Below are 201,859 nucleotides of genomic sequence, written 5' to 3'. Positions count from 1 at the left end.
CTCTGTATTTGTCTTCATGTGTCTCAGAAGGTTTGGGTCTGTGTCCTTGATTACACCCAGATTTCAGGTCTGATCACTAGTTTTTAGCTATAACAACTGAAGCTGAGTGACCATAGATAATTCCTATCTGGGGCCAGATAACTTTAGTTTTGTTTTTGTTCAGCCGGAGAAACGTAAGGCACATGCACACAATGATTTGTTCTCAGCATCTGTTCAGATGGCATGGCTGGTCTTGGAATCACCTGGTGGCATTATAATGCGGAGCTGTGCTGTTACGGTAACTAAAATTAATACTTGCTTTAATCTGAGTTAGTGGAGCATATAGACATTAACTAGAAAATAGTAGGTGCCATTCCATGCTCATATCCCCAGCTGCTGCTGCTGGTCAAGTTCAGGATTCAGAAAAAAAATAATAATTTAGTCATAAAAAATAGAAATGTTGACTTCATCTTACACTGCTGACCTGGTAATGTTCCCAACAGTCTTCTGATCCTGGTGCTCTCTGACCAAGACTGAAACCACGTGTGAGGTAAAACTTCAGGTCTAAAGTTATGGAACAATCTTTATGATAGTTGACAATGTAGAGTGTTTGAAAACACACATGAAAATTTGTTCAGGCGTCTGCTTTGTTTTCTATTGTGCTAGATTAAAAGAGCTTTGAAACTTTTAAATACATCTATATTGACTTAGAGTTTATCAAGAATTTCAAGTGATAATTTACCAAAATAACATCCTGAATTGACTATTACTAAGTCTAGCGCATGCATCTTCAAGCAATGGATGCTGTGAATAAATTCTGTCATCCAAACCGCATCATACCCACATCTTCTATGTGTCTGAGTACTTTGTTCATGTCTATGTATGGATAGGATATAATATGCTGTATCGGTTTGCCTATTTCGTAAGTTTTGCCCTCTCTCGGTGAGTCATGCAGCATTTTAGATTATGAAACAGATCGAACACACAGAGCTGGAGGGAGGGGTGGGGGGTGTACTATCTATTTATAGTGAAGAGCTCATATCCAAGTTTTTAATCCAGCTCTTTATGCCCACACGGAACATCAAGGCCAGCGATTCACAGTGTGATGTAACAGGTCTGTGCAGTCGAATCGCTCTGGAGCATGTGGTTCTCCTGCTGCATGATTGCTAATCTATCAGTCTGGTATGAACATCTGATCTCTGCAGCGTTTCAGCTGAATGCTAAGCCACGTTCATTAAGATGCTCCGTGTGTTTCAGGAATTGGATCGGTCTAAGCTGTCGTGCATTTTTGTTATGCTATTAATGTTTCACATTTAGGTTGGTCCGTGAATATTAATAAAGAGGAAATAAAGGGAGACTTGTCTTTTGATTGTGTTTTACTGGTTAATTTATTTGCTTTCTTTCACAATGAAGCCCACACATTTTTCTTTATCCTGTCGCCTTCTTTGCTATAATGTCGTACAAACACACACAAAAAATGACATTTATCTTCTTCAAGATATGGTCAGTAAATAAGGCAACCTAAAAAAAAAGAAAGATTAAATAATTTAAGACCATCTCCAGTGTTTATGTAATAAGTGTTCTTTTTTAATGAATAACTCAACTATATAGCCAGCCTTCTTTTTTATCCTTCATAAAAACACATAAATGATTAAAAAGCATAATTAAATTAATAAAAAAATTCCAATTCATCTTAATGATCATGCATTAATTTCTGTATTATATAAGTTCAACGCTTTTGGAAAACTCTTTATAAAAACTAATGTATTCAATAAATATATAACAATCTTACATTAAGCACACAGTTTGCTGATTAATTTGCTGAGATCGTATTTCTTTAAAAGCGTTCACATGTATGTATAATAAAACATTTGTCCCAAGGTATCTAATTACTTAAAGATCATCCTTCATTTATTAAACAGTAGTATTGCATAAATTCTTTTTTGTTTTTTTAATTAATCCGATTTGTCTCTCGAATCTATATTTTATTATAATACTTCATATTTAGCATGGAAGGCTTCTTTAAAATAGCATCCATTCATAAAACTCTTTCCACCATGTAGTTTATGATTCCACTGGCGAGTACAATTCTGAGCCTCTCTTCTCCTTTGAGCTGACGTGACAGTCATGTGATACTGCGTGAATAAAAAAATAAAAAAAATCCTGTCAGGGAAATGCAGGGATTTGATTGGCTCAAAGCCTGTGAATGGCAAACGTTAATGATTAACATTCTTGTCACAACACTGCAGTTTCATTCAGCATCTGGTATTTCTCGCCAGTCTGCGCCACATGAGGGCGCTCACGTCTCACTGTGCAGTGCAGGTCCGGTCCCTCAGTCATTACGGGGCTTTTTAAATGATTTTATGAGGCACACAGTTAACAAAACAAATGCAGAGAAAGGTGACAGCTTTAAAAAGGGACATCTATCTAATCCAATGTAGAGAACACTTTCGAGGTTCACCTTAGAAGTCAACATATTTAGCGCTATCAGTGACAATAAACAGTTTAAAAATGGAATACATTCAGTTCAGACCAACTCATTCATCACCTGTTAGTATGATAACAAAATCCCACATCAGCAGTTACAGTACTTCATTTGTACTGTAACTGTACAAATGATTCAGTTTTACAGTTTCAGATAGCAGCAAGAAATCATATTGCCAACAAGTGATAAGATTTAAGTCTATTAAGGTAAAGAGCCATGCAGAAGCACCCATACAAGTTGAACCGTTTCATATTTTGTCACATTTCAGACGGAAACCTCAATTAATTTCATCTTGTAAACCAACACAAAGCAGTGCATAGTTGAGATATGGAAAGAGTTTTTTTTTTAAATAGCAATAAACATGTGAAAAGACACCATTTGTCCAGCCATCCTTACATTAAGTGAATATGTCTATCTGAGTTTAATTCAGCTTTAGTATAAATGTAGCTAGTCTGCGAAGGTATCAGATGTTTGTTGGAGAATATGGCGTATAAACATTATAAAACATTATCTACATAACCAAGGTGAACAATATTATAAAAAGATGTCATTTTTATATGGTTGTTCAATATTGCATTGAGGACATTGATTAATAAATATCAACTTGATTTTTTTTTCTCTCCTTATACAAGTTTCCATAGCATTTTTGTTTGAGCTTTGGCATCTTACATGCTAAACATATAAGATGTGCATCAAAGGAAGCCGGAGTACACTGAACCGGCTAACGTTAGTAGTGGCAAGCAAGGTAGTGAAAGAATCTAAAATGTGCTAGGATGGACCAGTCAAAGTCCAGACTTAAATTCAATTAAGATTCTTACAGCCAAGACTTCAAAACCAATGTTCACAGACAATGTTCATCCAATCTGAAATACTGCAAAAGACTGGGAGCTGAAATAGCAACAACAGGTTAGTCTATGAAATTTTGACTAAATACACTCCACGCTTTTTAGATGTTCCTTTCATTTTGCAAAAAAAAAAAAAAAACAACAACAACAACTCTTCCCTTCCTCTTTACATCACTGCACTGCGATTGTGTCTCTCTGACATAAAATCCCAATGAAATACCCTGAAGTTTATGGTCGCAACGTGCCAAAATGTGAAAAAAGGTTTAGGGTGTATCGATACCTCAGCAAGGCACTGGAAATAAACTCTCCTTACAAAACATAAACTAAGATGGACACTAAAAAGTACATTCAGAATGGCTGATATTTTACAACAACAAAATTAAGCTGCTGCTAGCTTTTACAAGTGGATGATAACCTACATGCATCTCCTGATCAGACAAACCTCCAGTTTTACATAAAGAAAAAAATATTTTGGGATAGAAACATCTTCTTGCTTAAGTCACTAAAGCTTCACCATAGCAAATAAAGACAGACAGAAAAAGGCAAACGTTTGTTTGTAGCTATATCTACGCACAGTGCTTTGTTGTCACCATAACCACTTTAGATACTAGAACACTAGCTTGACATTTTTTCTTGATTTGTGCCTTATGTCACTGTCTGCAAGTTTTCTTCTTAATCTCACGCCTGACTAATCTAAAAGGAAACAATTTAAATAAAATAAAAAAACACAAGTAATATCAGAAGCACAAATCTATCCGTGTATCAAGAATATAGTCAAACTAGACACAACAACTATCATGCCACGTCATTTTCGTTATGTGTTTGAATACAGCTTACACTCCCATATAATTTGATTGTCTCTAAACTAAACGTCATAGAGAGAGAGGCACCAGACCGTAATGAAGGACATTAAACTAAAGGAGTACACAAATAAAGATGTATCTCTATATATAGATATATAAATATAAACTCTAGGATATTTCAAGAACTATGGAGTTGGTCAGTGATTGATCGATGCAAGCAAATATATAAAAACAGCAGTCCTGGAACAAGGGGCTTGTTCTGGTCCAGAATCAGCTGTGTCCTCCCAGCTGGCAGGAGAAGCCAAACCTACCCTATCTTAGCCCCTAAAAGCATCCCTATCAGTCTATAAAATGCGCATAAAAGAGAGAAGGCACAGAAACACAAACCCCTCCGTGGAGCAAGGTGGACAGACAGCAGCAGCTTTTTTTTTTCTTTTTTTTTAGCAGGAGGGAATCAGAGGTGCAGACTGATTGAAGCCGCCGCTCTGCAGATGTGTTGCCTGCAACTTGCAGTTCCAGTCTGTAGAGATCTACAAATGTCGGCATCTCATTTCCAGCTAGCATTTTGGATCTTAACAAAAATTCAATTGAGTTTTCTTCTTTGTTTTTTTTATCTTTCTACTTATGGTCTCTTTGCCAGTCAGTACAGTCAGCACCACATTCAGCAGATCATAACCCAGCAAAATGGGTTCAGTAGTCCTGAATCCACACCTGTAAATGAAACAGGCTGTGTGTTTGTGATCCAGTGCGTAACTACAGCAAATCAATGCTGCTTTCCATCATTTTGTCGGAGAGATAAAAAATGATGACCACTTTATGCTACAAGTGCAAGATTATTACATTTCATATTTATTTCATCACTCCTGCCTTTTCCTGTGTAGTCTGATTTGCTGTCTTCGACAGGATGAGTCCTGTCTTTTCACCAGATGGCTTGACCAAAGTGCTATTTTTTGCCACTGCTTCTTCTAGACTTTTCACTTGTTTGGCAGGTCCTTTGTCCTTGCTGGCGCTATGTGGATGGACAGGCGTTGCTTTCACAGCACTGTGAGCTTTACCCTGGGTCAATCGGGGGTCCTCTCCAATGTTGACGGTCAGGTTGGTGTAGAGCGGCTCCAGCTCCTTGGAAAGCAGCTCATAAGTCAAAGAGTTGAGGCCGTCAGAGTGCCAGTTGAGTCTGGTCTTTTTCAGGAGGTCGAATCTAGAATGACACACAGCACCTCGGGTTTTTGCACTCTGTGGTTTCTGACTCAAGTTTTAACAACTTTTCCTGGCATTCATGTTTTCTTTAGCTAGACTTCCTCCTTCTTTTGTTGTTGTTTGCAATTTCATACTTCATACGTTTTCTGTTTTGACTGTTATAAAATGTAACCCTAACTCTGAAGTTTGTTTGTTGCTTTTAAAAATACGCATAATGATCCGTTTAGCATTTTCAGCAACCACACTGTTTCCTCTCAGCCCACAATTTGTGTTTTCTCGGTCCAGTGAATATTCCAAAATGTAACACTCACAAAAAGTCATAGTTCTGAAATGATTACTGACAAAGTTTTTTTTCTAAAAGAATGTCTTTTTAACTTGTCCTTTTCTCCAAAAAGGTCACCAAGCTTTGATGAGGATTTTTAATTGTGATTCAACTGAAATGATTGTGGCTACAACTGTCATTTCGGTCTGTGGCTCTACTGCAATGTATTTCATCAGAATTTGTTAGTATTAAAGACAGTTTATTATTTCCATTTTTATTAAATAAACAACAATTGCATTTATTATTTCTTTGAAAATAAGATCAAATGTGTATAAATTGTGTGCCAGTTTTATCTAGTACCTGCGTGGATTTTGCTCATTGCCTTTGTCTCCTTTATGCTTGATCATCTTGTAATGGCCAATGGCCACTGGAGGGCGCACAATCTTCATACCAGACAACCGCACTCTGGATTGGCAGCAAGTAACAGGAGTCAACAGCAACAACAGACTCAGTCATAAAACTGACAGAAAAAATATTACAGCATAACTAATATCTAAGAAGGAAACAGAACAAATAAATACTTATTGTAAACTCTAAACGACCCTAAGCAGATCTAGTCCATGCAAACATACCCACTGAGATCACTCCAAGTGACACAAAAAAAAGTGGCAGCAATGGAAAGACATGAGGATGAAAAATGATGTCAGTACACACAAGTAAAAGCAAAAATATGCAGCAGTGAAATAAATGGTAAAAATGAAAAAAAAATGAATGAGTAGAGCAAAGCAAAAATGAAATGCAAAACGAGGAGAGAAATGCTTATGAATTCTCTATTCTTAGCCTGAACTCACAACTCTTATGCAAACATGCTCTGTTTGCCTCTACAGTGAGCTTCACCTGGCAGCGATGTCATCATCCTCTCCCCCCCAGCCCCAGTATTGGTTTGGGAAGCCATTCATCTTCATATACTGATCTGGGGTCACTGCAGACACACCACCGAAGTACTGAGGGTACGGCAGCCTAAGAGGGTCACATACCACTGAGTCATTGCAATGCAGCAACAATGAAATTCCACAAGCTCATTTCACTGTGTTCTTCTACCTGTATCTGAACTTGTCCATGGCCACAGACAGGTGTGTGGGAAACTGCTTGTGGCAGGTGTAAGTGTTGTGGTCGTTCTCTGGCAGCAGGTCGACATCGTGAAGGAAAATGCAGCTCCAGTCTTCATCTTTGAGAGCCTCCCGCACCCCTACGTTCAGCAGCTTGGCTCGGTTAAAGGTGCCGTTCCCCCACTGAAGCCAAACACAAAATCAGAGAGAAATCTTAAAATTGAAGGAACAAATAATAATACTAATAATAATAATAAGAAGAACTTTCTTTAACTGGTTAATATTTATTTTTGTAAGATGATCAGCATGTTTAGGAACTCTTGATATGATATGCTTTGTTGTGTTACGAATATTCATGCACAGTGGCTCATTTCTCTTAACTAATCTTTATAATGGGTAAGAGACACATGTTGACTATCGTAATTCAGGAAATGGCCAGTATAAAGTCACTGATCTCAGCCACAGAAGTCATTGAAGTGTATCAAAGATGACAATGGAAGAACAAAAGGTGAAGCACTGAGGCGCATCTTGAGTCTTCATAACAACCTTCAAAGCTGCAGTAAATAACTTTTGTAAAAAAATATGTTTTTGTTTTTTTTTTTACATATTTGTTAATCCGACACTATGTACTGACAGTATGTGATGGATAATCTGAGGGAAAAAAATTGAGCTCTTCTGCCTTCCCCCTGCGGTCCTGCTGCCATCTGCAGAAGTGCACCGCTATTGGTTAGAAATAATCAATAATTAGAGCCAGAAGGAGGGTCTTAGCACTGTCAAACATGCTCATGTACACACTGCACACTCTCCTCTTTGCTACGTGGCACAGCTCCTGCAGAGCCTGCTGTGAATGTACAGGCTAGTAAGCATGGCTACCAATGATGGTGGATAAACAGTTTCCTGCAATGTTAGCTTGTTTCTCTGCCAACAGCACAGCTGCAGCAAGCACCATTTTATATTGTCATTATAGTGTAGAAATTGTTTTTTTAATTTGACATTGAAAGAGACTTCTTGTATTTGTCGTTTTTTCAAAAAAGTCAAACTTTGTTGTTGATTTGAATGATTTGCATTATGCATCTTTCATGCATGTTGGTTTTCCTCAAGGGGAGAGAAAATGTAAACGTTCCACAGCTACACACATATTACAAAAACAGATGAAAACACATCACTTGACCTGCTGTACAATGTAGATGCTGTAGTGTATCTGCTGTCTTTGCAGGAAAGGGTGCAGGTGGTACAGAAGAGAACGTAGGTGGCTTATGCGATTTCGGAACGGCACCACTATTGCTGTGTGGTGGCGCGGTTCGCAGTCCGGAGGCCGGTACCGTCCACCAGGCAACACTAAAGGGTTCCTCTGTTGGATGTCCTCCAGAGACAGAGGGGAGGAAAGATGGACAGACACTGGTCCAACTGGGGAACAGAAAAAAGAGGGAAAAATTAAGTAACATCTTTCACTATGTCACTATTTACTATGCCTACCAGATTATATTCAACACTTCTCTCTCTCACCCAACAGGGGGGAAGGAATCGGGCAGTCTTTCAGCGGTTGTCCTGAAGCAGGAAGCCCAGTGCCAGAGTTCCGAGGAGGGGGCGGTGGTACCCCAAGGTGACTGAGGTTGGTGTAAACGTCATGAGGTCGAGAATAATCAAATTCTGGTTCTGTGGTGTGCACCAGAACAGACACCAGGCCTCTAAAGCCCCCGAGGGAGAAATAGAGCACAAAGGCAAACTGAAAGCCTACCAGCAAGGCTAGTGTGCACGGTGAGTCCAGAGAGCGCCCAAAGCAAGCCATCACAAAGACGAAAACTTTGCAGAGAAGTTCCAGGTTGAGGAGGAAGATGTTATGGTGAGAGGAGAGACCGAGGGAAAGGCAAAAAGCAGCTGGATGAAGAGGGTGGAGGGGGCGGTATGAAATGGGTGAGGAGAGACAGAAGGAGAGGAAGGGATGAAGGCAGTCCAGATTTCAAATGATGTCTTTATGCAGGAAGCAGGCATCGATCAGGTGGAAGGGGTAGAAGTAGAGGTGAAGCTCTGCCAGCACTGCCATCACCTTCTGGCTACAGATAACACTGTGAGGAAATAAAACAAGACGATCAGATATTATGGATTGGTCTATTTTGTAAATCACATTTTCAAAATTCTCAATACTCTCTATATATTAAGCATATCTAGCTACATGTGGTACCAAAGGCAGAGAAGGATCAGGTGGATGTAAACATTAAGACGTCTGCGATCACTCAGTACAAGCTGTAGCCTTGCTATTTGAAGCCTATCCAAAAATGGTAGGACTTTCTGTTAATACTGTAGTGGCATCCTTGTTAGTATGGAGGTTAAAAATCCATCATCACCAGCCCTACAACAAGATATCCCTCCTTGACACTATAGAAACTGGCTGTAGGGAAATTAGACCCGGAGACTGTCAGACACTTGATGCAGTTTTATCTCCAGTGGATTGCTATATTGATGATATCAGGTATTATACTAATGAACACCTGTGGCTTACCTAACCCTTAAAAACAAACCCAGAGATCAGAGTACTGCATTTTCCCCATCCCTCTGCACTTTTATTGCTGTTGTTTTTAAGTGTACATTTGCTCAAATGTACTCCTCAAATATATTAGTCAATGTCAGCAGTTCTGTCATTTCCTGTTTTTCCCTATTGTATCTTTTGCTGTGTCATAATCACACTAGAAAATTGATGCTGGAGTTGTAAAATCTGCATGCAAAGCATCAACAAATCAGAGCGACTATATGACGTAGTGGCCTGTAGGTGGAGCCCTGAAAAGACCGAAGTATTAGTGAAAATGAGTACGGCTAAATCAACAGGCCTTGATTCAGAAAAATGATCATTTTTATTAATTCATTAGACTTTTGTTTTAACCCTGTTTTCTGTGGTATGAATGTGCCGCTGTCGAGTCCTTTTTTTAATCAGTGTAGACATCGGTGAGGGTTAGCAGCAGGTTGTCAAATTGGGCTTGGGTGAGACAAAAACAGCACTGATATGGACCCTCGTCTCTGCCCAGCTAGTTTGTGAGTTTGTGACACTCACCAAACTCACAACACTTATTAATTATCTAGTGATTTCAAACAATGCTTTCAGTTAGTAGAGCAAAGACACTCTCTCGATATTCCAACACAAGGTGTTGGACACGTTTTTGACGCGTGAAAAACGGTCGGTCTGAATGCAGCATTACATGTCAATCACATGTCAATTCAAATGCAAAGTTTACCACTTTATTTAGAGTATGTAATGGTTTTTTTTATAACTTCAACAAAAATATTTAGAAAAATTTTTTCAGGAATTGGTGTTTTTCATCTTCTTCTGCACATCCACTTCTGCTTCAGTGACTTGTGTTTTTGTAGGTGTGCTGCTGTGTCAAAAGTTTAACTAAAGTATTTGCAATTGCTCGTTAGAATTTGTCAAATTTCTGTAGCTAGTATTTCAAAACTGCTCAAAGTTCAGCGTTAGAAATATGTCAATATGGTGTCCTTCCATGTTGTAATTCAACAAATTAAAAGTGTCAAATTTATTATAAAAACACTTTCTTGGTTTTATACAGCAAACTTGTTTCCAAAGAAAAAAATCACAGCTCAAAAAGGAGCTCTTGCTAACTTTCAGGGCTTTTAGGCACCTTTAAAAATAAAAAAAAGAAGTCGAAAACAACCCGACAGGACCGTATTAACTTCAAAGGTAACTGCCAAATAATTCTACGTCAGTGCTGCTCAGTAGTCTTCACTCAGTGTTACTATGTTGGCCACACTTTACCCTATCCTGCAGAAATAGGTCCAATTTTTCCTGCAAGGTCTTTTTCTTTGTCAGGTCTGTGTGACAGATGCAAACTCTTCAGCTGGCAGCCAACGCTGTGAGCTCGTCCAACTGCAGAGTCTGGATCAACTGTCCAGAAACTGTTCCAAGTAGCTGGCTTACTTTAGAAAGACTCAAAAACCCTCTGATGCCCTCAAGATACAAACAAGACAGTGCCATAGGCCAAGAACAATTTAATGTCTGACGAAGGTTCAATAAATCAGAGAAATGTCAGAAGGATGAGTCTAAATGTGATATTTCAATAAAAGGCTTATGTTTGTGTACACTGTCAGGGAGATTAAGGCATGTTTCAACAATGACTCATAATGCACAGAGGATAAGGAAAAGTCAAGTACTTTTTCAGGACACCATCAAAATTATTGTGAGAAAGGAGTGGAAAATATTGCCCACAAACTGTGAAACCAGCAGTGCTGTCAATGAACAACAACCCAAATCATAAATATGAAGCTTGATGCCTGCTGATTCTTTATCTTCCCAGACAATCCATGTTGTCTCAGATGAGTGATTCTTTGATTGCGGGCTGTTTCAGCTAGCATCGTGTTGTTTGCATTTCCGTTTTTTTTTTTTTTTTTTTGGAAACACTTTCACTTTAGAAACCTCTTTATCATTGAGGGCTGATTATCAACCAGTTCAGACATAGATCATTAAAGGCCTAACTGTGCTTTCACCAATGGAGCCAGTATTCGCAACTAAAATGCTGCTTCCAGAAAGTGCAGAAGAAAGTGAACCTTGCCTACACCACCTCAGCTGGTTGCAGTGAAGTCTTTCTGGTTGCCCTATCTTCAGTGAAACGATAAAATACTAAAGTTTGATGTGCGTGCATGCATATGGAGATCCTTGTGACAGAGGACGTGTTGGGATTGACTTCAGTCATCAGAAAGACAGGTGACAAAAATGACTGAGAGTAACAGCTGACAGCAGCAGTGAGTTGTCTGTGCTTTTTAATCTGTAGGGTGTTCTTGTCTGTGTTAATTATGAGTGAACCTTCAAATAACATGACGGTAACAGGAAGTCCATTGTCAAAATAGGCTTTCCCTAGCTGTTCTCTAATTTTAATTTTAATTCACTGACCTTCTGCACAATGCTTCACGCAGCAATAGCATCATGGTGCATTAAGGTGTGCAGTGTACATTACTTTAGCTAAACTGAAATAAATCATCAATAATAACACATTTGAAATCATTAACCATCCCTCTTATTCAACACTTGCTACATAGCATCCTTCACCATTGTCAATATTTGTTTTAATAAACACACTGACCAAAACGTCAATCACCTCTAAACAACAAAATCAGATTATTAGAAATTTTTACCACAGTCTTGATTAACAGCTGAAGTGCAAATGTGAGAAATTGTGAGCATCTTCAATAGCAGCATATTTTAAAATAACTCTTGTAACTAATAAAATGGTCACACTGATTGTCCAGTACCATGGACAGCTTCACCCAAGAGATTAGGTTCAAATTAGACTGGAATACTGCTGATGATCACAGTGGTCAGTAAAACTTAGGCCCACATACTCTGTGAGATCATTTAAAGACATTTTGAAGTCCATTTTACAATGTAAAACAGTATATTGTGCATAACATAAGAACCAATTCAGCTCCTAACATGGAATATCCAGCCAGTCATGGATATTATTTAGGTAGCTTTGATTAAGAACAAATCTGTTTCACTACGTTGCTGTTTCAGAAGACCATCTTCAAAATGTATTTGCTCAAAGTTGACGATATCAAATTGTACAGACAGACAGACAGACAGACAGACAGACAGACAGACAGACAGACAGACAGACAGACAGACAGACAGACAGACAGACAGACAGACAGACAGACAGACAGACAGATAGATAGATAGATAGATAGATAGATAGATAGATAGATAGATAGATAGATAGATAGATAGAGTCACCTAAAGAGAGGAGGCCTTAGAGGTTTGTTAGAGAACTTCAGAGAAGACCAAGGATTAAAGCAGATTGGACAAAAGTTTTTGCTAAAGTAGGATTAGGTTATATAACAATATCCCAAGTCTTGACCATCTCACAGAGTATCATTCAAACAATCATCAAAGGCAAACGTAGCACTAATTAGAGATATTGATAAGAGACTCTGTGATTTGGTAGAAGCCACAGAAACCCTTAGTTAGTTGGAAGAATTTCTAGACAGGCTATATTAATCATGCGCTCCAGACATCGACCCTTTAAACATGACTGGCAATAAGAAAGTCTCATTCGCAGTTTGAGTTTAATCATGCAGGGTGTACAGTAAACATATAGAAGAAGATGATCTGGCCAAAGGGGACTAAAGCTAGCACAGTTTTAGTCCTTTTCTTCAGAGAAGATAAGAAAGAAAACCTGTTTAGACGGTGCAAAAGTCTATAAATAATGCTGAACATGTTGAACTTGTGGTAATTAGTAGGTATTAATACTTTTGGAGTAAGATAAAGGTAGTGCGGCAGCTCATTCCTCTGTCAGTGTGAAGTCTTCTGCGAGCTAAAATAAGCTGGCCGATGACAAGCAGCTACAAACAAATGCCGTATTTGCTTCTTTATATAGAAAGGCTTATTTTCAGCTGCAACATTTCCATGGCCTGTGTGTCCAGTTGATGGGTGCAAATTAACCCAACATGTTTTTGCTCCCTGTTAGTGCAAACAATAACATGCCATATCATAGCTTGTTAAACTGGGTTTACATTGAAATCATTTCAGGATTTTTGCAAGCAAAATGTTTATATAAGGCGTCCAGGTGATCACCCCACTTCCATCCATCACTTGGCCTTTGTGGACATTCGTATGTGCCTTACTTAAACCTGTGTAAACAAACTACGCCAGTGAGGATCATTCTCAGTCAGCAGCCCCCATATTAGGTCAACAGTAGTTCACAATGACCCTCCCTGAAATTACTAGTTACACCATTCCAGGCTTCATCCGTGTTCCGCAGCTCCAGCGGACTCACCAGTACATCTCTGCGACATGTCAAATCCAGCCCCCGGCTTCCTCCGACTATCCGCAGGCCGCCGCCATCGAGCACGCTGCCAGATGCCGATGTTATGCTCACAGGCGCTGCACCCTCGTCTTCCCCCTTGTCTCCCCACCGAGGCGAAATCTCCCCGTTTGCTGCTCAGAGGCCGCTGCTGACGCTTTCATTCGCAAGGGCATCGCCGCACATCCGTCCACTTGTCAGTGCAGGCGAGCGCCCCTCTCCTCTGCCTCAACTAAACGCGTCTGATGGAGCTCAGGCGCACCACGGTGACGCACTGAGCGCCACATTTAAATGCGAAAGGAATTTCGCTCTTACGCTTCAATTAGATAGATAGATAGATAGATAGATAGATAGATAGATAGATAGATAGATAGATAGATAGATAGATAGATAGATAGATAGATAGATAGATAGATAGATAGATAGATAGATAGATAGATAGATAGATAGATAGATAGATAGATAGATAGATAGATAGATAGATAGATAGATAGATAGATAGATAGATAGATAGATAGATAGATAGATAGATAGATAGATAGATAGATAGATAGATAGATAGATAGATAGATAGATAGATAGATAGATAGATAGATAGATAGATAGATAGATAGATAGATAGATAGATAGATAGATAGATAGATAGATAGATAGATAGATAGATAGATAGATAGATAGATAGATAGATAGATAGATAGATAGATCTAAAAAGATTAGAATTATCTTGAGCTCACTTTTTTCAATGATTTTCTGTTCCATAAAGACTGGATTAGTGAATTGATCATGTATTACTTGTCATGTTAATAAATTGTGTCTGATGTTTGGATCCCTGCAGCTCCTCCAGAGTTACCGTAGACCTCTTGGCTGATTTGAGTGTTGGTACTGTGATAATTTGTGGGTGAATGAAGGACCAAAGTGCAAGCCGGAGTCTGGGTGAGTATGATGAAAACGTTTTTCTTTAATAAAGAGTCCAAAAAATAAAACAAACTTACAAAAAAAAAACAAAAAAAAAACAGGGAGGCAGAGCAGAACGAAAATTCCTGGAACCAGGAACAAAAGTGGCCAACAGACAGAAATGGGGAAGTAACAGGACTAAATGGGAGAAACCAGCGAAAAGGAACGAGAGAGAGGTGATTAAATACTGGGAGTGTGAACACTGGAACAATGTTTCCAGGCTAACTGAGTAACAAGTTGCTTGTCTGAGGGGACACAGGAAATGGCACAGGGGGCAAGGGAGAGTACACAACGGGAATTACGAAAAAGAATCTTAGAGTATATGAGTAGACACAGGGAATAAATAAACATAATAAACTAGAATCACTAAGAACGAATTGAACTAAAGTGACATAGAAACAAGGCTGATCTACTCAAAATAAGAAATCAGAAATAAAAAAACATTATAAACAAACCCCGAAACAACTCTACAACGCAGGTCCCTGACAGATACAGCTCTGATCTGTCAGCGTAGGTTGATGTTTATGTCCTTCTTGGCTTTGTGGTTGTGCTGTAATGTTGGATTATAGACAGTGAAATAATCAAAGCTGTGGAAAATACTTCAAAATCCTGTATACTCGTGGTACTGTTCACTCATCAGTGTTCTCTCACAAGCCTCTGAGGCCTTCACATAACAGGTTCAGACTCTAATTAGGTGACTTCTGAGAACATGGTTGCATGAGATTTTATTTCAGATATTATAGTAAAGAGGGGCAATCTATAAAGTAAACCTTTTTTAAAAAATTAAATTCAGCATTTTACTCTTCTAGTTCACAATTGTGCACGGTGGTGTGGTTCAAAAAGCATTCAACCCCCTTTAAGTCAAGACTGTGTCCAATGAATATCCGGGGACCATAAAATGCATCTATAAAAAACATCAGTGTTCAACTGTGGAGCGTTTTTCTTAATATTTATTTATTAACTTTATTTAGCTTTGATTTAATTCATGTTGTATTTTCCATCTCTTTTTTTATTTTCTTCTTTATTCCAGACACACCATTCAACCCAAGGCCACCAGTTTGTTGGGGGTGTTTCTCGCTGAATGCAGCAGGCTAAAAATGTCTTTATTCACATGCAGCAGTAGGTTGTCAGATTACAGAATAGAGACAGGACATAATACTTATAGCTAAAGTAGTTGCACATAGGGGTACCATTGTAAACATGCTACCTCACCGCCCACCTCCCCCAAAAACCCTCTGCCCGCTGCCCCAACCCCCCACTCCTCCATACTGTACCCTAAAGCAAATAAAGCATATAAGGAAATCTGTGCAAAACAATGCTTTATCACTACTACTGTTTCTTGCACTTTGTGAACACACTACCTTCATTGTCTTAAAGCAAGCGGATGTATTTATTGAGTGTGGGACAGACCCTGACTATATTTAATAAAAGGCACAGAATGAATTCAGTAAGAAATCTGTATAAAATATTTCAGTAAGGTGCATTAAAAGGATTTCCCTTCTAATTATATATATATATATATATATATATATATATATATATATATATATATATATATATTTTTTTTTTTTTTTTTATATATATATCTGGTTCTTGGAGATGGAGTAAAACTACTCTGACTTTCTAACTTCATATGTCAGAATCACAGAGTTCATGACCAAAATATGTTAAATCAGTGAATTAACTAAAATGGGGACAAACTTTGCTTTTGTTGTTTGTTTTTTAACAAATCAGCACACAGAGGACATAGAGCACCTTTATATATATATATATATATATATATATATATATATATATATATATATATATATATATATATATATATATATATATATATATATATTTATACATGCTGCTGCTTATCAATGTTTTACTTATATTCCTTACCAAAGAAAATAACAATAGAGCCTCAGTCACAATAACAACTAAAGATTGATGTGCTGAAATGTTTCACAAGGTTTCAGTACTCTTCACACTGACTTAGATGGAAAATAGCCTCAAAACTGCAATCTGAAAATGCAAAGCTGGTTGCAGTTCTGCACAAATTCTGCTCTCCACCTACTTCAAGTTCTGGGATTATGTATTTCACTTTACTGTCTACTCCATACGTTTATTACCCATCTCCTCCATTACTCAATTTCACCATAAAAGTAACAATTCTAAACTCAATAATCTCAGACATAGATTCCTTTCGTGACATCTCAAGTGTTTTTTTTGTTTTTTTTTGTTTTTGTTTTTAGACATTATTTAAATTATGGTTCTTCTAGTCGTTTTTTTCCTCAACACTTCAACGTCATTCTTTGTGTTGCCGAGCATTTCCCTTGGTTTTATTTTTTGTAATTTCCGAACTGAATGGCAAACCGGTCGTTCACACAGCGGAATGTTGCCGGTTGCACCTCCCAGTAGTTCACAGGGTTTTCAAACAGGCTGATGCCGTTATAGTACGTCCTCTTCATCCCAAACCCTCGGGGGCAGAAGTCGTCCACGCCCACCTGGCTGATGTTGTTGGAGTGGAGGTACACCACCTTAAAAACAAGGCAAGACGATAAGTTAGAACTGCACAAATTTTTTTTTTAAATCTGGTATAAACAAAAAGTCATTCAGGCTAACCTGCAGGTACTTCATGTTCGGGAGGCCTTTGGGAACGCGTGTGAGCCGGTTGTTGTCCAGATGCAGCTCCCTCAGCATGGGCAAAAATGACAGGCTGCCATTCTCTATGTTGAGGATATGGTTAAAGCCAAGACCCAATCTAGAAAATGACAGAAGAGAAAAAAGTTTTAAATTCAAAAACCAGTGCCTTGCTCTTATAACAAATTCCACTCTTCACTACTTGAGTGGTCGTTAAAGCACCAAAGTGCTTCCCCTTAGTTGGGCATAGAAGTGGCCATCTATAAAACAGTAGTTCAATTCTTTTCTTCAGAAAATAAATCAAAAAAGTGCAACTGATTTGAATTTGTGCATTTCACATGGGACCTCCTGACATTTAACCGCCATTATGCACATGGGTTGATTATTAAAATAGAGACTTGACATTTTAGAGAAGCAGATCTATTATTAACATTTGTGCTTTTAAGTTTTGCAATATTTATTATATGAAAAAAGTTCCTAAAAGGTAATAACTAGGAACCTTTTTTAACATTGATTACGCAAAAAACTGCAGAGACAAACCATTTAAATTGAGACATGCAAATAAAAAAGATTAAAATGACATACCGAACAATTTTGCATTATTAGATAGTTCATTGGAACATATTAAGAAATGCCTCTACTGTGGTTGAGGACACACAATGCATTTCAAAGTCTAAAGTCTCCACTAATTCTTATAAAACAACTATTTAGTTATTCCCACGCCCTGAAATCCATCTCAACTCGGAGCTCCCAGTTGAAAAGATTACACCAACCACTAATGGCTTCCATACTGTGAGGAGAGTCACACACTGTCAGTTGTGTTGTTCGGTTTGTTTAGCTAAATGACTCCCGTCCCGTCATACTGGAAGCATTTCAGTCAAAGGGAGGAGCATCAAAGAAGCTGTAGATCATGGGTTAGATTTAATTATCATGTTGAGTTTTCCTTATCTTTATTAGTGTTCCTCTTTGAAGGTTAATGTGAGGCAATTGTGTTTGTTTTGAAGGCTTAGGATTTAATGAACACAGCCCCAGTCATGACCATAGTAATTTTTTTATGATACTTGCTGTGAACTCTCTCTACAGTGATTTGCAACGCATACTTGGGAATTGGAGGGAAAATAATCTGTGGTCTTAATTTTTTTTTTTTTTTTTTATAAAATAAAAATCTAAAAAGAGTTACATGCATTTGTTTCCAGCCCCAGAGTAATTGGTTTTGTAAGATTGTGTTTACGCATTTGTCAGACAGTCAACATACAAATGAGGATATAAAAGCGTAGTTGATATCTAAGCTGACAATAAGCTACTGCTGCTTTGCAGAACCTCCTTCTGCTGCAGTTACAACTGGAAGCCTCTGCCAGCTCTGCACATTTGGAGTCTGAAGTTTCTACCTGCTATTCTTTTCAAAACTTTTGTCATATTTGATGGAAAGGACCTGCAAAAAATACGTATTAGGTTTCGACCTTTCAAAGACATAATTATGCTTGGTTTTAAATACAATAACTGTAGCTCTGGCGGTATGTGTAGGGCGGTTTCACATCAGTCTCAAGTTTTTGCAACCTACAACTTTCCTCTCATGTATTTAGCGCCATCCATCTTTCCATGAATTATGATCAGCTTTAAACCCACCTGCAGCATCATATTACTGTAAAAATTAAAATGACAGACCTGCCCAAGAAAACCAATATGGTGTTTATGTGTACTATTTCCCCTCATTCCATCTAAGTTTGTCATAGATGACAAATTACTTTGTACAAAGAATTGTGAGTTTTTATTTTTGGAAAAGGCGCTGTTGAAAGAAGATGCTAAGTGACAAGGAAACACAATGGAAATTCCTGATCGTTCTTATAACTTCTTTTGAAAAAAATACTTCTTTGAAAATATGGACTATGGACACTGACGTTAGTGTTAGAAACATCTGTGGTAGCTGCAACATGTTCTGGTCTGAGATGGTATTTTAGACTTCTATAGTGTCTTTAATACGGTAATTCTTTTCTGTACAATTTGCACACAACAATAATCTTTTCCAGCGTCCCATTAGATTGCTTTTTAAAGCAAAAATTAACCAAATGTGTACTAAGAGAAGCGACTTTTGTTGTTCATCGCTGCTGTTTGCGGATATTGTTTGTGTGTCAAATTTATGGGCGTACTGGAAACATGTGAATGCAAAAGTTCCAACCTTAACCTTTGTTTGTAAAAAAATAAAATGAGATAAGTTGTGTTAAAATGTTTAGAGTGTTTAAAATCTGTTCAATTAATTAATCACAATTAATGCAATTTGATTAATTTCAATCAAACCATGCCCCAGTTATTTCAGTCAAGAACTCTTGCTAAGATCTGAAAAGTTAATATTGTGGTTTGTGACTGGTTTTCAGATGGAGATCAAAAACAGTCGAAACAGTTTGGTGTCTTGGTGTGAAACATACCTGTGGAGGTTTTTGTAGCGGCTCAGGTCCTCCAGTTCCACAGCCTGGATCTGGTTGTGGTCCAAATGAAGCTCATGAAGACTGTCTGGAAGATCTAAAGGCCAAACCCCAAGCATTTGAGTTACGCAATATGAAAGTCAAATAAAACTGTCTAAAATCTGAAAGGTTAATGCATGCAAAAAGATAAGTAAAATTAAACAAGGTTGAAGGTTTTTGGAGAGGTTAAAATAGCTTCAGGGAAACCCAGAGCCAATCCTTTAAGTAGTCCACAAATTTTTGTTTCTAAATTTCGTGGACTTCAATGGAAATATCTGACTTCCTACCTTTAGGCACTCCAGTTAGCTTGGCCTCTGATATACGCAGATAATTTAATTTCAGTCCTTTAAAGGCTCCAGGCTCAAAACCACTGTTCTGGATAGGGTTTGCTCCCATTTCTGCAAGATAAAGTCAATATTAAAGCCATGAAATAAACTTTTCTCCCTTTAATTTACCAACTCCGTGGTGGTGCCACACATACTGTGGCGAGTCCCACAGAGTATCGCCGGGATTGTTGAAGTCATCGGCATTTCTAACCTATGCAGTGCATGTTGCCCAGTCCTGAGAAGGATCCAGCTGCCACCTTCTTGATGCGGTTCTCATGAATCCTCAGCTCAACCAGAGAGGCAGGCAGGTTTTTGGGGATGGCAGCCAGCAGATTCTTTGAAAAGTAGAGCTTCTGCATGTGCTTCAAAGGGGCGAAAGTCTTGGGATGGACTTTGGAGATCTTGTTATTCCTCACAGAGAGTGCCTAAAAATAACAACCAACGAAAGCACAAAGTCAAAAGCTCTGCATTTCATATGGATAAGATCTTCATTAGGATTCTTTTTTTTTAAAGTGTAGAAAAACATTAAGTTGTATGCAGAGTGCACAAAAGCTCCTTTATTTAGCCTCTGCTTGTACTATAGTGATCTATGCAAGGTATAATCTGGTAAGGCTAAAGCAAATGCACAAAGATAGTGAGCATTTGCTTTACTCAGGAAGTTCATAAACTGCCAGACTTAATATTTCTTTTGGTCAGGGTTATTGAATGAGGGTCAGTCTTGAGTAAAGCCTTGGAAGTCCTCCATACTCCAAATTGGTCACATTTTAACACAGTTAAGGTTTTCTGTGAACTGAGTGAGAAACAGAGGGGAAATAGACTTCTAAATCCCAAAGAAGATGAGGATCAAGCTGAACTTCCACAGAAATAAAGCCAATAAAAGCTGCAGCTGCAAAAACTTCAAGAGGTCAGCAAGGAGCAAAGCATCATGAATAGATCCCAACTGTGTGTGTCTCTTACATATAAGTTAGTAAGGCCTTTGAAGTCATTTTCTTTTAGCTCAGTGATACGGTTGTTCTGCAAGTCCAGGAACTTGGTGTCTGGAGGAATATTCCTGGGCACCTCTGTCAAACCTAAAAACAAGACCAACAAAAATAGAGAAGAGATTCATCCTCCATTAAATGCTTCCCTAGGTGAAAGTCAACCAACACCCAAAAACCAGTTTGTTTTCAAAAGAAAACCTCAAAGGGTATTTCACACAGACACACGGTTTTAAAAAATAAATAGTTGCACACATTACAGCCCCTTATAATCTTAAATGACTACTTTCATGCTATTTTAATAAAAAGGTTGACATTGACGCATACTTGGAGGTCACACGTAGACATCTACAGTAGCAAGGGGACAGACTCGCAAACACAGTCTCACTGAAACATGAACTCCCCTAATACCAGATGGGGAAACCAGATGTTTTCCATCTGGTTTCCATTTGACATAAGTCACAAAAGATGGGACCGAAACGCCATAAACTAAGGCACACATCAAATAAAAAGTACGGGTGTAAAATGAACACATAAAAAGAAAAAAACAAGCTGCGTGTGCTAATGTGCAAGTGGTGAAGTATTGTGATGTTAAGAACAAGTGTCTTCATTTTGTCATTTTTGTCCCTGTTATAAATAAACCAAAAGCAGTTGCACTTCCTAGGGACATATTACAGTGGGAGGTTGAGCTTCTTTTTCAGAAAGCTTATAGTTAAGAGTGGCTCAGGTTATATCCTAAGCTATAGTTATATCCTAAAGCTGCTATTAGAGTTACAGACTACTTTACTTTTCTACACTTCATTTTTGCATCAGTCACAGCTATTGTTGCAATTACTTTTATATTCTGTCCCTATTTTTCTTTCTATATAAGACATACTTTGTTGATAAGTGCTTAGCAATATGCCATTGCCCGAAGATTAGGTGTTCATTATGTGAAATCTCCCTGTTTATCTTTTCCATAGAACGTAGCCCTGGCTCAGCAATTCTAACTTTTGTCTTTGTCTCTGTTTTATATATATATATATATATATATATATATATATATATATATATATATATATATATATATATATATATAGTCTACAGTCTAACACGTAGTCAGTCACGCCAGAGAGCTACAGATATTTTCAGCCTGTGATTGGAGAGTGGTTTCTCTCCACAGTTGCCACATGCCAATCAACTACTAACACATCACCAAATATAGTTTCTTATTACTTTTGCCTTGAATTGTGACTATTTAACTATCCCTAACTGAAATAAATTCATGGCGTTGTACTCCAGTAGCTCTTGTAGCATCTCCACCAATAGGCTGTCTGTTTTTCAGGTTGGAGCTTGCCATCAGATGCACCTGGGCCCTGCTCTTCATTGTGCCTCATCTGCTTATTGGGGAGGTCAAGCTAGTTGCTGCTGATGGTTGAGGTCCACAGTAAAATGTGTGGTTTCTCAGAATTCACTGACGATTGCGTGTGTTTCTGTGGTGTCTTGGCTCATGACGCTCATGTCGCTACCAGATAAGGTGGGGCTCGACTCAGCTTGGCTCTCCTTTCCACGCAGACAGAAAAGATGGTCAAACATGGCGGAAATACTCACTGAAACACAGATGTTCTCCAAAAAAAAATTTTAAAAATCCAAAGCTTAATTCAAGTTTCTGATCTAGCAGAAAAGCTTTTCTTCAATATTTGTCACTACACAATTAACTGGAGACTCAAGAATGTGAAAACGCTCTTTATTCTTCGACGTTTAAAAAAATAAAATGGAATTTGGAAAGTAATAAAGATGACATTCCAGGGTCCTACTAATGAGCTACTGCTATCTCTTCTTTTTGATGCGCCAACCATTTTCGTTTTGTGTACATTTTCCTTCCATGATTTAGTGGATGGCAAAAAAAACAAAACAGGCAAGTTGGCACACCTCTAAATGTTTAAAACTTGTGAGGTTGACTGCCCTGTGTCACTTTATGTTGATGGACTATCAGCCCGTCTAATGTGTATTTAGCCTGGTCAACAGAATGAAGCTGGAAGAGAATCCAAGTGATTAAAGCTGAGTGCTTGCTAAAATTGGGTTCATTCAAGTGCATGTTTTTGCCATTTAAAACATCTCAAACTTAAGGCTGTAGCAATTTAAGAGAATGCATTATTAATATTTTTTATAGTATCAATTTCTTTCATTTTTAACTTATTGTAATTGTTGACACCATGCTGCTCCCCTCGACCCCCACTCCCAGTGTCCTCAGTATGACTCTGAAAGCAGACCCCATTGTAACGCAAAAGTGATGAATAACTCCCACTAATATTCTGGGTTTGAACATTTTTAAATGACTATAGTTAAATCATAATGTTGTGAGTTGAACTTGATTCCACGTAGCTTCTTCAAGGTCCTCATAACTGTCATCACCCTGACTACTCGCTATTGCAGGTATGATACTGAACGCTCATAATCACATTGGGCAACCCGAATTTAAAAAAATAATAATAAATTAAAAAAAAAACTAATACACCTGCTTTATTCCTGAAAAAAAAAGACTCATTGCACAGCGTAACCAGTAATCATAGAGACGAGCCACAGAGCCACGTGGACACATGTATCAGATGTGGTCAGAGGACGTGTAAGCACATCTCAACCCTGTTGAAACCTCATCTGGACCAGACCATGATGCAACTAGACCGACTGGTGAGAGTGAGCCAGCTGTCCCGATGGGACTCAACCAGCCACCAACCACATCTGACCCACAAGACTATGCCCAAAGTTGTCCAACTACAGTTAACTTTAGATATATGGCTTAGGCTGTACTGTGCCACACCCTGAATGACACCACACAGGAACAAACCCTCAGCAGCTTCCTCTGGTAATTACCACACCCACTCAAAGCTAGGAGACCTGCTGCAGTGGCTCCTTCCAGGAAATTATTCCAGTTTATTTTTGCCACTGGTGAATCTACAAAAAAGTAATGCAGTGCAGTCGCAAAAATATTTAATATTCTTTTGAATTTTTTTTTAAATTATTATTACTATTATTTTATGTTTGATTATGGTATTAAAATGCATATTTCAGATTCATTCATGTGCTGTTTAAAATGAAGGATGATAGATTTCACTCTTGCTTATGTTAATTATTACAAAAAATAATTCAATAACCAACCTTGTTTAAGCCAACATCGACAACACACTGTAATTTAAACTTTAGAAGTAAACATTATATGAACTTTCAAAAGTCAGACTGAAGTGTCAATCAATAGTAATTTAGATAATGGTTCCACATTACCAGCAGAACTAAACCATTCATGAACAAGAATCTACCTAACCTTTCAAAATAAACAATCTTCAAAAATGTCATAGAGATTGCTCAAAAAATATGATTTTGTTGGATCTTCAAATAAAGCTCAGACTTTAAGGGTAAGATAAAAGACTTCCTATTTCATGGATTATTTTACAAATAAAGTTGGCTAATTATTCCTTTTGGTGTAAAAGACAAATGCCAGTCAATGGTTATACCCAAATTTATTCAAAGCCCTGGTAGATTTAGAGTTAGTTATTTTCATTCAAATAAGAAGTTTGTTTCCTGGGCAAAAACAGAGACATCTCTCAAAAGACCATAAAACAATGTAATGAAATATCAATTTATATTAAAAAATGTTTTCATTTCTCAACAGTCTATAAAAAAGAAAAATCTTCACTGGCATCCAAATGCTTTTTTATAAATGCTGGCAATCTTTTGCATGTTTCTACTGGATTTTACCAATTTATGTTTGGTGATGAGCTACAATTCTCTAAGTTCAACTTCCCATCCCTCCAAAATATCTATATTATTTAAAAGTCAGAAGTAATGTCAGTCAAATTAAAAGATTAAACTTAAAAGCCAAACTTTGCCAGTGGTCTGATTCATTTTGGGCTTAACTGTTAGCTCTGTTAAATGCATCAATATTTTGAAGGCAATGACTGAATCAGATGGCAGGAACCAGTAACACTTCTTTTGCAACTTTTCTTGTTTATGAATTACTGTTTTAAACCAGTGACTTCCATAATGAAGACACTGTGAACCATAAAAGAAAAGACCTGATATTTTTCTTTCGATAGCCAAGTCCAAATTTACTTCCAACTTGTTTTTGTGTTGATGGTGTGTCTACTAACTTACTTCCATCAAGGAGTAAAAAAAAATAAATAAAAAAAAATCTCGCATCTGAATAAAATGTCTTGCAACTGTCTGTTCAACATTAACATACAGCTCATTTCACTCAGCTTTCTGCACGTAACCATCCAAATTTATTTTGCATGCCCGCATCACAAAAAAAAACAACTCACCAAGACCGTAATCAAGTGAATCCTTTAAACTTCAAAACCCCACACCGCAACTCTTCACCCATATCAGCCACAAATCCCAAAGCTTAAACACAAACTGACAACCCTTTCACCCGCTAAACCCCCCAGTCCCTCACCAACACAAATCTCAACATCATGTTGAGATGCAGGCTGAGAGGAGACAGACGCCACCACCAAAATACATCTGTTCTAAATAAGCACTTGACATCTCGGAAATTATACGCTTCCACATTTACCCGCTGCAGAAAAGACTCAGGACAGTAAATATACAGAGCTTTTAAAATGATGATTCAACAAAACCATCCCATCTAAAGACGGATTTCTTATTGGAGCTTAATGGCAAGAATATCACGGAGACAAGTTTTTATTTATGGGATAGGACGGCTAGAGGACTTTAACTGCTCCCACAAAGGGAGAACTGTTTGCACTTTGAATATCCACAGGATGCTGAAATATAAACAGAATCCCAAAAAGACTGATGCGCATAATAACGCTTTTTTGATGCAATTGAGTGTAATTTATTTGCATAAAAGTAGTATATACTGAGATTTCATCTTGTTTGATCAAACAGTATTACCAGAAAGGAAATCACAACAGTATAAGATCCTTCATTTAGATCTGGGAAGCCTTCTCATGCTGAACTTTTCATCATTTTGTATCCTGCCCTTCATCTTTAAATCTGTGTTCCCTCCATCTTGGATTTAATCAAATAATTAGCATGTGGTCTGATGCACAAAACAAAACAAAAACCCTTCTCCAAAGTCAGTGAGGAAATGACTGTTTTTAGTGAAAAAATAATTCATTTTTCTCCACCACCCCTGATGTTGTTGATCCAGCCTTTTTTTTATTATTAAATTTTTTTCTCTTTACTGTCATCTCCCACTGAGCATCTACATAAAAAAAACTGGAACACATAATCCCTAAAGGAAATGTTTTTCCCAGTAAAAACATAACAGCATAACGAGGAGGGAGAAACTGCCTCTTTTTGACCCAATTTATGAGTTTGTAAAACTGGATTACTGTGTGCTCCTCAGCCATTAAAGTAGTGCCTTCATGTGTCTTTCGGGCTTCTTGTTCTGTTTGCCCACTGAGTGTCTTCACATGTACTCTCACTAACCGAGGTCCGAGCACTGGACGACCCGAAGCTGGCAGTGGCATCCGAACGGACACGTGGGAACGTCGGGAGTGAGGATCTCCTCCGTGGCTGAGCCTTCGTCCTGATCCCTCATCATCGACATCATCCCACCGTTCTCCAGACTGTCCAGGGCAAAGTCCCAAAAGCCCCTCTGTTCAAAGGGCAAAGCGGAGGAGCTAGAGAGCAGCTGGGCTGCGCACAGCAATAACAAAAGGGAGCAATGTGGCAACATCTTAGAAGAAGACACCTGGGAAAACATGGAGAAATGGGAGAGCAGTGTGAGTTTTACTGAATCTGAATGCAGCCACACGGAATGCCTTTTATTCTCACAACTTTGATTGTGTCCCATGAAGACCCATTCATTAAACTGGAATAGCACTAATTTTTAGGAATTGTATTACTAAATGAAACACATTATCCAGATGAATTACACACAGATGGATGTTTGAAAACCTTCATTTCTGCTAATTATTACGATTATTTCCCACTTACAGCTAATGAAGACATACACTTTTAATCTGACAAACTGACCTCATCTGAAGGCATATTCTAAGTCTCTTTTATATATATTTCTGTAAAACAACAAATGTTCTGTAACCTTTGCATTACTTTGCATGCAATGGAGGTATTTCATCATTAGACTTTAAAACCAGTGATGAAAAAGCTTAATCATGCTTGGAAAACCTTTGGTAAAAAAAAAAAAAAAACTGTTAAAATGGATTGAAAATGAAGCAAAGTGATGCATATTTTCTATCATGATGCATAGTTTTGGAAAAGATTAAATTAACTGCTGCGAATGATCTCAAACAACTTTTTTTTCTTGACCTCCTTCTGCAGGTGCAGAGGACTGTAAACTTATTGGAAATATACAGGTGATACATTCAATGTAACATACAGACAGTGCCTCATTTCCAACGCTGTGACCCTCCCAACTGGGAAATCCTGTCACTGACGTGGAGTCAATGAAGTGGTCAAAGCATATTATGAAATGGTCTACTTATCCTTAATTACAAGGGCCCTACTGTTTACACCACACCTCACAGGCAGACTCGGGCTGGAGGCTAAAGAGGAGAAATGCACTCATTCCCCCTGTCCCACTTGCCAGAAAATGACCCAGCGAGGGAAAATGTCTCCTACCACACCAAATTTTCACTATCCGTCTGCTGCCCTCCAATGTTCCCGGCAAAGTGAGTCGCTTGCTCACTGTCCAATCAGATAGCAAAGAATGTATTACCTAAAATGATGGAAAGGTTTATTCCTTTAAATCGGGCTTTGCAACAAAGCAGGCCATTCACTCGCGAGGAAGTGTCTGGATATTGTGAAACACAGTCTCCATGATGTCAGAGTTGTGTGCACACACATACACATGCACACACACACACTTGCTACACACTAAACAAGGTCCCCAGGACTTTTAACATGTTTGTGTCTGTTTGTTTGCTTTCTTGGCCTTTCCTGCAGCGACTTGACAAACCAATAGGTGAACTCAACCTGTAAATGCAGACAAAAAAAATATATTTCATGGATGAACCAGTATTTTTACTTGGTCAATTGATTTAGACAGCAGGAACTGTGAGCCTTGGGGCTAATCCAATTAAGTAAAACTGGCTCCCACACGAGACACATGGATGACCTGAAAGCCTGTAATCGCCAACTTGTCGTGCAGGTTCCTCCTCTGACCTTGTCTGTTGTTTCTTGTGTGTAGGCTGGAAGGTCTTGTTGTTAAAATGTAGGGCACAAACAGTACGCTTGTTGAGGAATCTTACTGTGATGTAACATGATATCTAAGTCAAGCTACAGGAGTGTAAGATGGAGGTTATCTTATTGTCAGAGTCAAAAGTCATGGATGACAACGAAGAATGATGTAGGAGGAATTTGGATCATTTACTTCCAGATGTCTAAATGTGCCTTTTTATTGTTGTAACGGTTTATTGTGTCTCATTTTACTACAAATACATCTAAATGTTTAGTATCCCATTATAAACATGCTTAAGCTCAATTCCCCCATATGTTTTATCCAAACACGTTTATCCATTTACCGTACGTCTGATTGTAGTTTAAATCCGTTCGTGCAATTCTCTCTGCGCCTGAAGGGGTTTTAACTCTATTCAAAGAAATATGCGCTACTATTTGGGAGAATTCAAGGCAATGAAACAAAGAGCCCGTGCATGATGTGAACCTGGGCTGAAAGCATGAATAAATGGCTCACTGCAGACTGGTCTTTGTAATAAAAATAGCTGCCAAATTATACCATTTTGTAGAAAAGAAAGAAAACACCACTGGCCTTGGCTTAACCAGAAGAATGCAGCCAAGAGGACAAGGGGAGAGCATATAGAGTCAACATCGCATAATCACATGCGACATACAAAGACGCACAAAAGAGCTAGGTTGTGCACCAGGCTTATTTATAGACTGACAATTTTAGCCGTTTATTCTTTGCATCGTGACTGCAACTTCGAATTGTAAATCTCGAAATGGGACACCGGCGGTCCAACTCGTGGGGCAGTTTTTGTCTCGCTTTGCGGGGCAACAGTAGCAGACAAAGAGCTGCAGAAGGTCTGGGTGTGATTGAGGGAAACAGGCAGATGTGAGCCAGTACAGTCTCTCATCAGCACTTCTGACGTATAGAGCTGCTATAAACACAACATGACGATAAGACTAAACTACATCCCACAATCAAGCTGCCCTAATAACCACTTTTATCTGGCTCTGCTGTTTGTGCACATAAATTCCTCATCTCTCCCTTCAGTTAAGCTGCAAGCTGTCAAACATCCGGCACTGATGAAAACAAACCAAAGGCAGAGATTTTAATTGTTGTTGCTTCAGCTTTCCTTCCACCCAACGGCCGCGAATGGTTTAATGGATGGATGCATGCATAGGCGGCTATTTCTGCCTTGCTATAATGTGTGGGGCTGTTAAGAGTGTGTATGTGAGTTCAGAGGGATGGGCGTAGGGTTAGACGGGAGAATGAAAAATGACACACAAAAAAAAAAATAGAGTTGGGTAACGAGAGACACAAACAGAAAGTGGGAGTTATATGTCAACAGTCTTATTGCTGCTCTACATGGCCAAAGACAAAAGTTAGCGCTGCATAATACTGTCTGTTCTTTCCTGGAAATTGAAAGTTACTTTCTGAAGCATTCAAGCACTTTCCAAGTACTTGAAGGTTACTTTCCAGAATGCACAAGGTACTATACTGGAAATTAGTGGATGGGAAGTATTTGTACTTCAGCATACATTTTAATATTGTCTCCTTCTAATAAATCTTATTTCCTTTAAGTATCCAGTATCTTCCAGGAAAAGTACCAAAAATACATAGCACTGCTGGACACCTACTGGCTAAGTAAGACCCACTTCGTAATATAGCCTAGAACCCAGGAATTTATAATGTCCAAGAAAGTAACAAGTAAGCTCCAGGAAAGTTCCAGTAAAATGACTGGTTAACTCAAGAAAGGGACCTTGAAGTTGCAAAACAGTACCTCATGAGTTTCAAAACTGTAATCATAAATTTCCATGAACACCAAAGGAGAGTACTCAGTAATTCCCTAAAGAAAACCTGGAGAGCACATAGTACGATCCAGAAATGACCTTGAACGTTTTGGAAACATGTCAGGTAAAAGTAAGCTCCTAGAAAATTCAGGAATATACTCTTTCTAAATTCTAGAACATACATGTTAGCTGTACGTACATTTGCCTGAAAAGTACATAATACACCCTGTAACATGTAAATCTATCTGGAATTACATAGGCATGCACTGAAGCTGACAAGATTCTGCTGTCTTATATTGATATGAAGCTTTCCAAATCAACAATGAATCGGATAATGGAAGGTGCATCTTTTCTCCTCCTGACTGAAACTCCTTGATGCAGACCCGGCAGCCAAGAGAAACCGGAAACTTTTGGTTTTTCTGTACACAGTAGCTAAAACATAATTCTGCAGTTAAGTCGTCTAAGTTTCTTTAGCAAGCTTACTCATTTAAACTTCAGGAAGGGTAACAACATTTAAGTAAGTTTGAGATTTTTTTAAAACCATCAATTCTATAGAAAGTGTTGTCTCCGTGGTCTGGACAGGTCCTAACTACTCATTGGCGCTGCTAGAAATCCCCAAGGGTGGACATGCCTCAATCCTCCACAATTCTGGTCAACACGTACAACACTCCTTTATTTCATCTTTCCTCACAGTAAATGCTGTTTTTACAGACAAGTTAAGGTGAGCCAGAGGGGGGCCGGGGAGACTTGCCAAGTGCCAGCTGGCACCTAATAGCTGCTGTATTGGCAGCTGCCACGTCAACACTGAGTGCTGATTAAAATCATATGGTTGCTTAAGGTGATCTTAGTGCTGACTGAGCATGAAATATTAGACACGTATTGGTACACCAATGCAAGGACTTAATCGGTGTTTTCATTTAGGGCAGTGTTGCCGTTCTGAACTTGATTCAAGCTGCAATAAACTCTGGACATATAAAACGCAAATAGCTAAATGTACACAAGCGCTTTGCATGTGGTAAACCGACGACTTTATGGAATATACATAAACACGTGTGATTCACAAATAATCTGTGGAAAACAATCTGGCTACTTGACTCGACTTCCTTCACTTCATTGTGCCAAGCGCTCCTCTGTGCAATCCCTAATTCTTGTCCTCCTCTGACATGAAGGCAGTTACTGCTAGGCGGGTCCGGTAAGCACACTCGGGTGGAGTTAACGCCACCAGCGGCTGTAATTTGGTGAGTTCTGTGCCTAAAAAAAGGAACAGCTTGGCAGCTACTCTTGTGCCGCCAAGCTTCGATGTGGTGGCAAGTTGTCCGGCATTGCAGAGATGAGGCCCAAGTAAAGCTGAGCGGAGAAAAAGAGTAACACAGATACATGAAAGGAAGGCCAAATTTCTCAGCAGCAGAGAGATTTGGTGAGACCTGAAGGTTCGCACCTGTGGGCAGATGGTTTTTGCTCTAAGAGTACAGATTTTCTGAGGTAAGAATAATAAAGCAGAGAGGCCCTCTAAAAGAATTGAAATAAAAAGCCACTGCTTGGATGCAGCGATTTTAAAATTCAGCCTTCAAAAGAACGAAGGAGAGAACATAGAGAGAATATGACACAATTAAAACAGAGACATGGACATACAGGGAGTTAGAGAGCACACAGACTGGCAGGTACACAGTGGTCAACCCACAGACTGGCTAATAGGCAGGCAGGGAGGAAGGTCAGGAAATACACACATCACACCATCAATTTCCACTGTCTGACCAATTTTCAGGAAGTCTGACGTGGTGCTGTTAGGGCCCGTACAGTCTAAGTATTTAGTTTCATGAATACAGGTTTTGTCAACAATAAAAAAAAAAAAATTAAAAAAAGACTAAGTACTTCATCTACGAGCTGTTTTTTCCAATTGGTGTTTGGTTTACTGTAACACACCACAATAAAGCAACAACTAACTATGAGTCCAGGACCGGGTTGTGAAATGAGCTGCATGTTGTACCTTCGAAATATCTTGAATTTGAGGCTTATTGAAAAGTAAAGGTGTATTGATTGAGGGATAAACGTTAGAAAGTGCAATGCAACTTAATTATCACATCCCTCGAGCTGAGTGGAGATTATTTGCGCCATCTAGTGTGCGTGTCGAGAAATGCATAACCAAACTGTAACAGGTTGAGTGGAATAGTTTTGTTTTTCTTATGCAGATATTATTTTCTATCCTCTTCTTTTCTTTTCCCTTTTGTTCTGTTTTCTTTTCTTTTATCCTATTCTCTTTTTCTCTCTTTTCTTTTCTTATCTTTTCCTTCCCAACAACAGTTCCGAGTTCACCACATGTTTACACGTATATATATATATATATATATATATATATATATATATATATATATATATATATATATATATATATTTGTTAATGCAATTGCTTCCCCTCTGTAGCATGAATAGCAACATTAAAACGCAGCCTACATTGAAAATGAATAAAAATATTAATAAAAAAAAATCTTAACGTGAAGCAATAGATATAATACCAAAACTAACTAGCCAAAAATAAAATGTCAGGTCTAAATAAAATCAAACCACTTTAGAAAGCATAAAGCAATCAAACTCCCTACCTTTTTTTTTGAAGAAATAAGATATTCACTCCGAAATAAACAGGGTTAAGGAGATTTTTTTCTCTCTCTCTCCTTCTCCCCGCGAAGACTTAAAGACGAGCTGCTATATTTTCATCACATTTAGGGATAGTCGCGGTGTCTCCCTCTCACACCCAGTCGCAGCTCCTCTCCCGCACTGCGTTCCTCTGCGAAACGTGTCAGACCACCGCGTGCGCGTCGGGGAATGACTGCGTGTCTGGGAGAGTCTAGCCCATAAACTTAACAAGCCAGCCTACTTTCTGGCTTTCGGGGTGGAGGGAAGAATGGGAAGTTGAAAGTTGAGGAAAATGATTTAGTAAAACGCATAATTAAATAAATCTTCACAATCACCCGTTAAGGTGGGCATAAATAATGTTCACAGAAAATGTGTCTTCTGCTAGTTAAGACGGCGGGGACGGGATAAAAGTTGCAACCCCCTTTACTCTGTCAACAAAAATAAAATGCAGTGATCCCAATTTCCTTCGGAGCTCAGTCATGTGTAGTTCAGTCTCGGAATAAATCCTGCTGGTTTGTGAAGACATCTAAGATTTGTTAGGCAACACAGGCTACAGAGTGGCGCAGCCTTGCAGCAACCAGGTCCTGGGTTCGAATCCCAGTATTTTGGTGTTGAGTTTGCATTTTCTTCCTGTGCATGTGTGGGTTCTTCCACAATTGGATTTATTCAATCTGTCTTGTTAATCAAGAAACACTTAGATTCTTTCTGCAGATTACCCATGTCAGAGTCCGTCAGCATTAAAGTCCTAAGCAGAATTTACATTGGGTCCCCAGTCCCGCTTTGCACAATCATTTAAAATTATAGCACCTGAAATGATAAGAGACTGTAAATTCTCCATCTTACTTATTTAGGCCCCGTTTACACGACAACGATTTCGGGGGAAAACGGAAGAGTTTTGTTGCGTTTGTAGTGTGCGTTTACACGAAACCACCGAATGTTTTCTCTAACAACGGCACAGATTGAAAACGGGTTCCAGACCAGCTCATGCATAGTATGACGCAAAACATAGCTGCTTCCTACAATCCACAGAAGAAGAAACTACTCACAATGCTGGTGTTACTGTTTCCCCATCAGATTCGGTTCCCTCAGCGCCTCTTCACCGCTCCGCACCGCCCAGGTGGCAAAATACACGGCTGCTTGTTCAGCGCTCTTATCTAGAGGACTACGGACCAGGACCAGCCCGGCTCCAGACGAGTTTAACAGGAGGGGCACCGACTTATTTTGGGGGGCAAAATGAGTCTACGTAGCTGAACATAGACAACAACACCAGCAGCCTACAGGCTACTTGTTAACAAGCTTAACATGCTGTATTGATATTAGCCAGTCATCTTTTAGCTAACATCACCTGCATCCAACAGCTTTACTCAACTCAGTCGGTTAGTTCGGGGGAAAAACTGTGCCAAGTTATTTACGTTTTGCTGGTTTGCTGCCATGATTCTAACACACACACACACACACACACACCTGCGCAGCAGCATCAGGTCTCCTTCGCTGCCTCACAGGTGTAAACCCAGCGCAAGCGTCTCAGCGTTCATGTTGCGTTTGAAGGCGGCTCGGAAAAACAGGTTACGACTTGTTAGCGACGGATAAAACTGTTTTAACTGCTGAAAAAGGTAACAGAGGACACGGATATGGGACGTGCGGGAACTCCTATTTTATCAAATTGATATAGGAATAACAGACTGTTGGCCATTCCAAGGTAAAAACAATAAACAGCTTCCAGTCCGGGCCGCTACAGACACCGTGAAAGCTCAAACAAGGTTTTTCGGCAAAGTTATCCCACTTTTTCCAACTGCATGCTCCCTAATCAGACGCACACAATGCGTGTTCTCTCACGGAAATCCACATGCCTTCAAGTACAACTTTTTTTTAAACACATGCCCACTTTCAAAGTTTCAAAGAACCTAGCACCAACTAGGCACAGCGAGAGCATTACACGTTTTCGATGTGCACCGTTACTGTGTAAACACAGATCGTAATCAGAACGTTATCGTGTAAACGATCCAACAAAAACGGAACAAAAGTGCCGTTTTTGTTGGATCGTTGTCGTGTAAACGCCCCCTAAGTCTGGCAGTTGTGTAAACAATACGGCTCTTTGTCAGTTCATTTGAATTGTAAAAAACGTTAAATTTCAAATTTTGTAAACAAATTAAGAATTTTTGCCATTCATAACTCTTTTAATCAGAGGCTTATTTTCGACAAGTGAAACCACAAATATGAAGTTTTAAGATACAAAATCTGTTTGAGACATCAAGTACTCTCCGGTGCCCCCTGCTGGCCCAGCCCCAAGCAGCAGCCCAGTTTGCTTATGAAGTTGTCTATCTCTAATTAATGAGAAAGAAGCAACCAATTTTAGTTTTTACACCTCAAGGCCACAATTTTATAAAAGTATTCTTCATAGAGGTACTTTTTCCCCATACTCTCATCATCATAGAACCCTGTTTTTTTCCCCCCCAAGAATAACGTCTGATTGTATAAAGAGGTGTTTTTACACATATTTGTAAGATGATCACTGCCGTTATAAAACTGGAGTGAAATCAATTTGACATTTATTACTATCCATGCAATTAGACATAGACACACATAGCTGCATTTTGATCTATATGTATTTTTCTTCTTTTCTGTAGAAGTATGCAGTCCAGATCAATGCCCCCCAGGAGGTTAATGGCATTAAAAGTCAGATAAACCCTTTTTGCAGATAATACTCCATCTTCCTCTCGTTCTCTCCTTTGGGAAGAGAATGTGGATGCAAGTCTTTCTCTGTGCTCGTGTGCATCCTGCTGTGGTTCACTTGATTATGGTGTTAGTCTATAGCTAGAGGGCTTGGCATTCAAATTAAACCCGTTTTGCCCTGTAACACCGAGCAGCTAACGTGTCTTTAGAGATCAGTGCAACCACTCGCTTTGTCTTGAGTCGGCGCTGCCATTTTGTGTTTTCTATTCGAGGCGAGCAGAAGGAATGATCCAGATTTTCATCTTTGATTCGTGGTGATTCGTTGAGTGCTAATGGAAGAGTGGCTGCTGTTTAGCACTTTTCAGCAAGCACTTTGCATGCGCTGCAGAAATAGACAAGTTACCCGTTTCTTCTGAATAAAATACATTTTCTCTCTTTTTCAGATATCAACAAAATGAAGGTCTTTGTCGATGAGGGCATTTGTTTCGCACCAAAACTCGTTGATATCTGGAACACAGCACACATTTCCTCCCTGAGCAGTGGAATCTTCATGCATCTGAGTAGTGGATGCAACGGTTTTCTTCAGTTCACAATTTCTAATATGTTGGCCAAATTGTTTTATGATTTTTCTTTCCCCCAGGATGTCACACCAGAAAGTGATGGGGTTGGAGTGTCGCCTTTAAATAAATCCATAAACAACTCCATTCATGAACTACTAAAACCTTGCAAATGGATGCCATAATTATCTGGGCTTTTGCAAGTGTTTCTACGATATTAACTGACCTAAACCAGGAAAAGTAATTTAATGTCAGACTCAACAACAAAACCAAACAGCTATGCCACCTATATATTACATCGATCACTATTTAGCACTTGTAACTAAATAGTTACATAGTTACAATTGCAACTAACTAAAGATTCAGCATTAGAATCTAATGCGGAATCTGTAAACTATCCTCTTTACCTTATCTCAAATTATTTGTTTATTCCTTGCAACCATCCTCATCAGAGATGGGATTCTTTTGCTGTTTGTTATCCATGTTTTCTCATACTTTTTTTTATTTTATCAGCCAGCACCCCCTCCAATCCAATAACAAACACAGGAAGCTGCTGTCTTGGAGCAGAACAGACAGTACGCTGGAGAGGAGAGGCCTGACACCGCGCTTCGGTCAACCACTTACAAATGGGATCTGGCTTTAGCCCGACATGATGCAAAACAGCTGTTGTGTGCACATAGCAGTTTGGTAATGTGCGCTACAATGGACAGCGTTCGACATGTCAAACATGTCAGAAATGAAAACTACACCCCGTGTCTGTAGCATCCATTTGTGCAGAAACACCAAAGAAAGTCTCATCTCAACAAAAAGTGTAAAGGAAATGCAGGGTAAGAGCAAATGTGCAATTTCTTAGACAGCAGTGTGCCATTTACAAAATGACTATACAATTATAGAGACTGGAGATTGCACCAAATATACAAGACTACAGCAGACCTAACATGTGATTACATGCCCAAGCACAGAAAAAGACAACCTGGCATGCGTTTGTCTGCTCATGTAAAATATTCTAAACATACATAGTGCATTGTTTACGCTGTCATCTGCCTCCATCATTGGCTTTTGTTTTGCAACTCAAACGTCTGTAAGAAACGTCCTGGTCTTCATTTAGAGCTCCAGAAACGTAGCTCTGTGATGAAACCTCCTACCTCAGTCGTCAAAGTTTATATTGTAAAAACACCATCTGTAAATCTTTACTTCACTCTCTGACTTTTTTTTTTATTTATTACTCCAAGTGGTGTACTGTGCAATGTGTGAGCAGAGATTAAACTAATGATTACCCTGGCAATGAGTTTGAATGACTCAAGCTTAAATAAGATGTCAAAAATGTTTGATTTACAGAGGTTTTTGTTGTTGTTGTTTTTTTGTTTTTTTTTTTGCTAAAGTTCTCATGATTTTATGAAACACTTATGTAAATCATCCTAACACTCATTGGATTTCTATATAGCATATTCATCCCTGCCTGGCCCCACTGCAAATATGTCTTATTTTCAAACAGACATATATACTGCATGTAGAAAGGAATAAGGAAAGTTGAAATTTAAAAAACAGAAACTAAAAAGAAAAGAAGGAAAAAACAAAGGACAATAAGATCTAGGGGGGGCAATTTAGGGGTTAATCTGGTATAAGAGCACATGTGGTTTCCATCTCTCAGTGGGAAAAGAGCTCTCAATGTGACCTAATTCCCACTCCTCCTTGCTTTACCTTCTTGTCATTTCCTGCTCATGTCCCATTGTGCTAAACGTGACGCTGTCTGTTACTCACATCTTTCCTCTCACCGGGTTTAGAGACTTTCTTAGGACAGTGGTTGATTTGTGGTTTTTAAAACACAATTCAGTCCTTGTTTAAGTTTCCACTCAACTTATTTCAGTTTGTCATTTTGGCAACCATAGCAAGAGTAAATATAGGATGCTATTTTATAAGATGATTTCATTTAGTAAGAGAAAAGCTTCCTAAACCAACCTGGCTGTACAGTGATGGGAAATAAGTGTTTGCACCTTTCCTGTTTTCCTTTTTTTTTTGCATGATTGTCACACTTAAGTGTTTCAGAACATCAAACCAGTTTAAATGTTAGTCAAAGACAATACAAATTAATACAAAAAATACAAAAACATTGTTTTAAATGGTGGTGTTCATTCTTAAGGGAGAAAAAAAATCCAAACCTTCATAACCTTGTGTGAAAAAGGGATTGCCCTCTAAACCTAATAACTGTTTGTGCCACTCTTGGCAGCAAAACCTGTTATGAAGTATTTGTTATACTTGACTTTGATCACTGTGGAAGAATTTTGGCAAACTCATTTGTTCTAATTCAGCTGCTTTGGAAAGGTTTTGAAGCATGACTGTCTTGTTTAAGCTGATGCCAGAGGATCTTCACTAGATTTCAGTCTGACATTTTGTCTCCACTTAAACATTGTTGTTGTGTTTTCTTTTTGTTGTGGTATTTTTTTGCTTGCTTTCCTGGATGCTCTGACCTCATCTGGAGATAGAAAACTGATTTGATGTTCATATTTGTCCTCTAAGTGGGGTCCTTTAAGGTCACATTGGACTTTTTTTTTGGACACCCAAGCTCAGATTGCTTCAGGCTGGTCTGCATCCACACCACACCCCTAGTTTAATTCTACTCAATTAAAGACTCTCCTTACAAGGACCTCAAAACTACTCGAGAGACATTTTAATCACTCTAAGTAGTAAAATTCCCAAAGAAGCTTGAGGCTAAAGACTTAGTTACCCTGTGATTTTGAGCAACTGTGAATTACAGTCAAATTTATTGTCCAAAAGAGTAAAAAGTCAAGTTACTGTGTGAGGTTCATATTTTCTTTATTGTGTGCTAAAATACTACAATTTACTTCTTAGAAATTGATTTACTGACTTCGCTAATTAAGTTGTGTTTTCTGATACCACGGTGACTATAAAGATGACAGAAGCTGGAGGGAACTGTATTGCTGTTTGTCGCGTTTACGCACAGCCTATGTGTCAGTTCATGTATGTTTGCCCTGCTGTGGGTACAGGACCAGTCCCTGTGTGTCCGTCACACAGGAGAAAGCTTTCGGGGGAATCGCCTCCTCCTCCAGGAGATTATATTCCAGGTGGACAGAAACCAAGGTGGAGCCCGAATTACCAGGGTGGCACAGTGCCCACTGCCTCACCTGCCTAAAACCACAGAACACAGATTTAAATTAGATCTAGGTCAAGGTTGTTCAGGGAAAACATGAAGATTTTAAACATTTCAAAAGCATCCCTACCTGATCTGATTGTTTTCCAGTCTCAGCACCTGCAGGTTCTTGAACTGCCTGACACATCTGGGGACGTCCTGCAGCCTGTTGTTGTCAAGCAGGAGCTCGCGCATGGAGCGGTAGGTTCCAACGAAGGAATGCCGCTCTACACCCTCGGTGCTCAGTTCGTTGTGGGACAGATGTAGGGACTGCAGGCCAGCACGCATGTGACGGAACGTGAAGGCAGGGATGTGACGTACGCTGTTGTGCCGCAGGATCAGTTTACGGAGGAAGCGAGGCAGATTCACAGGGATGGAGGTGAGGCGGTTGTGCGACAGGTCCAAGTCTTCCAGAGATCTGAGAAATAAACAATCAGGACAATGAAAAAAGGAATCCAAGTTGCAGTCATGTGATTCTGTTTGCTGTATCAAGAAAAACAACACTACTTTATGCTCAATTTGACACTTGTTTTTGTGTTTTTTATGATGTAAAGCACTTTGAAATGCCTTGCTGCTGAAATGTGCTATACAAATAAAATGTTATTGATTGACTGATCCAAAATGACCTTTCATAGCTATTTAATGAAAAAAAAAATTTCTCTCTCATTCATTATATTGTTGTACATTTTTAAAGTTTCACACTAAACTTATTGCACAATTTCTTGTAATAGGTTAATGTAAACAGATGATTAGAGATCTGAGGAAATAATCCTGTGTAAAAATAAACTGTAAAGATAAAGTCGATACTTGGGCCTCTTGCTTATCTGGCTTAATCTTTGGTTACAAACCTTGGGATTAGCCTTCAACTCAGGTTGTACTGTGCAAAATCCTGTCAGATCTTTGTCTCATTCCTGACTCTACCACTTGTGAAATAGCCCCATTGGCTCTTGTCCAGAAAAGGCAATATCAGTTCATGCTTTTGTCTTTCATTTTGTCTAGACTTTTGCAAAGCTTCCCTAAACCAGTTGTAGTCTGTGTAGAATGCTGCTGCTAGACTTCTTACTGGATCATCAACGTCATTGGCTCCTGGCTCATTAAGATATGTTTGACATGGCGATTGCTGCATGGAAAAAGATCAATCTACATCTCAGAGCTTTTACATGCCATTAGGGCTTTGAAGTCCTGTGATCATGCCTTGTTGACTGTTTCCCATAAAAAAATAAAAAAATAAACTAGATTTAAGCTTTTCTTCAATGGCTCTGGAACGTCCGTCCACCGACTCTCAGATGGGCAGAATCAGCGGCTTCCTTTAAAAGTCAGATGAAAACATATATGTTTAAATCTTCTTTTGCTTAAATTTGTTATTCTGTGATTTTTGTCTTGAACGTTACAATACGAACGGTGTTTTATATGACAGCAGGCAATGTTTTACAGGTCTCTGGACTGAACATTATAATGGATGCCCAACAATCCATCATTGTCCTCCTGGTTTGCATTTACTGGACTCTCATGAGCGTTGCAGGAGAGGCCGAAAGCTAAGGCTGCAGAGCAATATTGGAGAAGGCCAGGAAAGCTAATAATACACTCTGGGCATAAGTAGGAGCTGGGGAGTATGGTAGCGGATACAAAGTGATATGGTACGTTGTGCAAATATTATAATAATATAAGTTTTAGTTTGTAGAAAACAGAGTAGATGTCTGCAGGGATAGAGGGGGGGGGATTCTTGGTTCCGAGGCAAAGATGTGTAGAACTGAGAGTTCCATGTTTTTGTTGCATGATCCCACACAGCTGTTGTGAGTTTGATGCAAGAATCACAGCAGGAGACGGACCTCATTTTCTGTTCTTCCCCAACACGAATAGACAAAAGCACTTAGATAGCCAGCTAATGCCCATGTGGTCAAGTGATTTGGGTATCATTGAGAAAAGAAAAACAAATTGATGTGTCTCCGCTTTTTAGTCAGGAAGAAATGACAAAGAAGGGAGACACTCCAATTTTTAAGGCAAATTAGGAAAATGTTTATTAACTTAGCATGAGGTTTAAACAAGATTTAACAAAGCTGCAGTATGGTAAGACGCCAACACAAAACAGCCAATCAAAACAGATGAAAACCAGGACACTAACCCAGTGTTTCCCAACCCTGGTCCCCGAGACACACTGCCCTGCATGTCATAGATGTCTTCCTGTTGTTTTTTGTAAATTCTGATTCAGGTGACTGTAGTTCAGCAAGTGACTGTTAATCATTCATCAATTGAAATCAGCTGGGCAGGGCAGTGTGTCTCGAGGACCAGCGTTGGGAAACACTGCACTAACCAACACAAGACCTGACTAAATTCAGCAAAAGAACCCAATTAAATATAACCAAAACAACAAACTTAAACAAAATACCAGGACTAAATGCCAAGGGGAAAGAATGAGCAGCCCCTTGATGTGAGGAGCTGCCAGGATTAAATAGGATGAGAACATTGGCCCGGTTGCTCCCAGCCAGGGTCCAAATCCAAGCCACATCCAATTTCACCTTAGAAACAAAGATAGTTAATCATCTTTGTCATCGCAGTCTCCCATCAATCCAGGCACTCGGTAGGGTCATTAGTTTGAGGAAGTCTCTGTGTACTCTCATCCATTGAACTTGCAAAACTTGGAGGTTTCTCTGTTTATTTGGCTTCTTCCTGTGTATGACAGACCTCACAATTTCTACTGATTTATGATGACTTGCAAGATTCACACTAAAATTAAGAGGAAGAATCAGGTCCTCCTCTTGCAGGATGATTTAAAAAAAAGTGTGCTGGCTTCCTTCAGAGAAACTTATAATATGAGGAATTATCTCACACCGGCAAACAACAAAAAGGCTTTTTGTTTAACCTTTCACTCTGCTCTCTTGTCTAACTATGTTGTTTTTGCTCTTGAAATCCTACGTGTATCTGTCCCTGCACCAGTTCAGACCAGTTGTGCGCTACTGACTTGTGTTCGAAATCTTTGCCAGTAAGCACAGTGGCAGTCCGCCACTACTCAGAGCTCCACATGGGATTAATAAGCAGAGACATAGAGCTCTCTTCTCAGGAAGAACTGTAGAACCCTCCACCACCCACGCTCTCCACCCTCCCTCCACCCACAGGCATCTGCACACAAAAACACATATGCACATTCAAACAAATGACGTGAAGCAGATCGACTATCACACACAGAAATCTCATCTACGCTGTTACTTGTGCAACCACAAAAAGGTACACAGCAACAGAAGAAAACTGAATGCTTTTGTCTTTACAAGTCTGGGTGCCCATGCGTTTAGGCAAACCATGGCCAAGTACAACCTCAAAAAGAAAAAGGAAAAATTAAAAAAGCACAGTAAACATTACTTCATAATGCACACATCTCCATCTGTGTCAGCGTCACACATGGCAGTTGCAGAACACTGGCAGCCAAGCAGGGTAAAGTTAAACCAGCCAGAGTGGCTGTGCCAGGTAAGTGCGGACTTGAAAACACACTGATGGATGAAGAATGGCAGAACTCTGCTTGGGCTTTATTAAAGCAACATGTGCACGTCCGTGCAACCCGAATGTATTAACCCGAACTGATTTCTGGAAGTGTTTTGAAAATTTTGTCAAATCTCCGCAGAACATGCCGACGAATATTTGGATTTGATTATTTGGACAGCTTAAACTTAATTTGATTTGCTGTAGCTGCACTTCTTTTGCTCCGGGTATTTTGTATTTGACGACAGACGTTCAGTAAAATAAAAAATGTTTTAAAAACAGCTACAGTTCAAAATGCAGATGAAACCCTTACGTGAACTGACGCTCATTTAATTAAATCCCTCTCATTTGATGTCAGTGTGGTTTATCATAGGCGGGGTGTGCAGTGTGCAATGATGTGCGCAATTCTGCTTGTGTTCCTGCTTACATAAGCTCATTATGAAACCAATTTGTGCGGGAACAAAGACAAAAAGAGATTTTGGGACGAGCTTATCCAGGCTAAGACTCAACATGGCACCACACACACACACATGCATGCATATACGTATGCATGCGTGCGCGCGTGCACGCACACACACATACGCCCCCACACACATGCACGCACACACTTCTGGTTTGATGATCGCTAACCCAATATCGCCATGTACTCACTCTGACTGTAGTGTTTGGAAATCAACACAGCTCTCCCACAGCTGTCTGTCTGCCAACACCACTATATTAATAAAAGTCAGAAATTCAAAACAGCCACATGTTCATGCACAAAACAAAACACAACAAAGCACTGTTTTGTAAGTGGCTTATCACACACACAAAAAAACTAGGTTACAAATATTTCACTAATAAATATGTTTTATGGGGGATCATTCAAAAATGCAACCATTTGAAGCGTTTAGGAGGAGTGGGGGTTTATGTAAGAGCAATCAGCGAAAGTAGTGCGCCATTCTTTTAACATGTGAAGTGGTGAGTCAAATTTGTTGGCTGGAAGCAGCGATGCGAGCAAAGAGAAACAATGACTGACATCTTGATCAAGAACCAGGAGCAGATAAACAGGCGTTGTTGTTTTTGGGGGTTTTTTTTTTTGCTTGTTTGCTTGTTTTACAGCTGGGAGAATGAGGAGGTCGGCTTTTTGTTGTGCCGCTTCAGATTGCTACTGCAGGAGAATTAATGCTAAGCCACTGCACAACCAGTTACGTAACAAGAATACCTGATAAACACACACAAAAGAGGGCACAGAGGTTAACACGGCTGGAATGGTGTTAAGATGTCATATTTAAATAAACACACAGTATGAATGCAATAACAAATCAATTCTTTGTGAATACGGGTTTGAAATGAAACAGCTTATTGAAATGAGGATAAATGAGGGGGGGGGAGTTTCACTACAGTGTATGATAGGTTGCCAAAAACATGTTCATTCTCGTTAGCACTGTAGCTTCACTTACTAGAATACAATGAAAATATTTTCATAGTAACAAAGTATTCAAATGGAGCGTCGATACACGTTTTGCAGAAAATCATGATTGAGTCCATACAGTGAAAAACTATGAGCAAATGTTGTATTTCCATAGGAATTTAACGTAAATAGAAGTCGAGTTATGATGAGCTAATGATCTTTATCATCTGAGGTTTTATAATTTATTTGGTCTGAGAACAGTTTATTTAAAACGATAAAAAAAAAGGAAAATGGGAATAACCATCACTCCAAAAATACATGTAAAAGGTTTTAATGTGAGCAAAAAAAGGAGTCAGGGTTGAGCATACTCCTTTCCTCCACTATGCCAACAAGAAAAACACCAGCAAAGATCTTAGAGAGGTTACATTTTCTGTCTATTACTCATAGAATAGCTATAATAATTTTGTTTATTCAATGTATAATTATATTACACCATAATTATGCAGCAAGGACGATTATTCACAAGAAGAAACCCTTCAAAGCAGCTGCCAGTTTTCCTGGATTAAGAGCTTCCTGCAAGTTCAGGCCAAGGTCACATTGTGCAACGCTCAATAAGCAATTTAAATAAACCAAAAGTTACATCTTAAAATTCACTTTTAAATGTTGAAGTGATAAAAGACGGAGCGCGGTTACGGACTGTTTGGACGGATTCCATGGAAGACGCTTCATATCTCTTAACAAGCGAGCAGCACAGCATACGTTTGTGAACAGACGCAGATCCATGACTTGTGTAATGATGAACTTTAAAAGAACACAACAACGATGTAAATGATTGACCATTATGTAAAGCCCATTTTCTGAAAAGCAAGGAGGGCAGCTGGAAAACAAATGAATCAAGCCGTTGCACTAGCCTCACAAATTTCTCGAGTTCACAGAGATAGTGATGCTGTGGCAGCGACTAAAGAGAGAGGCAAAAATTAACTTCTACAAACTTCAATAACCTTCAATAATTCTTATTCTGCTATGAATAATCTAAAGCTAAAGGTTTTGAACCATGAAGTATATATATATATATAAATATATAATTGTTTTTTGTTTACAAACTCCTTGTGTAGCGTCTTATTTTCTGTTTTTTGCTGTTAATTACATTGAAAGATTTGATGTGTGGTTATTCACTTTGGGTTGTAGTGAACTGCTAAGATTCACAGATAATATCAAGCCTACCTTCATAGTTAAGAAGTGAATTGTTTTCTACTTGCCAAACTTGGACTTCTGTGTTTATATGGTGGTAAAAAAAAACAAACTTATCTTCTTCTGAATACTAAATAAATGTGTCCCCACTATGTTTATGACTTTGGGGATTTAAGTCATCTTTGCGCTGCATATTTATCCTAATATTTTCCAGCTACACAGTATTAGGGAGGCAGATAATGATGTAAGATTAAAGCAGGGCCCCCAGTCTTCCAAAGACAGATCCCAGATTTTACTTCTAGTCCCAAACTCCCTGTAACTTCCTGTACACTCTGGTTTAAACCCCAGCAGGATGTAATAAACACACCAACTGCTACACAGTGACCAGAGGCACTCCACTAACTAGAGCCAGCACATTGCATTAAAGTATTTATTTTTAATTTCTCCTATTTTTTTTCCATCTGACTGTTTTAGACAACAACAAGAAAAAGAACCCCACAAGGAATGAGCTTTCTTGCAGATTCAGCATTATTGTCTTAAAATTAACTAGATCCTGGAGAGGGTACGGTTAATTATTTCACAATCTGGTACCTATGCAAAGCTATAGTAAGTTATAGAAATCTTTTAAAACGGAGCATTTACAATTACCAATGGGACAGTTAAAACATTTATCAACAGTGAGAGCAAATGTCGGGCATTATTAAATACACTATTACCAGTATCTAAAAAAAATGTCAAATTAAGGGCATTTTATTTATATGGCCTTTGGATTTCACTGTTTTCGTTTTGATAAGAAAATCTCCAAGTCTTCGATTTCATCCCCCTCTCTACCACTTTGCTCTGTGCATAACTTGCGCAATCCCTTTTCAGCTGCCTCTCCTGCATTCCCGTCTTCGTTCTCTGTTCCTCTGCGTTACTTGAACTTGCATTGTGGTTCACAAGGATCCAAGGGAGAACAAGACAAACCCTCCGGAATTCACTATATTTAAACAAACGCACACACGCAGGCACACAGTTACCCTCGAGGTCTAAATCACACCCCTGCTCTTCTGAGTACACAAAGTCGGCTGCCATGGCTTGTAGAATATGTAAATATGACTGCATGAGAGAGAAAGTGAGGGAAAAGAAAGAAAAAAAGAACTTTGTGTGCTGAAAATAATTACTGTAATACCATTAAAAAAAGTTTGTAATTGAGAATAATAGCAGCCTGAGGTATTGATTATGACATGTTAAAAAAGAAAAAAGAAAAAAAAACAACTTTACTTCTCTTGGGTTACTTCAGACCTACTTATATTTAACTAAATCTGGTCAGAGCTTCCAAAGGGCAGTTCGCCCTCTTGTGGCAAATTAAGGAACTACACAAATGATACGTACCTAAGACGGGTCCAAGTGTTGATATTGATGCTTTGATCGTGGATATAGTTGTGACTCAGATCCAGCACTTTCAGATGAATGCAGTCCCTTAAGGCCTCAGCGGCCATCTCTTCAATCAGGTTTCCATTCATTTTCAGCACCTAGAGAGATGATGATCAACTTTGGGACATTGCTTTAGAATCTCACTCTGCTTAAAGATTATATACCTGACCTAAACAAGTGAGCTTGTTTGTAAATTATAATTGTATTTATAGTTGAGAGGTGTCAGTAGAAATTTGGCTGACTACAAATGCATGCCATACTTTTCAGATCTTTGTTTCTGGAAAACATTTCAAAACCATGGATCCTTTTCCTCCGACTTTCCAATTATGCACGACTTTGTGTTGGTTTGTGAAATCATAGCATTATACTGAGAACTTTGTGGTTGTAACTTAACAAAATGAACACTTGGCACCTCCCTTTAGGGAACATGCCCATAGGTTCCGACAAATGCATAAGAGCACACCTGAAGAGACGAAGGGAGGCCCAGAGGGAGGGACCGGAAGCGGTTGTTGTCCAGCTGCAGCTCCAGAAGCTTCTGCAGAGGTCGAAAAGCTGCAGGTGACACACTGGCTTCATAAAGGGTGTTCATCCTTAGCTCCAGCTTCAACAAGTTTTTCACACCTAAAAAGAAATTGTAAAAATGTTGTTTTTTTTTTTTTTTAAATATAGTTTTTGTCTTGTGTTTTTTTTTTCTACAACATATCCTGGTTGTACCTTGGAAGCAGTGATCCGTGAGAACAGTCAGTTTGTTCTTATTAATCTTGAGCTCCTCTAGAGATGCTGGCAGCGCTGGAATTCTGGTGATCTGGTTGTCGTCCAGATTCAGTTTCCTCAAAAGGGTCAAGTTCTGCATGAAAACCCGATTCAGAAAGAGATAAAATGGCCAGTGTGATTAAAAAAGACAAAATAGAAGCCTGCCTTAAAGTCCATAATTTTCTATTCCACTTGGAGTTTACAGAAAAGAACCAAATGAAAGAATTGCTATTCTGTGAATCTCTTCCATGTCATTTATCATGTTTTATTTTTAGTAAAAACCACTGTGGGAGGTTTCTCGGTAGAAACGGCTCCGGTGGTTTATGTGCGAGGGAAAGCAGAGGACAAGATCTTTTACAGTGTCCCTCTAGCCAGTCCATCAGCCCTCTGTCATTATGGTGAGGTGAGGAGAAAAAGGAGAGAAAAAAAAAACTCTTCCAAAAATAATTTCCTTTTGTTCCTCAACGCATTGGCTTCAGTGTATCAGTGGTGAAGAGTAATGATTGGTCAGAACACAGCGGTTGCCTCGGTGTGGTTGGGATCTGAGTATGGCATGGAATCAATCGAAGGTTTTACTTAGAAAGCATCTGTTAATGCAACTTCAATTATCCTAACTCCTAGCTGTAAAGTGACTCATGCGATCTGCTCATTAGAAAAGTGCACATGTTCTATAAAGACTTACAAACCAGAGGAAAGTCGTAGATGAAGACGTTCAAAATTTGCAATAAAGATTTTCTGTTTGGCGTAAATTTTTATTTGATTCTTTTAGTTTTTGTAGATAAACAAGGCGTTGTGGAAGAAATATTATGTCACCATGCAGGTCCATCTCAGCAAATTATAATTTCATTCAAAAGTTCATTTATTTAAATAATTCAGTTCCAAAAGCGACATCCCCCGTGTCAATATTCCTTACAGAAAGGCTGCATTGTTAATGTATTTGTTAATTCAAATGAAGATGGCTTGCAAATGATTAAAAAAAAAAAAAAACTTCAGTTTTAGAAATTAGAATAATGCATAGCACCAATAAAGATTGATTTCAATGCATTGGCAATGTTATAGCCAACACAGTCAGAGGGAAGTCAGCTACGTTGTGCAGCAGCTGTGTTTCCATTAACCGTAGAATTGTGCAAATTAAAATTACGAAAGTAAATTTCACAGCACTGAAAATTTTGGGGGGAAGAAAAAGCATGTTTTCGATGAAAGTTTTTTTGCACTAGAAGGAAGTGGTTTTCATGTTGCATATCAGTGAAAAGTTAAGCGGAAGGAAAACATGTGGCAAGAAAAGGTTCAGAAGCATCAGCGACAATGGCAGCCTTGAAAAGGTCAAGGAACAAAGCCCATTCAAGTGTTTGAGAGAGATCCAAAGGGCATGCAGATGGAGTCAAAACCATCACAAATAGATCCAAGGCATAGTCAAAACCCATTTGCATTCTTTTTCTTAAGCCTCAAGAGAAAATGTTTCATTTGGACAAGGAAGAAAAAAGATTGGGTGAGTGGTCTAAAGTTTTGTTTTGTTTTTTTCCTTTAAGTTAGAGGTCAAGGTCGCAGAGTCTTGAGGAAGAGGGAAAAGTCATATAATCCAAGTTGGAAAGTTTCTGCAGTCAGAGATGATTTGGGGGAGCCATGTCATCTGCTGGTGTTGGTCCACTCCGTTTTATCAAGTTCAAATTCAGTGCAGACGTCTAACAGGAAACTTTGGAGCCTGTTATGGTTCCCTCTGCTGACAGGCTTCATGGAGATTTAATGACAACGTTATCACAGTGATTGATATTCCTCACATTCCTCCAACAATGCAGAGTTTATTAATGCAGCCACTGAAATAACCTGGACTGCATTGACGCAATAATTTATGCAAGTGTTTTTTATTTTTAAATATTTATAATTTTCTGACTGCAGAAGGAGTTGATGGATCTTTCCCTGCCAGTTTTAAGAAAGCAGCCATACTCACGAGCAGGCAGTTCTGGCTAAACGACTCGTCGTCCAGTTGGTTCTGGCTCAGATCCAGTTCATCCAGGTTTCGCAGCCCAAACAAACTTTGCGGAGTGATGATTCTGATGTTGTTTTCTTGGAACAGAAAATAATATGTAGTGCAATTAGCATTTCAAATATTGCTTCTCATAATAAAAAAATCATATAGCAAAGAACTGGTTATTGTGACACAATAAAAAAAAATATTAATACACTTTTTTTAAGCTCTTAATGACATATTTTGGCATCTCTTCTTAATTTTTTGCCATCTACCTCTTGCATACATCATTCTATTACACCTGGTTTTACTTTGTTTCATTTTATTGCCCCACAGGGTTTTATCCACTGTGGGACAATAAAGACAGTTGTGTGTTAAACCCTGTATGTGTAGTTGTGGTCAGAAGGTTCCATACACATATCATGAACATGAATGTCATGTTTATTAGATGTGTCAATTAGGAAGGCTAAATTAATGTACAGTTTCAATGATTTTTAAAAGTAGGAAATGGGTTCAAAAGTTTAAATGTATTTCCTACTGCAATATACTTACATTCCAACTAATATTAGGTTAAAAGTCCCATAGTAAATTGTACTTCTGATCGAAGACTTTTGTGTTGCTAAGGCTTGAACATCCAAGGTTCAAGCCTTTCATAAACTGGAAACTGTTGGCACATCAGTGTCTCTGTCTGCAGTGAAGTAACTGTTACATAACCATGAACTTAAGAGGGTTTTGCAAGACTAAACATTTCTACAACAGATTTGTTTTGTTGTCCATGCGGGACAACAAAAAAAGAGGCAAGGACTGATGCCAAAAAGCATGTTTGGAGGAGTCATGAAGAAGCTCGAAGAGGCTTTCACACTTAAGAATACGGCGCCAAATAATGGTGGATTGTGCACGATTTTGATAGCAGCGTCACACTGAAGGGCTGTTTTTGCTCTGGGAGAACAACTGCTGCATCACACAAAGTGCTGCCATTAAATTTCTGCAATTTACAACCACATGGACATTTTTTGACATCTTGCCGGGAGACCACCACTCCAAATATCCAGCTCAACTATGTCAGATCCTTGAAAACTGTTAAAAAGAAACATCTCTTTTTAAGGAATGTTTATAAAGTATTAGTGAAGCTATCTATATATATTTAGGTCTTCATGTATAAATCTGAATCTATGTGGATCCACATAAATCCACAATAAATAATAAAAACTTAAATCACCGGAGTTGTATTTTTCAACATCAGATCATTCCAAAGAACGGTTATAGTCAAAGCCCTAATTTAATCTGACATTAATGTAAGTAATAAATGTATATAAACTTCAGACTGGAATTTCAAAAAAGAAAAAAAAAAACTGTATGGATAACACCAACTTTTAATCAAATAGAATGCTCTTTTTTAAGAGCATTCTATGTTATTTGTTCTGTCAGCAGTCCTGTCACACACACCTCCCAAGTCAAGCTTTGTCACTTCCATGTTCTGGAAAACTGGCAGGTGAGTCATCCTGACAGCCCTGCAGCTCATCTCTGCGTCTACAATCTGGCATTCAGTAGAGTTGTACTGTGTTTCTGTTTGATTAGTAGGAGGTTCTGTGGCCTCCTCCTCTTCCTCTTCCTCCTCTTCTACTTCCTCCTCCTCTTCTTCCTCTTCCTCCTGAAATGAAATAGAAAAGCTTCTTTACATACTGCAGACTATGAAATAATGAGTACAACAGCAGGATTTTGAATAAAATTAAACCTCTTCTTCATCGTCGTCATCATCATCGTCATCATCATCTTCCTCCTCCTCCTCATCGCTCTCCTCTTCTTCTTCCTCCTCCTCTTCCTCTTGTGTTTTTCCATTATCCATCAGTCGTTTCTTTTCTGCATGAAGTTCCTTCAGTGTCGCCATAAGGAGGCTGGTTTCCATCTCTCCCTTGGCACTCTGTCTCCAGCCTTTCAGAGGTTGCCTTAATCCGGCCTGCAGAACGCAGCAGGAAACCAGTGACATCACTAACTCAAGACGAAAGTAACAGAAATGTTGACTTCAGATGACAGAACTGGTTTAATTAGTTGGAAATGATGCAGAAGAATGTGTGAATATATTTACTATTCGATACGCAGCGGCCTCTACTGTAGCAGCGTGTCTTCTCCTGCCCCAAGCACTTCTCTTTCCTCTGACAACCTCTAGCTTTTTACGATCAGCTTTCCTCTGATCCGTCTTTCTTTCCGATTCCAGTTGGGGCTGCACTTCTGTTCCTTCAGTCAATACAATTCAATTAAACAGTCAGTGAAACGCAGGTGAAATCAAATATTTACATTCACGGTATCAAAAAGACACATAATCATTTTCCACCCTCCCTGCTTGACATTAAGTCTGACTAAATTGTTTCTGTTTTAGGTCAGTTCAGATTAACTTTTTTTCTCTTTGCTATATACTAGAATACTGAGTGAGGTTGTTTTTTTCAAATTCATATATTTGTATATATTTTGATAGCTTTAGATAGATTTGAGTTGTGTTTTTTTTAAAGACTCGAATCAAACATTTTGGACTCTCTTCCACAAGCTTGTCAGAAGAGTTTGCAGGAATTTAGGCTTCTTCCTCCTGACAGAACTGGTTTAATTAGGCAGCTTTGGCAGCCATCTTGCTTAGTTACATCTCTTGAGCTCTGTGTGCAATTTCTGATAGGCATAAAGTCAGGGCTTGGAGATAGGCAAGCCAGATAATTGTTTTTGCTGTAAGTCAAGTGGTATCCTTAGGTTTATTGTTCATTTGTTAAACTTCCCAGTTCATGTTGAAATAATGCAACTATAATCCACCAAATGTTCTTATAATCATCACTACTCTCAACAAACTCAAACTCAGTAAGTGGTTTACATTCCTGTATTCTTACATTCCTATTTGCACATCTTTTATTATATGCAAAAATGTTATATACTCTTGTAGACAGCATTTTTGTTTTTCTCTAATGCACAAATATTCAGGGGTATTGTGTACCCTTTTTTACATAAAGTAGACCATATCTCCAATATTACATAAATGTTGCCCTTTAACATCTCAGAATCTCAGAGAGCCATAATCAACTGACTTTTCCTGCATCGTTTAAAGAAACAGGACTGAATGTCTGTACGTCTGAATTTGAAGAAAATCTTTAAAAATTCTCAAAAATCCCTCTGCTATTTAATATTTGATTTCAAATGCATACAAGAACATGTATGTAGAAACAAACTAAGATATTAACTCTAGATTTGTTAGGTTATTGAACATTTAATTGTGGAAAACAGGCAGATAGAAACAGAAATGTTTTATCATCTTACCAGTGATGAGCAGATCTGAAACCCTCTCTCCTGAATCGGTCCCTGATGAACGACTGGTAGCCATTTCTCTTTCAGGTGCGTCAGACTTTATTTCCAGGATTGCATTCAGGTCATGCGACAATTCTTGGGTTTTCCCTGAATAAATTGTGCCGCTCACACAAATGATCACAATCCATATTCTCAGAACTTGCATTATTGGATTTTTGCTCATTTACTAAGTATGATGTAATTCCAAAGAAAACAAAAGTTTTTGTCGAATAGATCCTTTTCCTAAAAATCCTTTTGCTTAGTATTAGAAGTTCATTGTGTGAATGAGGAGAAAGAAAGAGGATGGAAGGAAAATCTGGGAGGTGGACAGGTTGAAAAAATAAACTCTCACTATGCTAATAAAGGTACTCCATCATTATACCAGAAAGCAGACACGCCTCGCTCCTCCTTGTCTCCTCTCTCTCAAAACTGTCTGCAGACTGAGCAAAAAGAAGCAATTCCCATGTTTACTATACAACCTAAAAAGAAAGAAATTCTAGTATAGAAAGCTTAAAAAATGAGGAAATAGTCTCATCTTAAAACTTTTAATTAACTGATTTAGAAGATTGTGAGGAACTAGTGCACGTATCTTGGACGCGATCCGGCAGGGAAACAGAGTTGATAGACGGGTCAAGTCAGAGACAACCATGTTTGGCCAGGCTCCACTAGCAGCCACATATTAAAACAAATATGAACTCCGAGGAGAGAACAATACGGGAATCTTTACATTCTCTGCTTACATACTGTTGATGAACTGTGGAGTGTGCGAGTCGTCACACTTGCCCTTTGCACCCAGCTCAAAGTGGAACCAACTCGGGATTTTCACTGCGAGGTGAAACATGCTGACGAACTCCCTTTACTGTTTGTAGAAACCACACAGATGAGTAGTAAATCTACCCAGAGGTGCTTCGACATTGCTGGTTTAGGTCAGTCTATATGACAATGAGACTCATGGATTCATTTGTGCTAACGGAGAGCATGATGATTTTCACACATTGGATGCAGCTGTTGGGACAGAGGCGATAGACACAGTCCAAATGGCACCGTGGACAACTTCACACTAAACACTGAAACACTCAGGTCCTGATGCGCTCCTCCAAGGTAAACAGTAAAGTGTCCACAGATGATTCATTTTAGCCTCGACAGGAACACACAGTAATCCACTGACCACATTCAACACCCCTCTGTAACCTCAGTCTGACAGCACAGCTAAATTACCAGCTTTTACCAGCAGGCATGGTGCTGAGTCTAGATTTTCCTTCCACATATTAAAAGGTTTAGTTTACCAATATGAATTGTTTATATAATGGAGAAAGTACAGACAGAAGACCCATAGTGGATTTATTTTTAAAAAAGACCCTCCTGGGAAACAGTGTAGTTTACAAGAACCAAAATAGCTAAAAAAAAAATTTAAAAAAATCCCAAATTTATCTTGCAAATTAAAAACACAAATCCTGTTAAAGACAATTTACAACTCCAGTTGGTACTGGTTCCACAATCTTCTCTGGTGAGAAATGTAGTGTTGATGCCAAAGTCATTTTAACATAGTAGTAGTATAAGGCTTGTAAAGATTATTTTAGAATGCCAACGGATTTGCAGTTTCAAAAACAAGATGTTGCATATAGTTATTAAAGATATACACATTTAATGCAGTAAAAAAATAAAATGCTATGCAAACATTATGTTGTAACAAAAAAAACTACCCTAGCGATGCATAGGTACTTGTTGCAATCTCATTGACAAACATTTCAGTTCTATTGTACACATTCACAGCATTATATTTGGATTCCATGTAATAGACCACTATACTTTAAAGCACAATTATATTATTTAATTATAATTAAAAAATATATATATACCAGTTTCAGATGTTAAAAAAATTATATAAAGTGGGGCATTACTTAGATACATTTTATTTGGTTGAAACCAAGGGGAAAAAAATATTTATTTAGATTAAGATTGTTGATATCCGGTTTAGAATGAGGATGTCTTAATGGATGTAAGGATTTTTTTTAACAGTATGCTGAAAGATGCTCTACCAGGGTTAGATTATGTATTTTAGAGTAGTTGAATCACGATTTTCACAAACGCACATAGAAGCGCTGGGTCCAGGTGTACAGGGCATCTACTCCACCTCCAGCACACTCAGCTCCTTCAAACTAGCAGCAGCAATTAGCAAACACCTGGTGTAGCTGCACATCTGCTGAGCTTATTATATAAATCACTTCTCAGTACAGTGCTCCCGTGAATGTAAACGCTCAGTAATGAGATGACGTGCTCAAGGCAGAATGTAAGAAAGAGGAGTTTCTTAAAGAAACAGAGGCCAATTTCAAGGCGCTAAATTTTGAAGTCAAATTTCTTTTAAGTCATGTTTGGTATATACAAACACTTTTATAACTGAAGGCGTCATAACTTTTTGATTGTGCTATATAATAAGTGGCTGGAAAACATCCTAACCCTTTAATTACAGAGTTGGCGTTTCCAGTTGCTGCTTCTTTGAGAGAAACGCAGATAAACAGATCCGAGCACTGAGCTTGAGGTACAACCACATTTATCTCAGTAGATGAAGTGGAAAAAACCCAATGAAATTAGAATTAAACAACAGACGGCAATAATGGTGTTAAACCATGAACTTTTAATTTAGCACATCACAGCTACAACAGGTGAGACTTGAGAATCTGCAAACATCAAAAGCGTCGTTACATTTTGTGGGATCAGGAATTGCTATGGAATGTCATTGTGTGACTTAATTCTGCGGTAAAGTAAACATATGAGCTCTGGGCTAAAGGTTTTCACTGCATAAGAGATATAGTGCATTGCAAAAACAGCAGTCATAGTGAAAAGCCAGAGTTGAGGAAAAAAATAAAATAAGGGGAATGATGACAAAAGTGGTGGCCTGAGTTAATTCACAATCAAAATTTGTACCATCAAATGTTACAGTAGTTTTCATCTTCAACAAGCATTTGGGAAAAGGAATGGTTGACAAAGGTGAACAAAGGTAAAGGGTTATTTGCAAAACACATTACACTCTGCTCTTAAAATGCAATACATGGTTAGTGAACTGCAGTTCTAAAGCCACAAGATGGCAGTAGAGAGGTTAGCTGGTGTGGACGCTGTGGCTGATAGATGGAAGCAGGTTGTGATGAAAGCTCAGAAGATGGAGTCTTTAGTTTGCAAAGGTCTGGCGGACAGCGGTGACGATGTGCTTGGCACTGATGCCAAATATATCCAGGAGCTCCTGGGGCTTCCCACTGCGGGGAACACCACTCACTGCCAGCCGGGTAACTACGATGCCGGGCTCCCTGCCCACTGCAGACAGCACGGCTTCGCCGAGACCACCTGGACAGAGACAATTAACAAGAAGCATGCTTGCAAGCAAAAACCAAAACTGATTTCACGGCTTAAAGGGGGAACTTTATTGAAAATCTAAGCAACGGCAGGACATGTTAAAAATTAGGAGATTTGCATAGCCCTTAAAAAGTTCATTGTTTTAAACCCAACAAGTCCAACTAGCCTTCATTTGCTAAAGATCAAATAGGTCACATTTTATTTTAATGACTTACAAGTGGCTGAAAATTTGTCCTGCAGTCGCAAGGCAAAAGTTGTAGCCTGGAAATTATGTTCTTACTACTACAACTTCATTTAATCCAACCAACTCCTCAAAAAGAAAATGCATAAAAATCTCCCCCATAAAATGTTGCTGTTCCAGAAAGCTCATTAATGCATCATCAAACTCAATTAGGACAATGGGAGCAAGGGAACAAGCCTACCCTCCTTGTAGTGGTCCTCCACTGTGATGATCTGCCCCCCTGTGGCTCTGGCACAGGACAAAATGGTGGCGGCGTCCAAGGGTTTAATGGTAAATGGGTCGATTACGCAAATGTTTTTTCCTACAAATTAAGGTTTGGGTTATTCAGGCTGCCATTTGCTTCAGAAAATTTTCATTTTGATTTTTTTTTTTTTTTTATGCGAGTTTACCTTCACTTTTAAGCGTATCATAAGCAGCCAGAGCTTCATGAAGAGTGACACCAGCTCCAATCACAGTCACCACGTCGCTGTCAGACTGGCGCACAACCTGGAGGCCATTCAGTCAACGTCAGCAAACATCAAATGAAGATCGGTTGTGGTTCTGCCCCGTTTTCAGATCACTTAATCACCAGTATCGATTACCTTGGCTACACCCACTTCAAACTTCTCATCTGGTGAGTAGATCACTGCAGTGGCTGGTCTGCTAGTACGAATGAAGCAGATTCCCTAAGAACAGAAAGCGGTATGTGACTATAGACCTTGGGAAGAATGTTTGCTGGACAATCTTAAGGCAGGCCTCTGACCTTTGTGTTGGCAGATAGTTCAACAGCCCTCTCCGTCGACACGGCATCGCTCGGATAAAACACTGTGCACGTCGGTATGGCGCGGAACATGGCCAAGTCCTCAAGAGCCATCTGAGATGGACCGTCCTCACCTGAAGGTAGAAATGACCAGTGAAGAACAGAGTTCTCCCATTTAATCATAGATAATAACCTTGAGGTTTAGCATGCAGGTGTACTGAACAAATTCTGTGTTTTAAGCCGGAACACACCCACATAATGTTTAAGTGCAGAACTTAAGAGACTAAAGAAGCCATCACTAAAGTCTGCTATTTGGGAACATTTAGGTTAACTATTTAGTGACCGTGATGGAGAAGTAAGGCAGATCATACCAAAGTTTTACAACAGCTTTTTTAAATGAATGAACAACAAGGAAATCTCCTGAACCATGAGTTCAAAATAGAGATGCGTGCAAACCAGAACTTTTGAAGGCAATCATTTACAGCCATAATCTTACCAATGGAGATACCGCAGTGAGATCCTACTAGGTTGACGTTGGACTGTGAGATCGCTCCCATACGAATCTGATCGTAGGCTCTAGAGAAGAAGGCAGCAAACGTGCTGGCAAATGCAACTGTGCGGTCACGAGTAGCACAGCCAATGGCTACCCCTACCTGTAATTATAGGCAAATACAGTTCTACAAGTCAAAATGACAACTGATGAGATAACAGAGATCCAAACATTGAAGGCTCAAAGGAAAAACCTGGCCACAAGTGACCAAAGAAGCTGGAGATAACAGGGCTAAGCATGAATAGCAACAGATTACACCATATGGAACAGCAGGGAAGAATATCAAGAAGAGAGAGTGTGTGTTTAATTTACCATGTTTTGTTCAGCGATGAAACACTCAATATAGCGATCAGGGTGGGCCTTCTTGAATAATTCTGAGAAAGTGGAGTTTTTGGTGTCTCCATCCAGGGCAACCACCCTCTTGCTTCCCTGACCCAACCTGGCCAGGGCTACACCATAGGCTTGCCTTGTTGCCATCTAAAGGGAAAAATGGGACCAGGGTAAAGTAAAGACTGATGGGTCATCAATGAAACTGGTCACACATATGACAGAAATTTAAGTCGGCCAGACTTATGGAACAAAAATATTGACGATTATTCGTTTGTCTTCATTCACAGCCAAATTACAGCATGAAGGTTTTTTTTTTTTTTTTTTTTACATAAAAATGTATTTTCATACCTTATCTCCCTTCTTATAGGCTGGGGGTGTAGGTAGGGAGATGGGGCTCAGGTCAGCTGGTGCTGCATCATCATTGGGCAGCTCTGGGCAGAGGGCCTTGTTGGGGACCTGGATCAGAGACTGCAAGTCCTTCAGAAGGCCATCTACCTTGTCCTTAGGGATTGGCTTCCCATGCCAGTTCTCTAGATCCTCAATGTCTGCAGAGCCATGGGTAAACAAGTTTCAGTAAGAACATTTAAGATTTCGTTTTTAAAGTGAGGAAACATCTTTAAATTTTGCTAATACATACTTTTGAGTCCTTTTCCTTTGAAGGTCTTCGCAACAATGCAAGTGGGTTTGTCCTTAACCTGCTTAGCCAGCCAGAAAGCTTTACACAGTTCCTCCACGTCATGCCCATCCACAACATACGTATTCCACCTACACATATTTAAACATAATAGAAATTATTACTAAAATAAATCTCATCATCAATATCAGTTAAATTTATAAAATCTTATGGGAGGCTCACAGCAAAAACATTAGAATTGGGAATAGACTAAATGGGCAAAAATCTAATTTTAACCAAAAGTTCATAATATTAAACTCACAAATTTGTCCCCATAGGTTAAAAAGTGAAAGTGTGTTAGTTTGTGTTGTTACCGACCCAAAGGCTTCACAGCGTTTGCGGTAGGTCTCCACTTCGTGTTGCAGGGGTGCAGGCTCACTCTGACCGAGACGGTTGACATCCAGGATAGCCACCAGGTTGTCCAGCTTGTAGTAGGAAGCGAAGGCCATGGCCTCCCACACGGAGCCCTCCGAACACTCACCGTCACCAAGCATGCAGTACACACGGTAGCTGCAGTGAATAGAGAAGAAAAAAAAAGGAAGCGTTTGTGGCTTCTATACAATTACAAGCTAGTAAGATCAAAAGGGTCCTGAATTATTGTTCGAGTTTAAAAAGATGCCAAAACTTTAAATCTGAGAATGTATAAAGTCACTCGCTAGTCAGGCCACCTGCCCCACCATCTAGTCTGTGCAGTATGAATAGTATGACTGAATTTTGCAGTTTGCAAACTATATGACTTTTTAAATACATTGATACTGGTAAACAGCTCATGCCTACTCTGGACACTGCTGTGCAAACTAATAGTATTTAAATTTACCTTTTAGAAAGATAAGGAGCCAACACTACACTAAAACAGCAAAAGATGCTTAGTTTTGAGACCTTTTGGTCTTTAAACATGGTGGCCCAGAGAACACTCAGGTCATTTTGCACAAACAATCTGCTTTCTTAAGCAATGCTGAGATGACACAAAGGGTGTTAATATTACAATTTAAATCTAAATGAAACAATTCTTAAACCTGAAAAAGAGATTAAGAATCCAAAATTGTTTAACTCTAACCGTTCCTCAATTCAGATCTTGAATAAAAAAATTTAAAAAAGTCTTTTGACTGACCTGGCTTTGTCAAAATGCTTGCCAGTATAGGCCATCCCACAAGCAGCTCCAAGACCTTGGCCAAGAGATCCAGTTGCCACATCAACAAATGCTAGTTTCTGTGATATAACGGGGTAAATTGAAAAAGGAAAAGTTACATTTTACATTCATTACATTTTTCCCAGTCATATTGAAAGAAAAAAAAAAATCCAGTCAATTTTATAAACTTACAGGTGTGGGGTGCCCCTCCAGGTCACAGTCGATCTTACGCAGGTTGAGCAGATCAGATTCCTTCACGAAACCTGCTTCTGCCCAGGCAGCATACAGGACAGGGGCAGCATGACCCTGATGAGAGTTACAGATGTGTGATCACCAGCCAACTGAATGAAAATGAACAACTCTCAGGTAGAAATTTGCATCAAGCACCAACCTTTGAGAGCACAAAGCGGTCATTGCACTGGTTGCGAGGATCATCTGCTTTATAGCGCATGGCGTTGAAGAAGAGCACAGACATGAGCTCCGCTGCACTGCAGCACGATGTGGGATGGCTTAGGAACCAAAATCAAAAGGAGTCAATTAGTGACAGCTGACAGCCCAGGTACAATATTAGTATACAAGACCGTCATGCCAGTGCATGCATGTTACATTCAAACTTCATGTTTAGTCTGAAAAAGTTAAATCATGTCCTGTTTAAAGCACTATGTTAATAGTGACAGAACAACTGTACGAGAATTGCTGTTCAACGAGAGAGCGTGACCACAACACACAAAATTTACACAACTGTATTGTTGACAGATAATGCTTTTGAAGGCGACCCATTGAGATCAGAAAACGTCACCATCGATCAATAACTTGTTAATTTTTAAACACAACCACCTCTGGTTACCACACAAAGGTCCTCAAGCTAAAAAAAAAAAAAAAAAACTTGCAAAAACGCCTTGTGTAACTGTTAGTTGCTTAAAACGGGGTTGGGATTATTGTAAACATTTCTAGAAACCCCGAGTTGCCCAACAGATTTCAGCTTCCCTTTGTGGTCAAGTTAAAACCGGTACCATTTTGAGCATGCTGAGAACTTGTACAAAATCCAATGCAAAATGTACATCATTCACTGTTAAATTTTATATTAAAAAGCAATATCCAGTTGTTTAATTTACCACTCTTCCACTTGTTGAGACAGACCCTGCTGAAAATAAAGCAAGGCAGATTCAGAGAAAGACAATAAGAGTGCATTGTTCTGCATTAGTCAGAACGAGGAAACAGTTGCAGTACAACTTAAGATTTGCTTTGTAACAAGTTGTGCGAGCCTCATTTCAGACAAAGATTTCCTTATTTCCTTCTCTGAAGGAAGAAGTATTAACCCAAAGAGACTCATCAACTGGCCTTTTATGTGAAGAAAGAGAATTTGCATAAGGGTTTAGTCAAGGGTGCAGCACAAGTATAATCCATGAGTGAATCACTCTTTAGTCAAGAATTTAAACTTTTTTTTTTTTTTAAAGTAGCTGCCAAGTGTTATACATGACATAAAACTGATTCATATGTCAGCATTCCCACAAAAATTCTCCTCAGTGATGACTAGGCTAAAATGAGAAAGCAAGAATCTGGTTCAAAACTCCCCCCTGCTCTCCCCTAAATAAATTAGTCAGGCGTAATAGTGCATGTGACATCCATTCTACTATATTTAACAGAGCAGGAGCAAAGGCCAGCTACACCAACTGATAAAGCTGCACCCTTTTCAAGTATTCATGCCTCGACTCGCATCAACCAATGGGGCTATTTTCTGTGTGAAAACAAAAATCTGCACCAATTCTTCAAGGAGCTGAATAGATTTTAATCACTATTCTGTTTTGGTAAAATAGTTTACCTGGTGTTCATACACAGGAGCCAAAACCACAAGGTAATTAATTTTCAATTTTTGCAGTTAAAAGGTGCATTTGTTTGAAATCTGGACAAGAACAGTTCATTCAAGTACAAGACTCCAATGGTAACACTACTAGACATATCTGGACAAGATCGTCATACAGTGAATGCAGATTCTTTTAAAAGAAAATTTAGGGAATTTGACCATTTTTAAATATAGGTTAATTAAATGAGAAGGGAGTTTCTAACTTTGCTGTATCCTGCCCTAAAGCAGATCTTGTGTATGACAAAAACAAAATAAAAAATACAAATACAAAAGTCTATAAAGTTAATATCAATTACTGCCTAATGGAGAGGCAAACACTTCAATACCTGATTAACTAAAATGAGACTAAAAATTATGTGGGGACAAAAAAAGCACCTCAACGTCATTTGGGGAAATAAGTAGAACCTATACTTATGTTTTAATATTCAACATTTTGCGTTCACAATGAGAAAAGAACTGTTAAAACTATAGAAATATTTAATTACAGGCACATTGTGTGCAAACAACTTAGATATGCATAACTAGCCAAAAGTTTATAAATCAAACCAAAACTTAATTTGCCATCTACGAAAAATTATGAGCGTTCCAAATTCTATAAACTGATATTACAATCCCCAGAAGAGAAAACGACCATGAGACCACAAAACAGGAGCATGTGATAGTGGTTCAGCATCATACTTTATCTGTGCTCATTAAAAAGTACCTTGAGGGGGGGGGGGGGGGGGGGGGACTTAAAATATAACGTTATACCGAAGAGGCTTTGAATGAACCATCTAGTGGGCTTGAATTTCCTTAGACCCTGCTGTGTTCCTGAAAGCAGACAACCCTAGCGGCATTCTCAATACGCAGTTAGCTCTGGCTAACTTGCGCCGCATGAACATAATCTACCGCACGTGCAGCCACCAGGCCCCCACAGGTAGCGCGTGCATCGTCTGCACACTACGACTATGGTAATAATCTTCCACCAGTGATTCCGTGTGATTTCCTTAACCCTTGGCGACTCAGAGTAACTTTGTGTAACTTACCCAGAGTTGGAAGCGCATGTTGCCTTGATGGAGTGGATCCTTAGCTTGTTAGCAATGTCTTTGAGTCCCTGCAGAGTCTTCTCGTCGGGTTTGTGGTAGCTAGCCATGGTCTCTAGGAGGATAACTGGAACGCTTTGTTTGCTTGGAGAATTAATTAAAGTAATTTAACACCGCACACGGCTGCTACTGGACTTGAAGGCCGCTGCTAGCTGCCGGGCGTATAGAACGACTGAAAGGAGGAGGAACGACTGTCACGGAGGGAGGTTTATGTCTACCAGGCGAGCCAGCCCCCATCCAATCAAATCATTATAGGAAGAGAAGTTGCGTATGTTAAGCAGAGCATGATGCACCTTTCGACAACTTTTCTTAGGTCGTCTTTCTTTTGTAAATCGAAAACTTGCAGGACCATATTCGGCACCATTTTACCGCAAAAGCGATTTTTAAACAAATAGAGAAGTCTGCAGGGCAACGTTAAGTATTACGTAAAAACCGTATGCGATTATGACAAAATGTGTGTTCCTGCATTTTAGAAAAATAATATAATATTCATTTGATAAGTTGACATTTTACTGCATTACAACTGTTATAGCGATGTCACTATTCAGTATATCATTATGTCTCCATTTTATTTTGTTATAAACATAAAAAATGGATAACGCCATAACATTCACACTTCCGTCGACTTGCTTTTTTACATACATCATAAATAAAGTGACATAAAACAAATATTAATTAGTAAGGATGTAATTCATCCTACCTACATTAGATCATGTTTCTAAATACGTTTTTTGCCTACGCACAGCTAATGTAACTGTTTCTTTAAATTTGGACCTGGGACGCTGGCTACAAGGAAGTGTGGGTAGCAGATTCTGCCCTATCATCCTTACTCAGGGAAAAACTGAATATACAATATTCACACACAAAATTCCTTTTTATCGCGCAGCCAAAGCACATTTTTTTATGTTAGTTACTCTGCAATTTTCCATTTATTGAAAACAACTAGATATAATGGTTACAGTTGGCTGTATTTCTATGTATGAGAAATCAAACTTAGTTAATCAGAACATTACTCATGCAAGAGACATGTTTTACAAACACATTTGTATCAGAGTTGCTGACTCATACACAAGAGGCTCCTCTTTTCAAAAAAGCACCACTTTCCCCATTCTATTAATCTTTTGGTTCAGGTGTGGCTTCCGCTTCCTTAAGGTCCTGAAACAACACACACACTTAATTAAAAGCTGAAACATTTCTGAAATAAAAAAAAAACTAAAGAGATATGAAAACAACATATTCATACCCTGATTGTCCTCCGAGCTTCTGTTCTCTCTATAAGGGAGACTGGCTCTTTGTCAATTCGCTCCAGCTGAGGCAGGAGTACTAGTACAGTGGGCCTATAGACTAATGTCTCCACTATTGGATTTTCCGTAATAACCAAAATTTTCAGGGAACCTATCAGAAAGCGGAGGCTTCGTAAGGCGTCTGCTTCAGCGATTGCATTTCCTCTATGGGAGAAAAAGATGGTAGTAAAAAAAATTTGGTTCATAGAGTTTGCTAATTCCCCAAAGGTATATTTAGGCACCAGTTTGTTGTTGTACCACAATACCTGACATTGAGGTACTGAAGACTCTTCATTTCAGAACAGAGCCCTTCCAGAGTTTCAAGCTGATTGTCTCGAAGATGTAGGGTTGACAGGCGCTCTAGCTTCTCTAGACCCTCAAGACGTTTGATAAAGTTTTGGGCCTGAGGAAAAACAAGATTTGATGCATACAGTTACTATTTTACATTCACTTCTACAAAGACTGATTATGTTGACAAAGAAATTATGACTTATTTTATCCAAATCACAATGCTTTGTATTACCAGGTATAGTTTCCGCAAGTTTGGAAGGTCAAAGCCACTTGTTGTTTCCAAGTGGTTTCCCCTCAGCTCTAGAATAACCAAATTGGCAAAATCGGCACTTTGCATACCGCTTATTTTCCGAATACTATTACCTGAAAGAAAGTTTCAAAGTGTCACATAATTCTTTTCACAAACATATGCTTTAAGATTTAATTATATGAGTTATGAACAATTGAAATGGTTTTAATTTTAACCACTAATAGAAACGCTTGGTAAACATGTTAGACTAATGATCTGGATAAATGTGAAAAGGAGAAACCTGAAAGTATGAGCGTCTCTATGGACGGTCCAACCAGGCCTTCCATGTCTACAATCTGGTTTGATGCCACACTCAACCATTGTAGGAAGGCAAACTCAGATAAAGGTTGCTCTTTAAATGATGTCATAGAGTTTCTGTCAACCTGCAAAAGAGAGATTTGCTTTCAGTATGAGTTTTATTTAATGATTCAGACATATGCAACTTTCTATATAAAGTCAAGACTTTCTTGCCTTCAGCCAAAGCAAATGAGTCATTGATGCCAAGGGAGAAAGATCAGAGATGTAGTTGTTGGATAAGTCCAGAAAACGTATGTGAATATAACTGCTGATTGCAACTATGTCAGTTAACGCTCTGAGTCAGAGACACAAGAAAACATATGAGTTTAAAATCTATCTACATGCAAAGATTTCAGTCTCTAAATATGGTGTGGATATTTGAATGTCTGAACATGACACACTTTCCGACCATTAAGGCTGGCACTCAATAACATTTTTCAGCTGCTTACCTTTCTTTAAGGTCCAGTTTGATAAAAGCATGTTCCAGTTTTTTTCCTGTCTGGCAGAGCAATGAAAGCCCCTCAATGATGATCTCTTTGTTCAATGGCAACACTTGAATCTGAGGAGTACAGAGAAGCCAGTTTTATTGTGAACGTTACTTAAACACAAACGCACAAAAACATTGGAGGTAAAGGCTCTGGCCAAAGTACCAAAGTTTGAATGTTTTAAAGTCTTTACTATTAATTGTTTGAGGGGCTGCTGTGGGAATGTAGTGTGCTCTTATAAGAGCAAACTTGTCAGTGTATAACCAATATAAGAGCCGTGCCCGCATTCTCTCCAAAACACTGTGCGTGCTTTCAGGATGGGTTGGAGTCTGCTGCAGAGCATTTCTTCCCAAGTCATGATGGCATGGAAAACGGCAAGACAGATTGCTGCTTCATCTGCAGGAAATGTAATCTCTGTTTAAGGTTGTTGTGGTCAGTCGTCACATTCAACAAATCTTTATTTAAAAAGTTCATTGATTTCAGTAACTTAATTTACTAAGTGAAACACGTTATACAGATTAATTACTCACAGACGGCTGTTTAAGCCTTTATTTATATGTGATAAGTATCCAAAAGACAAGGTTTTTCACAAGCGTTTTTTGGACTTTAAGACATTATTTAACTTGCCTAAACTTACTTTTTTTCAATGTTTTTTTTTAACCCGGTCAAGTGAATCGGGCGCCATTTTAAAACTCAAATTTCAGTGCCGCTTTGCAGTAAGCCAGGTAACAGTTGCAATGGGACTGTTCAAAACATTGAATTCCTGATTTCCAAGCAAAACTTAATCAAAAATATACTTTTCTATGCAAACACATAGGAAAGGGTCCAAGATTGAATTGTGATTCATTTAAAAGCTCGTCAGACGTTTTAAGGGTTCGGTAATGCCCATAAAGATATTTCCATTGATAATTATTTTCATCATACAATTTATCGTTTTTTCCCACAACTTATTCTCCAAGTTACATTTTGAGAAATATATTTAAAATTTGATATGAGGAACTTCCTGTTTGAAGCCATTTCAAAAATTTAACTCTGCCAGTGGTATGAATAATGTCAACAGTTTACCTGCTCGCACGTTGGCTAGTAGCGGATCCTGCAACATTTTTTTATTATAGTTTCCTATAGTAGCTATTTACAGGTGTAGAAACAGGCTAAACAAGCTTTTTTGGCAGAAGTAAAACTGAATAAACATTTGAGAACTGTAATGGAAATGTACATATGGCTTTTAAGGACTCAAAACTGAGATGAGTAGCTAAATTAAGGACTGTTTTTAAACCGTCTTTAGTCTACCGCTATAACACGAACCTTATCGGTTTCTTCCCCTTCTTCGCCTTCTCCAGCAGTCGTATCTTCCCCCAACTGTTCTTCGGGGGACAGGTACACATCATCATCGTCAGACATTGGGGCCAATATTATCTTAAAGTGGCACAACTAGCTTGCTTGAGAGCGGCGACTGAGCGGTTTTTAAAATAACCAAGTTTGACAACGTTACTATGGAAACCGCGCAGGCGCAGCACGAGCATTTAGTAAGAGGTTGCAGTTGCACGAAAACCAAAAATCAGGAACAAACCTCTGCTTTTGTAGAGCCAAAAAACAAACACAGCTATTACACCACAAAACTCATATCGGCAATTGCAATATATTCCGCTTTCTTTATGTGAACATAAACGAAAGACACAGCTGGTGAAATTTCTGGTTAAAATGTTGAAACCTGAAATACATTCCACCTCCTTTCAAATGCATTCCATCAGTGAAGATTGATTTTTTTTTAAAAATGTACATTAGCTTAATGAAACAGTCACATTAATTGACAAATACGTAGACAAAAATAATTTTCTAAAGACAATATTAGTTTCATTGTACATTAAAACAAGATAAACAGACAATTCCTATCTACACATTAATGATAGTGAGACTTTTTTTACAGTCACAATGTTCCCGCCTCAACATCTGTAGAAAAGTGCTCACTCAAAAATATACAGTTCATGCCCAGATCAGTCATTCATTGAATGACAAGGCATGCAGCATTAACTTAAAAGAAAAAAAAAATCTATGGTGCATAGACTCATTTGCTGGCATAAAGATCTGTAGGCTACAGATATTCAATTTCTGAGCAGCAAATGTTTTTCCAAACTTTTTTTTATTACAAACAAACCTCAAAGCCAGTGAAAAAGGAAAACTGCATTATTCAGGAAGCAAGCAAAAAAGGTGCAATTTGTGCAATATTCCAACATTTACTGCTACAGGATCAGTTCATGAGACTATTACCACTGTTGAGGTAATTATAATATCTACAAGTAAGAGGTTCTTATATAGATAGCAATATTATGTTCACTTTAACAAGTTCATCATTTCCTAGGAAGGGCGAAACGGAAAATGCAAGTGGTCACTCCACTTGCATGTTGCGCAACAGAAGCCCCTTCTTCACACCTCCTTGCAGCATCCTTGCACCAAGGCTAGTTCCTGTTCCGTCACTATAAAAAGGTAACACAAACAAAAAAATTGAGTACACGTTCAAACCTGCAACACATTAGAAAATAAATCTTAAAATCTTAAAGCAAAGCCTCAAAACAACAACCAGAAGTTTTTCACGTCAAAACTGCTTACATTGGACTGAACTTCCTCTTCTTAGCTTCTGGTGGTTCGCCATCATCTGCTAATCTCTGCATCAAAAATGGTGAGAACATTTATAGTGAACGAATTGAACATATGCGTTAGTGTCCATCCTTCTCTCTGAAGCTCAACTGACCTTGCCACTAGCTTCCAACTGAGCTTTTCTTTGCTCCAAGTTTTGCTGAAGACACAAAGGTGAACAGTCACAAAATGGAGGAAAATTATTCAAACACAATGACAACGTTTCGTCTTAAACATGCACAGACCATCTTACACATGCATTTTATAAATTAGTGAGCTGTTAATGATTATTAAAACTAATATTTTAAAATTACTTTATGGAGTTCAGAGAGCTGCTGGTGCCTGATGAGGGCCTCTTTGCTAGGGAACTGCCTTCTGCAGAGCAGACATGCCAGTTTCCCCCAGTCTGTCAGTCTCCCTTCTTTCTCATCTTTGTCAGCTCCTTCGTCTTCACTGTCACTTTCTGCACTGTAGGCTGGGACCAGACCAGACTGCTGAGGGGGTGAATGCTGCTGGTGTCAAGGCAGAAGATAGGAGAATGAAACGGATATTGTGCTCCATTTATACGTCTCAAATGAAGAAAAATACTATAAAAACTTGTGCATTTTTCCCCAAGCTTGCAGCCATGTTCGTACTTCTGTACTTTGTCGGATCTGGTCCAGAAAACTCGGCACCCTTTCAGACAGCGCACCCTGCAGAACAGAAAATTAAGTGGGTTTAAATAGGTGATCAAATCTAAACGCGTGCAAGTTAATCACTCTTCCTGACATTCTGATAAGGCAGATGTTTTGGCACCTTTTTCTCCAGAACAGCATAGCCCGCATCGGCACTTGCAGACTCTCTGTAGTCGTCAAAGCGACTGTGACCCGGCCCTCGAGAAGAGCCAACAGCAGGGGATGAAGAGACGGAACGCATGTTTTCTTTTTGCCTGTTGAGACTTTTAGCCCAACGCTCCATATCTTTGGCAATCTGGAAAAGCAAATAAAAAAAAATACGTTTAACATTTCACAGGGATTTAATATGTTTTTATTTCATATTAAAAAGGAATTTCAAAATTTAAACAAAACCCTGTAAACCAAAGGGGAAACAAAATTTGTCAAGATAAATAACACTACGTTTGATCAGTACTACATTTTTCTCTTTTTCATTTTCTTAAAACTGTGAAAATAGGAAATATTACAGAGAAATAGGGCTATACTAAGAAAAATAAATACATTATGAGAACAAAGTCATAATGTTACGACTTTATTCTCGTATTACTTTGTTCTCATAATTTTATGACTTCAATCTTGTAATATTTTTTTTTAATTTGGCCCTAATATTCCGTCGTACAATATACCAACATAACGTAAAATTAAAAGAAAAAATTTAGTTTATTTCAATAAATATGACAACTCTTAAATTTGTATCCAGTTAGTAGAGTACCTGTTGAGCAGTTTTACTCTTTGGCTTCTCTTTTTTCTCTTTGCTTGCTGTGCTGTCCGAAGAGGTCGCTCCATCCTTCACTGGTGCACCCTCAGCGTTTGATTGGCTGGCAGCAGGAGTGTAGGTCTGTTTCTCTCCATCCCAGTACATGTACTGCTGAGTGTTAGCGTTGTAGTAGTACTGACATGAAAAAGAACCCCAAAAGCAAAAAGAAGTCGTAAGGATGAACTCGCTTGTATACAAAATGTTTCTGTTCTGTTCTCTGCAATTTGTTCAGAGTGGACAGTTTACCTGGGAATTTGGGTCATAATAGAGTCCTGTGAATGGGTCATAATAAAAGCCTGAGCTTTCATCATACTGGTAAGTAGACACATCTGGCACCGCTGCAAAAGTATACAAGAAAAAAAAAGTTCTGAATTATATGAAATTTCACCACCTGCAGGTTTGCAAGAAGTCTAATTGTAGGAAACACTTACGATATTGTTTGAGCTCGTGTTCGGTGCCGGGGATGGCAGGCTGATTAGGAGCAGCTGGCTGTGGTTTTCCTACAATCTCAACCTGTGAAGAGGCAGAACTCTTAAAACAACAAGTTGGGAAGATACAGGAAGAGAATTGGGGGAAAAAAAAAAAAACTATGTACCTGTGTGGCTGGTGTGGAGATCGCTGGGATGAGAGACAGCTGTCCAGCTGCTGGACCAAGTTTTACTGCCTCAGATGAGATAACACCTACAGATGAGCAAGGAAACATCATGAGCAAATACTGTTCAGCAGAAATATTAAACAGCACTGTTACAGACTACTAGAATCAGTCAGACCAACCTGGGGTTCCTCCTGTATATGCTCCATTTAGTGCTGCTCCTGCACCAACCAGGGGTGCAATCCTGGAGTCCGTCTGGACCCTTAAAGCGACGCCGTCTGCCCCAGAATAGCTCTGTCCTTCTTGGCTGTACGTCACTGCTGCACCCTGCTGGTAAACTGCTGCATCCTCACTTGATCCATTCTGATTGTTCTAAAAATAAAACATAAAGCACAACAAACAGTAGACAAATTAGCATTTCGGTCAGGATGCCTTCATTTCACCATATTAGTAAGTGAAGCTAGATAAGTTACCTGTGATATAGCCCACTGTGCAGCGGCTATTGCAGTGCTGGCCACTGTAGCTGCGCTCACTCTGCTCCCCTCAGTCACAAAGACATCACTGATGTTGATAAGAGCAACAGAAAGCGTCATTATCGATTTTGTAGTGTTTTGGCTAAAGCAGTCTTTCTTAATCTCACACTCATAACTAAACTAGATACAATTATTCTTTTTTCTATGTTGTACTTTGATCCAGTTTTTTTCCCTCTTAAATTTGTAAGTATATTTAACTGCATTCTTCGTTAAAGAGTTTACCGTTTGGAACCTTTGGCAAACTCCACTACAATGGCTTTCCCATCAATAGACAGGGGGGGATGCAGAGCCTGAAGAATCTGAAGCAGCTGTGAGGCCTCCTGTTGATAAAAAAAAAATAATAATAATCTACTTATGAGCTTTAATGTTTAAGATAAGTGTAATTTTAAAAATCAGCGCAAAAAGCAAATAGCAAATTCTTGAATCCTGCTTATTTTCTTGCACACATTTAAATTCCCTAGAAGCATCATGTACTAGATGACAAGACTAAAGAACATGTGATGCATTCATGTTTTTACCGTGAAGTCAGCTCCAGTATTGCTGCTGTACTAATAAAACGAACATTGAAAAAGTATACTATGGTTTAATCTGTATGTTTGTGAGTAATCTCCTTCAATGTTTGAACTGTATGGCGAATTCACAACAGCAAACAAATCTCCACAGTTTCATTTTGCTATAAAGTCATTCCCAAATAAATCCAATAATGCCAGACAGAAGGTTCCACTGTTTGCCCTGGAACATGCGAGTCAGTAAATCAAACGTATTTTCTCTATTCTTACCACTATAGTAGAAAGCTGCAGAAAAGCAAAGCCTCTGTTTAGGTGTGTGTGCTTGTCCTTGATCAGGCGAACATTGGAAGGGGAGAGGGTGGCGAATGGAGCCAACGCCGACAAAATGGCTTCCACTGTTGTATGGGGGCCGAGGTTTCTAAGAATCAAAGCTGTGGAAATAGAGGAAAATGACTGACGTTCTCTGCTGGCTTTGCAGACCAATTGAATTGTATCAACGTGATAAACAGCAGAGATTGTCTAGGGCATTTTCAAAGCTCGTCTGGCGGCTTACTGTCATTTGCGACGTCTGCCGGCTGCGGCGCAGGCCCCGGGGGAACACTGGGACCAGCAGGGTGGTACGATACCGGCAGAGGCAGCAAGCCTTGGGCTCCCTCCTTCTGAACTCCAACAGGCATTTCCCTCAGCAGCTGTGGCAGCTTTAGCTCAGCCTCTATGGAAAGACAGCACAACACGAATGCATCAAAGAAGAAGAGAAAACGGGTTGGATATTAATAGCAACTCCTGTTAAAACGTCACCTGATTTGGGCACGCTGCATTTGAAGCACTTCTCTCTCCTTTTGAAGTTCTGGACACCACACTGTTAGAATAACGCGCAACCCATTAGAAGACCTGCTAGGTGAGCCACTGCATTACGTCTGATATGCACAGACCAGGTAATTCAAGCATGATAAACCTTGTTACAGAGCCAGTCCTCGTTGGCTCGTGGTTTGGGGTCGCTGTAGTGCATGGACACGCGCTGCTCCATAATCATCAGCGTCCCCTGGAGGAAAAAGGAAAAGAAGCAGGAGGGACAAAGAATGAGTTTCAGTGATAATGTCACACACGCAACAAAGAGGCCTCATCTCACAAGAGATGAGATTGAAAGAGAAGAAATTTAAAAAAATAAGAGAAAGTGAGAGAATCAGAACAGCTGAGGCTTAAAAAAAAGAAAGAGGAAAAAAAGGACAGCAGAGAATTGCAACCTTCAGCTTAAGAAAATTCGGACGGACTGAGATGGTGTGTCTGTAGTTTTGTGGATTCCCATTATTTAGGGACAATGTGTGATATCTTTATAAATGTGTTATCCCTCCCCCCTTAAGGGGAAACTTTCCACAGATTCCAACAAAGCCCACACAAGTCCCTTCAAACCCCAAATGACAAAGGCTTTGTCTTAAAATATGCAGTAATGGTTGAAAGAAAATAATAAATAAAAAAAAACATTATGTTGTTTCTGAATCAACATAAAATAGCAGGGATGTTCAGATCAGGGTTGTTTTTAAGCCCACCCCTCCCCTCCACCAATACCGATCCGAGTCATTTAACATTAGGCATTTTCCGATACAGAGTCCCAGTCAGAAACCTCATTTAAGTTAATAATCTCTGCCATGTATGTGCTTGAAAACTCAGCAGCTGACAAGTGGCACTTGATAACACTACATTTCACCAACACTAGGACTTACTCACCAATAAGGTTCTGGAAGGTGGATCTGCACTTATCTGTATTCCTTGACAGCTAAAGGTATTTTATTACCAGTGTTTCTGCTGAAAATCCTCCATATGCAGCTCTAACACATATTAACTTGGTGAAAAGAGCGACTATGAAGTCCCACCTAAAATAAAAAGTTGCTTTTAAACATATTTTTGACTTGCCAAAGCTAGCGAATTCAAGAATCTACGTGCAACTTCTGCAAAAAATGCAAAGTAAATTTGATTAAGTCCAAGGTTAACACCAGCATGTTTACCCTCCGTTTTGATCTGTCTCCATGAGCCTCCGTTTTCCTGCTTCATAAACGTTTCACTTGAGTTGCGACTGCAGCTTAGCGTCTTTCTATTACATCAAGCAGCGCATGGGAACATCTGAACCCAGCAGACAAAGTAAGTCACATGACACAGACAGACAGAAAACGGCAGCAGCCAACACAGTCTCTTTCACTGTGAATGTCATTAGAAAGAACGAAAAACTCTTACTAGAACAACAAAGTTATGTGCATGGGCTAAAATTCAGCTTAGTGAGCCGTGCACGCAGAAGTGTGACAGGACTGTCACAAAATAAACAAAGAAATAAAAATTCAGCCTGGGCTCACTGGTGGTGCAGCTGACAAAAAGAAAAAAAAAAAAAAAACAGTGCACCAGCAATAGTTTTCAGAAGTTACGTTTTGTCAGGGACTCCGATATCGATAATTTTAAAAAATGCCATGATGGTAACCCCGATCCAATAGCTGGGTTCGGATCGGTACATCCCTATACAAAATACCTGAGGAGAATTTCCATTTCCACTGGCGTGTACTCTCCAAAGGTGGCAGAGAAAACGTGCATAGGACTGATAGAAGATATTACAGAATCAGCCCTCTATTGGAAAAAGTTATACTGTAGAGATAATGACTGCGAGGATCTATTTTTGAAAACTAGGCAAGTGTTGAGTCTATATTCTTGGTTGTGATGTAGATGAATTTGCATCTTACTGGAATTTGTGCACATGTGGAAAGAAAACATTCTAAAAATACGAAGGCTTACCTGCCTTAGGCACAGGAAATCAATCATTTTCAAGTGTGCATTTTGCAGAAAACCATGAAAGTGCACCTGACGGCATGATGTCACTGGATATCATGTTAGCTAATGTCCCACTGACTTAATCTATATGTGTATTTGTGTATGTGTTGGAGAGAGTGACCTGGTTGGTCTCCATCCAGCGGGTGGCCTCCTGTATGAGATTAAACTCGACGAAGGCGAATCCTCGGCTCTGACCTGGACACCGCCCAGCGCCACAGCAACCGAACAACAACAACATAACAACAACGCAGTGTTTGGGTTAGTGCTTCATTTACAGAGGAGAGAAAGAGAGAGAAAAACCCTGTTTGAGACCCAACAACAAAAAAAAAAAATAAATAAAATATATATGACATGTTCTCTCCCACAAATTTTCTGCACAGGATGGGTTTCACTTGGAGTCGGGGATGAGGAGGAATCCTACCCACCCATCTGTCTGGGTCTTTGCAAAATGGAAGTCAAGATACCCAAGCGGCAACAAACACACATTTCTGATACTTTTAATTCAAACTCCAATCACAAAGACTAGAGACCTTTACTGTATAACCAGTGACTTGCACAAGTGTTCATACCCTTTAAACTTTTTCACATTTTGTCCAATTAAAACCACATCAATGTACTTTAGTGGATTTTTTTTTTTGTGACAGACCAAGACAAAGTAGCACCTAATAAATTAAAAAAAGAATGGATTTTCAAAATCTTTCCACAAAAACAAATCTGAAAAGCTGGACATACATCACTTAGTTTACACTTTGTAGAACCAACTATTTTGGGAACATCACTACCACGACCCTGAAACTACATCGACATGTAAATTTAGGTCAGGACTTTGAGTTGGCCATTGTAGAAAAGACTATGGTTTGATAGAAAACAACACTCTGCCTTTCTAGCTATATGTTTCAGTTCATTATTCTAAGTTACATTAGTTAAAAGTAATTAACTTTTTTTTGTGAGTTGATGTAAATTACATTAGTAAATGTAATTTATCACAGGGTTAACCCTGTGCTGTATTGTCAAAGTATTTGCTTGGTATGCAATATTAGAACAGAAATGAGAAATACTGTATTGGTTAAATATTACATACCAACTATCAGATTTTGCGCAACAAAAGAATACAGTGGATCCCGACTAACTGTAGTTCATTATTCATGGATTCAGCTATTCTCTGATTTTTTCCATAGAGCTTATGTAAAATATTTTTAAAAAGACCGGGCTAAAAAAAGGAATACTGTTGGCATTGATTCCAAAGCAGTGCCAAGATGATTTCCACTCTGCACATTAATGCATTCTAAGGTACATTTAGCATTTGACCTATTAAAAAAGTTTTTGAATAGCTTTTTTAGCAGGAGTCCCAAGTATTCATGGTCGGCTGTGGTTTGTAACCCCCATGAATACTGGGGGTTCACTTTTTTCAGTCTGGTCAGTGGAGTGCCATTGCAGTGGACTTAAATCCAAGAGATGGAGTCTAATACACTCAAAGGAAAAGATAAGATTGAGGAAAAATGTGGTTTCATCATAACATTCCAATAGTTCTATTAAGTATTGTCTTCTAATATTGTGCAGCCCTATATTTAGCTTCATGTGTCTTCCCTTCCACTCTGATCAGCCTCCAATGGCCGTGTTGACAATGTTTCTTAAGACAAAACAGTAAAAAGTTTACTGAGTAAAAATACTTTAGCAAGGCACTGAATTATTTTACCTGGTGCAAAATAATTAGGTTTACAACAGCAAGTATGCACAAAAAATAAAAATACAAAGGTTATTCTTCAAAATGTTAGATCACAGCGACTAATCTGAAAAGCAGATAAAGAATGATGTAGGTGTAGAAGAGACAGCAGTGTTGGGGAGGGTAAGTGTGCCAGTGTCAGTAAAGCACACCTTACAGACAACCAGGAAGTTAGCAAAGTGCGACACCAAAGACGCAATGACCTTAATTGGAAACATTAAGAAAAAATATAGATAGAAAATCAACCATGTAGCTGATCGTTGGCTGCAAGGTTTCATTCTCAGGACACACAATTTATCTATGAAAATAATTGATCTATTTGGAGTTTTAACTTTCAAAATTTGTTCAGCTCAGGCGCATTTAACTTCCAAGATGGATGGGACAGAACCACAAAACAAGTATAGACAGTATATGAAACACAGAGAACAGGAAAATCGAGTTAATGACACTTCTTGGCTGTAGGCCCGCATGTTTGCATGAGAGGCGAAATTAGTAGGACATAACTTAAATGGTGGATGGATTTTGCTCTGTGAAAAACAGCAAAGGACAGAAACCAGAAGATCAAAGTAACAAAGCAGGAGTCTGAGCCTTCTCTGTACAAACCTGAATATCTAAACATTTGCGCTGTGCTAGAGCTGTCATGTGTCATAACAAGGCTGTGAGAAAGTGAAGGCAATCAATCCTAACAGGAAAAACAACAAGAGCGGCAACAACAACAACAACAGAGCCAGGAGTGGATGAGACTGAGACAAGGAGGGGAAGGTGACCAGCAGACAAACCCTCACCTGAAGATTTGTTCCTCATAAGGCGAACTTCTCTTGGCTGGATCCCCTGTTCCTGAAGTTGTGCCCGAATCTTAAAACATCCAATAAAAAAAAAATGTAGTTTAGACTTTACAAGCATAAGCTGCACCACTGTTTGGTGCGGCTTAAGTAGATTGTATTATTGTTTTTATGTTATTTTTTGTGATGTGTGTAACAGATCTCTCTTGTGAATGAGACAATGACTCTGAAGAGATTTTTTCCTGTATAAATAAAGGATTATAGCTTGGAACAAATCACACCTCATTGGCTGTGGCACTCATTGGTAGCATGCGAAGCATGATGATGTTACTGGGCCTCTGGTTCTGGTCCAAGTCTGCACGGTAGTCCTGGTCTCTCTGGTCCAGCTCCTCTGCAGACAGGTCTTGTCCAGCGCTTTCACAGCCGCCTTCCTCCGCTGCTGCTGGAAAAGTCTTCCAGAGAAGGTCAAATTAAAATAACGAATCACTCCCACTAAAGGAAAGAAAATGTTGCAAATTATGCATTTCTCAGGATTTACCCTCGTCCTCCTTCCGCCTCCACGAGAGACTCTGTCCTCATCTCTTGGTCTGAATTCCATCTGCTCAGAATGAGCAACCCAGTTGCCGTCCCTACTTAAGCCCCTGTTTTCTGGAAAGCCTCTTCCACCTCTCTGCCTACCCCTTCCTGGCGGGCCAGTCTGTATCTGCTCAAAGTCTTGTCTGAATCCATCCTCCTCCCCTTGGTGGGCAAGATGTGCACAATCAGGGTGTGACTGAGAAAAGGGGGGCCATAAGGGAGTTTTCCCCTCCAGACCAATGTCACCTCTAGTATTGCCTCTATGGTGAAAATGTGGGGAACCTTGGAATCCTGCTGGGAAGTCATGAGCACCTAGCGCCTCATCAGGCATGTATAACCCATCATCTTCCATTCTGACTTCATGGACTCCCTCCTCATCCTCTTGCCCATAAGCACGATAGTCCATGTCCCGAAAGTTGTGATCATTGTGAGAGCTACCATAGCGACCGATGCGATCGCCTCGACCACCCCTGATGATGAAGGATAGAATGACGTTAAAGTGTCTTCAACAAAAAATATGCCAAATAATCAATATTTTTAAAAAATAAATGATTTACTCACCTCCGCTCATAGTCCATGTCGACTTCGAAATTTCCTCAAAGCGTTTGCTTCTTGACAGTTAAAGCTATTGAATGCAAGATGACAGCAGCAATAAGGAGCTAAGATGAGATACCGAATCACAGAAAAAAAAAATTCAAGTCTGGGTGCATAGTGTTGTGCAATGTAATCGTTCGGATGCATATTTTTACTGTACACACCCTACTCTCACTTTGAGTTCACCTTCTTACCTTTCTGTCCACATTATTAAACAAACTACCAAAACCTTCAACAAAACAGACATTCTTCTGTAGCTAGCAAACCACACACAAATATTAACAGGAGAATAGGAACCTAACGTGCAGCGGTCATCTCTGCTAGCAGCTAAGCTAACTAGCAACTCCAGGTTTGACACACCGAACCAAAACGGCTCCCAACTGTTACAAAACCGAGTGGAATTTTAGACAGAACGGATAAAAGACTTACCCTGGAGTTATTTCAATAACCGGCTTTTTTATGATACGTCACGTTGAAGCTAAGAGGAGTGCGACGTTTTCTTTTTGTTTTTTGTTTTTTTGGTTAGCCAAGTGTAAAATGGCCACAGGAAGACATGTCACAGGGGGCGGGACTAAAACTCCAGTTCTCAAGTGTGATTGGTGTCCGTAAACCGACTAAGGTAGAAGACGTAAAGTTGCAAGTACGATGGAGAGCTGTAATCAAATAAAAGAGTATAAGTTTAATGGTTATTTTTATGTTAAACTTAGGTTTTCCTGATAGTCTCTATTGTGTAGACTTGGAAATTAGATTTGTTGTATAGACTTTTGAATATATTTAATTAAAAGTGTATTTACAGTATTGTTTGAAAATTATGTACTAAAGACCTTTCTAATTTTAACCAAAAAACTGACATTGAGGTAAACCTTTGTTTCTGCCAACAACTATTCAGGTCATATTATTTTATATAAATAATAATTTATTTCATTTAATCACAATGCATAAGTTTTAGAGTATATTTTCTTCTAGGGTTTGCAAAAACACAGCCATCTACTATACTTCCTTGCATTCTAGGAGGTATCGAGGCCTGTTGCCTAGTGGTGGTTTTTTCTGGTTGTCATTGGGCCAGAGGTTGCAAGACTATAGTAGGACAACACTGAAACAGACCTGTACTTAAGCGTAATTCAGAGAAAACAGTTAACATAGCAGTCATATTTTTGGATTATTGGACACTACGGAGTTCTGGAGATAATCCATTCTTTTTGTATGCAGATTTGTACAGGGCTCTTTCTCTGTGGCTAAGATTACAACCCAGAACCCAGAACCTCCTTGCTGTCAAGCAACAGTGTAAGCTATTGCTTTACCGTCCTCCAAAAATGTATTTGATAATATACCCACTAAAATCTGATACCCACTCATTTTTTTAGCAAAAAAGAATTAGATCCAGACATCCAGGTCTGCCTTATTTCTTTTTCATTCACTTCACTGAAAGAAATACCTTTACAAAACATTATAGCATGCACTACTGCTTGCATTTTCCTGTAAGTACAATACATATTCGTATATTACAGTTTCTGTTGAAGCTGCTGTTCAATAAAGTATTTGAGCAACACAATATCCTTACATTAAAGAAAAAGACCGAAGTGTTCTACAAATTTTATGTAATCTCTTGACAATATGGCAAGTAAATCTGAAATTGGATGTGATCCTAGGCTATTTAGTAAAACGTTTGACCAAATATGAAAGCATGAAATAAATTTTATGAGAGGCATAAAAATAAACATCAAACTGTTACAGTAAATGATAACTGAATGCAACAAAAAGTACTCACAAAAACAAAAATACTTAAAAAAAGATACCACAACCAAAATTTGTTACTAACAAGAAACATTTCACCAGTAACAGAATATTAGTTTATGTACTATATTCAGAATCTCATGATAATTGAGTTACACAGTTAAATTAAGGCTGAAAAACCTGTCACAAAAGATCATAGGTATACAGGACAGTATTATGGAGATATGATGACTTAAAATATACAATGCCTCGTGAAGATAATACAGTATATCTTGGACTCAGAGACAAAATAGGAAGGCTAATTCAGCCATTTGTGAATTGATCCTCTGGTTAATGAATTTCACAGTGTGGTACAAAAATGTCTCGGCACTTAAAATTTTAATGTGACTGTGCCTTTGTTTATGGTGTTATGGTATTAGGAAAGGTTTATGTTACTATTAGCAATTATTATTTTTAAACCAAATTACAAATTGATTTTGTACAAGGTCATGACTCTTATAGTTTTTTCCGAAGCGCAGCTATTCCTGTCTTTGTTCTTCTTAAGGTACAGATCAGCCTTGGTTTGAAACGCCTTGGCTTTAAATTCCTCCCTCCGTTTAAGTTCTAAAGATTTGAGATCTGCCCTTCATGAATGATTCAGGATAGCGCACCATTTTTCACCAGAGTTTATAAAAGCACACAGTGATTCTTCTTCCCACGGCTGTTGTTCGTCAACGCTGCCTTAGCTGCAGTGTCAAAGACTTGCCTCACGCCGTCTTTGTTTTTAGCAGAACACTCCTGGTAGCTGTAGGCAGCGATTTGGTTAGACATGTCTTTGCCCTCTTCATATTTAATTGGCTCCTGGAAACAAGTTTCATAGATTTACACATTTTGTGATTTTTAAGTAGACAAAAATACATCGTTATTTTGACCTACACATAAGATATAAACAACTAAATCAACATGCCTCGTTCTGTTTGGTAAGCATTTTTCTGGTATTCTCATCGTTGCGAAGATCCGTTTTGTTCCCCACCACGACTATGGGGACGTGAGGACAGAAGTGTCTCACTTCAGGAGTCCACTTTTCTTTAACATTTGCTGCAAAAAGTGAAGAAAAAATGTTATCAATTAGCAACATAAATCACTTTCCTAATCTATAATATGCTAAATAAAACCTAATTACATTATTATTAGCCCCTCTTTTGAATCGCCACTTTAATGTGGTGGAGAGCTTTGCGGACCCTATAATCATGAAGGCTATGTTGTCCATTGATTAGGATTCTGGTAGGGTCTTTCAAATTGACAAATTAGCCTCAGGAGCTGGGTCAGACAAGAAGTAATTCAAGGAATCAGATTATTTGGCAGATCACAAGAAGAGATGAGGTTGCCCAGATTTTGGAGCCAATAGCACTCTCCCAAAGTCAGGCAGGAGGGGAACCAGGCAAGTGTCTTGTGATTAAACCTTGGCCTCAGGAGCTTAACCACAGGTGGGCTTTACACAACACATGAGAGATCACCACCTTCAGCTGAGCAACAGAGTCTGCTCTTCACATCTTCACATTGCAACTGTTGTCTGTGCTTATGCACTGAACAGCATTTCAGATTACCCAGCCTTATTGGAGTCTCTGGATGCTGCTATGAAAAGGGTGCCATCTGGGTATGAACTTTGTCCATAGGGTGGTTGGACTCAAACTTAGTGATAGGGTTAGGCGTAGAGGGGATGCTTCTTCACTGATATCAGCCTGCCTCCTGTGTGCCAATCTCTTCAGATTTTACATGTCCCACTGGTAGGAGACCTCATGTATGACTATACCAGCTGAGGGGATTATATGTATACCCTTCTGGCCTGGAAATGCCTTGGGATCCCCCAGAATGAGCTGGAGAGAGTGACCAGGGAGAGGATGTCTGGGTTTTCCTTCTGGACCTATTGCTCTTGTTAAGTTATAAAAAAAAAAGTAGTACATGCTCACACAAGGACCAGCTGCTGGTATTTTACCATAAATTACAGTAATTTTTTTTACAGAGTACCTCAACACATGACCCAATCTTGGATCAACAGATGGATAAACAGATATTACTTTCAACCCAGTCCACAAACAATACCTAAACTGTCCCGGCTGACCACAGAGAAGCACAGAAGGATTACATCAGTGTCTGGATAGGAAAGCGGCCTCAGTCGGTCATAGTCTTCCTGACCTGCTGTGTCCCAAAGTGCCAACTGTATCTGATAAAAGAGCAAATGTATAAGTTTAGAAACTTTCTGTAATTGTTGCAGAAAGTTAGGTCTACACAGTATTTTGATGATCATGTGTGATCAGTAGTTTGATGATGTGTGTTTTAATATTATTTTAAACAAAAGAGAAATACTTTTTTTTAACCATCTTTTTTTATAAATCATTTAACAATACTTTGTGGGGTATTTTGGGATTTTATAGCATGACAAAACTATGCTGCATGAAATAAAACTGAAAATGTAATAATATTAGATAAATGTTGATTTCCACATCATTTTATTGTGGCTTCTTTTTTCTCAAGTATATAATCTGTTTTAGAACCTTTGACTCACATAAAACGATTTGGTAATACGATATCTGTTATGTCAGCCGTCATTTTTCATTTGATAGATATGCACCTCAAAGACTAAAGGTGTAATTGCTGCAAACTGTGGTTCTACAAAACAATTGATTCAGAAGGGCTGAATACAAATGCATGTCTCACTTTTTATATTTTTATTTCTGAAGAAAATTAAAACAGCGCACCCCTTTCATTCCAGTTCTCTGTTGTGTTCTAAAGTGTATGTGGTTTCTAATTGAAACGTGAAAAGAAGACGCAGCAACTGCAGACTATGTGGTGAAGTGCATGATTTTGAAAATGAAACAAAATGAAAGTAAGATGGTAAACTTTGGATTTTATTCTCAGCAATAAGTACTGAAAAACAATAAAAAAGTGCTTTGATATATTTTTGTTGGTCTAATGGGAGAATAAAACATATTCAAATGATTTTATAGAAAATAAAATCATTAGAACACTTTATTTTCTAAAATATACAATTTTAAGACATTGCAATTTACTGATAATGGTATTCATAATTAGTAATGACGGGTATCATAATTTTAAAACTTCAAAAAGAAATTGCAAAATATTAGGGCCCACCTTCCAAGAAAGATGTGTTTTTGTCTGTTTGCTCACCAACTAAGCCATCAGCCAGACTTCCCGCCAGGTGACATCATCCCTTACCTTTGTCTGATCCACTTCAATGTCTGCCACATAGTTCTCAAATACAGTAGGCACATAGACTTCAGGGAACTGGTCTTTGGTGAAAACCGTGAGCAGACATGTCTTCCCACAAGCACCGTCCCCAACGATCACCAACTTCTTCCTGATAGAGCCCATTTCTGGGAAACACAAAAAAAAACTAAATTACAATAGAGGAAAACATAGCCCAACCACACTACAGGTATGAAAAACAAATCTTTCTTGCTATTAAAACACAGAAAACTTACACTGCTTTTGACGCTTTCAGAACAGATTGCCTTGGTTGACACTTGTCACAGCTGCTTTTTACAAGATCTCAGCCGGAATGAGCTGACTGGCTGTATTCACATGAGACAGAGGTTCCCTTGCTATGCTACCAATCCAGTTGAGTAGGGAAATGCAGACTCGTCAAACCAGTCACCTCCTTGAGGCTAGGCTACCTAAAGTCATTTAAACTCTGAAATTCAAAGTTTTACTTGACTGATTTTAACTTGCCAACCTTGTACTATCTGTAAAACTGAAGGAACACGTTTCCAAGTAAGGGTAGAAGAGCTAAGTGAGTTAATTGTCCTACCAGACAGACTGGAAATCTCAGTCCGCCGCCTTGTGTCATTTGTCAGAAGGATGCCGCACCTTACACGTAGCAAAATGTTTTGAACTTTCTGTAAACAGCAGCTGTCTCATTACCCGTCTGACAGCATTGATATCCAAAATGTTCACAGTGAAACAACCCAGTGTGTCTGAAATAGTTTTCCAATTCATTACATGATGTACAAACTACTAACGGAAAATTATTTAAGGTTTTGTTTATACTTCATTAAGAATTTAGCAATTTGCATAACAAACTATGGAAGTTAAGTGGTGTATGGAGATTGTTGCATGATTTCACCAGAATGGAATGGGTCCTGACAGGATTGAGTCTCACTTACTCAACCTTGTCACAGGTCTACTTAGTATCTATCTACAATAAATTGCTTGTTAGCAATTCATTGTTAGTCAGAGTGGGAGCGTCATGGTACATTTAGGCATTTAGATGCAATGAAAGTAAGTTTCTGTAGCTCAAGTCAAGCAATGGAATGGGAAAGAGAGGAGATGTAAGTGACGTTGGATGTGGCATGGCAAAGTTGTTGGTTGCAAACATGCTGCTCAGTGTGTCTCACACACAACTCATCTAGAGGGAGTTGTGTGTTTTCACACTCAACCATCATTTGGGCTGGAAAAAGAAAAAAAATATAGGAGAATGGGTAAACTGGTTCAAGGTAACAGAAAGGCACATCGCCCTCCATAAAACGTTCTCTCCTGCAGAGTTTATGACATTACAATAACTGATCATGCGCCTGTGGTCTTTGAATCTTCTTGCTGAAACTTTCATCATTTTGTGTGTCAAACTCACCCTTCAACGTCAAGGGGTGGAGCTAACACGGGTCTGTTGAACTTTACTAGTTTAGCCTCATTCTTTGAACGTCATGGCCACTTTCATAGACGATTTTACTTGACTTTCCTGTGAGCTTGTTGGTGAGATTTTACAGTTAGCAGACAAGGCAGAAGCAGGACGCTGTCATCCAGACCAGATGAAGTCGAAGAATTGATTGAATGCCAGTTTTGTGGAATAGGGAAGCAAAAAGCTGGTACTCAATCAATGATTTTCAAAGAATGAGGCTAAACCAGTGGAGTTCAACAGATCAGTTTCAGTCCCGCCTCTCGAAATTTGACAGAAAAATGTATTTTATGGTGACGCTTCAGGAACAGGAACCGTGAAACTATTGAAAACGCATTGAATTAATTATCTGCATCTGCTATACAAGTTTGCAATTTAATGGTTAGATTGCATGTTTAACAAATTGTCAATTAAATAAATTATTGAGACACTTAATTCAATAAGGATACGGATGATGATTTTATGATGCATTTATCTATTTAATTTTGTCTCTTTTAACTTAAGTTTATAGAATTAGTTTCCTAATTATTCAGTTTTTTTTTACTGGGTTTTCAAGATAAATTCAATCACTTATCTCTACTTGTCAATAGATTTTGACCAATTTGGAAGAAAGCTAAAAATATACATCTTTGCTCCCTCATTTTTTATTTTATTTTTTTCATCTTTAAGTCAGTAAAGATTTACATTCGGACACTTTATTTACATATTCTTGCTGACGTAAAAGCCATCTGTCCACCGCTTTACTTTTTTCCCCCTCAGAAACCATAAATCTCGAATACAATCTCTTGATAAAAAAAGAACAACAAAACGTTTTTCAGAAAGTTTTATTTTAATGTGTGATCACTTGAAGGTTTATAAGAATTTATTTACAAAAATCATCAGGATGCCATTTTATTTCTTACATACGTGTCAAAGTCATGACCTATTTCTGTTACATTTTCTTCATTTGTTTGTAAGGGCTCATATCAGTAAGCATGGTTGATGATGATGTACATGTATATAGTGCTTTCATCATACATATAATCGCAGAGTAAGAGCTGTCGATAATGAATGAGAGCATCATATTCATCACGCTCTCGCCTCCCTGAGAGTAGCCATGCAGACACTGAAATGGCTACTGAGATGCTTCTCAAGCACGACTAAATTAAAACCTGTTAACAACAAGCGTGCCTTCTCTCTCCCTGTGCTTTTAGTTCCAGAGAAGGCACACTGAGATCAAGATGTTTTGTTGTTTTGTTTTTTTTTTGCTGCTGATGTCAGGGTTAAAACTGCTGCTGCTTCTATTTGTTTCTATGGACACTGGAGGTGAGGTGACTGATTGGCCACATCTTCTAGGCTATTTCCTGGCGGCGGCTGTGCTGCTGCTGCGTTGGTAGAACAGGACGTAGGCTTGATTTGTCTGAAGCTGGTTCTCCGTGATCGAGGTCGCGCTGCACATGGAGAAAAAGGAGGGAAACTCTGAGAAGGAAGACGAGGTTTACACAGAAGACATTCTGACACAAAACTGTCTCTGATAATCTGGCGTTAGAACCTCTCAACTCTCACCTGGAGTCGTTGTAGAAGCACCATCCACTTTGATCTAGACAGCAGGCCGTGTAGTGGCCCATATTCACAGTCCCAGCGTGGTTACAGATTGCATATAAATCATATAAAACTGGGCCTGTGGAGAGAAAAACAGACATTTCTCAGAACTAAGGTTTGTCTCTGAAATATTTTTTTTTGTAAAAAAACGGCCAATTATTTCTGCATAAATTAAATGCAAAAGTATTCATATTCAAAATTTTGAAGAAAAAAAATATAAATAAATATTGCGCATTTAAATTCCTTTAGTTTGGCAAAAATGTTGTCTTATTTTCTAGAATTTGCTTGCTCTTGTCATCAACAATCAAAACCAAACAACCAGAGCTAATATCAGGCCACTTACTTAGCTATTATAAACACATAATTAAATACCTTCAAAAATCTTGGCGATCTGACTCATGTAAGGTTTGGCGTAAGCAATCTTCAGTACAGCAGAACAGAATTCAGTCAACTTTGGCTGAATCTGAGCAGATTTCAGCATAAGGATGCTTGATTCGCTTGCGCTTCATCCTCTGACCTCATGTTCCAAATTCAGTAGCTTCTGAGTTAAAAATAATCTTACTAGGAAAAAAACTTTTTTGTCTGTGAGAATTTTCTTGGATTTGCACGTGATGGAATAAAGTTTATACCACAACCAAATGTAATCTTTCATACTTAAATCCAATTAAAATCAGTTTTAATTTTCTAAATAAGTTCTTTCCCCCATTACGTGAGTAAAATTTGATTATGGTTCCAATAGCAATTAGTTTTTCAACATTAGGCTTTTTCTTCACATTTTAAGTAATTTTTATTTGGTGTGTATGTTTCAATTTACATCAATGTCTCCAATTTATCTCCCATTTTTCTCATAGGCTATTTTAAAACATTTGGTCAAGCAACTGCCCATCGTTAGTAAATGAAACATGTACATAGGTAAGATAATGAAAACTCTTTGTTACCACAGTCAACGGGTCCGTAAGGTCCGAGGTCCAGGTTTTTGAGGGGAAAAGACACGTACACTGTGCTTTTACTGATGGACCACCTGGATGTTGTGAAGCGGTTCAAATCTATCGCAGACTGTTAAGTACGAGCGCACAATGTGTTTTTTTTGCACACCAACACAATTCCTCACTTTTCAAATTAATTAGAGCAGAAGTTGTTGCCACGGATACGGATTACAATAACCTGAGGAAACCTCTGGATGGAAAGTCGCTTGGTGCACTCTGTACGCCTGTTACATCTCTCGCACATCTGGAAGACACGGAAATCAACATAAAAAAAAAAATGTAAATAATAACAATGACCAGATCTGTTGTTTCAAGTAAATCTGGTTGTTTAAACTGAACTATGTTCAGTTCAAAACCTGTGAATTTTTTTTTCTTACCGGTGAGTTTTCCTTGTCAAGTTTCTCCTCATGAGAGAAGAGGTCCAGACACTCCTGCAGGGTGACCTCCCCTGCAGAGCTCCTTTTAGGGATGGGCAGCGACAGATCACCGAACACATCAAATGTGTTGGAGTAGTGCGAACAAACCGAGCAGTGCAGTGAACTCCGCAGCTGACCCGAGAAAAGATCTGTCAAGAGCGGAGCAAAAATTTTATGTCCGCTTCTGCTTCTGAATCCAGTTGAAGACAAAGACAAGATTGACCTCCTCACCTACTATTATGCTGTCATCTCTCTCCAAATGCTTCTTCCACATGGCATTCGCCTCTTCTGAAATTCTACGTCAGATCAGAAGTAGGAAGCATAAGTTGTGCATTCACATGGGATAGATCCAGGATTCAAGCACAGATTCGTCTCGTTCTGTTCGTACCTAAATCTGACGTATTGTTGCTGAGGCTCCTTCCCTGTCCTTTTGACATAAGGCCTGCGATTTATTTCCGTATGCAGCTTGTCCAGTAGGAACCTGAGAAACTCCTGAGCATCTTGCTGACTGGGTTAAATTCAAACATAGAAACATTTTTAACTCTCAAGGACAACTCTAGAGATTCTTTTCGTAATAAAAGTATCACATGCGGTGAGTGTTAAACGATATTTGCAGGATCGCAAATAACGATCACAGTCCTAATAGCTGATGTTTTAGCAGGAGTGTCTGGCGGAGATATGATTTGGTTTGTGACACATTTTTCATTTAGGATTTCTGTTTTCGAATTAAACTTCAGATCATGTTCAATTACTCTTAAACCTGGAGTTCAACAGAGCTATGTTCCTGGTCCAATTTTTTTCATTTTCTTCCATTTAATAACTTTTAAGGATTGTTCCATGATCATGACTGTTGTCATGAAGTGTCATTCAGTAAATAATGACACTTTTAATGCAAAGTTGCTTTAAAAGTTGCATTAAAAGTCCATTAAAAGTGCCAACTTTGCATTATTTTGTAAATAATGACACTTTAACCGTGTATTTTTTTGGACAAACCCTCATACATATTTATAATTCTCCAGCCACAAATCATCACCAGAAACCTGGCAGCTGAATTTGCCTTATGTTCTTAAGATGCAGGTAAAAACAACGAAGCTTTTGTTGTTGCAGCCCGCGTTGAGGCCTTTTTTCTTATTTAAATCCATCAACTCAACAGTAAAGACGAGATGTGGGTAGCTGATTTTACTTGATGGTACTTTAGCTTTTTCCCCACTTTTCTTTTAACTTGAAACATCTTTGTCTTTTGTGTTGTTCTGCTGTGAAGAATCTTGGGATTTTTTTTACCTTGAAAGGAGCTAATTAAATGGAACCTACACATTTTTAATCACTATATAGTACATTTGTATCCTGATGTGTAAAAATGTATTATTTTTTGTGAAAGCCAACAAATGTCAGATATGAATTTTGAATCAAGATTGAATTTTATTCTTCATTAAAATCAAGATTGAATTTTATTCTTCATTTTCATAGTGATATTTTTTCAATCTTCTGGAAAAAGAAAACTGTTTTACTCCTTCAGATAGATTTATGAACATCAAATAGCCCAACTCCACTAAATTGTAATGGAAAAATATAATTGTTTTTCTCACCTATAACCACTGAAGTAAGGCACTGCTGCTTTAAAAACACTGTAAAACTGTCGAGGATTTACAACAGTGTCTCCTTCCCTAACATCCCAAAGACCCGAGAGCACCTGAGAGAAACCTGGCAAAAGAACAATGGAAAAAAGAAGGTGTGATTTAAAAAAAAGAAAAAAGTATGGAGAACATAAAAAAGGTAGAAAATGAAGGAAACCCACTGTCCATGAGCTTTGCCTCCTCTTTTGAAAACTTCTCATGCTTGTAAGACTTCAGAAGACAATAGTTGCGCAGGACGCAGGTGTGAGACAAACACTGGACCACTGCATTCAGGAAGCACTGTTGTCCAAACAGAAGGAAAAGAAACGTGAGTCCGTTACTGCAAAACTTACGGGAGATCTGCATGCCATCTCTTTGACACTTACTGTATTCCCAATGTTTCTAAGGCCAACTCTTCCACTTCCAACAGCGAGCGGCTCTTTCTACGAAGAAGAAGGTATGATAGAAGCTTATACCTAAATCTAAAGTGGTGCTGTAGCTGCAGACAGATTATTGTTGTGTGGTTACTGGTATGCCAGGTTCTATGCTCTATGTGACTAGCTGTATGCGTTGACCCTGCCATGTTGGCCTGTGTGTAACTTTGGCAGGACAGATTTAGCCTTCTTATCTCATTAGCATAACAAGCGAGGCTAAAAAAAAAAGGGGGTCAGTCTGAGGCTTTATCCTATTAGAGAGTGCAAGGAGTGCTGACAGGTGCGTAAACACGTGTGTGTTGATTAGCATTAATGACATGTTCAGTGCAATTTGAGGAGAACGTAAAGGTTTAATGCGGGTTTTTTTTCTTCCCCCCACCTCATTGTCAGCGACCAGCAGCAGGCCCATCAGGGATGTGTAGAGGACAGACTGGGAGATGTCTGCTGTGTCTCTCTGCAGACCGTTCTGAGAAACCAGGGTCCGACACAGGGCCCCGCAAGAGCCCTCCACGTTCACGCCGCTGGAACCAGGCATCCTGTTCTACCAGTCAGTCTCCGTTCGAAGATGTGCCGAGTTATCTTATCCCTGATGCGCGTCTGATTAAAGGTCAGCAAGATGTTGAGGGGCGACCCTTCTTATCAGGGAGCAAAGCACAGAGGAGTACACCCCCTGCCTTACCTTGAGAACGACAAGTAACATTTACAGCTGAAAAGAAAGACAGAAAGGGAAAATAACTTCAAGTTTGCTTTGATAATCCTTCAGAGTGTAATTCTGCATTAAACACATGAAGTGAAATAAGTTCCTAAAATATTGGGGTTTTTTTAGACAAGCAAAACCAAGAATTTTGAAATTCAGCTGATTCCCAATGTGAAAATACATAGAAACGATGTGGTTATGTAACCGGGATCCAGCAGTACGGTACGGATCAACCCAACAGCCAATCAATGCGCACCACTTACCGTTTTATGCAGATAAAGATAGCCTCTACGGCAAACACTTATTTCTACAGAAATGTAACGTGTATAAAAAAAAAGAGAGCACTTTGGACTCACCTGATCACTTCGGTCTGTATCTTTGAACAAAGAGTCCCAACCAAACTGTTCCCATCATCTGCTGAGCTGTTAAAAATGCATAAAGGGGACGTCTACGGTTTCACCGTGTGTTTGTGGGATAGAACTGAAAGTCTACCTCTCTGCCCTGTCCTGCCACGAGTGTCAGAGAGAGAGAAAGAAAGAAAGAGCGAGAGCCAAAGAGAGAGTGAAAAAACAGACACAGGGAGGGAGGATAATCATCTCTAATCTTTTCACTGCAGATCGTGTTGGCTATACATAGACGTGTCAATGTGTCCACCCATGAACACCTCAGCGAGTTTTCTTTTTTTTTTTTTTACTGTCAGTTTTTATTCAAATACAGCCGGTTAAACATTTTGTTGCCATTTAACATTCACATTCAGTAACAGTAACACTGTTCACAGTCAGCACACTTTATGAAAATCACAAAAATAAGGAAAAACAAATAAGGAGAAACTTTTTTTTTTTGCAATTCTCTGAGTCTTTTAATTAAAACTGTTCATAAAATAGTCCATCTGGTTTCTTTCGCTCTCCAGAAACCCCCTTTCTGCCCTCCAGAAGGGCAACCGGGTGAACTGTCCACGAGTCAGCGACAGGTGTGGTCTGCCATGTCCGTGTCCGAGCTGAGGCTGAGATCCGCAATGTGACACAGGGCGGGGTCGGGGGGGAGTGAGAGCGGCGACTGGCTGGTGTGAGCGGTCCGGTCCCGTGACTGGACGATGGCCTGGCGCAGGCAGGTGATCCACTGCTGCTTGCTGAACGAGTCGTTGGCCTGCAAGCAGTACGGGTTGACTTTGGAGCGCCCTCTGCTGCTCACACGGAAACAGTTCTTCACTGGAAGGTGGCGGAAAGAGGAAGGAAGGAAATTGAGTGAAAACAGTTGTAGGTTTCAGTTCAACTAACAAGAGGGCTAGAGCTACTCTCACATTAAGATCTGCTTACAGCCTGTGATTCTTCTTTAAAAAAAAAAAAAAAGCAGGCACATGAATATTACAACATGATTTTAATTACAAATTTCTGATCATTTTTGAGTTGGTAAGTTCAATTAAATTGAGATAAATAAGTGTCACCTCTTCTAGTGGTAAACAAAATATTTTGATCTCGGTTATGTATGCACATGTTTTCTCTGTCCTACTGACTGCTTGTCTTATTGTTTTTGAAAACCTGTTTGAAATTAAAAAAAAATTAATTAATTAGAAATTGAAAATCTGTGTTAAATTCTGATTATCTGATGTGTATTTTTTTTATCTTCTAATTATTTCACAAACATGAAAAGCCAACAGCTTCGTAACCTTAATGGTATTTAATTACCATTTTTGTGAAAATGAAATTTTAAACAAAGTTTAGATTCAGTGAGAAAGGATAACAAAATATACATATTTATGTTCAGAACTAAATTGACGTTTTCAGAATAGTTTTCCAAGATTGTGAGATTCCACAATTTTTTTGTTTTGTTTATTTGATTACTGCCATGATCACAACTAAAAAAAAAACAAACAAAAAAACTGTAATTTTTTTATTTCTAATCCAATATTAAAAAAAAAGGAAATGACCTTTGTCGTTTCCTCCGGTGAACGCTCCTCTGAAGGTTCCTCCCCCGCCGGCCTCACTGTCTGGGATCTCCTCTAAATTGATCAACGTGTTGGGCAGAGGCTGCCGGTACACGTTAAACATTTGTCCTCTAATGTCTCTGTCGTCCCCCGGTCTGGTCAGCACCAACGCCAGTTCAAACAGGAATACATGCAGCTTCTGTTGCACGGAAAAGACGGAAGAAATGAAGCGGCTGCGAATAGATATTACGACTTGGAAATAAAGGCGCCTTGGTGTGAGCTAGCATCAGGGACGCTGCACGCACCTGCCCCTTGTTGGTCTTGAGCTCTCCGTGGCAGTAGAGGAAGCGGGACTCGTGGATCTCAGGTATTCTCTGGCTCTCTTCGAGGTAGATCAGCCCCCGCCGGTAGAACTGACACTCAGCCTCGCCGGTCTTCTTGTTCACCTCGGCCACGATGCTCTGAATCAGCTCCAGCTGTGGTCGACAAAGCACAGAGTAAATGTTTTGCTGGGGCCATTTGTGTCATCAGCAAAGTTTCTCGTCAGGTACATTTGTGGTAATTTTAAGACAAAAAGTAAGAAAAACCCTAAAAAGAGGAAAGATATAATTTGGGTAAATAACATAGTGTTGTTCATATCCCAATTTTCTGTCTTTTTTTTTTTATATATTAATTTCATATACCGATAGACTCATTTTACTTTCAAATCTCAAATGAGGCCACACAGGGTTATTCTTAATTAAACGAGTGGCTTATAATGTTATATTTTAACCATTAAGTTGATCTTCTTTTTAAATACCACTGATAACCAAAACACCTACATTTCTTCCTGACTCATACATAACAGAACTGAGAATGGTTAGAAGAGATTAGATAAGATAACTTCCTCTGCGTTATTCTTTTTTTTTTGTTTGTTCTCGATGGAAATGTAATTCATTTCTATGCTCTCTCAATAACAAACAAATCATAAATACATACATCCCTGTAATTCTTAATTGGACTACTGTACAAAAAAATCGGTAACGGGGCCAGATGAGATCAAGTTTAGACATTTTTTTCCACAAAAATGTCTTTTCCCCCCTTCTTTTTAATTCAAATGCTGTAACTGCTTTAGGATAGAAAAATAAATGTAAAAACTAATACAGGTTGAAAACCTCCCCCCTCAAAAAACAAAGTAAGAACTTGTTTTGGGTACGACATCCAACAAATAGTAAGGGTTTCGTAGAGGAAGCGAGACTGGTGGATCACAGGTATTCTCTGGCGTAGAGACGCCAGAGAATACCTGCGTCTGTACGCAGTTATATGATTTTATAACTACGTTATAAAATCAGAAAGTACAGTCAGATCTCAAGCCAGCATTCCAGATTTTCTAAATACACTCCGTTCAGCACTCAAAGGCCACAGGTCACAGCAACTCACAGCATCAGGCAGCGTGTCCTCGTCTGGGTGGTCTGGAGGCGTGCACTTCTGTATCTCCTTCAACAGCAGTGGGTATTTGACCAGGCGGCTTCTGGGAAGGTCCAGAAAGTTCCACAAGTCCAATTTCCTACTAAACGAAGACTCCTGACACAGGCGCAGGAAATGCTCGACTCTTTTCTCCTGCTTCTTCTGGTCCAGCAGAGCTTTGGCTCCCACCTGGTTGCAGCAATATGTGACGTAGGCTTCCAGGCAGGGGAACTGCAGGGGGAACGAGACGAAGTGTGAAGCGAGAAAAAAAAGAATGTGAGCAGAACGCCGGCTGTTGTGCCCCCTTCGTCTTTCTTCTCTTGCAGCAGTGGGTTGCCGTGAAAACACTCACCCAGTTCAGCAGAGTCGGCCCCACTTCTCCCACCGTCTTCTCTGAGCCCCTCAGTCGCTCAAGACGAGCCAAAAGATCTGGTGTGAAATAGACAAAAAAAACATGTTCGACCTAAAAGGACACAACTTTAAAAAAACAAACAAAAAAACATCTTGAAGGCCAAAATGGAAAATTTTATCTGGCATAATAAAAAAAATCAATACATCCATCAGTAGTGTACAGAAATAATGGGCTAAAAGAAGCACATTTGCTGCCTCTTATTTACTTGGAACCAACAACTTTTACTGTGTGCAGATGATCAGGAAATGATGCGTTCTGAAATATTATTAGTCACTGAGATTAAGCTACAAGTAGGCAAGGAGCTCATATCATTTACCCTCATGCAGTGGAATCAGGGAGTCTAAAGTCCCGAAGATTTGTCCGAGCTCGCTTTCTGTCAATATATCCAACTTCAACATGGGCTCGTAGTACACCTAAAAGCATAAGAACGCACTGATACTGAGAAAAAGCCAGCAAGTGTAGATTTTTTCCTGCACCGTGTTCCGTGCCAACAAGTACCTTCTTGACCAAACTGAGGTCTTCTATGAGTTGCCTCTCTCCCTGCGTCAGCTCGTAGATCACCTGCAGAGGACAAAAACGTTGCACACAGCAACTTTAGACGTGTCAGTGGAAATAAAGACAATTTCCGCACATTGCTGCATGGGATGTAAACTAAGCGGAAACCCTGCCTGAGCTCTCACAGCTGATTGTTTAATAACGGAAGTTGAGCCGCTTAGTGCCAGCTCACATCCTCTTTCCTAATACCCGTGCAGGGCAGCTTCAGAGAAACAGTGCAAGCTAGTCATCCCACACACACTGCGACCGCAGCTTCACAGCCCGTCCACAGCCCGTCCACAGAAACCCCGCCTCCCCGAGTAGAAAAAGAAAACATCTTAATGATGACAAAAAATAAATAAATTGAAATAACAATTTTACAATAAAATCATAAAATCAACACCTCTTGGCGTTTGATTTCCTTTGCAGTCAGGTCATGGCTCTCCACAGTGTCACTCCAACACTGGCTGTTGCGCCTACGTGGAAACGACGAGGCTTTGGAGCGAGGGCGCAGGGGCCCTGGGGGCAAAGGTCGGGCGTCGGTGCGAAAGCTGATGGAGCGCTGCGAAAAGAGAGGACATCAGGTGTAAATGAATGCAAAAATCGCATTAAGGTCATTACGAGGTACAAAAATATACCTGGGGACGTGTGTGTGTGTTTGTGTGTGTTACCGAAATAGACTGCCCGATGCGTTTAAGAGCAGCAGTCTTCACTGGTGTTATGACACCTGTCAGGCTGTTGGACTTTGTCACGGGTTTGACCTTTTTGTTACTGGGCTCCTGAAACAAAAAGATCAATGTTAGAAGTTAAAGAGCCTTGGACAAAATACACAAAAAATGTAAAAAAAACTTTAAGGGTTAGTCAAGAAACCATCCAAAAAGAGAAGAAAAAAAACTTCAATCAAACCTCTGAATCCTTGTGATCAGACATAATTTCCCCTTCTTCCTCTTCCTCCTCATCCTGATGGCCAGAAAAAAAAAATATAGAGAGGTGAAGGCGACATGAAACAGAGAGAGACGTTAAAGAGCGCTGATATGTTGCATGGTGCACATCTCTCATTTCCTGTGCAAGGTTTTCAAAGAGGAAGAAAGTTGAAACAGTGCCTCAATAGTGAAGCACAACATGTCTGCCTTTTTTTTTTTCTTTTTACCCCACTAACCACAGCCGTGCTGCAAATTTATTGTGGCAATAATTGAATTAAAGTTGAAGTGAAAACAAAATGCAAATACATGACATTCATTAAATGAAAGCAAGCACACCAGCAACTTTCTGAAATCCCAGTAGACTCAATATAAGATCTTATGAGGAAAAAAACCCCAAGAAACTACCCTTAAAATCAGTGTCTCACATAATGTTCACCTCTTTTGTCAGTTCTGCACTCAGCAATGTGGTCACAAAGGTAAGGCTGACAGGCTTCCGCCAGTTACTGAGAAAAGCAAGAGATATGACAGTGCGCAGCATTTCAGATTATTACTCACCTCCATGATTCTGATGACTGGTTCAGGAATCAGGTCTTGTTTTCGCTTCTTCTAAAGGCAGACATTTTGCAGAAAATTAATGCACTGCATGTCAGACTTTGGGTGATAAATGCGTGCTTCATTGAGGGGATAGGGTTGCTTACCCCAGCATGGTCACAGAGGACAGAGCGAGTGTCTCCTGACCTAAAAAGAGGGGAAAAAAACAATCTTATTCACAAATCACTCAGATGGATTTTAATGTACTCTAAAAAGTGCTTATTTCTTCACAGAATTTCAGCTGCAGGTTATGCACCACTGCATTATGACATGGAGGGATTTCAGTTGTCGGTGTGGTGAACGGAAACATGAAGCATATTTAGTCATTGTTCAAAACAAGAAAAAGGTAACTTTTTCTTTTAAATGCTCCAACAAATCTGATATGTCTCATCACCAACACATTTAAAACAAAAAAACAACCAGTCAGAACAGTGCATTTCTAAAACTACCATACCAGGAAGTCCTCATTTCACCAGTCTCCTCCACTTCCATCTTCTTCCTTCTCTCAGTGCATCTTCACAGAAATTAACGGCTCCACTCTCAAAGTGAGAAATAATCCAGCCTGCGACGGTCTCCTCCGTTCGGCCAGCCACCGAGCAGCTTGCGTCGAGCTGGTTTAAAGTTCGGCGTACTCCTTCCTCCTCACCTTCTTCCTCATCTCGCAGCAGACCACATCCTTTAGTTACGCATAATCACGCATCCGCTCTTCTCAGGGAGGAGCGTTCAGAGCTTCACGTTAAAACCTCTCGGTGCAACCTGAGCGTTGGGCTGTTCTAGATTTTATTTAAAAGCTGCTTTGCGGTAGACTAAAATACTGCTTTAGAAACTATTCGAGCCAAAAGGGGAAGTGAGATTACATTTTTTTTTCCTGCTCCAAATTGACTAGTTTATTTACATATAGGAAAAGAAAAAAATGACAAAGAACGGTTGTTTTACATTTGATAAAACTCAATGTTTTGGGATATTCCTTTGAATTTAGAGGTCGGTGATAAGCTGATGGAGGCAGAGTTTCCCAGAAATGCTGCTCTGTAATGAAACCTGATCACCCCAAACCAGGTCAGACAGGAAAACGCATGAATCTGAATCTGTGACACTCATGTGCTTCAAAATCCTCAAACACCAACAACACACAACACACACTTTTGTCACGAAAATAAAAACCACTCACTCTAATGCATGTTTTACATGTTTATTCACTATCACACTAAGTGCTCCCATATCAAGATACATCTCATTGCCTTGCTCTTATTTCGGTTTTTATCATTTGGAGTTAACAAAATAGAAACGAGTGTTATGAACTACTGGATGTGTGCCAAATCTGTTTTTTTTATATCCCCCTCCCCCAAAATAAAATACAACAAAAACACAAGAAATAATGAGAAATAAAGGGGAAAAAATATGTCATGTGCAAGAGCCCATCGGAGAGTGCTGTGGCGAGGGAGGTAGGGTAGCCTCGGACTGGGAAGAGCATTCTGCCAGTGTGATACCATTGGGTTTCCAGTCAGAAAATATCTACATGGTCGTTCTTTGTTTTCTCGGGTAGCTTGGTTTTAATTAATGAAATGGAAATCCTAAAAAAAAGTTACTTTAAAAAAAGGTACTTTGAAATTTAACTTGTGATGTGTACAAGGTAAGACGAGACGATGACTAAAGAGAGCGAGTAGAGTGGAGGGAAGGTACCTGGGTTGGATTAAAATGACCCTCAGTTACTGTGAGCATGTTCGTTTATGCAGGAACTCGTGGGGCTTATTGATCTGTAGAGGTACTACAACTGAGGAGCATCAGGACGTCCAGTATACATGCTCCTTTCCTTCAATTACACCTCCGTCCCCCACACAGAGCGGCAACTGGATCCCCAACCCTTACTGGTCTCCTTTAGTCAGCTTACTGGGGCTATGTACAGTCAGGCACAGGTTTACGCAAAAACCCCAGGCCCACAAAAAAGAAAAAAAAAAAAAAAGAGAAAACAGAAAAAAAAAAAAATTATTGATCCAGTAGAGCAGACTTGGATCAAGCTACCCACTTCAGAATAGTCCCCTTTTTGCTCCCCTCCCCCCACATCTCCCTCCCTCTGGTGGGTGGGCTCAGTGTGGAGCTCAGCGGATGGTGTATCTGACATAGGGCACTTCCACGTCTTCATCAGACAGGTCGTTACAGCACAGCTCAAACACCAGGGCCTTCACGTGTTTGCCCAGCTTCTTTTTGGACACCTTAGTCACAATCTCAGTCATTCTGCAAAACACAGGAGAATCGAGACTTGAGTCAATAAATTAAAAAAGAAAACCGCAACTAAATATCAATGCATTACTATGTGTACAGCACTCTGAACAACCATTATTATGGTGTATTTTGTTACTGTGCTGCTGCAACAAGTGAATTTCTGCTGTATTCTAACCCTCAGGTTGGTATTATCCTTATGATTGTGCATACCACATTTTAGTATTAGACATCCTAGACCAATTGTCTTATGTAGCGTTCCGAAGCAGAACAACCCTTAAAATAAGATCGTCGCTGTGCCAAGTATTTGTACTTGTTACTGTATTTGTACACTCAAAGTATATACTCACGGTAGGTCCAGTCTTTCTTTAAGTTTGGCAGCAGGCATGAAAAATGAATACAGCATGGACACTCCCTGAGATAGCATGGTGATCTCCAACTTATGCTCATTCTGACAAACAAAATGGGGAAAAAAAGCAGAGCTTAATTATAGGCAACAAAAACCAACATGGAGAAAAGGAGCTGAACCTACTTTAAAGTAGTCAAGGAATTGTCGGAGTGTCATTTCTTCCCCGTTGGACTGCAGCCCTTTGACCTCGAAGCGATCCCAGAGAGTCCAGTCGATCTCGTAGTACTGCAAATTAACCAGCAAGAGTAAAAGCTGTGCCAGTTGTCTGCTGCATGCATCTCTACCTGCAGTGTGTGAACAGGTTTGTCCAGATAAAGAAACATTTCTCCTCAGCACACACTGATACCGTCAGCGTGAGAAGGTAAGTTGAACTCACTTACATCCAAGCAGGCTGCCTGATGTATCAGTATTAGCATGGCTGGATCATCATTGGAGCTTCACAGTGCAATGGCAGGTAATCGCTGGGCTTACAATGCATTTTGTGTGTGTTGAGACTCAGACAGAATACACACCTTGTGTCTGGGAGCGGCGATGGGCTCAGAGAAGGCAAAGAAAGGTAGGGCTAAGTTCATGAAGCCATTTTTGAACGAATCCAGTTTCTTATGCCCTTGGATGATCTTGAAGAGCTCCAAGCACACCAAGCCAACCACTGCAGCTGTAGTCGTGGCGATAGCAGGAATGATCTTGCCAGCAATCAGTTTGCTCTAGATTGGACAGAAACAAATGTACTCATTTAAAAAAAAAAAAAAAGACAAATCTTATACAATTACACAGAAACCCTGGAATTTGTAACTCACCCACAAAAGAAAAGAGATGACAAAAGTGTGAAACACTGATCCATCATCAACACAACCAAGTACATTTTAATCTAAGAGACAATCAAAAAACAATAATCCAAGGACCAATGTTTCCCACCTTGTGCCTGTCAGCAGGTGGAATGTCGTAGTTCTCCGCTCTCAGATTGGAGGCTGCCACGATGAAATCCATGTGAAAGTTTACATCGTCATCCTGTGGACAGTCAAAAACTGTAACAAATCTGTTTACCAAAGGTAAGTGGCACCAATTTGTAGGCCTGTCACAATAAATAACTAGTCCCATGATAACTTAAAATGATCTCAATAATTTCCATCTTATTTTTTGAAGGGCGATTTTGTTTATACAGACTTCATAATCATTTAAGGCTTCTGTTGTGTGTGTTTGTTTGCTTGCTTTTTATTTTTAGTTTATGGTCATTGTGTTTTGGATATTTAAAATGTCCACCAATTCCAGTGAGGAGTATCATTTACTAAATTTAAGGTTGTGTTTGAGAGGCGAACTTGCATTATTGGACCATTATCAATATATTACTTAACTGGTCACAAAAACAACATTATGGTTCATCAGAATAATTTATGGGACAAATTATCCTCCAGTAAAGTTTGTCGTTGTGACAGGTCTAGCGGTTCATATTCATTAAAACTTGTTGTGCTCTGCAATCCCAACAATGAGATGTTTTTCCACTTTACAACCTTTCAGTTAATAGAACCGAGAAAAACTGGACACTTTCTGTCCAGAAAGCTTAAAAGAGAAAACAAACTAACTCATCTTATTTATAAAAATTTTCAGACTATATTTTTTAAACAACTTGTGCACCCCATCTGTCACAGCCGCCAATAAACCATTCTTAATTTCCATATTTTAAAAGAGAATTTTCCTTTTGTCCCATAGCTTCTCCTATTAAAATTTGCCCATGATACTTAAGATATTAAAAATGAAGTTGTTAAATTGCAGATTTGCTCACAGGCAGTTTATTCAGACAGAACAGATCACAGGATGAAGTACCTTTTCAAAGTCGATGGGGCTGAGTTTGAACTGGAATGACTCCGGCGTAGGAAGCTGAGACTTCAGTTCTTCCAGTTTGGAGTCATCTGTGTGTCAAGAGATTTTACTCAGAACTCCGAAAGCATTCAGAGATGCATGACATGTCTTTAAATTATTGTTAACCCCCCGCCCCCCAAAAAAAAAACCATTTTATTTGAAACTGCATTGGCTTAAAATAAAGGCCGACTGAAGTCGGTCTTTATTCAAGTTTGCACAGCTTACCAACAGAGGAATTGCTATTTTGCAGCTCCTGATCAGAGACGTGGATTTTAACCCCGGAGCGAGGGGTAAAAGTTGGCACTTTGACGTCCTGCAAGATCTTGACCACACCTGCTCGGTCAGTGCTGCCTGGCAGGCCATACGTCTGGGCGAACAGGTTTGCACCTGCCAATACATAATCCACGTGGAGGTCCTTTAAAAAAAAAAAAAAAAAAAAAGAAATTAGCACCTTCTTCATAAAGAAAATTTTAAATCTTATAATCTAAGAAGTAGAGATTCTGAACATCCTCCTTACGTTGCTCGTGCTGAAATCTAAGGGGTGAGGACATCTCTTTGGACCAGACCAGAAGGGGGCGCCTGAGCTGGTGAGCTGAGACACACAGGAGGAGTAGAATGAATGCAAACAGAACACTCATTTACAGATACAACTCTATGAATTATTATATTGTGGAAAAGTTCAATATTTTTGTCACTTATTTCAGAAAGTTAAACTTTATTATACACATTTGAGTATTTATTGCAAGTTTGATGGCTCTGTGCAATGGATGAGGAAAACCCGAAATTCTGTCTCAGAAAATATTGGGAACATTGTGAAAAAGTCAAAACACTGGAAACTTATGGAGCCACAACCTAATTAGCGAATTAACTCAAAACACCTGCAAAGGTTTCCTGAGCCTCTAAATGGTCAAGGCGACACAGTCACTGGGCAGATTGCCGTCAACAGAATCGGAGAGGAGGGTAAGCTACAACAGGTCATTGCTAAAGAATCTGGAGTCTCACCCAGAGAGGTACACAAATATAAACACAATATGAAAGGAAAAAAGTGTAGAAGAAACACAGCAATAACTTTTAGAGGATTGACCTCACGTGTCAAGAGACACAAGAAGCAAAAATGAAGATGACATGAAAGCCGCTATCAAAACAATCTGGGCTTCTTGAACAATTCAGCAGAACCACAGACCGATCGCCTCCGTGCCTCGCTGCACTGATGCAGTAAATCATGCAAACGGAGCCCCGACCAAATAAAGAGGACGTAGAAACGAGAACAGGAAATTTATTTTGGAAATCTTATGAGAAATTCTAGTTTTCTGAGTTTTGTTTTTATCATCATCTATAAGCCATAGTTATCAAAATTACAAGAAATAAAGGCTTGAAGTATTTCACAGCAACTAATGAATCATTTGTGATTTGTTTCACTTTGTAACAAGAGTAAGAATATTGGAAATGTGCCACAATGTCCACATTTTTTAAGATGTATCAACACAAAAAATGACATTTTAACAACAGAAAAAACTCCACTAACCTAAAGTGTCATTCTGTCATGACATTCTAGAAATAAAATATGTCAGAAACTAATCCGAAGCCAATTAAAACTCAGTACCAGAGTATAATCAGTTAATGAATATAAATATATGAACCATTGTGTCACAGTAGTTGACTGATGTGTAACTTTCACCATGTTGTGTTAGCAGTATAGACAGGAATTACACTGGACTTGTCTTTACCTGATCTGGGGGGAAGTTGTGCAATAGCTGGCGGATGTTGTTGCTGTACTGGCACTGCCAGTGATTGCGAGCCCAGGCCACGCAGTCAGCCCAGCTGTGCGGGCAGTCTGTAACAACACTCTTGTACACGGCGTCCAGCACCTCCACAGGCTGAGCTCCTGGAAGCTTCAGAGTTCGCTCCATGAACTTAGAATCTCTATGAGATTGGAGAAATCAGAAAACATGTCAAACACTGATTACAGTTTGATCGTTTAGCGTCGACATTTGCCGATGTCTGAAGTGCGTGTGACTCACGTGAGGTACTGCATGGCATTTTCTGGTGCCTGTTTGAAGAGCCCCTCAAACTCGTCTCGGGCCCACTAGCAGGGAGATCAGAAATAAATTGAGTTCAATAAAACAAGTGTGCAGTTTAAAAGAAATTATTAAAAAATGCGTGGAAGTACAGCAGCATGTACTTTTGAATAACCATGACGACTGACTGTGAACACCAACTACCTCACAGTCATTGCAGTTGGAGGGTGAGGAAAATGCAGGCAGCAAGTGAACCTTTGCCTCAAGGTTGACATGTTGGAAGGACAGGTTTAAGACGAGACCCAAATTATACGGCACAGATAATTACCGTACAAATCCAACAGAAGAACAATTTTAGTTTAAAATGCTGAAATAGTTGAAGTTGGTTCAAAGCAAAACAGTAATACACAGTAATAGTTTTGCAATAACATATATTTTAATGTGTAGGTAGCCAAAAGTAGGTTCAGTGGTAAATACTCCAGATTTTGCATTTGATTCCAAAGCAACCAATACAATTTACGGATTTGACAGATTCATTCCCCAAAAATCTTGATTTCTAAAAAATAAATTAAATGTTCTAAATTAAAGCAAAATTAACACACATTTGTGTTCTGTTGTACATTACTAAATAAAAAAAAACTATTACCATGACTTCTTATTTGTAGTTTTCCAAACAAGTAATCGTAAGACAGTAACCGGTAACCAGGGTTACTTTTCTTCCCAAAAAGTTATCAAATGACCCATCCCTGAATATCACAGCATATCTGAAGGAACGGCTGTCAGACGTGTTGCTTATTTTAAATGTGAACACTGCGTCAGAAAATTTTGCGATAATACAATTAGTTATACTGTAGCGACAAAATGGTTTAACTACTATAAGGGCAACCAGCAAACTGAAAACAGTATGGGGATGTAGAAATTAAGAGGAAAAGAAAAAAAACACACAAGATTCACCAGGCAATATTTTGGCCAAGCAGATTGGTCAAATCTGCATTGACGACTGTTTTGGTTTGCCATGACACTGGAACTGGGTAAAAACACAAACCAGGAAAAGCCACTACCCTTGTGCCTTCAGTTTACCCAAACCGCTAATTATGCCAAGTCAAATGAAAGGGGTGAGTCAGAGTACCAAGAGTGTATGTGACTAATCGCTGAATACAGAGCATTGGTTGTGTAAGTGCTACAGTGAGTTTCCCTATTGTGGCAAAGTTAGCCAGGAAACATCTGTGTAATCCTTGGAGCAGTGAGCTAAACTGACAGAGCCTTCAGTACACAGGGGAACGCCAGTCTGAATTCAACCAGAGGCAAAGGATGGGCTAGTTTCCCACCGCAAGGTTTGTGACGTCTTGGCAGACTGAATTCAACAAAAAGCAAAATAGTAATGGTGATTTTTAAGGTCACGTGAAAACATTTGGCATAAAATTGAAAGTGGACCGCGTTTTGCTACGAGAAACAAAAGCAATCTAGACTTTTCCTCAAGTTACAGTGTGTTCAATTTAAGATTTAAGAGTTTTAAATTAAATTCAACATAAACACATTTATACTCCATTTACTCAGGAACGGTAGTTAAAAGGTAACTTCATCTCTGGCATGTGAATCAAAAATCATATTTTTTTCATGTTACAGAAATTGATAAATATAAGATGACACAAAGGTCAATGGATGCAATATCTGAACACATTTAAGGCCTAAAATTAAAGCATTAACACATTAAGCCACGTTGATGCACAGCACCAATCTCTCAGCAAAAAAAAAAGGCAATACTGTCACATCCATTGAAACTGGCAAATATCCTGAAAAACAGCAACAGATTTTTCATCCCATTGTGTTTCTGTCCAACCTGAGCGCATTAGTAGGTGTACATACCTGCAGTGTGTGTTCAATTGCATTTGGAAAGTTCTTCAGGGTACAGATGGGGATGGACTTCTCAGGCGGGTCTTGGCTGGAGCTGTACGACTCTGTGACAAAGGGGATCACGACCTGGATGTTGCCTTTCGTGCCCAAAGTACCAGACTCCAGCAGGGGTTTCCGATAATAAACACACCGCCGATCCATGTACATACCTAAGCATTGGGAAAACAAGACAACTTACTGGGCAGAAAACTTTAAGGCTCAATTAAATTTTCTCACCAGGATGTGCAAACTCGCCACCTAACATTTAAACGTCCCCAACTTACGTGCGTCGACATTGTCCAGTGCATTTGAAACCCCATTTAGACTTTCGAAGAAGTCGTCATCGTAGACCCTCTCCGTCTCCGGACCAACTCTGTTCTGATGAGCTGTGATCTTGAAGGAGGGGTTCATCTGCTTCACTGCAGCAGCAGCTGTGTCACTCTTCATTTTCTGTAACGGTGATTTTTGAGTAAGTGGAGGAGGCCATAATTTTCTAAGAATGTCCTATTCTAATAATAAATCAATGCTTTTAAACAACAACAACAAAAAAACAAGATTGGTATAAAGCAGCGGAAACACCTGCACAGTACTTCTAACTCCTCTTTATCATACAGAACTTCACTCAAGCACTATTCAGAAGTATATCCAAGACAAATGTACAACATGCGTTTGTTTTGTCCAATAATCAAAGCGGATGAGACTGACCGTGACATCAGAGGGTCTGAAGAGGAACTGTCTGTTGAGGTTGGATTTCTCTATGGTGTCCATGTCAGTCACAATAACCTCGCCCTCCTCACTGGCCAGACCAATCATGGCAAAGTTTTTCAACAATTCGCAGCCAATGGCTCCAGCTCCAACCTGGAAGGATTTCATGTTATGCATGGAATGAAGCTGAAGGACTGGATCTGGTTTTAAAAAGGACACTTCCCACATACAAGCCCCGTTTGACAAAGTAACAGTCAAGCCAGAAATTGTTGACAATGTTTGGTACCAATATTTTTAGAGACTGTGACAGTAATGTGAACAATTATACTTTGTGAAAACAATCAAAACATGTTAAATTGTTGCCGATTAAATGCCGGTTTTTAACAGCACAGAAAAACATTCTGCTAAATTTGTCATTTTTTTTTAGCGCCATAAGTTATTTCTAATCATTCTATGCAATCCTTTTAAACATATACAAAATAAAATGCAAACAGATTTAAATCCTAGACCTCTTAAAAACATGATTTGGAAAGAAGAAGTTAGGAGTTCTGTCACTCATTTACTCACCAGGAAGTAGCGCTGGTCGGCAAGGATTTTCTGCAGTTTACTGCCGAACACTGCAATCTGCCCGTCGTACCGACAATTCCTCTGTGAGATGCACAAAAGAATATTATTTATTCAGATGTTTTCGCTCTACAAAGATGACATTTGTGTTTGATCTGCTCTGGAAACCTACAGGGCTGCACTCTTCCTCTGTGAGCATAACCTCTTCTCCTTCAGAAAGGCACTCCAGCGCATCAAAGTACAGCCACTGCATTACAGGCATAAATTTCCCTGTGGATGCCTGATGAGAGAAAATAAATAAATCCAAACATCTAATAATAGCTCAAAAACAGTCAACTTGTTAATCTTAAAAAGAAAATTAAAACAAAAAAAAACTTCAGACAAACGTTTTCAGTTTACATGAGACATTCCACTGACCTTCATCACTTCCTGTGCAGCCACTCCACCAATGAAGGCATTGACGGGGGAAAGATCACCAGCAGCAAGATAAGACATCTTTTTGATAAGAGCCTCATCCAGCTGCTCCACTTTGGCTGACTCCGTCTGGGCAGAGTTCAGCTCTTTGGCCAGAGTCAACAGCTCCTCACCATCAGCCTGGAGAAAACACAAAACTCAGCACTTTCAATAAGTTGCCTAAAACATGTTTTGCTTTGCTACATCATTTTATGTGTAAATCTGCCCCATTTAAATATTTTGATTCAGACTGTCTACATTTGGGATCAGATTAGCCTGCGTGTCACTGAAACTAAACTGACTGCATTGTACTGGTAAAACTTACATTTTGTGCATCTGATATTCAAAATAAACTAGACTTGTTTCTTTTCTCATTGCCTTTACATGGCATCTACTATGTCTTTGAATGACATTAATAAAATTTAATTTTAGGTTTGGCAATTAAGATTCAAGCCTTTAGACCAAGAATAAGGGCAAGTACGAACATAACGTTCAAGTAGAAAACACTAACAAACAGGTCTAACGGGAAAATGATGCACACCTGGCTCCAAGGTGTAGGGAGGCGATTGTGCTTCTGCTTGAAAGCATGGATGGCCTGAAAGCCTATGTGTAGTTGTCCGGGACGATCGAACTTGGCAAAATCTGTCACTATGAAGTCTGGTTCTGCCATGGAGGACGACAAGGATTTCTGTATGGGAAGGACGTGAATATTAGTGATACAAGCTTCACTTATTATGATTTTCCAGTGAGGGCAGGATAGTAGCTGCAGAATTCTGTTTTAAGAAGTTCTGTTGATCACTTGGCATAATAAAACAAGACAAAAAAGGGACGCAAAATATTTTTACATAGTTTTCCTTTTAAGTCATTATTTAAGGGGAAATAACTTACAAAACTGATCTTCTTGGGCATCTTAACCTGAGAGACGATTCCTCCTCTGACATAATCTGAAAAGCCGGTTGTGTCGCAGATACTGAAAGTGTACGGACCTAGGAGAAAAGCAAACCCGGTCAACTTTGGAAAAGTCAAACAGACCATCACTATAAATGACCATTAAAAACTCTCACCGAGAACTTTAATCTCCACGGGCTGACAGCCATTTAGATCCGTCATGCCCTGAATCTCAGTGAAGGTCACATAATCTCCACTTTCAAAGCCATGGCGAGCCTCGTCAAGACAAGTTACCACACCTGGATTGTCCTGAAGGGGACAAAAAACAACAACACATTTCAGTATATTTTAAACATTGAGAACTTACCTCAATGTTGCAAGTAAGCAAACCTTGGTGATCATGGAAATCATTGCACTCAGTGGCTGCTCTCCATTGGTGTCGTACACTATCATCTCCTCTCCAAAGTCACAGAAAAGTTGGCTGCAAAATAAAAATCGAGTGTTCATACTTTGAAAGATTAAGAAGGTCAGGTTGTTCACTTGGGAGTGACCCCTAAAGTACATGTCAATCTTACCCAAACAGACCACGCGTGTCTGCAACTACCAGCTTGACTCCTTTGCTGTGGCACAAGTCTCCCAAATGCTTCTGCTCATCTAGGTTGGAGTTAGTAAGCACCACCACCTGGATTCAAACACAACTTAATGCAAACTTTTCTCTTGGAGCAAAACAGGCGACAAAAAGGCTTGGTTTTAAGGCTGTTCATACCTGGAACTTGGTAAGGTAGTCCTCGGTGAGCGCTCCAGTATACGCCGTCACAGGAACGTAGTTGTTGAGTTCAGCCAAACGAGGCTGACTCACCTCGGCTCTGTTCTTTCCCAGGTCCTCTTCACGAAGGTAAAACTAACCAGAAGAACAAAATATTAGATAAAAAAACAACTCAGAGACAGCTGGTGAACCTAAAGAAGTTTACAACTTTTAAACTCTGACACATTTTCCCCAATCAATAGCAGATTACAGCTCAAACATGCTCTGCAAAGCACATATTAATAGTAAGTTCATGAAGAGAAGATACGGTTCCTGTATGCAAAATGTTTACAAAATTAAACATTTGTAACTGTTGAGACAGATATTATCGGTTACTGATGATCCCACCAATATATAAAGCTGTCTAATCCATCATCATAAAGTTCACATTACTCTCACATTTTCGCCATAATCTTGAAAATTATGGAAAACCACAATCAAATTAGCTGAACATAGCTTTGCACAAAAAAACTCAGACTAAAAACAAAATATCCTGTAAAATAAATTAACTACATTGACATATTGATAAATCTGAGGTGTTGGTTTATAAATCAATGTAGTAACAAAATTCAAACAAGAGAGATTAACGCACATCAGGTAGCAGGGGAAAGATAGCACTCACTGGAACTAGTTTGATTATTGTGACAAACATCCCTAGAACTATACTACAGAAACAAAAATCTGCTTAATTGCTGCAGTCTAATTTTTTCACCCATCAATTTGGTTAAAAAGCTTGAAAGCATAATTTGTCTCAACCGACACTAATAATATTTTTGTACAACCCCTTAAAAAATGAACAGAAAATATCTAAGAGTGAGGAAGAATACAGCAGCGTACAAACTAAAACTGCCTGCAGGAAATTTGTGGTAAAACCAGCTGTAGCTTCAGATGTCTGATAAACAGACATCATTTCATTAAACTTGTTGGTTTCATTTTAGAAATGTGTTAACAGGAAATTGTGACAACAGGATATCTTCTGCATACTATAAAGTCTGTTTTAAAAGCACATCTGATTCCAAGTTCACACAGGAAACAGTTTTAGTTGGAGGTGAACTGAAATGTTCCAAACAAAAAAATACAGTAAAATTAAAAGCTTTAAGAAATGTAAATAAAAAAAAAAAAAAATATATATATATATATATATATATATATATATATATAGATGCACATTGATTTTCAAGTTAAACGATTTCTGGTTACAATAATTGTATTATTGTAAACTCATAACCTTAAGGAAGGACGTATGAAAAGGGGGACTGTTTTTTTACTTCAATGTAGAAAATAATGTTTTTTTAAATTCATGTCCTAGTCAAGTATTAACATATAAACCATTCAAATATATACAACCTAAATACAAGCAAGTTCATGTCATTGACACAAGAAACACACGTCTCATATTGCTGAATGTATTTCTACAGCCTGTTCAATTAGCCAGCCAACAGCTGCTGGATCAATACAATTGGAGGCTTTGCCTGTATGCTGGTTATAACCCGGACAGAGACCGTAATAATAATATTATAGTTGGAAGGCAACCACAAAACAACTGACTCAAAAACACACAAGCTGTCCTCCAGAGGTTGGACATTAAATAAATCTGACTAAGATGCAAATATACCAATTTAAAAAGTAACTAGTGATTTCATACATTAGTGAAATTAAACAAAAGTACAAAAATATCTGTGCATTCTCCACATACCTGAGAAGAGAGATCTCGCCATTCTGCATCTCCTTGGTCATGCACAGTGACACTTCGAACTCCTCCCAAGATGACATTCTTTGCGATCTCTACTCCAAGTCCTCTCATTCCAGAAATGAGGACATTGGAGTTCTGCATGCGCTTCATTGCTTCATGGCCCAGCACATATCTGGAGGAGGAGTCCGACGACATTTAGTAAATCAGAACAAAAGCCAAAGCAAAAAAAACAAACTATGTGTGCATAGCAGGATGACTTACAGTTGTCTTGAGTACAGGCCTTCATCAATCTCAGCATCATTGCCATTCTTAGCCATGCCCTGTGAAGAGACAGCAGCGAGCAAATTAAGTATATGTGAAAATGAAGAGTCGATTGAAAGGTTAATTTATTTGCACTTACGTTTGCAGGTGTATGGGACAGATCAGTTCTGACAGAGTTAGAGGAGGAGCAGTGGGATCCCGTCTTCGTCTCTGTTCCTGACAAGCGACGCTTCTTGGACAGCGGCGAGCTGGACATCTGTGTCAAAGTGCAAATACTATTCACTCCCTTACAGTAAGAGCAGCTGAAATTGTAACTTATGACATTAATATTTGATAAGCAACATTATTTTTTCTATTTTTAAACTGAACAAAACTTCATTTGAAATCTTAACATTAAACCTGTAATACTCGAGTTGCAATGCCATCAAAACAATAAAAGCAACGCTATATATATATATATATATATATATATATATATATATATATATTGTATACATACACACACAACATTCATAATTTATAATGACGGTTTCTTTGTTGTGTGTTTAAGTTGAGGAAAGAGGAAATTTAGCCTCAAGAGCAGCTGGGCTGGCTACAGGCCAAGCAACAATCTGATGGAAAAAACGAACTGAGCCCAAGAAGACACATGAATAGCAGCATTATGTGTTCTTTCATGCAGGGAAAGAACACCGATTTGTTTATGTGCCTCTATTGTTCATTATGTGGCTTTTTTAAGGACTGCTAGCATCACCACAACAAAAACAGCTGAATCATTAAAAGTTCACTGCAGTAAAAAAAAAAAAAAAAAAAAAAAAAGGGAGCAATCCACACTTATTCACCAAGTGCTGCACCAAGTGCATTCAAATAACAGTCCTCACAGCTATAACATTTAAAAACAATAGTAAAGCTATTTTGATAAATGAAATAATCCAGAAACAAATCTGTCACATCAGACAAAAAAAGGCCGCAGTATCCAACACAGTGACCTCACACTCAACATTATCGGCCACTATTTCCGCATTAAATGCAGCCGTCTTACCTTCACCCCCCCTGAGTCAGACTAAACGCCTTGGTTACTTCTATCAAACTTTGGAATAATCAGGCGGCGAAAAATCACCAAATAGTAAGAAAATATTTTGTAACCTAAAAGTGAAAGCTACTGGCATGATACAGCAGAACCACCCGGCTAATACAGTTGTTTCAGACCCTCATACAAGAGCTTAGCTACTAGCGATCGATTTAAAGCTACAAAAAATATATAATCGAGTGAGTAGACACCACCAAAATACTAATGATTAGGTAAGTTCAGAGTCACTAATCAGTTAAGTGGTTTGGCAGGTGGACAAAGACGTAACATTAATAACTTAGAAGCAAGAAAACACCAGCCTCCCTGCCCATCCATTAGCCGCACGGCCTAGGCCTGCACTCTCCACAGTGCGGAACACAACTTTACCAGCTAGCAGCTGCGGCTACGACATTAACCTGCTCACAAAACCAACGAACGGGTTTATTTGACAGCTAACTACCAAAGCTCACCCTCTGTTGAGGCGCAATGCAAGTAGGTATTCTCTTTACAGCTCTCAATTAAAAACAGAAATCACACGAACGGAAAAACAAGCCACTAGACTCGTGCTTCATTGATTTATCTGCTCTTACCAATATTTCTTCCCGTTCCCTTCCCTACGCGAACCCGCTCCTCTCCCGCAATGTGTAGATGTCAGCGATAACGATGAATGCAAATTCGACGGTCGGTACCAAAAAAGAAAGGGTGGTATGGGAAAATGATGGTCGGCGCTATATTGTCGAGTCACTATGCCTTTGAGCCGAAAGTCTCTTCCTATGCAATTGCGTTGCTGGCTTTGCGACTGCAGACGGGAACAAAACCAAAATGGCAGATGGGGAGAAAGGGGCGGAGGAGCTGTGACGGAAAGGGTGGCTGTTAGCACACGGCTCCGTCAGGCTCTTATCCGATTGGCTGTTGATGCAGATTAGCCCGCCCTTGTTATTAGAGGATGCATGCCATGTATAACAGTGTACAATGAACTGCTAAACGTCAAGCCATGTAAGAAATACGAAAACATGCCACTATGTTAAACAGACGGATATGCAAAAAAACATCTATTTTAAGATATTCCTAAAGTAATGCACCTGGTCAATGCTGATGAACATCTAGCAACACCTTTTGTTTCAGTTGCTCTCTAACGAGAGGTCAATTTATTGTAAAACTGGATGCGCTCAATGCTTTCACTGGACGTGACCTAATCAAGTGTAAAAGGAAAATATTAACATACAAATAAAACGTAATTAATATTATTATTACATCTTTTGCTGCATAAATGCTAGAAAAGACAATGCATCATTCTTAGTCCGACTTAAGCAATTATTACCAAGTCTGACGATGCTCAGTGCAGCGATGAATGAAACAGGTACATAAGGTACGCTACTTGCATGCAAAGTGATGCTGATCGGCTGAGCACCTAAGATGAGGTTAGTGGGTGAGCATTCCTTGGAGATGAGTATTGGGGGAGGGGGTGCCCAAGCAAATGACAAAGGCCCATGAAAAAGACTGGGCCGCGTATTCTAGGGTACACGTGTCGGAGGGGATCCCTTAGTTTCCATGCTCTCATTTCGAATTGATCAACACTGTCCCCATCGCTCTTTTGCACTCGAAACAATAAGGTCAGAACAACAGCCTGCCCAACATGACACGCTGAACTGACCACTATCACGTTACTGTGGTAACACCGAGAACCGAGCATCTTAACATTATCCTGAAAAGGCACATATGGCTAAAATAATTATCTTCGTGAGGTTTTATGTTCCTCGAGGCAAGTTTCTCTGACTTTGGCTCCCGAAATAGCCTGCATTTAATGTTTGCAGCAACTATAGCTCTCCAGCTACTATTTGACACATTATGATCCTAGACAATTGTGCTGTTCACAAAAACGTGCAAATGCTAGTTTAACATCATCTGTTCCGTGACACTGCCTTATTAGCATCGGTTAGCAGAGTAAGTAGACGAAAATATTCAATTAGCTAACGGTAAGTAACGTTAACAACTATCAGTAACGCAGATCAAAAGACTGCGTAGTTGTTAGCTTGTGTGAAGCTAGCACTTCGGCTATCTAGCCACCCAACGACTTTTTCCCTTCTTGTGCCGCTATGTTAGCTGCCCAGCTAACGTTAGCCAAGTAGCTGGGGCTAACGTTACCGAGGCGAGAGATTACACAAGTGTGCAGAACTTACCACATCCGATATTACTCGGCCTGATTTGGAATATTAAAAAATGCGGCTTCTATTTGAGCGAGAAACCAAACAAACAATGTGACAAGTCAACACAGCCGCTGACGGCCAACTGAAAAGTGTGTCAGGCTGGCGGGCTCTGTGTGAGTTTTTTCCACTGGACGTCTCCCTGGCCGGCTGTTCCCGAGCCGTTTCCCCTCACTCTATTTCAGTTGAAAGCAAAGCAAAGCAGCAACATGTGCACGTTACAGGCGGGACCAATACTCTGACCTAAAGGACTCAACGAAATGTGGCGACCGTAGATTTTATTCCTGGCATAAAACTTAATAAATTTTTAAGTGAATCGCACGAGATTTAAGAATGCCACTTGTATTTATCTTACACTACCCAGAGTTTGTACAATATTTAAGCAATAAGCGCCCAATACTATTTGACACCCCTATGCTTTCGTTAGTGTGGACCATCCCAAACCATGCGCAATGTCGTATGGGACTTGTAGTGTGTATGTAAACAGAGTTGACAAGTGGAAACACTATCTTATGGGAACACATGATTGAAACTGTTTTGAATACTCTTATTCATGCATGAAACACAGTAATTATGCACCATAACAGATGTTTTCATTAGTTTTATTGAAAGACTTGCAAACAGAGCACATTTTACAGTTTACATGGGTTATGAATAATGGTACTAAGAGTGGGGAAAATACCACAGAACCTGAAAATAGCACATACAGCCAAAAGCATAATGAAATATAGTTTACACGACACAGGAGTGAAAATAGGAAGGACTGTGTGTGACAATAACAAAGTATCCATGATGACCAAACAAGAAAAAAGATACAATTTTGGTGGACACAATTTTTGAAAAATTTTAATGAAAGAAATTGTTTTATGCGTGATTGCAAAGCCTTTTTACAGTGTGTTGCATCTGGATAATGTCAGTTGGTTAGAAACTCACAAGACTTTGGTCACAGTTCAAGTTTATCTATGATGCACAAATCAAGAAATTGTGTGATCAGATCAGCCTGTGTGTCACAATGTGACTAAGCTCCAAAAAAAGCTGAAGAGCTACAAAAATAAAGGTAATAAAAGAATAAATGGGAAAAGCTGCTTTGTTAAAAGCTATGCTAGCTATGAAGGGAATTGGTTTACATTCTGGGAGTAAAGTGATAATCAGGAATCTAATTTTCTCTATTTATTTACAATATGTAATACAAATGTGCCCATCATCTGTTATTGGTAGTTTATTGTATTTTTCATATCTTTGTAGTCTGATAGTTAAAGTTTGCAGAGTGCTGCTTGTATATGCTAGCAATACATTTGTTGTGTGGCAGATATTCAGGCACACGGTAAATATTTTAGAAATAAACAAGCTTTGGAAATATTGGATATTGAGCTCAATTTTAACTAGCATTTTTCTCAAACAGACATTTTATATGAATCATAAAAATCAGCAATATATAGTAGCTTTTCAAAGTCCAGTTAATCATTCTTCTTTACAGTCTTCAAACTCTCGCCGCCAAATAATCAATTCAAAATTTCAAATATTTTGCGGTGTGCATTGCTTTATTCACTCTCGCCTCATAGTCCTCTACCCATCCCAGCCCTGGGCGATTGGCCGGACTGAGCTGCGGCTCTCTGTCCATCCTTGTCTTCCTGCTCCCTGACAGCCTGGGGTGAGGTTTGCGTGGGTGGAGATGGTGGAGGATATGACGGAGGAGGAATACCGAGGTGGGGGAGTGTCGGAAGTGCTGGTCTTGGTGAGGTGGGAAGTGGTGGAGGAGTTGTTGAGGTTGAAGTTGAGGAGTGTTGAGTTGGACGAGAGCGAGAAACAGAAGGTGAGGCATGTGTGCTCCTGGCCCGTGCTGGCTCACTAGGACAGTCACTGATTTGCTCAAGTAGCGACGGCATGTCTCCCTCAATCTTCTCAAGTACGGCTACCATTTGCTTTTCTATCTGTTCAATGACACTGTCCATTTGCCAGTCAGTTGTGGTACTACTCCCACCTCCTCCATGGTGTAGACCAGTCCCGTACATGCCTACTCCTCCTCCTCTGCTTGTATAGAGGGAACTGTAAGGACTCCCAAAGCTCGCAGCCATTCCCATCCCTACAGAGATACCCTCTGGGTTGTATGGTGCAGCATGTCGACCCAAACTAGCGGAGCTGCCAGCTACATAGCAACCTTGCGAGGCTGCAGCAGGGGTCCTGGCTATGCTAAACTCTGCACTGTGTCGGTCTGTTTTTCTGGTATTTCTATCCCTTCCTTCCACAGGACTGCCATCACCTCTCAACCTAACACCTAGTGTTGCATCAACCCCACTTACCATACCCATTGAAGGTGTAACTGGTGCTACCACTGACCTCTCTGCAACCGCTTCAGGCACTTGTGTCTGACACCAGCTTCTGTCAGTCTCATCCTTGTGTGTGCTATGGGTGGCTGGTTGCTTCTCTGGTGAGGCTGACACAGTGGGAGCAGTGGTGGAGCCGTGAAGTGTTGCAGCCATTTTACGTTTGCCAGTGGGCTCAGGGGAAGCAGATGTGTGCTGCTTGCCCAGATTTGCACCTGGAGAACTTTCTAACAGCTTTGATGGTTCAGGAATCACCGGCGAAGTCTGCTTAACGTCTGGAACAACTTTAGTTTGACCCAAATTGGCAGCAATTTTCCTGGTTCCATCTGAAGTTCCCTTCTTCACCCCAGTCATAGTGAGCTCCTCCTGTGTTAGTTTAGGACCAGAATTTGATTGTCCAAGAGGGTCCTTCCCATCTGATGGTGTCGTTCCAACTGATGGACCCCTTGAGGTGTTTACTTCATCTGGGCTTTCTTCTATCTTAACGGAACCCTCATCTTGTTCCATACCAGCTTGTGTATTTTCAACAGTAACCTCTAAAGAAACACTACTTGATGTAATCCCTTCATCTGTTGTCCCTTTATCTCCCTCATCACTTGTCCCCTGGGAAACACCCCCTTCGCCATCTCCTATCCGTTCCCTACTTTGAACCTCAACTGAACTGTCATTCAGTGCTTCAGAGTTCTTCAGCCGTTGCATGAAGGTTGTCACACGAATTGCTTTCTGCAAATAGGAGGTAAAGAAAAACAAGGTAAAGAGGGCTTTGTTAAACAAGATTACCGTCACAAAAGTTGTCACAGACAAGTTTTTGACAAGAATGTCTGTTGAAACAGAATGATTTAGCGTCAACATCCCCAATGATGTCATTTCTGTGGAGTGAAGAAATATTAGTGTCAGTTCTTTTACCTCCAAGAAGCTGTGACACATTATAACCTGGTTTAAATCAATCTCACCACTCACACTTTCCGAGAAACTCCTTGACTGTTTGCTGAGAGTAAGATATTTGTGTACACCTCACTTTACAATTGATGTGTTTACTCAACTGGTATCTTTTGACCCACAAACACTAAAGGTGTTTGGGACAATGTGTGAGTTTAGTAGTTGTTTGTAAACCAGGAAGCAGAATTCCCTTGAATTCATTGAAAATGAAAAGCCGCTGAATCAAATGTGACTTACCTAAACAGCATCTGTATGTACACTGATCAGGCATTACATTATGACCACCAACCTAAAATTGATATGTTCCCCTTCCTATTGAGGCCCAGACTCCTCAGGCCCTTTAAAACATTCTGTGGCAGGGCTTCTCCCAGTGTATTATAAGCCTGGCGGAACACCAGACTTTTCTTGTGCGCCCACCAGGCTAAGAAATGCTCATTTGTTTAAGTCTTTTTAAAATGTTTGCATTTTTTAAGACTTTATAGTTGATGTTCAGGTACTAATCTTCAATCTCTCAATAATGCATAATTATCAAGTTATATTTTCAAATTATATTTTCAACTTCAAACATTTTTAACTCAAAAACACAACAGGCTGCTGGATAAATGACTGCCCTGGCAAGTTTTCAGCATTGGAGCAGCTTATACACCAAATGACAATGCATTCTGACAAGTTAGCATTAGACTCTTGAGCAATTTCAGCTTTAGGTACTTGTCATTTGAATCACAAGTCAGTGTCTCCCATCCTGTGCATAAATGAGACTTTTGCTGACCATCATCGGTTCACCACTTTTCTTACCTTTCACCTGCTCTGACTGACTCCTCTACATATCACAAATGAGCCCTTGATAAAATCATTCGGGTCATTATGGTTCACATTTTTTTCTGGTTCTATCTTTAGATGATACAATATTTACTTGCGGCCTAATACAGCCCACATACTCACAGGTGTGATAATTAACATATAACCAGTGTTATTTGCCTCACCTGTTAGTGGTCATGATGTTATGCATGACTGGTGTGTGTTTTGGATGTACCAACAGTATGGGGCAATGAGCCAGGATTTGTGTAAGAGGAACACCAGAGGGCCTTACAGTTCAAATCACTGTAGTTCAGTTGTCAACAGTGGCCCACATCCTTTATTTCCTTTTCATTTTGCCAACTCCTTATCTACATAATAATAATTAAAAAAATACAATAAAGAACAAAACTCTGTTCCCTTTGGTAATCAGTACCTGTTTAACCGCTATGTTTAGACAAACTAGCGCAGATGAGGAGTAGGAAAGGTACAGAGTGAGCCACTTTGAACATTTGAATCTTCTCCAGTGAAGAAAAGTGGAGCAGAGTGGATGGATCTCATTTGGGACAGGCAGAGTGACAGTAGGAAGGAGCAGAGCTTGAGAAAAACTTTGAAACCCTAAACCTAATTAAGGCATTATCCAGAGATTTTACAAAGATTGACTCCAATGTATATATCTGCAAGCTAACACTCATTAAAATAAAAAAAAATAAAACAATATTCCATTGTCAAATTATGTTTTATTGAATCACTTTATATGAGTTTCTCCTCACACTCTGTCCTTCTACTCTCAATCACAGTGGAAAACAATACCTTTATCTCCTGGGAACACATGGTGAAAGAAAAAAAGAAATTTATACCTGTTACTCATGCTGTTAGGTCAGCACCGCCATCTTCTCCCTTCTTCCTCCTCAGCAATCCCGTCTTATATTTTTTTTACAAATTTAAAATACATCTCTGTGTAGTGAGCTCAAATTACTTTAGGCCACAGGATTCAGCCTATTCTTCCATTTACTCAGCTGGTCATTCTGTTGTATTATCTACTTTGCAGATGCTACAAGCAGAGCAATAGAGTGTGCTCATACCCGCCATTTGGCCTTTGCGAAGTTCTTCTCAAACTGGGCACATACACCATCCTTCAAGTTCTTCTCTGAAGCACCATTTCCTGCAATCCTGATACAAAACACATGCAGTACAACAGTTAAGCAACTGCGCCATAGATGCAAAAGGAAATAAAATCCCAGTGCTTTCACCATCACACTTACCATTCGTGCTTGAGAGCATCCTCTGCTGTGATTCTCAGCATCTGGTCCACTTCCATAAGTCTACACACAAGCCCTTTTGCTGAAGTAGGAATATATTTTACATCATCAGTAATGACAATTTAAATGCAGGCAGTGCCTTTCAAAAACGTTTACATCATTCTATATATATTTTTTAAAAATCTCGTAAACTTCTGTCTTTGTGATTATGTACCTCTTGATGTTGCTCTATGTCACTAAAATTCAAACAAATCACATTCAGATTTGTTATTGTAGTGTGACAAAATGTTAAAATTTATGAGAAGAATGAATATTTTTACACTGTACTGTCACTCCTGGTAGTTTGAAACTGAGCTCTGAACTGTAGGCCAGTGTTTAGAGGAAGTGGGTGTTTAGTGCCATCGTGTGGTTGAGGAAAACACCTGCAGGTGAAATGTCATCCCAGTAAGGAGAATCAAACTCAAAGTCCCCGGCAACGATGCGACAGAAGATGATGCGATTATGTAGATCTGTGTTTTCTTCCTCTGTTTCATCATAGAAAGGAGGGTTGCCCGATAAGCTGCCGGAAAAGTAGTTACATTAAAAATGGAACAAATAATATTTAAAGCAAAACCAGATGTTTGAATACACTGTATAAGAATGTAAATTTTTTTTTATAACTATCAAGGAACAAATCAAGCTGCATTTTTTTTTGTTTTTTTTTGTTTTATGATGAATTAGGATTACCAAGATTACATTTACAAAATTACAGAATGACACCCCCCCCCACCCCCCCCCCACACACACACACATATATATATATATATATATATATATATATATATATATATATATATATTGAAGAAGGTTTTCATAACCTTCTTCAAATAGAACAATCTACTTTTAACCTGCAAGACCTGACTCTGTTATGATTATCCTGATGGGTTAGAACTACACAGCAACCTTTTCACAATGGTTTTCTGGATTTTAGTTAAGGGATAGTCTAATTTCTCTTGAGAAAACTGGTGTAATAGAGATAAGTTTCTTAGCCACCTTGGTCAGATACCATTTTAGTGCTGCCCAGACAGAGATCAAAGTTTAATGCTGACTAGTCCGAAATGACTTTTTTTAATCCTGTTTGTGCCCAAAAACTATGGTCTTTTTGTCCTTGAGTGCATTTGAAACTGTAATGTTAATCTTTTTATGCGGTTTTCCTCTTTGAGTCCATTTCTACACTTTGTTTTTTAAGTTGTGGACAATGATGCTCTCTTATCTCCAGTATCTCCGGTATCTTTTTTATTTTAGTTCTTTAGTTCTTACTTTAGTTCTAGTGATATACACATTTTGCACCCAAATACATTCGTCTCTGGGACACAGAGATGGTCTTGTTCCTGAATAGTGCAATGGGTTAATATTCCTATGCGGTTAAAAATTAGCATTATTTAGTTGATCAGACCACAAAACATGGTGCCTTCAGGCAGCTGTAGTTCAAACCAAAAATGAACCAGTTTTGTGGAGGGACACAATTCTCTTTCTGACATGCTGGGCGATTTCTTTTGATTTTCCCATGGTGTCAGATAATAATGCATTGTGTTTAAGGTGTTGCCGGTATCTCTCTAATTAACTCTTGTGAATGAACCCATCAGAAGATTACAGAGTCTTGTTAACATCACCTGGGCTTTCCTAAGTTCTTTAAAGTCATAGTAATCTTAGTGTGTGTCAATTTCTGAGTTGGAAGAAACATTTAGTCTGAATTAGTATCGGATAGAGAGAGAAAAATATTTGGTGTCTTTTGTACAATGTATGCAACCCTCTGGCTTCATCAGATGGTAAATAATATTTTTGGTTAAAACAAAACCCTGTTAACGTTTTGGTTTGCACGTTTGCATGGTTTCGAGTTAGCAATAGAGACTCACAGTATGAACATTATCACCCCCACCGCCCAGCAGTCCACAGGACGGCCATATCGATGACGAGCAACCACTTCGGGAGCTGAAAGCATAGGAGCAAATGCAGAGTTTGTGTGTGAGGCAAATAGATTTCCGAGTTTTAATTTATCCTCCTCCACCTCATCAGATTCTCCAGATGCACAAACAGCTTCTCTCCAAGCCTGTCTCTCCCACTATTCAGTTTTTCACATCCTTCTTCCCACTGGCACCTACATTCTCTTTTCTTATTTACTGATTTCATTACTTGACTTATCAATATGAATAACTGCCCTGGCCTTTAACTGCAGAGAAGACCAAAGCACAGCTTAGCACTTTCAGGTCGCCCTCACATAAACATCGGCAAGATGGAGAGGAGTGAGACCGACTGTACGCAGAATCAAAAAGCAGATAAAAGGAGAAGCTAAATGGGAGGAGGAGAGCAAGGGCTGCACACTTTCAATCTCATTTATATTTTTCTGGGATGTAATGTTTCAGAGTGAGCGTTTATCCTTGATAGATTTTTTTTTTCTTTCAAAGCGCTAAGGGTTCACAGAGAATTCAATAAGGTGAAGGACAACATCAATCTTCTGCTATGGTATGGCACTTTATCTCAAAAAAGGTAAAATAGATGGAATATATAAATATGAAAAAATAAGCAAAAAGGATAATCATGAATGAAGGAACACATAAAAAACAGAGTGACCCACCGAGGTATTCAGGTGTTCCGCATGGCTCTGTAATCGGTCCATTCTCAAATCTGGAGAGGTAAAAATCTCGCAGAACTACTTTGTTGTGGTTGTTTTCTGTGTAGTACATTAGGTTTTCCAACTGTAAATTAAATAGCAGATTAGATAAGAATCACTTAAGCAGCAATGACAACTTATACGTTTGACAAAATGTAATGTTTATTGCTTGTTTCATAAATGGTGACTATTATGTTTTTTATGATGTAAAGTACTTTGAATTGCTTGTTACTAAAAATGTTCCATACAAATACATTTGACTTCACTTGATTGCCTGATATGTCTTATTTACCCTAAATTATTCAAACAAATAAACTTAGGAAATTTAAATCTGAGCTTTTCTTAACCAAACAATGAAAAGAAAAACATATTGCTCACACCTTCAAATGGTCAATTGATGGAGGTTCTTGCTTAAGAAATGCTACATTCATAAACTTCCCAGAATGATCCACTCAGGCATTTTGAATTGAGTAAAGAGCCACTTTTTGGAGCACTGATGTAAAAAGATGGAGCACCATTATGCAAAATGCTTGTGAGAGGTTATTTCTGGTGGAAGACTCCTGTTCTAGTCAAACAAATAGGGAAAAGTGAAAACTGCTAAAATGGCACTTACATGTTTATACAATTCATGTTCAAGTCTGTGTTTGTTACCAATCATATTGCAAAGAGAGTAATCACACTCAGCATATTTGTATTTTATTTGCATTGCAATCTTGACAGAGAGGGAAGATGAAATGACTTCTGATTTTATAGGTCAAGCATGATTTAATAGCAATATCACGCCAAGCAGAGGCTGTAAGCATGACCTATTTTAATTTGAATATGTCACTGTGATTCAACTTGATGACAAAATGTAGGAGTCCAAACCTACTGGACTGAAGAGATATACCCACTTTCTACCAGTAGGTGGAGTCTGGAGATAGACAACTCTGTTGTTTCATTTTAATGGCGTCGTATTAAAAATTAGAGGCATGGATCTGTATGCACTGTGAATGTCACCAGACAGTCGTTTGAGCCATAAAGAAATTGTTTACTCCCACAGTGAAAATGAAATGTTAAGTATGTTATGAACTGAGAAGACAGAGAGATGCTTTTATCTGTCTCTTCAGAGAATCTGTCAAATGCAGAGTGTTGCATTCTGGGATTTAATGGTGAAGAGGTCAGCTTATGCTATAAAGTTATTATCTTCTTACATCCACAGACAAATCAACTAGTCTATAGACAGTTGATGTCTAAACTATCTGATGTAGCTGTAAAACTATTCATGCCTCTTGTTTTTGTTATAACATTTATTTTGACATTGAAACAACAAACTTCAGCATGCTATATTTTGATTTTGTTGGATAGCACTAAATAAAATCTCAGATAGAAACAAAGTGACCGAACCTTCAAGTTCCTATGAACAATGTTGAGGGAGTGTAGGTACGCCACAGCCTCCAGGACTTGTCTGATAACATTCGAAGCATCTCTCTCTGTGTAATTCCCTTGGTCCAGAATCCAGTCAAATACATCCCCCCCTGTGGCACTGCAGAGAGTTAGACACACAAAAAAAGATTTGCCACTTTGCACAGTGCTAAATATGTTGTCTAATACACCTGCTGATTTTTTTTTTTTAAACACTGCAGACTAATCCTTGTATTGCTGTTAACGTGTTTTTACAAAGTGCTTTGCGTTAGCTGGCCTCGAGCTATCGCTACTGAGCAATTAAAGCAAGGCTCCTGGTTATTACTCTAAAGGACTTAAGTTATCTTTGGAGATAAATGATGAGAGTGATTATCACATATTGCTCTCAGCAGGACAACTATAGCCCAGGCTGAAAAGTGAGCTCCAAAGTAGCTTAATGAACACAGTGACAAATGCAGTCGCTTAAAAGTAGTTCACTTCTCCGTGTTTATATTAGTGACAAAAACTTTGTCCTGTTTGTTTTAATATATGTTATCACATTTAAACCAAGTTACAGATGTTGGATTGCACAAGACGCAATTTACGCATATTTGGTTGTGTCCCGGATTAATCGATTCCGCTCTCCCTGTACAGACTTGTTTGTTCCAAAGCAATGCTTCAGGCCCACCGAGTAATGAGTGTTACAGATAGTTAACATCTCATCAAATCTAACATCTTCCTCTGTTGCACAGGGGAGTTGGAGTACACAGTAATAACAGGAAATATTAAACATCTACCTCTCAACTGAAAGGCTTCTGTGTGCTAAGATGCAATTAACACATCGAATATAGGGAGTGTGGACAGGAAACGTAAATTGAAAGAAGTACTTACAGTTCCTGGATGATGAAGTATTCTTTTCGAGTTTCAAATGTATCTATCAGCTGAAGAATGTTTGGATGATTGACCCTGGAAAACCCAAAATATGTTAGAGGTTGCAGGGGTCTAGTTTGCGGTGATAAGGTTTTCATAAAATTGACAAAAAAAAAAATAGTTTCAGGCTATTCTTGTACTTGTCTGCACTGGTACAAATCTGAAAACTGATACAAAATCTTGAGCCACAAACACATACAGCAGAGAAAATGACAATGAGCCCGATTCCATCTTCAAAAATGTATGTAGACCTCATTTAGATTTAGGGATTTTTTTTTTCATATTTGTGATTTTACCTGTACATTTTCTCAAGGTTGAAATCAAGCAAAACTGCTTGGTCAAAAATTGGTTTAGGCTCAGAAATACAATTAAAAAGTCAGCAAGCAATGCAAAAGTGCAGTAATAGCATAAGCTGAAACTCAAAGACCGCTTAATTTGATTTTGTGTTATATAAATAATTGAAACCCCTTTTATAACTCTGACATTGCAATGTTATAATATTGTACAGCAGTAGATATTACAGGTGTTTACATATCTGTACTAAATATATGTATTTCAATTTAAAGTGTTCTCTAGTGAGAAAGGCACTTTCTCACTAGAGAACATGTTCAGTTTGTTCCACAGAGAAAATGTCAGCCGTCCAGCAAGAATCATTATTTCTAGGCAGAACTTTTAAATACAGCTGGACTGTGACCAAGTTCTTCAGAAGACAGAGAGGATGCAGCGCATAGTGCTGCCAAGTCATATGAGTAATGGAGCATTAAAAAAATGAATGGTATCTCAACATTAATAAAAGCATGAATAATACGCGATGAAAGGTCCTGAACTTATTATATGCATGAATGTAATATTTCTGACAAACAGCTCAGTTGAAAAAGCATATTCCTTGAAATCATTGGGACATGATTCGGAGCTGGGTCTTTTCTCTCTTTTATGTTTTTTGAGATGAGTTTAAAGCTGATTGCTCGTTCTTTGTGGACACGAGTTGGTCTTGACTAAAACGATATTACATATAACTTCCTAGTAATAATCATCTGAAATCAACTCTAGATGTTAAAAAAAAACATTCACTTTTATACCAAAAAAGTGAATAACTGATAACTGAAATTTACTGAATACCTGGAAAGATTTTTTGTATGGAGAAACTATTTGTATGTGTTGCTCCATTGTGAATTTATCAATTCTTTGACACAAACTACTATCAAAATATTAAACGTTCTGCATGGAGGTCTCTTCTATGCCTTTTGATCTTTAGTTTGATTATAATTTGACATTTGAGTCAGATCATTGGCTGGGCCACTCAAGCAGATTTACTTTCTTTTTTATAAGTAGTTGAGAGTTATCTTGACTCCAGGTTTAGGATTATTATTTTTGGATTATTGTTTTGTTCTTAAAAAGCATTTTCATATTATTACCAAATTATCTTTTTTCCCCTTTAAGTCTGACTGCCAGTATCATTTGTTAATAATCATATAACACACCAAGATGTTCTCACCTCCAAACTTGTGTTTGAATTGTGTTTTCTGCTCCAACCAACCAGCTGAGAGTCTTATTTCCACTAATATATTCTAAAGAAGAGTGGATTTCAACATCCTTTCACTTTATTACAGAGGACTTAATTAATAGGTTAATTTACTGATTGTGTATGTGTGGCTTACTTGGGTCATCAACCACTGCGTTAAATTTATGGTTGTTAAACCCATCATTAAATTTACTCAGATAAACATTGGCAGGTTTGAAACGTATCTTCCCTGTTGCAAACTTAATTCAGGTTTCATTATGGGTCAAGTTTAATTAAAACATCTCATAAGTTAATTGCTCTTTTCGCTAGCACATACGCTGCTATTTCTATTTGCAAACTGATTACATACAATTTCAAGATCATAATCTCATTTTTGGCGGCCTTGCGGACTTTCCTCCCGTCCTTCTTGAAGAATTTCTTGCAGACAAACACCTTTTCTGTTTGTCTGTCCTTTGCCAGGCACAGCTCACAAAACTCCTTCCTACACAGCGAGAAGAAAACAGGCAGACAGAAGGGACGCAAACGTCAATACAATGTCAAAGAAAAGACTAAACGAAGCATCTGTTCATTTTTTTAAGAGCCTCATTTAGCTACAAGTTTCCAGAGTAAACGAGATGTGATATTCAAATTGGAATAAAGCAAACGTTGGCTGTGTTGTGAAATACCCAGAAATAATTTAGGGCTATAAATAAAAGGGCTATAAATAAAAGATTTTCAATGGATCTATTGCTGCCATCGTCTGGGAATCATTAAGTTTTTAACCTTTGAGGGCTTATAGGACTTCATGCAAATGAATTTTAAGAAGCAATATGATGAAAAATAAAACTATAAAAAAGAGCTTAATGAGCTTAATGAAGCTTTAATATTAGGTCTTAATCTGTGGTTCTGTTTAATTATTTTTTTGAAAAAAATTTTTTTTTCTTCTTTGCTCATTTCCCTCCTATTAGAGGTGGATTCAAAATATAAATTAACAACAAAAAAAGCTTTTTGAAAATGCACATACATTGTTATTTTTCAGTGCAGTTTTATTATCTTTATGAACATTTATATACCCATTTTTAGCAAGGAAATGTGTCATTCAGTCTGCATTCTCACTGCTAATATGATTGTGTGTATCTGTATGCGTGTGTTATGCAAAGTCTGAGCAGAAATTTATGAGGCCAGACGCTGATGTCGCCATATGGCCTCTTTCACCAATTGGTATTCATGCATATGGTTAGAGTGCACATATGTGTGGAGTGTGCTGAAGAAGAAAATGAAAGGCTCTTGAGCAGCAGGGTCATTTTTTGTAGACCTGGGGATGAAAATCAGAAAAATCTGCCACAGAAAGAGCTAAATGTAGAATAGTGATATAAAGAGCTTGAGAATAATCAGATGACAGTTCTTCTAAGATCCACCAAACTCTAGATTTATGCTTTACTAAAGTTAAACCCTTAGTTAAACTTGTTCAGAATAAAGCCAGACAATTCATGCACTGGTGGTTCCTGCATGAAAGGTAATGTTGGTGAGATGTTTCTTCTACCAAAATACAGTAAAGTCATCTTAAATTCTTGGGTAGGAAAAATGCACAGCACAGAACCGTATTGTCATTAATCAGGGGGCTTCAACTTTCTATGCAACACCTTTTTTTACACGCTACTTTAAGAGAACTTTTTTAATCTCATTATGTCGACTCCCCATCCCTCAGTGAACTCTTCCGTAATAAGTACCAGATGTGCACAAATGTCCGCAGCGGTAAATACATTTCTGAAGCAGTAAAAAAAAAAAAACTATCACTAATCATTTGAAAGCTCAATTTGCAGCTCATATTTTTGGCTTTTAGAACAAGTGAAACACTTTATAGCAAGGTTATATAACATTCAAGCAGCCTCTGAGGATTTGTGTGCATTTCCACAAACTTACTACAACATTGCCTCTATCTGCTACAAGTACAGAAACTAATAATGACATCCCAGAATCTTATTTAAAAAATAAGAACTACCCTAAGGCATTTAGAAAAGGTTAACAGTTTCCAAAAGTCCATCCATAAAACTTCATGGTACTTACGCTCGAAGGACTTGACCAAACTCATATTTGTCCGTGACATCAGATATGCTGTCATAAATCCGCCCATCTCTCAGGGCAAGGCATCCAAATGGCATCACGGCATTCACCTAGTAAATAAAGAAATTAATTAAGATTGTATTATTATTATAACTATCAAGCGAGTTAAATAATTACAGCTTTACAGACAAAAAAAAAAGTATGATCCGCATTAGTCAAAGGCACCAGGCAACTGTCAATACAAAGATTCTTGATGTGGTTTTCAGTGTTAGTGACTTGTAGAGACAACCAAATCAGTTTCTCATCAAATCTGGAAGCTAATGCCTCTGGCAGCCTGGTTGCGTGCCAGCCTTGTCAACAGATACTAAGCTTCCTGCTAAGCTCCTCTGTGCACTACTAATGTCTGCAGATTGCATGCAGCGCCTGTTAAGTTTTCACATTAAACTTTAATAATCAAGGGCAATGCCCGAAAATAAAAACAAAAAGAGATGCAAGCATCTGAGTTATTTAAGAGCCATGTGTAATTCTTTTGCACAGCACAACATGCATTTGGTTTTACTGGAAAAAACCCCCCGACAAAAAACACAACATCCATATTTGAACTTTTGTTTGTGTCATGAGTTATATCACTACTACAGCATATACAGCTTGCAACAACACACAGATTGATGCTTTTCTTCCATCTTACTGTAACTCCCTCTAGCAATGTTGCACATGTCATCATATATATATATATATATATATATATATATATATATATATATATATATATATATATATATATATATATATATATATATATATATATATATATATGTATATATATATAAAATAAGTTTGAGTGTGTGTAGTACTTTGATAGATAAATAGTACCCAGAACATAATATGAGGCCTTGAACACCCAGGTAAAACAACAGGGATCAAGACAGTGAATCAGCAATCGATATACCATCTCCGTCCTCCGGCAGTCCTCACCCACATCCTTTATACGCTCCATCTAGTGTAGAAAACATATTTCTTGGAAGGTCCAGTCATCCATCCCCATGGTCCATCTCCTCCTCTAAATACCTGACTTCATCCATCTCTGTTAAATGCTTCATTTCGGTTCTGTCTTTAAAATAGCTCAGTTTATCTTCTCCCTGTGTGGTACCCGTCTCTGCATTTGGCCGACTTAAGATCTGAACATGATAGTATCAAATGTAAACTTCAAGAGCGTACTTGCATTAGAGAGATTGTCTAATTGGACATAATTTGGGGGAGGGGGAGAAAAAGGGCGATACAAAAACAATGAATCTGACAGGCAGATGAAGGAGAAATTAACAGGGGAAATAGCACTTTTAAGACTGAATATTTAAAAAAGATATATATTACTGATGCAAAATTCTGGCTGATGTTTTATGAAACGTCACCGCTGGAGATGATCGGGCCAGAGGTGCTTTGGGCCTTTGGTGGAGGAGGGGCTGGAAGAGTTCTATGTAATCCAACCACTGGCCCTAATCTCTAATCTGTACCCCTAATCCAGCGTGCTGGTATACGCTGTGTCTGTGCATATGCGTGCACAAGTGAAAGTCAGTGACTAAACAAGTGTAAAGGTTACTTGAATATGGCACACGTGCACATGGTAAGGCAGAGCAGAAAGGTGCACAAAATTGTGGACTTGTGCATCCTCATGTGTGTCCCTAAAGAAAAGAAATGACAGCAGGCGAACTGAGTGGCAGACTGAATAGACCTTGTGTTTTCTTTTTTTTTTTTTTAGAAGATTACATAAACACTACAACATTTCCACAAGGGCCAGGACAGTAAAAGTGAAGATTGTATTACATACAGTAAAACAAGCCCAACCATCAAAAGTCTTCTTCTCACTCACAAAACCCTCAATAACTAGTTCCCATAATCTCATAAAGAGCTAATAGTCCCATGTGAGCCTAATAAAGAAAGTTGCTTCACAATGAGGGATTGCATGAGATAATTGTTTCCGACAAAATATTTGGTAAAAACTGAAGTTTTATGGTAGAATTGAAACATCTGCTGTTTACTACAGATGTTTATATCAGATGTTATATCAGACTTTAAGCAGGTATTAAACATACTATTCATCATTTCTGTTTCTGTAAAAATAGATTTTTATTGTTCTGATGTAATATTTAGATACATTTTCTGCAAGTGTGAAAGTCAATAAAGGGTTTTAAATATCAATTTGTGTGAAATTAATCTACTTAAATAGTTTTAAGTCTTAATTCATTAATTAAACGTCTTTAATTAATCTTAATTTTCAGCAATAATGTTAGTTGGTGTCTTGCAACCTTTAAGGATGATCATATTCACACAATACCACCAAAAATGTGTTGTTTCAAAGACTAAAGGTATTTAAAAAGGAAAGAAAAACTACAACATATGAGCGTGGGGAGTGTAAAAATGTGTTTAGCAGAACATACTGCCTAAAAACAGAAACAACCTGATCCACTGCCTTTTTTTGGTCAAAATAAAAATGCTTATTTAGTAAATATGATCTGATGTGTTTACATGTTCCCGATAAGCCTATCTCTCTATTGCATTAAGCATAAGTTCAAGATCTCCACGTTAGTCTGATATGGCAAAACAAGACACTGGTGACACTTAAATTTCATCCTCAAATAAAATTCAGATTGATTTGTCCTCTTTTATAACTGAGGAATCCAACATCCTTACTCAATAACAAGAAAATTATACCCACAGAATTTCAGTATAGACCTTAGAGTTTGAAAAGAGTATTAGTGGGAAGATGTATGAGAGGAATTTGGAAAAAAATAAATAAATAAGAAGGGGAGCAAAGAGAGAAGGAATGAAAATAATGAACTGTGAGGTAAGAAGAGAATTACGAAAACAGAAAAAAACAGAGAAAAATGTGGACTGTGCCTGAGTGGAAAGGTGTTTGGAGGAAACTACACAAAAAGAACAGTGTTAAAGAAGATAACTGCAGAGGCAGATTGAGAGCACCTGTCAACCTTGCAGCTCTCACACGGCTGTGAGAATTTCTGCAAAGGTGAGCGTGCATATTCACATGTTGGTTTCATGTGAGTATGTGCTAACAAGCTTTATGTGATAATTTCATGTACGACACATAACATGCTTCTTTGTGATATCATGAAAGGCTGTCCCTGAAGTTGGAAAGCACATGAAGACACTGCGATCATCCTTCACAAAGACCAGTTCAGTTCAAGAAGTGAAACTCCTGAACTTTTGAAGTTATTTTGATTCAATTCCCACATTGCCAAATGTTTGAAGAACTTATTTTGTGTGATCATGGGCTACAGTGTGCAGTTTCTAAGATGATTTCAGACAAATTAAAAAAACAACAAAAAACCAAAAAATCTTTAATGCAGAAGTATGGACCGAACTGAACTGTATCTTTATGCACTGTGGAAGTACATGAACTCACTACTTGGCTGAGGCTCATTCTGCATAAATTTCTGTTTCATTACAGCATAGCATATACTATTTCACTTTTTCCTTCCACTCAGCTTTCTATTAATGTGCATGGAATCAAGTCTCAGAAAAGCCAGCTTGTTTAGCATTGATCTTTTATAACATACCCTCCTAGCAGACGGTGTAAGTTACTGTCTACTGTACAATGGTCCAGTCTTTCCAGTGATTTCAGCCATAACATTTCTACATATCATTCCGTTTTTATTGCACATATGCTATATATATATATACATTTTTTTTTTTGATAAACTAAAATCTGAGATTTTGTTAGTTGCAAGTCCTAATTGTTACATTTTAACACAAGTAAACCCTTGAATTGCATTGCTATGTGTGTATTTAATTACATCACATATGACTTTCACATGCTGGGAAGAATTACTGAACTAAACTAACCTTTCAATGGTATTCTAATTTACTGGGAGGCAACAGAAAAACAAAACAGGTAACACGCTAAACTGTAGCATGAAATGCAGCGTGGCTAAAGATGTCTCAAGAGCAAAGGTTAACATGTGGAAAATAAGTTGGATAAAGGGCAAGACATTTTCAAGGATAGCCAACTTCACTTCTTCTGGGGAAGCAGATCCCAGGAATTAAACATTTTGCCTTTAACCAGCACTGGTGGAAGATGAGAAGCAAATACTAGAAAGAGCAGGTGTCTTCTGACAAGCAATGTCAACATATTTTATTCCATGTCCTCATCCTATTTATCAATTTATTTAATCATGTGACATACCATGAAACAATTTCCAGATGCCTAAAGGTAAAAAGTTATCGGTTCAAACGTTATATGCCAGTGTAAATACCATAGTGAGTGTGAAATTTTTATGTGCTTCAAGGAGAAAAGTACTTTTTTTTTTTTTATATGTTTTGGTGTGAATCAACCCCAGAACCAAAGCAAGAGATTTTGTGAAGATGCAAACGAAAGCTGATAATGTAGTGCCAAAATCCATAGTGAAACAACTACTGTATTGATATGGCCTAAAAAAAAAGTTGTTTCTATGAAAACAAAATAAAAAGCCAAATAAATTTTCACAAAAGCTCAAAAGCATGTTATTTTTGGAGACATGTTTTGCAGTCTATAGAAGCTAAAATGTTTTTTTTGGGGGGGGGAGTTTGTTATGAATGTTAGGGAAAGACTGGTGAAGCTTGGAAGCCTGAGAGCACTATTCCCACTACGAAGTAGGGAAGTGCAGACTAGATATTGTGAAGAGGAAGAACATTAAGTCAAAACATTGAAGCAACATCCCATTACCTTATGCTTGATTTTTTTTTACAATGTTGCTTAGAGATAACAAAGTTAATGTTTTAATGTGGCTATTGCAAAGGCCTGATCACTGAAGTTTTGAGAGCAAAGCTGAAAAAGTGCATATGAGCAAAGAAAGAAACCTTTACCCTTTTCTTTGTGACAAAATGGATCCAAATATACAATTGCGGAATGGAATAGCATGTCTAAACAAGGAGGGATGTTGCCAACATTGCATCAAAAAGGTATAACCTGCTGCAACAAAGCAGTGTTCTTGTTCTTGTTTAACTTTCTGTTATATATTTTACAAAACAATCTGCTTACATTGCAATAAGCAAGAATATAACAATCCCGCAAAGCACTGATATGCAAAAGCTGTGACATGGGAATAGGTTGCATCCTGATTGTGCTGTTCGAACACAAGCCCCATTAACACATACAGCCACAAATAAGCTAAGACTCTACGCTGCCTCGAGCCATCCGCAAAATCACACTTTATCTTCAGCACCTTAAGTGAAATAAGGTTGTGCATGTTTCTGCATCTGTGGGTGTCTATGTGCTTGTTCGCAGGTGTTATGTATAGACCGCAGCAGGGCTCAAAAAATGAATCATATGGAATGAGGAATCTTTTCATCAGCTAAGAACTGAACTGTTTCTTCTTCTGAGAGTCTTGGCGTCAAGGTCAATCAAAAATCTTCTATTTATCGGTGTGCACTCTTTATATGTCTTATCCTATTAAAACTGCTCTCACTACACACTCTTGAAAGATAAAGAAGATCTTCTATCTCATCTGTGCTCCCAGGTTTTGCACAGATATATATATGTTAAATAGTAGCTTGTTCTGTGGGTGTATGATGGTTTTATATTCACTTTAGCTTTTAACGTGCTTCCGACTTTAGCAAGCCGTAAGTAATTGCAAATATGTGTTATGTAAATATTTCACTTACTGCCACATAAAATTGCTTTTGCAGAGTCTATTCATGCTGTCAGGCAAGTGCTTCGTTGCGGCAGCGTGTCCTTGCTGCTCTCAGACAGACGCTCCACAGCGAGTCTTGTAGATGAACATTAACATTACCTGCATCGCGGCAATAAAAACCCTGATCTCTCCACAATAGGATTAGTGGACCTCGTAGTGCATTAGTTTCGAGGGCACACTGGTTCTTTTGGGGTAATGCCTGAGCGTGTGTCGATACAGTTAATTGTCATGTACGTCAATGTTTGTTTTGGGATATGAGCTATGCTGCCCTTTCTCCCCCATGAGAGAACAGGAGATGACAGGCCTGGCACGTCAGGCTTCGTGTCGGCGCTAACAACGGTTGTGTATCCACACACTCACGCTTACACACACACACACACACACACACACACACACGCGCACACACACACACACACACACACACACACACACACACACACACACACACACACACACATGAACACGCACACACGCACACACACGCACACACACGCACACACACACGCACACACACACACGCACACATACAACTCACTGAAGCTCGCTTCCTCCTTTAGAAACTGACTATATCTACCCCTCATTAGTGTTTCACCTGCCACTCTGCCTGTATCAGGTGTGTCATTCTGCAACCAGATGGTAGGGCCATTTTTATACAAGAGCTTTCTGTCCGTACCTGCCTCACTTGCTGTCTTTTCTTACTCATTCAGCTTTCCCTGCCCCAGCACCTCTTTCATCTTCATGCTTTGCTCAAAGTAAAGCCCTGCCTTAGCAGACCTTTACGAATTAATCATGGAACCTCCTGACAGAGGATGAGGAGAGAAGCTTCAGGGCACTCTGCGGATGTGAGAACCCAGCAGTATGTTCTAACTTTAATGCACACACGTGTTAAACAATATTCCTTTACCAGTTTACTTGGTTCACCTGCTTAATTTCTTGTTAAGACAAAGAGATAATTGGCTAATCACATAGCTGTCACTCAATTCAGTAAAATCCCATCCTGAACTCTACTGACGTGCATGGACTGTACCTGAAAGTCACATCTCTGACAAAAACAACAAAAAAAAAAACTACCAATTTTTGATGGCCAACGTGAAAGTTTGCTCAGGGACAATTAGCTTGGGGAAAGCATCCACAACAATTTGAAAGGTGTGCATCTGAGTTTTAAAAGGAAACATATCAAAGTACTATATTGTACAATCAATCCATCAAAAAACAGAAATAATAGACTAAATCACTTGAAAGCCCGAAACTGATCTAACTCATGGACACGATGACTGTACTCAAACCTCTGATCACCACTTTAATTTTACCCTTCTCTGTACTAACCCATTTCTACTTAGTGTGTTTGTATGTGAGAAAAATAATTAAACAACGGTATGTGCACACGTCTGCCACGTTATAGAAGGAAATTGTCTGCGTCCCAAAAGCCCTCAAAACGGTAATTAAGCACCCCATTGCTATCCAGTTTCACACTTTTAATAGGATTTTCGAGATGCCTTCACCTTGGTGTTGGTTGCGTGCGAATCAGTGTGTGCCTCTTCAGCTGTGTAAAACGAGGTGTGACAGTTGCTGCCCGTTCCTTATCGATCACTAAAGACCCCCCCCAGACTTTCTTCACACATGACTGAAACAGTTTCTGTTTCCGAGACCAGGATGCCTCGGGTTTGAGATCTCTCTGAGGAGATTTCGTTTTATTAGATTCACGGCATTACATAAGAAATGCATCGAGCGTAATTAGGAAATAATAACACAATGAATTTCCTAGACAACGCTGAAAGCACCTCGGTGTTGTCGTTATTCTCAATTTGGTCCCACAAATCAAATCTCCGGTGACAATCTAATGGCATTAAACAGGAAAAAAAGAAAAAGAAAAGTCACTTATTCTCACTGAGCTCATTGTCTCAGCAGGTCAAAGTGGTGCGCCTCACACTTGAGCGCATGCAGCAAGTGGCAGCTTGAGGTCGGTCCCAGACCTTATCAGGATGCTGCAGCATGAAAGTGGGACAAATAAAAGAGTTGTGAGGACATGGCAGGCAACACAAGAGGGAAACAAATTAAGGAGATGAAAGCACAACACATGAAGGACCAATTAACAGCATTATTGCACTTGATTAAAATCGAGAGCACCAAAAGATGTGAGTGAACAGCTGATCATTGGAAACATACATATGCAATGAGTGTGTGATGAAAGCTGGAAACGAATCGATATTAAAAAGCTTGTGTGTGTTGCTTCTATTAGAGAAATCCTTCTTCAGTAGTGTTAACAGAACGGGGTCTTCTTCAAGCTCAGTATCAACACTAATTCCCTCATTGAGCTCAGAGTGACTCTCATCTAAGGCCTGCGTGCATGTGTGCGTGTGTGTGTGTGTATAGTCGTTGTTCATGTTTGTATGTGTGTGTGTGTGACTGCAGGGCATACACATGGTCAGAGACAGGCTTGAAAAGGAAACCATCTAATAAAAATTCATCACATCTGCCCAGAGAGAGGAAGAGGAACTGAAACCTATTTCGACAAGTGAAATCCTCCAAATTCATGTGGTAGTTACTGTTCTCCTATAAAAGCAAAGTGGCTGACTCTGAACAATGGGATTCACCTGTCTCTAAAACACTGCGGAAATATAAGAAACTCTCCCTGCTCACCTTTTTACTCCCCACTTTCTTGCTCTGTCCCCCAGTCCCCTCATTAGAGGGTGAACGTGTGCAGGTCTAACACAGTAAGTGCATCCGTAGGGAAAAGGGCCACAGAGTACATTTTCACTTAAAACCCTGTGTATGTGTGTGTGTGTGTGTGTGTGTGTGTAGAAAGACACACTGCATGTGCGTGTGTGTAAGACAGTGAGAGAGAGAGAGTGATGATGTGTTTGCCTGTAGCTTACTTGGAACGATGCAGTTTCTGTCTGCTGGGGCTGCTCTTTCAGACACTATAAATGCCTGAGGCAGGACTTGCAGGCAAACACACACTTACTGCATGCTCACACTGACTCAGAGATGGAAAGTGATATTTTACTTTTTTTTTCGGAAGCGTGTGTTTGAATAACTAACTTTTCCTACTCAATGAGAAACAAGAGGTAGATTCTCCACACAAGTCAATGTTAAAATAATAATAAAAAACATCACACACATTGAAACTCAAGGCAAAATTAAATGACATTAAATAGCACATGTGTAGTTTATGCATATTTCGGAAAGCTCTTCTGTCCTAATCAACTTGTCACAGTTTTTCTGTGCTTTTTTAAGGCCCTACCTAAGGGTTGAAGCTATTCTGGCACAAGAGGAACAATTTGTAATACAGCTAGTCAGTGAATGAAGTGTTACTGCACACATAATGGTCCTGATGACTAAAGTGTGCAATGTTTGGAAGATTGTGTGAGCCCTGGACAGAAGAATTGCTATGACAAAAAAATCATATACACACAAATAAAAATGTGGCTGCATAAAACAAGTTTATTTAAAATATCGATAACAAATGAAGTATTTGATTGTTTTTTTGCTGTCACATTGCAACCAGAAATGTATGTGGATTTTATAGAGATTTTCTTCAACAGACAAATGCAAAGTCGTGTATTTTATTATAAGGTGATATTAAGATGTTACATGGTTTTAAAATTGTGTTCAAATTAAAATCTAACGTGGATGATATCGGTTCAGAATAACTTTCCTGAATCAATACTGTGTTTACACAGTATTGATTCTGCTGTCAGCTACCCATCCTGTGAGATACGTTTTCACTGGTTTTGTGCATCCAGACTTGTTTCTCAATTTTCTTTAATAAATAGGTAACTTACAAGCGTGGCCTAAGTAGGAATCCAAGTAAACAAGAGAAAGCCCTGACTTTGCTGTAAGTGAGGTGTGAATCAAGTGGAATAGTGCAGAAATGGTAACACTTTATTTGAAGGGGTGTGCATAAGACTGATGTGACACTGTCATAAACATGACATAACATCTGTCATGCTCATAAAGAAGTCTTTATGAATGTTTATGACAGTTGTCATGAAGTGTCATTCGGTAAATAATGACACTTTAATGCAAAGTTGCTCTAAAAGTTGCATTGAAAGTCCATTAAAAATGCCAACTTTGCATGATTTTGTAAATTATGATAATTTAATGCATGTGTCATGTCAGTATTATGGACACCCCTTCAAATAAAGTGTTACCAGCCAGTCTAACAAATAAAACTTCCAACCTCAAAGATTTGGTAAAAAGGGGAAGCATTGGAAATGCTGGTAAGTTATTATAAGGGGTTGATAACCTGCAAGAGTGTTATTCAAAAAGGAAATCATACTCTTACTATTTTGAATAACTTTTCTGAATAAAGATATCAAAATCTAAATTTTTTGGTGGTATATATAAAATTGAACTTGAAAAAATATATTTTAACAGTTTCATTTCTGCCTCTCTCGCAAAAATTCTAGATTTATGGCCTGCATGACTGATTGTTGTTCTGTCAACTGATCAGATTCTCCCACCTGAGTTGTGGATCTCTGCTGCCTGTGGCATTTTATTTTTAATGTGCCATGTGGGTCGTTGCATTACAAAGTGAGAGGTGCACAAATACCTGATAATAAATGTAACTTAGAGGCAGTCAATTGTGTTTTGCAGGACTGCAATCAAGATTATACCACCACTGAATTTAGATAATTTCCTGCATTTTAATTACACTGAGATTTATGGCTGTAGTGTGAAAACATTTAAGGGGTATGCATGCTTTTTTTCAACTCACTATTGAGCTGATTTTTCAACAAAATCTAACAGCAACAACAACAACAACCCTTCACCTCAGCATTTGTCTTTGCGGTGTGAATGTAACCAAAGAAAAAGTAAGTTAAATATTTTTCTTTGCCCAGTTCATATGGCCCTGGGGAGCCCTTACAACGGCCTGGTACAACAGCAGCTAGCAACAGACAGAAAGTGAACCATTGGGAAGTAAGGAGAAAAAGTGCAGCAATCATGAATGCATTACAAAGAAATATTGAATAAAACATGAAGCCATAGACACAGGTTTACTGCATTTCTAACTCATTAGACTGTAAAATGTTTTTTATGGAGACAAGCAGAGGCCATTTCCTCTCTTTATACATCTGCTAGGATGTTTTGTTGTATTTCTTTGTCAGCGTAAGCGTTCATACGTAAGAAATCGTGCAGAATTCAGTAGACGCAAAACCAACTGGTTTACTGCGATAGAAACAAGGTAAAAGCAAGGATTCTTGTTGTGATCATACATACATTAAGCATATCGCAGTCATTTATGTATAAACAATAACATATAATCATCTACCAGAATTATCCCTGGTCGATGAAGCAACCCTGACTTTTTTTCCTGATGCACTTGGATTTTGTCATATTCATATTGTCAATATGTTCCAGTGGAAGTGGGAGTTTGGAGGGCAATAGCGTGTAAAATGTGTAATAGACACATGTTACAAAATGGAAATACAATAGCAATCTCTCCCTTAGTAGATTTGATTTACTTCATGACTTGCAATAAAATATATTTTTTAATGTACCAAAAAAGAATTATGGTCTGTGCTGCTTTACATAAATGATATAATGACATTTTCTTGCTGCAACCTCTCTCAGCCTTATGATACTTATAATGCGATTTATTAATTTATCTATGATTCAGTGTTTTACTGTTTTTTTCTTGGGTGCCTGTGAGAGAGGCTTGTTGCCGATAACCATGAACTATTATTGTTGTTTTTCCTTTCCACAAAACAACCCTTCTGTGATTTTCTTGGCTGACTTGTGTAGTTTATACTTCCCGTCTAAATGAGGCTGGTTCTGCTGTAGGTTTCCTCTGCTAAAAAAAAAAGAGGAAACTGTTGGTGAATATTGATCATCAGCACTTCAAATTTAGTTCACATTCAACACAATAGAGTGTTGCCCTCCTATGACCAACTAGAGCGCTGGCTCTCTGTTTTAAGGCAGCTTTGAGGAGGAGTTATGATGTAATAATAAAAGTGTTTGACACATGCTAAAATCTTTTGTTAGTTGTTGCTATGCAACTCTGCAGACATGCCTTAAAGCAGCCTCTTTCTATCCGCACTTTTTTTTTTTTTGTCTCAGCAGCATCTTTCAGTGTGTGACCAGAACAATGTTGCTTTCAGGGCCCTTCATAATGATTTTATTTAGCAACACACTCACAAGTCAGACATCAACGACCACAAACACAAACTGTATCTGTGACTTCACTCATGCATGCCAGGTAAGGGAGACAGACTTTATGTAGAAGGTCTGTGGTGCGGAAAAAAATTGCCATGCCAAGCAGATACAAAAGTGCTCACACACAGATCTCAGTTTAAACATGAAATCACTGAATTAAATGGTCGTTTTCTACTAGGCCACATGCTTGGCGTGCAGAGGGGTTTTCTGCAGATGCGCCAGAGTAGCTGAAAAGGACAAAGAACTTTCTGACATTTGTTGTTAATGATGCATAAGTTTGTTATCGTGCAATAGAAGAGGCAGCAAATTCAGAATTTGAGCACAAGTGGTGGAGCATTTGAATACAGAGGAATCTACATATCGCTGTAAAAAAGCCTCATTTCTGGGTGTAAAAAAAATGATGCCATGATGAATCTGTCCCCTCCTTGCACTAATTTGCACAACTTAATTGATAAATTTCTAGAGGGACTGAGGGGGAAATGAAAACTCTTTTGCAGTTCCGTAAACATGCATATCCTTTCAGTAACAGCTAGTTCGGGCATCCTTTGATTTTACAACAGAACTCAGTCTCTTTGGGTAGAGTACATCTCGACTTGCCCATATTTGTCCGGTCTTGTTTGCACAAAATGCTCTAAGTCTGTTCGATTGTGGCAGCCTCTCCCGGGAGGACAGCCCTTTTTAGATCACCCCACAGATTTTCGATCTGATTCATGTCTGGGTTCTGGCTAGAGGTTTGTGTGAATTTCAATATCATTCTGTAGAAGATATTCTTATGCCGATTTGGATGTATGCTTTGGGTTGTTGTTGTGGCACAGACCAGGTTCTTCTCTGGTATTATGAACATTTTATAACTCCTTCCATGTTGAAAAAGGTAATACATCTATCAAAAAAAAGAAGCTTCAAAACAAGACACTGAAACCTCCTTTGTCTTACTTTGAGTCTGATTCTCCTCTGGAAATCTGCAGTGTTGTGCTCAAAACACAACTTTTAGAATTATGGAGAAAAGTTTAATCTTTGCTTCATCAGGGCATGGCACAGTTTGCAACATGCTTTTTGGAAAATCTAACCTGAGGTGTATGTTCACAATCACATCCCCAATCAAGGAGGAAATACATATGAAACCTAATCTACATACCAAATACCATATATACGTAAATATAAATCAAAGGTGCAAAAAGTTCTGAAATAATTTAATCTTGAGCTCATTTTTGTACTTTACAGAGACCTCCCACTTTATTGAGGCATGCAGACATTTTATATCTATTGCATGGAGGCAAAGTAAAACCACTTACTGCTCCATAATGTATCAATGACTTGAAATTCAAGTTCCTTCAGGGACCAGAAGTGGATGCTACTTTTACCAGCCAACTCAATTTCTCTATGTGTTTAGGAGCACTTTTGTTTCCACTTAATCCACTTGTGATGAAAGCTTTCAGTTTCTGTTATAAACACACACACACACACGCACACACACACATCAGACACACACACATTTTCCTGCTTAATTCTCTGTCAACACATCCAGATTCAGTTCTGTACCAGCTCACAAGCCACCTTTACGCACTTGCTCCACACAAACACAAATAAGCATGAGCACATTTTCGGACACATGACAAATCTTTTTTTATTCTCAGTGGAATGAATTAAATCTTATTTCCAAATGTTAATTTGCATATGTGGGCGTGTGTGCGTGTGCGGGTGTGTGTGCGTGTGTGTGCGGGTGTGCGTGTGTGTGTGCGTGCGTGTACGTGCACAAGCAAATGCATTTGTGTCTATCTCCATTGATCACGACTCCATTAATTCATTCCTTTTGTGGACGAACATGGCCTTCAGACACACCGCACAGAGTGCCTCTCCAGAAATCCCAGACTTCAATGGAGAGGCTCAATCCACACCTCGCTTTGTATGCACGCACACTTACACAAACCAAGTAAGACAAAGTGAAACACACAGTCAACTCCTCCAATTCCTTGCTTCTGAATCATTACAACCCAAACCCCTTTCTTAAGAAGCAAAGCAAACTTGTTCATCTCCTCACTTTTGCACCATTCCTTCACTCTCTCCTCAAAACAAGGCCTTGTTTTCCTTTTTCTTGCATGTTAAATGTTAATGACTGTTAATGATATATATATTGCTCACAGCTCAAATGTGACACACCTGAATGACAGGGGTTCCCTAAGTGAGCGGTGATTTCTATTCACGATAACAAAGGTCAATAAAAGATTCATTTGGGGAATAAGGATCCATTATGATGAGGGATAACTGCTCCATCAGCCAAAGAAAGAAAATCTTAAACAACTTAGACAGAGCTTCACTGAAAGAACTTTTTTTACGTTTAACTTTGTTGTTAACAAAAGTGTAGATCACCAGGTGCTTGAGAATAGAAACAGTTTCATTTCATTTAACAGAAAGACTTGAGTTTACACAATGCTGTAATACACAATGTATTATAGCACTACCCTAGCCTATGAGGGGCCGTTTAGGACAAAATCTATGTTTTGTCTCTCACACACTACAAGAAACTCACGCACACTCCAAAAAACATCACGCACACTCTAAAAAACATCACGCACACTCTAAAAAACATCACGCACACTCAAAAAAACATCACGCACACTCAGAAAAACATCACGCACACTCAGAAAAACATCACGCACACTCCAAAAAAACATCACGCACACTCTAAAAAACATCACGCACACTCTAAAAAACATCACGCACACTCTAAAAAACATCACGCACACTCTAAAAAACATCACGCACACTCAAAAAAACATCACGCACACTCAGAAAAACATCACGCACACTCAGAAAAACATCACGCACACTCCAAAAAAACATCACGCACACTCTAAAAAACATCACGCACACTCTAAAAAACATCACGCACACTCTAAAAAACATCACGCACACTCCAAAAAAACATCACGCACACTCCAAAAAAGCATCACGCACACTCTAAAAATACTCAAATTGCGTATACATACTACTAAAATGTCTCACGCACACATTTTATCTTTCTTGCACACATACACTGTACTAACATCTCGCACACACACACAAAAGCTATCTTTCTCGCTCACATACACACTACTAACATGTCGCACACACACACACAAAAGCTATATTTCTCGCTCACATACACTACTAACATGTCGCACACACACACAAACGCTATCTTTCTCGCTCACATACACTACTAACATGTCGCACACACACACAAACGCTATCTTTCTCGCTCACATACACTACTAACATGTCGCACACACACACAAACGCTATCTTTCTCGCACACATACACGGTACTAACTCGCACACACACACAAACGCTATCTTTCTCGCACACGTACATAAATGCTATCTTTCTCGCACACATACACTGTACTAACAACTCGCACACAAATGTTTCTCTCACATACACAAGACTAAAGTTGCGCGCACACACTCACACACTCGTTTTATGTATGTGTGAGAGCGAGACTCTTTTTTTGAATGTGTGAGAGCGAGACTCGTTTTTCGAATGTGAGAGCGAGACTTTTTTTGAATGTGTGAGAATTGTCACGGAAGAGGCGGGGCATAATTTTTTGATCAACTGCGCATGCGTTGATCCTAAACTATAAGCTTCGATTGTTGACTCACTGTATGTTCTATTACTTAGTATATTTGTGCTTTTAAATATATATAGAACTTTAAACTTTCTTGTAACTTAAATGTACTATAGAAATAAATAAATCTGATTGATTGATTAGAAATAGCAAAATTGCTGTAGTACAATCTGTCCACTGGGTGCCAGCATTACAGGAATTATTAACCGGCGCCAACTAGTGCCGAAGAAGAAAGAGTAAACCTTGGTGCGCTGCGGCCGGGAGTTGTGGAGAACCCCCGGCCGACATTAGCGTTCATAAATCGGATCAACCTTGTGCTAAACGCCCCTACTCCCCGGAGCTCGAATATCGAATATCCAACTTGAAACTAACTTCACTGCGGTCCAATACCGCCTCGGTTTGAACTAGAGTTAGCCATGTTCGGTATAGCAGACTCTTTCTTCTTCGGCACTAGTTGGCTGTAATGCTGGCACCCAGTGGACAGATTGTACTACAGCAATTTTGCTATTTCTAATCAATCAATCAGATTTATTTATTTCTATAGTACATTTAAGTTACAAGAAAGTTTAAAGTTCTATATATATTTAAAAGCACAAATATACTAAGTAATAGAACATACAGTGAGTCAACAATCGAAGCTTATAGTTTAGGATCAACGCATGCGCAGTTGATCAAAAAATTATGCCCCGCCTCTTCCGTGACAATTCTCACACATTCAAAAAAAGTCTCGCTCTCACATTCAAAAAAAGTCTCGCTCTCACATTCGAAAAACGAGTCTCGCTCTCACACATTCAAAAAAAGAGTCTCGCTCTCACACATACATAAAACGAGTGTGTGAGTGTGTGCGCGCAACTTTAGTCTTGTGTATGTGAGAGAAACATTTGTGTGCGAGTTGTTAGTACAGTGTATGTGTGCGAGAAAGATAGCATTTATGTACGTGTGCGAGAAAGATAGCGTTTGTGTGTGTGTGCGAGTTAGTACCGTGTATGTGTGCGAGAAAGATAGCGTTTGTGTGTGTGTGCGACATGTTAGTAGTGTATGTGAGCGAGAAAGATAGCGTTTGTGTGTGTGTGCGACATGTTAGTAGTGTATGTGAGCGAGAAAGATAGCGTTTGTGTGTGTGTGCGACATGTTAGTAGTGTATGTGAGCGAGAAATATAGCTTTTGTGTGTGTGTGTGCGACATGTTAGTAGTGTATGTGAGCGAGAAAGATAGCTTTTGTGTGTGTGTGCGAGATGTTAGTACAGTGTATGTGTGCAAGAAAGATAAAATGTGTGCGTGAGACATTTTAGTAGTATGTATACGCAATTTGAGTATTTTTAGAGTGTGCGTGATGCTTTTTTGGAGTGTGCGTGATGTTTTTTTGGAGTGTGCGTGATGTTTTTTAGAGTGTGCGTGATGTTTTTTAGAGTGTGCGTGATGTTTTTTAGAGTGTGCGTGATGTTTTTTTGGAGTGTGCGTGATGTTTTTCTGAGTGTGCGTGATGTTTTTTTGAGTGTGCGTGATGTTTTTTGGAGTGTGCGTGAGTTTCTTGTAGTGTGTGAGAGACAAAACATAGATTTTGTCCTAAACGGCCCCTCATACTAGCCCCTGCCATACACACACACGCACACGCAAGCAAGCACGCACGCACGCACGCACGCATGCACGCACGCACGCACGCATGCACACTCCATTGCCATCCAGTAGGAAACTGGTCAGCTGGCTGAAATAAGGCTCCTGTACTTTCCCTTTGCTTACGATAAAAGGTGATTTACATCATGAACTTGATAACTTGTAAACTACTGCTAAATACTAGCTAAATTGATCTGGTATTTAACAAAAGCAACAATAATAAATACTTTTAATAGATAATAAAAAAGACAGCAATAGCCAACATGTTTTAAAATGTTAAAACAGAAGAGACGATTGTGGTGGTTCTGCTTTCGGTAAGTTTAAATCACTATATCTTCATCAAGAAGATGAATATACAGTAAGAATCTCATACTGCACCATCCAGATTTTAGAAGTGTAGTTCAAAAGTTAACTCCACCCAATGAAGGAGTGAAAGACACCTAATCGAACCGAGTTCTTCAGACGGGCTGAGCGTATGTCCCGTAAACTTCACTACACAGGGGCTCAAAAAGACAATAAGGAAATGTGGAAAACCATAAAATCATCAAGTCCCTGGAGCTTTTCCAGGTTTTCTCGTGTTACAATTACAAACCTTAATGTGCTTTATTGGGATTTTATTCAACAAAGCAACACAAAATAAGGGTCAAACAAATGGGTGAATAAACCTGTAGTGGGAAAAAAAACAGTTGCAATATTTTAGCTTTTCACAAACAAAAGGAATAATGTGCATTCATATTCAGCCCACGTGAGTGAATGCTTTGCAGCATCAGCTTCCGTTAAAAATGAAAATTGCAAGATTTGGGGCCACAATCTTTAAAAATTTTCATCTGTTAAACATTTTGACATTTTATTATGTTTTCAGATGTTTTCATTTTGTGACTGAATATAAATATATTAATCACTTTGATGCCCCCAAGAAAACTAGCAAACAAAACCAGCATACAAAAAAATACAGCAACATTGCAATAATGCTGATTAATCTTATCATTTTGTTCCTGCTTCCCAATTCTGACACCAGTTTGTTTTTATTTATCTTTTAAAATCCCTACACGATGCATTTAGGCTTGTGATTGTAATGTAGCAAAAATGTGGATAGAGTCAACTGGTAGGAATGTTTCTGCAAGACTCTCTAAATCTAGGACATCATGCCATTAATTCAATAAATTAATTATTATTACAATTTTCTTCTATTTCCTGCAGCTGTCTTGCACTTACATAATGATTCCAGTGTGAAGTCAAAGATCACATTTTTTTAAGATACCAACCATTCTCATTAGTGTAAGTGCAGTAAGACCTAACTCAATCTCAGATAAATACAATAATGAGCATGACCTCAGGGACATGAACCTCTTAATACCGTGTGCATGTGCTACGCTAAATCATGTGGTGGCATTGTGGGAGAAAAGACCAACGAAAATGAAAATTAGCAGCAGTGGCTGAGATATCTGTTTTTGCTCTTTCAATAAAGGCTTACTTTAATTTAGGTTGTTAAAAACACAATATCCTTTAAAATATAGAATGACTGCTCAATAAACACATTAAGAACACTAAAGGGACAAGTTTGTCACTTTTTCCAAGTGTTGACATTGTTTTACCTGAAGAAAAACACTGACCAGCACATCCACAATTAAATTAAAAAAAAATTATATAGAATTGATGCCAGATTTAGCAACACACTCACAAGTCACCAACATTTCACAAACGAAAATGTATCTTTTTTTTTTTGTAAAGTTTTTTGTTTTTTTAAAGTAGAAATACAATTTACTCTTTAATAAATGACAAAAAATTCTTATGGCAGATATTTATCAAAAAAATTGAATGAATAAAATTTACTAAAATGTTTGCAGGACTTACGTTTTATTTAGCTGAAATGTGCTAAAATGGCAAGTGGCTTCCTGGATTGTAAATGTGGGAGACCTCATGGATGGATGGATGGATGGATGGATGGATGGATGGATGGATGGATGGATGGATGGATGGATGGATGGATGGATGGATGGATGGATGGATGGATGGATGGATGGATGGATGGATGGATGGATGGATGGATGGATGGATGGATTGATGGATGGATGGATGGATGGAACTTGATCCTTATAACAACACATCAGTAGTTTAAGTAACACCACAATATGGAAGCAGCCCCATGTCAAATGGCGTATTTACTTGGGTGAATGATCATGAAAGCTTTAACATAAACCTACTCATTTCTAAATGAATAGTTATTACCACCCTTTTATGTTGCTGGTTCCAACCGGGTTACATAAGTCTGCCTAAAATTGGCTTTGGAATCCTTCAAAGCACTACCTGCATCCCATCAGTGTTGTGGAAATTTCTGAATGAAGCCGAATGGAAAATGACCAAAAGGTTGAGCAAAGTTTGAAAGAGACCAACAGAACAGCAACAAACTGAAGATGCTTTACTCGAAGGAGAGTATATGAATACTTATGAAAAAGAGAAAAAATGATGAGGGAGATGGAAATGAGGCAAGTGGCGTCTGGCTGCTGGACAGGATTGAGTCTTGACAGTAGAAACATGCAACATACCAGTTCACAAAGGTGTCTTTTAGCACATATAAATGGATAATGTACAGTGGCTCTCAAAGCTGCACATACATATGTTAATTTTAGATTTTTGTGATGTAAAAAAATGAGACCACAATAAAATATGGATATCTTTTGTGAGGCATTTCATATTGCTGATTAAATGTGACTGAAATCAAACTTCTGTGTGAACAGTTTACCGCCACAAAGCAACCCACGAGAAAATGTAGATGTCACACAGCAGCAAGCCATATTACGGAAGTAATAATGGATGTCGCTGCCTATGGATCGATTTTGAAGTTGTAGAGCAAAGGGAACCAACCGCATTGTCACAAGACCATAACAAGACAAAGGAAGCCAGGATAAAAGAAAGCACAACTTAAGCCATTGTTTGTGTCCAGATTTACCGAGTCTGGCTTCTTCGGTCTGGTGCAGAGTGATAATGCATGTCTCACTTCAATGAAATGAAAGTTGTTGACATGTGAGATGACCGTTTTGACTGCAGGCGCTTTGAAAACTATTGGATAAGATCTGATTTAGTACCAGGTGGAAGTGGCACAAATCTGATTTCTTTTTAGGGGGCGTGAAGAGATCTGATTTGGGCCATTCAGATGAAAAAGTTGTATATGTGATGAATACGGGCAAAGAAATTAGATTTGGTTCGCATATTCCTGCTGTAGCCTATGATGATTCGTCATGATCTTTTTGTTTTAGCACCACAAAATCTGGTATTTTTGGATTCTGAGTTTAGCATGTTTACAAAAGAGAATATGAGCCAAAAAAAGTTAATTAACACAAAAAAATAGTAGCTACTTTACCTTTGAGATGGGTAAGTATATCTCCCTTACCCAATAATTTGTCTGAGTTTCACTGTCTTTACTTTGCCCAGTGTGATGAGAGTTACAATCTGTTCTAATTAGTTCAGGCTTCTTAATGGCAACCTTTAAATTATTTACAACATTCTGGACAACATTGGACTTTACTTGAATTATCCTGCTCTGCATCTTATTCCCATCAATACTATGTGATTTGCACCACAACCTTTCACAATCAGACGGAGATGATGTAAGGAAAGGCAAAAGGGGGAAGTGAAAGGCAAGTTATTTTGATGAGAGTCACACCTGTTTTTCTGTGTGAGATGTTTCCAAGAGCATTTTGGAGAATTTTGAGCAATTATTGCACCAGAGTCTCAGATGCACACAGGCAATCAGCAAGCTTTGACAAAAAACCAAGATGATGAATCTAATTTTCGAGACCAAAAGCAAATTCTTAGGGCTCTAGGGTATGTAGATATGGGGCAAACACAAAGATTATTAAAAAAGGGAAGGCTTATCTTGCATTCTAATTCAATATGTCACACATCTCCCTCATCAAACATGTTGAAGGTAGTTCTTTATATAGGAAAACTGGCATTAGCTAAGGAAATATCAAATAGATCTTAAAGAATTTGGCCATCTGTCTTGTGAAAAAGCTTCTTTTCTGGTGTTTTACGTTGTCCTATGAGGCTTCAAGTCATCCTTAATGCTGAGAAAGTTAAATGTATGCACAGTTTCTGAACAAATTCTGCAAAGTGCTTTAAAAAGATAAAGCAAAAAAAAAAAAAGCAGCAAATAATAAAAGGAGAAAGAGTATTTATTACAGAGGAATTAAACCCTAAAAAAAACTACTGGGCGAGCCATGAAAGCATTTAAATGTGTGTTAAAGGTAAGAGAGGAACAAGCAAAGTGAAATGGTTTGGAGCAAAAATTTAAAAGAGAGAGAGAGCGAGAGACAGAGAGAGAGATTGAGAGAGAGAGAGAGAGAGAGAGAGAGAGAGAGAGAGAAAACACTTGTGACAACAAAAAGAAACATTCAAAAAAGAAAACTGAATTGAGATGATGATGATGATGCAAATTTTAAAAAAAAAGAAATAAAAGAGCAAGAAACTAAGACAAAGCATGAAAGACTGAAGATGTGAAGACTGAGAGAAAAAAAACTAAGTGAGAAGATTTCCTGAGAAAGCCAGGAGTCTGTGTGTGTGTGAGCTGGGAGGAAAAAAAAAAAGAGGTGCTTTTGTGAAATATTCAGTGTGATAGAAGACTTAGAGAAGCAAAATCCCTTCCCTGGAGAGATGGAAAAGAGAGGAGGAGCTGAGAAGAGGAGGAAAAGGGATCTGCGATTGAAGTTTTGGATAAGAGTCATAAGGCTGGAGACCGTTTCAACAGAGAGGTCTGCTGTGAGGCTTTGTGTAGGACTGTGAGGTCTCTCTCTATTTTTAAATAGTGTGTGGGTATACTGCTCACACCTTATAGCACTGAACATACCTGTGGAGCCTATTGGAGGTGCACTCATGTGGGTATTTCTCCTTAGATACCTTGCCAAAGAAGAAGAAACCAGACTGCAGCTGTTAAAAAAAAACACTTTTTGGATTTTGTAAAGGGAATAATTTGTAAGTCAGATCAGTAATGGAGGCAGCTCAGCCTCCATGGGATAGATGGTTTTAGTTGTTTGCCACTGACAAAGTCTAATTCCTGAACTCTTAGGGTGAGAGGCATGGTTGACTCATACCCCTGCTCTCTCTAAATGCAGGCTTTGCTTGTTGCTATTTCTGAGATAGCAGAAAGAGAGAGGAACGTAACACTTCTGTTATGTGGACAAAGGCATGCCATGAATTTAGAAGTACATCCATCCTTCATGTCATCGGGAAACACAACATAGTGCAGATCTGGCTAATGCTGCACTCTAACCTATCCCCATGAACTGGAGCACCGGTAATGACATCCACTGATGGAAGCAGCCTCTTTCAGCAGGATAATGCATCCTGCCAAACTGGAAAGGATGCTATAGGATGTGTTGGACGAACTGGTGTAATCTACTGCATGATGGGACTCCCTCAGAGGCTCTGCATCTACGTCTCAAAGGGTATGAGCTCCTATTGATGACACTGGGGAGACTTAAAACTTGTGTCAAGCTGCTCTGTGTGTTTTGTTTTTTGTTGTTGTTGAAGTTTTACAATTAAATATGGCTGTGGTTGACAATAATTTTATTGCACCTTCCTCATACCCAAATATATTTATTTTATTTCCAAGTTCTGACAGTATGCTGCAAACTACATGACTTTTTCTTTCCAGATGTGTTTGGTATTACAAAGTAAACAGAAAGGCCCTTGAAGCTAGAAGACATCGATCTGAAAATCCAATATTACTGCTGAGAGTTAAAAACATAACAACTTGATTGATAAATAAGGTTATTCAGACTTTTGAAATCTCTGGTTTAGTTATTGGATACATAAAACGGAGAGACATACATTGCTATTTAACTTGTAAATAGCAATGTAGCAATGATGTCAAAATAGCCTCCATTTAAGGCATCACAAATATCACCAGTGGTACTTGTTCTTCTTTTTTTTAGTTTTAGAACCACTGAGATATGGCACAAGGAGGATTACAATCACTTACATGTTTACATCCAATATGACTTTTAGCATGCTTTTATGGGACATTTCTTGTTTTTTTTTGTTGTTTTTTTTAATAAGTTTTCAGTTTTGTGCACATAGAGCAAGATTTTTGTGAAATTTAAAGTTCTTCTGTATTAAGACAACAAAAATCATTAATTCTGTAAGAAAATGCTGAAAACAAGATATAATGGCTAGATATTTTGGTTGTCTTCAGATAAATGTTTAGTTCTGTGTCTTATGATTAATGAAATCGTGACTAAGATAAAAAATGTTGGCCATGTTGCATTCAATATCAGATCTATTTTTATCTTTTCTTAGGATGAAATGTGCAGCAAAGACAGTTTTTTATTTGCTTTTGAAGCAGTTTTTGAGAGCCAAGGTTGTTAAATTGTGTAAAGTGACCTCTGTAAATGAGTTAAAATTTTTTAAATAGCTATAGGAAGATTGAATGACGAAGAATATTTTTTTATTGCCAGTCCTTTTTTTTTAATAAATAAAAACCTCTAAATTAATTAAAGAATAGGGTTTCTTTTCATCAGGCAACAGAACAAATTGTTTCAAAGAATAAAAGAGGATTTGAAAAATGAAAAAAGAAGAAACAGACACTGCCCAAAGGCAAGGTAAGGCAAGCTGCGGCTCAACAGGCAGAGGATGCAAAAATGTTGAGATCGATTATTATCTCTCAAATTACAAAATAAAAGGGAACTGACTTTTTACTTTCTCAGTATTAAACTCATCCATCCTTTGCAGAGAGACCAAAGGAAGGAGGAGTAAGGAGCAGACCTGCAGTATGTGCATCTGCAGAGCGGTCATATTTCACCTGTAGCCAACAAAGACCCTGACTTGCATAATGTAATGGGAACATAAAGCCTCATTTATGACCGGCTGAGCCAATAAATCCTGATCAGTTCTGACCTCTCAGCGCTTCCTCACTCCAGTTGTCATCCTTGCTGGAGCAAGCAACAAATGACTGAAATCTCCACATCCCTGGAACAGATTGACTCTGCTTTTGCTTCTGGAAACAGGTTTTGTGAGGTTTAGCAGCTGTTGCCAAGGCAGATTTGGCATAAATTTGCAACTGTCTGTATTTACTTATCAAGTGCGGAGCTAAATCTGTGCCTGAAAGGTGTGGACACAGTGCTCCTTGCACTTTCAGTGTTACATGCTTATTTATAGGAGTTTTCCTTTGAGAGTGTAAAATATGGGAAGGAGAATATTTAAATGAATCACGCCAACTTGTTTACTAGGCTTTGCGCCTTGCACATTGCCAACTGTGCCATTATTTACTGCCAAAAACCATGTTTTAGCTATTGTGTCTAATGTGATGCTTTGGGGGAGATGAGCAGATGTTACCAACAATAAAAAGAGATGAGAATTTGTGAAGTGAAACTGTTTCTATTCAAATAAATTGAGTTGGAATTCCAAGAAAAGTCACTATACCAAGGTTGAGTGGGTTTAATGATTTATGAAATCATTAAACCCACTCAATTATGAAAGTACCTTGCATAAGAATTCACGTCCCTTGGATTTTTCCACATTTTGCCACATGGCACACAAATATCAATGTGTTTTACTGGGATTTTATTTGACCAATACTTGTGAAGTAGAAGGAAAATGATATATTGTTTTTAAAAGTGTTAATGCTGAAAATCTGAGTTGAGCTGTGGATTTTTAATCCTTCGCTCTAAGCCAATACTCGTATCTCCTCTCACTGCAATTAGGCCACCAAGTATTTTTGTGTTGTGTCTCGGCTGAACATCTAAGAAACCACTATTTTTTTTTTTTCAAAATTGGCTCTCTTGAGTAGGTTTGAACGGATAACATTGAACAGATAATGTCTGCGAACAACAATTTTCAAATTTTGCCAATTAGATTTGGGTAAAAAATTTTATTAAACCATTTTAACATGTGAAAATACTTTGGACTATGCTGTCCCGTTGCAGCTTTTGCTCAATATTTAATGTTGCCAGACAGTCAGGAAATAGTTATTATGACTAGAGTGACAGCATGGTGATATTTCTGGAATATAGAGAAGTCACCATTTGTCTAGATATTTAAAAATAAATCGAAGCTGTTCAGTCCAATATATTCTTGGTTGACAAATGTTGTATGACTCACATCACACATCTCTTATGTCTCATAAAGTTTGCCTCTGATTACTGCTTTGGGAAGTCTCCTCACCATGACACCCAACTTGTGAGGGAGGAGAAACTGCAAATAATGTCCATCAATAAGGTCCCTTGAGATTTAGTTGTAAGGCAGTGTTGAGGTCAGCAGTGTTGAGGTCAGCACTTAGGTCTGCCAGTCTCTGGTTTAAATATCAATGGATAGATATTCTCCTTGTGGAAATGTGGGATTTATTTTGGTACTCCAATCCAAAAATATTGATGTTAGGTTATGAACCGACTTTAAGAGTAGGTATATGTCCTTCATATATTAAAGAGTACATTTACAGTATCACCTTGTTTAACAATTATACCTGGGATAATAGCTGTTAACCCATGTTGACATTGATACCCATGTGGTTAGAAAAAAAAAAGAAGAGCAAATGTAGAGTTTATCAAATTTAATCTGATGACTATCAGCATAAGCCGGTAAAAAGTAGGTACTTCATTAGCAAAATGTTTCTTTGTTAGCGTCCACACAGATTTGTGCTGCTCCTGGAACACAGCCGTGGTCATTAGTTTTAAATGAGCTTCTTGTGTCTTGTGTTCACACTCAGAACCGGACACTCCCACCGGTACCATTTCTGAACTGCAACCAGATGCTAAACTGCCCCTGATAGTACGCAACCCCCCAACCCCCCGAGTATTCCCATCTCAAATCCATCCGTGCATTCGGCAACACCGGTACAAAAAAGGAGACGCTAGATATTCTCCATCTGCATTACTGATAATGGCATTTTCCCAGGATATGTAATTGCTTATATCCGTGTCCCTTCACACAAACCATTTTCTCAAGCACAATGGCTCTGTCATAATTGTTTTCAATTAAAAAGTAGCGCGCTGCAGCTGTCTAAGTATGGCTGTTCAGGGGTAAAGGCTAGCAGAAGGTTGAACCTTTGGCAGCCATGGTTATGATCGGAAGGAGAGCCACAGTTGAAGGAGTGATGAAGCAGTAGCTTTGTGGGATCCATCTTTAACAACAGCTTGGGGTGTTATATAAGGAGCAATGCAACTGGGGCTGGTGGAGAAAGAACAACCGATGACTCCTGATGATAAATATAACAGGGAAGCAATAAGTGGCAGATTCTTGCCATGGAATGTATGCCTAATTACATTTTTGCCTCTTGTTTTTTTTAATTTTTATTTCATCATCGTCTCATCTTTCGTCAGTAAAGCTATTACGTGCGGTAACGTGTGAGGAATTTTGTCAGTGTCAGTTGTGCCCTTTATGTCATTTTCCTGATCTGTAACCTAGCTTCTGTGTTGCTGGCCCAGATTCTAGCCCACTTATGGCACTTTTCTGCTGAACGCAACGAAACTTCAAGCCAACGGTACCACAATTTGGCTCTGTTGTGTCTGCATAGCTATGAGGAAATGCCCCAACTAACAGGTGAGGAGACTTGCGTATAAAATTAGGCCAGGCTGTGTATGTCAGGACAGGGTTGCTTGGCCTCCAGAGGGCTGCTTGAAGGAAGAAGAAGAAAAAAAAACAGGCATTCTTGCTTCATTCTCTTCCCTGTCTGCTTCAAAAGGCCACTGCAGCTGTCTAATGACAGAGATAAATAAGAAGTGGGAGAGAAGGGCACAACTGAGACACCGGGAGGTGAGAGATGCCCAAAGACGAAAGGAGGAGATGGAACCAAGAGTTGTAAAAAGGGAGAATTTCTTTAGCAAGGTATACAAGAGGAGAAAATAATTCACAGATGTGGGCAAAGACACAATGAGTGGTAATGAATGCCATTTTAATGAAGTACTCTCTCTCCCTCCTTTCTCCTCTGCCTCTGATCTGTCTTTTCTTTCTGTCCCCTCTTTTTCTTTTGTGTATTCCCTCTCTTTTCTATAACGCAGGAAGACCCTGGGGATGGGATAGCTCATTAGTAATTTACGCCCTCTCCCCACAGATGTATTTTCAATGTCTTGAATGCTGCTTAATTAAGCATCTTGCAGCAAAGTGCATAAAACAATTTTCTTATACATGAATAAGAAAGAGGCCTCAAAGATCCTTGCTTTGGAAGAGTCTTTTGCCTTTTTTTTTTTTTAATATTCCACTTATTCAGATTTTTGAGCCGAGGTCAAACCTCACTGAGTCAAAGAGAGCAGACAATGGCTGCGCTCTCTTGTTTGTCGATGAGATATGGAGCTATCGCCAAAAGTGAAATGAATACAAAACGAATATGTGAGATAAGAATACCTTTGAGCACTCTGCCCAGAACTGACCGTTTTATCATAACATTTGCAGACTGAGAGGAACACAGTCTTTGTTCCACTTTGCACAATGTGGAACAAAGTGGAAATTATGACTTTAGTTCTCCTTATTTCTAAAATTCCTTTGTCTTAACTTTTGTTTTTCACAATTATTTATTATTATTTATTTTCAAATAGTAATTTTTAACCAATATTCTTCTGTACTTAGGTCTTGTTCAAACTGTTCTGAGGCAGAAATATCCTTGCATCGTCGGTGGAGTTTTTTTTATTTTTTTTATTTATTTATTTTATAAACAACACATTGTGACCTTTCTTTTCTATAATTTTTTTCTCTTCTAAATAAAACATTTGTTTGCATGGAAATGCTGGAGGAATAATAGCTTTTTGCCACAACACCACCCCGCACAGCTCACTTTAAATTGCCACAAATTGTTGAATTTATCCTGGCTCACACCAATGAGCATGTAATGATTTGTGCAGAACCATTCCACCGCGGGCCAGTGACTTTATGAAGATTTCATGAGTTTAATTTCTCTTCCTGCTGTGTTGCTGCTTGCATTGGTTTGCATGCTAGTTTGAGTGTTTTTAGTTCTATAGTTTCATAATTTGTCAGCAGTTTCTTGCAAAGTATTGTTTGAAGCGAAGGATGGGAAAATGCAAAGCTGGTTAACAATCCCTCTTTGAATGGCTACTCACATCACTGTTTTTGTTCAACCAATAATCTCTGTAAAGCATGTCTACATAAACATGCACTTCCTGGTTAGGTTGCTGTTACTGAATGAAGCTGAAATCGTTGCTCAAGTATTGAACAGTGGCTGTCATAGTGCAGCGCCATAGCAGAACTTCTGCACAGAGTGCTGAAGGTGACACCAATCATTCAAATTCTGAATCAGAACAAGATGAAGTGGAAAAAAAATTGGACAGTAGCGACTACATTACAAAACATTTCAAGTTTCCAGTCAAAGTTAGCTGAAGATGAAGAATGCTTTGGACTTGTGCCAAAAGAGCTGTTACACAGCATATCAGAAGCTATCAACACTACAACGTCAAAAGAAGACAAAAACAGTCAAGTGGAGAAAATCCACTACTTTCCCTGCAAAATGCAACAAGTGGAGAAAGAATAGGTTTCCACCTGCGACACTGTCGTGCAGCTGCAAGAGCTGCAGAGTTCACATACAGCGTATGGAACACTTTGACGTGTAAGTATGTATGCAAGTATTATGTATGTATAATTAAGTAAGAGGAAAATCTTTGAACTGATTCTGATTTCAGGTCAGGCAGCTCTAGTAATTTGTCCTTCGATATATGAAAGTATACGATAAAACAGCCAGCGAACGATTTTACTGAACAGCTGTAATCTTCAAGCACCTTGCATTTTCATCTCAGCAAGTTAACTACTGTCACCGAGGCCCATCTTTATGCCCACCAAAAAGCAGAATAAGAATAAAATTGATATGGTAGTCAATCAAGCAGAAAATAAACCTAGAAATCCTAGAGCAAGAGAGCTTGGTTCAAATGAGTGTCCACCCAGCCTTGTACCTTTCATACTCTTACAGCACCCAATGTCTTTGAAACAAAACAGAGCCCCTTGCTGCTGAACATTTTATAAGGGCATTTGTTTCACACATATTTTATATTCACTACTGCAACCAAAATGAGGTGATAGTATTATATTTCTGCAGCCAATAATAATATTTACCTCCAAGAGGACCCTCATACACATTTAGTTTTAATTTACTAAAGAGTGACTGGGACCAGAATTATTTGAAATATGGAAATCATTTACAACTAAAGTCAATCATGGGAGATTTTATATATTTTTTTAAATTATATTTGTCTCTAATTCATGAATACCTAACTTTAATGGAAATAAATACATGTTGATTATTGAGAACACAAAATAACTGTTTTTACAAAGAGGGAAGGATAATGGCTAAAATGGCAAAGACATACTCCATCAATTGTTTTGCTCAAAGTATAATTACTGTTTTGTTATTTTCAATTCAATTCCATCATTTAGCTTCTACCAGAAGCTAACTGACAACATTTAAGTACATTTCTGAGAAAAACTGATTTAATAGACCCAAGACGTGATGTCTGAATGTCTGAATGTGGCTCGTGAGGTAAAGTGCTCTGAGTGGTCAACAAGTCTAAAAGTGAGCTTTACGAATGTTTTCCTTTAGAAACGCGGCCCATTAGCAGTCCCCAGCACAACCACTTTCATTTGCAATGCTGATACTGATGATTTGAATCTCAGTAAAAATGTGACGTTCCTTATTATTTTCTGAGCCATCACACACAAACTGATACCAGCTATTATCAAATTCTGTCTGATATTCATGTGCATTCTACGAATATTAATAACACGAAGGGCATTGTGAGAATTGGGAAATTTAGTTGAAACAATCTCAATGCTGGCAGGAGATAGAGATGTAAAGGTGTAAAGTGTGTAAAGGATGCATGTTTGCATGTGGAAGCCAGAGGGATCTGTTGACATCCTTGTGCTCACATTCACACTATTTTTAGGTCAACTGCATCATAGCGTCCTACTTAGATGCTTTCTCTAGTTTACACTTCAGCCAAATCAAACAGCTATAATGAACTGATTTGTCAGCTGTCTATTCAAAATAGAAGTGGAGGAGCGGTCCAAGCAACTGCTCATCAAGGAAGCAACTGTGTTTTTTGGGACCAGAGGGTCCTTGAGTGAAACGTTTTCCAGTGTCTGGTGCCTCACATGGTTTTCCACAGAAAGACTTGGTAATCCTCCACTGATTTCTACATACACTCACCCCCCCAAAGTTATTAGGTTCACCTGTTCAATTGCATGTTAACATGAATAGTGAATCAATGAATCATATGGCACCAGTAAGGGGAGTTTGTCAAAGTATCAATGCATAGATTGGTTTAGCATGATAGAAAGTCAGCAGAAACCCAAAAAACACTCAATACAACCCAATGTGTACCGGATTGGAGCTTTCATTGCATAACACATCAAACCTTATAATAGATGAGCTACAGCAGCAGAAAACCACACAAGAAACCGAGGAGAGTAACAGAACCTCATCAAAACTGGACGAGAACATAGTAGAAAAACAAACTGTTCATGGGTTTCTGAGGAATGTTCCCAACGCTTGATTGAATCTGTGCTACAGCTAATTAAGGCATAAAATTGGGTCCAACATGAAACAAGCAGAGTGTTGGTACCTAATCATGGGTCTGTTCGGTCTAAAGCAGACTGAACAAAGCTGTTTATCACAAAGAGTGCACGGTCATTCAAACATTCAAAAACACTTGGAAGCATAAACTGGACCTTAGAATGCCAGTGACCACGTAACACATGGCAGAGGGAGAGCGAAACAAAATCTGAGTCAGAGCCACACATGGAGAGCATGGTTTTCTGTACAAATATAAAGTAAAAAAATGAGGAAAAAATATTCAAATACGTAGTCCGATCATCAATAATGAAGTATGGTGAAATAAAATAAAGCTTTTTTCAGAAAGGAAATTATTATTTGGTTTAGAAAATCAATTAAACAGCTACATCATTAGCTCGATTGTAGCCTGCTGACCAGCCAGCTAGCTGGTTACTGTGATGACTGAACACACAAGAGCACTTTTTGGGATGCGTGGAATACAGGTCAAGGCCTGACAAAGATGTAAATATAAAACATATGAATGTGGCAATATGTTTACGTTGGGAAATACATGTTGGTCAGAGACCTAGAAAATGCACACTCTCCGGAGATCGGCCGGACGTCTCTATGATCGAGCCAACATTTCGTTGTGATTCAGTTGTGCTGACTTAAGCTGCAGTCTGCAATAAAATCTTCGCTGTTCAACCAAAATCCAGCATGCAGGGGTTTTAGTCCTGAAGCGTCACCACACGATCATCTTGAATACACCACACTACCTACCCAGGTAAAGAGATAGATGGATGGGCAAACAGAGAAACGGATGGATAGAAAAAGAGAGTAACATTAGGAGGACTGTAAATGACACGGGGCTCAGCTGGAGGATTGAGGGAGCAGCTGACTTGAGTGTGCCTGGGTGCAGGAAGGCAGCAGATGAGCAAGGAGGGCAGGACATGAGATACCTCTGGCACCAAGCTCAGTTATGAGGAAAAAGGAAAACAAAAACATATGCTGTGTGTGCACTTTGTCCAGAAGCTTGTTGTTATATAACTAACTGCAGCATGTGTGTGCGTGTGTGTGCGTGTGTGAGTGTGAAAAAAAGGCAAATTCTGGCTGTTATGTGTTGGCATTTCTTGTCCAGCTAAACCAGTTTTGTCTCACACACTGACAAATTGTTTTTTAAAAGAAGAAGATAAAAGTGTTTCCTCTATGCTCTCTCTTCTACATTAAGATCATTGCAGGCCACCAAATGTGGGGACACTGAGCAAACACTGCGTCACATTACACAGATGTTTCAAAAAGTCACGCTGATGGATAGAGGCACCTCCTAATCTCCTACAACCATCTGTAACCTGTGCTGGCTGCTGCTGCGATGGTAAATCACTGTAACTGCGAACGTGTTGGTTGCAGACTGTAGGAAGCCCGGGACTCGGCAACGCAATGACATTGGAAAACGTTTACACAGGAATAAAACCAGGATTATTGACTCTATTATTTCCATTTATCATACTATGCCTTGCCGTGTCATTTAAACGTATTACACCTGTTTGCACACAGATGATTTGAATCTTATTTTATGATGATACATGTAATATGTCAAAGAGACAACAAAATCTGAACGGCTGGATGCAGTAGCACAAGAATATAAGGTGGAATGAGATCTTCACAGTGTAACAACCATGAGCAAAAACGCCACTTTGTCATGATTATTATGTTTAAATGCAAAACAAAAATGCACAGCATGATTTAATTCAAAATAGAGGGCAACAGTTAATCATTTTTAAGCTAAAAAATGTGTTATTATTTATTATTATAATAATAATAATAAAAAAATATTTATTATTATTGTTATGTTGTCATCCATGTAATGTATTTATTATTTTATTAATTAATACATAGACTTTGGCCAAAATAGTAATAATATCAACATTTACTGGTTCATTAGTTGCCCTTCGTGTTGAGGTAATAGTGTACTTTTTGTGGCTTGACTACAGAGTTCAACTATTGTTACCCAGTGAGAGCGGTAGGTGGCGCTCGTTTAGCTTCCACACCGTGACTGCCCATCTTTTCTACAATGTCAAGTATTTCCATTTTGCAGGATGTGCACTTTCTATGGCATTTTCGTAATTTTACACTGTAAGATGATGTAATGGAAAAAGCTGATCTCACATCTTCCATATTTTTTTCAACTGGACAATGTCAAAGAAGCTTATCAAGTAAACCTATTAAATTTGAGTTTACTGCCAGATGTCACAAACTTTGTGTTTTACTCATTAAGTTAACATTGGCTTAAAATCAGGACTAGGTAAGGAACTTAGAATAAGATTTTAAACTGGTCTATGTGTCCATTACCTTTTGCAATAACCAAACTAAAAGATCTATTTCAACATTAGCACCTGCAAAACTTTCTACAGTGTTTAAGTGTCACCTGAAAATCAGCATGTTATGACAGAATCTGCATCTTTAGTCTTCTAATAATATCAGTCTGGTTACTGCATAACGCCTGACACATATTTCAAATAAAATATTATATAAACTTTAGGTTATGTGCATTGTGTTTTACTCTGGTAGTTATGAAACTGGTGAAACTAAAAATGGAGATTCGATCGTAAGGTATAAAAAAGTTATCTTTTTGTCCTTTAGATGCCTGGCCTTCTACAAGCAGTGGCTAAAAGAGGGCTCTAGACGTAAACAGACTGACTGGCAGACAAACAGGCTGGTAGATATTACATAAATTGCACATGACCAGTCCTAAACATCTTACAGTAATGTTATGTCATTATTATCCCACTGTAAGATGATTTGACTTTTTAATATTACTCTAAATGCATCTGACAGCTTAGGTTACGTTCCATTATAATCTCCCAACCCAGTCTCTTTTCTTAACGTAAGCACTGGCATGAAGAATGAATCGACTGATCTGTGTCCACAGATATTTGCAGTTTTTAAATGCTAATTTACCTTATTGTAGTTACCGTTATGTGTAACAGTTGATTCCACATTCAGAAAATGTAGACATTCTGTGTTGTAGAAGCACAGCACCAAGAAGAATGTTGAATTTTAAGTTGCATCTTAAATAATGGTGTTTTTTGAAAGATGGATGAAAAGCAGAAACACAGAATAGGTTTTCAACCTCAAGGTTTGATAGGAGGTTGTTTGCATCGCGTTGCATTGAATTCAACGAATATACTGACTAGAAATAGAATAGAGACACACATTTGAATTTACAAAACATGCTAATCATGTTTTCGCCATGCATCTTTATTTGCTTTTCTTGCTCAGCAACCTCTTACATTGTCTCAGAGGTGTAGTCCTGTTGTAGCTTCAACCAGACTTACTCTGATGCGTTCTCTTTTTCTCCTCTTTCATATAAAAGCCAGTCTAATAAGGCCAACGGGGGCTGTATTCTGGGTTCATTGTAAAAATAAAATATGATGTAATATCACCATTATGGCTTTAATAGAAGCAGTTTATCAGTTCTGATAAGTTTAATTATTCAATCGATACCTCTCTGGCACCTCTTCTAGTAAAGCTGCACTAAGCACCAGGGAGTTAATCTCAATAATTTCTGCCGCCTGTTTCTCGGAATGTAATCTATATAATGTTTCTTAATCCCTTTGACATTGACCTTGATTTCAGGAAGAACTTGCAGCAGTAGATGGGCCAGAATTTTGCATCTGTTCTGTTAATGGGGAGTTAATCAATAATTAATTGAAGCTTAAGATGGAAACAGCTTCAATACACAGATACATTTCAATGTATTAAAACGTTGAAAGATTTTTATTTTTCAGTAATTCATTTGAAGTTGTAGAATAAGTTCATTGCATAGATTAACTACACACAGAGTAGTTATATTCCATCTGTTTCTTTCAGTAAAATGAGAAGATTTTGGCTCAGAGATTAAAACATTCAGCTTTTCAGAAAATCAAAGTATCACATACAACCACTGGGAGTCCACTGTAATTAATCTACTTCACATCATTTGCACTCAATACTTGGTCAGCTCTCCTTCTGAGTTCTTCCCCCAGACCCTGACCGTGATTTCCAGCTGACATACAAAATTAACTTTCACCTGAATAGAGGATTTTGGACAAAGAGCAAATGTCCACATCTTTTTCTCCTTAGCCCAGATAAGAGATTTCTCTAGGTCAGGAATTGCTTAACACAAGAAATGTGACCATTTCAACTTCGACCCTGGCATTTTGTTAAGTTACCCTCAAACATTTTAGTCAGGTTTGCCATATAATCCTCTCCAGACTGCTGTTATTCCTATTGCATGAGCACTTTGTTTTCGACCACACTTTTTCCTTCCACTTAACTTTGCATTATTATGTTTGGATGTAGCACTCTGTGAAGATTTTTGCATCCCTTGTGGAGGGTAACTCTGTCTGTAGACCATAAGAAATTTCAAGTAGAAATATAATTTTCATCTATCATGTAATCAAGTATATTTTTAAGTATATTTCCTGGTTTTTGTTAATTGTAAGCCATAATTATCTGCAATTACATAAATAAAAATTGGAAATAAATAATTTTATGATGTAAATTTATAACTTTTGAGTTTCTCATTTGAACTGAATTAAATAAATACACCTTTCCAGAAAGAATAAGAACCTTCTTTTGCTTTTTCTTAAAGATGCCTTGAAGTGAAATTATTACGCAAGACTACATATGGATCTACTATAACTTGAAGTGCTTTTAAAAGTGAAGAACATTCAAAGAATGGATAAGTGAATGAATGTAAGTACCACAACAAAGGCTCAATCTGGCCAGAGAAAGAGACTATTGTTGAGATTCCTTAAGAGTAAAATGTAAGAGCAGCAGGATTCCTAACAGTAAAATGCCAAATGCCCCAAATATGGACAGTCATCTGTCAGGCTTTTAACACTTTGCAACAGCCAAAAAAAAACAAAAAAACAACAACAGCAAAAAAAAAAACAGCTGAAGCAACTGTCATGCTGTACTGGCTGTGATTTCACATTGGGTTAAAAAACATAAATATCAAACTATTGGCACTTTCCAGTGGTTTTCATTTGGAGATTTACACTGCAGCTGTTTTACGCGTGCTGGCTGAGCAGCTCTCCAGAAAAAAAAAAAATCTCTTGATCCTGGATCGTTTGCTTTTTTACATTTTTTTATTTAATGTTTTGTTTTGTTTAGATTCCTTGCTTTTTTTGCAAACAAGTCATGCATGCAAAAAAAAATAAAAAATTAAACAGATTTCAACTTTAATGTATTGGCTTACCTAAAGTTGTCGCTGCTTAGGAGAAGTGCAGGTCTGCAGTCTCTTTATCCCCAAAAGGAAACTCTGGTGCGCCGTGGTAACAAGTGCTCGCAGAATAAAAAGAGATGTTACTAATAAGGTCTCTTTGTTAATAGACCTGCAGCGCCGAAGAGGTGAACTGAGCGCAGCTCCCACTCTGGCACGACTGTCTGCTCATCGGTGAAAATTAGTTTGCGTGCTTCTGACTGCCGCCCTCCCTCCCACTCACTCACTCACTCTCTCTCCCTCACTGTCTCCCACCCAAGAGAAATAAATAATCTTTAATCTCTCGGTCTCTTTCCCTCTTTCCCTCCATCTCACTCTCTGCCCAGCAGGAGGGGGCATTTTTGAGTAAAATGAGGCTTTTTTTTTCTTTAAAAAAAGAAAGTCTCATAAAGGCAACAAGAAATATTCCCCACAGAAACCTTCCATGCTTCTTTCTTTTTTATAATATTTTAACAACCCCCACCCCTCAAAATATAAAAACCTGCCTCTCCCCTGTCATAATTGTTTCTTGGGCTGTCCGGTTGGTGCAGGACTGGTCGGGATTAAACCGTGGGATTATACCTCAGCATTCATTTCATCCCACACATGGAAGCACACTGGTGGACAATGACATCAGCCTTTGGCAGATTCAGACAAACAGACAGTTTCACGTGGGTAGAGATAGAGATGGAGATGGAGATGGAGAGAGGGATAAAAAACAAGAAGAAGAGAGAAACAGACGAAGGGACACGACAAAGAACTGTTCAGACCACCAGATTATCCGGTGCTTTATGTTTTAAATTAATCCAACCAAGTTGCAACACAGAAAAGGTCAGCGGGGTGAGAGACTTCTTTGGTGAATTGAACAATTATTGTATCTCGACTCAGCGTGGCATCTCCGTGTGTGAGTTTTAATTCAGTCGATCCATACGCAAGGCCTTCGTGCTGACAGATGGCCACTGTAGTGACGCAGGAACTAAATACTGGGTTTCTATTTGCCTCTGTGTTGTTCTCCCTGTGTGTGTCTGCCTGTGTGCATGTGAGTGGGAAAGTTGGTTTCTTTGCTCGGTTTCATGAAGAAGCTACCAATTCATATTACTTTTCTGTTTTATCAGCCTTCAGGTACGCACTCACTCTGGCACACAGTCGTGAACATTCTGTCACACTTTACAGTTTTGCCTTTTTGTCTAGGTTTCTCACAGCCTTTCTCCGCAGATATTCACCAGAGACCTTCAGATATGTGGCCACTTGTATTTGCTGAAAATACAGCTGCACGAAGGAGACGGCTGCGCGGTTTGACAGATCGGGTCAGAACAGGAGGGATGAGGAAAATATCACCTGAAAGGCTGCAAGAAACCTTGGGATGACAAAAGAAATGTGGTTGGCTGTTTGTTTAGTTAGGGATTCAAGGCCATTTTCATGTTCCTGTGAACAAACTGTTGCAGTAAGACTGAAAAAGCTCACATTACTGCAGGTTGTCTAAGCAGAGAAAATTCAGCTTGACAACAGACAATTTTAGACTAAAGCAAGTCTTAATAGAACGGTGCCACCGGAGAGGGACCCAGGAGGGACAAAGGTCACTCTTGTAAATTTGCTGCCCCACCCAAAAATAAAAAATGAATATCAAACACTTTCATGAACTACATTGTTGGGCCTTCAGCCATGAAACATTTCACTACAGGGAGCAAAGAGGCTGTTGTATGAACTGTTTATCCCACTTGCTTTAGGCAGGAAGAGGAAGAGTTTTACATCATGTGAACAAAGAGGAGCCATTGAAGGAAATCGTCCTGCCTTGCAACCTGTTGCCGGTGAGTGCAATGTTGAGGGGACAGAGCACAACCTTCCTCCTTCATTGTTGGCAATCTAGTTCTTATCTTAAGTCCTGAATTCAAAATAATCTACTGCCTGCACACCCAACGTCTATTTCCAGCTGTAGTAATAAGGCTTTGCCCTGGCTTATTCGTAATTCTGCAGAAGGATTCTTCTAGTTACAGATTCCCTAAAAAGAGATGTTTCTCAGATTGTCATTGTGAAACCCACTGTTGCTGACATTCTTCCAGAGGGAGAAGATACTTACGCCTGTCCAGAACTGAGGAGAGAAGGAAAGCTTAACCAGTGCTGGCCACAAAAATCAGCCGAGCCAGCACCATGCACCATGCGTCCACTGGAGATATCACTGGTTCCTAGGAACCGTTAAAGAAAGAGGTGTGTCAGGGCAGAGAAAAATTAGCTAAGACTAAACAGAAACAATTTGAATATTGCTTTATTGTGTATTTCATTGTGTTTTGCCATTGTTGCCCTGAAGTATGCATAGCACACTGTGATATTACTATATATTATTCAGAGGGTTATTTCATGTTTATTCATACATGTACTTGAGCCCTTCATCCCCGCTATGCACACACTCATACACAATCTAGAGAGTCCAATTACAATTACAGTCATGCTTCTGGACTGTGAAAGAAGAGCCAGAGTATCCAGAGAAAGTCCTTGCATGCACAAGGAGAACATACAAACTCCATTCAGCAAGACACCAGGTTGGGATTCAAACCCAAGATCTTCTTTATGCAACTGTACAGTGCTAACAAGTGCACCTCCGTGCAGCTCATATAGTTTTTATACTTATTTCTGGATGGATGGATAAGTTTCATTACATTTTTTACATATCTATAAATAGGACTTGTTTTTTCTTCCATATTTCCTGCCAATATTTAAAGCCTGGCACTGACATTCCATGCCTTACATATGATAACAGCAGGAGAAAACTCCTGAAGTGCTGTTATATAAAATGCCACCTCAAGATTAATCTGTGAGAATTCCCTGGCATCCGTCTTTTAATACCATCAAGATAGATTGACTGACATGTTTGCAAACCAAAAAAAAAAAAAAAAGACTCGATACAAATCTGAAGCAGAGTACATTGTAAAAAATGGAGAAGCTATTTCTTAAACCCAAATACTTGGTTTTCAGCTTTTCGGGCAAAAGTTGAACCATTTTTATCAAACATTGGGTCAAAAACTCTGACCCAGTGTGTTTCTTTAGAGAAGAGAGCAGAATGAACTTCATCATTTTCATGCTGCTGGAATTATACAACAATCTGATTAGACCACACTGAAGCTCCACCACAAGATGAAATAAGAAATAGAGAGATGGCATGTTAATGTTTTTTACAATATTGTTTTTAGAATATTGCATGAATTAGTTTTTTTCACTTAATATAATATTAGAATTTTTTTCTGATATGTTGTTAGCACATCTGTTGCTAGCTAAGTTCAAAATTCATGTTTTCACAAAAAAGTGGTTGTAAAATTAGTACAGATAATCAGTTTTTAAAATGGTATGATTTACTAAAGGTGAAATTCAGTTGTTTGTTAATGCCAGTGTTATTAGGCATGATATATTGTTTTTATTTCAGAGTTATTTGGAGTTGAGTTATTAAAAAAAAGAAATATATATATTTCTAGCACCACACTTATCAATCATCTTCTATAATAATGTTGACATATTTGCCTGACAGTCAGACAGTCTTAGGTTCAAATCTCAACTGAGGCTTTTTTTGTGCAGGATTTGCTCGTTCTTTATGTTCATGTCTTTGTTCTGTCTCAGCGCTTTAGCCTTCTCCCACTGTCCAAAAATAATGCTGGTTAAAAGCGCTATCTAAACTAGTCTGTAGGGTTCCAGAAGACTACGGTAAATACAAAATGTAGTTTTCAATGATAAATGGTTTGTTTAAGGCCCCTCTACTACACCTTCACCATCTGATTTTAGTAAAAACTTTGTCTTGACTACTTCAAACTTCATTTTGGTTTCTTTGAGCTGTTTAAAAAAGGACTTGTTGATATGCTTTGTATCAAATCCCAAGTGTGCTTTGGCCAAAACTGATGGACATTCTCCTTCGGGATTTTCTGGTGGAGATCAGCATTCACGGTTCTATCAATTACTGCCTGTTGTCCAAGTCTTGAAGCAGAAAAGTAGCCCAGACCATCACACTAACTACTCACATCCCCTTTATTTGTGTTGCATACTATAACGAATAACACTTTTATTTATTTTTTTGCTGATATTTCAACAGTCATATAAGATATTGTGAACAGTGTTTTTTATTTTAAAGAGAGCAAATCCAAAAAAATATGTGATCTAACCAATATGTTTAATTGTGAATCATCACTGTGACTCATCCTATTTGCTGCGTTAAACACTCACCTTCACCTCAACGAGTGCGGCAAAACTGAGGGAGACTCCAGAGTTACATTATGGACTGATGGTCAGACGAAAACGAGGAGGTCAGCCAAATTAGGCCGTTAAATAACAAAAAGGTAGCAAAGTGGATGGGTTTAAAGCAAGATGCATTGCAGCTCTGAGAAATCCAAGCAAACGTACAGCTGCCAAATGTGCCATTCGGCGCTGGCAGCCTTCAAGGCCGGAAGCCATCTAGACAGAGAGCTCAAGAGCTCTGGCTGTCCTTCAATCACAGTGTCACTTTGGGTCCCCCCCCCCACCTTTCTCTCCAGACTCTGTCAGTTTTAGCTTCATTCCTTTTGCTTTTATTTGCACATTTCACCCTAACCTTCGAGATGGAAATAAAAATTGTATTCCAAACTTCAACAAGTAAGTGATTTATCTTAATATTTACCTTCTAACTAGAGCACACTCCCATGTACATGAATTCTCATCTCATACTTTTCTAGTTTATTGGCCTTAATTTATCTACGCTGTCGTAATAATGGTATAACGGCTCACTGTAGACCTAACTTAGATTTATACACTGAGCAACTTTAATCTTGGTACTCAGTGACACAATGCTACTCGGGTTGTGATTATTGCACTCCCTTGCCACACTGTTGCTCACAAAGGAGGGACTGGAAGCATACACAGATGCACTCACTCACTATGTGTTTTATTGGAATGTCTCCCACTTCCTTTCATCGGAAGCTCACCCTCCTCTTCTCCCTCTGCCAACCTGCTCGCCCCTCATCCTTTCATCCAGCCTCTCCTCTCCTCCATCTATCTGTCACACACCACAATAACTCTCCACCGTTCCATCTTAGGATTTTTCTTTTTTTAAATTATGTTGCTCCTTCGTTATCATCGCTAACATTTGTCTATTTTCTGTTTGTCATGTTTTCCTGCTTCTTCTTCTTCTCTATTTGCAGTCCTCTGCAAACCCTCCATGTTGGGCTTTTGGCCAGTGTGAGTCAGAGACAGGTTGTAATTACTTTACTCCTCCTCTGACAGCCATGGCAAAAGAAAACAAGTAAAAAAAATAAAAATTTGGAGGATATTTGCATTAAAAAAAACAGCCATCTAAATGACGTTTTTTTCCATCTGACAGATTAATATAAACATTTCTTTTCAATGCTAATAAAAATTTTATTTATGCAAAGTACTTACCACTTGCACTGTTACTGTCTGTTCTATTTGAGAACAGTTTACACAGTCCAACATCTTGCAATGAATAAAACAGAAGGATTTCTCCCACACGCTTAATGCAACATTTCAGTGCTGGCCTCAATTCGTGCAGCTATATTTGAGTTTCAATGTAGGGCGGGCACAGCCTCCTTGACTTCTGCATTGGTTTGGGACAAATTTGCAAACCTTTTAAAACCCGTAGCTGTCTAAAAATCTGCATACATTAGAATAAGTGGAAATGATATCAAAAAGTGTGATTCCAGGCATTTCTTTGACTTCTAGATCTAACCTGGCTTGTTTTGTAGGGGTTGTTTTTTTGTTTTTTTCCCCAGTCCTCTCGTCTCGGTGTCCTCCCTAAATGGCAGGAGAGCTCATTAGCTAAAGGTTGTAACAGACAGAAATAGGGATTGTTTGAAGATTGCCAGCCTGATGCATCTCAGAGAATGGTGCAGTTAATTACCCAATCCAGGAAGGAGGAGACAGTCTCACCGATGACCACAGGCCAGCATCAAGATGCTATTCTTGTCTTGGGAGATCGATCACGTTTTTCCAGCTGCCTTAGGTTCACATCTCAGTGAGACAGAGGTCACCAATTATGTTCAAAGTACACTTTTTATTTCCATTCTTCTTTTTATTTTTTTAGTAAATAAGCAATTTTACAGCCATGTTTAAAGTCACTTGCAGAGGTATTATTACCCGATTAACATTTAGACATGTTATCACCACAAATCAGTGTGTTTCTTTGCAATCTTATGTGATGGAAAAACAAAGCAGTGCGTGACTAATGAACTGATCTAGATCAAGTCAAGTCAAGTTTATTTGTATAGCACATTTCAGCAACAGATCGCTTGAAAGTGCATTTAACAATGACAAGAAGAGGAAGCATACTTATGTCTTGCATTTTTCCAAATAAAGAACAAACTTTTTGCTGTATATTAGAATTTGTGGCATTTTCAGTCTTCAGGTGTGTGAAGCTGGTATATTTATGTCCTCAAAGACTGACCACTGTAATTGCTGCAAATAATTATTGACAAATGCAAACTACATTTTCCCATTTTTGTTGTGAAGAACATCAGAAAACAATCCATCCTTTTCTTCCTGCTCCACAATTGTTTACCAACTGTGCTTCTGCATTTTGCATAACATATAAATAAAACGCACAAATGTTTGTGCTTGAAATATAACAAAATGTGTAAATGGATCGCAGTACATATTTTTTCATGGTCTGTATCTGATTCAACTTGTACCTCTATGAGCACAACATAAAAATGTCTCCAGTAGGTCTAGTTAATTTGAAGTAAATCTATGACTCTGAAATATGTTTTTAGGATTCTGCAAATCAAACAAAGCCAAAAGAGAGAGAAAAAAAAAACATCTGGCCATTCAGATATTAAAAATAGAGAATAAGATTAAAGTCAAAGTAGGGAAGGAATACTCCTCTTACTGTACATGTCACTGGTAAGCCCTCTCCCTCAACTAGGTTGATTATTTTAAGCGCTGCTAGATTGATTTTGAGGCCCTGTGGGGGCCTTGTGGTTACGTGCGAGTGCAAGTGAAGGTGCATGCAGACCAAAAAAGGATAAAACTTAGGACATCATACTGGATTGGAGCCTTGCAGGCAAGGGAGGAGAGTTGGAACGAGGACTAGAGGTGGCCTCCAGATTCCTGATGTTATTAATAAGTGACTATCTTCAAGGACATCTGTGATGATTTGGGTCAAACTATTCCCTCTTCCTCCTGCGGTGTGCCAAAGTCCCCTGAAAATGGCACCAGAAATATATCCCACTCCCAACCTTTAAAGGATTGTCCTTGTGTTTTCAGTGAGCAAAGAACAAGGGAATACTCAAAATGATCAACTGTTTGATTTTTCTACAGTGCTTTTGATTGATGTGATTTTGTGAGATGCTGCCTATTGAATTCAATGTAATAAAAACAGATGTAAGACGGTCTATCAGGGAGGCGAGTTGTTGAAACTAGAAATATTCCAAAGCAAATAAACACTGTCATTGAACAAAGATTTTTGCGGTAAGCACACACTGTCAAATGTATCATCCATTTCAAAGCTGTGTTAAATTATGCAAAGAGGACTTTGAAGCACCTATTACCTGTAAGATCAAGGAAGCAGAATGACATGTTCAAAAATCTCTACTGTTTAATTGTAACAGTCTGATTGCCTTCATTTGAAAATATCACAAATACTTCAATCTGTCTTCAGAACCGGTTCTAAGACGTGGTCAGAATATTTTGCAAATACTCCTCTAAGGCTCTCATCATTAAAAAGTGAACAAATAAAGGTTAAAAAAAATTGTTACAGTACATAACACTTTCACTTTCCACATCTTCCCAAGGAGGAAGCTTGTACTGATTTGTTAAACTCATAAAGATCAATCTTTGCTATATTTTCATCCTGGTTGAGGAGGAAACAGGAAATTGGTTTTGTCTGCCATCTAGTGGTCAGATTTAGCAACTAGCTTGTAAAAGCTCGACCAAAACAAAGCAACAGTCTTAATTATAACGTGCATCATATTTCTTATACATTGGGTTAGAAAATGAGTTGATGGGTGTTTATGAGCTACGAAAGTCATTTATTTAGGTAGTTATTTATATTAATATACCTTCTATTGTTAGTCTTCATAGTGCTTCTTTTGATCTTTTGATGCCGCCTATCCCTACGCACAGCAAATATATGAAAGACGATGGTTTGATCAGAGACCAGGGACCAAAATTTAACTATCTGAACAATAAGTAAAACTCATACTATGCCTTACCCTGAAAACTTGTTGACTTTAGGGCATGGTCAGGGCATGCCTCCACCGAACAGAAAGTGTCCCTCGATCTGTCTGACCCAGTTTCAGGGCATTATCTTAGAGTGTAGAGTTACTCATATGATCTGCAACAGAGAGCCAAACAACTGGAGCCTCAGACATCCCATTGCAGGTGTCACTGTGATAACAAAGAGAAAACAAAAGGGGTGAGCAGGGGGGCAATCAGATGACCTGTCCTCTTCACAGCACAATTCCACTGACCCTTTCTGGAACCTTCTGACCTCATGGCTGAGAGATACAGGCAACAAAGCAAAACATATCTGCCTGATGTCAGCTAATGAATGTCAGCTGTTTTTTGAAAAGAGGCATGACGGTAGATTGAGTAGAAGATCAAAAATATGATGATTTTTCTGTCAACATCCCTGTTTATATTATCTCTTAACATGACATTGGGGGCACCAGGTGGCTCAGTGGTAGCACATGTGCACCTTACACACGTAAGGCCACTGTTTGAGGCCACTGTCTCAAACCCACGTGCACCTTACATACGTAAGCACCTTACACACGTAAGGTGCATGTGGGTTTGAGACTGTGGCCTCAAACCCAGAGGACTGTGATTCTCAGCCCACGGACATTTAATGCATGCTTTCCTCTTTTCAAATATGCAGGGTTTTTTTTTGTTTTGTTTTTTTACATATTTGTTAAAAGCGTCACTGTGACGTGACAATAAGACAGCTAATTTGTGAAAAAAAATTGAGCTTCTCCATCGCCTGAGCTACTACTGCCGTCTGAAGAAATGCATCACTCCCAAGTCGTTCAGACCAAAAACAACCAATCAGAGCCAGGGGAAGTGTCTTAGCGCTGTCAATCAATCTTATGTATGCACTGCTAAATGTGCTAATGCTGGAAAGAACAACTAGCTGTTATAGGAAAGCCATTTAGATGTGGGCAGATATTTTAAATGGTCTGAACTTATATAGCGCTTTTCCAATCATTTTGACCACTCAGAGCGCTTTACACTAGATTCACATTCACCCATTCAAACTCACAAATGCTCACACATTTATGCACCGATACGCAGACAGGCAATTTGGGGTTAAGTACCTTGCCCAGAGACATTCCGACATGTGGTATAACCTTCTGATCACAAGACGACTACTCTACACGCAGAGCCAGAGTCGCCCCTAAATTATTTGATAATGGATGGAGGACAATATTGAAGAGTGATATCCTTTGCTGATATCACTCTCGCTAAGATTTTTAGGATATGTATGGAAACAGATTTGGCCTGATTTCTACTCTCTTTTTTCTTTACTAATCCAGAAAGAATAGAACAACTCCTCGATCATTTTTTAAATCGAAAACAATAAAACAAATAACAAAACAAATGTTATTCATATGTCTTATTTTCTTATAGCACTGACACATTCTAGCTGCCAATGGACATACACGTGCTTTTTTGAATTGTTGGTTTGGTGTTTTTCATAAACCTCTTGTCTCCCAAATTATGAAAAACCATCAGATGTATGTCAAGGAAGATAATTGCTGAACTGTTTATGACCCAGTTTATTGTATTCATCTGATAGCTTTGTTACATAGTTCTGACCCATCATCGGAAATGTAGAGCAAAAACAAACAGTCTGTAAGGCCAGGTCGAAAAAAAAGACAAAAAAAAGAAAGAAAAACCAGATAAATTGTGAAAGTCACATAGTTGCATGATCAACTTCCTCACCATAGTGTTTGTCATATTGACAATAAAGTTATAGTTAATCAAGTTTAAGCCCTCATATTATATGCATGCAGCTGCAGTCATTTAAAACTACACTGCTTATTTTTCATGAAATTACTCATTGTTTGACCATTCTTTCCTTATTTATCTATGAAAACAAGCAGTTTGAAAGAAATTTAATATATAAAAACCATGTGTTTTATCAGCAATGTTTTCAGGCTATAATTTGAGTTTATCTAAAACTATTTAGATTAGTTTGACAGCCAGCTGCATCCTTTTTCTCAGGTGGGACTCATTCATGTGAGTATTGTCACGACATAAACTGGATTAACGACAAACATGCTTGATTTTCACAAACTGATTTAATATTAATGATTTAATTTGCGACTGACTTCTTGATGAAAAACTTTGTTTTATTTCCTCATTATAACTGTCTTATTGCTTGATTTTTTTTTTAACAACGTTGACTTGAAATGTGTCATAAGTTTAGAAAAGAAATCATTTTTTTAATTAAAATTTGGATTTGTTCAGTTTCCAGAAACCCAAGTAACCAGTTTCACTGATCAGTTCTGGCTGGCACATGTACCAGTTTTCTGACCGCCACCTGAACTTGCTGGGACGCAAATTTATATAAGAATGACACCTCCTCCCTTCTGTGCACCAAATAGTGTGACCTGTGAAAATGAACATTCATGTGAGCATGCACACACCTGCAGTCAGCTGACATAATGTCTGGGAGGATATCATAGACTGAAGTTTAGTGGGGCAGCCAAGATGGATTAAGGTTTGCATAAAAGACGCCGAACAGACACAGTATTTTCAAATCTTAACAGAGGAGAAAAGCAGAGAAGAGTTGGGGAACTTAAATGACATTAAGTAGAAAAACAGCAGTGCAAAAAATATATTTATTTTTTTTCTAGACGTGAGAGATTGCACATCCAGAGGGACTCATTTTTTTTGCTGCATGTCTGATGTGGTAACAACAATAGCTCAATTCACCAAGATTAAACAAACAGGTCTGTATGCATTTCAACAAATTCTGTTCAGATGAAGTGCTCTGCGTCTTTCAAATGTTTCATCTTTATATTCGTGCTTTGCATTTTCCGAGTGATTGTATCTTGATTGCTCATTTATGTTTGTGTCTGCATTTTCTAGCATGTCTCTGTTTATTTTGAGACGGACTTTGCTTTTTGCGTTAATGGTTGGAGCCGTCTACACCTGTACGCTGATGAATCACACCATATGGCTTGAGAAGAAAAACTGTACCCAGTGTGTGGCAGTCAACACGACCATATGCAGTGGCTACTGCTATACGAGAGTGAGTGAGAACAGACTGTATCTGTTTTTTTTTTGTTTTTTTTTGCAAAAGTATTTTTTAAGTGTATTTGAAGTGTGGCTGTATGGCGGCGGCACAGTTGTCATCACTGTAACATTGCAGTAAAAAGGTCCTGGGATTGAATTCCAGCCTAGGGTCATTCCCCATAGGTGTTCTTCAGTGTGCTGGGGTTACACACACATGATTCCACCCATAGTCCACATATCTGACTGTTAGGTTATTTAGTTACTCTAAAAGAACCATTAGGTGTGAGTGTGTGTGTTTTAGACCTGTGTGTCTCTGTGTTGCCCTGTGTTTGACGAGTAGCCTGTCCATGTCGTGCCCCGTCTCTCTCCCGATGAGAGCAGTAGATACTCACCAGCCCCCTTATGATCTTCAGGGATAACCAAGTATAGATAGTGGATGGATGGATGGATAATTAAAAGTGGTGTTGCACATTCAAAGAATAGATTCTGAAATATTAGTCTTTTAAACATTTTTGAAGTTCTGGTCAAAAACTGCTCTGTTCCTCTCATCCTTTCTTCCTGTCCTCCAGGATACCAATCTGAAGGGCAGCTTTGGCAGGGCTTTCCTGATTCAGCGGAGCTGTGTGCCCATCTCCCTTGTGTACCGGGCTGCCTTCATTCCTGGCTGTCCTCAGGATGACAGCTCACAGTTGTATTATCCCGCGGCCCGCTGCTGCAGCTGCAGGCGCTGTGACACGCGCACGCACCACTGTGTCAAACCCAGACCGTACTCTTACGATCAGTGCTCTGTGAAACTTGGTGGTGTGGAGAAACAGAATCTGAAATGTTTTGGAAACTTGACAACATGCTCATAAAAGCAATGCACCAACATGTCAAATGGCAGTGGACCAGCTGAATGAGTAGTATTTGTACTAGATGGCTGTAGCGTTTTCTGTAGTTCGATTGGAAACTGATACAGCAATGAAGCCCTGTGTTGAACGTGTGCTGCATCAATAAATTACATTGTGTATGCACATTAATAAATAATTGTAAACAGGCATTCCCATTTCTGGACACTTTTATTGTATCATTTTGCTTCTGTTGGACTTCATGCTCACTGCACTCACAAAAACTTTAACACATTGTTAAGTTTAGGGGGACACAAATTTGCATATGTCATATCAGCACTATAGCAAAGGGTTTCACTGCCCATGATCTATTTAGTCTGAGATGCATGCTTATTGAGATAAATTAACAAGGTTACTAACGGTTACTATGGAAGGCTCTCCTCGCCGAGCAGAGTCGGACTGTTTTGTTGACATTCTTTATGTCAGCAAAGTGGCTTTAAACATTCATCCTTTAGTGCAGCTCCATCTAGTGGATGCATACCGTAACTCCAGCCTCTACTGTAGCATCTATTCTATGCGCCTTATAATGCGGTGTGAGTTATATATGAAAAACGTTTTAAAATAGGCCATTCATTGAAGGTGCGCCTTATAATCCGGTGCGCCTTATAGTGCGGAAAATACGGTATTTGAACTCTAAACATCCGGTCTTGGAAGGTCCGGCTTTGGCCTTGGAGGGTGCGGTCTCTGTCTTGGAAGAAGTAGTCTTGACTTCATGCCTGATTGATATCTTTTTGTGCAGGGACTCTGTGCTCTTCTCAGTTTTGTCAGAAGAGCACAGAGGCAGTCTTGAAGTCTCGAGAGGTAATACGATGATCCTGATAGTCTGACAACACATATGCAGAGGTGAAGAGTTCCAGCCTATAATCAGACAGTAGAAAACATAGAGAAGAAGGGGTGTCTGTGTGTGGACAGGAATTTGTCTTTCTCATTTTTCTGGCATTTAACAAATATATAATATCTAGTAATTCTAAATGACCTCAAAGAGGAAGAGTTTAGTGTGATCTGTTGCTATACAGTGAGAAAGAAATGTGCATGTATACCTTTATAAAACTCATGTCTGCATCTAGTTTCAACTGTGAGTAGGATTTCGGTTGTTTATTATGTGGGTTTGTTTTAATCTGGATCAGGGAAAACAGTTACTATAATTTAAGTGAATTCTAACCAGTGATGGGAAGTATATCTTCCCATCACTGGTGAGAAGATATACAGATACTTTACTTATGTAAAGTACTTTACTTAAGTAGATTTAATAATGGATACTTTCTACTTTTACTCCACTACATTTTACAGTAAGTATCTATACTTTCTACTTCACTACATTTCTACAAAACTGTCGCGTTACTCGTTACATCCAAGTCGCATTGAGCTTTTTTTTCCCCCCGTTAAAATGTGAAATTCAGGGACTTAAGGTGGCGCCATAAAATCCGAGCAATAACGTGACTAACGTGTTTGTTGTCACCCATCGCCTCCCCCTTTACTCGCACGCTGAGCTCCAGACATGCGCAGTGGTTTCCTCTGAGCGGGAGAAGATGTCTGTCTAATCGTCAGTAATATAATAGCGCTGCATAAATCGACATGTAAATTCAGCAGTGCTTCGCTTTCACAGACGGTGGGGATGTCGTCCAACTTTTATCGTCATTTGGAAGGAAAACTTAAAGAAAGGTAAGCTATGTGGACGTGATGCTAGCAAAAGCTAGCTGTACTGACTGAGACACATGTTGCATCTGATGAAAAAAAGTTGTCACTCGTGCTAAATTATTGTGTGCAGTTGTTGACTGAGGCATCGCAAATATGGGACAACGCTGTGACCAAAGTGCAATATAATAATATGACATTCAGGAACGATCCTATTCTTCTGGACGGATCTTTACTAAGGTTGATAGGACTGAAGCCTCACTGAGAGCCGTTCTGTGTTGTTGTAATGCTCTGCATATACTGCAGTAGCTATTATTTTATTTAATAAAAAAAATAAAAAAATAAAATAATAATAATACTTATATATATATATATATATATATATATATATATATATTGTTAAGGAAGAATTTCTATATTACTGGTAAATTTAGCAAAACTCTGGCTCTGATACTTCCTTTTGATCCCGGGTTTTCTCGCGTGGCCACGTGCGGGGACAAAAACACAACAATGCGTGTTGACGTCACAGAATTACAGGATTTAATCCAATCAGAAGAAAATATAAGATAGTACAGGAAACTAAAGAAAGACAGATACAAACATTGTTACCTGAGACAAGAAGACAAAGAAATATCAAGGACGTCCTTGGAGAAAGAGCTGGTGCAGAAGTAAAATAAATCAGCTTTTTTTCTAAAATGTTTCCCTTGTGCACAAACTTTTATACCCTGTAGGTGTGTTTTCCTCTTTAATGTATTCAAATAAGGCGTATCTCTACTTGACCAATTGGAAGGCATCTCTGGCCCTGTTAAATTTTAGAAAAAGTCCCGCAGTTTGGTCGCAAGATCAAACACCTTTTGTTAAATAAGGTAGAAGCAGACTCTCCGAATTCATGGTGGTTTATGGCTTTCACAGATCAGTGTGAAAAGCTAGAACTTCCTACTGATTGTTTCCCGACAGACAAAGAGCAGATCAGAAGATCTTGGCAAACAATCTGCTTTAACTACAGTAAAATATATCAATAGGTCAGAATATGTTATAAATTTTAAAACTATAATTATGGTATTTCAATCAAGTCATGATAAATTCTAAAACTAACTTATTTTAAATTTATTTTCTTAACAGTATCCGGCCTCCTGTGGCTCTACAGCCATCTGGGCAAAGAGAAACAGATGCAGGAACCTCACAGGTAGCTGTGAAATTCTGGTTTCTCTTCTGCTCTGCCAGGAACAAACCTTTAATTCTGTACTTTTAATTCAATGAAAAGTTCTCCAAAAATCCAATTTGTTCTTCTGCACTCAGCATCTCCAAAGTTTAGTTCTGATATCAAACCAAAAGCAATAGATAATAAACAGAAAATAATGGAGTACAATTCCTGTTTCTAATTAGGAATTAGAAACAAATAAGAATTAAGACATTCATTCACCATAAACCTAAGTATTTTCTAATACTAAACAAAACCTTTTCATGTGACTCTAATATAGTCAGAAATAATACAATTTCAAATACATTCATCATTAACTAAATTAATTCTAAAACAAGATAATAGAATTTTTAGTCAAAACATGCTATTAATAACTAAGAAAAATGTCTTACAAATTAAATGTTAGTGATTTAAAACATTTTATGTTATATTCAGTTTTTGCACCATGTCAGATGTTGGTTTTGGAAGACTTCTTATCCTGGTTACGTGAACTGACCAAAGTTCCCCTTCTCAGAGTAATTCAAGTGATACTGTCCTCCACCTTCCTGCATATGTTAATTTATGACCTCCTGTCTTTAATGATAAGACCCCAGGGGTCTGAGCCGAGGCTCTCCTGCAGATCTATTTCAATACTTACCCAGCAATAGTATTTGTTTCAAATCACTAACAGAAACCTGTTCAAACTTAAGAAATTGGTTCTAAAAGGTTTAAACTGTGTTAAACACTCAAAATAATAATTTTTCTCAACAATATATATATATAAGAGGGGTGCCGGTCGATCGACCACCGATCATAATCGGCCGGCCGATTTCTGTGAAAAAGTGTATGATCGGTGATCGCCGATCACAGTCTCTTGTTGCCGATCACCTGCTTCTCATTTCGCAACCTGCCTGTGCAGCTGGTCTCCTCTTTCCTTCACACTGCGCAAACGCGCAGCAATAAATCCTAAGCGATGTGGTGTGGAACTATAACGCACTGAGTGAATGGGGAAGTTTGTGTGTTGCAGCGGAAAATTGAAGCATGTGGGGTGAAGCACGTCAAAATGCATCTACACGACGAATCTAATATGGCATAAAAACAATGCCATACTTGACAGAGTTTGGCTACATTGAGGCTGACTGCAGTAAAAAAGACATATGGAGGATCAGATAGCAGGTAAAACAGCGCACAGCTACAAACACTCACCCGGATTAGCATGACGGTCAGAAAGCTAAACAAATAACCCGCAAAATTATTTAAGTCTTCGAGCTGCGATGTAAAACGCTGGTTCTCCTCTCGCTGTTGAACAGCTGCTATGCGCTACAGGTAGTAATATTTCACAGACGGAGCGCCACTTCTGCTCCACCTGGTAGTGACTCTCACACCGAACCTCTGCTTAAAGCTGCAGCATCTAACCTAAAAAAATAAATTTTACATACATATTAAAACTTTCGCTGTCCTAACATGAGACAGATAATCTCTGAAAAAATAATTGATCTCCTCCCTGTTCTGCATAATTACTCCGCTCAGTCAGAAACAACCAATCAGAACTAGCAGTAATCAGCTAGCCATGCTATTAGGAAGTTTTCATGCAGTAACTCAGGATTGTTTATTGTAATGTATTTGCCTTTGAATGTTAAGTTTTATACTTGAATTGTTTGGCAATATTGAGAGGTTTTATTTTGACTCTTTGCATTATTTAGCCGTTTCAGAGCCTTAATATGTTTTCAGTTTGTTAAAGATAGTATTACCAATAGCAGTACAATTTGCACAATGCCTGTTTTGTTTTTTTCTTGGAAAAAGTTATTAAAAACAAGTTATTGTCTAAATTAAAGTGAATTTATGGTTCCTTTTTCCATATAATGTAACCGGTAGTGCTTATGATTAAAAAAATAATAATTATGTGATCGGTATCGGTGATCGGTATTGGATCACCCTCATGGGTGATCGGAATCGGCAGGAAAAAACCTGATTGGCACATCTCTATTATATATATATGTATGTATGTAAATGGCGAATAAATAAAACAAGAACATAAGAACGTAGAGCATGCTCATTGCTCTTTGTTTTTGTCACCTGTCATGGTGGCAGACTTGTCATGGTGCAGCAGGAGGGAGGATGAAAACAGTCACGGTGCTCCTCCTGCTTGGTTACTTCTTGCTTATTACACCTTTGACAGCGTTGTTTACCGTTAATTGTTATGTTTAATGGTGCAGACAGTTGTGGTTTCTGACATTGGCAATATGGGCAACCGCCCAGGGCGTAATTTTTTTTAGGGATGACAGGAGACCTCAGCGGATTGTGGCACAGAGGTGAAAGCAAAACAGAATGAAGAAGAGTTTGAATTGAACTAGTTAAATTTATTTCAGCTCTAAGTATTTAATATCGAGGTGTTTTATGGGAATGTGAATCTTTCAGATCAATTTGAGAAGCAATTTTGATAGGTGAACTTAATTTTATTGTGTCATGTAGCGCGGGGTGCTGGTCTTGGTCTTGATTTGGTCTCGGGTTCGGTGGTCTAGACTACAACTCTGCTACGTGGCTCCTTGGTTCCATGTCCTCTCCTGCCAGTTGGATTTCTTTCAAAATAAATGCCACTAGTGGCAAAAAAAAGTGAAGTTCATGCTGGAGACAAGATGTTTCCATCCTGGAAATTATGACGCATAGAATCACATATCTAAGTCTAAACTGTGTTACAGAGTAAACACAATAAAAACATGTTTTTTCTGTGGTATTGTTCATTAAAATGGCACATTACTGATGTATTAAAATTAAGTACAATCTGTACACATACTGATATTAGCGATTAGGTAATGCATTCAGCAAGTACTTTTACTTGTAATACTTAAGTATTTTTAAAAGCCAGTACTTTTTTACTTTTACTTAAGTAAAATGTTAATGTGGTACTTTTGCTTTTACTTGAGTATATTTTTGTCTGTGTATTTGCACTTTTACTTAAGTACATTTTTTGAGTACTTTCTCCACCACTGATTCTAACACAGTTGGACTGTGTATCGTCAGAAGGGAATTTTGCTGAGGTTACAAGCAACACTGGCTCAGTTTCCTGGCTGCAGGGGATGTGGGTGGAGCCAAATGCGAAATTGATCCTAAATCCAGCGGGGCTACGTTTCCCTTCCCTATATATAACCCTGCTCTTCTTTTCCACTCTTGCCTTGCTCCGTGTCTCTCAGGGACTCTCACCCTTGTCTCCATCTGTGGCCTGCTTTATCACCTTGTCCCATTTTTGCACTTGCCAAAATCAAGAAACCATGGCCCAGCAACAGCAGATTAGGTATGAACCTTACCAGCATGATACTTAGAATGCATGTAGACACAAATATGGCTTCATTATTTAAGATGAGTAATTCATCTAAATAAAAAGTCCAGGCCTTGAGACGCGTAAGATTTTAGTCCGTGTGTAGGATATGTCAAGTTATTTTTGGGTGGCTGGGTTCCCCAAAGCATGGTTAAAATAAACCCTGACACAATCCATAGATACCACTTATGAAGTGTAAAGAAAAATCTCCTCACTTTCTACCTTTCTATTATTGCAAAAATCTTTCAGTCCTGTATTAGAAGGACCTATTATTATTATTAATAATTATTATTATTATTAATGTATTATTACCCTCTCTCATTCATTTATAGAATCACCAGTAGTACATTAATGCAAGGTCTTACACCCTTTGTGTTTTTGTACAGCTTACCTGCCAAACTAATCAATGGAGGGATTGCAGGAATGGTAGGAGTCACCTGTGTGTTTCCAATAGACCTGGCCAAGACCCGCCTGCAGAACCAGCGCAGTGGGCAGCAAGTGTATAAGAACATGTAAGAAGTAACTGTGCAGAGAAAGACAGCAGTCTCTTTGTGTTGACGTGACATAAAAAGAAAACGTGTGACAACCTTCACTCATCGGGTTCTCATGTTTCATTCAGGATGGACTGCCTCATTAAAACTGTTAAGTCTGAAGGGTACTTTGGCATGTACAGAGGTGAGTATAAGCAGACTTTGAATGAAAATGTTTTTTTCCTGGGTCATTTAGGAGAATAATGATAAAGAATAGCTGCACCTTAAAAATATATTTGTTTGTAATTAGTCCTGCCCTTGCCCAGGTGCTGCGGTAAATCTTACCTTGGTAACACCAGAGAAGGCCATAAAACTAGCTGCTAATGACTTTTTTCGCCACCAGTTGAGTAATGACATGTGAGTAGATAATAAAAACTACTTCAAATGTTCCTCTTTTTTCATTATTGTACATTCTTGGGTTGTTTTAACCCTATGCCATTATCCTCAGTGGCAGGCTTACCGTTTTCAAAGAGATGCTGGCAGGGTGTTGCGCAGGAATGTGCCAAGTCATCGTTACCACACCAATGGAGATGCTCAAGATCCAGCTGCAAGATGCAGGCAGGATAGGTAAAAAATAAATCTTTACCTGCATCTTTGTGCAATCAGTTATGAGTTACTTCTTTAAAATGTTACTCTCTTATGACAAAGATGCTTTGCTTGGTATTTCTCCCAGTGGCTCAGCAGAGGGTAATGCCAAGTGTTGTAACTACGCTGAAGATGGGGGGGACCAGTGCTGTTCTCAGTCGTTCCTACAACACCGCCCCTACACCTCAGGTTATTCGTATGTCTGCCATAGAGATAACTAGGGAGCTGCTGAGGACCAAAGGGGTCGCAGGTTTATACAGGGGCCTTGGGGCCACACTGATGAGGTGCCTGGAGTTTTCTGTGCATTTTCTTTTATTTTTATACGTTATAGTAATGAATTGGATTGCTAACTTATTTTATTGCTTTCTTTTTTTAGGGACATCCCATTCTCTGTTGTGTACTTTCCTCTTTTTGCCCATTTGCAGCAGCTTGGTCAGCATTCATCAGAAGATCCATCTGTGCCTTTCTATTGGTCCTTTGTGTCCGGATGTTTGGCTGGATCCGTTGCCGCTGTAGCTGTCAGCCCTTGTGACGGTGAGATGCATGCATACATATTTTGGGAAAGTAGAAAGCAACAATTAGATCTACAGACATTTTTGGATGATGCGGAAATCATATATCTCTGCAACAAAATGTGTTTTGCATGTATTTCACAGTGGTGAAGACGAGGTTGCAATCGCTCAAAAAAGGATCCAACGAGGAGACCTACAATGGAGTTTTGGACTGCATCAGGCACTTATTTCTTTATTAGAGGGCTTTCTATAGCACATCAAATTGGGATGAATTACATTCTAATCCTGGCTTTTTCTTCCCATTGCAGGAAAATCCTGAGAAAAGAGGGTCCCAGAGCTTTCCTTAAAGGAGCCAGTTGCCGGGCGTTGGTCATTGCCCCACTCTTTGGCATTGCCCAGGTGGTGTATTGTGTTGGAGTGGGCGAGTTTCTGCTGGAGTACACTCCATACAATATCTACTCTGCATAAACAATCTGTCTCTGGACGCTTACGGAGGCTTATTAAACTGCCAGTGCTATGCTCTGGGCGATGGACCCAGCTCTCTACAGCTGTCTAGACTCTTTATTCGTAGAGTTCTAGAGGTCAACGCTAAAGGGACCACAAATATTCTATTCAACATGCCTTTAGCTTGATTAACTATTATAGCTTAAGTCTTAAAAAGTCTAACACTGGTACTTCCTTGTCTATGGGCTTCAGTGGAGCTTACTGCTTCCCTCACTGAGGGACTATGTTATTTGATGAATGTTTTGCACAGACCTCTCCCCCCTGTTTTAGACTTTAGCCTTACCCCTAAATATACCCCCACACCACTTGACTTAAGCCTAACCTGGATATCATATCAGCTGCAGTCTCTTGGGAATCATAGTTTGATGTCTTGGAGCAGTGCTTTGAAAGACCACAGGCATAAAACTGAAACACGACTACATGTGCAGCTAAGGTCTGATGCTTGATACCGGCCTTTGTATATATTGTATATTTGTTTTTAAAGATGAGTAACTTTTTCATACAAGTGCCACAAGATAATTCCGCGATGGTGCCCTGTCAGTAACCTGACAAGGAGGGATGAGGAAAACAGACTGTTTCAGGGGTCAAGGCGTGCAAAGAAATAAACATTCGGGCTGTCTGTTCACCAGATTACTTTTATTGGCTCTAAGGGGCTTTCGAAGAACTTTGTCCAAAATGTTTTCCTTTACTAAATCACACAGGGAAAAATTTTTTGTTGTCTTAAGTTCAAGAAGAGTCACAGCTTAGTACTTTCACTGTGCACTGAGGACCTCAGCCTGAAAAGTTATGTTTATTTCATGTGCAAATATAATGTATTGTCGTTAAATGTCAAAGATGAGAGCAGTGACTTGTGTCCTGTATTTTTACTATTCAAAATCTGTGCAACTGAAAGTGAAACATAGATTTTTCAAAGTCATTAAGGCGATAAATAAAAAGTCTACATGCCAAACAGATTGTTATGAATCCAGTGTTTGTTTTCTACAGTAAAGCATTGCATAATATACAAGAGGCTAAATGTAGATTCCCTTTTTTCAGATGCAAGCCTGATAGGTGTTACACTAACCCTCTAAGCATGCACCACACGCATACTTTAGTTTTTGGCAGCGAAAATGCTCATGTTGCAGCGTTAGGAAATTCTATCTTGGGTAATCCTACAGCCTCGGATGCATTACACGCATAACTATCCCTTCAACTAAGTTTTCAGCTGTTCTTGAAACTCAGGTGCAGAGAGGTGAGCCATCGACATGAAGAGGCAAGCTATGTTATTACAGGAGACGGGACTTTAGCAATTCATTGTATTTACTTAAAAACGTCCCATTGCAAGTCTGGAGGAGCTGCACGGATTCAGAGCTAAGGGTGTTAACAGGACATCTGCTAGTCCTGCTGAAATGAAAGAACTGTTCCACTGAACAAGTTGATCATTAACTGCAGCTATAGAGAAGACTACCTAATTATACTTTCCAGAATCAATTCCCTTTAATTTAATTTTGCATCGATTACAAAAAGCATTCCACAGGTATACATTTTTTGTCTGGGACCCTTAATTGCATACATCATAGAAAAAAAATTTGCAGAGTCTAATGCAAATTGCATCACAATTTAACATTTCAGTTTATTATATTTGAATTAATTCTTTTAAATTAAGAGTCAATTATTTAACAAAGAGTAATCATGCAAATAAATTTCAATGATTAACATAAGGACAGAAACATGAATGTAATGCAAACATACATAAAATATGGCTACTGAAGGAGTAGCCATGGTTAGCTGAATGAAGATTTAACTTTTGCCAAATTTTTACCAATGCATTTTCTCTCAAATTGATAAACTCAAGGATTTTGTGCATAATTTGGACTTCGTAATACCCGGGTTTGGTTGGGGTAATGCTAAAAAATATTTATAAATGCACTATATTATAAATAGTTTTTATCAGACCTTTACAGAAAAATAGGTGGATACCTTTAATAATGTATGGATCACACAAAACCAGATTTTAAAGATTTTAATTAGACAAACTAGCAGTGAGAAGACACAAGAGATTGTGTAAAACCTTTATTAAACCTCAGACAACTACATTCCTGAGAAGCCTGACATTTGACTAAAATGGACTACCATCTATGAGCTTGTGCATAGTTTTATTTTTAAAGGTTCACATTTTGTCACAACTCCAAATTTACACAGCGACAGCTTTTGGAGTGAATAGCAGTAAACACTGGAAGTCTGCTGAACCAAATGGCACTTTAGTGGCTCTCTTATGTGTTGCCTGAATCGTAAGAGTAAACACTGCCAACTGGCAGCCTACAGTAGTGCGTAAGCCTTTTAGTTCTTATATTTGACTCATTCTTCACCGACATAACAAAAGCAAAACCCACAGTAGATCAGTGCTTTTGACAAACAACAGGTGTATTTGACCTTAATCAACCAACTATAAGCAGATTATTCTGGGTGAGAAGACTAACTTGTGGGTATAAAAACGGTTTTATTATGGCTATAAGGAAAGGTTTCAATTTTGAAACCTTAACCAGTTTAAGTGAGGAAAGATTCAGGAGCACAACATTTGAACCACTTCTCAAATAGAACCTACTACAACTGTATTAGCAGTCCATCTCTACAAACATATGCACACATTGCTACATTTATTTGCTCTTTAAACACATGATGCTTGCGATCAAACAAAGGCACATTAATAAGTTCTGCATGAGTTAATTCTCTTTCCGAATTGTTAAAACTGACATTACTTTGTCACTGTACATCTAGACCAAACACGAATCGACATACAACATGTTAAATAATAACTACCACATCTGCCACAAATAATTTACAACTAATAAAAAAAACCAAACAAACAAAAAAAAAAGACATATTTACAAGTGGGAATCCTGACACTCAAATAACTGCGACAGCAGTTTCAGCGACTTAGTTCAGTCTACATAAATGTAAACAATTTCATTGGTCAAGATGATTCCATCCAGTACTTGGTTTAATGAATTAGAAGGGACACATTGACTTTAAATTTTTTTTGGGATGTTTTGGGAGAGGTATTTTTAAGGCACAAAAGAGATTAAACTGAGATATAGATTTTAAACTGACAATGAAAGTTCTCAGTTAATCAGCTGGGACTCTGTTTAAGTAGAACATTTTGACAAAAGAAGCATTTTCATTCATTTTAAGCATCCCTATTCATAAGCTTTGTGTTCTAAATATATTTCAAAAAAGTCGTTTTATTTTGTTGTATATCTAGGAAGGACGATCGCATGAGTATTTCACCTGTATTTTCGGGTGTCTTTCTGAGTGTTAGGTTCCCTTCACAATGGACCAAGACCGTGGCTGGATCAAGACAAAACTGAACCTCCTGACTATTCCAACACAAGCAACAAAGACTGTGTCTTTAACAATCTATTGATTTTCTCTATTCATATGGGTGTAATGGGTATCTGCACCTCCAGGATATTTTTGACATTTAGTCTTCTGAGCTAATAGAAAACACTGAGAATTTAATCATATTACTTTGTTTCTGGATTAAAAAAATTATAATCTGAGAAGATTACTGATGGACAAGATCTTGAAAGTTATGTCGAGTTTTCTTGCTTTCATACAAAAGATTCACGGTCTTTGTGTGTTAGGTTGCTTATTCCACCACCGCCCAGAATGCAAAGCTAATCTGGGAAGAGGAAGGCGTATGACTCAATCTTGCAGTGTAAACCTGGTGTCTGTGTCGGATTGAGGTCTGATGACGTTCACACCATAAATAACTCACCCTAGAGTTTATTTGGCACCACACCAAGACCACCTCCTCCAAACGGTCTCGTTGTGGTTGCCTTGGTCTGCAAATTAGTGCGATAGTTGTGTTCATATTTATAGAAACGAACCGTAACAACGGGGGAAAAAAAACAAAAAACTGGAGGTTGTTTTAAATGAACTAAACATTTCAGGTTAGCGAACAACCTTAAACACAAAGACAGCCTGCCGAAAGGAGCATAAATTAACAAGAGGTGGTCTATTTTCTCACAGAGATCAGTGCTCTAGCAATAATTGGTGTTGATTTTGCAAGACTTTAAAATCCTTTCAGAAAATGTGTAGCACCACTTTTGTTTTCTTTGTTTAGATCCGTTTCTGAGCTTCAAATTCAGAGGAAAGGGTTGGCTCGAGCATCAATGGTTTTTTGAAAAACCAAATGAATTAAATTTACAATTTCTACAATTAAGAGTTGTTTTGTTGAAGAAAAAACTCCCACAGTATGTACACTCTGTGTACATACTGTACACAGAGTCTGTGTACAGTATGTGCCTCCGCCTTTTTTGAGAGACTACTAGTCAGGACTTAAGGTCAGTTTTTTTCCCCCTAAGGTTATGGTCTCACATAGCATGGCATTAGTGTGTTAGTATGTGTGTGCTTCTGTGTCACACATAAGCAAACTCAGCTGTTTTAACCTCAGATTGCACTCCAAGGCTCCAGTTTCCCACAGCCGAGGGGTCAGTGTCAAGATTGTGTGAAAAAGCACTGACACTGCTGTGACAGTATGTGGGTTAACATTTCCAAATGGTTGAGAGAAAAAACTGTTTAAGAGATTGTAAGGTCAAAATAAACTGTCCTAACAGATGGTTACAAAAGCTATTATTCTATTTGGTTGTGACTACGAATAATGATGAGGATGATAATAATAATAATAATAATAATAATAATAATAAAAAGAACAGATCAAAAGACTGAAGCAGAGCACCGAGGTGAAAAGACATTTCTAAAACTTATGGAAATGGCGAGCGTAGATTTAACATGGATCTCAGATAACCTCCCTGCTGTTGCGAATGGCACAACACAGCACCATGCTGAAAATCATCCCAATGATCTGTGGACCAGAGAGCAAAAAATCTGGTCATATCTGAAGCTTGTAAAACTACTTTTGACATATCTTGTGCTGTGACTCACCATTACTCCAGCGATGCCAATGCCCACATAACCAATGATGAAGAGTTTACTGTCGAAAAAGTCTTTGATTTTTGTCTCACAATCCTGCAGAGTACAGATAAGGGCAGTAAAGTAGTGTTACTTTACTCATTAGTAAATTCATTGATTCATTAGTGACTGTGAAGCCGATGACATGCCTTGTTTTCAGACTCGGGTTCAGCATCACAGGGGTTTGATTTGGTTCCACAGCAGTTCAGCTAAAAAAATAAGACATAAAACACAAGAGAGACTCTTTCAAACTTCTAATCAAGTAATGAAAACTTAACTTAAACACACAGTTGTTTGAAAACGTACCACTTTCTGGTAGGACAAGATCATTGTGCTGTTGCTGTTTTCAAGGTAAGCTTCCGAGTAGAAGTTCTGCACATCTTCAATTATCTATATGAGAGAAGAGTTATACATCTGGCAGGTTGAAAACCTCACAGAAGTGACCAAGGCTATAGGAAATTGTACCTTATCTTTATTCAAGAATCCAAACACTCCTGCTGCCACCTCGGCTCCAAAAATGATCAGCAAGCAAGTAAAAAACTGAAAGAAAAGAAAAATCCTTAAATAATGTTTTTTTCTAACACAAACATGTGATAAACAATACTAATTATGGATTTGCACTCACTGAACCCAGCAGGCACTGAGACTCTCTAACAGCTCCACAACAACCAAAGAATCCAACAAGCATTATCAGACTGCCAGCACCAATTAGTATGTACACACCTGCAACGATAGGGAAATAAGGAATGGTAAGGCTAGGAACACATAAACAAGACTTTTAGTTTTGAAGAATAAAACAATTTCAGCACCACTGTATTATATGAATGGCATAAATCAATATACACTCACTGGCTATTTTAGTTGGGCACAAGCAAGCGACGACATAGCATCAACTCAATGTCTGTAGACATGTGGTGAAGAAGACTTGCTGAAGCTCAAACCAAGCATCAGAATGAGGAAGAAACAATGCGACGTAAAGTGTTCAAGCATAATATATATAAATATCCATGATCAAGAACAAATAACATGACAATATATCTAAAATATAGGCATAGCCAAAACAATTATTTAGTTAGATTTTTGAGCTGGATGGAGAAAGTGCTAACCCCTAACATATATGACACTAACTAGTCAAGATGCAAAAGACATCATTTTCTAGCCAGGTGTGATTTGTTTGCTTCCTTGTTCACACTCACAAGAATGCTGCACGCATATTTACAGGCATAAAACAAATTGTGCTGTTAACATCAGACTAAATATTAAGCTAGAAGGGATAAAGTAGCAATGCTACAATCAGCCTTATCAGCTGGAAAAAAAACTGTGTTTTGTTGCTAGATGAACTGGCTAATGGCTGTTATCCAGTAAGTTTGTTTACATTTAACTCAGTCTCCAAATAATAAATAACTATGATCAAAAATAATTCTCAGCTCATCGCCATTAGACTTTCAATGGTTTTAATCACCTACCAAACTTTAGCTACGTAGTCAACAATCTTCCACCTCATTCATGTAGTAGCTGTATTTACCAGCATAAACAGCAGATGGCAGCATACAGCTAAGGATGTGAGCTAATACTGTCAGTACTTCTGTTTCCAAGATCTGAACCAGACTTTGAAGCTGTCATTTACTATAAATGTTGCTGCTCTCCAAGTTGCCTTTTTAGGATTTGTTCAATTGGAGCACTCTTTCCGTGTCCTTACATATATTATAATTTGTTGGAAGTTTAACCAGGAAGGTTTTCCTTTGATGCCATGATTTTGAAGGATGTACTATTAAAATAAAACAATATATAAACATCATAGATATGTATGCATGGAGAAACCTAACAAGATTAGTTTATAGTTAGTCTGTTGTGAGGCAAACAGAAAATAGGCTGAGTCTTTTCTTGACTTTCTCTGTCTAATCAAAACTGATTCAGCCTTTTTCTCAACATACAGAAAAACACCAAAGTAATTTAGCATTTTCACATTTTTAAAAATCGATTTTCATTTTTAAACTTTATGGCATGAGAAAGAAGAAGAGCCCATGGGGAGTTTTACGGTGATGCAATGAGGCATGGCAACAGTTGCGTGCTCTCATCTGTACCGGGGAGAACAGCCCACTCCCTGTCCAAACTGGGTTAAGCACTACAATCTAGGAAAACATAATCACAGCCATGCATCTTAGGCTTTTCTCAAGGGCACACCTTTACGATTTTGTACAAAAGTATTTCTCACCAAGTCACTGGTCTACGACTAACAAATGTAAAGTATGAGTCAGGAAAAGAAGGATCTATGTTTTTTAGACTGCTGAAATTACTGATATTTTTGAGAGTTTATGGAAAATGTAAATTGAAATTGAGCTATTTTTCTAATCTATAACTAATCTAAACAAGCCATCTACTTCTCTATTACTTTTTGCACTTTTTTCAATACATTTCTGTCTTCGTTTCTTACTTCCTCCAGCTTTGCTTTGCTTCAAAGATTTTTTCCATGGGTATTTTACAGTGGCTGTTCTGCCGTCTGTCTCCTTCTTTCCGTCTGGGCAGAGACAACTTGAAAGGTGGTGTGCAGGCCTGTGGTTTCCCTCATGGATTCTCAGTCAGTGTGTGTAGCTCTCTCTTTCTCCCTGGTTACACACTCATCTTTTGCATAAAAGTTTAATATTCTAAAATGTTGGAAAGCATGTGGGTGCATGGAAAAAACAGATTGTGATGACCAACAAAAAAAAGAAAACTTATTTGGAAAGTTGTAGGTGTGATTTGATGAGTTGGGTGTGGAATGATGCAATAGAAAGCCTGGCAAAAGCATTTATAAAATTAGCTTCTCCACACTTTGACATGTTACAACCACAAACGTCAATCTTTAAGAATTTTATGTGGCAGACACACATAAACGCGAATAAAAGAACATGAATAAATTCAAGGTCGGAGGAAAGTAATTGCCCCTCTCAGTTTTTCTTTTATTTACAAATAAATATATGAAGAATCTGTTAGACATGCAAAAGTTTAACTGTACTTTTGCAGCTGTAACAAAAGTTTTATAGCTGCAAAAGTGTGACATTTGTACAGATTTTTTTTTTAGTATCAAATCTAAACTGTGTTTATCCCAGATTTTCAACAAGGCCTACATCTGGACTCTGGGTCTGGGATGTTTTAGCATATGAATAAGTTTTGTAACCATTCAATTTTTTAATCTGGCTATATGTTTAGGGTCATTGTCTTGAGGAAAGGGTAACTTCCACCACATTCTCAATTCTTTTGCAGTCCCTACCAAGTTTTCTTCCAGAATTGTCCTGTATTTAAATCCATTTTTTTTACCCATCACCTCTGATAAGCTTCCCCACAGCATGATACTGCCACTACCAAGTTTCATCTTGGACATGGTGTGTTAAGGGCCACGGGTGATCTTAGCTTGAAGCTTGCATTTAGGCCAAAAAGTTTAAACTTTGGTTTCATCTGACCACACTTTACTGTATTTCATACATGGCAAGTGGCAAATTTTTAAGAAAACTTTTTCTGACTCGCTTTCAAGAGTGCCTATCTTTACCTCCATCTATAACCAAAGTGGCAATTGTAGAATACATGGGTAATAGTTGTCCTGCAAAACAGATTCTCCCACCTCAGCAACAGATCTCCGTTGCGCCATCTGGTCGTTTCTCTGACTAATGCTCTTGTTGTCTGGCGTCTCAGTTCATGCAGGGACCACATCTTGGACGTTTCAGTTGTGAGATACTTTTTCCTTTTTTAGATGATTGATTTATCAGTGCCATGTGAGATGCTCACACTTTGAGGTATTCTGTTATAACCTAACTCTGGTACGTTCTTTAGTGTTAATTGAACTTGATTTTATTTGCTAGGATCAGAATACAGGGAGGTATATTTTCAGATTTAAAAGAGAAAAACGAAAGAAAAGATGCCTCAAAAGTGAAAGGGGTATCAGCACATTTTTCCAGGAGACTGAATCTAGCAGGTACTGAATTATATTTTTAAAATGTTTGGTAAAAAAAATAAATATATATATATATATATATATATATATATATATATATATATATATATATATATATATATATATATATATATATATGCACACACATACATATATATACAGCAAACCGAGTGAGAACAAGTCAAAGTGTACTAGAAGTGATGTATAACATTAGGGTGACACCAAAACAATAAACTGTATATTTTTTAAATAAATTACCCTTTATCACAAGCTGTCTAGATAAGCTAGGGTTTAGTCTGGCACTCACCAAGGAAAAAGGTATCTGGAGCCTTGCTGCCACTAAGGAGAGAAACAGTCTCTGGGTCAAAACGCAGCCAAAGTCCCACTGCCAGAACAAATGATCCCATTAACTGAAAGACAAAATGAGACACAAAGACATCTATTGCAACTGCACAAAAGATTGACACGGAATCATGCTAAAGATAATATATAAATATGTTGTATTAAATTTTAAATATATCTTCATAAAAAAAAAAACACAACTGGTTTTCCATGTCTTCTTTAAGCATTTCCTGTATATCAACACATTGTGTTATGGTAGCGCACTTGAAATTAATGTTAAAAACTAATTGCCACTCGTAAATAAATGGGTTTATATTCATGCGAAGCACATCCATGAGTATACGTGTTATTTTTGTATCATTAGCCCTGCAAAGACCTTTTTTCCTACTTCTCTTAAAATTGTTTTTTCACTAGTCCACTTGGTCTAGTCATTATATTTTATAGGAACAGAGTTATGACTACATGGAGAGTAGGCAAGCACAGGTTACAGGTAATAAGGTACACCGAAAGCCAGTTTTAAAAACTCGAACATTTTCCATCACACCTTTACCAGGTTTTAAACTCTAAATTAAGATGCCAGGGAAAGTCCCGAGGTGACCAGTTTATACCGAAAGAATCATAGAGTAACGCTGGACTCTTGACTGCTTGTTGCCACACACTGCTCGTCAGCTGGCCCAAAGGAAGGCTTTGTTAATGTTTAATTCTATTATTAAAGGGCTAATAGGAATACACACGTCAATAATTAATGTTTTCATGTTATAAAGAGCAATTAGATTACATTATTCATATTAGCTTAAATACTTATGTAAATTCTATACTATTTTGAAACTGTGGCATTTTATTCTTGCTGTGAGACTCCATGAGCTCATGGCCAAGTGAGAGTTGTAATGTGTTGAAATATAATTGAGAATTGGATAAATTTTGTTTATGTAGATACATAAAGAAAGTAAATAAATAAATGAGAAGGGTCTTTTTTTTCACTGACACCAGGCTGTTGATAAAAAATACAGGCAAATTAAGATGTTCATAATCTGTAAAGCCCAAAACTGTTCAACTTTTGTTAGCCATACTATTTACATTCAATAGTAAATGAGACCACAAACATCCAGCAACAAAAACACTCAATCATTTTTATGTTTAAGATATTTATAGACCCATTTTCTGCAGAAAAACTGTTTTTCTGTTAAAGTATTGTTTATTCACTTTATTAAATGATTTGTTGAAAAAGTGTTCCACAGCTACTTTCAACTTAAAAGTTTTGACAAAATGTTTTGACACTTGTGTTGTAGATGTACAACTCTGACAACGCTGGCAACCACAGGCAGCAGGAAGAACATGTCATATCAAAGAAACAATCAACTACATAGATTGAATTATGAAAAAAATAGAATTACTAAATTAACATAATATTTTAAACACAAAAAAGACAAGTTTAAATCAGGTTGTCAAACTTTTAAAAATTAAAGTCAATGACAATCAGGTTAGTAATAGTTTAAAAAAATACTTTTTAAAGCATTTATGTTCATCACAGAATGGCTTCAGACACTACAAAACTCCAGCCCTGATTTGTTTATGCTTATTTTGTGTTGTGTTCAAGAGCATCTGAATCATAGACGTGATTTCTCTTGAAGAAGTGTGTTTAGTGAAAGATCCTTTAAATAAACAGGGACCAGCCCAAGTGGAATCCTGTAAACAACAAACTCCAAAAACAGTAATCTCCAGTTTCCTAGTATAGAAAAGATGATTTCATTGGTGTCTCACCAGAAGCCAGAACAAACTATCCAGCTTGCCTAAAAATGTATCTTAACACTTTCTTGATCAAATTCACCCATCGGATACTGCTCACTCCACAGTGTGACTGATCGGAAATGTACTTGCAGTGCATTATCCAATTGTCAAAGGATGTTTTCATCAATCTGAGAAATTTTCAGCAGCCTCTTTAGCTGAACCTCTGACAGATCAATATTGTGAGGTTCTAGGAACGACTTAACCAATGTACCCAGAGGATAACTCAGTCCAAAAAGAAAAAGCCTTCAAGCTAAACGTCCTAACAACACACTGCCTTTTTTGTGCACAGAGAGATAACTTGCTTAGAAAATTGCTATAAATGGAGAGTATTCAGAAGAGGCTCTCACATGACAGGTCTGTGTCCCAGATACAGAATTTAGGTAAACCGCTGTTTGTGTGACAGCTTGCTTCCAGCTCTGTTAATATATTTAGGAGAAGCAAAGTTAAGAAAACCTCTACCAAATTTATTTTACTTTGAAATCTCTTGTTTACTCAGTATAATCTATCTTGGTTGGGTCCTGCAATTTAAGCTTGTTTTTGTTTTGTCTCATGTCTTTCATCTTTTTCTGTCTACAATTCTTTCCCTGCTGCTAGTCCAGACCCACAGGTTATATTTCACAGCATTTTTCTGAAGTAAAGCCAGTAGCTTAGTTGTAAAGCATCAGAATAGGACAGGTGTTGGGAAGCCGGTCCTCCCAAACTGAGGATTTAGTGTCATGCAGGGTGATGTATGAGTAGGCTGAGCTCTCGGGGCTTCAGGATTATCAGGTCCAAAGTGATAAAGCACAGTGAAGCAAAGACTGAGAATCTGTCGATTTACTGAGCATGTTGGATTAGTCTACAGATAGAGTCTGGTTTGCACAATAACACCTAATATCGATGAAGTGTTCCAAAGATATTGCAGATTGTCATTTTTTTATTTAGGGGAAGTGGCCGGTGCATGCTTGATGAAAACACCGAACACAACCTGATGTAATTGCAATTACTGTTAAAAGCTTTTTCAACAGCCGAAGAAGTGATTTACTAAAAGCATCCCCAACTCTGGCACTCAGGAGCCCAAGTATCCCAGAGGTCCCATTAACACCCGATCTGCTATCAGGCCTCCCTGCTCCACCGCACTTTGACCTCGCGTACCCCTCCCTGCAGCCCCTGACAACACCGTGGATCCCCCTTCGTCTACCCCACCTCACTTCAGCCCCTCCCTCCCAATCTCCCCAGAGGACAAAGACCCACTGTCTCGCTCTCTGACTGCACGCTTTAGTGCACAATGGGAGCGAAAGAGAAAGACACATTGAAAGAGAATATATGAAAATGGAAGGGAAGATAGAAAAAAAAACAGAAAGTCATTACAGAGCCCATCATCCTTTTTTTTTTCTTTGCCTGCAGACACAAGCATCTTTCTGTACCAAAACCCCATTGTATGTTGGAATATTACAAGGTGGAGATAGAAATGTCTCTGTCAAAGCTTCATTGAAGTTTTCTTCACGACTTAAAGAACTGGTTTTAATGTGTCAGCTAGAGATTGTTTTGTTGTGAGGGGAATTTCCATGAGAACATGGGTGGGGGTTGAGACAGGACTGTGGTCTTGGTCAGAAACAATCTGTGGCACAAAGTCTGGAAAAAAAAAAAAAGAAACAAGCTTTACTGTATATTAAAGCAACATGACTGTAAACATCTTTTCGAAATCTAGCAGTAATTAGTGAGCGATTTAAGCTTGTCAAAAATAGTCCTATGTCTCACACACGTCTGGGGAAACCAACACAGCGGCATATTAAAAAATGATGGGCAGATGGAGAATGTAAATAGAGGAGATAATTATGGGGGTGGGAGTAAATCCAATTGTACCCGGTGAAAGGCAGGGCAAAGGCTCACACTGGTTTCCACCACGTAGCCGGACCTGTTTGGAGGGCTGCGTTTGTCTTTAGCAATAATTATAACGTCAGTGAGTGCACACTGTCGGCAATCCAATTTATGTTAATTTGATGGGCCAAGTTCATGCTGTCACTAGTGTGACAGCATGAACTGCAATCGGCAAACAAAAGATAATTTCAGAATGAAAAACAGCAGGAGAGTCAGATGTTCTAGCGTAAACCTTTTAGCTGTTTATTAACTTGGTGCCAGGTTTAACTTTGAACAATTCTGACTCAAACGGGAAGTGGATGAGTTCAAAATGTCCTATTACACGTCTTTTTAATGATTGAGACTTCAGTTGTGTTCGAAATAAGTGTTGTTAAAAAAAAGCAAATAACACTAAAAATATAGGCAGATTTTATTTCCACACATGGAAATTCACTGTGTGCATTTATCCAAAAGCAAACATAAAAAAAAAATATTTTGTTATCATTCAACAGCAAATGAAGAAACTTCTTCTGACACCTGTAAACATTCCTAGTCAGTAACTGTGTTGCACAATTCCTCTGTAATCCAGGGTTTAGACAGGCCTCTCCATAATGTTAATTGTATTAACATTATGTATTGTATTAACATAATGTTCTAGATAATTGTATCTAGAACCAAGACACTTCTTGGTGCGTTTGGGGTTGCTGTATTGTTAAAATACTAATTTCAACCACATTTCATCTTCAGCTTTAGGCAACTTAGCCTCTTCATACTGAGTTGTGATTGCTGGTAGGCAGCAATCACATAAATCGCATAAAACTTGAGACCACAGAATAAAAAACATCCCCACAGCAGGAGACCTGAGCCACCATCCTTTACAGTGATTATGGCTGCTGTCATTTTGTGTTTTTCAACCTCGAGTAAACCTTTACTCAGATTTCCTTGGAGGAATGAATTTTAACCAGAAGGTACAATGCTTCCTTTGTCCTTAAGGTGGTCTGGCCAGAATTATGTAAAATCAACTTTTTTGAGCTTTACATCATGTTATCCCCATATCAAAAACATACAAGGAGTGTTCCTTTGATTGCTTTCATGCATGTTTGTGAAATATTTCAATCTCCCATGGCTGTCATTTGGGGGTGCCTAAGCACTTGCTCATACAAAGTGCCACCTATTCCCCCAAAGCTCCTCGTTGGAGCTGCAGTCTCCAGCTTCCATCCTACAGATAATCCTGCTCCATGCCTTCAGCACTCAGCTCCATCAGACTAGTGGCAGCACTAATTAACAAACACCTCGTGGAACCTAAAGTCTCTTAAGAATGGTTGTAAATGGCATAATGGAGCATTGGTGTGAAGACATGCTGAAGGCACAATTATTTAAAGACAAGCGGGCCAATCATCAAGGTATCAAATCGTGAAGTTAGATTTCTTTCAAGTCATGTTTGATATACACAGCATTTTTATAACAACTAAAGGTAACATAGCTACTTGATTGTAATTTATAAAATTGCACAGCGTTCATGTAGCAATGCCACTGAGAAGGAGATTTTAGTACACAGCTGTTGCTCACATTTGCCCTTTATCGCTGTCTAAACAGAGCAAGAATGGCACAACATCTCACTTAAGCTTTCTCACATCAATGAACTTTGCAGAATCAAACACTCGGTGTGTTAGTGTCCAGTGTGACACGTTTCATTGTGTCTGGACTTACAAACACACACACAAACCATATCTTTCACTTTGAATAACTGTAGTTTTTAACCAGAGGCAACAATGTCAAACCATACCAGTCTCTCTCTGCTCCACATACAGCATACTGAGGGACAGTAGCTAAATTAGTAGCAAAGAATAAAATAGCTCTATGAAATGGCCAGCAACAATTTAGTTTTCATTATTAAATTATACATAATTTAATGATGCATGTGTTCCTTAAAGGAATGTATGTTTTTCCTGATATTTTCCCCAATTTTTTTCTGTGCTATTTAATTAATTCCACAGGTGCAAGATGAAAGAAAAATATATGTATATATAATTAAAAAACAGTTGACATTCACATTAGAAAACATACTGAACATTTACTGTGGGTTAATTTGGAGAAAGCTTCTTCTGCAGCTTTTGAGCATAATGAACAGATGAGATGTCCTTGACTTGTTAATCACACAGGTTTAATTTTTGACTAAACAAATCAATAAAAAGGTCAGCAGTCATAGCAAGGGGGTAAAACCAAAGCAGTCCAACTAGAAAACAGATCAGGTTTGTTTTGCAATTTTTATTGCCACTCTTAAGAGAAATCTCACAACAACACAGTAGTGTGATTTTTCTAAGGTCATAACTGCAAGGATCTGTGAAGGTAATCATTAACCATACACTGGCAACCTTCACCTCTGAGTTGCCCTTGTTTTGAATGTTTGATTAGTTAACAGCTTTCCGAATAACAACTTGTCTGACTTTTACTTTCCGCGAGCTCTCGCAAGGAAGTTTGAGAAAAATCCTAATTTCCCTTCAACTCGCATCACAAACATTTTATCACCTCCACAACCAGAAACAGTATAGCTGCAGATAAATAGGGGAACTGTACATGCTTCAGTCATGTGCAGGTGGGAAAACGTAAACTAGGTGAAAGCAGTGGTGTAATTAAAACACACAAGATACCAGAAGAGATTATTTTAGATGATTTGTGGCTTATGCAGATATTTATTGTATTCTCAGTTTTCTTCAGTCGTCCAAATTCCTTGGAGACCTGAGCCTGTTGACTCGGGTAATATAAAAATTATGTTGACTGCAACTTTTCTGAACAATAAAGTTTTAAAAAGACATAGTTACAATTTTTCAATGTGAGTTTCTTTTACAAAGTTTTATAAAAGGTTCATACCTTATTTGCAGCAGATACTGTTCTTGATACTGTTCACAAATCACGATTAGTAGGCCTCGTAGGCTGAAGCTAACAGGAGAGGGGTCAATGCCAAATTCGACTTTGTTGTCTTGCTGATGATGATTAACACAGAAATTGGAGGAAGGATATGATGTTCCACCAGGGGTTGTCTTGTGTGAATTTTTTTTTTACCCCTAAAAATCAATAACCTATCCATCCATTCAAACTCCGTCTGTCTCAGTTTTGGGCAAAATGCTTCACTTGCCTTACCAGCTGGTGATGGCCAGAAGGCCTGGTGGCACTGGTGCACGGCAGCCTCGCCTCTGTCTCACTGCCCCAGGGCAGCTGCGGCTAGCTTACCACCATCAGCCACAAAAACAAAACAAACAAAAAAAAAAAAACATTGCCGCCTCCAAGGTAAACACAAAAGCGTTGTCTGGAGGTACTTTCCTTACAAGGCGCACAGAGTGAAAAATTAAAATGTCATTCAATAACAACCCTAGGACACTGATTGACAACAACATAAAAATGTCAGCAGAGCTCCCGTATAAAATAGTGAACTTTCCAGGCGACATAAGCTAAAGAACAGAATATTGTGCAGAATTACAATTAAAGAAGTTGTGCAGAGCTGAAGCTGGAAACACGTGCATGGACCGCATTCTTGTTTATACTATGAAACCTATGTTTAGTATGCGCCAGATCCATGTTTGAATTAATCCGAGAATAGAGTTATGCTTTATTTTGTCTCTTTGTAGTCAAATTCACTGGAAAGTAAAAACAATTCTACATATATTTTTGAGGAAGCTCACTTCAAAAAGGCTAACTGAGGCGCTGATGTCATAGTAATTTTTTACTTCCTGATAAGATGGATTAAGCTATAAATGACAATCAGGACCCATTTTTGGGCAACAGTACAAATTATCTTGTTGAAAAACCAATTATTTTTTGAAGAATATTCTGCCAACAATATTGAAAAAGTTAACAATGTCAATGGTCAATCACTAGTAATAAAACACAACATGCCTCTATGGAATGTAACTCTGTTATCATACTGATCTGTTTTATCTGTATCTGGGTCAAATTCCGGCCAACTGTCCGTGTTTTCTCTGTGAGCGCACAGACACCCGCATGAATATCCCTCTCAATCTCCTATTGACCTTCTTTTTCCCCCTCTCTCCTTCACTGTTCTTATCCCTGTGAATTTGTATTGCTACGAATCCTACTTTTTACATCTGACATTAGTTTGTTTTCCATTTCTCCCAGCAGGCTGCTGCCGACATTCACACTCGGACATGATAAACCAAAGATAGCTCCATGTGGTGATAAGTGAAGTCAGTGGAACGACTGCTGGGACCCTAAAGACTGCTGCATTCATGTCTCTGACAGGTGCTGCTGCTTAGCAGAGCTGACGCATCCCATTGAAATTATGCTATTGTCCTTTTGTCACAATGGATTCATTCAGAGCGCCTTCAGCCCTTCAACCACTCAGCAGATGCACATTAGAGGACTTCTCCACACAAACACAAAAAGATATCTCTTCATCAGGAGGAAACGGCAGTATACACAAACATCACCAAACATAAAAAAGGAAGTATTTGCAGCAATACCCTTCATGCGTTTTTTTCACTGGTATTTTGATGATTTATGTTTGGTGATGAGCTCAGATTCAGGAAGTCAGGACTCTAGACAGGCAAATTCTGAACGATAGTATTGAGTCCACTAAGAAGAAACATATCGGTGTAAATAAAACCAGAAGTAGATTTAGGTACAGTAGAAGTACCACTCATTTCTTCTGATTCGAGTCGACTCCGCATCCCCAGTCAGGACAAAACATGGTGAAGTATAGAAGCAACAGTTTATATGATCCTCTAATCTGGAACAAACTCACCAACATCCTCCAGAGAAATGTAAAAATGCTGAAACCTTTTAAATTAACGATGCAAAGTATTTGTTTAGAGTTGGCTTAGATTCATGTAAAGAGAAACAGACCAATAGTCTGTATTGCAGCTTCCTATTTCTTGTCTTTTACTTGTGAAATGTTGTGTCCATTATGTGTTTTTAACATTTAAAACACTCTGAAAGTCTTTATTGCTGAAATGAAATGTGGTATAAATGAACGTCGATGCAGGACATTATTAACGACAGACTGAACATTTTAATATTATCTGAGAGGACAACCATGCGACCTTGTCTTTATTTCAGAAACGCACCTGTTTTTGATAACGTAATTAAGTGCGCTCTCCACCTGAGAGCCCAAGAACTGTTGTTTCCGAAACATTGAAAAGAGCAAGTGTTGCGGCGGCACCGTCACTTCATCAGAGCTTCGCGGAGTTTGTTAATGAAGCAACGTGGCGCGGAAGCCCAGCAGTTTGTTTTCCATGCCCTGTCAGTCTCTCTCTCTCTCTCCCTCTCTCTGGCTTTTCATTCAGCCTTCCTTTCAAAAACACGCTTCCCGGGGAAAAGGAGGGCGGGTTTTTTCTTTTCCTCTGTGGAAAATCTGATTTGTGCCCGGTGAGCCAAAACCAAAAAAAAACAAAACTCTAGACTGTCACCCTTCCTGCGCCGCGCAGGGCAATTTCACAAAGCATAAGCTAGGCAAAGCCAAAACTCTTCTGACTATCGGATGCTTAAGGGGAGCAGCTACTATTCTGCAATGTTGCACTTGCTCAACTCGCATCTCTTTCATCCCGCAACACAGCAAATATGCGATAGGCACTCACCCAGAATATAAAGTTGAAGACGAACAAAAGGTACTTCACACATTTCATTCCTCCTTCTACCTTCCCCATGTCGGCTGGATGATGGTACTTGTCCGTGTAAAATGCTCACACTGATGAAACAAACTCACAATAAGCTAACGGTCTAACCGAAAGCCCTTAGAAGCGCGCTCGCTCTCTCTCTCTCTCTCTCTCTCTCTCTCTCTCTCTCTCTCTCTGTTACACTTACGCAGTACGCACACACACTCACACGCGCACACACACACACACATGGCCTACTACACAACACCGCAGGAGCCGCTTAATCTTTCCAGACCGCCCCTTTCAATACAGCCGAGGGTGGCTCAAGGGGGGGTTGAAGCTACTCGATGGAGACGCTGTTGTTGGTTGCTCAAGAGAGATATTTTCCATAAAAAGTATTGTTTATACATAGTCTCTTATGTGCCAACCTCCTTTTGATTCAAAGTTTCTAACCGTCTGTAGGCTAAGCTAAAGTGAATTGCAGAAACTCATTTCACAACATTGTTTCTGTTCTGTGTTTACACCACTACCATCGTCATATAAAAGTGACAATAAGCTGTTAATATGTAATAAAGATTAACCATTAAACACTCAGTATTTTTTTAAGATTGGAAGGTTAACTAGAAGAAGGAAATATAAACACAACTCATCTGTTTTCTTCAGCCCGACTTTAGTGGCGCATAAGACGCTAAAGTGTTTGGGAATATCTCATTGTGCATTACTGTATTTTACTCATAGTTTTAATCTGTATGGTATATTTTATTGCTTGTCTGGCAGAAGTGTAAGCATTTAGGTTATTTTGGTTGTTTTTAAATGTGCTATGCAACTCAATTTGACCTCGGTGTTGAGAAAACAAGAAAACTCCTGGAAAGAGTCATTTCTGCAACCCCCGTTAATTCAGGAATATATATTTTTTGCAACAAAATTACAAAAAATACAATGGGTTTTGTTTCCTTTTTAAACTAACATTTTTTACTTGCTTTTCCAAAATGTCATTGTGAAATTGTGCTTCGGCTCAAAAGTTTCTTCTTATACTTCTTAAAAATTGTGGCAGCCAGATAGATAGAAACAATTTTCCATCGAAATGCTAAGTGTATAGTGAACACCTGAGGAGGAATCTGTTTTAACACTGATGCAACTGTTTCACTGTGTACTTTCTTGGCTCATTTTCAGTTTTTGCATGTTGAGTTAAGCCAATCCATTACTCCGCCTGAGCTGGATTTGACCTTTTTCCATGTCAGTGTTAATGAATTTTCCAACTTACCCCAACCTAGAAGTTGCTAAGCACAAAGAAGATACA

General features: G+C 38.7%; 14 protein-coding genes and 1 non-coding gene across 20 annotated transcripts; 2 read left to right on the top strand and 13 right to left on the bottom strand.

The window, feature by feature from the left end:
• Positions 1 to 4,938: 4,938 nt before the first annotated feature.
• b4galt3 (UDP-Gal:betaGlcNAc beta 1,4- galactosyltransferase, polypeptide 3) lies at positions 4,939 to 13,739 on the bottom strand. Its single transcript, XM_008413824.3, has 7 exons — positions 13,457 to 13,739; positions 8,187 to 8,746; positions 7,852 to 8,087; positions 6,673 to 6,863; positions 6,469 to 6,591; positions 5,932 to 6,036; positions 4,939 to 5,310 (listed from the first exon to the last, which is right to left on the bottom strand). Exons 2-7 carry the CDS (start codon positions 8,467 to 8,469, stop codon positions 4,962 to 4,964), a joined length of 1,287 nt encoding a protein of 428 aa, XP_008412046.3. The 5' UTR covers positions 8,470 to 8,746; positions 13,457 to 13,739; the 3' UTR covers positions 4,939 to 4,961.
• A 682-nt stretch (positions 13,740 to 14,421) lies between these two features.
• bgnb (biglycan b) lies at positions 14,422 to 32,604 on the bottom strand. The gene is made up of 8 exons (XM_008413822.3): positions 32,365 to 32,604; positions 26,261 to 26,525; positions 20,808 to 20,920; positions 20,062 to 20,275; positions 19,812 to 19,922; positions 19,489 to 19,582; positions 17,048 to 17,186; positions 14,422 to 16,962 (listed from the first exon to the last, which is right to left on the bottom strand). The coding sequence occupies exons 2-8, from the start codon at positions 26,508 to 26,510 to the stop codon at positions 16,765 to 16,767; spliced, it is 1,119 nt and encodes a 372-aa protein (XP_008412044.1). The 5' UTR covers positions 26,511 to 26,525; positions 32,365 to 32,604; the 3' UTR covers positions 14,422 to 16,764.
• A 5,821-nt stretch (positions 32,605 to 38,425) lies between these two features.
• On the bottom strand, positions 38,426 to 54,787 carry LOC103467441 (extracellular matrix protein 2). 2 transcript variants are annotated; one of them, XM_081609052.1, is made up of 10 exons: positions 52,261 to 54,787; positions 51,053 to 51,201; positions 50,702 to 50,923; positions 50,413 to 50,617; positions 48,949 to 49,064; positions 46,962 to 47,094; positions 46,711 to 46,868; positions 46,206 to 46,345; positions 38,868 to 39,194; positions 38,426 to 38,775 (listed from the first exon to the last, which is right to left on the bottom strand). In XM_081609052.1, the coding sequence occupies exons 1-10, from the start codon at positions 52,469 to 52,471 to the stop codon at positions 38,604 to 38,606; spliced, it is 1,833 nt and encodes a 610-aa protein (XP_081465178.1). In that variant the 5' UTR covers positions 52,472 to 54,787; the 3' UTR covers positions 38,426 to 38,603. The 2 variants fall into 2 exon arrangements, with proteins under 2 accessions (XP_081465178.1, XP_081465177.1); XM_081609051.1 differs by having other exon boundaries at positions 46,711 to 47,094.
• Positions 54,788 to 54,902: 115 nt separating this feature from the next.
• tktb (transketolase b) lies at positions 54,903 to 62,452 on the bottom strand. The gene is made up of 14 exons (XM_008413820.3): positions 62,187 to 62,452; positions 59,689 to 59,806; positions 59,490 to 59,603; positions 59,280 to 59,377; positions 58,487 to 58,678; positions 58,133 to 58,260; positions 57,844 to 58,040; positions 57,478 to 57,642; positions 57,112 to 57,268; positions 56,619 to 56,749; positions 56,458 to 56,541; positions 56,266 to 56,362; positions 56,058 to 56,177; positions 54,903 to 55,626 (listed from the first exon to the last, which is right to left on the bottom strand). The coding sequence occupies exons 1-14, from the start codon at positions 62,291 to 62,293 to the stop codon at positions 55,454 to 55,456; spliced, it is 1,881 nt and encodes a 626-aa protein (XP_008412042.1). The 5' UTR covers positions 62,294 to 62,452; the 3' UTR covers positions 54,903 to 55,453.
• A 701-nt stretch (positions 62,453 to 63,153) lies between these two features.
• Positions 63,154 to 66,407, bottom strand: lrrc23 (leucine rich repeat containing 23). The gene is made up of 8 exons (XM_008413819.3): positions 66,194 to 66,407; positions 64,853 to 64,962; positions 64,578 to 64,698; positions 64,348 to 64,489; positions 64,050 to 64,180; positions 63,793 to 63,929; positions 63,487 to 63,691; positions 63,154 to 63,398 (listed from the first exon to the last, which is right to left on the bottom strand). The coding sequence occupies exons 1-8, from the start codon at positions 66,287 to 66,289 to the stop codon at positions 63,357 to 63,359; spliced, it is 984 nt and encodes a 327-aa protein (XP_008412041.1). The 5' UTR covers positions 66,290 to 66,407; the 3' UTR covers positions 63,154 to 63,356.
• A 101-nt stretch (positions 66,408 to 66,508) lies between these two features.
• rbm10 (RNA binding motif protein 10) lies at positions 66,509 to 77,688 on the bottom strand. 2 transcript variants are annotated; one of them, XM_008413817.3, is made up of 23 exons: positions 77,542 to 77,688; positions 77,080 to 77,143; positions 76,481 to 76,988; positions 76,224 to 76,394; positions 75,946 to 76,015; positions 73,559 to 73,632; positions 71,582 to 71,668; positions 71,425 to 71,485; positions 71,180 to 71,338; positions 70,897 to 71,057; positions 70,340 to 70,437; positions 70,058 to 70,145; positions 69,767 to 69,956; positions 69,588 to 69,673; positions 69,424 to 69,505; positions 69,239 to 69,330; positions 68,948 to 69,127; positions 68,318 to 68,491; positions 68,158 to 68,214; positions 67,837 to 68,034; positions 67,638 to 67,682; positions 67,496 to 67,551; positions 66,509 to 67,362 (listed from the first exon to the last, which is right to left on the bottom strand). In XM_008413817.3, the coding sequence occupies exons 2-23, from the start codon at positions 77,094 to 77,096 to the stop codon at positions 67,275 to 67,277; spliced, it is 2,742 nt and encodes a 913-aa protein (XP_008412039.1). In that variant the 5' UTR covers positions 77,097 to 77,143; positions 77,542 to 77,688; the 3' UTR covers positions 66,509 to 67,274. The 2 variants fall into 2 exon arrangements, with proteins under 2 accessions (XP_008412039.1, XP_017161285.1); XM_017305796.2 differs by having other exon boundaries at positions 67,837 to 68,031.
• An 817-nt stretch (positions 77,689 to 78,505) lies between these two features.
• LOC103467436 (rho-related GTP-binding protein RhoA-C-like) lies at positions 78,506 to 82,713 on the bottom strand. Of its 2 annotated transcripts, none has more exons than XM_081609055.1 (5): positions 82,655 to 82,713; positions 82,063 to 82,220; positions 80,929 to 81,049; positions 79,793 to 79,923; positions 78,506 to 79,686 (listed from the first exon to the last, which is right to left on the bottom strand). In XM_081609055.1, exons 2-5 carry the CDS (start codon positions 82,216 to 82,218, stop codon positions 79,513 to 79,515), a joined length of 582 nt encoding a protein of 193 aa, XP_081465181.1. In that variant the 5' UTR covers positions 82,219 to 82,220; positions 82,655 to 82,713; the 3' UTR covers positions 78,506 to 79,512. The 2 variants fall into 2 exon arrangements, with proteins under 2 accessions (XP_081465181.1, XP_008412038.1); XM_008413816.3 differs by lacking the exon at positions 82,655 to 82,713 and adding an exon at positions 82,329 to 82,632.
• Positions 82,714 to 84,326: 1,613 nt separating this feature from the next.
• On the bottom strand, positions 84,327 to 89,815 carry usp21 (ubiquitin specific peptidase 21). The gene is made up of 12 exons (XM_008413815.3): positions 89,602 to 89,815; positions 88,928 to 89,254; positions 88,501 to 88,557; positions 88,297 to 88,414; positions 88,088 to 88,202; positions 86,890 to 87,009; positions 86,733 to 86,797; positions 86,463 to 86,650; positions 86,251 to 86,329; positions 86,038 to 86,145; positions 85,064 to 85,178; positions 84,327 to 84,948 (listed from the first exon to the last, which is right to left on the bottom strand). Exons 2-12 carry the CDS (start codon positions 89,081 to 89,083, stop codon positions 84,855 to 84,857), a joined length of 1,215 nt encoding a protein of 404 aa, XP_008412037.2. The 5' UTR covers positions 89,084 to 89,254; positions 89,602 to 89,815; the 3' UTR covers positions 84,327 to 84,854.
• Positions 89,816 to 90,076: 261 nt separating this feature from the next.
• Positions 90,077 to 96,128, bottom strand: arhgef3l (Rho guanine nucleotide exchange factor (GEF) 3, like). Of its 2 annotated transcripts, none has more exons than XM_081609053.1 (13): positions 95,530 to 96,128; positions 95,183 to 95,222; positions 95,040 to 95,090; positions 94,468 to 94,521; positions 94,233 to 94,340; positions 93,965 to 94,123; positions 93,526 to 93,588; positions 93,344 to 93,440; positions 92,968 to 93,044; positions 92,589 to 92,846; positions 91,475 to 91,645; positions 91,173 to 91,368; positions 90,077 to 90,453 (listed from the first exon to the last, which is right to left on the bottom strand). In XM_081609053.1, the coding sequence occupies exons 1-13, from the start codon at positions 95,565 to 95,567 to the stop codon at positions 90,206 to 90,208; spliced, it is 1,560 nt and encodes a 519-aa protein (XP_081465179.1). In that variant the 5' UTR covers positions 95,568 to 96,128; the 3' UTR covers positions 90,077 to 90,205. The 2 variants fall into 2 exon arrangements, with proteins under 2 accessions (XP_081465179.1, XP_081465180.1); XM_081609054.1 differs by having other exon boundaries at positions 95,040 to 95,087.
• Positions 96,129 to 96,250: 122 nt separating this feature from the next.
• On the bottom strand, positions 96,251 to 112,305 carry uba1 (ubiquitin-like modifier activating enzyme 1). Of its 2 annotated transcripts, none has more exons than XM_081609048.1 (26): positions 112,085 to 112,305; positions 108,978 to 109,094; positions 108,839 to 108,897; positions 108,581 to 108,749; positions 106,846 to 106,980; positions 106,655 to 106,761; positions 106,470 to 106,560; positions 106,256 to 106,388; positions 106,080 to 106,177; positions 105,733 to 105,879; positions 105,156 to 105,332; positions 104,911 to 105,018; positions 104,742 to 104,822; positions 104,175 to 104,327; positions 103,754 to 103,919; positions 103,443 to 103,639; positions 101,580 to 101,644; positions 101,286 to 101,481; positions 100,076 to 100,150; positions 99,784 to 99,973; positions 99,523 to 99,608; positions 98,617 to 98,709; positions 98,214 to 98,405; positions 97,825 to 97,926; positions 97,643 to 97,743; positions 96,251 to 97,307 (listed from the first exon to the last, which is right to left on the bottom strand). In XM_081609048.1, exons 2-26 carry the CDS (start codon positions 109,092 to 109,094, stop codon positions 97,172 to 97,174), a joined length of 3,174 nt encoding a protein of 1,057 aa, XP_081465174.1. In that variant the 5' UTR covers positions 112,085 to 112,305; the 3' UTR covers positions 96,251 to 97,171. The 2 variants fall into 2 exon arrangements, with proteins under 2 accessions (XP_081465174.1, XP_081465175.1); XM_081609049.1 differs by lacking the exon at positions 112,085 to 112,305 and adding an exon at positions 110,495 to 110,749.
• Positions 98,026 to 98,136, bottom strand: LOC145552400 (small nucleolar RNA U6-53/MBII-28). Its single transcript, XR_014088435.1, has one exon. It is a non-coding gene; the product is annotated as a small nucleolar RNA U6-53/MBII-28 (small nucleolar RNA).
• A 389-nt stretch (positions 112,306 to 112,694) lies between the features above and the next one.
• Positions 112,695 to 161,961, bottom strand: camkvl (CaM kinase-like vesicle-associated, like). Its single transcript, XM_081609050.1, has 11 exons — positions 161,744 to 161,961; positions 125,960 to 126,066; positions 124,263 to 124,394; positions 122,353 to 122,427; positions 121,465 to 121,603; positions 120,043 to 120,163; positions 119,324 to 119,399; positions 117,851 to 117,987; positions 117,432 to 117,510; positions 117,252 to 117,339; positions 112,695 to 115,155 (listed from the first exon to the last, which is right to left on the bottom strand). Exons 2-11 carry the CDS (start codon positions 126,052 to 126,054, stop codon positions 113,665 to 113,667), a joined length of 2,433 nt encoding a protein of 810 aa, XP_081465176.1. The 5' UTR covers positions 126,055 to 126,066; positions 161,744 to 161,961; the 3' UTR covers positions 112,695 to 113,664.
• Positions 161,962 to 172,065: 10,104 nt separating this feature from the next.
• LOC103467433 (follitropin subunit beta-like) lies at positions 172,066 to 173,996 on the top strand. The gene is made up of 2 exons (XM_008413810.2): positions 172,066 to 172,967; positions 173,521 to 173,996. The coding sequence occupies exons 1-2, from the start codon at positions 172,782 to 172,784 to the stop codon at positions 173,803 to 173,805; spliced, it is 471 nt and encodes a 156-aa protein (XP_008412032.1). The 5' UTR covers positions 172,066 to 172,781; the 3' UTR covers positions 173,806 to 173,996.
• A 5,813-nt stretch (positions 173,997 to 179,809) lies between these two features.
• On the top strand, positions 179,810 to 183,053 carry slc25a55b (solute carrier family 25 member 55b). Its single transcript, XM_008414882.2, has 9 exons — positions 179,810 to 179,945; positions 180,356 to 180,481; positions 180,589 to 180,644; positions 180,766 to 180,856; positions 180,948 to 181,066; positions 181,173 to 181,368; positions 181,461 to 181,618; positions 181,741 to 181,816; positions 181,905 to 183,053. Exons 1-9 carry the CDS (start codon positions 179,923 to 179,925, stop codon positions 182,062 to 182,064), a joined length of 1,005 nt encoding a protein of 334 aa, XP_008413104.1. The 5' UTR covers positions 179,810 to 179,922; the 3' UTR covers positions 182,065 to 183,053.
• A 1,084-nt stretch (positions 183,054 to 184,137) lies between these two features.
• On the bottom strand, positions 184,138 to 200,730 carry LOC103468044 (tetraspanin-2-like). Its single transcript, XM_081609047.1, has 8 exons — positions 200,542 to 200,730; positions 191,289 to 191,391; positions 187,679 to 187,776; positions 187,519 to 187,593; positions 187,360 to 187,443; positions 187,203 to 187,262; positions 187,027 to 187,110; positions 184,138 to 186,946 (listed from the first exon to the last, which is right to left on the bottom strand). The coding sequence occupies exons 1-8, from the start codon at positions 200,608 to 200,610 to the stop codon at positions 186,881 to 186,883; spliced, it is 639 nt and encodes a 212-aa protein (XP_081465173.1). The 5' UTR covers positions 200,611 to 200,730; the 3' UTR covers positions 184,138 to 186,880.
• Positions 200,731 to 201,859: the final 1,129 nt, after the last annotated feature.

This window comes from Poecilia reticulata, chromosome 7 (assembly GCF_904066995.2).
Source record: "Poecilia reticulata chromosome 7, P_reticulata-male-v2, whole genome shotgun sequence".
Taxonomy (NCBI): domain Eukaryota; kingdom Metazoa; phylum Chordata; class Actinopteri; order Cyprinodontiformes; family Poeciliidae; genus Poecilia; species Poecilia reticulata.
The sequence above is the reverse complement of the archived record's forward strand: the minus strand, read 5'-3'. Positions and strand labels throughout refer to the sequence as shown.

Coding starts and splice junctions, on each gene's coding strand:
- tktb (XM_008413820.3), bottom strand. CDS start 62,293: ATGGCTAGCTACCACAAACCCGACGAGAAGACTCTGCAGGGACTCAAA. Junction 58,679..59,279: donor AAGCATTTTGACAAAGCCAG/GTCAGTCAAAAG, acceptor TATTCACTGCAG/CTACCGTGTGTACTGCATGC. Junction 55,627..56,057: donor GGAGGACCACTACAAGGAGG/GTAGGCTTGTTC, acceptor GTCTCTGTCCAG/GTGGTCTCGGCGAAGCCGTG.
- LOC103467441 (XM_081609051.1), bottom strand. CDS start 52,471: ATGAGCAAAAATCCAATAATGCAAGTTCTGAGAATATGGATTGTGATC. Junction 51,202..52,260: donor TTCAGATCTGCTCATCACTG/GTAAGATGATAA, acceptor TATTGACTGAAG/GAACAGAAGTGCAGCCCCAA. Junction 39,195..46,205: donor AACACTTGGACCCGTCTTAG/GTACGTATCATT, acceptor TTTATTTCTCAG/ATCTCTGGAAGACTTGGACC.
- bgnb (XM_008413822.3), bottom strand. CDS start 26,510: ATGTTGCCACATTGCTCCCTTTTGTTATTGCTGTGCGCAGCCCAGCTG. Junction 20,921..26,260: donor CGTCCAGTGCTCGGACCTCG/GTTAGTGAGAGT, acceptor TCTTGTTTTTAG/GTTTGACAGAGGTGCCCAGG. Junction 19,583..19,811: donor GCTAACTGGAGTGCCTAAAG/GTAGGAAGTCAG, acceptor TTTGGCCTTTAG/ATCTTCCAGACAGTCTTCAT.
- lrrc23 (XM_008413819.3), bottom strand. CDS start 66,289: ATGTCTGACGATGATGATGTGTACCTGTCCCCCGAAGAACAGTTGGGG. Junction 64,181..64,347: donor AGAGACGCTCATACTTTCAG/GTTTCTCCTTTT, acceptor ACTTTCTTTCAG/GTAATAGTATTCGGAAAATA. Junction 63,692..63,792: donor CTTCAGTACCTCAATGTCAG/GTATTGTGGTAC, acceptor TTTCTCCCATAG/AGGAAATGCAATCGCTGAAG.
- LOC103468044 (XM_081609047.1), bottom strand. CDS start 200,610: ATGGGGAAGGTAGAAGGAGGAATGAAATGTGTGAAGTACCTTTTGTTC. Junction 187,594..187,678: donor CTCAGTGCCTGCTGGGTTCA/GTGAGTGCAAAT, acceptor CTTTTCTTTCAG/TTTTTTACTTGCTTGCTGAT. Junction 187,263..187,359: donor TCTTGTCCTACCAGAAAGTG/GTACGTTTTCAA, acceptor TTATTTTTTTAG/CTGAACTGCTGTGGAACCAA.
- LOC103467433 (XM_008413810.2), top strand. CDS start 172,782: ATGTTTGTGTCTGCATTTTCTAGCATGTCTCTGTTTATTTTGAGACGG. Junction 172,968..173,520: donor GTGGCTACTGCTATACGAGA/GTGAGTGAGAAC, acceptor CCTGTCCTCCAG/GATACCAATCTGAAGGGCAG.
- uba1 (XM_081609048.1), bottom strand. CDS start 109,094: ATGTCCAGCTCGCCGCTGTCCAAGAAGCGTCGCTTGTCAGGAACAGAG. Junction 104,328..104,741: donor CCGACCAGCGCTACTTCCTG/GTGAGTAAATGA, acceptor AAATCCTTCCAG/GTTGGAGCTGGAGCCATTGG. Junction 103,640..103,753: donor ACTGGACAATGTCGACGCAC/GTAAGTTGGGGA, acceptor CCCAATGCTTAG/GTATGTACATGGATCGGCGG.
- rbm10 (XM_008413817.3), bottom strand. Junction 71,669..73,558: donor GCTGGATGGAGACCAACCAG/GTCACTCTCTCC, acceptor TTTTTCCTCCAG/GGGACGCTGATGATTATGGA. Junction 68,035..68,157: donor AGATCCGACAAAGTACAGAA/GTACGAACATGG, acceptor CCTTGACACCAG/CAGCATTCACCCCCTCAGCA.
- arhgef3l (XM_081609053.1), bottom strand. CDS start 95,567: ATGGAAGTGGAGGAGACTGGTGAAATGAGGACTTCCTG. Junction 95,091..95,182: donor TCCTCTGTGACCATGCTGGG/GTAAGCAACCCT, acceptor GTCTGCCTTTAG/AAGAAGCGAAAACAAGACCT. Junction 93,589..93,964: donor AGGAAATCAAACGCCAAGAG/GTGTTGATTTTA, acceptor TGTCCTCTGCAG/GTGATCTACGAGCTGACGCA.
- LOC103467436 (XM_081609055.1), bottom strand. CDS start 82,218: ATGGGCTCTATCAGGAAGAAGTTGGTGATCGTTGGGGACGGTGCTTGT. Junction 81,050..82,062: donor TTGAAGTGGATCAGACAAAG/GTAAGGGATGAT, acceptor CTCTTTTATCAG/ATACAGTTGGCACTTTGGGA. Junction 79,924..80,928: donor GGTCAGCCGGGACAGTTTAG/GTATTGTTTGTG, acceptor CACTTTTTGCAG/CAAATGTTAAAGAAAAGTGG.
- camkvl (XM_081609050.1), bottom strand. CDS start 126,054: ATGCCATTTGGATGCCTTGCCCTGAGAGATGGGCGGATTTATGACAGC. Junction 119,400..120,042: donor CGGAACACCTGAATACCTCG/GTGGGTCACTCT, acceptor CTATGCTTTCAG/CTCCCGAAGTGGTTGCTCGT. Junction 115,156..117,251: donor TCGCAAAGGCCAAATGGCGG/GTATGAGCACAC, acceptor TCCTATTTGCAG/AAAGCAATTCGTGTGACAAC.
- usp21 (XM_008413815.3), bottom strand. CDS start 89,083: ATGCCTGGTTCCAGCGGCGTGAACGTGGAGGGCTCTTGCGGGGCCCTG. Junction 88,415..88,500: donor TTAGAAACATTGGGAATACA/GTAAGTGTCAAA, acceptor TTTGGACAACAG/TGCTTCCTGAATGCAGTGGT. Junction 86,651..86,732: donor AGATGACAGCATAATAGTAG/GTGAGGAGGTCA, acceptor CGCTCTTGACAG/ATCTTTTCTCGGGTCAGCTG.
- b4galt3 (XM_008413824.3), bottom strand. CDS start 8,469: ATGGCTTGCTTTGGGCGCTCTCTGGACTCACCGTGCACACTAGCCTTG. Junction 6,592..6,672: donor ATGGACAAGTTCAGATACAG/GTAGAAGAACAC, acceptor TGACCCTCTTAG/GCTGCCGTACCCTCAGTACT. Junction 5,311..5,931: donor AATGAGCAAAATCCACGCAG/GTACTAGATAAA, acceptor GTGTCATTCTAG/ATTCGACCTCCTGAAAAAGA.
- slc25a55b (XM_008414882.2), top strand. CDS start 179,923: ATGGCCCAGCAACAGCAGATTAG. Junction 179,946..180,355: donor GCCCAGCAACAGCAGATTAG/GTATGAACCTTA, acceptor GTTTTTGTACAG/CTTACCTGCCAAACTAATCA. Junction 181,067..181,172: donor GCAAGATGCAGGCAGGATAG/GTAAAAAATAAA, acceptor TATTTCTCCCAG/TGGCTCAGCAGAGGGTAATG.